The sequence below is a fragment of the Geotrypetes seraphini genome, chromosome 11 (assembly GCF_902459505.1).
Source record: "Geotrypetes seraphini chromosome 11, aGeoSer1.1, whole genome shotgun sequence".
Taxonomy (NCBI): Eukaryota; Metazoa; Chordata; class Amphibia; order Gymnophiona; family Dermophiidae; genus Geotrypetes; species Geotrypetes seraphini.
The window spans coordinates 93,122,925-93,411,282 of NC_047094.1; the positions used below are offsets into that span (position 1 = coordinate 93,122,925).

At 44.3% G+C, this 288,358-nt stretch overlaps 2 protein-coding genes across 8 annotated transcripts in view; both read right to left on the reverse strand.

The window, feature by feature from the left end:
• Window positions 1–12,914, reverse strand: part of ADRM1 (adhesion regulating molecule 1) — an 89,913-nt gene extending 76,999 nt beyond the window's left edge. Inside the window, exons 1-2 of one of the 2 annotated variants that reach the window (XM_033914229.1) lie at window positions 12,563–12,713; window positions 6,712–6,922 (exon numbers count right to left, since the gene is read on the reverse strand). In XM_033914229.1, the coding sequence (XP_033770120.1) occupies window positions 6,712–6,921 (210 nt within the window). In that variant the 5' untranslated portion in view covers window position 6,922; window positions 12,563–12,713. Of the gene's footprint in view, window positions 1–6,711; window positions 6,923–12,562; window positions 12,714–12,758 lie in introns of those variants that run through there. The other variant, XM_033914228.1, reaches the window with a different exon arrangement.
• A 29,325-nt stretch (window positions 12,915–42,239) lies between these two features.
• On the reverse strand, window positions 42,240–241,171 carry OSBPL2 (oxysterol binding protein like 2). 6 transcript variants are annotated; one of them, XM_033914055.1, is made up of 18 exons: window positions 240,771–240,911; window positions 238,774–238,821; window positions 238,244–238,285; window positions 238,016–238,077; window positions 171,645–171,731; window positions 147,016–147,172; window positions 114,168–114,315; window positions 113,870–113,945; window positions 111,493–111,627; window positions 110,836–110,933; window positions 106,909–107,091; window positions 79,449–79,556; window positions 77,014–77,103; window positions 74,323–74,446; window positions 71,763–71,891; window positions 66,726–66,849; window positions 58,027–58,117; window positions 42,240–48,021 (listed from the first exon to the last, which is right to left on the reverse strand). In XM_033914055.1, the coding sequence occupies exons 6-18, from the start codon at window positions 147,050–147,052 to the stop codon at window positions 47,919–47,921; spliced, it is 1,446 nt and encodes a 481-aa protein (XP_033769946.1). In that variant the 5' UTR covers window positions 147,053–147,172; window positions 171,645–171,731; window positions 238,016–238,077; window positions 238,244–238,285; window positions 238,774–238,821; window positions 240,771–240,911; the 3' UTR covers window positions 42,240–47,918. The 6 variants fall into 6 exon arrangements, with proteins under 6 accessions (XP_033769946.1, XP_033769948.1, XP_033769951.1 ...); XM_033914057.1 differs by lacking the exon at window positions 238,016–238,077; XM_033914060.1 differs by lacking the exons at window positions 238,016–238,077; window positions 238,244–238,285; window positions 238,774–238,821; window positions 240,771–240,911 and adding exons at window positions 142,230–142,327; window positions 241,064–241,171.
• Between the last annotated feature and the right edge of the window lie 47,187 nt (window positions 241,172–288,358).

Consider the following 288,358-nt stretch of genomic DNA (forward strand, 5'->3'; position numbering starts at 1 on the left):
TTCGCAGTACTGAGGCTTATATGGATGCTGCGGGGACGGTGACGAGGCGATGAATGGGATGGCAGTGGCGGTGAAAGGGATGGCGGTGGCGGTGATGGGAACGGCGGTGACGGGGCAGTGCAGAGGATGGTGGGCCGGGTACGGTGCAGTGACAGGGACAGATTTTTTCCCCGTGTCATTCTCTAGTCTCAAACTCAAACCCTTTCCAGTGCCACATTTTGGATTTGTCTTATTAAAGAAATGAGAATTTTGCATGAGGTAAAACTCTTTATAGTTTATATATATATATATATATATATACACACACACACACATCTTTCCTTTTGGCTAAATCTTAATAATAATATTGTAATTTATAGCTAAAGAGACATATGATCAAGAAACTGTTTTATTTTGCTTTTGTGATTATGATAAACATACTGAGAGCCTCAAAATAGTACCTGGCAGGCCGCATGTGGCCCCTGAGCCGCGAGTTTGAGACCACTGTAAACCGTGCCGAGCTCTATCTTTATGGAGATGATGTGGAATACAAACTTAAGGTTTAGTTTAAACCAAGATTTTTGGGCCTAAAATGTGGAGGGGGGGGTCTCGGTTTATATTTGAGCCTTGATATTTCTTGCTTCCTCCCGCCCCCACTAACCAGCACTTCTGTTCCTGACCCTGCCCGCCCAACACTTCAGGCCTCCACCTCCTTACCCACTAACCTGCACTTGTTTTCACCCTGCCCGATGGCCACTTCAGTGCTACCACCGACCGGTACATCTGTCCCTCCCCCCGACCGACCGGCACTGTTCTTTTCCGGTCTGAAGCTGAGGCCAATCCTTTGTGTTGAGAAGGAGCAGGGACTTGCGCATGATCAAGGACTGTCAGTTCCCATCCTCTCCGAAAATCTCAGAAAGAAATGCACATGCTGGTAAGAACAGTGCCAGTCATCTGATGGGGAGGGGGTAGCACTGAAGTGGCCATCAGGCAGGGATGAAAACAAGCCTATTGCTACAAATTTTCTTTAGAAAGTTAAAGGATTAATTTAAAGAAGGAAGAATTTGCATAATCTGAACTGTTTTTCTCAACACATACCATTCAAACATGTATACAGTACTCCCCCAAAATTCGTGGGGGTTCCGTTCCAGGAACACCCGTGAATTTTGAAAAACTGCGAATACAGTTTTTCAGCTGATCAAAGGCAAGAGAGGGCAGCTGGGGTGCTGGCGGGTGCTTAAATTGTACTTACGAAGCCGGGAATATTTTCCGACTGCCTTTTCCTGGTACTAAAGTCATAGTTATACCAATCAGGAGCTGTTTTGATACGCCAGATAGCATGTCAAAGCAGCTCCTGATTGGTGTAACCATGATTTAGTACCAGGGAGAGGCGGTCGGAAAATACCGTAAGTTATGAGTCCATGATTTGCGAACCACGAATTTGCGGAGGTTTACTGTATGCTCAAATTAAGCCTCAGCACAGCTTGTAAACACTTTTGTAAATAAGACAGCTATTGGAGTTAACCAGCAACACAAATCATAACTTTCACAGCAGATTTGATACGTTTTTCCTTTTTAGAGTATAACCCATGCTCCACTACAATATTGTTTGATATGCTTCAAAAGATGAACCCAATGGCTATTCAAAAGTTTAGGATATGATCTTCAGCAGTTAAACTTTTAGTTAACACAAAATATTCTTCAGCAGAAAGAAAGGATATTGATAGTCTAGGAAAATACTTTTGTGCATGTGCCCACGTTATCTCTGCTGTCTACATAGTAATGGCATTGCTGAATTTTATGTTATGTTCTATTGCTCCAGCTTCATGTCTGATTTGTGTTTTCTCTTAAATGCTGTGTTTTACCTCGATGGTGTAACATAGTACACACGCATAATGCATGACATTTTAGTAGTTATCTGCTAGTATTGTGCTTATTCTTATATTTATTGTATTATATTCTGTAATATTATTTTAAATTTATGTTTCAGCAATGCTATACATTAAGTGCCATATTGCTTGATTTTATATTTATGATTTGTGACTTTTATCCATTTTTATGTCTCAGGCTTTTGTGTGGTGTTACATAAAAAAACTTTTTTCTATTTTTAAGGTTTATGTCAGAGAAGCAAAGAGGTTAAAAGGAGCCATTGTAAAGTTAAATAATTACATTACTTTACATTAGCGATTTCTATTCCGCCATTACCTTACGGTTCAAAGCGGATTACAAGAGTTATAAATGGTGGGTTACAATGGAAGATCATTGGTCATTTCTAGAGAAGGTAAAGAGTACATCAGGTAGTATCTGTGAGGCAGGAAGAAAATGGGAGGAAGGAGGGTATTTAGCATTAAAACTTATGGCAAAAATGTCTAGTCTTTGTAGAATGGCTTACAGTGATAACCCAAGTTTCTAACCTCGGTTTATATTTGAGTCAACCTCCCCCCCCCCCCCCCCCCTCCTTTTTATGGGGGGATTAGGTTACCTCGGTTTATATTCGCATATATACAATATATGTCCTGCTTGTCCTCAGAAAATACAGTCCATTCAATTACAGGCTAGCTCTGAGTAAAAAAATTAATTGAGTAAAAGGTCACAGAAAGGAAGGTAAAAGCAGACCATCAATTTTGGAGTGATCATCCCTCACCAATTGACAGAGAAACAGACATGTCTTAACTCCTTTTCTGAAATATGGATAGGAGCACCGAGTTCCATACTAAAAACTGTTTTATTCAAAAAGACACATAAAACCGAACTAACTCAATCAGAAATGTCCCAAGCATCACCTGCAACTACTCCATATGTACTTCTAATACCATGACAATTCAAATGTAATCCTTAGCAACTCAAAGAAATGTACAAACCTACTCTCTAAATACTTCTAATGTCCCGACAAACTACTTGTAATCCGCCTTGAACCGCAAGGTAATGGCAGAATAGAAATCCCTAATGTAATGTAATGTAATACTAAAAATAACTAAAAATCTGCAATCCAGAATTTGTTTTCCAACTTCGATTTCTTTTATAAGCAGAGACAAATTTGTTTAACTGTACTGTCTTTTATACCATAAAGACAGCTTTGTATCCTCAACCTTATATACAGTAAGTAAATAGAACAATAGTTAGAAAATTGAGATTAACAAATTAATTTTACTTGTAACCTTCTTACAATCCTCATCTAGAATGCAGTACACATACAAGATGCAGTGTTCTCCCCAGAAATTTTTTCCAGCCGGGTGGCATGAAAAAATAGCCGGGTGGGGCGGGATGAGGAAATTTGGTGGTGAGGAAAATTAACCCCCTCTTTTACTAAGGTGTGCTAGCATTTTTAGCGCGTGCAAACCCCTGCGCTACGTGGGAAAACTAACGCCAGCTCAATGCTGGCATTAGCATCTAGCGCGCGTGGCAATTCCTCCGCGCGCTAAGCACATGCTAAAACCACTATCGTAACTTAGTAAAAGGAGCCCTAAATGTGTACTATTTTTATTAGTTCATTATTATTATTTTCCAATGCTCAATATGACTTCCTTTTTTAAGGTTTGACACTTGTGCCAGAATATTTTTACTAAATTTAAGAAGTATTTGCCCTCTTTCAAATGGTATAGAGGTTAAAAAAGGGAAAGGCGTTAATAAAGTCATTAGGTTCAATCTAGCCATTTATTTCTGCATGAATTTAAACAACTAAAAGAAAAGATAAATATAGCTCATCCAGTTATACAAGAAGTGGCTCTACAGCAGGGGTGCCCACACTTTTTGGGCTTGCGAGCTACTTTTAAAATGACCAAGTCAAAATGATCTACCAACAATAAATTTTTTTAAAAAACACAAAGCACATTTTACGCAGAGAAAATGTTAATTATCATTTATATTCCGCAGGTTTTCAAAGAGGTCAAGGCAGATGATTCTATACAATGTCACCTCAGGAACAACTATACAAAAATAGACAAATATACCCCCTCCCTTTTTACTAAATCTCAATAGCGGTTTTTAGAGCAGGGAGATGCACTGAATGCCCTGCACTGCTCTCGATGCTCATAGGCTCCCTGCGCTAAAAACCGCTATTGCGGTTTAGTATAAGGAGGCCATAGTGCAAAATATAGACAGCAGATATAAATTCTCAAAACAGACACATTTTGATCACTAAACTAAAAATAAAATCATTTTTCCTACCTTTTTGTCTGGTGATTTCATGAGTCTCTGTTTGCACTTCCTTCTTCTGACTATAAATCCAATATTTTTTTCTTTCTGCCCCTCCCCTTTTCTTTCAGTCTCTCTCCCCCTGCCCCCCCAAGCCATCACGCCAATTTCTCCACTTCCCCCATTCTTTCCCTACCCCCTAAGTCACCATGCTGATTTCTCCCTGCTTCCACGAGCCAGGCCAGGAATGTACAAGCGCCGGACTCACAAGACTTCACCTCTGATGTCAATTCTAACGTCAGAGAAGAAGTTCCAGGCCAGCCAGGCAGCGATTGGCTGGCCCAGAACTTCCTCTCTGATGTCAGAATTGACGTCTGAGGTGAAGTCTTGTGAGTCCGGCGCTTGTACACGCCTGGCCTGGCTCAGGGAGGCAGGAAGAAAAAGATTGCCAAGGCAATGTGATCGACTCACATTGCCTTTGCGATCTACTGGTCGATCGCGCTCGACCATTTGGGCACCCCTGCTGTTATAGTATCCTGTTCTGACCTGAGGAAAGGGGTTTAGTCCCCAAAAAACTGCCTTATTTCCATTTCCTATTTATAAACTTTAATCAATAGATACAATACTACTTGATTCTACGTAAAGCAACAAAAAAATTTTTTTCTACCTTTTGTCGTTTCTGCTTTAATCATCTTGTCTTCACTCTTCTTTCTAGCCAGCATTTGTCTGCTCTGTCTTCCATGCAGCATCAGCCCCTTCCATCCACTGTCTGCCCTCTCCCTGTTCCATATGGAATCTTCCCTCTTTTTATGCTCCTTCAATAAACTGTCTATCCTGTGCCCCTTCTCTTCTCCTTTGTACATGATTGATTTCTGTTCTGCCACCTCTCCATTTTTCTCTCTCTGTCACCACCCCGTCCCCTATGCTCTGGCATCTCTCTCTTCTCCTTTCTTTCCTTCACACCCCACAGTCTGGTATCTTCCCTTCCCTGATTCTCTGGCATCTCATTCCTTTCCTTTTCTTCCATCTCTCCCTCCCCCTCCATGCTCTGACATCTCCACCTTCCTTTCCCCCTTCCTTTTCCCTTGGTCTGGCATACTTTCCTTCTTCCCTCCATGCCCTGGCATCTCTTCCTCCCTCCCTTCCCTCCAATCCCTGGCATTTCGTTTCATTCCCTCCCTCATCTTCTTTCTCCCTCCAGTTGGGTGCAGCAAGTCTCTCCCCCTCTGCTCCCTTTCCTCCTTCCATCACCCAAGGCCTGGCGTCATGAACTTCTTCAGGCAGCAGCATTCACAATTCACTTCTGTTGCCAGCTTCGGGCCTTCTTCTCTGTCAGGTTCTGCCTTCATGGAAACAGAAGTAGGCAGGACCCGGCAGAGAGGAAGGCCTGAAGCTGGCAACAGCAGTGAATTGTAAATGCTGTTGCTAGCCAAAGAAGTTCATGACACCAGGCCGAGCACCCGGGGCAGACTGCTACTCTCCCCCTGCCCCCCCACGACCCTCCTATCTCTCCCTCCCTCCCATCACGAGACTCTAAACAGCACTGCTCTACTCTAAGCAGGCTGCTTCAGGGCTTTCTCCTGCCATGATTCCCTCTGGCACGTCACTGATGAGGGAAGGAGGTAAAGGAGGGTCGGATCAGGTTGGGGGGGCGCCCGGGATGATGATGAGGCTGCTGCTTCCAGCGAATCCAGCAAGGGCAGAACTGGCGAGCCCCCCCTGACCATTTTGGGCCCTAGGCCTGTGCCTACTGGGCCTATCCTTTAATCCGGCCCTGCTTCCCCCCCCATATGCCCTGACATCTCTTCCACTCCATGGTATGGTATCTTCTTTCCCTCCCTCCCATGGTCTTTGCATCTCTTTCCTCCTTTTCCTGATCTTCTTTCTCCCTCCTTCCTTCTCTCTCCCCAATTGGGTGCAGCAGCATTTCTCTTCCCCCTCCCCCTATTGGGTACAGCAGAAGCACCAGCATTTCTCTTCCCCCTCCCCCTCTAATTGGGTACAGCAGCTTTTCTCCTCCCATTCCACCCCCCCCCCCCCCCGTCTCACACACCCGGCAGATTCGCTACAGACAAAGGCAAGTTGCAAGTTTCCCTTCGTCGCTGACCTATCTCCCAAAGGTCAGTGACAGAGGGAAGCTTACAACTTGCTGCTCTTGCTTACTTCGGACCTTTCTCGTTGCCGGGTCCTGCCTTCGCGGAAACAGACAGTAGGCAGGACCCGGCAGCGAGAAATGCCTGAAGTAAGCAAGAGCAAGTAAGCTTCCCTCTGTGGCTGGCCTATCTCACGCATGCTCCGGTGCTCTAATGGTCCGTGCCGGCTTCTCTTCCCTACCCCCCCCCCCCCCGACGTAACTTCCGGTTTCGGAGGGAAGCCGGGTTCGAGTTGCTTGCTGGGTTTTGTTTTAAGTCTGGCGGGAGTCTTTCGGCGGCTCTTCACGCTGCGCGTTAAGCGGTGGTGGCAACAGGATTCGGCAGATGACAGCTGGGCGGGCATCTAAATTTGCTGGGCGGAGCGCCCAGCTGAAAAGCGCTGGGGAGAACACTGAGATGTAAAGCTGCAAAAAAGTCTGGATTCAAAAAATGAATATCTACTCACATCCTCCAAGTTGCCAGAAGTCCTATCCTTCCAACAGAAGTGAATGAGAGAATCGTCAGTTTGCTGGATGTAGACCAGTCCCTTACGTTTATCCGGAGTGACAGTAGTACCCTTCAATGACATCTTACCAGCTCGGAATTCCACCAAGTATTTGCTGGAAGAGCCCCGTGAGCCTGATACCAGGCTTGGAAATAAAGCACCTGACGACATTCTGAAGAAAAGGAAAGGTTAAGTCTTCAGGATTTCTCCAATATTGCCAAGACAAAAAGAAGCACACAAAGTTGTACTCATGCACTCTGGAAAAGCCCCCATGTCACTTAATATGTACCTTGTGTGGCACAGTGGTTAGAGCTACAGCCTAAGCACCCTAAGGTTGTGGGTTCAAATCCCATGCTGATTCTTGTGACCCTGGGCAAGTCACTTAATCCAAAAAACATATACCAACTCTATTCTTAAACTTTCTTGCTAGAAACATTTAATATAGTACTTAAGCTGCGTGTACTTAATACAAGGAGGAAAAAGCCTCAGATCCCCGTCTTCAGGCAGAAGAAATCTTGCTGAGAGACTAGATAGGGTAAACAGTTCACTGGCTTGAAAAAACCTCCTTGGGCAGCGTTAAGTGCTCCTTAAATCTTAATATTGACATGGCTGACACAGGCTTTAACAACTTTAGAATTAGAATTTTGCACAGCTCAGCGTTAGAAAATTCAGTCTATTAAAACGATTTGAGAATACAGCTACTTATCTTTTGAAGGCTGAACTCAGACGTGAATCCAACTGCTGTAGCAGAGCTGTGTGAGATGTACCGATTGCCTTCCTCCTCTGACGAGTCATTCTTATTTATTCATTGTTTACATTTTTAATGAATGACTTTGTAAGACTTCCAACACAGGTTGTTTACAAGAATAGTAGTGATTTTTTTTCTACTTTTCACATTTCCATGCAACCACAGGTTAGTCTTTCCCTGTAGACCAGATGAACAGCTAAGACTGACACCACAGTTTCCGACGTCACAGAATATTTAAACTGAGGCTTAGCTGCCTGTGTGGGCATCTTTGCCACCGATTGAGCATTAAGTTTGATGCTGATTCACAGTAAGTCACATTTGTATTATGTCTGCTTTGAAACAGTGAGTCACAATGCTTATTATGATTTTGTAATGTATTTCAAAAGATAACGTCCTACTCTCCTACCCTCCCCCCACCCCCCACCGACGCAGCCAAGAGTGAAACGCTGGTTACCATCGTCGGAGGAGGAAGGCAATCGGGACGTCTCACGTAGCTCTGCTCACGTCTGACCTAAACCTTCAAAAGATAAGTAGCTTTAGTCTCAAGTCATTTTAACAGACTGAATTTTTTAACGTTCAGCTGTGCAAAATTCTAAATTCTAAGGTTATTAAAGCCTGTGTCAACAACATCAATATTAAGATTTAAAGAGCACTTAACGCTGCCCAAGGAGGTTTTTACAATCCAGTGACGTGTTTACCCTATCTAGTCTCTCAGCAAGAATTCATCTGCCTGACGGGGATCTGAGACTTGTTCCTTTATTAATTTTGTTATTTATTTAGCCCGTCCTACCAAAGGAGCCCAGAATGGGTTACAAGAGTACATTCATAGTATGGGTAGGACATGCTTTAGTGAGAAATAGAGTTTACAGCACTTACAGTATAGACAAAGGGGATAAGATTTTAGCATTTACAGTGTGGACATAACATACAGACTTAAAATACAGAGTTTACAGTATTTACAGTATAGACAAAGGGGTTTAGATTTCAGCATTTACAGTGTGGATATAATATACAGACTTAAAATACAGACTTAGTGGACATGGAGATAAAGGAGCTTTTCTTAGCAGGTGGGTGCATCTTTGATTGTTTAAGAATGTGGTACTAATTATGGTTATATTTGCGGTGGCAAGCGAGTTTAGTGAGATTCCGATTGGTGTATTTGGTGGTGTCTGTGGTCCATCCATCAGGGATGTGGACGCGGGTCGTTAAGAAGCTGGGTTTGTAAAGAGGAAGTTTTCGCGGCTTTCCTGAAGTTCCAAAGACTGTCTAGAGATCTAATGGATGAGGGGATGGTGTGCCATAATTTAGGTAAGTAATGAGAATAAGAGCGTCTTCTGGCTGTTTCAGACTTGAGTGAACGGCCAGGTGGCAGGATCAGACGTTTTTCTATTTGGGATCTCAGTGATCGGTTGGGGACATAAATTTGTAGTTTTGATGATATGTAGTTTGGTGTCATCTTGTGGAAAGTCTTGAAGGCTAACACCGAGGCTTTAAAAGCGCATCATTTTTGGATAGGCAGCCAGTGCATGGAAATTAGTGCAGGGGTGACATGGTTGTGGAAGCCCAGGTTTTTTAGGAGTTGGATTGCAGCGTTTTGCACCCCTTGAAAACGGGAGAGTGTTTTCTCTGGTAGGCCCACTAGTAGAGCGTTGCAGTAATCTAGGCGGGATAATCTATAACGCATACAGTAACTGGGCAAAATCACTTTCTGAAAAATAGGTTGGCAGAGGCAAGGATGAAGACACTAATTTTGATACATGGTCTGAGAGCGACAGGTTTGAGTTGAGAATCACTCCTAGGCTGCGGACGTTCTTTGGCTGTGAAGATGTCATTTCCCCAAGAAAAAGATGGGTGGGGGTATGTGCAGGTGTCCTTGTGTATCCAGAGCAGCTCTGTTTTTGACCCTTTGAGCTGTAGTTTATTAGCAGTCATCCAATTTTTTATTTCTATTAGGCAGCAATGAAGTTTTTTTATTTGTGCATCTCGGTGTTGACCTAGGGGAAGGTAAAGCTGTGTGTCGTCTGCATACGAGTGGATTTTGATTTGGTATTTTTCTGCGATGTCGAGTACTGGTTTTTTTTGTTTTTTTTAAAATTTATATAATTTTATAATATTACCAAGCATAAACATCTTGTACAGAAAAGTGCGATCAAAAACCAAATTAACTTAGTTTTCTAAAATTAGAAAACACAGCTAGACTTAAAAATAAAAATACATAAAATAAACTCATTTGATCACACACTAGTCCTCAATAATTGGATCCAAGATTTAAAGAGTAGAGCAAAATTAATCAGAAAATTTATCAAGGAAAGCCATGTGTCTACTGCAGTACAAAGAGTTAAACTTCCTTAGGTGCAGCTATTCCTTTCTCAAGACATTTCATTGAGAGGAAACTTATCAAATGAGATGGCTCTGTAAAGATATACTTCAAAGAACAGTATTAACTACACATTTACATGTCGAGTACTGGTTTGACATATAAGTTGAAGAGGAGTGGGGATAGTAATTCACCCTAGGGGCTCTCCATAGCAGAGAGGTTTTGGTTCTGACAAGGAGAATTCCAGTAGTACTTTCTGAGACCTTTCATAAGAACATAAGAATTGCCATCTCCGGATCAGACCCTGGGTCCATCAAGTCTGGTGATCTGCACATGCGGAGGCCCCGCCAGGTGTATCCTGGCATAGTTTTAGTCCCCATATCACTGTATGCTTCTCAAGGGAGATGTGCATCTAATTTACCCTTTTCCATATCACTCTATGCCACTCTTAAGGAGATGTGCATCTAGTTTACCCTTAAATCCTAGTACGGTGAATTCTGCAATTACTTCCTCTGGGAGAGCATTCCAGGTGTCCACCACTCGCTGCGTGAAACAGAACTTCCTGATATTCGTCCTGGACCTGTCCCCCCTCAGCTTCAGTCTATGTCCTCTTGTCCATGTCACATTGGACATTGTAAATAACTGCTTTCCCTGCTCTATTTTGTCGAATCCTTTCAGCATTTTGAAAATCTTGATCAGATCCCCTCGTAATCTCCTCTTCTCAAGGGAGAACAACACCAGTCTACTAAGTCATTCCTCGTAGACCAGGTTCTCCATACCTTTCACTAGCTTCGTTGCTCGTCTCTGCACCCTCTCTAGCAGTTTTATATCCTTCTTTAGGTATGGAGACCAATGCTGGACGCAGTATTCCAGGTGCGGTCTGACCATGGCTCTGTAAAGCGGTATTATAACTTTCTCTGATCTACTCATAATTCCCTTCTTTATCATGCCTAGCATTCTATTTGCTTTCTTCACCGCCGCCACCACATGTTGCGCCGACGGTTTCAGGGTCCTATCTATCAGTACACCCAGGTCCTTTTCCTGTTCGGTCTTTCCCAGAGTTACACCTGACATACTATACTTGTGATCTTTATTTTTTCTGCCTAAATGCATCACTTTGCATTTTTCCACATTAAAATTCATCTGCCCACTTCTCCAATTGATCAAGTCACTCTGGAGTTCCTCGCTGTCCTGCAATCTGATTGCCCAGCATAGCTTTGTGTCGTCTGCAAGCTTGATGATTTCACTAGATGTTCCTTCTTCCAGGTCATTTATGAAAATATTAAATAAGCTGGGTCCAAGTACCGAGTCCTGGGGTACACCGCTAGTCACTTTTTCCCATTCTGAGAACTTCCCATTTATGCCCACTCTCTGTTTTCTGTTCTCTAGCCATTTGCCTATCCATCTTAGTATATCTCCCTCTATTCCATGGCCTTGTAATTTCCTGAGAATTCTTACATGTGGAACCTTGTCAAATGCTTTCTGAAAGTCCAAGTATACAATATCCACCGGTTCTCCACTATCAATTTGTCTGTTCACTGTCTCAAAAAATTGAAGTAGGTTCGTCAAACATGATTTCCCTTTCCTGAATCCATGTTGACTGGCTCTCATCAGGTTGTGTGTTTAGGTGCCGGACTATGCTTTGATCAGCGCCTCAAGAATGAGGAGAACCATGCCAGTGCGACATCATGGATTCTGATCGAGTGTAGTCTGGATAGGAATAGTGAGTGATCGATAGTATCAAAGGCTGCACTTAGGTCTAGTAGGACCATCAATACGTCTTTCCCCTCATCACGGATTTTCCAGCAGTCATCTACGATGTCTAGAAGCACCGTTTCTGTGCTGTGATGCTTCCTGAATCCTGATTGGAAGTTGGAGAGAGTGGTGTTTGTTTCTATGAAGTCTCGTAGTTGGGCGAGTACTATCTTTTCTAGTATTATTGAGACAAGTGGAAGATTTGAGACTTGTCTATAGCTGCTTGGATTGTCTGGGTCTCACTACAGCAGATTTCCAGCTCTGTGGTGTTTTGCCTGATTATAGGGACTCATTAATTAGAGGTAGGATGGAGTTTAGGAAGGATTCGTTGGTAGCTAGAAGTGTGGTGGATGGGCATGGGTCCAGGATTGAGGTTGTGGGGTGTAAGGAGACTATGGTATTAAGTACATGCAGCTTAAGTACTATATTAGATGTTTCTAACAAGAAAGTTTAAGAATAAAGTTGGTATATGTTTTTTGTATCAAATAGAACACACTCTCCTGCATTTTTTTGATAGAATAAGTCACTTAATCCCCCAGGTACATTAGATAGAGTGTGAGGCCACCATGACAGCTAGGGAAAAATGCTCGAGTTCCTTTAGACTATAAATGTTATATAAATACTAAAATAAATAAATAAAACCAGATGCGACAGAGAATTCTAAAATTAGCCACCCATGTACTATTACTTCAGTCTTTAGACAGATCAAATTCCTTGGCTTTAGCATTTCAGACTTCTTTTCAATCTCACTGCCCACAAAACTTGGGTGACACGGTAATTATCCCCCAGATCTGAAAACTGCCTGCATATACATATTGCATGCAAGGAAGGCATATGGGTCATAATGCAAGAATTAATATGAGCTAGCAAGAGCTGTAAGGCTCAGATTCAACACCGCTTCTCTTAGAAGCGAGGTTCCTCCTCCTCTAGAGACTTATGCTAAGGCCTCAGTCAGGCAGGGCCCGATGGGACCGGTCAGCTGAAGAAGAGACCTGCCATGGAACTGCGCGAGACAGTCCCTGTTGCACACAGCTGAGCAATGACGCAGAGACACCGGGTCATGCGCATACGAGGGCCCGCCTAGGGAATCAGGGAGCTGGGCCAGGGCTTCCTCTTCACAAGAGTCTGACACCTCTCTTTCCAAGTCCCGGTCTGGAACCTGTCCCTCATTCTCACCAACCTTCCTACCTTCAAGTTTGTTGTTTTATTTTAAAGTCGACCACAGCAGTGATTTAGAGGAGCCGCTCGCGACGAGTCCCAGAGCTCCCTTTTGCTGTGTCTTGCCCCGCCGGAAATAGGAAGTTGTGTCAAAGGGGAGGGGGGGGGCGGGACTTGGAGCACGAAGGGGCGGGGCCGTAAGTAATCAGCGCCGCGTCCGCCCGTAATTTCTGCAGCTCCACCATTGAAAGAATTTGCGGGCCCGATGTTGAGGAAGGCTCCGCCTTTTCGCGTCACAAAGGCCTGCTTCTCCCATTCTGCTGTGGTTTAAAGGTGTAAGCTACTCCAGCACCAGAGCGGTAGCCCCTCTGCATAGCTCATCAATTGCCAAACGGAGCAGAGCCAGAGTCATGCATAAAGTGGTGAACAAGCAGACTCTATCTAAATATCAAGAGTAGGGCAGATCAAAAGCTAGGGTTCTGCCCCTCTCTCAGCGCTCAGTCCATATAGCATTTTGCACAACTAGTTTCACAAAACCTCAAGTTAGTTCGCTATGCTAAAGGTGAGTTACATTCTGCTTTATTCCTTGTTGATTCATCTACCAAGGGTCTCAAAGTCCCTCCTTGAGGGTCGCAATCCAGTCGGGTTTTCAAGATTTCCCCAATGAATATGCATGAGATCTATGTGCATGCACTGCTTTCAATGCATATTCATTGGGGAAATCCTGAAAACACGACTGGATTGCGGCCCTCAAGGAGGGACTTTGAGATCCCTTCTAATCTCATCTAATCCTTAGGTTTGTATACCGCATCATCTCCACGTTCGTAGAGCTCGGCTGCGGTTTACAGTAGATGAAATAGGAAGGAACTACACAGTGGCGTACCTAGGGTATGTGGCACCCGGGGCCCATCATTTTTTGACACCCCCCCCCCCCCTCATGGAAAATTTTTTTTTTTTTTTTTTTTTTTTTGCAATAACCATGAAATGGAATAAATGGTCAGAATGGAAACAGGCAGTGAAAATTTTCTTTTATTGAACCTCATTTATGTAACCATTATTCCAAACATAACATAACATAAATTATGTCGGAATTGTCATGACATCAGAAGTACCGTATTTTCACGCATATAACGCACGCGTTTTTACCTACCGCGCATACCCCTCGCGCGTTATATGCGTGAGAGCGGTATACAAAAGTTTTAAAACATAGTTCCCACCCCGCCCGACGCCCGATTCACCCCCCCAGCAGGACCGCTCGCACCCCCACCCCGAACGACCGCTCGCACGCGCTCCCACCCGCATCCACGATCGGAGCAAGAGGGAGCCCAAGCCCTCTTGCCCGGCCGACTCCCCGACGTCCGATACAGCCCCCCCCCCCGCCAGGACCACTCGCACCCCCACCCCGAAGGACCGCCGACTTCCCGACAATATCGGGCCAGAAGGGAGCCCAAACTCTCCTGGCCAGACCGCTCGCACCCCCACCCCGAACGACCGCTCGCACGCGCTCCCACCCGCACCCGCATCCACGATCGGAGCAAGAGGGAGCCCAAGCCCTCTTGCCCGGCCAACTCCCCGACGTCCGATACATCCCCCCCCCCCCCGGCAGGACCACTCGCACCCCCACCCCGAAGAACCGCCGACTTCCCGACAATATCGGGCCAGAAGGGAGCCCAAACCCTCCTGGCCACGGCGACCCCCTAACCCCACCCCGCACTACATTACGGGCAGGAGGGATCCCAGGCCCTCCTGCCCTCGACGCAAACCCCCCCCCCCCCAACGACCGCCCCCCCCCCAAGAACCTCCGACCGCCCCCCAGCCGACCCGCGATCCCCCTGGCGACCCCCACGACCCCCCCACCCCCCTTCCCCGTACCTTTGGTAGTTGGCCGGACAGACGAGAGCCAAACCCGCCTGTCCGGCAGGCAGCCAACGAAGGAATGAGGCCGGATTGGCCCATCCATCCTAAAGCTCCGCCTACTGGTGGGGCCTAAGGCGCGTGGGCCAATCAGAATAGGCCCTGGAGCCTTAGGTCCCACCTGGGGGCGCGGCCTGAGGCACATGGGCCCAACCCGACCATGTGCCTCAGGCCGCGCCCCTAGGTGGGACCTAAGGCTCCAGGGCCTATTCTGATTGGCCCATGCGCCTTAGGCCCCACCAGTAGGCGGAGCTTTAGGATGGATGGGCCAATCCGGCCTCATTCCTTAGTTGGCTGCCTGCCGGACAGGCGGGTTTGGCTCCCGTCTGTCCGGCCAACTACCAAAGGTACGGGGAAGGGGGGCGGGGGGGTCGTGGGGGTCGCCAGGGGGGTCGCGGGTCGGCTGGGGGGGCGGTCGGAGGTTCTTGGGGGGGGCGGTCGTTGGGGGGGGGGGGGGTTTGCGTCGAGGGCAGGGGGGCCTGGGATCCCTCCTGCCCGTAATGTAGTGCGGGGTGGGGTTAGGGGGTCGCCGTGGCCAGGAGGGTTTGGGCTCCCTTCTGGCCCAACTAACAAAGGTACGGGGAAGGGGGGGGGGGGGGTCGCCAGGGGGGGTCGCGGGTCGGCTGGGGGGGCGGTCGGAGGTTCTTGGGGGGGGGGGCGGGCGTTGGGGGGGGGGGGGTTTGCGTCGAGGGCAGGAGGGCCTGGGATCCCTCCTGCCCGTAATGTAGTGCGGGGTGGGGTTAGGGGGTCGCCGTGGCCAGGAGGATTTGGGCTCCCTCCTGGCCCGATATTGTTGGGGAGTCGGCGGTCCTTCGGGGGGGAGGGATGTATCGGACGTCGGGGGGGGCATCAGGCTTTCAGGATGGGGACAGACCTTCAAGGGGGGACAGTGCACGGAAGTCAGGGGGGGTGAACGGAGAGTCGGGACAGCGCACGGAAAGTCAGGGCGGGCGAAAGGAGCGTCGGGCAGCATGCGCGGTATACCCGTGAGCGCGGTATACCAAAGTTTTTGTACATATCATAGTGATTTCTGCGCGCTATACCCGTGTGCGCGTTTTATACGGGTGCGCGTTATTTGCGTGAAAATACGGTACATATGGAGTAGTTGCAGGTGATGCTTGGGACAGTTCTGATTATGTTAGTTTGGTTTTATGTGTTTTTTGAATAGAAGGGTTTTTATTTCTTTTTTTAAGGTTTTGTAGTTTGTGGTCGAGGTCAATAGGTTGTAGAGTTGGGGGTCAAGTGTTGCAGCTCGAATGGCTAGGAGGTTGTCGAACAGTTTTTTTCTTTTGACGTTTTTGGTTGGAGGGTGTGTGAATGGTGCGTGAGTTCTCCTATGTCTGTTTGAAGTGGATTGAATTATTTAGCTGAAGAAATTAGTTACCCCCCCATTCCACACACATTAATTCTCTTCCATTTTTGATCCCATTATAAAAAAACACTGATAAGTTCCCAGGAAAAAAATACATTAAAATAAGAAGTGAAAACAAAGGCCCCTACAGATGAGAACATAACATAAGAATAGCCTAACTGGGTCACACCAATGGTCCATCATGCCCAGTAGCCCATTCTCATGGTAGCCAATAGTGCTGCCCGATTCAGAGAAAAATATTTCATTCGATTCGATTCACCCTGTTGAATCGATTTTTCGATTAGATTCACTGTTAATGACACCGCTTTTTAAGTTTAAACAAAGTATAACAATAAATTTCACAACAACAATAAATTTCACAAAGTACTTAAAAAAAAAAAAATCACATTTTTCCATTAAAGCAGTTCTGGAGACATTTGCTTGAACAGTCTTTTTTCCCAGTCCATAAGCAAGCAATATGAAAAAGATTTCCTTAATTATCTACTCAAACATTTTTGCTATTTACTTTCATTGTACCTAGACTATTATTCAGTAGAAAAAATTTAGTTTGTTCAATCAAGCAGAACATTCACTCATAGAAGTCCAATGTCCACACAGGATTTGATTGAACAAACCATATTTTTTCTACTGAATAAAAGTTTAAGTATACTGAATAGCAAAAATGTTAAAGCCACACAGAAAAGCAGTAAAAGTCAATAGGTTCTCCAAGTGGGAACAACCTGATGTCTCAGCACTTGAGGAAAAGACCACGTAATAATGTTTATAAGATAAATCATATAAATGATTATACTGAAGCAGGGTGTCCTCAGCGTGAGAGGTAAGCGAGAGGAGAGAATTCTCCAGTGCTTTACACAATAAGGCTCCTCTGCCTGCAGTGCACACCATCATAGGACACCTCAGGTGTGCTCAAATTAATCAATGTGATAAATTAAACAGTGATAAACAATTGGTCAATCACAAGAGTGCAAGATCAAACAGGTTGTTCCCACTCAGAGAACCTATTGACTTTACTGCTTTTCTGTGTGAGTAGATAATTAAGCAAATTTCTGATAGCCTACAGAACTGATTCTCACCTTCCATCCCCAGCCCCCAAGACTTACCAGACCCCCCCTGCCGATGCATTTACTTACTGCCTGAACTGGATATTAAATCGTGGGGAAGAGAGGAGAAATGCGGGGAAAGAGCCAGCCAAAACTAGTATTTGTTGCTGCTGAGTGCACCAATCCAGGGCAAGCAGACGCTTCCCCCATGTCTTAATAACAGACAATGGACTTTTCCTCCAGGAATTTGTCCAAACCTTTCTTAAAACCAGCTACGCTATCTACTTTTAACATAACTTCTGGCCACTTCATTTTTAAGCTTAGATCTTTGGGACATTGCTGAAACAAGGCTGCCCTGTGAACTTCTAAAAGCTAAGTTACTCAGATTTTCATATTTCAGCATTTCATATTTCAGCTTTTCACTGGTTTTCAGCATTATATCTGCTTAATTTCTCTTCTCCTCCCTGTTTCTTACTAAAAAAAAATATAAAAAAAAGCACAAAAAAATCCTTCTCTTTCCTCTGTTAAATCTTATTTCCTCTTCCTGCAGTTTTGTTTAAAATACTGTGTTTTAGGTGGTATAGAGCCTATATTTCTGGTGCCTGTGGCTCAGGGTGACTAAAGTAGGGAAAATCCTGTTATAAATCCTGTGTTTTAGGGTAGCACTGATAGAACCTGCAGTTTTGTTTAAAATACTGTGTTTTAGGTGGTATAGAGCCTATATTTCTGGTGCCTGTGGCTCAGGGTGACTAAAGTAGGGAAAATCCTGTTATAAATCCTGTGTTTTAGGGTAGCACTGATAGAACCTGCAGTTTTGTTTAAAATACTGTGTTTTAGGTGGTATAGAGCCTATATTTCTGACTCACTAGTTTTTAGCCATTGTGTCTGATTAGGTGGAGAAGGGAGGGGCTCTGTTTTACTTCTAAGGTTAATTGCATTATCTTTGGGACATTGCTGAAACAAGGCTGCCCTGTGAACTTCTAAAAGCTAAGTTACTCAGATTTTCATATTTCAGCATTTCATATTTCAGCTTTTCACTGGTTTTCAGCATTATATCTGCTTAATTTCTCTTCTCCTCCCTGTTTCTTACTAAAAAAATATTAAAAAAAGCACAAAAAAAATCCTTCTCTTTCCTCTGTTAAATCTTATTTCCTCTTCCTGCAGTTTTGTTTAAAATACTGTGTTTTAGGTGGTATAGAGCCTATATTTCTGGTGCCTGTGGCTCAGGGTGACTAAAGTAGGGAAAATCCTGTTATAAATCCTGTGTTTTAGGGTAGCACTGATAGAACCTGCAGTTTTGTTTAAAATACTGTGTTTTAGGTGGTATAGAGCCTATATTTCTGCCTTACTAGTAGTCTTACTTATAGTCCCACCAACCCCAGGGACCACTATTCATATATAGAGACCCATATAATCAGGACTTCACAACCAATCAAGATGACCTTTATTCTATACAATCACTGTGGTGCTTTAATTCCAAGACATACTATTTGGAGGCTTAAGGCTTGCCCCATCTGTCTTCAACTTGCCAGTATTAAGGAGGAGCTCTGTAAACTTAAACAGGAATTGAATACAATTAAAGCAGCTTCCATCACTCCACAAAATCATACCAACTTACCACCTCTACCTCAAAGAATAAAACAACCCAGGAACAAATGGGTCACAGTAGGCTCAGGAAGACTGCGACATGTAACACAGAAACATCCACCTTCACTAATATTACCTCTACAGAATTCCTTCGCTCCACTAGTGCACTGCGATACTCAGGAAAACAGAAGGGAGGTGGGACTGGAACCAATGAAAGAAACTCAAGAGAACAAGAGCACCCTAAGTACAAATAAAAAAGCCAAAAACAGAAAACTATTACTGTTGGGAGATTCCATCATCAGAGGCATTAACCTTGGAACACAGGGCGAGGAGTCCAAAATAGTGAAATGTCTTCCAGGATCCTCAGCTACCAGGAGTTCCAGGCAAATACTGACTATAATTAAGGAAGAAACTAAGGATTTTAACACTGATGTTGTTATCCATCTGGGAACAAATGACCTGGCCAACAACTCCACACTTGCAGCACAGAAAGCTTTTCGGGAGCTTGGTGAGGGCGTGAAACCTTTTGTAAAGACTTTAGCTTTTTCTGAAATACTGCCTGCATATGGAAAAGGAGAGCAAAGAATGAAAAACACAGAGGACTTTAATAGATGGCTCAGAGCCTGGTGTCATCAAGAAGGCTTCAGGTACATAGGAGGATGGGGAAATACATGGAAGGACAAGAAGCTATATTGCACTGATGGGCTACATATTACTACAGCAGGAAAAAGAAACCTTGCAGAGAAATTTAGACAATATTTTTCTAGGCATTTAAACTAGAAGGTGGGGGTGGTGTATGTAGAGACCACCCCCAGCAAAAGAAAAGATGTGATAGTAGTAAAGGCTGCAACAAAAGCAATATCAGCAACTCATTTCTTAGTATTGCAGCGGAAAGTGAAACGACACAAAAATCCATACGAAAAAGGAGATTATCGCTGAAAAATAGCTGGAAAGCGATGACCACAAATGCTCGCAGTCTAAGCAACAAAGTTCATGATCTGCAAGCCCTGATATTAGAGGCAGATCTAGATATTGTTGCTATCACAGAGACATGGTTCAGTGAATCACATGGATGGGATGCAAACATACCGGGATATAATCTTTTTAGGAAGGACAGAGATGGTCATAAAGGTGGAGGAGTAGCTCTCTATGTAAAGATCAATATCCAAGCGACCGAAATGCAAGGGACCTGGGGAGAGGAAGAAGCGATATGGATTGCTCTGAAAAGAGAAGATGGAACTTCTATCTACGTGGGTGTAGTCTACAGACCTCCGACTCAATCGCAGCAAATTGATAAGGATCTGATTGTGGATATCCAAAAGTTTGGAAGGAAAGAGGAGGTTCTGCTGTTGGGAGATTTCAACCTGCCGGATGCGGACTGGAATGTTCCGACTGCGGAATCGGAAAGAAGTAGGGAGATTGTGGATGCCTTTCAAGAGGCTCTGCTCAGACAAATGGTGACGGAACCCACAAGGGAAAAAGCGATATTGGATCTGGTCCTCACAAATGGAGAGAGTATATCTAATGTTCGAGTGGGTGCTCACCTGGGTAGTAGCGATCATCAAACGGTTTGGTTTGATATAACGGCTAAAGTGGAGAGCGGCCGCACGATACTTAAAGTCCTAGATTTCAAACGTACGGACTTTAATGCAATGGGAAAGTACCTGAAGAAAGAGCTGTTAGGATGGGAGGACATAAGAGAAGTGGAAAGACAGTGGTCTAAGCTGAAAGGAGCGATAAAAATGGCTACGGACCTTTATGTGAAGAAAATCAATAAAAACAAGAGAAAAAGGAAGCCGATATGGTTCTCCAACCTAGTGGCTGAGAAAATAAAGGCGAAAGAGTTGGCGTTCATGAAATATAAAAAAACCCAAGAAGAGGAGAGCAGAAAGGACTACAGGGTGAAACTGAAAGAAGCCAAGAGAGAGATACGTTTAGCGAAGGCACAGGCGGAAGAACAAATGGCTAAAAATGTAAAAAAGGGAGATAAAATTTTTTTCAGATATATGAGTGAAAGGAGGAAGATAAAAAATGGAATTGCTAGGCTAAAAGATGCTGGGAACAAATATGTGGAGAGTGATGAGGAGAAAGCAAATGTGCTAAACAAATACTTCTGTTCTGTGTTCACAGAAGAAAATCCTGGAGAAGGACCGAGATTGTCCGGCAAAGTTACACGAGAAAATGGAGTAGATTCTGCGCCGTTCACGGAGGAGGGTGTTTATGAGCAACTTGAAAAACTGAAGGTGGACAAAGCGATGGGACCAGACGGGATCCATCCCAGGATACTAAGGGAACTCAGAGAGGTTCTGGCGAGTCCTATTAAAGACTTGTTCAACAAATCTCTGGAGACGGGAGTAATTCCTGGGGATTGGAGGAGAGCGGATGTGGTCCCTATTCATAAAAGTGGTCACAGGGATGAAGCAGGAAACTACAGGCCGGTGAGCCTCACTTCAGTTGTTGGAAAAATAATGGAAGTGTTGCTGAAAGAAAGGATAGTGTATTTCCTTGAATCTAATGGGTTACAGGATCCGAGGCAACATGGCTTTACAAAAGGTAAATCATGCCAAACGAACCTGATTGAATTTTTTGATTGGGTGACCAGAGAGCTGGATCAAGGACATATGCTAGATGTAATTTACTTGGATTTCAGCAAAGCCTTTGATACAGTTCCTCATAGGAGGCTGTTGAACAAACTTGAAGGGCTGAAGTTAGGACCCAAAGTGGTGAACTGGGTCAGAAACTGGCTATCGGACAGACGCCAGAGGGTGGTGGTTAATGGAAGTCGCTCGAAGGAAGGAAAGGTGACTAGTGGAGTCCCTCAGGGTTCGGTGCTGGGGCCAATCCTGTTCAATATGTTTGTGAGTGACATTGCTGAAGGGCTAGAAGGAAAAGTGTGCCTTTTTGCAGATGATACCAAGATTTGTAACAGAGTAGACACCGAAGAGGGAGTGGAAAATATGAAAAAGGATCTGCAAAAGTTAGAGGAATGGTCTAATGCCTGGCAACTAAAATTCAATGCAAAGAAATGCAGAGTAATGCATTTGGGGATTAATAATAGGAAGGAACCGTATATGCTGGGAGGAGAGAAGCTGATATGCACGGACGGAGAGAGGGACCTTGGGGTGATAGTGTCCGAAGATCTAAAGGCGAAAAAACAGTGTGATAAGGCAGTGGCTGCTGCCAGAAGGATTCTGGGCTGTATAAAGAGAGGCGTAGTCAGTAGAAGGAAGAAGGTGTTGATGCCCCTGTACAGGTCATTGGTGAGGCCCCACTTGGAGTATTGTGTTCAGTTTTGGAGACCGTATCTGGCGAAAGACATAAGAAGACTTAAGAACATAAGAACATAAGAACATAAGAACATAAGCAGTGCCTCCGCCGGGTCAGACCATAGGTCCATCCTGCCCAGCAGTCCGCTCCCGCGGCAGCCCAAACAGGTCACGACCTGTCTAAATCACCAGAAGGGGCCCCCATGCCACCTCGGTTTCCTAATTGAGTCCTATCTTCCCATCAAAGTCCTAGCCCTCCGGTCTTGCACCTGCACGACCTGGTTGGGTTTCTACATTTATTTTCTGGTTAGCTTTCTCAGTATCCCATGATCCCTTTATCCCTCAGGAATCCATCCAGTCTCTGTTTGAATCCCTGTACCGTACTCTGCCTGATCACTTCCTCCGGTAGCGCATTCCAAGTGTCCACGACCCTCTGGGTGAAAAAAAACTTCCTTGCATTCGTTCTGAACCTATCTCCCTTCAGTTTCTCTGAGTGCCCCCTCGTACCTGTTGTCCCCTTCAGCCTGAAGAATCTGTCCCTATCCACCCTCTCTATGCCCCTCATGATCTTGAAGGTCTCTATCATATCACCCCTGAGCCTCCTTTTTTCCAGAGAGAAGAGCCCCAGCCTATCTAACCTCTCAGCATATGAGTAGTGTTCCAGCCCTCTTACCAGTTTCGTTGCTCTCCTTTGGACTCTCTCAAGTACCTCCATGTCTTTCTTGAGGTACGGCGACCAATATTGAACGCAGTATTCCAGATGCGGACGCACCATCGCTCGATACAGTGGCATGATGACTTCCCGCGTCCTGGTAGTTATGCCCCTCTTTATGATGCCCAGCATCCTGTTGGCTTTTTTTGAGGCCGCTGCGCACTGTGCAGATGGCTTCAGTGATGCATCCACCAGCACACCCAAGTCTCTCTCAAGATTGCTTTCTCCCAACAATGCCCCCCCCAATTTGTAGTTGAACAACGGGTTCTTTTTCCCTATATGCATGACTTTGCATTTTTCCACGTTAAAGCGCATTTGCCATTTGTTTGCCCAGTCTTCCAGCTTGTCTAGGTCCCTTTGCAGGTCCTCACACTCCTCCCTGGAGTTAACTCTGCCGCACAGTTTCGTATCGTCTGCAAATTTTATAACCTCGCACTTTGCCTCTTTTTCCAGGTCATTGATAAATATGTTGAAGAGTAACGGCCCCAGCACCGATCCTTGTGGCACACCGCTCGTGACTCCCCGCCAGTCAGAATATTGGCCCTTTACTCCGACCCTCTGCAATCTACCCGACAGCCAGTGCTCGATCCATCTGTGCACATCCCCTCCCACCCCGTGATTCCACAGTTTCCTAAGCAGCCTTTCATGTGGTACCTTGTCGAAAGCCTTTTGAAAATCGAGGTAAATGATGTCGATGGGTTCCCCATTGTCCACCCGACTGCTTATTCCCTCAAAGAAGTACAGAAGGTTCGTTAGGCACGACCTTCCCTTACAGAATCCGTGCTGGCTTGTTCTCAGTAGGCCATTTCTCTCAATGTGCTCACAAATGCCATCTTTTATCATAGCTTCCACCATCTTCCCTATAATTGAAGTCAGGCTCACCGGCCTGTAGTTCCCGGGGTCACCCCTCGATCCCTTCTTGAATATAGGTGTGACATTCGCCAATTTCCAGTCCTCTGGCGGTCCAGAGGAGGGCGACGAAAATGATAGGAGGCTTGCGCCAGAAGACGTATGAGGAGAGACTGGAAGACCTGAATATGTATACCCTAGAGGAAAGGAGAGACAGGGGAGATATGATTCAGACGTTCAAATACTTAAAGGGTATTAACGTAGAACAAAATCTTTTCCAGAGAAAGGAAAATGGTAAAACCAGAGGACATAATTTGAGGTTGAGGGGTGGTAGATTCAGGGGCAATGTTAGGAAATTCTACTTTACGGAGAGGGTGGTGGATGCCTGGAATGCGCTCCCGAGAGAGGTGGTGAAGAGTAAAACTGTGACTGAGTTCAAAGAAGCGTGGGATGAACACAGAAGATTTAGAATCAGAAAATAATATTAAATATTGAACTAGGCCAGTTACTGGGCAGACTTGCACGGTCTGTGTCTGTATATGGCCGTTTGGTGGAGGATGGGCTGGGGAGGGCTTCAATGGCTGGGAGGGTGTAGATGGGCTGGAGTAAGTCTTAACAGAGATTTTGGCAGTTGGAACTCAAGCACAGTACCGGGTAAAGCTTTGGATTCTCGCCCAGAAATAGCTAAGAAGAAAAAAAAAAAAAAAAAAATTTAAATTGAATCAGGTTGGGCAGACTGGATGGACCATTCGGGTCTTTATCTGCCGTCATCTACTATGTTACTATGTTACTATCTTTCCTTCCAAACAGAGACCTTGCTAGATGTCAAATACAGCACAAGGTAACTTCACATGGACTTAACTGTGCAGGAAATGAATCTCCTCATACACCCACCATATAGTGCAAAAATGTGCAAAGGTCTGTTTTTTTCTTTCGATCACTACATAGCCTAATGCCACACAAGCAGCGCTGTTACAAACATATTCTGAAGGTCAATGCTAAGGTTGACAAAGTTTCCTTCCTTGGACCAGAAGGAGATACTGACAAACCACTGGAAGAGATTCTAAAACAACTACCCAGAAATAACACCCAAAGACCCACTCAGTGTGTGAACCAGTTGAGTGGAGTGGACTAACTGGGGGTGGAAATGGGCCCAGAGTTTGCTCAGCAGAATTTCCCAGACTACCTCTTCCTCTCAACACACTGACATGCTACCACCACCACCAACACTAGGAACACCTCACCGAGTATGCCAGCAATGCTTATAAACTTTATAAAACACATTATTATATTTTCTTATAAAGCATATATTTTAACTGAACTCAGCCTTGCCATTCACAAAAATAGAAAAGTTCCCATTTCAAGCTGTCTCATGTACACTTTTCAAATCTAACATATTGTAATCACAAAACAGAAAATAAAATTATTTTTTCTACCTTTTGTTCTCTGATCAATATTCAAATCTTGTTGGTCCCAGGCTCTTGTTGTCTTGCTTGCCAGGGTCTCCTTTCTCCGTGCTAACCATCCGTCTGCCATCTCTGTTCTCCCCTTCCGTTTCCCTTCCCTCTCCCGGAGATCTGGCATCTTTCCTTTTTTTTGTCTCCATCCACAGATTCACCTTTTCTCAACTCCCCACCACCCCAGGATCCACCATCTCTCCCTTTCTGTTCCCAACTATCCTCCTATCCAGTATCTCTATCCCCCCTCCACACCATCCCCTGTTTCCAAGTTCTCTCCCTTTCTGTTCCTTCCCTCCCTAAATCCCATTATGCACCATCTCTCTCCCACTCCTCTGTTTTTAGACCCATTATTTCTAACCCCCAAAGTCTGGCATATGCACGTATCTTTGAACCCCCCCTTCCCTCTCTCCCTCTGTGTACTTTTACACCAGGACCCCCCTCCCCCGAAGGTCTGTCCCCCCTCAGAAGGGCTACACCCCACCCCTGAAGACCTGCACCCCCCGAAGGACTTTACCTCCCACCCGAAGGTCTGTCCCCCTCTGAACGCCTAAACCCCCCCCCTGAAGGCCTGCACCCTCCCCGAAGGATTGTACCCCCCACCCGAAGGTCTGTCCCCCCCTGAAGGCATGCACCCCCCCTGAAGGCCTGTCCCCCCTTGAAGGCCTGTCCCCCCCCCTTGTAGGCCTGCACCCCCTTGTAGGCCTGTCCCCCCCCCCCCTGGTCGGCCTGTCCCCCCCTTGAAGGCCTGCCTGCCTGTCCCCCCCTTGAAGGCCTGCCCCCCCTTGAAGGTCTGCACCCCCCCCCGAAGACCTGCACCCCCCCCTTGAAGGCCTGCCTGCCTGTCACCCCCCTCCCCCTTGAAAGTCTGCCTGCCCGCCCGCCCGCCCGCCCCACCCTGAAGGCCTGATGCCCCGACCCACCCCGAAGGACCATTCACCCCCCTGGCCTCCCCGCACTACCTATGAAGCAGCCGCAGCAGGATCGCGACGTCAGCTATCTTTGCGCTGCTTAGGAGCTGCTTCCTGCGCCGGGCTACCTTAAGCTACTGCCCCCCCCACGCCCGAAGGACCGCTCGCCCCACTGACCTTCCAGCACACCTATGAAGCAGCCCGCAGCAGGATCGCGACGTCAGCAATCCCTCAGCTGCTTGGGCGCTGCTTCCTGCGCCGCGGTCCCGCCCCCTCCTCTGACGTCAGAGGAGGGACGGGACCGCGGCGCAGGAAGCAGCGCCCAAGCAGCTGAGGGATTGCTGACGTCGCGATCCTGCTGCGGGCTGCTTCATAGGTGTGCTGGAAGGTCAGTGGGGCGAGCGGTCCTTCGGGCGTGGGGGGGGGGACTGAGCGGCAAGGCCGGGAACACCCCCTCAGGGCTGGTACCCGGGGCGGCCCGCCCCCCCGCCCCCCCTAGGTACGCCACTGGAACTACAGCAGAGGGTTAGAGGTAGAAGTGAGAAGATTATAAGAGGACTTGGGATGCCAGATATAAGAGTTTTCTTGATTCTTATGTTGGAGACACGCTTACATTTTTTTGAGAAAAGCCAGGTTTTCAGGTGTTTGCGGAAAACTTGGAGAGAGCTCAAGTTCCAAAGAGGGGAGGTAAGGTTGTTCCAGAGCTCAGTGATTTTGAAGTGGAGGGAGGTCCCTAGCATTCCTGTGTGGGAAATGCCTTTTAGCAAAGGGAAGGATAGTTTTAATTTGTGAGAGGATCTGGTAGTATTAGGGCAGGGGTGTCCAATGTCGGTCCTCGAGGGCCGCAATCCAGTCGGGTTTTCAGGATTTCCCCAATGAATATGCATGAGATCTATTTGCATGCACTGCTTTCAATGCATATTCATTGGGGAAATCCTGAAAACCCGACTGGATTGCAGCCCTCGAGGACCGACATTGGACACCCCTGTATTAGGGTATGAGGAATTCCAAGAAAGAGGGATAAAGGGAGGGAGGATACATGAAAAGTAAGCATAGTTATTAGCTTAAGAATTGATCCAATAAAGAGGAAACAGACGTCTGAGTCCCGTTTGGGCAGTTCCTGAAAAACGTCCAAAGTCAGAAGCATAAAACTGTCCATTTTTGAAAGCCAAACCCAATGGCAGAGCAAGGATAGGAGGTGCACCCCATACCTCTTTAAATCTTCACCAGCCAGAGCAGCTTCTCCAGCCTGCTGCTCGCTCAAGTGCTGGCTTTTTCTCTGATGTCACTTCCTGGCCCCATGACCCAGAAGTGATTTCAGAGGGAGCCAGGCCAGTGTGAGCAGTAGGCCAGAATAGTTGCTTGCATTGGCAAAGATTTAAAGAGGTATAGGGAGGCAGAGAGGTGCCAATGTCCCCCAACAAAACAATGCCAGGGGCAGTCCACCCCTCCCCCTTACTACACCACTGGCCAAACAGCTAGATATCCCAAAATATATATATATATATTTTTTTTTAACTTTATTTAATTTTTAATGCCTCAAAAAGTGCAATACAATTTACATACAAATAATAATAATCAAATAAGCACTTATAAATCATCAGAATCTATACAAAAAATAAAATTCCCTCCCCCATCCTACATTACCATCAGGAATAATACCAAAACAGAAGATATAACCCCCCCTCCCCCTGATGTATGGGTGCAAAACAACATCATCTACTTGGACATCTAAGTAGCCAGGAAACCCCATTTTCAACCAAGAAACATCCAAATGGCCATCACTTAGAGGTGGGAGGGGCCACACAGACATCTCAACAGCACAGTGGGCACCGCTGTGAACTTCACAAAAAGGGTGTCATAAGTACATTTCATCATAGACCCCCCCTTATAATTTAGGGTAAGCTTCCCCCCCCCAAAAAAAAAAAATACAAACCCTTGCCCCTAATACCTACAATAACCACCTATCACCCCAATAGCCCTTATGGCTGCAGGTGGTTCCTTTGACAATAGAGTAGGGTTTTAGTGCCCTCACACATTCTTTCATAAATGTAGCAGTTAGAGGGGCTTATGGGTCTGGGTTTTCCTCTCTTTGGTTCACTAGCCCACTCACTAAACTAATTAAGACACTTGTGTGCTACTCTAATAGGCTTTTCGGGTCCGTACATACAAAGTCTATGTGGAGTTTTGAGACTGTATATGCACTTACATCAAAGTATTAACATAATAAATATTGACATTACGAACATCAGCTCTGCAGCTCTTTCTTCTTTTGCTTTTACTCTACTAGAAGATGCTGCTGTTCTAGAGATAGTTATGTACAGGGGGTGGAGTCCAGAAATTTGGGGGCTAAGATAAGGTTCATGAGTACTGGGGGGAGTGTTGGGGGAGGTCATACTTACTTACCTCCAGTGGTCATCTGGTCAGTTTTGGGAACTTTGTGGTACTTAAACGCTTCTAAAACAGGTCTAGGTGAAAACATCTAAGTTCCATCTAGGACGTTCTGCAAATATAAACATAGAAACTTGATGGCAGATAAAGGGCAAATGGCTCCTCTAGTCTGTCAATCAGCAGTAACCATTATCTCTTCCTCTCTCTAAGAGATCCCACGTACCTAACCCATGCTTTCTTGAATTCAGACAGAGTCTCTTTCTCCACTACCTCTTCCGGGAGACTGTTCTACGCATCTACCTCCCTTTCTGTAAAAAAAAGTATTTCCTTAGATTACTCTTGAGCCTATCACCTCTTAACTGCATCCTATGCCCTCTCATTCCGGAGCTTCCTTTCAAATGAAAGAGACTCGACTCATGCACATTTACGCCATGTAGGTATTTTATCTCCCTTCTGCTTTCTCACCATCTCCCTTGGAATGGACTCTGATTAGCCAATTGTCCAAGTATGGATGCACCTGGATCCATGTCTTGCACAGGAGAGCTGTTTCAATGACCATCACACCTTGGTAAAGGTGCAAGGTGCCGCTGCCAGACAGAATGGGAGCATCAAGAGTTGGAAATGTCTCTCCAGCACATGGAAACTCAGGAACTTCCTGCGAGACGGTAATATGGAAATATGCAATTAAGCCTCTTTCAAATCCAGTGAAGCTAGAAATCTCCCTGGTGCCACCAAGGCTATGACTGAATGAACTGTCTTCATCCAGAATCAGGGCACTTTCTATCAGGGCCGCATTGACCGACTTCAGTTCCAGGATTAGTATCTAGTCATCTGAGGCTTTCTTGGGAAAGCCAAAGGCTATAGCATAATAAATATGAAATAATGATCTCAGTACTTCAAAACTTAATTTAGATAGCTATTTAAATGACTATTTAAGTTTTAAAATGTGCTCGGAGATGTGTAGCCCTGCCAAAAACACAAGGTCCATATTGCAAAACCCACCACCCAATCATTGCATATTGAAATAATGGTTTAAAAAAAAAAACAAGATAGCATATAGCTGCCCAAGCCTGACTCCTCAGTTGGTACGGGCTCTACAGCTTGAGTATTTATGAACCTTTTCACCATTGCTCAACTATGATCGCTTTCTCTGTCTATCCAGCCGAAGAGTCCATAAATAAATCCAACAGAGAAAGCACAGTTACTTACCGTAACAGGTGTTATCCAGGGACAGCAGGCAGATATTCTTGACTGATGGGTGACGGCACCGACGGAGCCCCGGTATGATTGCACTCTAAGAACTTAGAAAGTTCTAGTTAGGCCGCACCGCGCGTGCGCGAGTGCCTTCCCGCCCGACGAAGGCGCGCAGTCCCCAGTTAAGATAAGCCAGCTAAGAAGCCAACCCGGGGAGGTGGGAGGGACGCAAGAATATCTGCCTGCTGTCCCTGGATAACACCTGTTACGGTAAGTAACTGTGCTTTATCCCAGGACAAGCAGGCAGCATATTCTTGACTGATGGGTGACCTCCAAGCTAACAAAAAGAGGGATGGAGGGAAGGTTGGCCATTAGGAAAATAAATTTTGTAAAACAGATTGGCCGAAGTGTCCATCCCGTCTGGAGAATGCATCCAGACAATAGTGAGATGTGAAAGTATGAACTGAGGACCAAGTAGCAGCCTTGCAGATTTCTTCAATGGAAGTGGAACGGAGGAAAGCTACAGACGCCGCCATAGCTCTAACCTTGTGGCCCGTGACAGAACCTTCCAGTGTCAGGCCCGACTGAGCATAACAGAATGAAACGCAAGCAGCAAGCCAATTGGATAGGGTGCGTTTAGATACAGGATGACCCAACTTGTTAGGATCAAAGGACAAAAACAGTTGAGGAGATGATCTGTGAGGTTTGGTGCATTCAAGATAGTAAGCCAAAGCACGTTTACAGTCCAAGGTATGCAAAGCCTGTTCACCTGGATGAGAATGAGGCTTTGGAAAAAATACAGGTAGGACAATGGACTGATTAAGATGAAAGTCAGACACAACCTTAGGGAGAAACTTTGGATGTGTACGGAGGACCACCTTATCATGGTGAAAAACAGTGAAAGGTGGATCGGCCATTAGTGTATGTAGCTCACTGACCCTCCTGGCAGAAGTGAGAGCTATAAGGAAGACCACTTTCCAAGTAAGAAATTTGAAATGCGCTGTGGCCAAAGGTTCAAAAGGAGGCTTCATTAAAGCAGAAAGAACCACATTGAGATCCCAAACCACAGGAGGGGGCTTGAGAGGTGGTTTCACATTGAAAAGGCCCCTCATGAATCTAGAAACCAGAGGATGAGCCGAGAGGGGTTTTCCATGAACTGGCTCATGAAAGGCAGCAATGGCACTAAGATGGACTCTGATAGAAGTAGATTTAAGGCCAGAGTCAGACAAGGAAAGAAGATAGTCCAACACCAGTTCCACTGCCAGAGACATGGGATCATGGTGATGTAAGAGGCACCAGGAAGAAAACCGAGACCACTTCTGTTGATAACACTGAAGCGTGGCCGGTTTCCTGGAAGCATCAATGATAGAACGGACAGGCTGAGAAAGGAGTGAGTGAGCCGAAGTCAGCCCGAGAGATACCAAGCTGTCAGGTGCAGAGACTAAGTTGGGATGCAGTAGAGTCTGCTGATGCTGAGTTAGCAGAGAAGGAAACAGTGGAAGAAGTATGGGTTCCCTAGAACTGAGTTGAAGTAGAAGGGAGAACCAATGTTGCCTGGGCCACCGTGGAGCGATGAGAATCATGGTGGCTTGTTCCCTCTTGAGCTTGAACAATGTCCGCAGCATGAGCGGTAGAGGAGGAAATGCATAGAGGAAGAGATTGGTCCAATCTAGGAGAAATGCATCAGGTGCCAGACGGTGAGGAGAATAGAGTCTGGAGCAAAACAGGGGCAGCTGATAATTGTGAGGAGCTGCAAAAAGGTCCACTGGAGGAGTGCCCCATTGAGGGAAAATGGACTGGAGAGTCAAAGGGTCGAGAGTCCATTCGTGAGGTTGGAGAATTCTGCTGAGATTGTCTGCCAAGGAATTCTGTTCCCCTTGAATGTAGACAGCCTTCAGGAATAAATGACGAGCTGTTGCCCAAGACCAAATCCTGACACAACAGGCGAGAGCCCGTCCCTCCCTGTTTGTTGATGTAGTACATTGCAACTTGATTGTCTGTGCAAATGAGAAGTACTTGAGGAGAGAGAAGGTGTTGAAAGGCCTTGAGGGCATAAAACATCGCTGGGAGTTCCAGGAAATTGATGTGGTGTTTCTTTTCCTGGGTAGACCAAAACCCCTGAATTTGGAATTCGTTCAGGTGAGCTCCCCAGGCATAAGGGGATGCGTCTGTGGTGATCACAAAATGATGAGGAGGTAGATGGAACAGTAGGCCTCTGGATAGATTTGAAGATGTCAACCACCAAAGAAGCGACTGTTGAAGAGACGAGGTCACAGATATGTGTTGTGAACAAGGATCTGTCACTTGTGACCACTGAGTCGCTAGGGTCCATTGAGGAGTACGCAGGTGGAGACGTGCGAAGGGTGTGACATGTACTGTGGAGGCCATGTGCCCCAAGAGCACCATCATGTGATTTGCAGAAATGGTAGTCTGTTGAAACACCTGCTGACAGAGATGAAGGATGGTGTGAAGGCGGTTTGATGGAAGAAACGCCCTCATCAGAACAGTGTCCAGAATGGCTCCAATGAATTGAAGTCGCTGAGATTGATTTCGAACCCCAACAGTCGAAGGAAGTGAATGGTCTGATTGGTGGCAAGCAGAACTGCCTGAGGTGTATAATAATAACAGTTTATATACCGCAATACCGTTAACTTCTATGCGGTTTACAAAAGATTAGTGGAGTACAAGTTGAGTTGACGTACAAGTTGAATTAACTTAAGGGATGTGGGGAACAATGGGGAGAAAGGGCAAGGGAGGGGAAGGAGGGGAAAGAGGGAAGTGGGTCAACTGTCTAGGTATTTCAGGAATAGGTGGGTTTTGAGGCGTTTCCTGACTACCTCATAAGTGGTGGGCAATAGGAGTTGTTCTAGGTCTTTACCCCATAGAGCAGCCTGATGTGAGAGAAGATGCTCATGGTGTTTTTTTAGTTTGCATCCTCTAACCGGGGGAGAAACGAAGTGCGAGTGGGAACTTCTCTTGTGTTTGTTGGCTGAGAAGGAGAATAGGTCAGTGATGTATTTAGGGGTTAGACCGTAGAAAACTTTAACCCTTTCAGGACCATAAGGATCGTAGGCCAATTTTTGTGGTTTTGACGACATTTTTATGGTAAAAAGGGCTTGCAGATGCCAAAAAATTGATTTTTTTTGTGAAATATCATTATTTTTTTTAAAAAAAATCAAACTTCTGGCTTATGGACAGTGTGGCAAGTGAATCTTCTCGTCAATCTGGCAACGACGCTAATGAATGAATGTCGGAACCAGTTTGTTTACATAAAGGCAGTATCATATGGAATCCGTACATATCAAATTTAGAACTGTAGACTATCCCAATCAAAATTTATAGGATTTTAAAGTTATGGGACAAATATGTCCCTTGGTCCTGAAAGGGTTAAAACAGAGGCAGGCGAATTTAAACTTTACACGAGCTTCCATCGGCAACCAGTGTAGCTGTTTGAAATATGGCGTCACTTGATTGAACTTCTTTAGACCGAAGATTAATCTGACCGCAGTGTTTTGCATTAGTTGTAATCGTCGCATATTATTTTGGGGGATTGCTAAGTAGACGATGTTACAGTAGTCGAGTTGACTTAATACGAGGGATTGTACCAAGATTCTGAAGGTAGAGTTATCAAAGTATGCTTTAATGGATTTAAGTTTCCAGAGGGTGAAAAAACTCTTTTTGATTAGGGAGTCCACCTGATCTTTCATGGTGAGGCATGAGTTACACCCAGTATTTTAATGGTGGGCTGTATGGGGTAGTTATGTTTGTTGATGTCTAGTGGGGTTTTGGTGTCAAGAGGGCGCGGTGAAGCAATAAAGAATTTTGTCTTCTCAGTATTGAGCTTGAGTTTGAAGTCTGTCATCCAATGTTCCATCAAGTTTATGGCTTCTGATGCTTTTGGAATTGTTTCCGAGATGAAGTTGGCAAATGGGATAATAATTGTGAAGTCATCAGCGTAACTGAATAATTTTATCCCCAGCTGGGTTAATTGAACGCTCAGTGAGGTCATGTAGATATTGAAAAGCAGAGGGGATAGTGGGGACCCTTGCGGAACGCCGGATGGGTTGCTCCAGGTGTTGGAGAGATCATTGTTGAAGCGAACCTGATAGGTTCGGGACGAAAGGAAACCATGAAATCAGTTTAGCACTTCGCCTCTAATGTCAATAGCGTCTAGACACTGTAGCAAATTCGCATGGTCTACAAGGTCAAAGGCAGAGCTCATGTCGAATTGCATGATCAGGGCACTGAGGCCTTTGCTTAAAAGTAGGTGCAAATAATCTAAGATGGCCGCAATTACCGTTTCTGTGCTGAAAAGCGGTCTAAAGCCGGATTGAGTCTCATGAAGGAGTGAGAACTGGTCTAGATATTCCATTAATTGGGAGTGTACTAGCCCCTCCATGATCTTTACAAAGAGTGGTATGGAAGCAATTGGTCTGTAGTTGGAAACTAGGGCTGATGATTCTTTGCTATTTTTTAGGATAGGGGTTATTATTATGTGGCCTTTGTTGGTGAGGAATTTTCCGTTTTTCAGGTTATGGGCTAAGTAGTGCAGTAGAGATAGTTTAAATTCAAGTGGTGCCGCTTTCATGATTTCCGGGGGACATGAATCCAGGAAGCAGTATGATTTGGAGTATTTGTTGTATAATTTGGTATAGTTATTCCAATCTATGTCTTGAAATGAATCCCAGAACATGTCTGCAGGGGTTTCATTTCCTTGTGTGTTAGCTATATGGTGTTCATTAGGTTCTTCTGTTGGGCAACTGTTTCTTAGTTTTTTAATTTTTGAGTCAAAGTGCAGGGCTAGGTCGTTCGCCGAGGGTAATTTAAAGTTGTGTGGGTAGAGTGTAGCGGGTGGTGTCAAATAGGTTAGTAACCAGATTGAACAGCTCTTTTGTATTAACTCCTTGTGAGTTGTTGCAGGATGAATTGATTTTGTTTGAGTAAAATGCTTTGCGTTTATCTTTTATTAGTTGTTTGTAGGTTTTTATATTGGCTCTCCAATTATTACGGTCTGATAATTCTCCTGTTTTTTTCCATTTTTTTTCTAGACGTCTGGCTAACTGTTTCATTTTTAGGAGATTGATGTCGAACCATTTGTTATATTTATTTGCATTACTTTTACTGGTATGTTTAGGTGCAATGTTGTCTAAAATGCAGGTGCTGGTAGTGGTCCAGTGATCCCAAAAATCAGCTACTTCCTTTACCTCTGCTTGTAGTTTATATTGCGCCCAGTAGTTATCTGGGTTGATGTGGCCTCTCGTGAATGTTCTTTTTTTATTTTTGGTTGGGTAATTTGTTTTCGTTGGAACCAGATTAGCTTGAAGTAGAAAGTGAAGTGATCGGACCAGATGTTGTGGCACCAGGTGCCTCCTGGTAATGAGATGGTGGGGGTATGATGGTGTATGAGCCTTGATCAGCCAGTTGTCCAGATAAGGGAAGACTTGAAAGTTGTGAGAGCGGAGATAGGCCGCTACCACAATCAGACATTTGGTGAACACCCTGGGAGAGGAGGCCAGACCGAAGGGTAGCACCTTGTACTGATAATGCTGTTGGTTGATGAGAAAGCGTAGATATTGCCTGGACGTCAGATGGATAGGAATGTGTGTGTAAGCCTCTTTGAGATCAAGGGAGCATAGCCAGTCGCCCTGAGAGAGAAGAGGGTAGAGGGTGGCAAGAGAGAGCATTTTGAACTTCTCCTTGACCAAACATTTGTTGAGATCTCTGAGATCTAAGATAGGTCTGAGGTCTCCGGTCTTTTTGGGAACTAGAAAGTACCGGGAGTAAAATCCCTGGCCTCGCTGATCTTGAGGAACTTCCTCGATGGCATTGAGAAGAAGGAGGGATTGAACCTCTTGAGCGAGAAGGAGGGACTGACTCTTTTGGCAGGCCTAAAGGCGGAGGAGTCTGGAAATTGAGGGAGTAGCCGTGGGCTATGATCGAGAGCACCCACTGGTTGGTGGTGATAACTTCCCATCGAGAGTGAAAAATGCGTAGTCGACCTCCTATGGGCTGTGGAAGAGGACAGGAGGGAGGAAGACTGGCAATGCCCTGGAGAAGGGAGTCAAAAGGGCTGCGTCGGCTTAGTTTGAGGGACAGGCTTTATGGTAGGTGGCTGTTGCTGACGAGCCTGTTGGTGCTGTTGGCATTGCCTCCGAGGTTGAGGAGGATGAGGCTGAACCGGCCGAGCAGAAAACCGCCTCTGATACGATGGCTGTTGTCTAAATGGACGAGGAGGAGGAGGCTTCTTCTTATTTTTCAATAAGGTATCCCACCTCGTCTCATGGGCAGAAAGCTTTTGAGTGGTGGTATCCATGGATTCTCCAAACAGCTCATCCCCCAGACAGGGAGCATTGGCAAGACGGTCCTGGTGGTTCACATCCAGGTCTGAGACTCGAAGCCATGCCAATCGTCTCATTGCTACAGACATAGCAGTGGCTCGGGATGTCAGTTCAAAAGTATCATAGATGGAACAGACCATAAACTTCCTGAGTTGCAAGAGACTGGAAGTGCATTGTTGAAATGCAGGAAGTTTGCGGTCCGGAATATACTTTTGAAAAGTGGCTACCTGTTGGATCAGATGTTTCAGGTAAAAAGAGAAGTGAAACGCGTAATTACCTGAACGGTTGGCCAACATCGCATTTTGGTAAAGTCGTTTACCAAATTTATCCATGGCTTTGCCCTCTCTGCCAGGAGGGACAGAGGCATACACACTAGAGCCTGTAGATTTTTTGAGGGTTGACTCCACCAGCAGAGATTCATGGGGAAGCTGATGTTTGTCAAACCCTGGAATAGGAATCACTTTATAAAGCGATTCCAGTTTCCTAGGGGCTCCTGGAATGGTTAGAGGAGTTTCTAAATTCTTGTAAAAAGTTTCCCTCAAGATGTCATGGAGGGGTAGCTTCAAAAATTCTTTAGGAGGCTGGTCAAAATCCAAAGCATCGAGAAATGCCTTGGATTTTTTAGAGTCAGACTCTAGGGGGATTGAAAGGGTGTCTGACATCTCCTTAAGAAACTTGGTGAAGGACGAGTGCTCTGGCTTACTAGCAGGATCCTGCACCAATGGATCATCCTCCTCCGATGAATAAGCGTCCTCGGTACCGAGGGGATCGTCAGAATCATCCCACAAATCAGGGTCCCGTACCGATGGAAGACGGCCCTGAGAAAGGGGAGTAGAGGATTCGGTATGCTTGGTTTTGCGTACCGATTTCCCTGAATGCATCGATACCGTGCCTGGTGACTGAACAGCGGTACGGGTGTCAGAGAACGGTACCGGATCAGAAGCCGAGTAAGCAGTACGCCGAAGGCAATACCTGCCGACAGCACAGGCATAGATACGGAAGATGCAGATTTTTGCGGTGCCAATAACGTCGATGCCGATAAAATAGGCTGGTCGACAATCGGCACTGAAGGCTCAGTAGGTACCGACACTGGAAGGTTTGGAGTCAGCAGAGCCGGGAGCAATTGTTGCAATTGCTCCTTAAGCTGGACCTGTAGGATGGATGCAATACGCTCATCCAGAGTCGGTCCCGATGGCACTGGTACCGCTTTTTTCTTGCTCGGTACCTGCGGTGCAGCTCGACGCTCAGGCGAAGTCGATGCCGATGAAGAGGCAGTAACTTCAATGGGAGCGGAGCGCTTGCGGGGCCGGCGCGCAGTCTGCAGGACTTGGCTCACTGCATGTTCGACTGGCGGGCCGAGAACAGTAGGGGATGGCTTCTTAGCCGGCTTACCTACCGGGTGAGACACCGGCGATGGATCTTGCGGTGTCGACACCACCGGTGTCGACTTGGAGGAAGTTGCAGGAGTCGATGCCGGTGGAACTTCCATAGCGGTACCGAAGAGAATCCGCTGCTGTATTTGGCGATTTTTCAGAGTTCTCTTTTGAAGAGAACTACAGCGGGTGCACGTTTCTGCCCTATGGTCCGGACCCAGACACTGAAGGCACCACTTGTGCGGGTCGGATAAAGATATAGGGTGCGCACACCTCTCACACTTTTTAAAACCCGGTGAAGGGGGCATGAAGGGAAAAACGGCCGTAGCAAAATCGAAGCCCGAGGCTTCGATGGTGCCAATAGGCCCCGCCGGGGCCGACCGAAAAAATGAAGGTTTTTTTTTTTTTTTTTTTTCCAAACGAAAGAAAACAAGAAAGAGAGAAAATCTCGAAGAAAAAAATAACGCGCGAGCGGGAAGGCGAGTATCAAGGAAAAAAATTTCCAACAGCCGGAAACTAAGAAACTGGGGACCGCGCGCCTTCGTCAGGCAGGAAGGCACTCGCGCACGCGCGGTGCGGCCTAACTAGAACTTTCTAAGTTCTTAGAGTGCAATCACTCTAAAATTGTCCGTACCGGGGTTCCGTCCGTGCCGTCACCCATCAGTCAAGAATATCTGCCTGCTTGTCCTGGGATAATGAAAGCATTCCTGCTAGTAAACCTCTTAAATGTTATCCAGTACCCAATGGTTTGATCAAATCCTCGCCCATGCCTCCCAGCAAGCTGACAACTGGCCTGGTGACATTGTGACTTCTTGGAGGCACGAACCTGGAGGGTTGAGCTCTGTCATAAGCATTGAAACAATCTCTGAGCAGAGCACCCTACTAATCTAATCTAATCTAAACCTTAAGTTTATATACCGCATCATCTCCATGAGAATGGAGCTCGACACGGTTTACAAGAACTTAAAATAGTGGGTAGAGAAGAAGAAAAAGGATTACATGAACTTATGTGTAGAAGGGGGGAGAGAAAGGGGGGAAGGATAGAGCTACAATTTGCTGAAAAGCCAGGTTTTCAGTTGTTTGCGGAATAACTGAAGGGAGTTCAGGTTCCGCAGCGGGGTGGTGAGGTCATTCCAAAGACCTGTGATTTTGAAGAGAAGAGATTTTCCCAGTTTGCCTGAATAGTGGATGCCGCATGGAGAGGGGAAGGCTAGTTTAAGCCTTTGGGCAGTTCTGGAGGAGTCGGGACTGGAGGAGTTGAAAGACAGTGGGATAAGAGGAGGCAGGATTCCGTGAATGATCTTGAAAGCCAGGCAGGAACATTTGAAATGGATTCTGGAGATTATTGGGAGCCAATGAAGTTTGGAAAGGAGTGGGGAGGCATGGTCAGACTTGCGTTTTGAGAAGATCAGTTTGGCTGCAGTATTCTGGATTAGCTGGAGTCTTAGAATTTTCTACTTTTTTTTGATAGATTTAAGTAGATGGCGTTGCAGTAATCTAGTTTGGAGAGGATGATGGATTGGACAAGGATGGCAAAGTGTTGTTGGCTGAAGTAGGATCTAGCTTTCCTCAGCATGTGAAGGCTGAAAAAGCATGATTTTGCCAAGGAGTTGAGGTGGTCATTGAGGGAGAGAGAGGAATCGATAGTGATACCAAGGACCTTGCATGAGAACTCGAGCTGTAGTGTATCGCCTGTGGGTAGTGTGAAAAGTGTGGGCAGGTGTTCGAATTTTGGGCCGAGCCAGAGTAGTTTTGTTTTAGATTTGTTTAGTTTCATCTGTACCGAGAGGGACCAGGCACGGAGTCTCATTATGCAAGCTGTAATGTTTTCGTGGAGGTTGGTGAGGTTCTGGTCAGTCTCAAGGAGGACAAGGATGTCATCTGCATAAGTGTAGATTGTTTCCAGGGGGGATAGTTGAAAGAGTTTCAGGGAGGACATGTAGAGATGTTAAAGAGAATAGTGGAAAGGGGTGATCCTTGAGGGACACCGCAAGATGGAGTCCAAGGAGTGGACATGGTGCCATTTGTGTTGACGGTGTAGGAACGGGAGCGTAAGAAGTTTGAGAACCACATTAGGACGGTGGAGTCGATTCCAATCTCGGAAAGTTGGTAAAGTAGTATGTCGTGATGACAAAACTGTTGAGAACCCCAAAAAGCACTATGATCTGTCTGTGAAAGGGTTGCCCTCCCTGCTACAGACCTCTGACCATGAGAGTCAGTGTTTTCTCCCAGGCAGAGCTGCCCCAGGAAAACTGAGGACTTCTGAAGCACCGAGAAGCCTCAAAATCAGGGTAAAGGGAAAATAACCAATCTAAAATCAGATCAAAAGACACTTTCAACTCACGAGTAGAAAGAGATACTGAGGAGCTACAGCACAGCCCAGTAATAGAGGAGGCGGAGTCAAAAAATATAGATGATGCCTTCTACACAACTCATGATAAAAAAGCAAATAACCCATGGGTTCAAGACTCATATGCCTTTGCACTAGAAACAACATTACTTGGACCCCTAACAGCCCTGGGAAAGATGACATGTCTGGGGAAACATGTCTAGAGATCTTGTAAAGCTTTCAGAAATTCTGTTCAGCCAGCCATGGATTCATTGAAAAAATTAACACACAAAAAAGGCCTGCTCTTTATTCCAATTTACTTTAGTACATTTATATTCACAAACATGTACAGACTTTAAAAGCGAAATAGGGTCAATTTCATGATGGTAATAAGGAGGAATAGTAACAATTATTAAATATTATAAAAATAAATCCATTTCACAAAAACATTTTTATCATGCAACATCAATAAGGCAAAAAAGCTTTCATAAAGAATCAACTGTAATGTAGCAGATGAAAAAGGCAAAGAAAGCAGCATAAAATTATAGATCAGTGTACTTAGAGTTCAGTAAAATAAGCATATTTAAACTGTTTTTATTCATGCTATAAAAACAGAGTTCATATTTAGTATTAGATCCATTGGCTTTACATAATTTAAATATTGCTTTCTTACACAACCGACCTCCACCATACATGAGTGGTTTTCACATACACATCAAGACAGACATTAACAAAAAAAAACTAGGTAAAGATGTAGTGATCAACTTGAACCAAAGAATATGTTTTTTGTATGTTTGTAGGATATTCGGGAAGAGTACCATTAGCACAGTAAAGATGACAGAAGACATACTGAAGTCTGGGATCAAATGCACAGGAAGGTGCTTTATAATTAATGCTTAAAAGTTATATGGACTGTGTAGATAAGGTACAAACAGGACTTGTTTATTTTGACACACCCTTGCCCCCTTAAGAAAAACGGTTTGTATGTAGACTATATCATTTGCAAATCATCACAGACTAGCAGGATCATCTCCATTTATAGTACAAACTGCTTCTCTAACCCCCATGAATTATAAACAAGAAGTGGTTCTGGAAAATATCCATGCAACAAAAACAAATAAAAATCAGAAGTTCTAGAAGCGTTTTTCCCAATTTTTTGTGAAATTTTTTCTAGAAATTTCCTGCTGGAGTTAGAGGTTTTTCTGCAAAATTTAAGCAGGAAAAGGCCACCTGAGAGCAGTGGAATAATATTTTGACATGTAGGCTGTCAGTAACTTTGAAAGAGGCAAAAAAAACCTACCAAAGTGACTTCAGCACATTTTTTTCTTTGTTTCATTTTGAAAGCAAAACAAGTTTCCATTGCATTTACACTTCTCCCTCCGGATTCGTGGGGGATAGGGGCAGAGCCGGACCGCGAATGGTGAAATACCGTGAATATCTTCTGGTCCGGCTCTGACCCACCCCCGCCTCCCCTCCTGCCTTCCCCTTGGCATCCCGGCCTTACCTGGTGGTCTAGCGGGTTTTCGGGGCAGGAGCGATCTTCCTATGCTCCTGCCTCGTGCAGATCGCCAATAGGAAATAGCTGCCGTGAGTTCCCATAGTCTCTAGAGACTACGACAGGAACTCCCCACAGCCATTTCCTATTGGCGATCTACATGGGGCAGGAGTGTAGGAAGATCACTCCTGCTCCGAAAGCCCGCTAGATCACCAGGTAAGGCCGGGACGCCGGGGGGAAGGCTAAACTGTGTGTGTGTGTGTGGGGGGGGGGGAGTTCTTTTTTCCCCTCCCCAAAAAATCACGAATATGTGAAATCGTGATTGTTGAAACCGCGAATGGGGAGGGGATAGTGTACCCTCGGGCATGTGCCGTTTGTGCTAACATTAAGGGCTCCTTTTACAAAGGTCCATTAGGGCCTTAATGCATGGAATAGCGTGCGCTAGCCGCTACCGCCTCCTCTTGAGCAGGCGGTAGTTTTTCGGGTAGTGCGCACTATAGCGCGTGCTAATCCAGTGCGTGCGCTAAAAACGCTAGTGCACCTTTGTTAAAGGAGCCCTAAGTTTGATGACAATTTCAATTTAAACATGATGGGGCTGATTCTGCAAATGGTGTACTGACTGTAGGCAGCGGTACGTGTCCTGCCCGCCATCTCACCAGTCAATAAGGACATGTTAAAAAAAATGGATGCAGCAAACACATCTGTAAGCATCTGTCTCACACCTATGGAAACGCATAGGGATGCTTATGGATGGCCAAGGCCAATGTGGGTAGGTTTCCATCCGTAAGTGTCCCTATGCATCTCCGTAGGCGCAAGACAGACACCTTAAATGTAGGCCTGTAAAACGCTGGCCTACATTTAAGGTGTCTGTTAGAAAAAGGTGATGCAATTCTCTAAAGGACGCTGATTCAGGCCCTATATGCACGGGAAAAAAAGAGGCAAACCTCTTTCTATGCTGCACCAGGAATAATCAAACACTCTAATCTAAAATGCTGTTTTGTGGAATCATAGAAGACTCAAGATTCCAGATGCTATTCTAGGGATATGTGTATCCTCCACAGATATCAGCTGGCTAGACTTTTCACATTTCTAAGAATTCTCCTTATTCTCACCCATTTTCTCCTGTGGCAACTCAAATTTCAAAAAGCACGCACACGCCTCTAGCTAGTTTTCAAAACACAATTAAGTCATATTACCCGTATCCTACAATCCACCAAAACTGCTTCATTTGTTTCAGTGGTGTATTGCACAAGTCCTTGAATTAAAAGCTACAGTCTTGAATCTTATCTGTCATAAAAACCATAAGCAAAATCATTTTTTATTTTTTTTTTACCTTTTCTGCATGTTCTCATTGGATTAAACAAACTATTGCATCTTTTGCTCTACATCCAGCTAGATAACTTCCTCTTAAAGCACACTTGAGGGTTTAATTCTCATTTTAGCAAAGGGGAAAAGTGACACTACCAATGCCATGATGCACAGATCTACGTGTTTCCTGGAAAAGAGTACCAAGTAGCCAGCCAGCTGGGTTTATGCATCACTTTCTTTCTACTGCCCAGTAAATACCAGTCCTCAAAGAAATGCTAGAGAGGCAAAACTGGTCACTTTGCTCCAAAGGAGCAACACTAGCTGAACCCATCAATACATTAACCTTAGCTATATGGCTTTTTCTTTGGTTTAATTATTACATCTCATTTCCTAATATATTTTTTTGCATTTATTTTACAATAAAAGGAGCATGTTTCTATGGTAGCTATGCCTCTGGTTTTTAAAAGTCATCACCATACCTCCTCAGCCATTGATGTGGTCAGCGCAATAACTATGCAGGAGTCTGATCCAGTTTGTTTACATTCATAATGGTGAAGGCAGGCTAGCAGGAAAGATTTCACAAGCTTTAAATATTATTAACGCCTCTCAATTAGAGAAATCTTACCCGTTTGTGCTGCCGTGTGATTTTATCTAAACACTGGTTTCTGTTATTGCTGTTTTAAAGATGATCAGCTGGTAAGAATTTTCTACAGAGCCAAACGACTGCAAACATTTTTACCCTAAGTAAATGAAATGAACGTTCACATTTTACATTAAAAAAAAAAAAATATATGCCTGCAGTAACCGTTCCCATAGCTAGTGCTATACAACATATTCCTAGACTTTTTTTTAAAAGGTTCCTCAAATTGTCCAACAGTTCACATTGGACAGGCTTCCAGGCCCTATGCACATGATTATTATTTTCAAAGGCCAGGCTGGTATTCCTTTCCCCTAAATTTTCTTTGGGCATGCCCTGCTAAATCAAGGATAAAGCTTTATTATATTTGTGCTGAAACAGTCACTAAGGTACCCTTTTACTAAAGCTTAGTACAGTTAAATGCTAAGAATCTCATAGGTATAAAATGGGTTTCTTAACAATTAGGGCCGGATTCTTTAATATTGCTGGTAAAATCTAATGGGCCACTATCACAGCCATACATGTAACAATTTCAAAAAGATGAGTCATTTTCAAAGAACCGCACATGCAAATGAGGTTCACGGAGGGTCACCAAATTTACATGAGATGAGTTGCTGGTGATAGTGATTTGCACATGTACAGAATAGTCCATGGAAAGAGGTGTAAATGTGTGTATGTGCGGGGAACAAGCTACGTTGTAGGCATGCATATCATGGATGTGCCTTATTGGAGTGCAATATATGCACACATCATAGGTATGCATCACATGCGGCTGTTGTGTCGTTCATAGGCGTGTCAGTGCTATTGGATGGCGAGGAAGGGAGGGGAGGTACAAATGTCATAAGAACATAAGCAATGCTTCTGCTGGGTCAGACCTGGGGTCCATCGTGCCCAGCAGCCCGCTCATGCGGCGGCCCAACAGATCCTCTATTTATACCCTTCTATCCCCCTTTCCAGCAGGAAATTGTCCAATCCTTTCTTAAACCCCAATACCGTACTCTGCCCTATTACGTCCTCTGGAAGCGCATTCCAGGTGTCCACCACACGCTGGGTAAACTTTCAACAAGCACACATAAGACACGCCTTTAATATACGCGCCTAAGACGCGTGCTTTTGAGATTTTTTTCCCTCAAAATTATTATACTACAATTATACAAGTATACTATAATTTATGCAAATGGTATATTTAAAAAAAAATTTTATCATGAGCCACAGCCAAAAACATGTCTGAGCTGCGCTTTTCACAGTACCAGCATCTCTGGACCAGCCGGTAATTTTTGGTCATCAAAAAAGTCAGTGTCGCACTTGGCAAATCACCTAGTGACGGAGAGTCACCCAGAGTGCTTGTTTAAATATTCATGAGACCATTTTTTTCCACCATTTTAATATTTATGAGCTCGTTGTAATACATTTGCATGGCAGAGTCAGAGGCTGCTAGGAAGCTCAGAAAAGACCACGGTGAGTCGCTTTGCACGGTAAAATACTGCCACCCTAAACCAGCTGGAGGCAGTTTAGCGATCATTGTTAAAGACACATTTTGAGAATCCGGCCCTTAGGGTGTCCATACTCCCACCTTTAGTAAAAGGACCCCTAAATGTATAAATCTTAACTGAAGGATGCCTCAAAGGGCAACCCTGAAAGAATTAAGCATCACCAGTTTATAAAGACTACTGGTAGTTCCCTGCAGCAAGAACCACAGGGTTTATTTTTCCATTGTTTGGAACAGCACAAATCTGTGAGGGTCTTATCAAACCTTCACACTGTAGAACTGAACTGATATCTGTTCTTAGCACAGACTTCCCAAGCAGGAAAGTAACTATGCACAGAAGAGACAGCCAGGCCCTAGTTTGTTCTCAACACACCACCTTCCTGTGCAGAGTTACAGTCTTTTCTCTACTTACAAGTGGAGGACCTGCAACAATAATGCGGCTGAAGTCTGAACTGTTAAAACACGTTACATGTAATTCAACTCTGGCCTTCCAGAGGAGGGGAAAAAAAAGTGAAATGTGCCTGAAGGGAAAGGGAAAGTCATGTTGATTGTTAAAGCAGAAGCCCCCCCCCCCCCATGTGTCTTTATTTTGTTACTACTTCTTATCCCATAGAAATTGCCCCCTATAAGCAAATCATTTATTTTCTGGACACAAGGAGCTGTAAATAATTATTAGACAAGACAGACTAATACATATAATTATATATATTCCTCTCTAGCTTTGTGCAGCTTCCTTATCGGTACAACAGAAATAAAACTTTTACCAAATGATTTTCACATCAAAGTAAATAACCATAATCTTATCATTAAAATAGAACTTTCTTGGATATATTTAATTTTTTCATTACATTTGAAAATGAAAATTCCTCTGTTTTAAAATAATGAAAACTAAACACAACACATCAGGAATCACACCAGGATACTACTGCATGAGATCTATTAAAAAAAAAAAAAAAAAAGTGAGAGGTTTTCACTAGGAATTGCACATAAATCTTACTCCTCTCCAAACAAATCTACAGTTTTCAGCATAAAAGGAGGATGTGTTAAACTAACAGTTTATTTGTGCCTCAGAAAGTCAGATGCAGCCTGCTTTCTGGAAGACTTTCCTCATTATTAGGGATCCATGATAGGATTTTTATGTAGGATGCAAGGACCACTCAATCTGCTGGTGTAGGGAGGAGCCAACAGCTATGAACATGCCACAGTTATGTCTCCCAAAGAGTAAGGGGGAAAATTGCCATCTCTGCCAGTACAAAGCTATCAACTTATTTCATACTTGGAAGCATCTTTGAAGAATACAGAGTTCTAAAGAAATCCCAACATGCAACCTGTACACTGTGCTTCAGAGTTTTATTACCTTTAGTAACAGAGTTCCAAAAATAACTCCTTCCTGGAAAATAAATATTTTCTGTAACCTAAGTGTGGCTGTAGTTATACTAGGAAGGTCCGCTCTTTCACAAAACCACTAAGAGTTTTTAGTCATTGTATTAGATAAAATATACATTATAGCTATTCTATATTAAAAAAAATATGTTCTTCCTAATAGATACAACCACCAAAGTACCCCCTTTTTCTGGGAATTAATACAATGTGGGATTTTCAGATTGGATACATTTACACAAATAAGCAACATTTTCACACATTTCTGTAACAAGCTCTGGGTGTCTTGGCTACAAGCTCTACTGTGCATGCAATGCTTGGTGACAGCAACACTGAACAAGTACTTCAAACAGGGAATGGGATGGTAGAGGCCAGGTAATTGTATCTAGTTGGGTGCTGCATACTGGTAATGGAGTACCAGTAATTACTTGGAGCAACAACAATAACAAAAAAGGTATCAACCAACTCTGCAAAACTCAACAATACAAATCTCTAAACCACCATCTAAACATTTGAACATGATGGCTAGAAGGTGAACTGGGTTGTAAATAGGGAAAGGCATTTGCAAAAAGAAAAAAAAAAAAGCATTTTACAAAACCACACAAGAGGTTTTTAGCGCCGTCCGGCACACTGAATGCTCTGCGCTGCTCCGACACTCATAGGAAATCTATGACTGTCAGAGCAGCACGCCGGCCAGCGCTAAAAATCTCTTGCGTGGTTTTGTAAAAGGGAGGGGAAATGAATAATGAAGGTACCTCTTCTATGAAGAACCAACTACATTAATGTTGAAAATCGCTGAAGTCATAAAGATCGCTTTTAATACAAGAGTAGCCACTTTCTGTTTCTATGGGTGACATCAGAAGCTTATCTTTTGCAAAAATTTATTCTGGACTTTAAACCTCAGTTTCAAGCCAAGACACATAGTGCCCAGCCTCTTCCTTCCCTTAATCCCAACACAAAAAGGGCCTTAGCTCAAAACCCCAATTTTTATAAAATTATCGCATCTATCTATATGTATATATATGTACAATAAATTGATACATAGTTCAAAAGGTCTAACATTATATGGCTTTGAAATTTCTATGTAACTGAGAATCCATCTGATGGCTGACCGCACATGCTTAACAAAGGTTGCAGATAGGACTACTTTTCATAAAACACTTGCTAATAGCATTGCAATTAGTTTTATAAGCAGATTTCTGCTTTTCCTTGCAATTGTTTCTGTGTTCACAAATCACAACCCACTGCGACACCCCAGCAAAAGTGCCCAAGGAAAGATGTTGCTAGAGAAAGGACAGGCACAAGCTAGAGGATGGTTCATTTGGTAATATACACACCACTATGCTGGAAGAATGAAGCCTAAGCACACAAGTTTAGCTGAGAGGGCAGCTTAGAAAAATGCAGTGTGGAGGAAACACCTCTCTTCCCAACAATGTACACAAGTAGCAATTTGGGACGTGTCTCATACTAGCTGGGGCCACCACTTATCTACTTCTAGAACACTCTCCATATTAAAAAAAATAAAATAAAAAGTAGGTTTGATTGCAGACATCAGATGTGTAGTTGTGGAACCCATCTCCCCCATTTCTTAAGTTGTACATCACAGTGCCTAAGTCCAATACACAAGTTTAAAGTCTGAACAGTTTTTGCAGCTGCTGTGGCAGCACCCCTAGTTTACAGGAAAATCTTGCGTTTCGGTGAACCCATCAGAAGTCCCTGAACTCCACTTGTTTGAAGCTTCCCCCAATTTCACCTGAAGCGTGTTTTGGCTTTTACATCTTTTCTGGGGGAAAGGAGGAAATTGCTTTCCAGGCCAGTTTGTACAGATCCATCGTGACATGTGCCCCTTCATTTCATGTCAAACCGATAAGGGGCTACAGCACTTTGGCTGGCAAAAAAAAAAAAAAAAAGATATGGAAGGAAAGAAATTAGAAGTCCTTTTGTCTTAAGTTTTGGGAAAACCTGATGGTTTTAAGCGTTGCTTTTGGAAACCTATGTAACAGCTTCTTTTGGCAATCAAAACATTTATGGACAATCAAATTCCCTGACTGGGAAACAAATGCCACTTTCATTACACCCAACTTCACAAAAGCAGAGGATGGAATCTCTTGTCCAGATGGAGATGAAGTGATAAGTCCATGGAGTTTTTCAATATATGTCAGGACAATCGGAGAAATTTCTATCAAAGTAGCCCCCTGAATAGAGCCAGTCAGCAGTCCCAGTGTAGGGGTTATTACCTTGACAAAACCACCTGAAAAGAAAAGAAAATTATAAATTGGCATGTCTGATAAAATCCCAGCTCTGCATTTATACTGAATGAAAACTAAAGGTTCAGTTTGCTCTCCAGAATTAAATAAATTGTCTTTTTTGCTTCCTTATAGTGTCCAAGGGCTGAAAAGGGAAGACTCCGTTTCTCCTGAACTGTAAAGGGCATGACCCACCATTCACATCCCCAGGGGCATCAATGCGCTTGGCACGTCCAGTTTCTCTGGCCAAAAGATCGGCATTTGCGTGTCCTGTGCTACAGCACAACCATTTATAGAACACACCTTTAATTATAGTACAAACTCTGAATGTACTTGCAAATTTAGCCATGGTCTAACAAGACAAAACGAACACAGGTAAAATAAACAGAACCTAGCTCCAAAGGAATGTTATCTTTGAACCAAAGCACAGCATGCAGCTATTAATAGTTAGCTAAGTGTTAATTCCAGAAATGAAGAAAAACACCCTTCTTCCTATTTCATCACCTGCATCTCATTTGCTGAGTAGAGGCTGGCCAATTTTCAGTTTCAGCACTGAAACCGGCCTGAAATCTGGTTCAGCCAAAAATGCTAGTGCATTTTCAGCTAAAACAAACTCTCTACTCCCCATGAGCCACTCAACCACCTGTAGGCCCTCCCCCAGGCCTATCTTATGAAAAACCTTGATGGCAGTAATGAACCCACTCATTCCTGCCTGGTGTTCATGCTCCTTCAAAATGGCTTCCAGGACTTCCAGCAGCAGACTCTGTAGGAGGTCCTAGCAGCCACATTAATATTTGAACCAGAAAGCACAGTTACTTACCGTAACAGTTGTTATCCAGGGACAGCAGGCAGCTATTCTCACAAGTGGGTGATGTGATCCAACGGAGCCCCGATGCAAACGCCTCACAAGCAGCCTTGCTTGAAGAAACTCGAAGTTTCGAGTCGCCCGCACCGCGCATGATGCGCGAGTGCCTTCCCGCCCAGCGTAGGGCACGTTTCCTCAGTTTAGATAGCTAGCAAAGAAGACAACCCAGGGGAGATGGGAGGGATGTGAGAATAGCTGCCTGCTGTCCATGGATAACAACTGTTACGGTAAGTAACTGTGCTTTATCCCAGGACAAGCAGGCAGGTATTCTCACAAGTGGGTGACCTCCAAGCTAATCAAAGTGGAATGGTGGAAGAGTTGGCAACTTAGGAGAATAAATTTTGCAATACTGTTCGGCCAAACTGACCATCCCGTCTGGAGAAAATATCCAGACAATAATGAGAAGTGAAGGTATGAACCGAGGACCAAGTGGCAGCTTTACAAATCTCCCCAATCGGTGTCGATCTGAGGAAAGCTACAGAGGCTGCCATTGCTCTGACCTTATGGGCTGTGACTTTACTGTGAAGGGGCAATCCAGCCTGGGCATAGCAGAAAGAGATGCAAGCCGTCATCCAGTTGGATATGGTACGCTTAGAGATAGGATGTCCCAACCTGTTCGGATCAAAGGAGACAAAAAGTTGAGGAGCAGTTCTGTGCGGTTTGGTGCGTTCCAAATAGAAAGCCAAAGCACGTTTACAGTCCAGAGTATGAAGAGCTGATTCTCCAGGATGAGAATGAGGCTTTGGAAAGAACAATGGAAGAACAAAGGATTGGTTGAGATGAAATTCCGAGACAACTTTAGGAAGGAACTTTGGATGAGTGCGAAGAACCACCTTATCATGATGGAACAATGTAAAAGGTGGATCCGCAACCAATGCCTGGAGCTCACTGACTTGACAAGCAGAAGTGAGGCCAATGAGAAACACCACTTTCCAAGTGAGATACTTCAGATGAGCCTTGTCAATTGGTTCAAATGGAGATTTCATAAGCTGAGAAAGAACAATACTGAGGTCCCAAACCACTGGAGGCGGTTTGAGAGGAGGATTGACGTAGAAAAGTCCTTTCATGAATCTGGAAACCACCGGATGAGCAGAGAGAGGTTTCCCTTGAAGAGGCTGATGGAAAGCAGCAATTGCACTAAGGTGGACTCGTATTGAAGTAGACTTGAGGCCAGAATGAGAAAGGTGCAAATGATAGTCCAAAACTGAGGATAAGGAGAAGTGTTGAGGCTCCTGATGATGAGAAAAACACCAAGTAGAAAATCTAGTCCATTTGTGGTGATAGCATTGTCTAGTAGCAGGCTTCCGGGAAGCTTCCAAAACATCCCTCACAGCTTGAGAAAACTGGAGAGGAGCTATGTTGAGAGGAACCAAGCTGTCAGGTGGAGACTGCAGGTTGGGATGAAGCAGAGATCCCCGATGCTGCGTAAGCAGCGAGGGAAAAACTGGCAGAAGGTAAGGCTCCCTGCTGCTGAGTTGAAGTAGAAGGAAGTACCAAGGTTGTCTGGGCCACCGAGGAGCAATCAGAATCATGGTGGCATGGTCGGACTTCAGCTTGACTAGAGTCTTTTGAATGAGAGGAAATGGAGGAAACGCATATAGAAAGAGATTCGTCCAGTCCAGAAGGCGATGAGGAGTGTAGATCCTGGAGCAGAACTGAGGCAGTTTGAAGTTGTGGGGGGCTGCAAAGAGGTCTATCTGAGGCGTTCCCCACAGAGAGAAAATGTGATGAAGGGGCGTGGAATGGAGAGTCCATTCATGAGGCTGCAGAAGACGACTCAAGTTGTCCGCTAAGGCATTGTCCGCCCCCTTAATGTAGACAGCTTTAAGGAAGGTGTTGTGGCGAATTGCCCAATCCCAAACTTTCAGAGCTTCCTGGCAGAGGGAGGCCGATCCCGTGCCTCCCTGTTTGTTGACATAATACATGGCGACTTGGTTGTCCGTGCGGATGAGGACTACACAGTCGTGGAGCAAATGTTGAAAAGCATTGAGAGCATTGAAAATCGCCCCGAGTTCCAGGAGATTGATGTGGCACTGGCGATCTGTACTGGTCCAATAACCTTGAGTGCGGAGACCATCCAGATGAGCCCCCCAAGCATAAGTCGAAGAGTCAGTCGTGAGAATCTTCTGATGGGGGGGCGTGTAAAACAGTAAGCCTCTGGATAGATTGGAAGAGAGCATCCACCAGCGAAGAGACTGTGTCAGAGCAAAAGTGACCTGGATGTGTTGAGACAGAGGGTCGGAAACCTGCATCCACTGAGATACCACGGTCCACTGAGGAATTCTGAGGTGAAGTCTGGCAAAAGGAGTCACGAGTACTGTAGAAGCCATGTGGCCCAGAAGAACCATCATGTGTCTCGCCGAGATGGACGGACAAGAGGACACCGAATGACAAAGGTGGAGAAGAGCTTCCAGACGCTGCTGAGGGAGGAATGCTCTGAGTTGGACGGTATCCAGAACAGCTCCGATGAATGGAAGAGTCTGAGAAGGGTGAAGATGGGATTTTGGAAAGTTGATCTCAAATCCCAGATTCTGCAGGAACCAGATAGTCCGCTGGGTCACCAGGACAACTCCCTGAGACGTGGAATCCTTGATGAGCCAGTCGTCTAGGTAGGGAAACACCTGAAGACCATGGTTCCTGAGCGCTGCGGCCACCACTACCAGGCACTTGGTGAAGACTCTGGGTGACGAGGCCAGGCCGAAAGTGCAGATTCCCCACCCGAAATCTGAGGAACTGATGGGAGCCCGGATGGATGGGAATGTGAGTGTAGACCTCCTTGAGATCCAGAGAGCATAACCAGTCATCCTGCTCGAAGAGGGGATACAGAGATGCCAGGGTCAGCATGCAAAACTTTTCTTTGATCAGAAACTTGTTGAGCACCCTGAGATCCAAAATAGGACGCAGATCGCCCGTCTTCTTCGGAACAAGGAAGTACCGGGAATAAAACCCCTTGTGCTGAGCCAAAGGAACCGGCTCAATAGCTTGGAGCTGCAACAGAGCCTGAGTTTCCTGAAGAAGAAGGGCGGTCTGGGCAGAGGTGGAAGGATACTCTCTTGGAGGATGTTCTGGGGGAACTTGATGGAATTGAAGAGAGTATCCCTCCCTTACGATGGAAAGGACCCAGAGGTCGGTGGTAATAGTCATCCATCGATGGTAAAAATGATGGAGACGACCTCCAATAGGGAGAAAAACAGGGAAGGGCAGAATGACTGACGTTATGCTCTCCAGAAGACAGTCAAAAAGGCTGAGGAGCCTTGGGCACAGCAGGTGGTTGAGGCTTCTGCTGCTTCTGGGGATGCTGCCTCTTGACAGGCTGACGAGTGGCAGGAGCCTGTTTAGGTGGAAAACGCTGTTGGTAAATCAGAGGTGGGCGTGAAGGATGAGGAGGAGCAGGCTTAGACTTAGGACGGAAAATAGACTGGAAAGACTTCTCGTGGTCCGAAAGCTTCTTGGTTGCTGCCTCTATGGACTCATCAAAGAGGTCAGTGCCAGCACAAGGGACATTAGCCAGTCGGTCCTGTAGATTGGGGTCCATGTCGATGGTCCTGAGCCATGCCAGGCGTCGCATGGCCACCGAGCAAGCAGTAGCCTGAGCAGACAGCTCAAAGGCATCATATGAGGACTGAAGCAATTGTAGCCGAAGTTGGGACAATGAGGCCAGAACTTCCTGGAATTCAAAATGAGCCCGAGAATCCAAGTAGGTCATGAACTTGGGGAGGGTGGGCAGAAAAAACTCAAAATATGTAATGAAATGAAAATTATAGTTGAGGACTCTGGAGGTCATAAGAACATAAGAACATAAGCAGTGCCTCCGCCGGGTCAGACCATAGGTCCATCACGCCCAGCAGTCCGCTCCCGCGGCGGCCCAAACAGGTCCTGACCTGTCTAAATCACCAGAAGGGGCCCCCATGCCATCCTGGTTTCCTGATGAGTCCTATCTTCCCATCGAAGTCCTAGCCCTCCGGTCTTGCACATGCTCGACCTGGTTGGGTTTCTATACTTTCTCAGTATCCCAGTATCCCACTTTACTTTCTCAGTATCCCACGATCCCTTTATCCCCCAGGAATCTGTCCAGTCTCTGTTTGAATCCCTGTACCGTACTCTGCCCGATCACTTCCTCCGGTAGCGCATTCCAAGTGTCCACGACCCTTTGGGTGAAGAAAGACTTCTGGTAAATTCAACGACCAAATCTGTCCATCATCTTGCCCTCCCTGCCCGGTGGAACAGTGGCATATACTTGAGAAGGGTGAGACCGCTTCAACGAAGATTCCACTAGAAGGGACTGATGGGATAGATGAGCACCATCAAACCCCTTATGATGAACCGTCCGGTATCTGGAGTCCAGACAGCGGACAAAGGTCTGATCCAGTAGCTTATGAAGAAGAAGCTTAAGGGATTCAGCAGGAGGTTAAGGGAGATGCATGGTCTCGAGGTACTCCTTGGAAAATTTGGACCCAGTGTCCAGTTGAATGTCCAAATCAGCTGCCATCTGACGCAAAAAGGAAGAAAAAGACAGCTGGTCAGCCAAAGCCGGGCCTCGAGAGGGACTTGAGGATGTCGAGGCTTCTGGATCCAATGAGGATGGGGATCTGGATGGGGAAAAAGACCCCACCGTGTCCTCGAGATCCGGTAATGGAGGAGGCGAAGTAGGCGGTGGGGAATACTGAAGAAAAGGCTGCTTCCGATGAGGCGAGGCATGCCTGGATGAGTGCTTCAAAGAATGTCTCGATCGATGATGCGAGCTGTGTCTCGAAGCAGGCCTCGACAAACGAGGTGAATATGTCTTCGCTGAGGCCCCAAGAGAGTGTATGGGGCTGGAAGCGGTGAATCGAAGCAGAGGTGGTTGGCTGGAAGAACCACGAGGCATTCGCAAAGACTCTACTCCTTGCATCGAGTGAATCGGTTCCAATGGAGGCATGGACAAAGACTCTGCTCCTTGCGATGCATGCATTGATGCCAGACTAGACACTCGCAGAGACTCTGCTCCCTGTAGAGAGTGTGCGTACGGCTGAGGCACAGGAGGCGGCTCGACCTCGCGGGAGACCTCTGCATGCCCAGGCTGGAGTTGAGAGAGAAGCTTCGGCCCCATTGTTGTAAAGAGCTGAATGAACTGCTTCTCTAGTAAGGTCTGGTGCGAAGCCGGCAAGGATGGATCCGCGTCAGCAACAGGACCACCTGCACGGGCTTCGTGCTCCCTTGAAGCAGTGTGAGAGTGCTTGGACTTAGAAGCCTTGGGCACTTTGAGCACTACCGGGGGAATGGGCTGCTGTGCTATCTGACCTGAAGAGACAGAGGAAGGCACCGCAGCCAGCGTCGAAGGCTGAGCCGGTACAAACGAAGCAGGTTTGATGAGGCTCGGAGCAGTAGACGTGGAAGTCTGGAGAGCTTCGGATGAGGTCGAAGGTAAAGCACCCTTCAATGACGAAAGCTCCATCGAAGACTCCATGCTGTAAAGCTGCTCCCACAAGATGCAACGACGCTTGAAAGCATGGGCTGTAAGTGTTAAGCAAGGCCAGCACGATTTCAGGAGGTGTTGAGGCCCAAGACACCGAAGACAGCGTCGATGAGAGTCCTTCAGTGAAATCGCACGCTGGCACTTGGAACACTTTTTAAAACTGGTCGCAGGCCGGGACATAGGCCGAAAAAGCTCCGTCGCAAGATCGAAGCCGCGGGCTGCGGCCACGTAGCCTGCCCTGTCAAACGGATGGAAGAAATTTTTTTTTTTTTTTTAGAAAACAAGAAAGTACGACGAAAATCAGCGATTCTGAGAAAAAATCACCCAAAACCGCGGACTTAAGAGGCACAAGTGAAAATACTTCACGCAGAGAGTCGAAGATGGACTTCTCGGCTCCGCGGAAAAGTAAGAACTGAGGAGACACACCCTACGCTGGGAGGGAAGGCACCGCGCATGCGCGGTGCGGATGACTCGAAACTTCGAGTTTCTTCAAGCAAGACTGCTTGTGAGGCGTCCGCATCGGGGCTCCGTTGGATCACGTCACCCACTTGTGAGAATACCTGCCTGCTTGTCCTGGGATAAAAAGCAGGAACAACCAGAGATGAAACTGGTAGAAGCAAGGACAAATCTCAATATGGCCGTTGAAACTTCCAGCAGCAGTCTCATGAGATTGCCGCTGGAAGTCCCAGAAGCCATTTTGAAGGAGGAACTGAGTGAAGATCATTTTTGTGTCCACTACCCACATGGTAGGCCCAGGAAGGAGCTGCTGTGAGGTGTGTTGGGGGGGGGGGGGGGACTGGGAGAGCGGGACAAGTTTAGTTTTCATTTTTGGTTTCAGTCCAAACCAAGCAGCCAATTTTGGTTGCAGATTCATTTTCAGCAGAAACCAAAGATCTTGGTTTCGGTTGGGCTCTGCTACTGAGATATGAATCCTGCCCTGAAAGCCCACTTTTCTCAGTTCTACATTCATCTTATTCTTTTTGCTCTTAGCCTGGCCATCATAATGTTTCCCTTTCTACCTATTTGGTTTTCAGGGTCCAGCATTTGTTGAAGCCACTTATCACAATAATTCTGACCCTCAGATGTCAAATTGGTAGAGTTCACACCATAAGTCCTAGGAGGTGAAACTAAGGCCTTTGCCCACACATATTTTTTTTTGAGATAACACCAACAAGGCAAGTATTTTTCAGTAGATAGGAAATGCTAGGCAAGAGGCTGATAACTGGTGGAATGAGGGGTAGCACAAAGAAAATATTTTTGTCATGGAAAAGGTGGTGGGTGTGCGGAACAGTCTCACAACAGATGTGGAGGTCATTAAAAGAAAACCGAGGACAAGCACAGTAGGATATCTAATGCTCAGGAAATGCTGGAGATAAAGTAGTGTGCGCTATTTTCATAGAAGTGAGACTCTGAAATAGGTTCAGCAAGGAATTTATTGTAAACTTCCCAGAAATTTCAATGTTGCTGGATGTGGAAATAAGAGGAGAGATACATTTGTTCAACGAAGTCTTCTTTTTCAATAGCTGGTCCAGTTTTGTGGAATGGTATTCCTGGAAATTTTTTTTTTTGTAAGAGTGTGTGCTGGGGTTTAGGAAGTTGCTGAAAACATATATTTTGTCCAGGCATTTCAATGAAATGAGGACTTCCTGTATTTAGACAGATTTATATACAGAGGTACCTCGGTTTACGAGTGCACCGGTTTGTGAGTGTTTTGCAAGATGAGCAAAACATTTGCAAAATTGGCGCCTCGATTTACGAGCGCCACGCAAGCGTGGGGGGGTGCCAGATCGCGGGGGGGTGCACCACGAGCAGGGGGATGGTGGATTACACGGGGGGGGGCCTTCACGAGCGGGGGGAGCAATGCCGGTTCTTGGGGGATAGAGCAGCGCCGCTGGCCTCGGGGGATGGGGGTGGGTGGGAATGAATCAAGCAAGTTTCCCTTAGTTCCTATGGGGAAACTTGCTTTGATATACGAGTATTTTGGTTTACGAGCATGCTTCTGGAATGAATTATGCTCGTAAACCAAGGTTCCACTGCATTATGTTGATCTCAAAGATGCTTTTGCGAACTTGCCTCCATGCACTTACGTTGGCAGCACTGTACAAACAGCTTGGTAAGGTTTCATAACCTTGGTATATTCTTTCTCACAGCTGTGTTCGTGTCAACGTGTGTTGGTGTCTTGCTGAGTGGGTTCATTATTGTTGTTGTGTGTTTTTGTGTGCTGTCGCGAGAATGACAGAGCTTGAATTAGAGCAACAAACATTAACACCCAGATTATGTATAGGACGCCCGGTCTCAGAAGCCGACAGACCTAAGGCCACCTAAAATAAACCCAATTCTATAACTGACATCCATGTTACAGACGCCGGATACAGAACCGGGTTATTTCAGATGCGGCCACTACGCTTATCGTGGCAAGGGATCTCCCTGCTGCGATAAGTATAGTGGCCGCGGCTCCAGCGGCCACCAGTCTCCCACCCCCACCCCTGAATAAATGAGACTGATGGGCATTCCAGAAAAAGAGTTCCAAAATTGCTTTGAAGGGTGGACTAAGCGCTGGCATCGGTGCTTAGCTTCCCAAGGGGAGTACTTCGAAAGTGACCCTAGTGATATTCAGCAATGAGGTATGCAGCACTTTTTCTAGGATGAGTTTGTAAACTTAATTGTCAGACCTCGTAAATGATGATTTTTTTAAAATTCTGTAAATGCATGTTGGATGTTTTATTGTAAGCTGCCGAGGTTATAGGCATTTAATAAATATTTTAAATAAGGTGGATAAGATGGGACTGGAGGGCTTGATCATCCATCATGTTTCTCAGCATTTACTTGTATAGCTATACCAACCTGCTAAACCACTAGGGTTTTCACTGAAAACAGATATCTCTGGGGTACAGCAGAATAAAGAATCAGATCTCTTGCCAGATTTAGACCAGGAGTATCAAAATACACTTGCAAATCAGTAAGCTGATATTACTCAAAAGCAATTCAAGTATTTCAATAGAATTTGACCATACTTGTCTCCTAGTATCTTCAAGGTCATTTTGCAGTCTATGGGTCCTGTCATGTTTGGACTATTGTAATCTTGTGCTCTTGGGTTTACCAGGAACCTTGCTGAGTGCATTACAGGTCGCTCAGAGTTCAGTGGTTAGAACCCTCTCATCTGGAAAGGACGGAGCACGTCAATGAATACTATGTGAAGCTATAGTAGCTGAAATTAGAAGATCATATACATTTCATGTTGCTTGTGATGGTATATTTGTGTTTGAATGGTTTGGCTCCTACAGGTTTGGTGGGTACTATTCATGCTTATGTCCCTCTGTCAAAATTGTGCTCTGTCCATCATGGCGATTTGTCTGTGCCATCTGTAAGGGACCTGAGATTCAATTCCTTACGTGTGACTATGTTCTCCTGTAGGGGACCCCAGGATTGGAACCTCCTACCTTTGTATATCAGAAAGCAATGTAATCTTGCTGGGTTTAAGAAGTTATTGAAGAGACACTTATTCTGCAATATGAAATATGGGTATTAAGACAGCGGTTTAGGTGTAAGCGCTGGTCGCTTATTTGTGTGACTGTTTTTATGTGTATTTTATGTACATTTTATTATATATGTTTATACTTGTAAGCCGCTTTGGGAAAAGCGGGTTATAAATAAAATAAATAAAACAAAAGCCAAGTATGAAACATATACCTCGTCCTCCACTCTTCTTCAGTTCTAGCCCGTTCCCTTCGAGCAGCTCTTTGCTTTTCCTCCAACCTCTCTTTCTGTTTACTTGCTAGATCTGCAGAAATCAATTCAATTGGTCAGCAGTGTACAAATCAGCCCAAATTTAATCTCAAAATGAAGAGAGTACCATTAGCACGTACAGCACTAACCCCCCACCTTTTTTTTTTTTCTTTCCTAAACCATGATAGCAGTTATTAGCGCAGGGAGCCACGTTGCTCCCGACACTCATAGGAACCCTAAGAGCGTCGGGAGCAGCATGGAGCGTGGCTCTCTGTGCTAATAACCGCTATTGCGGTTTAGTAAAAAAAAAAAAAAAAAGGGGGGAGTGGTAAATTCTAATGAAACCTTGGTTTACGAGCATAATCCATTCCAGAAGCATGCTCGTAAACCAAAATACTTGTATATCAAAGCGAGTTTCCCCATAGGAAATAATGGAAACTCGCTTTGATACGTTCCCCCCCCACGAGGCCAGCGGTGCTGCTTCCCCCCCTCGCTCACAAAGCCCCCTCCCCGTGCGAACCAGCACCCCCCGCCCGAACAACTTGAACTTACTCCCCCCCCACCTTCTGGCACCGGCACGCAGCCCACAGGACGTGCTGGTGCCGCTTGAAGAAATTCCTGTCTCTGCTGGGCCTTGAGCATGCCTCTGCGCATGCTCAAGGACTTCTAATTCTCCCTCTCACCGAGATTCTCAAAGATCTCCGAGAATCTCGGCGAGAGGGAGAATTAGAAGTCCTTGAGCATGCGCAGATGCATGCTCAAGGCCAGCAGAAGCAGGAAGATCTTCTAGCGGCACCGGCACGTCCTGTGGGCTGCGTGCTGGTGCCAGACCGGGGGGGGGGGGGGTAAGTTTAAGTTGTTCGAGTGGGGGGGCCTTTGCTCGAGACACGTTTTGCGAGAATGTTTTGCTCGTCTTGCAAAACACTCGCAAACCGGGTTACTCGCAAACCGAGGTTTGACTGTATATAATAATCTGTACTGAACATCATCATTCCCTTTGGCATCTCTAGTCTTTTTTTTATTTTTTTAATAATCTATTAATGTCTTTTATGTCTAGAAATGTTAAAAATTACAATATAAAACACCTATTAGAACAAAAATCTAAAGTTTATGAATACCAAACCTTTACCTTCCTGTATTTAAAGAAACAGTTCTAATGTGAAACCTGACCTATTCAATTACTGGAGCCATAAAAATAAATTTCTCCTCCTGAAGATAAATAGAGCAGCTAAAATTTCAAAAATCTCCACTAAGCTCTCATATTCTCAGTACCACAGAAATAAAGGGCTCCTTTTACAAAGATGCATTAGGGCCTTAACGTGCGGAATAGCGCGCGCTAGCCGCTGGAGCACCTAGGGTTAAAAGTTACACTCCAATCTAGCCACCAAGAAAAAGTACACCCTACGGTCCTGAAGTGCCTGGCTGTGTGCAACAAACATGCTGCCCTTATGCAGAATGGAACACACCTGCTCTTCTGAGTGGCAGACTTCAGAGGGTGGTGGTTAATGGTACCCTCTCTAAAACAGTGGAGTGCCGCAGGGCTCGGTCCAGGGTCCACTCCTTTTCAACATATTCATAGGGGATCTGACTCAAGGGTTTCAAGGTAAACTAACACTATTCGCCGATGACACCAAACTATGTAATATAGTAAGTGAATGCAGTTTACAGAATTATATGGCGCAGGACCTGCTTACATTAGAAAGTTGGTCCTCAACCTGGCAGCTAGGCTTCAATGCTAAGAAATGTAAGGTCATGCATCTCGGAAGCAGAAATCCATGCAGGACGTACTTCTTGAACGGAGAAACTTTAACTAGGACTTCAGCAGAACGAGATTTAGGAGTAATCATCAGTGCAGACATAAAAACTGCCAATCAAGTGGAGAAGGCTTCATCTAAGGCAAGGCAGATATTGGGTTGTATCAATAGAAGTTTCGTCAGCCGAAAGCCTGAAGTTATAATGCCATTGTACAGGGCCATGGTGAGACCTCATCTGGAGTACTGTGTGCAATTCTGGAGGCCACATTACAGTAAAGATGTGCGCAGAATTGAATCGGTTCAGCGGACGGCCACCAGGATGATCTCGGGGCTCAAGGGTCTCTCGTACAAAGAGAGACTGAACAAATTGCAGCTCTACACTCTCGAGGAACGTAGGGAGAGGGGAGACATGATCGAAACATTTAAGTACCTCACGGGACGTGTCGAAGTGGAAGATGATATTTTCTCTCTCAAGGGACCCTCGGCCACAAGAGGGCACCCGCTGAAACTCAGGGGCGGAAAATTTCATGGCGACACCAGAAAGTATTTCTTCACAGAGAGAGTGGTTGATCATTGGAACAAGCTTCCAGTGCAGGTGATCGAGGCAGACAGCGTGCCAGACTTTAAGAATAAATGGGATACCCATGTGGGATCCCTACGAGGGTCAAGATAAGGAAATTGGGTCATTAGGGCATAGACAGGGGGTGGGTAAGCAGAGTGGGCAGATTTGATGGGCTGTAGCCCTTTTCTGCCGTCATCTTCTATGTTTCTATGTTTCTCATTAGAAAATGGGTCATGAATTGGGCCTTTTCAGAGGCCTCTCCCTAGGCATCCAAGGCCTTGTCTTTGGCCTCACATCTGTTTTCTTATCCAACATGTCCATGTTTGTACTGCTTTGTCTTTGAAACCCCCCCTCCCCCCGCCACATTCTGAGACCTTCACCACCCATTTTTATAATAATAATAATAAACTTTATTCTTGTATACCGCCATACCATTTAGTTCTAGGCAGTTCACATCCAAGAGAGACTGAACAATTCAGTGATAATACATTTTTAGGGAATACAAAATATAATTGAAGCTTAGTTTACAAATTTTTCAAAAAGATACATTTTTATAGATTTTCAAAAGGTATAATAAGACTGAGTCTGAGAAACTAAACTAAAACTTAGTTTTACAGACCGAGTCATCAACCAAGAGGAGCTCGACTCGGTTTACAATAATATAAAACATAACGCATAAATTTGACAAGAAATAGTAGACTGAAATAGTTAATTTCCAAAATGTTTAGCAAACAAAAAAGTTTTCAGAACTTTCCGGAATAAAGCAAAAGAACATAAAGTGGTAAAGCATTCCAGAATTCGGATAATTTAAAAGCAAAAGAATAACTAAATCTCTTAAAGGTTCTGTTTTTACCACTGAGAGAGGGAAATGTAAGTTTTAATTTTTGAGAACTTCTGGCAAGATGAGATCTATGAACATTCCAGTCTAAAGGAATCAAAGTGGCAAAAATGCCAAATAGGATCTTAAATGCAATACAAATGCACTTAAATTGAATTCTGAGATACACTGGAAGCCAATGTAATTCCATGAGCAGAGGGGTTACATGATCAAATTTACTCTTACCAAAGATAAGTTCTGTATTAATTGAAGTCTCTGCAGACTGACCTTTGAAAGACCCAAATGCACTGAATTGCAGTAATCCAGCCTTGATAAAATGATTGAACCAATACAGAGAAGTGTTGTTGGTGAAACAGTGCTCTCACTCTTCTCAGAGCACGGAGGCTGAAAAAACACTTTTTAATAAGTGAGTTTAGTTGGTCCTTAAATGTAAGTAAAGAATCGATAACAATACCTAGTATTAACGAGGAAAACTCAAAGATTCTCCCGAGTCTAAGATCACAGCAGAAGGGAGAGAATCTAACTTTGGACCAAGCCATAAAAGCTTTGTCTTTGCAGCATTTAAATTCATCTGGATCATTGTTGCCCAGGACTGAAGTTTAGTAATACAATGGTTAATATTGGGTATCAAATTATTGAGATGTGGATCAACCTCAAGTAATATGAAGATATCATCAGCATGTGTTAGTAAAGTTTATCGGGTATTCAAATTGGAATGTTTCAATGAACTCATGTAGATGTTAAATAAGATTGGAGACAATGGAGAGCCCTGAGGGACACCACAGAGGGCTCTCCACGATTTTGAATTGGAGCCTTTCATATTGACTGAATAAGAGCGAGAAGATAGAAATTTGTCAAACCAGTCTAGAACAATTTGATCAAGGTCGATTTCTGAAAGCAGGTAATGCAGAATATTGTGATTAACTACATCAAAAACTGCAGAGAGATCAAACTGAAGTAAGATAGCGTGCTTATTAGACAGTAGCTGTTGAATCTTAGAAAGAAGTGAAACCAAAAGAGTTTCTGTACTGAAATTCAGGCGGAACCCATGCTGAAAAGGCAAAAGAATAGAAAATTTATCCAGATAACTTGAGAGTTGGGTGGCAACAACTGATTCCATAAGTTTCGTTAAAAGAGGTATATTAGTAATCAGTCTATAGTGGGAGGTGGATCGAGATCTGATTTTTTCAGAAGGGGAGTAAGACTTATACCCATATCATGCGAAAAAAAATCCTGTTTCCAAAGCTTAATTTAATAATATAGTCAGCCAATTGATTGCCTGAGTTGGAATATTGGCAAAAAGATAAGAGGTAAAAGGATCAAGAATACATTTACATCTCATCAATTTTGCACAAAGTTTTGAGACTTGAGACTCAGAATACCAGAAGCGATCAGCTGGCGTCAACATAGAATTATCCTTAGAATCCCTTAAAAAGAGGCCAAGGTTCCCTGCAGAAAAAGAATTCCTAAGAGTAACAATTTTATCTTTGAAAAAAGAAGCAAGAGAGTCTGCTGTGAGTAGTAAAGCCTAAGAAGATGTATGATCATAATTGGTCAGTTTGCGCCAGAATCTAAATAAGGTACTACTTTGATGATTAGAATTAGCAATTTTACCTCCACAATAGTTTTTTTCTTGCTTACCTCAGCACAGAGTTATATTTTCTTACAGTAAGCCTCCAATTAAGTTTATCTAAATCTGAAGTACGTTAGATAGATTGTAAGCCCGCCGGGACAGATAGGGAAAAATGCTTGAGTACCTGATTGTAAAAACCGCTTAGATAACCTTGATAGGCGGTATATAAAATCCTAATAAACTTGAAACTTGAACTTGATTTCTTCCATTTTTGTTCAAGTTTCCTACATGTTTGCTTAAGTTCTCTATGATATGGTGTGAACCAAGGAGAATTCCTGGAATGAGAGATGGATTTAGTAACAAGTGGAGCAAGAGTTAAATATGTACCATATTTTTCGCTCCATAAGACGCCTCCCCCCCAAAAAAAAGTGGGTGGAAATAAGGGTGCATCTTATGGAGCGAATACCCCCCCGGTACCTTTTAAAAAGTCCTGCCGTCCAGCGCTGTATGTCAGGAGCTTTCAGTGCTCTTGCCCTTCCCTCTGTGGGAACTGAACTACCTGAGCGAGCATGGAGAGCAAACCGAGCATGCAGGGTGCCCCCCCTTGTTTAGAGAGAGCGGTTCCGACCCCCTTGGCAAGGCTGGGAGGTGAGACATGAATGGATTCAGCACAGGACAGCCGGGACGGACCACCCTCTGTCACCGCCACCACCACCATAGCCCCGCCGGCCCCCTCCACGTCTTCTTCGGCCAGAGCTGCTGCCTGATCAATGACAAAGAGCGCTGCGTGAGGCCGGCCGGCAACGCATCCTTCAGCAAGTGCATCCAGAAGAGCATCTCGCAGAAGAAGCTAAAGCTCGACATTGACAAGAGTGTGAGTGGGGTGGAAGGAGGGGGGCCTGGCCCTCCTTGCAATTCAGTTGTGAACTCAAACCGACCTGCTCTGATCGTCCCCAGGGGAGGGGGGTGGCTGTGTCAAATTGAGATCCAGTGTGGCCAGCGCTAACAACTTTCAGTTTCAAATGTTTATTAAATTCTAAGTACGGGTAGTTGCCTTAAAAAAAAAAAAGACTCCTAAACAGAGAGAGGACAATGAACCTAGAACAATTATCCTTTATTACCTGGAAGCATGTATAAAAGACTTCTATTTTCTAATTCTTAGTAATTTGAAAAGTTGAAAGAAAGATTATCATCGTCATACTTTTGTTATGTATCTATATATAACAGAACCCAATTCCAGCACCTTTCAGTGGCAATCTGCTTGCTGGGCCCGCAAGAGTTTGGGAGTCAGCTGAGGGAAAGGCAGGAGCACTGAAAGCTCCTGCCATACAGTGCTGGACGGCAGGATTTTTTAAAAGATACAGGTGGCCTGCCTGCTTGCTTGCTTCGGGGTGAGGGGCCCTGCCAGTGGTTGGGGGGCCCTGTCTGCCTGCCACTAGGCCTTCCTGCCCTGTGCCTTGTCCCAGCCTGCCACTAGACCTGCTCTGTGTCCTGTCCCTGCCTACCACTAGACCACCAGAGGGCAGGACGGTGGGACATGGTACACAATTTAGTTCAAAATGTTATTTTCTTGGATTTTCCTCCTCTAAAATGTAGGTGCATCTTATGGTCAGGTGCGTCTAATAGAGCGAAAAATACAGTACTCTTCTCCAGTTAGCCCAAATGCCATCTACAGAGTCTCTAGGAGAACAAGGTAACAACTTTAAAGTTCAAGTCCAGAATAAATCTGGACTAATTTTCTTTCTAAGAGTTACAGTTCTTTTGTGCTGAACCCTTTCTGGTATATGAGACATAAAAATAGGCAATGTAAATTCACCAAGATAATGGTCAGACCAAGGGACCCTCTGCCAGCGTGCATTAACAATAACAGATCTCTGAGGGGTAAGATCCATAAAGGAGATAATATCAAGAGAATGACCTTTCTCATGAGTAGGTGTTATTTGGAGCAAGGATAGCTCCAGAGAGTAAAGCATGGAAATGAAATCAAGAGTATCCTTGTCATTGCTATCCTTAAGATGTAAAGTGATGTCACCTATTATAAGTAATCTCTGAAATTTTACTGAAGAATTTGCAATAATTCCAGTACCAAGAGAGCTAGATTTAATCCATGGAATTGGAGGACGATATAAAAGGAGGATGCCCAAAGGATAACGAGCCAATTCATCCTTGACAGATACCAAAAGATATTCCAGTTCTGGGAGGCTGGCCTTGTCCACTAATTGCACATTGAAAAAAGATTTATGAATCAATGCTAGTCCACCTCCTCTTTTATAGCTTTTAAAGGACATGTGGCTACTAAAGCCATAAGAACAAAGTTCACTCTGAGAAAATATGTCTTCCTGAGAAATCCAGGTCTCAGTGATACACATTAAACTGGGGCCTAAATCATCTAGTAGGTCTCTAATAATCTGTTGTTTATTGCAAATAGACCTTGCATTGCAATACAGAACCGGAACAGGAGTGAAAGATTCAGTAAGTACATCCAGGGCTGTATTAGCAGGAGGGATTTGTTTCAAGGCATTAAAGTTCCTCAGAGGAATTATTTTTTTTGCGGAAAGGCTTTCTATTACCAAAAACTACAGGAATTTGTTGGCCTAAGCAAGGAATATTATTTCACTTAACCAATTGCTCAATTTGCCAGCCCAAAATGCAAATGTTTTATCTAGAAATCTTTTATAACGACAATGTTTTAATGTAGGATAGGCAAAGAAATGAATTCTTTGAATAGGCTTTTTTTGTGTACATGCATGTTACCCTGGCCATGATCTGTACATGGGTACATATTTGATTAGTTGTTCTTAGCAAGCTCTGCTCTGTTTTGGGCTGGGCAAAGCAAGAGTATAACTGCATTAGAGCTTTTATTTCTTGTCCTTTTTCTTTGGCTTTTTGCTCTGCTATTCCATCTTTGTACACTGTGGAAATATAGACACAAGTACTCTCCACAGTTCAGACTTTTATGTCCTTTTCCCTGTGCACAGGAGGCTAGACCGCCATTAATACCATTTGCCTATAACCAGAAGCTGTGGAACTGTTCACTTTGACATCATATTAAAAAAGTATCTATCATATCTACTTCCTGAGTGAGAGCATGCGAGTATGTAGTCTATACACATTTGTCATCTGAAAATACAAAAACTCACATACCAGCAGGAGTCATTGCTGTTCTAGATCAAGCCCTGTTCAGGTGATGCAAGATCTCACTTATCCTCTATAATAAAACCCTAAGCACGCATGCACACTTATGATACCATGATCCCTGCCACTGTGATGTGTGCTTTCGTGCCGCATATGCGCACTGCCTGCCTTCTGCCCTGATCTATGATGCAAGCTGAGTTCCTGTGCTGCCGGGATGCCTCTTCTCTTCCCCCTCCCCCCTCGGACCAACAAACGCAGCAGCTGTGGTTTCATCTTGCAGACGCGGGGCATTTGCTAGGCCGGCCCACTTCAATAATGCGAGGTGGGCCAGCCTAGCAAAAGCCACGAGGATGCCCAGGCTAGCGGATGCTGGACAGGGGGAGCAGGGAAAGAAGAAGGTGTACTACTAGACAGGGGGAGCAGGGAAGGGGTGCTGCTGGAAAGGGGGGGGAGGTAGAAGGAAGGGAGAAGGGCTGCTGCTGGACAGGGGGAGCAGGGAAGGGGTGCTGCTGGACACTGGAGAGGTAAAAGGAAGGGAGAAGGGCTACTGCTGGACAGGGGGAGCAGGCAAGGGGTAGTGGTGGACAGCCGAGGAAAGAGAGAGACAGAAAGAAAGACAGACAGACAGCGGCCAAGGAGAGAGAAAGAAAGAAAGACAGACACACATCTATTCTAGCACCCGTTAATGTAACGGGCTTATAGACTAGTACTATAATAATATGATGTCTGACCTAGTGGTCCAATAGACTGTCTATTGGACCACTAGGTCAGACATCATATTGTCTTACTACTCATACCTACCCATATTGCCATTCTCCATGCTTCTGATATCTGGACGCAGACGGCAATCAGTAGGAGCTAAAATCTTCTCCAGGTCTTTATCCAGTTCATTCAGCGAAACGGCAAAGCTGGTGAAATTATACATCTAAAAAAATTTTAAAACAATAAGTGCAATTTTAGAATTTGCTTTTCAGGAAGAGTATGAGGCTATGAATGTGGGAACACAGTAGCTGCCTTGTCTACGTTACTATTTTAATTCATTCATTGATCATTTCAAAACTGGATTATTGTAATTCACTGTATAAAGGAATCACACAAAAAGACTACAACAGATACAAAATACTGCAATAAAAATTATTACAGGTAAAAGAAAATTTGACCATGTAACACCATTATTAAAGAACGCACATTAGCTTTCTATCAACCACCAAATAACCTATAGGTGCTCATTACATTTAAAGTTCTACAAGTAAACACACCATTATTCCTAGATCGAGTTATCATTCTATATTCTCCTTTCCGCTCTTTACAATCTGAGGATAAAAACCTACTTACTGTTCCATCCCTATGAACCATAAATACCAGACGAACCACACTTTGCTCTGTTACCGTCCCCCAAACGTGGAACTTATTACCCGCTCAGATAAGAGAAGAAATAAAACTTGAGAAATTTAAATCAAAACTAAAAGGTTTCCTATATAGAGACTCTTTTAACTGATTAGCGAGTCCCTTAAACTGAGTTAACATTCTTAATTGAAGTAGGCAAGCACTGATCTAATATAATATAACCCCTATTACTCTATCCTTATTTGTTCTTTTTCCTGTATTAAATTGTAGTTCTTCCCCAATTTCCCCTTGAAGTGCACGTCTGTTTATCCCTATATTGTATGTCCCCCTTTTTTGAAAATTATTTATTGTACATCGCTTTGTAATCTTTGAAAAAAAGCGATTTTATCAAATATGAAATAAATTTGAAACTTGGATCACCAAAACCTTTTCATATAAGATACCTTGGTTTACGAGCATAATTCGTTCCAGAAGCATGCACGTAAACCAAAATACTCGTATATCAAAGTGAGTTTCCCCATAGGAAATAATGGAAACTCGCTTTGATACGTTCCCATCCCTCGAGGCCAGCGGCGCTGCTCTATCCCCCCCCCACGAGAACCGACATTGCTCCCCCCAAAGGCCCTCCCTGTGATCTGGCACACACACCCCCGCCCCCCCCCCACGATCTGAAGTCCCCCAGACCCACCCGAACCCGCTTCTTACTGTCATCTGGGCCTCGGCACCGGCACGTCCTGTGCGTTAGTGCCGGTGCCTGAAGATCGGCCTCCTCTTCTTGCTGGGCTTTCAGCATCTGCGCATGCTCAAGGCCTGCGAGTTCACGTTGTCTCCGAGACCTCCAAGAATCTCGGAGAGAGCGTGAACTCACAGACCTTGAGCATGCACAGATGCTCAAGGCCCAGCAAGAAGAGGAGGCCGATCTTCGGGCACTGGCACCAACACACAGGACATGCCGGTGCCGAGGCCCAGATGACAGTAAGAAGCGGGTTCGGGTGGGTCTGGGGGACTTCTGATTGCGGCGGGGGGTGCCGAATCGCGGCGGGGGGGCGCCACTCGCAAATCGAGGCACGCTTGGTTTCCGAGGCGCCGATTTTTGGAATGTTTTGCTCGTCTTGCAAAACACTCGCAAACCGGTGCACACTTAAACCGAGGTACCACTGTATTTCAAATCCCTGAAAAGAGCAGTGGAGGAGGACACTCATTGAAATTTGATGCCATGCTGCGCTACCTTTTTTCTTCTTCAGCAGTTGGAGCTTCCAAACCCCGTCAGCCTTGATGTTACCCGTTACAATGCTTGGACAAAAGGTTAAAACTTCCTCAGCAAGCTGGATTCAGCCATGGGGCTCTCTACCCCGCCCCACCCCACCCCTGCTGAAGATCCTTACTCAATTTCCAATCATCTGCCTCTGCCCTGTCCTCTCTGGCCCAAGCACATCCGAATGCCACCACTGTCCTGCTTGGACTATCTCTGCGGCTAGGTTATTTCAGATGCCCAATACCCTCTCAAACAAGTCATAGTTTCTTATACAGTGGAACCTTGGTTTACGAGCATAATTCGTTCCAGAAGCATGCTCGTAAATCAAGTTACTCGTATATCAAAGCAAGTTTCCCCATAGGAATGAATGGAAATTCGCTTTGATTCGTTCCAAACCCCCCACCCCCACCCGAGGCTACCGGCGCTGCTCCATCACCCACTCCCCCCCCCGCTCTAACCGGCATCGCACCCCCCCCTCGAACCAGCATCGCAATCCCCTGCGTGAACGCCCCCCCCCCCCCCGAGAACTGCATCGCAGCCCCTTGCTGAAAGCGGCATCCGCCCGTCCTTCCTCTCAAACACGCTCCTTACCCCTTTCTGCTGGTTGTGAGAGTGAAAGCAAGCTCCCACCTCTTGCCTGGGCTGGGCCTTGAGCATCTGCGCATGCTCAAGGCCTTCTGGCTCTTGAGAGAACGAGAGCCAGAAGGCCTTGAGCCTCTTGCCTGGGCCGGGCCTTGAGCATCTGCGTATGCTCAAGGCCTTCTGGCTCTTGAGAGAACGAGAGCCAGAAGGCCTTGAGCCCCTTGCCTGGGCCAGGCCTTGAGCATCTGCGCATGCTCAAGGCCTTCTGGCTCTCGAGAGAACGAGAGCCAGAAGGCCTTGAGCATGCGCAGATGCTTAAGTCCCAGCCCAGGCAAGAGGCGGGAGCTTGTTTTCACTCTCACAACCAGCAGAAGGGGTAAGGAGCGTGTTTGAGAGGAAGGGCGGGCGGATGCCGCTTTCAGCACGGGGGTGCGATGCGGTTCTCGCTGGGGAGGGGAGGGTTTGCGGTGCCGGTTTGGGGGGTGCGATGCTGGTTAGAGCGGGAGGGAGGTAAAAGGAAAATGCTATGTAAAAGGAAAGTGCTATGTAAAAGGAAAATGATACCCTAATCTCAGTTAATTAGCCATGTATTCATTGAATTTAGTTCCTTAAATCTCACTATACAGTGGTACCTTGGATTACAAGCATAATCCGTTCCAGGAGCATGCTTGTAATCCAAAATGCTTGTTTATCAAAGTGAGTTTCCCCATAGGAAATAATGGAAACTCGCTTTGATACGTTCCCCCCCCCCCCCCCGAGGCCAGGGCGCTACTCCCCCCACCCACCCCCGCTCGCAAAGTCCCCCCCCCTGGCATGATCCGGCACCCCCCGTGAGAACAGGCACCCCCGCCCGACCAACTTTAATTCACCCCCCCCCCCATCTGGCACCGGCAAGAGAACCGCTCCCCCCCGCTCGCAAAGGCCCCCCTCCGCTCGAATCGGCACCTCCCCCACGAGAACAGTAACCCCCCGCCCGGCCAACTTTAATTCCCCCCCCCCCCCCCGTCTGGCACCGGCACAAGAACCGCTCCCACCCGCTCGAATCGGCACCCCCCCCGTGAGAACAGGAACCCCCCCGCCCGACCAACTTTAATTCACCCCCCCGTCTGGCACCAGCACGAGAACCGCTCCCCCCCGCTCGCAAAGGCCCCCCCCCGCTCGAATCGGCACCCCCCTGCGAGAACAGGAACCCCCCGCCCGACCAACTTTATCTCACCCCCCCTTTGGTGCCGGCACGCAGCCCACAAGTGCCGGTGCCGCTTGAAGATCTTCTTCCTTGTCTCTGCCGGCTTTGAGCATGCATCTGCACATGCTCAAGCCCTTCTAATTCTCCCTCTCGCCGAGATTCTCATCTTGCAAAACACTCGCAAACCGGGTTACTTGCAAACCGAGGTTTGACTGTAGTAGCATTTTGGATCTCAATTGAGGACTTGAGCTGAATGTTAAGCTTATTTGTTTGCATGTTGTATGAATATTTTTTTCATTTCCTAGATAATCTTTTAATGTCTTAATTTGCTTTCTGTACAAGTTTATGCTAGATATATAATTTGAAAACTTATAAATAAATGGATAGGGAGCCAGTGAAGCAACTTGAGGAGAGAGGTAACATTAGCATTAATGACACTGGCAGAATATGAAGCAAACAGCAGAATTCTGAACAGATTGAAGGGGAGAGATGGCTTAGAGAAGCAAGTTGCAGTAATCCCGGCGAGAGGTGATGAGCGTATGGATGAGGGTCTTAGTAACACGCACAGAAAAGAAAGGTCAGGTTAGCAACGCTGTAATAAAAGAAATGACAAGTTTTGGCAGTCTGTTGGATATGCAAAGAGAAGGTAAGAGATGAGTCAAAGATGAACCCAATCTGTGAGCCAACAAGACAGGGAGGATGAGAGCCTTATCCACTGAAATAGAAAAGGCAGGTTTAGGAAGAAAGGTAAGGAGTTCAGTCTTGGCCATGTTTACTTTTAGATGGTGGTGAGACATCCAGGTAGCAATGTCAGACAAGCAGGCTGAGACACGAGCCTGGATTCCCATAGAAATTGCACATGTAGAGAGGTAGATTCGTGAGTCGTCGGCATAGAAGTGGTACTGGAAGTCATGGGAGATTTGAGGACCAAGGAGAAAAGTGTAGATGGAGAAAAGAAGAGGTCCCAGGACAGAGCCCCAAGATACGCTGACCAATAGTGGAGTGGTACTCCAATGTTGGAGAGGAGGGAAGGTATAATCAATATGCCATCATTGCACGCATTAAATAATCTGAAATTACAGATTTCACATTCCTACCAAATATTAAAAATCTATGCTCCACTTCAACAACCCTCACTCCGAATCCTTCTATCAACTTCAGAGCCACCAGTAAATTTCTATTAGGTATGTCTCTGGATACTTAGAGCTAAGGAGCTTCCTAGCTCTATTTTCACAAGACAAGAACACTTCTTTACAGGAATAAGTTTAGTATTATACATTACTTCAACATATGCTAAAAGAAAAGCTCCCAGCACTGTTGCACATACCCTTTTGAATCATCTTTTCTCCTTCAGTTTCCTCTACTAGGGACTTCTGCTTTTATTTCTTACATCAATTTTCTCTTCTTGGAATTTTCCTAAGTCTTGGAGAGAGGAAGAGGAAGCACCCATAGCACTGTACTCAATTACCTGGGAGGAGTTTGGTGGCCGGGATGTGATTCTCCAGAGCAGCTTACTCCCTGGAATGACCTGTACTGTCTCCTGCACCTCTGGCATGTCATCAGCTTCATCATTCTCCAACTTCACAGCGTCATCATTCTGAAAATAAGCATAGCCCAGAAAGCCACAGACCAATGCAATGTCAAATGCTGAAAGATGTGTATTACCATTTTTTTGCAATAATGCAACTCAAACAATAAGGTACAATCAAATAATGCTAAATATAAAACAGAGAAGGAAAAAGGAAATGCAGAATGTAGGCTTGATGTAATATGCTCAACAGAAGCCAAGGTGGAGCCCAATCCTAACCAAAAATTAGCTCAAACAAGTAGGCCTCAAGGGTAACCTTAAACCTAGGAATGTCATCTCCATACAGAAGTGGTGGTAAAGAGCATTCCACAGAAGTGGCATTAGAAAGCAGAAGGCAGAATCTTGGATTAAAGCAAGTTGAGCTCAAGGGGGAAGGAATGGCAAATAATTTGTCGTGACAGATTTGTAAGAGAAGCAAAGGAGATGAGCACATTGAATAGAGGAGAAAGCAGGCAGATAGCAGAGATGACAAGTTATCCAGTTCCAGACTGGAGAATGACCAATCCTGGATTTGACCTTACATCCCAAAGCTGTGCTGGGATTTGTAGTGTCTGATCCTGCCCACTGAACATAGTGTTGAAACACTATGCACTGGGATGGGGGTGGTCAGAAATCCAGAACTGTCACCCAGTTCCAAGCTGGATATTTGGGAACTTGGCATCTCTGACTGGTAGGCAGTCCCCCCCCTCCTCCATGGTCTTAAAAGTAGTTAACAAGTATCTTAAAACTTGGGTCTGTAATCTATCAGCAACTAATTATTCAAGAAATAAAGGGGTAATATGATCCTTAAAATGCACAGAATTAAGTTGAATAGTAGTCTCTTGCATTAGCTGTACTTAATCTCTTCACAGGGTGACCTGCCCTACATCATTTAAGAGTGAGTTGCAGTACAATTTAAAATATGATATACTGCCTATTTGTACTTACTGTCACAGCGGTTTGCAATACAATCTTAAAACAAAAAGAAAAACCTATAATTTCATCAAGTATAGCAAGATGAAGAAAGAGATAACTATTGAGTGCTTCATGCCCACCAGATATTGACCATCCCTCAACACTAACCTCAGATATACTTTAAGGACTACTGCAACTAGATGGTCTAATAGAAGACTCCATATCATAGCAGTGGCCCAAGGTTTCAAGAATGCAGCTGATGGGCTGGAAATGATCTGGTTCGGTTATGCTCAATGGGGAGCGTGTTCACCAGGTACCAGCTAATCTCAGAACATTCTTCAGCTATATTCTGTTCTGGGTAGGTAGACTAGGCGCCCATCTATGATTGCAGAATTTAGAGAAAGGGGGTGGGAACTGTGACAGTAGCAGTGAACCACTTGTGCAGAAGGAGAACCAACAAATTGCTCTCAGCATGGCAAGGGAATGGGCCTACCACATTTCACTTTCTCTGACAGAAGCTTGTATTGGAAGGGGCAGGATGCAGCACAGCTTGAGTATGGGCCTGCGCTCAAGGCCTTGCATTACGCTTACTTTAATGTTACAGCAGCAGCAGGGGACAAGAGGTAGGGTGGCTGCAGGAGGAAGGGAAGGGGAGATGCTGGACTGTGTGTGGGAGGGTTAGAAGGCCCACAGTTGAAATTCTCCTTGGCCAGACCTGACCCCATCTCTGCTGTAGAATAATTGGATAGTGAAGAAAAAGTAACCATCACTGATCAATAGAGCAGATAGGTTCTGAAAGCTATGCAAAAGAGGCAGACAGAAATCATAGCACATTGGCCCAGGCCCGTTTTACAAATGAATATGGATAAGGCTTCACAGCAGATATAATTTGGTTACTACATGTTGACCCACAGGTTTTTTTTTAGGTTTCTCCTAGGCTACTAGAATCCTGCTTCACAAAATGGAAAATATACTAATTTATCACTCAACTTGGCATCCCAACATGTGGCAAAAAGCGCCTGAGTCAAGCTGTGGCATCTATTTCTCAAAAGACACCAATTTATCTTCCTTGAGATTACCACATTGGAAGACAAAGCCTATGTATTTTCAAAAACGGACCATTCACAATAAAAGGTAATCAGTATAGAGCAGTGGTCTCAAACTCGCGGCCCACCAGGTCCTATTTTGAGGCCCTCGGTATGTTTATCATTATTAGAAAAGTCAAATAAAAGAGTTTCTTGATCATCATATGTCTCTTTAGCTATAAATTGCAATATTATTTTTAAAGACTTAGCCAAAAGGAAAGATTTATAAACTATAAAGAGTTTTACCTCATGCAAAATTATCACTTTTTTAATAAGACATGAACTATTTTTTTCTGAGGCCCTCCAAGTACCGACAAATCCAAAATGTGGCCCTGCAAAGGGTTTGAGTTTGAGACCACTGGTATAGAGCTATCTGTTTGGAGGTTGGCAGAAAGTAACAAATCCTCTGGTACAGGTGGATATCCTAATTCTTATCCCTAGACCTGGGTTAATGTCTTTACCTGCTTCACTTTCTTCTGGTCTCCACCACGCTTTTCACTTTTTTTATACGTTTCATATGTCAGAGGATCCACACACCATAAACATTCTGTCCACTTTCCATAAATCACACAAAGCTTCTTTTTGCTATTCAGAAAGTGAAAGGGGGGGGGAAGACAAGCACAATATTTACATTCTTGTTTATACATCTCCTCTATGCAAGTCACTGAGAACACACTGAATAAAAATAAATGCAAATTGTACAGCTCTCTGAATGTAAATAAGGAAGCAGAGAGGGCTGGATCCTACATTATTTTGGGAAGTAGAGAAAATAGTCTTAGAGTGACAGGGATGCTGTTATTAAAACAAAGCATGCAATTTTCAAGTCTGTGGATAAGTGAAAGCTTCAAGAGGCCGGCACGTCAACATCACCTTAGAATATGTCAACCAGTTACCAATATCAGATATCCAACACCACGAGTGGGCTCTTAGTTCATTACTAATGTAGCAGTTTGCCCTGCCATATTGTAGGTGGCTGACTGGTTGATGTGTGCTGAGGAATGGGTTGAGAAGCTCAACTCTGGAGGCAGAGCTTGAAAAAGACATTCTCAAAGATGCAGATTAGAGAATGACACGGTGACAAAATTCATCATCGTTCCCGTCCCCGTGGATAACCGCGGGAAACCACCTTCATGTCATTCTTTAAGGAGAGAGGGAAGAATCGGAGTATGAATGGCCACAACCACTGATCCTCAAGCTTTGCTTTGAAGAATGCTGGTGTAGAAAGACTGAGGTTGAAACAGACACTACAGAATGACAGTCTCTGGTATCCAGAGCAGATATTGTGATGTCATAATGCCTCATTCCACCAGTGCCTAAGAGCCAATCACATCAGTGATGTCACAATGGCTTCATTATCCTTGGCTCACATAAGAATCAGAGTACGAATGGCCACAACCACTGACCCGCAAGCTTTGCTTTGAAGAATACTGGTGTAGAACGACTGAGGTTGAAATAGACACTAGAAAATGACATGGGATCATTTCCCACGGTTATCCGCGGGGACGGTAACGGTTATGAATTTTGTCACCATGTCATTCTCTAATGCAGATGTAAATTTAGCAGTTCAAGCAGAACTCACTGCAGCCACTAGAGGATGCTCCAAGACCATAATCTTTCTGCTCCCTCAACCCCTCCCCCCCCACCCAGGGCTAGGCATGCAATGTTTTGGGAGCTAACATTAGAATCTGAATTAATTTAAAATGCATAACATTTTTCCTATTAATCAATCTATATCTACTGCCAGCTCAACCTTCAATAAAGTAGGAAATAACATTTATATACCAGGGAAAACAAACTAATTGTCTGTCTTCGTAAACCTACACACCAGGGTTTATAACCAGACAAGAAAAGATGTATTACACTAGTTAAGAGTATACGAACATACTAAAATCCATAATAAAAAACAACTGCTCATCACAATAACCTCGCTGTGGTAATTTAATTTATTTTAAAAAGCCACACAAACACATCACTGTCCATTTTCTAAATCACTGCTTTCCATGTTGACAGATTCCAGCAGCTCTCCATCAAGGTGCAGCTCTAGCTTGACAGAATCACACAAGAAAAGCCCTAAGCAATGCAATCAGGATTTTGTCAACGATCAGTATGCTAAAAGCCAGCTGTGGGGGGGGGGGGGGGGGGGGGGGGTTTGTCAGAGAGGGGGTTGAATTTCTTGAATTAAATGCTATTCATATATTGAAGCAGCCTACTAAATACATTCATGTAGAAAGAAGGGATGTTCTACATATAGGGCTCCTTTCACGAAGGCGCGATAGGGCCCTAACGCGTGGAATAGCGCGCGCTAAAATGCCACGCACGCTAGCTACTACCGCCTCCTCTTGAGCGGGCGGTAGTTTTTCAGCTAACGTGCGCTAATCCGGTGCGTGCGCCAAAAACGCTAGCGCACTTTCGTAAAAGGAGCCCATAGTCTTGTGAGTAGCCAGAATAAAAAAGTGTTGCACATTATTTGTTTGATTGGGAGTGGTAATTTCATACAGGGCACTCATTAAATACACACACACACATACACACCCCTATTTTACACAAGTGATATAGGTATTTATCTGTCATAGCTTCCCCAAAACGCTTTTGCAATTCCTCTCTTTTACATTCTTCCAATCCCCATCCCTACTGTGCCTTCCATATATGTTATCTTTCTCTTTTCTATAACAAATTGTAGTTCTACCCGCCCCCTCCTTACGTACCAGTTAGTATATGTACCCATTTTGTTTGAATGTTTTTATTGAGATCAGTTTTTTTAACCTGTATGATACTTTATGTTCTTATATTTTTATTGGTGTATTTCGCATAGAAATACTTGTTAAGCAATTTGATCAAATACTAATAAACCTTGAAACCTTTATAGGATCCTACAATAATCCCCACTAGCACACAAATGCCCTTCCGCCAACTTCCACCTATTCTGAGGCAAAGACAACTGTGTGTGGACACACCTCAGCTCCACCCCAGTTCTCCCTAAATCATTATTCCTAAGGTGTCCACAAAGCAAGCCATGTAAAAATATGCAAGCATTATCAGCACATGTATCTGTGCATGTGTATACATCTTTGCAATATCATCATAGCCATTCTCTGCATGTAAAAAAAAACGCTTCATGAAATTACTCCTTATATTTAATAGCATAAACTTACTTTTTGTCTTGAATGTATCCTTCTACTCTGTGAAGCTCTTTCCCAAACAGTCCACATGGCTTAAAATTGAGTACACACTTATCTCCAGTGCTATGGAAACAAAAAGGCAACTTAATACAAAAAAGCACAAAAGGTCAGATTCTATAAATGGTGCCAAAAATTCAGCACTCAATGCTAGTTTATAAAGGACACTTTGGGATGAGCACTCTTTATAGAATAGCGTTGAAAGCTGAATTCAGTACTCAACTTTGGGTGCTTATATTCTCTCGAAGAGTGCAGAGAAAGGGGGGACATGATAGAAACATTCAAATACATCACGGGCTGCATTGAGGTGGAGGAAGAAATCTTTTTTCTTACGGGTCCCACGGCGACAAGAGGGCATCCGCTAAAACTCAGGGGGGGAAGATTTCATGGGGACACCAGGAAATACTTCTTCACTGAAAGGGTAATTGATCGATGGAATGGTCTTCCACATCAGGTAGTCGAGGCCAATAACATGCTTGACTTCAAGGGATGATGGGGTTGCTCCAGAGGAATGCTTAAAAGATGGATTCTCGAGGGAGGGAGAGTTCTTGAGTGGGCAGACTTGTTGGGCCGTTGGCCCTTTACTGCCGTCATACTCTATGTTTCTATGACTTATGCCAGATGAAACATGGTGTAAATGTTGCTGCACAAATTCTGTAACACTGCGCATCTCTTTTGTGAATGCCCCTGACCCACCCATGCCCACATCCCCTTTTGAGTTGAATGTGATCCAATTCAGGCACCCACTGTTACAGGGAAAGGAAAGTCGGTGTGATTTGATATACAGTAGAATCTCAGTTAACTGGTATTCAAATAACCGGCACTCTCACCAACAAGCAAAAAAATTGAATAGTCTCCTGTGCTCCTAAGACAACGTCCAAAGTGGTGCTCCTGACCCAATAACACCCCCCCCCACCTTCCCTCCATTCCCAAAGCAGTAGAGCCGGTCCAAACAACCCCCTTCCCTCACTCAATCACTCACCTGACATTGTAGTGACAGCTGACGAGCAGAGAAAGCGCCAGTAAACAAGTGGCTTATGGTCAGCCCTGAAAGGGCTTTTCCTCTGCCCTTACAAGTGGGGATGGGAGGATGATAGTGGGAAGGGAGACACAACTATTTTTACATCAACTCTCAAATAACCAGAAAGTACAGTTATTCAGCATTCACCAATCCCAATGGGTGCCGGATAACTGAGATTCTACTGCAATAAGTTTCTGTGCTTTCAATCAAAGCTGTTTATATATTCTATGCAGGTACTCATTTTGTACCTGGGGCAATGGAATGTTAAGTGACTTGCCCAGAGTCACAAGAAGCTCGTATAGTCCAATTGGTGCCCAAATCATAATTAATGTCAATTATGTGCTTGTTAACTCCAAATTAAATCACTGGAGCCCCTTAACTAATTATTTTGGGTGCCAATTTGGGATCTGTGCCCAATTTTGGGCAACTTTTATAGAATCTAGGGGAAAACTGTACAAAACTCTCCGTGCTAGGAATCTGTTATAGACTATACTGTGGATGTATTTGTAGCAGAGGTAGGTAACCCATACAATGTCACACATTTTGTCTCAACAAAACAAGTAGGGTCATTAATTCTCAGAGGAGACTGAGAAGGGACATGATCGAAACATTCAAGATATTGAAGGGAATTGATTTAGGAGAGATTGTTCACCCTCTCCAAGGTGAAGAGAACGAGAGGACACTCGCTGAAGTTAGAATGGAAAAGATTCCGTACAAACGTAAGGAAGTTCTTCTTTGACCTAAGGTTCCACCATGTGAGCGGACTGCTGGGCACGATGGACCACTGGTCTGACCCAGTAGCGGCAAATCTTATGTTCTTAAAGGAGTCGCATATGAATCTTGCCAACTTTGCAGGTGAAGGGAAGGCCATAAAGTGATGTGGCTGAAAAGGGGCTTTTCTGAGTATCAACATCAGTTTTTATTTTGGGGTGAGGGAAGGAGAGAAGACAGGGGCTCCAATAGTGCAATAGACTGGAGAGCTAGGTGCTCTTTCTACTCTAATTTATATTATGTATGTAAACTTGTAATCCGTTCTGGGCTCTTCTGGGAGGACGGGCTATAAAATTGATTGACATTGAATGAATGAATAAATAACATTAAGACAACACAGCATTATATGACTGTTCAAAAGATAGATTTTAACATGTGCATCAACTGTATACTGCAAAGGGTTTTGCAAAACTATAGATTTCTTTATCCCTTATTACAGTATTTCCAGTTCTGCTATATGTAAGCAATAGGTGCCAATCATACCACAGAACAGATGCACATTCTTAAAATTCAGATTTACTTCATCAAATTTAAGCACAGATCAGCTTCACAAGATTGAGAAGTGAATTAGTTTACATAAAAAGAAGCAATACACAGGCTTGTTAGCAGTAATTATTACCTATGATTTACAATCTCTACTGTTCCATATTGCTCTATCCACAGCTTGCCAATAATTACGTTATGTACACAGCAGGTGGGGTTTGTCCATGTGTATGCTTCATTATGTCTATTCAGGAGAAAAGAGGTGATTATTACCTGTACATCTAAGCAATTAAATAAATGGGCAGCAGAATAAGAAAAAGAAAAAGAAAGTGTTCAAGTAACCAAGTTTATGAGACAAAATGAGAAGTAATATCAACAAGTATTTTAAGAAATTCTGCTCAAAATAGACTAAATCAAGCTAGTTCACAAAGCAAACAGGCTTAGTAGTGCTCCAAATCTTCTTCCTAACCCAGGGATAGGGAACTCCGGTCCTTGAGAGCCGTATTCCAGTCGGGTTTTCAGGATTTCCCCAATGAATATGCATGAGATCTATGTGCATGCACTGCTTTCAATGCATATTCATTGGGGAAATCCTGAAAACCCGACTGGAGTACGGCTCTCGAGGACCGGAGTTCCCTACCCCTGTCCTACCCCAATGACCATTTAACTCTGCTTCTAAACACTGTGTGGGAGCATCCATTCCAAAGTGCAGGGCCTGGGCAAGAATCCAAAGTCCTATACGTTACTAGGTTAAACATTGGCAGGTCTTTCCTTAACAATGTTCCCTAATCAATATCAGTAAGACTATATCTTTTTACTAATTTTTTTACTAGTACTAGCCCACATAGGGCAAGAATACAAAAGGCAGCCAAGGACACTTTTAAATATCCCTTAACATTCCCTGATGAAATGCTGCCTATGATGTCGAGAGCTCTTAATTGTAGGGCAACAGTATTGCATCCATCAGCTGATGACCGACTATAGCCTCAAAGGCTAATTTTAAAAAAAACCTGAAGAATGCACACTTACGGTCTCTTCTATCAAACTGCGCTAGCAGTTTTTAGAGCAGAGCGCCGCACTGAATGGCCCGCGCTGCTCCTGACGCTCATAGAGTTCCTAAGAGCGTCGGGAGCAGTGAAGACCATTCAACGCGGCTCATTACGCTACAAACTGCTAGCGCAGTTTGATAGAAGAGGTCCTGAGTGTTAACACACTGGCACATTTCTATCTTTTCTTTTTTTTTGTCCTCCACACCATGTTCCCCTAATGGTTAGTGCAAAGGGCTGTGGAGGACTTCAGTGGTTGGGAGGGTGTAGATCAAGGGTGTCCAACCTTTTGGCTTCCCTGGGCTGCACTGGCCGAAAAAAATGTTTCTGGGGCCACACAAATGCGTAAATGCTGAAGCAAGACAGAGGAGGGAGCCGGCAAGACGGTAAACACCCGGTGGCAGCAGAGGAAAACATTCCATCGCCCTCGACCGGGGCCACACAAAATACTTCACGGGGCTGCAGGTTGGCCACCCCTGATGTAGATGGACTGGAGTGAGTTTTGATGGAGACTTCAGTAGTTGGAACCTAAGAATAGTACCAGGCAGAGCTTTAGATCCTTGCCCAGAAATAGCTGAGAAGAAAAAAAAAAAAAAAAAACCCAACAAATTTTTAGATTGAATCAGGTTGGGCAAACTAGATGGACCATTTGGGTCTTTATCTGCTGTCATCTACTCTGTTACTAAGAACCAAGAGAACTGGGTTCAATCCCACTGCAGCTCCTTGTAATCTTGGGCATGTTATTTAATCCTTCATTGCCCCAGGTACAAACAGATTGCGAGCCCACTAGGGATAGTGAAATTACCTCTAAAAAGCAGTATATCAAATCCATGATCCTTTAACCTTACCATGCTTGTCCATCCCTCCCCGTTGTTCTTTTCTAACTCAGCAATTTCAATTACGCTTTGACTCTCATCGATCCTCTTGCTTTTACTATAGGAGAATACAGGGACTCCTGCCAACTCTTCACAGCTGACGCTTCACTCTGCCCTTTGCCAGTGGGACCCAACAACATTCATCAGTCTTTCACTGTTGGCCACTACCACACCCACCTCTTCAGTGTTAGAATGAAGCCCTACACATCTGCTTGCACATGAACAGATGCACTTGGACAAGTGGATGGACACAGAATGATGGACCTCCTAAATGGTGCGACTGCTTAAGCAGCACACTTAAAGACAAAATCCTAATTCTGATGAACTTACAAAAATCCACTGCTTATTTATCATTTTAATACATCCTATATACAAAGATGTTTAAAGAAAATACAGAAATATAATACTCTCTTAGTCATAATACAAACTAAGAATTGAAATTTAAACATCCATAATAAATCATCTAATACAGTCCACAACCTAGAGAGAAGAGACAAGATGAAAATAAACCCCTCGGGAAAGGGGAAATATACAAAAGAATAAAAATATTAAGAAATAGAGCAGCTAGATCTTATCCTATCCAAAATAAAATTACCGCATTGTTAACCTGTATCATTCGGACTGTGTGGAGATACCTTTACCTTCAAGGAAAAAACCTAATTGGGCAGGTTCAAAGAAAATATATTTACTTCCCTGATAGGAAATAAAACATTTACAAGGAAATCGCAACTGAAAACTTGCCCCCAAAGCAATCACCTTTGATCTATATGACAGAAATTCTTTCCTCCTGGATTGCGTCCACCTCGAAACATCAGGAAATATATATACCCTCTCCCCCAAATAGGTTCCTCTCTCTACGCTCCATATGTTTGCTCACTTCTCCATGTTTTCTGTGTCTACCTCTGCTGAAAAACTGTTTTTGAGTAAATGTTGTATCTTGGGGAAAAAATGTATATTGAACTATTGGTTGGCAGATGTCCCTCCCTCCTTCTGGTATTGGCAAAATAAACTGCATGAACTGATGGGCTGGAAGGCCCGCGTGGCTTCCTCCTCTCGTCGCACAAGTAGAGACTTTGTCAACACTTGGTCTCCTTATTTGGATGCTTTATCTCCAAGGAACCTTAGTCGTATTTTAAACGGTCTTCAGCTGTATCCTCAGCCACCTGTCTGATACTAAGTGCCCTCTGTACTGTTGCCTTTTGGGACTGGGAGGGTGGGACTTCTCATGTGGCCATTGAGGACATTAAAGGCCTGATTCTCCAAAGTGCGTCCCGATTTTAGGCAGCTTTAGGCGTCCTACAGCTGTCTAATCAGCCAATCGGGATGCACGTTTTTTTAAAAAAATGCTCCCCAGGCAGGCCGCCTATATTGAAGGCGAGGCCCGCAATACACCTAGGCCCTGATTCTGTATAGGACGCCCGGGAGAGGCGTCCTATTCAGAATCGGCCTACACTAAACCCCGATTCTGTAACCGGCGTCCATGTTACAGACGCTGGTTAGAGAATCGGGTTAGATTAGACACAGCCCACTACACTTATCGCGGCAAGGGATCTCTCTGCCGCTATAAGTATAGCGGGCCGCGGCCTGTCCAATCGCTGGCAGGAAAGGTGCCAAATCCCTCCTGCCCAAAGACGCACCCTCCCCCCCCCCGACAATATCGATCGCTGGCAGGAGGGTGCCCAATCCCTCCTGCCCGAAGACACACCCCCCCTTGCGCTAACAACCCCCAAACCTCCACCCCACCAAACTAACCTGTTCTTACGGCCAGATGGGTCTTGCCTGTCCAGCCGGCAGGCACGCCTGGTCGAAATGAGGTGGGCCCGCCCCTTCCCGGCCCATCCCGCCAAAGTCTAAGGCCTGATTGGCCCAGGCTCTAGAAGCCTGGACCAATCAGGCCTTAGGCATAGCGGGTCCGCCCATCCCCACTAAGTCTAAGGTCTGAGGGTTCGTCTTCGGGCAGAGAGATCCCTTGCCACGATAAGTATAGCGGCCGCGTCTACTTACAATGTAGACCAGCATTTTGCTGGCCTACATTTTAAGCTTCTCCTCTACTAGGGAGATGCGTAGGGCCGCCTAGGTTCACCTAAGGCCCGCCTAAGGCCCTTAGGCGAGCTTAGGCATCTTGCGGGTCTCCCTAGGCTCCCGGAGGCGCCTTCAGGCCTGCCTGGGGAGCATTTTTTTTTTTTTAAACGTGCATCCCAATTGGCTGATTAGACAGCTGTAGGACGCCTACAGCTGCCTAAAATCGGGACGTACTTTGGAGAATCAGGGCCTAAGAGTCCAGTCCTCGATGGTGAGTAACCATTCTTATACCACAATGTCTTGCTTGTCCTTCTGTCATTGTTTGCTGGTGTTGTTTTTTCCTTGTTAATAAAAAAGATTTAAAGTAAAATCTAATTGTAATTGTACAAGTAAACCCAATTAAATATTCTTGCCTACTGTTAAGCTAAATTGTGTACAGACAAAGATAAAAAAATTAAAAAAATCTGTCATAAGTGTCACATCTGGGCAGGCTTTTCAAATGCAGCCATTCAGCATGATTCAGCAGGTTAAATAACTACAGACCACAAAAATTCACGTGACTGCTGTGTTATGGAATCTGCAGTAGTCCCTTCCTTTCAGTTTACTTAATGGATGGTTAAAGTTTATGGTGCTTATTTTTAAAGATCAAAATGGGTTTAAGGTCAGTAGATTCCTAGTTTGTTTGGAAAGGGGTCGGTATGGGTCTGATTGTAGAATATTTGATAATCAGGTTTCACAGAACAGGAAGCCGTTAATGGAACTGATATGTGAAGATGATATAAAAGGGTGCTCCTTTGAACAACAGCACTGTGGAACTTTTAAACGTTAGACCACTGAGGAGAAAAAAAAATCTTAATTTGACTAGAGATTTTATTTTTAAATATGCTTTACATTCTTTTAGGGTTGTTTTGTTTTTTTTGTATAACTGACATCTGGTTGGAGGAAGGTGATTCTATAGCCTTTATTCTGGCTTTTCCTTCAGATTTTAAGTATCAGCAGGTTGTCTGATTTAGAAAGAGATGATGCTACAGCACATTTGTTTTGCATTTCAAGTTTTAATGTGGGCTGGAGGTGCAGAAAATTTTCCATCTCCGATTGTGATGGAATACTTCTTTCTACAGGAAGAAGAAAGTCACGAGGGTTTGCTGCTTATTTATAGAGTGCCAAATTGCCCTGCAGACCCATTACAAGTCTGGAGGCTTGCTCCCAGTTTGAACACTTGCTTTTTAATTTTATTTATGAACCTTCAATGATGAATGGAGAGGCTGTTTATGACAATGGAAAATTTGGAATATGTACAAATTGTTAATACAACTGTTCACGGGAATGATCATATTTTGGATTAGGTCTTTGCTAAGGGACATTACGATCCTATCATAGACCAACTAGTTTTTGATCATGTTTCAAATGTGGATGTTAGACAGATAAGACATAACTGGAGCAGTTAAAGAGTTGGAGACTAGGATGTCATCTCCTGGTTCTGTCACTCTGAATAAAAGTGTCCAACATTGAAATCTGGTATTCTCAGATCACATAACACCAAATTGTGTGTGTGTGGGGGGGGGGGGGGGGGAAAGGAGTGAGCTCTTCTGAGCAGAGACCGTCTATTAAATGTTAAAATGTACAGTGCTGTTTAAGTCTTCAGCGCTATATAAGTGATAAATAGTAATACGGTAGTAGTAGAAATGAGGAAAAAGAGAATTTTAGCCCCTAAACTAAAGCTTAAGTTTGTATACCGCATCATCTCCATAAAGATAGAGCTCGACATGGTTTACAGGTAATTCAATAAATGAGGGAAGGACATAATAAGAAATTAGAGGATATGAAGAGGATAGCTAGCTTTACATTTTAAATAGATAGCTTTACATTTTGGAGAAAAGCCAGGTTTTCAGATGCTTTCGGAATAATTGGAATGAGCCTAGATTCCGCAGCGGGGCAGGGAGGTTATTCCAAAGCTCAGTGAATTTGAAGAAAAGGGATTTTCCTAATTTACCTGCATACATGACACCTTTTAACGAGGGGAAAGATAGTTTGAGTATGTGGGCAGATCTGGTAGTGTCAGGTCTCAAAGAATTCCAGGATAGTGGGATTAGGGGAGGAAGAATGCCATGTAGGATCTTGAATATTAGACAGGTACATTTAAAGTGAATCCTAGAAATCACCGGAAGCTAGTGAAGTTTTGACAGAAGCGGGGAAACATGATCGAATTTGCTTTTTGCGAAGATCAACCTAGCCACAGTGTTCTGGATCTGCTGAAGTCTTTTAAGATTTTTCTTGGTTAGACATAGATAGATGGAATTACAATAGTCCAGTCTGGAAAGAATGATTGATTGTACAAGGACAGCAAAATGTTGTTTCACTCAGGTTTCACTCAGGCCTATGGCTGCTTAAACAGAAGAAGCATTGGCTTGAAAAGAGAGTGATAAAGCAAAGAAGTTGTACCTTGTGTTCCAAACTTCAAATTACTTTTGATTAAAGTCATGTTTCAGCATTTGTAGAGTTTGGTGAGGGTGAAGCCATTGGCTATGTCTGCAAGTGAATTATCTTCCTAGAATTGTCATTTCCAACCATCCTATTCAATTTTTAGCTGTGAATTTTTGAAAACTGTATTTTGTATGGTAAGTTGGTTGGGTTTTTTTTTTTCTTTCTTTTTTAACATTTAGATTCTGTATATTTTTAGGACTGAAAAATTTGTAATTCCTGGTATATTATATAGGCTATATTATTGTAACCCACTTTGGGCCTCTATGGGAATTTGGCAGAATATAAATGAGAGGATTAGATACTTATAGGCCAGGAGATACTCAAAATTCCAGGAAATACCACCAGAACAGCACAGCAAAATAATTTCCCAATGCTTAATACTAATGGAATGCAAATGATATGCACACTGCTAGTGTTGAGCATTGGGGAAGTTAAGGGGGAGGAATGTGCCTGGCACAAGGGCACAAAAAGTTGTGCAGTATTCTCAGCTCTTCTGCACCAGGTAAACCTGAAGGTGAAGCATACATAGGCACCTGTATTTTTGTGCCTTATATAAGCTTTCCAATTTTTTTTTTACCTGGAGGGCTTATATTTAAGCTGGAAACAGGTGCCAATGTGTGCTTTCATTTCAGGTTTGCTCCAAATTCATCTCACTGCCGCTGCTAGCCTTTAGGGGATTGCAAGGGCTTCCTTCTATTTTTTATTTTTTTAAGCCAGCAGATTTTACAGGCAGAATCACGGAAAACCCTCTCTTCAAATACCCTAATGCCTGCTCTAAACTGGCATTAGGTTTCAGTGGTAAGGGTGGCTTTGGTTTTTGTGCTGTTCAGAGCATTGGGAGGGAATAGGAAATGGTCTTATCAATATTGGTTTGACTCCATTTGCATGCTATCTGCATAATTTTTGGCGCACACATTATCTCTCAAGTCACAGCCTTCTGAGCATTTGGCACTAACATCAGCACTAGCCCAGTACTAGCTGGTGTTAGGTTTTAAGCATTGGCCCTTGAGTGATTAACTTTAGCAGTTAGTCATGAATATACACCAGTCTTAAGAGAGAGAGAGTACTTGGAGAAAGGGAAGTACGAATCCCATGAGACATCATATGATTGAGGTTGAATGTGAAGCCAAGGAGGATCTGTCTGTGGCTGTATTGGGTAAGAGGGTAGAAGGTTTGCCTATTGAGGATGTACACAGTAGAAGACATGAGTCAGAAAGTTCAATGACGGGAGATGCTAGCACAATAGTCCAGTTATTCTAAACTCACCCTTATTTCCAAGATGGATACAAAGACGCTACTCACTGTACCCTGGTTGCAAGAGACTGTGAATCTGTTGCTACAACAAGATTAGATTCCTTTTGGTCTTAATAGTTAAATCTGATTTGAAAAAGACTTCTGGGGTGAATCTATATTTTCCTCAGTCATATAGGCCAGTTACAAATCTATCTTTTCTTGGGAAGTTTATAGAAGTTGATTTTTGACAAGCTATTGACTTGTGATAAGGGAATTATTCTTCCACTACAATCTGGTTTAGTGAGGGATGCGAGTGTGTGATAACTTTAATGTCTGTTATGAGTGATTTACATACAGCAGCTCAAAGTAAGAGATCAATAACATTGATTCTTATCAATCTTTCTGCTGCCATCAACACAACTGACCATGCATAGTCTTGTAGAGGCTTCAAAATGCAGCATTTTTAGGCATGGTTGTTTCATCCCTTTTTGTCCAATTGTATTTAGAATGTTTTTGTTTTTGGGAAAGGTAACTATTCAATACAGTTTTAAATTCAATACAGCTCATAAAGTTTGGATCCTTTCACCTCTTTTGTTCAATATATTGCTGGGACCAGTTATTCTACGTGCGGAGAAGTTTGGTTTTAAATGTCACCTATCTGCAACTTGTGGTACCAATTAATAATACCCTTGACATAGTGACGGGTAAATCCTGGTAAGCTGGAACATATCAGGTTTAGTAGAAAGGGAAGCACCTTGAAAATGCAGCCTTTGATGAATAGTAACCCAATGAAGGTGACTCGGGAGATAGTAGCTGGGGCTTTGTTTAGTTGCAGAGTTGACCTTTGATGGCTATGTCTCACATATGGCTCAGTCTTGCTTTGTTAGTTTGCATCTTTTAAAGTGCACAAGGCTGTTCTTTCAAAAAGCTGACCTTGTTCAGGTAGTGCACACACTAATCACTAACTGGCTAGATTATGGTTTGTTGAAAAAACAGTTAGAATTGCAGTAGCTACAGTGGCTAGATTACTGATTTAATCAAGTGTGATCATATTGCTCCAATCCTGTGTTCTCTACACTGGTTAGCAGTGGAGATGTGGATTACATTTAAGGGAATATATAGGGTCTTTAGGGGGTTCCGATGCTATACTATTAGAAAGTCAATCTAATCCTCATCTTCGGATTCATAAAATGCTGAAAGATTAGGGTCTTACCTTGCTAATCTTTTTTCTAATAGAAGGCATAGGATTCTGCACAGTAGCTGTTGCTTCCCATTAGTCGTGAATCTGCAGAAGGCTGTCACTCAAACTCTGAACTTCTCCCCTTCTGCAGTGGAGAACAGCTCCCTCTTCAGTTAGTACCAAAGCAATCAAACTCCACTGAAACACAAGAAAAGAGGAGGGGCACGGGGAACTTCCCCGGCAACCTTTAACCTGTTCTGAGCTTTTGGGGGAAAACCAACTAACCATATTCTGTTCTATATCTTATGATAAAAGTAAACTAAATGCTAAATGTAACTAGTAGGAGCCATCCCCCCCTCCCCCCAAAGGAAAAAGGAAATAGGAGTTCTTATGTTCCTGTGGGTAAACAAATCTCTTGATTGATATGGAAGGCAGAAACCACCTTCAGTAGAAAGGAAGGTACCATTCGCAGAGAAACACCAGACTCCGTAAGCCGGGAGGAAGGGTTCTCTACAGGATAGGGCCTATAACTCTGAATCCACCCTGCCAAGACAATGGCAACTAAAACATGGTCTTAACCATAAGATCCAAGAAGTATGCGTCCGGCAGGGACTCATACAGAGCCCAAGATAGGTCCTTCAGAATGACATTGAGATCTCAAGACAGGAATGGCCTGTGCAGCGGTGGTCGCAATATGAATGCCCCCCTCAGAAACAGAGTAACAACTGGATGAGATGCCAAGAACAGCATTTCTCTCCAGGCTCTAAAACACAAGACTGGCTACCTGCATCTTGAGAGATGAAACCGCCAGGCCCTTCTCAAGGCTAGCCTGTAGTAATGCTAGAATCACCAGGATAGGAGCCTTCTCAAGCTCTAGCTGCTCCTTGGTGCACTATAACTGGAAAGACTTCCAGGTCTTTGCATAAGCAGCAAACATCACAGGCTTCTTTGCTCTAAAGAGAATGGCAACGACAACCTCCAAGTAATCCTTATGAATTAGGGCCATACGCTCAAGGGTCATGCCATAAGAACAAAGTGCCCTGGATTCTTCATTGGAACTGGGCCTTGACTGAGAAGCCCTGGAAGAACCAGTAGCCTGAACCACCTGCCTCTTTGCAGATGCACCAGATCTACATACCAAGGCCCATGGGGCCAGTCAGGAGCTACCAGAATCACCAGCCCCTGATGGTTCGCTATTCTGCATTGAGCAGAAGTTCAGAGTGCCAGAGTTGAACAAACTGTATCCAGCCCTGTGCTTCCCAGTTCAGTCCTTCAACTGTAGAAGCGATCTGTCTTTGCATTCTTGGTTGTGGTCATGAGATCTATGTAGGGTCTTCCCCAGCACTGCACAATGAGGGTGAACACTCCCTGGGAGAGAGACCACTCTCCTGGATATTCTCTACTTCTGCCATGTGGATAGCCTAGAGGGCTTGCAAATGAGTTTCCACCCACTGGAACAACATCTGTGCCTCTAGGCAAAGGGGAACGCTTCTCATAACTCCCTGTGTTTACAAAAGTTACTGCAGTGGCATTGCTAGAAAACACCTGGACTGCCTTCTCTGCGAGGAAAGCACAGTTACTTACCGTAACAGGTGTTATCCAGGGACAGCAGGCAGATATTCTTGACTGATGGGTGACGGCACCGATGGATCCCCGGTACGGACAATTTTAGAGTAATTGCACTCTAAGAACTTGGAAAGTTCTAGTAGGCCGCACCGCGCAAGCGCAAGTGCCTTCCCGCCCGACAGAGGCGCGCGGTCCCCAGTTAAGATAAGCCAGCTAAGAAGCCAACCCGGGGAGGTGGGTGGGACGCAAGAATATCTGCCTGCTGTCCCTGGATAACACCTGTTACGGTAAGTAACTGTGCTTTATCCCAGGACAAGCAGGCAGCATATTCTTGACTGATGGGTGACCTCTAAGCTAACAAAAAGAGAGGGATGGAGGGAAGGTTGGCCATTAGGAAAACAAATTTTGCAAAACAGATTGGCCGAAGTGTCCATCCCGTCTGGAGAATGCATCCAGACAATAGTGAGATGTAAAAGTATGAACTGAGGACCAAGTAGCAGCCTTGCAGATTTCCTCAATAGGAGTGGAACGGAGGAAAGCTACAGATGCTGCCATAGCTCGAACTCTATGGGCCGTGACAGAACCTTCCAGTGTCAGTCCAGTCTGAGCATAACAGAATGAAATGCACGCTGCAAGCCAATTAGACAACGTACGTTTAGAAACAGAACGTCCCAATTTATTCGGATCAAAGGACAGAAAGAGTTGAGGAGTTGATCTGTGGGGCTTAGTACACTCTAAATAGTAAGCTAAAGCCCGCTTACAGTCCAAAGTATGCAGAGCCTGTTCTCCAGAATGAGAGTGAGGTTTCGGGAAGAAGACAGGCAGAACAATGGATTTGTTGAGATGGAATTCAGAGACAACCTTAGAGAGAAACTTTGGATGTGTACGCAGAACCACCTTGTCATGATGAAAGACTGTAAAAGGTGGATCTGCAACTAGTGCATGTAGCTCACTGACCCTCCTGGCAGAGGTTAGAGCAATGAGGAAGACCACTTTCCAAGTGAGAAACTTGAAAGGAGTTGTAGCCAAAGGTTCAAACGGAGACTTCATTAAAGCGGAGAGAACCACATTGAGATCCCAGACTACAGGGGGTGATTTAATAGGTGGTTTCACATTGAAAAGACCCCGCATGAATCTGGAAACTAAGGAATGAGCTGAAAGGAGTTTCCCATGAACTGGCTCATGAAAAGCAGCAATAGCACTGAGGTGGACTCTGATGGAAGTAGACTTGAGGCCAGAGTCAGACAAAAAAAGAAGATAATCCAACAATGTCTCCACTGCAAGGGAAGTGGGATCAAGATGATGAAGACACCAGGAAGAAAATCTTGTCCACTTCTGATGGTAACATTGCAGAGTGGCCGGTTTCCTGGATGCGTCCAGAATGGAACGAACGGGCTGAGATAAAAGAGTATCATGAGAAGTCAGCCCGAGAGATACCAAGCTGTCAGGTGCAGAGACTGGAGGTTGGGATGTAGAAGGGTCTCCTGATGCTGTGTAAGCAGAGAAGGAAACAGTGGAAGAAAAAAGGGTTCCCTGGAACTGAGTTGAAGTAGAAGGGAGAACCAATGTTGCCTGGGCCACCGTGGAGCAATTAGAATCATGGTGGCTCGTTCCCTCTTGAGCTTGAACAAAGTCCTTAACATGAGAGGCAGAGGAGGGAAAGCGTACAGGAACAGATTGGACCAGTCAAGGAGAAATGCATCCGCTGCCAGACGGTGAGGAGAGTAGAGTCTGGAGCAGAATAGGGGCAGCTGGTGATTGTGAGGAGCTGCAAAGAGGTCTATCTGAGGAGTGCCCCACTGAGCGAAGATGGCTTGTAGAGCGAAATGGTCGAGTGTCCACTCGTGAGGCTGGAGAATTCTGCTGAGCTTGTCCGCCAAGGAATTCTGTTCTCCCTGAATGTAGATAGCTTTCAGGAATAGATGGTGATCTATGGCCCAAGCCCAAATCTTCTGAGCTTCCTGACACAAGAGGCGAGAGCCTGTCCCACCCTGCTTGTTGATGTAGTACATCGCAACTTGATTGTCTGTGCACAGCAAGAGGACTTGAGGAAAGAGAAGATGTTGGAAGGCCTTGAGGGCATAAAACATCGCTCTGAGTTCCAGGAAATTGATGTGATGCTTCATTTCCTGGGCTGTCCAAAGTCCTTGAGTTTGGAATTCGTTCAAATGAGCTCCCCAGGCGTAAGGGGAGGCGTCGGTGGTGATGATAAGGTGATGAGGAGGTAGATGGAACAGAAGACCTCTGGAGAGATTTGAGGATATCAACCATCATTGTAGAGACTGACGAAGAGACGATGTCACAGATATGTGTCGTGAGCAGGGATCCGTCGCTTGGGACCACTGGGTAGCTAGGGTCCATTGAGGAGTGCGCAGGTGAAGACGTGCGAAGGGTGTGACATGAACTGTGGAGGCCATGTAACCCAAGAGTATCATCATTTGCTTGGCAGAGATGGAACGTTGTGGAAGCACCTGCTGACATAGAGACTGAAGAGTTTGAAGACGGCAGGAACGCTCTCATGAGAACTGTGTCCAGCACCGCTCCAATGAATTGAAGTCTCTGAGTGGGGATGAGATGAGACTTGGGTAGATTGATCTCGAACCCCAAAAGTTGTAGAAACAGGATGGTTTGGTTGGTGGCCAGGAGTACTGTCTGAGATGAATTGGTCTTTATCAACCAATCGTCCAGGTAAGGAAACACCTGAAGGTGGTGGGAACGTAGAAAGGCAGCCACCACAATCAGACATTTGGTAAACACTCTTGGAGAGGAGGCAAGACCGAAGGGTAGCACCTTGTACTGGTAATGACAACGATTGATCATGAAGCGTAGGTACTGTCTGGAGGCCAGATTGACCGGTATATGAGTGTATGCTTCTTTGAGATCGAGGGAACATAGCCAGTCACCTTGATTGAGAAGAGGGTAAAGAGTGGCCAGAGAAAGCATTCTGAATTTTTCTTTGACCAAGCATTTGTTGAGATCGCGAAGATCTAAAATGGGTCTGAGATCTCCTGTTTTTTTGGGAACTAGAAAATAACAGGAGTAGAATCCCTGCCCCTTTTGATCTAGAGGAACTTCCTCTATGGCGTTCAGAAGGAGGAGGGATTGAACCTCTTGAAGAAGGAGGGAAGACTGAGGAGTGTTCAAAGCAGACTCTTTTGGTAGACTTTGGGCAGGAAGAGTCTGAAAGTTGAGAGAGTAGCTGTGGCGGATGATGTTGAGGACCCACTGATCCGAGGTGATGGTTTCCCAACGGCTTATAAAATGAGTAAGGCGTCCTCCTATAGGCAGCGGAAGATGGGCAGATGGAGGGATACTGGCTATGTCCTGGAGAACCAAGTCAAAAGGGTTGTGAGGATTTTTGTGGAGGAGGAGGCTTCACCTGTTGCTGCTGCTGTGTCGGTCTATTGTTTTGCCTCTGCTGTTGCCTCTGACGCCTGGGTTGTTGAGGTGCCGGTGGCAAAGGACGAGCCACAAATCGACGTTGGTATGCCGATTGCTGACGAAAGAGCCTGGTAGGTGGGGTCTTCTTTTTTGTTTTGAGGAGAGTATCCCACCTAGTCTCATGAGCTGAAAGCTTTTGGGTAGTGGAGTCCATGGATTCTCCAAACAGCTCATCCCCCAGGCAAGGTGCATTAGCCAGTCGATCCTGATGATTGACATCAAGTTCTGAAACTCTGAGCCAGGCCAGTCGACGCATGGCCACCGACATAGCCGTGGCCCGAGAGGTCAGCTCAAAGGTGTCATAGATCGATCTGACTATGAACTTACGAAGTTGTAAGAGCGATGAAGAAGTTTGGCGAAAGGCAGATCTTTTACGGTCAGGGAGGTATTTTTCAAAAGATGACAAATTTTGAATGAGATGCTTAAGGTAGAAAGAAAAATGGAAAGCATAGTTCCCTGATCTATTAGCAAGCATCGCATTCTGATATAACCTCTTGCCAAACTTATCCATGGCTTTACCTTCTCTGCCAGGAGGGACAGAGGCGTACACACTAGCCCCCGTAGATTTCTTTAAAGTGGATTCCACCAATAAAGATTCATGAGGGAGTTGCGGTTTGTCAAAACCTGGAATAGGTATGACCTTACATAAGGAGTCCAGTTTTCGAGGAGCTCCTGGAATAGTCAAGGGCGTCTCTAGATTTTTGTAGAAAGTTTCTCGCAAAATATCATGGAGAGGTAATTTTAGGAATTCCCTTGGAGGCTGGTCAAAGTCCAGTGCATCGAGAAATGCCTTGGATTTTTTAGATTCAGCCTCCAAGGGAATAGAGAGAGAGTCACACATCTCTTTGAGAAAAGAGGTGAAAGAAGTTGCATCAGGTTTGGAGGAGGATCTAAACCAGAAGGATCCTCGTCCCCTGACGAACACTCTCCCTCAGAGAGGAAAGGCTCCTCTGAATCACCCCACAGATCAGGGTCCCTCACTTGAAAGCTGCGGTCCCGTGACTCCAGTGTGGAGGGTTCCAGGTGTCGAGTTTTGTGAGTCGACTTACCAGATCTCTGTGAAACGGTACCGGGAGATGTTATAGGGTGTGCCGGTGCCGAAGTTTGTACGGCCTGGTGTAAGGACCTCGGTTCCAGCGCTAAGATCGGCATGGATGCTGATGAAGCCGTATGTACCGGTACCGACAAAGTGGATACCAATAAAAGAGGTTGCTCCACTGCCGGTACCGGTGGCTCAGACCGGACCGGGACTGGAAGGCTCGGAGTCAAAAGAGCAGGAAGGAGCTGTTGTAATTGCTCCTTGAGCTGCACTTGCAGGACGGCGGCAATTCGCTCGTCCAGCGAAGGCACCGGTACCGCTTTTTTCTTCTGCAGTACCTTTGGTGCCGCTCTACACTCCGAAGAGGAACCCGAGGTCAAGGGGCTCACCTCAATCGGAGCGGAGCGCTTCCGTGGGCGCCTTGAGGTCGGCAGGATTGGGCTCGCTGCCACTGAGACCGGAGGGCGCTCCAGCAGGGAAGGCTTCTTAGCTGGCTTACCTGAGGGATGCGGCGCGGTGCCGACTGCGTCGGGGCCGGTGCCACCGAATCCAACATCTCGGTACCAAATAAAAGCCGCTGTTGGATCTGGCGGTTTTTTAAAGTTCTCTTTTTTAGAGTGGCACAGCGGGTGCAGGTGGACGCCCGATGGTCAGGACCCAGGCACTGTAAGCACCAGTTGTGCGGGTCGGTGAGGGAAATGGGCCTTGCGCACCGCTGGCACTTCTTAAAACCGGGTTGGGGAGGCATGAACGTGAAAACTGCTTCTGCCAAATCGAAGGCCGAGGCCTCGATGGTGGCAGCAGGCCCCGCCGGGGCGAACCCGAAAAAAGAAGAAAAAAAGAAAAGAAAATTCTTTTTTTTTTTTTTTTTTAAAAATAAGAAAAAGAAGGGAAATAATTCCGAAAAGGTTTACGCGAGCGGGAAGGCATTTGAGAAAAAATTTTCAACAGCCGTTGAAAGTGCGTCTTCTTAGCTCCGCGGAAACTAAGAAACTGGGGACCATGCGCCTCTGTCGAGCGGGAAGGCACTCGCGCATGCGCGGTGCGGCCTACTAGAACTTTCCAAGTTCTTAGAGTGCAATCACTCTAAAATTGTCCGTACCGGGGCTCCATCGGTGCCGTCACCCATCAGTCAAGAATATGCTGCCTGCTTGTCCTGGGATAAAGATTGCAACTCCTTCAGCACCAAATGAATAGCTCACAGTTAGATGATTTATGGACCACTTGCTTTCTGATGGGGTCCATTTTCCCTGGAGTGGGTTACCACAGCAGTGGGCCCCCTAGCTGCTCAGGGTCACCCATGAGTTGATTCTGAGGAATGCCCCTCAATAAGGCATCGCCCTGAAAACATCAATGTAAGCTGTGCTTTGCCCCTGAAGTCCAGGGGAGCTGCATATGCAGGGAATGGTGTTGCAGTGACCACCTGGAAAGAAGAGAGTACTGGAGATGTCACATATGAGCTTTCGCCTAGGGAACAACTTCCAGGGAGGCTGACATCAAGCCCAGCACCTGAATGTAATGCCAGGCCATGGGGCTTGGTAAAGCCAGGATCTCTAAGATCTATTTCCTGAGCTTCTGTTTGCATGGCTCGGGAAGAAAAACACAGCCCTGTGCCATGTCGAAGCGGACTTCCAGATATTCAAAGCACTGAGTCGGCTGAAGGTGACTTCTTCAGAAGTTGACTATCCAACCAAGGCTTTGGAGATTCACCACTTGCTGCACCGCATATTCACCTTCCTTTTGTGAAGCAGCAGCTCTGATCAGCCAATCATCTATTTAAGGATGCACCTGGACACCCATCCTGCATTTGGGCTGCTACAACCACCATCACTTTGGTAGAAGGTGCGTGGAGCCTCCTGAATCTGAAAAGTATCCCAAATCATTCACAGATGCAGAGGAGCCATGCGACATTAAGGGTATGAAAAGTGACTTCTAATTATCCTAGTTCTGCTCCAACTTGGTATGAGGCAGGAGATGCTTGCTAGAGACATGGATCCCCTGAGGTGGAGTTGGAATGCTCATAGGCAGCACAGCACTTCCCAGGCCCATTAAGTAGGTTTTCCATATAAGGTTGACAAAAATCAGAAAAGCCTTGCATCAGAGGCCTCGAGGACCCCTGATAGACCTCAGATTGGGGAATTAGGGCCTCCTCTTCCACCACATGCTTGCATTTCACCCCCTCGTTGCTTGTAGTCTCTGAGCGGGATCTGTTCCCCGCAGACCAGGCTTTCTGGACCTTTTGGGGTTCCAAGGCCCTGGAGGACTGATTAAAGACTGAGCCCGAAGCTCCCTTCCCTTTTCCCGTGCCCCGCAGCACATGAACACTGTTATTCCTCAGCCGGTAAATCAGCACATTAAATGCAAGCTTAACTGAAAAACAAAAAATAGCAAAAAAGTAGTTCTTGAGGTCAGGGAACTAATCCTTAAAACAGGGGCTTTCAGACCCTCCCCCCTTCATTTTCCACATTGGGAATAATGGGAGAACTCGCTGTGATTTCTGGTGTCTGTCAGCTTGCATCACCCTGCCTGCAGGGAAAGAATTTCTGCATCAGAGATAGCCAGCACATGTCTGCCGATGGAGATCTTTTGGCTGCCGGTCGGGTGGACCCAAATCATGGACTCCCACCCTGACGGAGTAAGCCCAAGAAGGGGACCTCCGGCAACAGAAGCCATGCAGAAAATTTGAAGAAAGACAGCAAAAATACCCCAAAATAATAAAAAGAGCCAGAGCAGATAAGAATACACCTTTTGGCTGTTCTCCACTGCAGAAGGGGAGGAATTCAGAGTTTTGGAATGACACACTGATGCAGATTTGTAACTAATGGGAATCAACAGTTATTGTACAGAATCCTGTCTTCGTTACAGAAATCTTATTTAGTTAGGAAATATCTTTTAGTATGATTTTTTTTTTTTTTATTTGCTTGTGTTTACTTTTGTTACATGGTAATCCCAACTTTGTTATCGATCAGCTTCTCAGGTATCCCCAAAATAGAGTTCAGAGTGGGAGACTAGTAAGTTATAAAAGCATAACATAACAAATAACATAAGAACATAAGAAGCGCCATCTCCAGATCAGACCTTCGGTCTATCAAGTCCGGCAATCCGTACACGCGGAGGCCCAGCCAGGTGTACACCTGGCGTAATTTTTAGTCACACATATCACTCTATGCCTCTCGTAAGGAGATGTGCATCTAGTTTGCTTTTAAATCCTAGGACGGTCCGCTATAACACAGCATTCCAGGTGTCAACCACTCCCCTCTAAGTTTTCAATCCCATATCCAGATACAATCTACTAGGCAACAAATGTTTGCCTTCTTAGGTCTTCAACTGTGGAATGCATTACCATTGGAAATTCAAAAGCAACTTGAGACTGGGTAAACTAACTAAAGCTTGGCTGTTTAACCTACACCCAGATGCTGGTGGTAAGGGAGATTCAGGCAATTAAGGGGGTGATAGTTTTTTGTTTGTTTTTTTTAAGTATTTTCTGGTTTATTTGGGGTGTGGATTAGATTTTAAGGGCCTCAAAATACACCCAACATGATTTGGTGCCTGCACCAGGGACAACATTAATCAATTGTGGAACCTTTGTTTATGACAAAAATCACTGATTTCTAGTATTTAAGAAAGGCTCCATTTTCTATATGAAAAGTGGTGCAGTTTATATATAGACAAGACCAAATTGATTAATATTGTCCCTGATGCAGGAGCCACAGTGCCAAAACATATTAGGCGTATTTTGAGTTCCTTTGGATGTCTGAACATATGCACTTGGGACTAATATTTGATTTGATAATAATAAAGACCCTCTCTCTCCTGCTTTTTTCATTTTACTGCGGTATGCTTGCAGTTGTCTTTTTGCCTCTCCATCTTTATACCATTTAGATTTTAAGGGGACATAGGTACTCTTTGCCTTGTGTAAACATATCATGCGTTAAGTATTTAATAAAGCGTGTAATAAAATTTAACATACCAAAATTAATAAAATGACTCCTAAACAGTAAACAAGAAGCAGACCTATGAAGAAAAGGTGTTTTAATCAATTTCTCAGGAAATAGTGCCTGACATGGTCACATTTTGCCAACTAGGTTTTATCAAGGGCATACAACCAGCTGGTGACACACAACAACTTCCACCAGTACTGAAAGAAATTATCCTGAGTCTATTACATAGAAACATGATGGAAGATAAAAGGTCAAATGGCCCAGCCAGTCTGCCCATCCACTATCTCCTATTCTACCTAAGAGATCACATATGTCCCACACTTTCTTGAATTCAGACACAGTTTTTTGTCTCTACCACCTCTACCGGGTGACTATTCCATCCATTTAATAATAATAACTTTATTTTTGTATACCGCAGTACCACAAGCAGTTCAGAGCGGTTTACAGAGGAAGAGACTGTACATATACAGCGATGTTACAGAAAATTTTGTCAAGTACATTGGTAACAAATTTCAATTACATTAGTGAGCCGAGAGAGGTTGAATATAACCGGAAATATGTCAGAGATACAGCAGGTATTTCAGTGATATAACAAGGTAGGAAGGAGTCAGAGAAATTTATCAAAGAGGTAGGTTTTAATTGATTTCCTGAAGGATTGGTAGGAGGGTGCACTTGAAATGAGGGTGGTTAGATATTTATTCCATTTGCCAGCTTGGAATGACAGTGTTCTATCAAGGAATCTCTTGTAGACACAGCCCTTCAGGGAGGGGAAGGCAAACAGATAGGCACTACATATGCAAGTGGTGCCTGGAAACACGAAATGGCGCGACAGGTAAATCGGGGATGAACCCGTTAAGGTTTTGAAGCAAAGGCAGGCGAACTTGAAGATGACCCTTACCTCCATTGGCAACCAGTGAAGTTTTCTGTAGAACAGGCTTACATGATCCGACTTTTTGAGACCATTTACCACCCTTTCTGTAAAAATAGTATTTCCTTAGATTACTCCTGAGCATATCACCTCTAAACTTCATCCTATGCCCTCTCATTCCAGAGCTTCCTTTCAAATGAGACTCACCTCATTCGCATTTATGCCACATATATGTACTTAAACATCTCTATTATATATCCCCTCTCCCACCTTTCCTCCAAAGCAGTGGTCTCAAACTCAAACCCTTTGCAGGGCCACATTTTGGATTTGTAGGTACCTGGAGGGCCTCAGAAAAAAATAGCTAATGTCTTCTTAAAGAAATAACAATTTTGCATGAGGTAAAACTCTTTATAGTTTATAAATCTTTCCTTTTGGCTAAGTCTTAATAATAATATTGTCATTTATAGCTAAAGAGACATATGATCAAGAAACTGTTTTATTTTACTTTTGTGATTATGATAAACATACTGAGGGCCTCAAAATAGTACCTGGCGGGCTGCATGTGGCCCCCGGGCCACGAGTTTGAGACCGCTGCTCCAAAGTATACATATTGAGATCTTTATGTCTGTCCCCATATGCATTAAGATGAAGACCACCGACCATTTTAGTAACCTTCCTCTGAACTGACTCCATCCTGTTTATATCTTTTTGAAGGTGCGGTCCCCAGAATTGTACACAATATACTAAATGAGGTCTTACCAGTCTTATACAGGGGTATTAATACCTTCTTTCTCCTACTGGCCATACCTTTCTCTATGCGCCCTAGCATCCTTCTAGCTTTTGTCATTGCCTTTTCAACATGTTTGGCCACGTTAAGATCACCACATACAACCACATCCAAGTCCCACTCCTCTTTTGTGCACAAAAGTTCTTCACCCCTAAACTGTACCATTCCCTCAGGGTTTTGCAGCCCAAATGCATGACCTTGCATTTCTTAGCATTAAATCTTAGCTGCCATTCTTCAAGTTTTGCTAGGTCCTTCCTTAGGGTAGTCACATCATCATGGGTATCTACTCTATTGCAGATTTTGGTATCATCAGCAAAAATCTTACCCAACAACCCTTCAGCAATATCGCTTACAAAAATGTAAAAAAGAGCAGGTCCAAGAACCAAACCTTGAGGTAACATCCCTTTCCTCAGAGTGATCTCCACTACCTCTGTTGCCTTTCACTTAACCAGTTTCTGATCCAGGCCATCACTTTGGGGTCTATACTTCGCTTATTTTTTAGATGCCTATGTGGAACACTGTTAAAGGAAGGCTTTACTAACTTCTAAATACACCACATCTAGTGCACTCCCTCTATCCAATTCTCTGGTCATCAGTTAAAGATATTGTTCAGATTTGGTCTGGCAAGACCTGCCTCCGGAGAATCTATGTTGCCTCAGGTCCAGCTGAATCTAGCAGTACAAATTTTCATGCAGTCACATTTAACCAATCAGCCAAGCATGTGACTGGTTAAATGTGGAAGAGTAGGACTTGGGTGTGATTGTATGTGATGATCTTAAGGTGGCCAAACAGGTTGAAAAGGTGACAGCACAAGCTAGAAGGATGCTAGGTTGCATAGGAAGAGGTGTGGCCAGGAGGAAAAAGGAGGTATTGATGCCTCAGTAAAAGACTCTGGTGAGACCTCATTTAGAATACTGTGTTTAATTCTGGAGGCCGCACCTTCAAAAAAATATAAAAAGGATGGAGTCGGTCCAGAGGAAGGCTACTAAAATGGTTTGTGGTCTTCGTGATAAGGCATATGGAGACAGACTTAAAGATCTCAATCTGTAACTTTGGAGGAAAGGCAGGAGAGGGGGAGATATGATAGAGACATTTAAATACCTTTGTAATGTAAATGTGCATGGGTCGAGTCTCTTTCATTTGAAAGGAAACTGCATTGAGAGGGCATAGGATGAAGTTAAGAGGTGATAGGCTCTGGAGTAATTTGAGGAAATACTTTTTTATGGAAAGGATGGTAGATGCTTAGAACAGTCTCCCAGAAGATGTGGTGGAAACAGAGACTGTGTCTGAATTCAAGAGAGCCTGAGATAGGAACATGAAGGCTGCCAATCAAGTGGAGCAAGCTTCATCCAAGGCAAGACAAATCATAGGTTGCATACGCAGGGGTTTCGTCAGCCATAAGCTTGAGGTCATTATGCCATTGTATATATCCATGGTGAGGCCCCACCTGGAATACTGTGTGCAATTCTGGAGGCCGCATTATCGCCAGGATGTGCTGAGACTGGAATCGGTCCCGAGAATTGCCACCCGAATGGTCTCGGGACTCAAGGATCTCCCATACGAAGAATGGTTAGATAAATTACAGCTATACTCGCTCGAGGAGCGCAGAGAGAGGGGAGACATGATCGAGACGTTTAAGTATCTCACGGGCCGCATCGAGGCGGAGGAAGATATCTTCTTTTTCAAGGGTCCCAAGGCAACAAGAGGGCATCCGTGGAAAATCAGAGGCGGGAAACTGCGCGGTGACACCAGGAAATTCTTTTTCACTGAAAGGGTGGTTGATCGCTGGAATAATCTTCCACTTCAGGTGATTGAGGCCAGCAGCGTGCCTGATTTTAAGGCCAAATGGGATCGACATGTGGGATCTACCGTATTTTCACGCAGATAACGCGCACCCGTGTAAAACGCGCACACGGGTATAGCGCGCAGAAACCACGATTTTATGTACAAAAACTTTTGTATACCGCGCTCACGGGTATACCGCGCATGCTGCCCGACTGTCCTTTCGCCCGCCCCGACTCTCCTCTGGCCACCCCGACTCTCCTTTCGCCCTCCCCGACTCTCCGTGCGCTGTCCCGACTATCCGTTCACCCTCCCTGACTTTCCGTGCACTGCCCCGCCTCTCCGTGCGCTGTCCCGACTCTCCGTTCACCCTCCCTGACTTTCCGTTCACTGCCCCGACTCTCCGTGCGCTGTCCCGACTCTCCGTTCACCCTCCCTGACTTTCCGTGCACTGCCCCGCCTCTCCGTGCGCTGTCCCGACTCTCCGTTCACCCGCCCTGACTTTCCGTGCACTGCCCCGACTCTCCGTGCGCTGTCCCGACTCTCCGTTCACCCGCCCTGACTTTCCGTGCACTGCCCCGCCTCTCTGTGCGCTGTCCCGACTCTCCTTTCGCCCGCCCTGCCCTGCTCCCAGCTCTGTAAGCATGCGCAATGGTCTGAGCATGCTTGCCGCTTAGTTTTCACCAAGGCTGTTTTTCTGGTGGTGTGCTTTTCACCACGTGGCTGTGGCCCCCCTCTATCTGGCCTTGTAATTTGCCCAGTGAATACTATTTTGACTATACAACAGCATCTCAGCCTTTGGGTAAGCCTATAAAAGATTAATGCTGCATGTAGAGCCCACATTTTAATTTGATCTCTTCAGATTGGTATTCTGCATTTATCTACCCGGTAGTAGAGTTTATCAATTAAATTTAAATGTACCGCCATAATGGCAGGAATAAGACGAAAGTCATATACAGTGGACTTTAAGCTTCAAGTCGTTGCGAAAGCTGAGGAAATAGGCAACTGGGCCGCAGCTGGGGGGGCGGTCGGAGGTTCTTGGGGGGGGCGGTCGTTGGAGGGAGGGGGGTTTGCGTCGAGGGCAGGAGGGATCTCGAGGGCAGGAGGGCCTGGGATCCCTCCTGCCCGTAATGTAGTGCGGGGTGGGGGTAGGGGGTCGCCGTGGCCAGGAGGGTTTGGGCTCCCTCCTGGCCCGATATTGTCGGGGAGTCGGCCGGGCAAGAGGGCTTGGGCTCCCTCTTGCTCCGATCGTGGATGCGGGTGCGGGTGGGAGCGCGTGCGAGCGGTCGTTCGGGGTGGGGGTGCGAGCGGTCCTGCTGGGGGGGTGAATCGGGCGTCGGGCGGGGTGGGAACTATGTAAAAAAAATTTTGTATAACGCGCGAGGGGTATGCGCGGTAGGTAAAAACGCGTATAACACGTGCGTTATATGCGTGAAAATACGGTATTCACTGGGTAAAGGTAGGGGAGGGTCATTAGGGTGGGCAGACTGGATGGGCCTTGGCCTTTATCTGCCGTCTATTTCTATGTTTCTATGTACATGGGATCTCTCAGAGAGATAAAGAGATAATGGTTACTGCGGATGGGCAAACTAGATGGGCCATTTGGCCTTTATCTGCTGTCATGTTTCTATGGTTCTAGGTTTGCTGTACCACCAAATTTCAATTTCTAAATTTCTTACTGTTCAATATTATCTTTTTCTTGTTTACATTTTCCCACACCGCCTGCCATATTGATTTCCACACCAAGTAGTGAAATTTGTCTTGCCTAGAGTTTGTGTAGTTTGAACTTCAGATCTCCTAGCATCTTGTTCCGAAAAAGAAATTTTCAAAGTTCTATGTAAAGCTCCATGTTCTTTTGGAAAGATTGAGTCAGTTCTGGTTTTATTGCACACTGCAGTCTGTCACACAGGAAAAAGAACTATTTTGTGAACCACATGCCCCGCTTTATTCCAAAAGTTTAATTTTTGGATTGCTCAGAGTCTGATATAATCATAGTGCTAGGCACTGCTGCTTAAATAAGAATGCATAGTGGCATAAATACGAATGCAGGCATTGTCTGGAAACAGCTTGCCAGTGGATGTTTTGGAGCTGTGCTTGCATCAGCTCTCATAGAAACAAGGCCCAGCTCCTTGAAAAAGTCTTTGTCTGGACTTCAGCCAGAAAAGTTACAACACATGGCAAGAATCATGACAAGACAAATTAAAGTTGAAAATTACCTTGAAAGCTGGAAGCAGGATTAACAGGCTAATGGAAGCACTTTGTTCAAAGACTTTTTTTTAAACTCAATTTGAGAATTGATTTACTGGTATTTCTACCGTACATTCCAGCTATGTGAAAATAACCCCACCAGGACCTATTTAGCATTTTATTCAAGCCTATAATGACTTGAAACTAAATGTTGAAATGTCTGCATCTGTTTGCCATTGATTTTCCATGTTTGAGAGTTGTATGTTTCTCTGGGTGAGTGGGGGAGGGTGGGGTGGAGGGGTGGGGGTTTCTCTCTGTGGGGTGGGGGTGTTGCTTTGATCGTGGAGGACATCAGAGTCCAGTCCGCCGCGGTTGTTGGGTGAAATTGTATACCATGTTTTCTACTACTGTTGTACTTGCTGTTGTACTTGCTTAATAAAATAGATTTGAACATAAATGTTGAAATGTCAAAACAAAACTGAAGCTTAGAAATAAAAAAAGCAATGGAAGCGGGTAATTTTTTGTACTCCCTGCAGGTAAATGATGAACACTAAGATTCTGAGAACCCCTTTCCCTTAGAAAACAGAAGTTAACAGAAACCAGGGTTTAGAAAGCAGCAAAAACGCCGCAGGAGTTAGCTGAAACAGCATATGCCTCAAAACGCCCCTCGGTCGTGCCCTAACTGCAAACTGCTAAACGATATTCCTACTCACACTGGAATCGATTGCCCCTGCGGGACAGATCCCTCGAGGGACTCCTCAACTTTAGAAAATCAAGAAAAACATACCTCTTCACCTAACTCCCCTGCTCATGACCGATTGATTACAAAGAAATAAATATATTGGTACTAGATTCCGGTTTGTGTCACATTAGGATAAAAACTTGTGTTGAAAAACCTTCCGTTAACTATAACCTGCAAACTGTACATTATGGATATTGGTATTAGATATTTCTTGCAAGACCAGGGCTCCTCCACTAAAGGCACACTGTAAATCCCCCCCACACACACATCCAGAGCATTTACAGCTAATTTACCCCCCCCCCCCCACATTCCCAAATTACAAAACCGTAGCGCAGTTTTTAGCACTGGCCGCAGTAGTAACAGCTCCAATGCTCATAGAGTTCCTGCCATGGTAGCCAGCAGTTACAACACAATAAACGGTTCAATGTCCCATTCCTTGCTGATTTTTATTTCAATCCCAAGAATTACTTGAAAGACTCGAGTTATTTATAATCTCCCCCCTCCAGGTTGGCTACTGTAACCAACACAGATTTCCTGAAGTGGAGCACTGCTGTAAATTACTAGTAACCTCCTCCGATTCCAGATACACATACAAAGAGTATGATGAAGCGATACAAATTTTAAGTAGGTTCTATCACAAAAAGAAAGGCGAGATAGCAAAATGACGGAGGAGAAACAGTAGTGTGACTTTACATTGACATTTCATGTTAAAAAAAAAATTAGGGCTCCTTTTACTAAGGTGCGCCAGCAGTTTTAGCGCATGCTAGCTGAAAAATTACTGCCTGCTTAAAAGGAGGTGGTAGCGGCTAGCACACAAGGCAATTTAGCGTGCGATATTACCGCGCATTAAGGCCCTAACACACCTTTGTAAAAGGAGCCCTTAGTCCAGCACCCAGAGGTAGCACTCAATTTTCTGGGCTCTTGATATATAAAGGGTTTCGTTCAGAAGCAAAACCTTGTGTTAAGACACCTGCAAACATCGTTCAAGTGGAGGCTATTAGCTATTCTGCCCCTACAAGCTAATCTTTCTAACAGCTATCATCCCTACCCACCCCCCCAAAAAAAAAGGGACCCCCAATCCCCCCTATCTGAGAAGGCCCACCCCAAAAGGTGTCCCTGCCCTCCTGACATTACCCTAAAATCCCCATTAGTCTAGTGGACCTTGACTCCCCTCCTCCCCAACGCTCTTGTTTCTTGTTCAAGGTATGGAGAGATGGAATGCCCACTTGCTCCTGCCTTCGTACCACCATATTCCAAAATAGCAACGCCAACCCCATCTGGGGATGCACTTTGCAAGAGAGTGTGGCGTAGTGGTTAGAGCTACAGCCTTAGCACCTTGAGGCTGTGGGTTCAAACTGTGCTGCTCCTTGCGACCCTAGGCAAGTCACTCCACTGCCCCAGGTACATTAGATAGATTGTTAGCCCATAGGCACAAATAGGGAAGATGCTTGAAGTACCTGTATGTAAACTGCTTTGAGTGTGGTTGTAAAACTACAAAAAGGCAATATACAAGTCCCAATCCCTTCCCCCTTTTCTCCTTATTTGACAGACGACTCCTACACAAAACATCTAGGATGCACTGCATAGGGTTAAACGGTAGTAGAGAGGCAGAAGCAAGTGGGCATTCTTCCTGTCTCTTGTTCAAGGTATGTAAGGAAGGGGGTTGTCAGGGTCCACAACACCAACAGGGATTTTTGGTGGTGGGGGGGGGGGGGAGGGAGAGAGAGAAGAAATGAACATAAGGGAAGCTGAAGACTTAAAAAAAAAAAAGTCTCCTTTCCTGTCAATGTATGAGTCAATAATCCTATCAGTGCGTGAGTGGAGATATTTTTGCCCTTCAGCAGTAAACGGTCGCATACAGTCTGTTCTCATTATTTGAACTCGTACAGTTCCTGAAAATGTTTGTAAACTGCAAAATCGCAAATAACGAAACACTGAGTCTATGGGAAAATAGAGGAGTATTAGTAGCTGTACCACTTATGGATGAGTCAGCCCTCTATCGATTCTGAATAATTGTTTTATCAGCTTTGGACACAGTCTCTTCACTGCTGAGCCCATTTTTTTTATATCACAATTGTTTGAAACATTTTTCCTTAAGCAGCTCTCTGCAACGTATTTATGTATGTGTATGTATTTTACACTCAAATGTTTTATTCACAATTTCAGGTAAGGGCTTTTAATTCATATCAAAATAGTTCACAAAGCTACATTTTCAAAAGGAAGGCCAAAGAGATGTGATATAATTCATAGGGTTACCATATGGCTCCAGAAAAAGGAGGATGGATTGAGACAACCAGGTTTTACTTCCATTGCTTTCAATGGAAGCAAAAACCAAATGTCTCTATCCATCTTCCTTTTTCTGGAGTCATTTGGTACCCTAATAATTCAACCTGTCCCACCTACTTCAGAAGCTCTAACGTGATTGTCCCTCGAGGTTCTGCTTCGACACTCTTCCCCCAAAACTTTAGCTTGGGATAGATAGAGCCATGAAATACAAAATCCTTATTGAGGCCTTCTGAGTAAAAAGCACTGATTGGGGGGTGGTGACTGACCTGTTCGGAAACAAACCTAAACCCCAGCTCTTCCCTACAAAGAAAACAAAAGCAAACAGAGTGAATATATAGCACTAAACATCCAGAACCTCCTGCTTCTGTCTTTCCAAAATAAACCACACTTACTAGGCATAAATGTTCTATGTCAGAGATCTGTAAACTAAATACATTATTTAAAGATCACATTTTATCAGTAACACAAATGTAGCAAAAGTAGAGCTATAACAACTTTTGGGGTCTTCAGACTGCCAATCATGTAGCCTAACATGGTTGGACTGCAATCCTCATTGGATCCGTTATTTTGATGTATATTTCTTCATGCAAAATCTTATTCTGATTATTGCTTAATGTTTCTCTTATTCATCTCAAATAATGGATGAGAAAGACTTATCTTAAATAACCGCCACCTCTTCCAACGAGCCCCGTTTCGTTACTTCTTCAGGGAAATGAGGTGTTATTCATAACATACTGCGCTGAAATAAATAAATACTTTTGTTAGTTAACCATTCTAAATAACTAAGCTCCTTGCTCTCTACAACGATCTATAAGTTACATTTTTAAACTTACCCGACTGAATTGTTTAAGCTCAGCTCTAGGCTGTAATCACGTTGAAATTCGGAAAGCAACATGGTTGCGGCATCTCCGACGCATACAATTTGAGACAAGAGGAACGCCCCTGAAACATCATAGGGGAATCCCTGCGAGGATTGGGTATGGACAAAACCTTTATTTTTCTTTGAAAACTCGCTTAAAAGCTTAGCGATTTCCGGAGTGTTTGCAGAAATAAGCTTGCAAAATGCTAAGAACCCATTAGGACAATGGCTGGACTGGAAAATGAAAAAAACGAAGGCTTAGGACGTGTGTTAAGGGCTTCATTTTTTCATTTTCCAGTCCTGCTGTTGTCCTAATAGGTTCTTAGCATTTTGCAAGCTTATTTTCTGCAAACACTCTGGAAATCACTAAGCTTTTAAGCGAGTTTTCAAAGAAAAGTAAAGGTTTTTTGTCCATACTCAATCCCAGCAGGGATTCCCCGATGACGTTTCAGGGGCGTTCCTCTTGTTTCTGATTTAAATTGTATGCAGCAGAGACGCTGCGGCCATGTTGCTTTCTGTATTTCAGCGTGATTACAGCCTAGAGCTGAGCTTAAACAATTCAGTCGGGTAAGTTTAAAAATGTAACTTATAGATCGTTGTAGAGAGCAAGGAGCTTAGTTATTTAGAACGGTTAACTAACAAAAGTATTTATTTATTTCAGCGCAGTATGTTATGAATAACACCTCATTTCCCTGAAGAAGTAACAAAACGGGGCTCGTTGGAAGAGGTGGCGGTTATTTAAGATAAGTCTTTCTCATCCATTATTTGAGATGAATAAGAGAAACATTAAGCAATAATCAGAATAAGATTTTGCATGAAGAAATATACATCAAAATAACGGATCCAATGAGGATTGCAGTCCAACCATGCTAGGCTACATGATTGGCAGTTTGAAGACCCCAAAAGTTGTTATAGCTCTACTTTTGCTACATAGTAACATAGTAGATGACGGCAGATAAAGCCCCGAATGGTCCATCCAGTCTGCCCAACCTGATTCAATTTAAATTTTTAAATTTTGTGCTACATTTGTGTTACATTATTTAAAGATCACATTTATCAGTATTTAGTTTCCAAAATAAAAACAGATTCTGTCAAAGTGGTTCTCATGGCCCTGAGAAAAAAGCAAAACCCAAAGTCTTACTGAGTCCTGCTTTGTCACGCCTCTTCTGCCTTCAAGGTAACTAACGGCTCCAATATTCAGTGGGTGGAAAACAGCATTTTGCTGGTCACTGCTGGTATTAAACCTGTAAATTCAATACCAGGCCATGTCTGTACACCGGAACTGAATTTTTGGGTTGTCAGAGCTGGCTTATGCATAGCCAATTAAGTGCAATATTCAGCTATCAGTTACCACATAAAGTCCTATTTATGCAGTTAACCAAGCTGTTAAGTGCTGAATATTGGCACTTAACTGCCAAGTGCCAACTGCGCCCTGGAATGTCCCCAAAATAACTAGTTTTCAGTTCAGCACTGACTGATTAAGTACTGCTGAAAGTTAGTGGTTGGCCTAAACAGGAGATTTAACCAGCCAAGAGCAGTTTCTGGCTAGTTAAATCACTTTGAATACTGACCCCTAAATTTCCTGGCTATTTAATAGAAAACTTAAAAAGTAAGACAGAGAGGCAAAAGGCCAAGAAAGTGCAGGACTAAAGTTTCAGTAAATGAGAAAAAAGAAGTAAGGAAGAAAAATCACATGGAGAACAGACAACCGGCATGAACTAATATCAGTGCTGCAAGCCAACATGGATTATTTTGGCTATAATTCTTTTTAAAAAACAAAAGGGGCCCCTTTTACTAAGATGTACTAATAACTGGTCTTAGTGGGCTCTAATGCAGGTGTCTTTCCCATGTGCTGAACCCATTTCTAACATGGTCATAAAATACACATTTTTGTGTTTATTGAATTTCTGGCTATGTGCTTATGTTAGCATTAGGGTGCCGCCATAAAAAAAAAGAAAAGAAATTAATGTGGGAGCACTTTCTGCCTTGTACAGTAGAATCTCAGTTATCTGGCACCCATAGAGATTGGTGGATGTCAGATAACTTTTTCTGGTTGTCTGAGAATTACTGTACAAGGAGCCAGATCTGAATTCTCTCCCTCCCGCCCCATAGAAGCGGCAGCGGTCCTGAGCTGCAAACCCCCTTCCTACCTTCAGCCCGAAGGAGCAGAAGTAGATGGCGGTCCTGAGCCATAAATCTCCACCTCCCTTCCTTCCTTATCCAAAGCAACAGCCAGTCAGCAGGAGGCAGTGCTCAAAACAGGATGCTCATTTCCTCTGCCATGCCAAAAGTGACGCTTCAGAGAAAAGGCCCTACCGGGGCTGACCGCAAGCAGCCTATTTTGAGTGCTGCCACCTGCTGACCAGCTGTCGCTTTGGGTAAGGAGGGCGGAAGGGGTTCGCGGCTCAGGACCGCTGCCCGATTCTGCTGCTTCGGCACTGGAGGGGGGGGGGGTTGCAGCTCATGACCACTGCCACTTCTGTTGCTTCAAGGCAGAGGGTGGGGGAGGGGGAGTTTGCGGCTCAGGATCACCGCCTTTTGATATTTCAGGGCTTGAAGGAGGGAGAGGGGTTTGCAGCTCTGGATCACTGCTTCACTGCTACTTTGGGGCAGGATGGAAGGGGGCTAGCGGCTCACGACTGCAGCTGCTTCTACTGTTTCAGGGCTTGAGGGGGGGGAGGGGTTTGCTGCTTCAGGGGACTCCCCCCAGCAATTTATTTTGCCAGTTGGGTGAGCGTGCCGGTTAACTGAGATTCTAATGCATGTAAGTGGCATTAAGCGCTCCTGGGTTATGGAGGCATTAAGCAGTTAGTGTGATAGTGATGTCAGTGTTTAGCTGAATAGTGCTTCTATGCCCCAACAAACTCCCTCCCCTCAATTTTTTTTTTTTTTAAACCACACTTAAATGACAAAACTCAATACTTTAGCAGGTCCTGCGTTAGGCCATTTTTCCTTTTTTAAAGTATATTTTTGCGCAGCTTGGTAAAAGGGCCCCTAAATATTGTTTCAGAAACGCAGATGTATCAGAATACTGGATTACATTTAATTCTTTTAGACAACACATTTACTATAACCAGATAATTTCCTGTTAGGGTCTCAGAACTCTATGTATATAATTAGGAAGGTCAAGAATTTTCCTCGTCTACACACCAGAGCATGCATTAGATGGTGGAACATGGTCTCACCTTGTCAGTTCATATGTTTCTCCCAGCAAAGGGTTGAAAGGTTTGCCTGTTCTCTCCCACTGTGAAGCTACAGCAGAAACCGCAAATGCAGCTACAGTCTGCAATACACACACATCACAAGAGTACTAGTTACACACGTCAAAAATTTAAGTCATTTTACTAATAAATAGAAGGATGATAGAATAGGACAGTGTTGTGCATTGAAAGCTGGTCTATCAAGAAAAAATCCCAGCTACTTAAAGTGCATCTCTCCTCCATTACGCATCCTGGAGAAACAGTATAGGCAAAAAACCATCTCCACTCCAGAAAAGTACCAAGATGTTTGCCTCCAAAATATACCTAGCATTATATAACATTTTATCTTAATTATTTGACTCGTACACCATGTGGTTGCCTATATTTGAATGTATTTTATGTTAGGTGGATTTTCAATGGCCGCTAGAGGGGTTAATGAATGCTCATTTCTGCACAATAACATTTTATAGTAGGTGGCCTTGTGATTGGCTGGGGTGAAATTCTACTTTATAGCTTTGGAAGCAGCTTACAGACACACTTCAGTGCGTTTCACGCTGAGACGAGGTAAGAAGTGCTGGAAGGAGAATCTGCCCAAGCCACAGCGGAATTCTCATGTATATCTGGCAAAGGACTACCACATACCTGCATTCTTGCCATAGAGTCTGTAAGAGCGCAGGCTTTATTAATGAGGTATATGTGCTCCATGTATTCAGTTATTCTTTGAAGGAAACTCAAGGGTTCATTGAAAACAATAGGCATTGTAATTTTAGACAGTTCCTGAAGAATAGAACAAGTGAAAAGTTACTACTTTTAAGGCTTCAGAAGAACAGTAAAACAAATGGCTCAACTTGTCACTGATGGGATTCTCTATTCAGTATTATGCAGTTATTTCAGAAACACAGAAATGCAAGTTCTATATACTGTTTACAGGCCTTATTAGGAAGGCTTTCCATTTGAGATTTCTTAAGCCCTGAGGGCCACAATCCAGTCAGGTTTTCAAGATTTCCCCAATGAATATGCATGAAGTTGATTTCATGTACTGCTTCCATTGTATGGAAATATATCTCATGAACATTCAGTGTGGAAATCTTTAAAACCCAACTGGATTGTGGTCCTCAAAGACCATGGCTGCCCACCCCTGCCTTAAGTAATAACTCAATATAACCGGCATGAGAAGACCATCACCACAATGCAAATGGCCTAATAGGGATGTCAGATATGATACAGAACAGGCATCGTTACAGTCTGAGGGGGATCAGAGGGCCTGTCTCAGCCAAGGGGACTCTTCACTTAGTGGGGATGGCTTTGAGCTCACTACCATAATTTCAAGATAGGAATGAAAAGCAGGTGAACAATTCTTATAAGCTAGAAAAATAAAAACTCAAAAATCCTCTTTCATGGTTTGTGTCTCCTTGGGTTTTGGTTTCTTCTCTCCCTGTTCATATTACTGGGATGTTCTGCACACAATCAATTGCACAGCACCAGTGTTGCTGAGATTCCTTTAATCATTTGCATTTTATAGTTCCTTGGTATTCACTCCCAGTCCTCCCAAACCCTAATGGTCATTCGGTTGAACATCCCTTATGAATATGCATAATAGAAATTTGCATATCTACTATCTTCTTGTATGCAAATCTCTCTCATACATAAGGATATCCTGAAACCTAACCTGTTGGCAGCCATCAAAGGTAAAGAGTGAATACCACTACTCTAGAGAAAAAAATAATCCCAGCAGCAGCATTTAAGAGTGCCTGATCTTACACACAAGTAATGTAAAGAGCAATGGCCAGTGTAAAAGTTTTGAAATAGACTGCATAAAAACACCATTTGTAATCTAAATTTTACAAAGTGAGGCAATCCCAGAGGATGCACCAGACCTGTGCTGCTCTTTGTGACTCTGGACAAGTCGCTTAATCCTCCACTGCCGCAGGTACATTAGACAGATTGTGGCGCCAACTGGGACAGATAGGGAAAATGCCAAGTATCTGTATGTAAACCGCTTTGAGTGTGGTTGTATAACTACAAAAAAGTGGTATGTAAGACCCAATCCCTTCCCTTCATTATTACAGAAGGCTGAAGCAAACAGGATCATGAAAATGAAAGTTCTTTAAAGTAGAGTTTGATTCTGAACATAAAGACCAATTTTTAGAATTGCACTTAAAGAGTTTGCTCCCTGATAATGGAACTGCAAAGCTTTTCCAATGAAGCACAAGTACAGGAGCACAAAAAAGAAAGGGCAGCATTTTATAGCAAAGGAGTTTCACCAAGAATTTCACATGTCCAGAAAGCAGCTGGGCCAGCAGAAGAAAGCTGGGCCAGCAGGAGAAAGCAAACAGGAAACATGCTAACCACTCCCAATGTCAGCAGAGGACATGCTACCTAAAATGCTCAAAGCAAATGAGGCTAGCATTATTGCCACAAGCAGCCTGGGTAGGACACTGCCCTTCTCTAACCTTATGTACATATGTTATATGTAATGTTATTGCACCTGGTGTTCAACCATTAATTGTAAGGTAAAATGGTAGGTCCCAATGCAGAATAAATCATCATCTGAACCTTGACTGACTTGGTTCAAGATAAGGTTTGGCTATCTATTACAAGGGCTGGGTTTGTTTTAATAAGCATATTTTACGAGCCCAGTTATGGGGAAAAAACGTTCACTTGATCACCAAGCCTTTTTCTCTCTCCCTTCAAAATATGATCCAGCCTATTAAACTGGAAAATAAACATGACCTCTGAAAAAGAATGCACTGAGAAGGAAAACCAAGTGGTCCAAATTAGGAAGAAACTAAGGAAAAAAACAAAGTATGAAGATAAGGGATCCAACTGCAGAAATTCAAGTTAAAGCAAATTCCAGCAGGCAGAGGCTCCCAAACTGCTAATTTTTAATCTATGGCTTCCAGCTTCCTTGTTCTATATTTGCCACTATAGGACTTTTTGTTTCCCTACTTAAAAAGTAACTTAAATAAGTGTGTCATTGTAAATGTAATCAATAAAAAAAAAGTCCATGCCCACTTACTAGACCGATGCATTTCTTTAATATACTCCATACACTGAAATCACTTCTAGAAAACATAGGTGCTGGTAAGGATGTTCTGTAGAGAGAAAAAAAGACAATTAAATTGGCACAGACTATCTATAGCACGACTGCTAGATTACATCCCCTCTAGACAGATTTACCACACGCTCTCTTAAATCACTGCCTTTCATCACTTTAAACTTTTAACATACAAAACATACTAAACCTTGAATAGCAGCTAATGCATAAAACCTGCCACACGGTCAGATCCTCCAGCACTGAACAAAAAAACCCTCACCTGTGTTTCCCAATTCCATTCTCTTCAGGCCACATCTTGTCTCTCTGCTCTTCAGCTCTGCTGCTCTTATTGTTTTCTGGAAGAGTCATATCAGCTGACTGGTGAATTAATTCTGAAAATTCCCCTGAAGAAGCATCAGAATCAAAGCCTGTAGGATTGAAAAATGACCATCTCAGCAGAGTTCCTGGAAATTGGAGGCAGCTTACCGACTCCTGTACTGTGAATTTAAGAGGAATATAACTATACTGCCAGGTGCCATCCTAGTATCCACATGCTCTGCTGTAGAACATTCCTTTTGTGCTTACACTTTACAAATGACCCAGCTCTTAACAATTCTGTCCATTTCCTGGGAGAGCGCACACACCAAAAAAGTCTTTCACACTAAGCTTTATTGCTTACTCACTATGATAGTTGGTTATTAACTGCTTCATATGGTTCCAAGAAACTGACAATTACAGTTAGTCCAGCTGAACGGTCTAATTCCTTCTAACCAACAATATACTTTTGTTTCCTTCAGCTGATGAAGCACAAATATTACAGGCCAATTCAGTAACATGGCTGTAGCAGGAATCCTCCAAAGAAAAAGCCACCCTACTTTGAAACTAAAAATCAACCTGACAGGAATGGAATGTAGGCCAACATGTTATGTCAGAGCTGGCCTTGTGCACAAGGAAAAATTATGTTCTTACCTATAGTCACAGCAGATGCATCCAGAGACGAGTGGGTTGTGTCCATCCACCAGCAAGCGGAGATAGAGAGCACCAAGTTGAGCTCAGTCATATACAGGATGGTATACTCACTAATCAGTCAGTATTCCTTGTAACAAAGCAGCAGGATGAACCTGAAAAGCCATTTGGCAAATAACTCCCTCCTCACCATTGTAAAATTGATATCCAGGCCACCCACATTCCAATCCCTAAGGAGCAAAGAAAACCAGAAACTAAACAGTTTGATCCTGAAAGAAAAAGGGCAGGACCCAGGATTTATCTGCTGTGACTAAAGGAAAGAAAATTATCAATTAAGAACATAATTTTCCTTCCTTGTCATCAACAGCAGATGAATCCAGAGACAAGTAGGATAAAGAAGTTCTCAGTAGGATGAGATAATAACAAGAACATAGAAAGAAGCTTATCCCAAACCACGCAGTCTGCTATCCCTCAAGGAATTGAAGGAAGGTCCAAAGAACTGCCATCTACAAGAACAATATAAGAGCCGCACAATTGAAGGAGTTCCACCCCAAAGGAACAACCAGAAACCATGCACTTGTCCAAAGAATGAAAGCTGCCCCACTCAAAACCAGGAACTAAACTACAAGGATCAGTCTGACAAAGTCTGGTGTGATCAAACTGACTCCAAGCTGCCCAAGATTCCAGAGGAGATGAGGGAGAACACCCCCCCCCCTCCTTGGTGGAGAGGCTGAATCATAGCCAAAGGCTAGGCGGACCATAGCAAAGACAACATGCCAACTTTCCCACAGGAAGGAGCTGCGCCAAGGATACACTTTCGAGACAAGGAAAGTACCTCGCTGACCACTGGCAAAGAATGTGCATCTGAAAGATGGTCCAAACCAGACCAGTTAATGCACTGAATTCTGGGCATAGAACTGTGCACTGTAGCCCTACACGGAGTAGTATTCAACCACCAGTGAGCGAGCAGTGCTCTACAATGGAGTCACCTAAGGTCTCAAACGATGGCACCAATCACGACCCATAGTGATGGGGTAGCACAATGTTTTTCAACCTTTTTATACCTGTGGACCGGCAGAAATAAAATAATTATTTTGTGGACTGGCAAACTACTAAGACTGAAATTTAAAAAACACATTTCCGCCCCGTCTCTGCAAGCTCGGTCCCCGCAAACCATCTGATCCCATCCCAACAAGCCTCAGTTATGATTTTATATTGAACGTATTCCAGTACCTCCCCTCTTTTCCTCATCTTAATCCAGCAGATACCTTCCATCACCTACTCCCTCTATGCCTTATTCAGCATCTTCTCCTTGTCTCCCTATTCCCCCTTCACCATGTCCAGCATATCCCCTCTGTCTCCCTACTCCCTCTACCCATGTCCAACATATTACTTCTGTCTTCATACTCCACCCTCCTGTTCAGCATTTTCCATGTCTCTCTGCCCCCTGCAAGGTCCAGCATCTGTCTTTGTGTCCCTATTCTTCCAACTCCCACCTAGTTCCAATAACTATCCTCTCCTAAGGGGATCCACCATCTCCCTTCTGTCACACCAATTCTTCCCCCCCCCCCCGGGTCTACCATCCCCTTCCCACAACACGTGGGAATCCAGCATCTCTTAATCTCTCCCTTGGCTGCTGGCCCCAGAGTGACTCCAGTGTCACAATGGCTGGTCTCACCATAACTGACACTAAATTGGAAGCAGCCTAGTTCTTAACAGTTTACTTACAGTTCCCTTGCCCAGAACTCTGAACGAAAACAGAAGCTGCGGGACCTTTCCTCTTGCCTGCATTGCTATTTGCTATAAGCTCTGCCGGTCTCAATCCTGCCCCTCAAACACAGGAAGTCACTTCAGAGGGGGGAGGGATCAGGATCGGCAAAGCCTATAGCATGCAGGCAAGAGGAAAAGTCCCGCGGCTTCTGTGTTTCTTTTTGCTGTCTGCAGCAATCCTAAGCCCTGGAAGGGAAAGGAGAAGAGATGCCGACAGGAAATTTAACCGCGTCGATCTCGCCGGCCCTCCGCAGACCGGCAGGAATTTTCTGCGGAACGGCACCGGTCCGCGGAACGGTGGTTGAAGAACAGTGGGGTAGCACACATCAAGCAGAGGCAACACAGACAAATGTGCTCTAGATCCAGAGATGGAACAGTGCCAACCAACAGCTTGAGCCATGCTCAGCATCCTACAATGGAGCTGTGCCAGACAACTGTAGCCACATTCTACAACTAGATATGGAGCTCACAGAATCAGGAAACACCCCACCCTACTTTTAGACATGGAACTGCAATTGCAGGCAATAATCGCCACACTCTACATTCAGAGATGGAGCCAAGCCTAGCTGGAGCCATGCCAAAAAGGAAACAGGCACCCTGCTCTACCACCCAAGTTGGAGTTGATTCATAGCTGGACCCAAATTGACCAGGCAGGAGGCACCATCCTCTACACCACAAGAGGGAATCAATGCCTAGATAGATTTGTACCAGACAGGAGAAATCTCGCTTCATGTTCCTACATGGAGCTGATCCACCTAAGGTGTTAAACAGGCAGGAGGCGTTAACTCTCAACATGCAGAAGGAATGGAACTCAGAGAAAGAGCTGAGCTAAATGGGCCACAGCCAGAGATGGGGCTTCTGTAGAGATGAAACTGAGCCAAATATGCAAAAGGTGCTACACACTACCATCAACCCCATGCCAACAGGGCCAGAGGCATTACATGTCTGCGCCAGAGATGGACCACATGCTGGAACAGGGCTGCGACAAGGCAAGAACTACCTAGCAGCCTATCTAACTTGCAGCTAAGCCATATGAAAGAGCCAGGAGCACTCCAACTCCCAAGAAGAAGTGGGAATAACCGGGGAAGCAGAGTTCCACGTTCCAAGAGAAGTACATGCAGTAGCGCTAGGTAGAGAATGCTCCCAGCCTGAGCTATAGCCCTAGGATATGAGAACTACAGCCTATCCACAACTGTGAAAAAACCCCCAAATGAACCATACAGAGACCCAGCGAGTCACCCTCCAGGCTTGTCGGAAGACCAAGATATGCTGTGGTCGCTCTCTGTAAAAAAAAATTTCTGCATCACAATTGATGAGGTGAAAAACATGGTCACATACTACCAAACCAGTGGCCAGAACAGGGAATCTTGACAGGGGCCAACAGGCCACCCCAAAAGAGGGAGTAAAGGTCTCACATGGAGCCATGCGCAAACCAAGCTTGCGATCAATGTGTCCAGACCTGTCCAGGGCAGATCCCTGGGAACATGGATCCAAATCATAGGAACAGGCAGGGATCTTCCGCAGCCATGTCACCAGTCTCTCACCAGCCAAAATTCATAGAATAGAATCCATCCTTGCTACAATAGAAAATTGGATGTCTTGTTACAAATTAAAGCTAAACGCTGAAAAAACAAAATTCTTTCTAGCGACTTCTAACTCTATGTTACATTCCATAACCTTGAGGGGAACCATATATCCTTTATCACCAACAATCAGAATCTTAGGCGTGCACTTGGACAGACAGCTATCGTTGACTGCTCAAATCAATCATGTTACCTGCAAAGGATTTTCCACTCTTTGGAGACTTAGATCCATCAGGAAATTCTTCGACCAAGCGCCTTTTACTCTCCTGGTCCAATCGCTAGTTCTCAGTATCTTGGACTACAGCAACATCATCTACCTATCTGGACTTCGCAAACATTTCCAGAAATTAAGCATAATTCAAAACACTGCAGTAAGGCTGATATTTAACTTGAAAAAATTTGATCACTTAACCCTTTTCTACAATAAACTCCACTGGTTAAAAATTGAGAATCAGTTATTTTTTTTTAATTCGGCTGTCTCTTCTATAAGGCCCTATATGGTTTATTGCCTGATTACCTCACCAATCATTTCTTATTTTCCAGTCCTGAGCAGACCTCTCGACACCAATCATCTCTTTTACCTTCCCTCTCAACCCCAGTCATTCTTTTCCTTCTCATCCTTTCTCGCATAGGAGATTCATCAATAAATTCTTATCCTACCAAGCAACTTCTAAAGATCCAAAATGGAGTCATCTGGTCCATTCTACATTATACATGCATTTTAGAAACCTCCTGAAAATACATCTCTTCCCCAAACCTGATGACCCAGTTTTAAATTAACCCTTTGTTGACCCAAGACTAGACAACCTTCATTCATCATCTTACCCCATCACAAACCTCAATTTTTTGTTTATTGTTTTTTTATGCATTTGTAAAACTGTATTATTCTAATTTGTTAAAAATTATTGTTCCTGATGGTTTTTACCACCCTGCAAAGCAAAACAAAGAAAAATTCAACGAGTCTGCAGTAAAAGGCGAACATCAAAACAAGAAAGAAACTGCAGATGGGAATGTACAAAGACATGAATCTTTATTTAAAAACCATATAAATTTGTAATCCTTTAAAAATGGCTCTCATATACATGGAATACGGACCCTACACGGTCCGTGTTTCGGAGAAACATGTATGTAGAGAGTGATACGGAAAACAACAGTGATATGGTCATCAAAATTTTCAAATCCGATGCAGAAAATTCTCCTTCTGAGCTGAAGCACAGGATGAGTCCGGCTGTACACCACCTTGAACCGAAAGGCTAATGTGGTATATAAATAAACATTTATGTTATGTTATAAGACCCAGTGCCCCTGGGAGAGCTTAACCTTTGGGTATGCACACCAGACTACTCCAAGCTCCTGAGCTTTAACTCGGGTCACAACTGGACCAGAAGACCTTGTCTCTGACACCTGTCCATAAAGTGCCCGAACAATTTACAGACAAAAAGCAGCAAAAGATGAAGACAGATAGACCTCTTTTTTGTGTTTTGTTTAGTTTTTTAACAAAAGGATACCTGCTCAGTTACTAGGACAACCTGCTGGCTGTCTCCCTGTTGGCAAACAGAAACATTTATAGAACTTAAATAATACCCCAATGTGCTATAGCAATAAAAGATTCTTCATACCCTTAAGGTCTAAATGACATTCAAATTTCAGTTTGGACTTCAACTTTCTGATTGAAACAGTAGGCAGCTACAGGAGAAAAGATATTATCAAGGTAAGAACCTAATCTCTTTTTCTAGTGCAATAGGTGTGTCATTCTGGACATACAGCACATACAAAAGCAGTCCCAGAAATCTAGGGCGGCATCAATGCGCTGGCGCGTAACACTGAGGTTCCAAAGGCAGAGTCCTCCCTTTCTGCTACATCCACTCTGTAAAACTTAGAAAATGTATGTAGAGTGGACCAAGTTGCTGACCTACAAATCTCCTAGGGTAAAGACAGCCTGAGCTTCCACCCACGAAGAAGCCACACTTCTACTTGAATGTGCCTTTATGGAGACTGAAGACTGTTTTCCATAGGCAATATATGTTGCAAAATGGCCCCATGGATCCATCTGGAGATTGTGGCTGTGGAGGCCAGTGTGCCACATCTAGCTTGACTAGCTGCTAAGACCTATCGCTTCTATCTCTTCAATATCACCAAAATTTGCCTCTTCCTCTCTGAGCACACTACCCAGATCCTTGTCCAAACTCTCGTAACCTCACACTTAGATTACTGCAATCTACTCCTAACTGGTATCCCTCAGTGTCGCCTCTCCTCCTTGCAATCTGTGAAAAACTCTGCTGCGCGACTCATCTTCTACCAACCTCACTACGTTCATGTCACTTCACTGGCTCCCTATCTGTCATCGCATACAGTTCAAGATCTTATTGCTGACCTACAAGTGAGTTCATTCTGCTGTCCCTCAATACCTCTCCTTGCTTCTCTCTCCTTATACACCTTCCAGAGAACTCCGTTCCTCAGATAAGTCACTCTTAACGTTACCCTTCTCCTCCACTGCCAATTCCAGACTTTGTTCCTTTCATCTAGCTGCCCCTTATGCCTGGAATAAATTACCCGAGTTTGTCCATCAAGCCCCTTCCCTTGTTTAAAAGCAGATTGAAAACCCACCTTTTTTATATGGCTTTCAATCCTTAACCCTACTCCTCTGCTCTCCAACCCAGCCAGCTGATTAATCGTTCCCCTTAACTGTATCCATGACATCCTGTTTGACTGTCTTACCTGTTTAGATTGTAAGCTCTTTCGAGCAGGGACTGTTTTCTTACTCTTTGTGACTCTGTACTTTATACTGACTATTCTTGAGAAACATGTTGTACTTTTACTATTTGTATTCTGTAATTCGCTGATTGTCCAGTTCTCTTCAGTGTAAACCGCCTAGAAGTCATAAGATCGTGGCGGTATAGATGAATAAAGTTATGTTATGGTATATAGAAATAATAGTAGTAGTAGTAGTAGCAGCAGCAGTAGCAACAATGAGCACAAAAAGATGGTCAGATAACCTAAAATCATTGGTGACCTCAAGATATCAGAGAAGTACTCTTCTCACATCCAACTTTAGAATCCAGTCCTTCTTAGAATCCACGGACTGGAAAACTAGCAATCTGACTTCTTGATTGACATGGAAAGCCGAAACAACCTTCGGAAGAAAGGATTGAATGGTGTATAAAGGAACTCCAGCCTCTGTGAATTTGAGGAAAGGCTCTCTGAAAGAAGCCTGTAGCTGAGACTTGTCTCACTGAAGTAATGTCACAACGTATAAAGGTAGTAGGGGGATTGAATTGTTAAATCTTGTGAGGAGTAGGAGGTCAAAAATAAAGTAAGATATTAATGCTATAAAGAACTCCTAAAGGAAAAAAAAGAGAATTTAAATAAATTGTGTAAGAAAATTCTATACTTTTTGTCACATACACTCAGAAATGTGTGATTCAGCCAGAAGCCAAAGCTCCTATAGCCAAACCCACTGCCCCATCACTGTATATGGAAGTATTAAATAAAGTTAGTTTTTGCCATCGCAAGACTATTTTTATTATTGAATTAGCACACATTAGCACTTTATTTAATACTTCCATACACAGTGATGGGGCAGTGAGGCAAAATGAGGTGATTTGAAGATTCTGGGGAACTTAAAAAATTGGGAAATCTAAAATGGTCACTGCGCCAGCATTTTGGTGCCAAGAAACAGCTCCAAAACTAACTTTAAAAAACACACGAGTCACATCCAGATACATGTACCCGAGACGTGCTTTTCACAGTACTGGGGTTGTTAAAACCCAGCGCTTCGTTTGGAGAATCACCCAGCGATGATAGAGAATCGCCCAGAGTGCTCATTTTAATATTAATCACTGTACTACATCTGCATGGCAAAGTCAGAGGTTGCTAAGAAGCTTGGAAAAGACCACGGTGAGCTGTTCTGAGAATCCGGGAGTAAAATACTGGCAGCTAAGCCGGCAGGAACCAGTTTAGCGACCATCATTAAAGGCATAGTAAGTTTTGAGAATCCAGCCCTGAGTTAGCAAAGCCAAAACAAGAGTTTAGCTGTGCTTGGAGCTGGACCTAGCCATACTTGTAGGTCACACTGAGCGACAAATTAAACCAGCAGCAGGAGAGAAATCATTTATCTGCCTGCAAAGATAGAGAATACTGGCTGACTAGTGAGCATACCATCCTATATATGACAGAGCTCAGATGGCGCTCTCTCTCTCTGCCTGCTGTTGAATGGACACAACCCATCTCTGGATTCATCTGCTGCTGACAAGAAGGAAAGAGACATTTCAAAGCAAGAAGGCTTAAAAAAAAAAAAATCAAATAAAAATTAGATTGCTTGAACTATGGGGAAAGTACTTCAGCCTCTGTGAGGAGAAACAAAGTAATGCTGAATACCCTTACTGGTACACGTCATCTTAAATTTTATACTACAATGAGTAAACTTCCTAAATACTTACAGTGATGAAGATTAACCCCCAGTATAGCTCAAAAAGATATAGAACAAATCAGAAAAGGTAGAGAGAAGGGCAACCAAAACGATAAAGGGGACCTAATGACTCCCTAGTGAGGAAAGGCTAAAGAGGTTATGACTCTTCAGCTTGGAGAAGAAAATGGCTAAGGGAAGATATGGCAGGTACATAAATCTAGAGTTGAATTGAACAGCTTAGCACAACTCAATAGCTCAGTTTTGGAATTCATTGCCAAAGGATATGGTAAAAGTAGTTAAGGATATGGTAAAAGTAGTTGCCATAGCAGAGTTTAAAAAACCCCCACAAAAAACACAAGTTTGAACAAGTACCTGAAGAAAGTCAACAGACCTGAGGAAAAGCACTGCTTGTCTTGGGAGGGGGTGGGGGTGGTGGAGGGAATTTGTCTTAAGGGGTGGAAGGACTAGCATGGAATCTAACTACATTTTGGACTCCTGCCTAGAGTTTGTGATCTGAACTGGTCACTTAGAAACAAGATACTGGGCTAGATGGACCCTTGGTCTGATCCAGTATAGCAATTCTTATGTTATGATTTGTCTTTTCTAATGCTATCACATTTTTTCCAGTTCTAAAACTCTGGAAATTTTAAAGGGTTAAATTAATTATATTCATTGTTTCTTATCCTCAACCCCCCCCCCCCCACCAGTTTACTGTGTCTTCTACAATTAGTATATTGGCATTTGTCAGTGAAGGGAATAAAATGATAAAAAATGAGTCATAGAATAGCCACAAGAAATGTAGGACCTGTTTGTACAATAATGCTTCAAATGCAAACGATATTTACATATATAGAACTTCGAGGCCTGGTGTTTCTGGCAGTCTCATATATAAGGTAACCTTCTAATAGTCTTCAGGAAAATCATGTGGTAATTTTAAGAAGCACGTTTTACATGTAAAATATGGTTGGATATGCATGTGAAAGACTGTGCAACCTTATGCACACACCATGCATAGGTATTCCCATGGAGCTGAGATGAAGGTACAATGTACCCAAGGCTCCTTTTACAAAGGTGCACTAGCGATTTTAGCGTACGCACAGGATTAGTGCGCGCTAGCCAAAAAATTACCGCCTGCTTAAAAGGAGGCGATAGTGACTAGCGCGCTAAAATCACTAGCGCGCCTTTGTAAAGGGAGCCCTTAGTGTTTTACGAAGTACATATGTACACGCAATGCAGGGGCAGCCCAAGGCAGTCTGCCCCAACTCCCTCCTCAGAGCTACAATCAGGGAGTAACGTGATTGGAAGCGATAGAAAACTACAAACTGACAGAAGCCATGCAATTAAGTATATTATTATAATATCATGAAAATACATAAACCATATATACACATAACACCAAAGTGTTACAGCCTAACAGAGTCAAACCACACACACAAGAAAAATGTTTCATTCATTCCACCAGGGCGAGCCCTCTGGTACTAGTGGCTGCCTGGACCTAGCTGCACAGTAGAGAATGATACGGGGACGGGGACGGGTTCCTGAAGGAAATCTGCAGGAACAGGAAAATGAGAATGGAAGCAAGGCCCGTTACCACCCTGCGGGAACAGTAAAAAGTCATGTTCCCGTGGTAGAACAAAAATTTGCACCCGGGTCAGCATCTCTGTGCCTTCCCTCCCAATCTCCCTCTCACCCTGTGTCCATTTTACCTCAAGAAGCATCAGCCACCACAGAGAAGAAGAATCAGAGGCCTGCTCTGGGACCTTCCTTCTGCCGAGTCCCTCCTTGATGTAACTTCCCCCTGATGGCTGAAGTTTCTTGAGGTAAAATAGACACAGGGTGAGAGGCGAGTTGTGGGAGAAAGGCACAGAGATGCCAATCTGCATTGGGGGGTGCCTCATCTGCATGGGGGGGGACTGCTGGACTCTGGTGTATGCCCCATATGTATGCCTCTTCAGAGGGCTCTGAATATGTAGCAGTAGCTCTTAGGTGCTGTCAGAATCTTAATTATGATCATTTGTAAACATTGCTCCTCCTTCCTTTTCCCATTTAGGGGCTGCTCTACTGATAGGCATCTCAGACTTAAATTTACAGTATTTTATATTCTTCAGTTTCTCATGTTTTTAAGTATGAGCTGAATAGCTCATGATCAGTAAAACATAAACAAGCCCTACTAGGACATGATAAAACTGATAGCCAGGCTTTAGACATCTTAAGGTGGTTCTTTGTAGGTTTCAGAAATTCTAGCATCCAAAAAGCATGATTAATTCAGCACTTTTCTTCTCTCATTGGTTGCCTACAGCTTTGTCTTGTTTTGCAAGGTGCCGCTGGATGGGTGCTGTGGGCTCTGTCCTGTTTGGAAAGGGGGAGGGGTGAAAGGACAGGTCCAGCCAGTGCTAGTAACATGCAGAAAGGCAGTGCCCATGTGTGCCAGACGGGAGCAGGAAATCAGGGGAACTTGAGTAGCTCAGTCTGGAGTAGCTTGTCTTCTGTGCTTCTGTGCAATTTGCAGTCAGGGGCGTTGGGTTTATTGCTGCTCCTGCTGATTCATTCATGATAACTCTAGATGGACTTGTTTTTTTAATCACCTATGAGTTAGCAGCCTTATTTTAAAATCAAGAATGCTAAATACCTTTTTATAAGAGAACAGAAACCTACCTCCAGGAAGGGAGGGGGTAGGGGAGAAAATGTTTTTGGTTTTTGAGGATGTCCTGTGCTAAGACCTATGTTCCCTCTAAGCACAGCATGTGAGCAAGTGCTCATACATTCTAGGAGCATCACTCAAAGATTTTACGTGGTCACTCACAAAAATACTTGCAAATCTGGAAAATTATTGGTTTCCAGAACTTCATACAAACATTTTTTTTTTTTTTTTTTTAGAACTTGTCGTTCACATGAAAAAATACTTGTACACACTTACCAGTATTTTATTAGATTGGGTTTATTATATTTATGAATGAAACATGTATTTTGTAGTAATTTGACTTGTTCAGTTATCTTGATAGTGGAGGGGATATTTGTGAGGGGGGAGGAGGGGTTTTATCGAACCTTGTTCTGTATTTGTGATATATAAAATGACAGTTGTACAGAGAATATTGTTTACTTTGATGAAATAATTTCAATATAAAATCATAACTATTCGAGGCTTCTGCGGATGGGATCAGAGTTCACTGGGACAGGGTGGGACCAGAGCTCACAGGGATAGGGCAGGGACAAACTTTGTCCCCATGCCATTCTCTACTGCACACCTCTGAGGCCTGGGGTAAGAAGCACAAGTACTCTCAGAGAATATAGACTACAATTATTCATTCATGGAGCATTCCCAGATCAACCAATAAAACCCTCCCAACAAGAGATACAGAGCAGAGATGTAAAATGAAACATTCTAACATACAAACTAGTGTCAAATCAAGGATAGCAAAACAAACTCCCTCCACTAACAAACACTGATGTAAGACAAAAGCTTGCAAATAGACATTCAGCACAGTTACTTACCGTAACAGGTGTTATCCAGGGACAGCAGGCAGATATTCTTAACACATGGGTGACGTCACCGACGGAGCCCTCGGTACGGACCTTTTTAACTAGAAGTTTCTAGTTGGCCGCACCGCGCGTGCGCGAGTGCCTTCCCGCCCGACGGAGGAGTGCGTGGTCCCCAGTTAGGATAAGCCAGCTAAGAAGCCAACCCGGGGAGGTGGGTGGGACGTAAGAATATCTGCCTGCTGTCCCTGGATAACACCTGTTACGGTAAGTAACTGTGCTTTATCCCAGGACAAGCAGGCAGCATATTCTTAACACATGGGTGACCTCCAAGCTAACAAAGAGGGAGGTGGGATGGTTGGCCATTAGGAAAATAAATTTTGTAACACAGATTGGCCGAAGTGTCCATCCCGTCTGGAGAACGCATCCAGACAGTAGTGAGTAGTGAACGTGTGAACTGAGGACCAAGTGGCCGCCTTGCAGATTTCCTCGATGGGCGTGGAACGGAGGAAAGCTACAGAAGCAGCCATAGCTCGGACTCTGTGGGCCGTGACAGTTCCTTCCAGTGAGAGACCGGCCCGAGCATAACAGAAGGCAATACAGGCAGCAAGCCAATTTGAAAGTGTCCGTTTGGAGACAGGACGACCCAAACGGTTGGGATCGAAAGATACAAATAGCTGAGGGGATGTTCGGTGAGCTCTGGTACGATCAAGATAGTAAGCAAGGGCACGCTTACAATCCAGTGTGTGCAACGCCTGTTCCCCAGGATGCGAGTGAGGCTTAGGGAAGAAGACGGGTAGCACAATGGACTGGTTAAGGTGAAAAGCTGAGACCACCTTGGGAAGGAATTTAGGGTGGGTACGCAGAACAACCTTGTCATGGTGAAAAATAGTGAAAGGTGGGTCGGCAACCAGTGCATGCAGTTCGCTAACCCTCCTGGCAGAGGTGATGGCAATTAGGAAAAGCACCTTCCAGGTAAGAAGCCTGAGCGAAGTTGTGGCAAGAGGCTCAAACGGAGGTTTCATGAGTGCTGAGAGAACCACATTCAGGTCCCAGACGACAGGAGGAGGCTTGAGAGGCGGCTTGATATTGAAGAGCCCTCTCATAAATCTGGAAACCAGAGGATGAGCCGTGAGGGGTTTTCCGAGAATAGGCTCATGAAACGCAGTGATGGCACTGAGGTGGACTCTGATTGAGGTGGTTTTGAGGCCAGCATTGGACAGTGAGAGCAAATATTCCAAGACAGTTTCCACCGCTAAGGAGGTGGGTTCCTGATGATGCCGGAGACACCACGAGGAGAATCTGGTCCACTTCTGATGGTAACATTGGAGAGTGGCCGGTTTCCTGGAGGCGTCCAAAATAAGGCGGACCGGTTGAGATAGATTCTCCGGAGAGGTCAGCCCGAGAGAAACCAAGCTGTCAGGTGGAGGGAAGACAGATTGGGATGCAGTAGAGACTGATGCTGCTGTGTAAGCAGAGTAGGAAACACAGGAAGAGGAATGGGCTCCCTGGAGCTGAGTTGAAGCAGGAGGGAGAACCAGTGTTGACGAGGCCACCGAGGGGCGATGAGAATCATGGTGGCGTTGTCCTTGCGGAGTTTGGACAAGGTCCGCAACATCAGAGGAAGTGGAGGGAAGGCATAGAGGAACCGATCCCTCCAGTCGAGCAGGAATGCATCCGGAGCCAGACGGTGAGGAGAGAAGAGTCTGGAACAGAATTGGGGCAGCTGATGGTTGTGAGGTGCTGCAAAGAGGTCCACCTGCGGAGTGCCCCATCGAGCAAAGATGGAGAGCAGAGTCGGAGGGTCCAACGTCCACTCGTGAGGTTGAAGGATGCGGCTGAGATTGTCGGCCAGAGAGTTCTGTTCGCCCTGGATATAGACCGCCCTGAGAAAGAGATTGCGGTCCGTGGCCCAGGTCCAGATGCGCAGAGCCTCCAAACAAAGGGGGCGAGATCCGGTGCCGCCTTGCTTGTTTATGTAGTACATGGCGACTTGATTGTCTGTGCACAGGAGGAGGACTTGAGGGCAGAGAAGATGTTGGAAAGCCTTGAGGGCGTAGAACATGGCTCTGAGTTCCAGGAAATTTATGTGATGACGACGCTCCTGTGGGGTCCAAAGTCCCTGGGTGCGTAGATCTCCTAGGTGAGCTCCCCATGCGTAGGGGGACGCATCGGTGGTGATGATCATAGAGTGGGGGGGCAGATGAAAAAGAAGACCCCTGGAAAGATTTGAGGAGTTCAACCACCATTGGAGAGATTGCTGAAGAGATGATGTCACAGAGATGGGATGAGAAAGAAGATCTGTAGTCTGTGACCATTGGTTGGCGAGAGTCCACTGAGGTGTACGAAGGTGGAGACGTGCCAGAGGAAGGACATGCACCGTCGAGGCCATGTGACCCAGGAGGACCATCATCTGTCGGGCAGGAATGGAGGGATGCCTGAGTACCTGACGGCAGAGGTGGAGCAGGGTCTGCTGGCGATCGGAGGGGAGAAAGGCCCTCATCAGCGTGGTGTCCAGAACTGCTCCAATGAATTGAAGTCGCTGGGTGGGAAGCAGATGCGACTTGGGGTAGTTGATCTCGAACCCCAGGAGGTGGAGGAGAGAGATGGTGTGATGAGTAGCTTGTAGCACGAGTTGAGATGAGGGTGCTTTCACCAACCAATCGTCCAAGTAGGGGAACACCTGGAGGTTGTGAGACCTGAGGAAGGCCGCCACCACTATCAGGCATTTGGTGAAAACTCTGGGGGAGGAAGCGAGGCCAAACGGTAGCACTTTGTACTGATAGTGGTGGTGTAGCACCTGGAACCGCAGGTAGCGGCGAGAGTTCTGATGGATGGAGATGTGAGTGTAGGCCTCTTTGAGGTCCAGGGAACATAGCCAGTCGTGTTGAGAAAGTAGAGGGTAAAGTGTGGCAAGGGAGAGCATTCTGAACTTTTCCTTGACCAGACACTTGTTGAGGTCCCTGAGATCGAGAATGGGACGGAGGTCTCCCGTCTTTTTGGGTACTAGGAAGTAGCGGGAGTAGAATCCCTGACCCCTTTGATCTGGAGGTACTTCTTCGATGGCATTGAGAAGGAGGAGGGATTGAACCTCCCTCAGAAGGAGGGGGGTTTGAGAGGAGTGTGAAGCAGACTCTACGGGAAGGTTGTCCGGTGGAAGAGTCTGGAAGTTGAGAGAGTAGCCGTGGCGAATGATGTTGAGGACCCACTGGTCTGACGTGATGACTTCCCAACGGCTTGAGAAAATGGTGAGACGACCCCCGATAGGCTGTGGAAGAGGCAGCGAGGGTGGATGACTGGCTATGCCCTGGAGAGAAGAGTCAAAAGGGCTGAGATTGTTTAGCAGGCTGAGGAGGCTTGGAGGGTTGAGTGGCCTGAGATCGAGCCTGGGCATGGTGCTGCTGTTGACGGGGTCGCCGAGATTGTTGGGGAGGCGGATTGAGTGGCCTGGCTGAGAACCTCCGCTGGTAAGATGATTGAGGCCGATAGGGTCGAGCAGGCGGAGCCTTCTTTTTCGGCTTGATCAGGGTGTCCCACCTGGTCTCATGGGCCGAGAGTTTCTGGGTGGTGGAATCCAGGGACTCTCCAAAGAGTTCATCCCCGAGACAGGGGGCGTTGGCCAAACGATCCTGGTGGTTGATGTCCAGGTCGGAGACTCTGAGCCAGGCTAAGCGACGCATGGCTACGGCCATGGCAGAGGCCCGAGAGGTGAGCTCGAAGGAGTCGTATATTGAGCGGACCATATATTTTCGCATCTGGAGAAGACCAGAGATGTGTTGTTGGAATAGCGGGACCTTGCGCTCAGGAAGATACTTCTGGAGGGCAGACAGTTGTTGGACCAAATGTTTCAGATAGAAAGAAAAATGGAAGGAATAGTTGTTTGCCCTGTTGGCAAGCATGGCATTCTGGTAAAGCCTCTTGCCAAACTTGTCCATAGTCTTACCTTCTCTGCCAGGAGGGGTAGAGGCATAGACACTGGAGCCCTGAGTCTTTTTTAAGGTGGATTCCACCAGAAGGGACTCATGGGGCAATTGAGATTTGTCGAATCCAGGAATGGGAATGACACGGTAAAGGTTGTCCAGTTTACGGGGGGCTCCCGGTACCGTGAGGGGATTTTCCAAGTTTTTGTAGAACGTTTCCCGTAGGATGTCATGCACGGGAAGCTTGAGGAACTCCTTAGGAGGTTGCTCAAAGTCTAAAGCCTCTAGAAAGGCTTGAGACTTTTTTGAGTCAGATTCCAGAGGAAGGGACAGGGCAGCAGACATTTCTCTCAGAAATTTAGAAAATGAGGACTGCTCTGGTTTAGAGGTGGCATCGGGTGCCGATGGTTCCTCATCAGATGAGGAGGGATCCTCCTCGGTACCGAGAGGAGTTTCCTCCCATAAGTCAGGGTCCCTGACTTCTGGCGCATGTCGAGACACCGGGGTGGAGGGCGCGGTATGGCGGGTTTTGGACAAAGACTTTCCAGAGCGCACCGAAACGGTACCAGGGGAGGACGACCGGCGTCTATCTCGGTCCCGAGAAGAATGCCGTACCGCCTGGTGCCGAGGAGGATCCAATGTGGCCTGAGAATGAACCACCGGATCGCCATGAAGTTGTTGGGCCGAAAGGATCGGCATGGATGTGTTCACCGGTACCGAAGGGGTGGACACCGGGGGCTCGGTACGGGGCTCGGGCCGGTCTGGTACCGGAAGGAGCGGTGCCAGGATAGTGGGCAACAGTTGTTCAAGTTGTTTCTTCAACTGCTCTTGGAGTTGAGCCTTTAAAATGGCCGAGATACGGTCATCTAGGGGTGGCATCGGAACCGCTTTCTTTTTCTTCGGTTCCTTAGATGCCGCTCCACGCCCCGGCGATGAGGAGGCCGATGACGAGGCACTCACCGAGATCGGGGCGGAGCGTTTGCGGGACCGGTGCGATGCCGGTAGGGACGGTGTCGCCACCGTAGCTGGAGGGCGCTCGAGGGAAGAGGAAGGCTTCTTAGCCGGCTTACCTGGCGCCAGCGACGCCGATGTGGGGTCGGTCGGTGTCGAGGTCGACGGTGCCGATTTTTGAGGTACCGCCGTTGAAGGTGAGGAGTCCATCGCCGACTCGGTGCCGAAGAGAAGAGTTTGTTGAATTCTTCGGTTTTTAAGAGTTCTCTTTTGAAGAGTGGCACAGCGGGTGCAGGAGTCCGCCCGATGCTCCGGACCCAGACACTGCAAACACCAATTGTGTGGGTCAGTTATGGAGATCGGGCGTGCACACCGCTGGCACTTCTTAAAACCGACCTGCGGGGGCATGAAGGGGAAGATAGCCTCCGCAAAATCGAAGCCCGAGGCCTGTATACTGGCAACAGGCCCCGCCGGGGCAAAAACGAAAGAAAAAAAGGGAAAAAGCAAAGTTTTTTTTTTTTTTTTTTTTGCAAATCAAAGAAAAATAAACCCGAAGGTAAAGAGAGAAAAAATAAGGAAAAAAGCGCGAGCGGGAAGGCAAAAAAGTGGTTTCAACGGCCGTTGAAAAAACACACGCGTCTTCTTCGCTCCGCGGAAACGAAGAAACTGGGGACCACGCACTCCTCCGTCGGGCGGGAAGGCACTCGCGCACGCGCGGTGCGGCCAACTAGAAACTTCTAGTTAAAAAGGTCCGTACCGAGGGCTCCGTCGGTGACGTCACCCATGTGTTAAGAATATGCTGCCTGCTTGTCCTGGGATAAAGAAGCTTACCATACAGGCATCAAATAAAGGACTCAAACTGCACTAACCCTACCAATGAAAAGTTAGCACTTTAAATGTTCTAGAACAGTGTTCTTCAACCACTGGTCCATGGACCAGTGCCGGTCCACAGAAATTTCCTGCCGATCCACAGGGCCAGCACGTTCATCAGGCCCAAAACAGTGTTCTTCAACCGCCTGTCCACGGTGCGATCGATGCGGCATTATCTTCGAGCCAGCTCCCTCTTCCTAACTGATTCAGTGCACAAAGCCACGAGCAGCAGCTCCTACGGGCATCCTGCGCCTGAACCGGAAGCCTTCTCTCTGACATTGCAACGTCAGAGGGAAGGCTTCAAGATGAGGCACGGGACGTGCAAGGTGCAATTAGTACTATTATGGGGGCGGGGTCTGGGGTGGAGATTGGGTAGAGATGAGTGGGGTCTGGCCCATGACTTAGCCGCGGGTTCTTCAACCGCCGATCCACAGACCGATGCCGATCCACAGAATAATTCTTTTATTTCTGCCGGTCCATAGGTGTAAAAAGGTTGAGAAACACTGTTCTAGAACACTAACACACCTCTAGGGATCAAGGAGGGGGGGGTGTTCAAGATGTGGGTTCCCGAGACAGGAACACTGCTTAACCAAAGTTTCCTGTAAAGTGGGGGAAGGTGGGGGACGGGGTGCATTGCTGTTGAATAGTTTCACAGATATCATCTAATGCCTGAGAGATAGTGGCCCACGTTACAGGAGAGTAACGACCAGTATGTGTTGTAGGAGTGCGATCTGCCTGCCATTGCACCTGGTGTGCAACGGGAGGTAGAGAGATAGGGTTAGGGTTAGGGTCACCAAATGAGGTATTTTATTTTTTATTTTTAATGAAGTTTTTAATAGGTATAGGGGCTCTTTTCCAGCTGGAAAAAGCTGGACCACTACCGATTCCCATACAGAACCTATACATCGACTGAATTCCTCATCCATGTTACACAAGGAAAGCAAAAGACATCATTTAACAAAAAAATATGAGCTTATAAACTAGAAACATGGGGCTCCTTTTATGAAGCCGCGCTAGCGGTTTTAATGCACACTAGCAGAAAATCTACCGCCTGCTCAAAAGGAGGCAGTAGCGGCTAGCGCACGCGTGCTATTCTGCACGTTAAGGCCCCAGCATGGCTTTGTAAAAGGAGCCCATAATGTAAACAAAAAGCACAGTTACTTACCGTAACAGGTGTTATCCAGGGACAGCAGGCAGCTTTTCTCACATATGGGTGACGTCATCGATGGAGCCCGGATGCGGACGCCTCGCAAGCAGACTTACTTGAAGAAACTCGAAGTTTCGAGTCGCCCGCACCGCGCTTGCGCGAGTGCCTTCCTGCCCAGTGCAGGGCACGCCTCCTCAGTTCAGATAGCTAGCAGAGAAGCCAACCCAGGGGAGGTGGGTGGGACGTGAGAATAGCTGCTTGCTGTCCCTGGATAACACCTGTTACGGTAAGTAACTGTGTTTTATCCCAGGACAAGCAGGCAGGTATTCTCACATATGGGTGACCTCCAAGCTAACCAGAATGGGATGGTGGGAGCATTGGCAATTTAGGAGAATAAATTTTGTAATACTGTTTGGCCAAACTGTCCATCCCGTCTGGAGAAAGTATCCAGACAACAGTGAGAAGTGAAGGTATGAACCGAGGACCAAGTAGCAGCTCTACAAATTTCCTCAATAGGTGTAGATCTGAGGAAAGCTACTGAAGCTGCCATTGCTCTGACTTTATGAGCTGTGACTTTACTGTGAAGGGGTAATCCAGCCTGGGCATAGCAGAAAGAGATACAAGCCGCCATCCAGTTGGAGATGGTACGCTTAGAAATAGGATGGCCCAACTTATTTGGATAGAAGGAAACAAAAAGTTGAGGAGCAGTTCTATGTGGTTTGGTGCATTCCAAGTAGAAGGCCAAAGCACGTTTACAGTCCAGAGTATGAAGAGCTGATTCTCCAGGATGAGAATGAGGCTTTGGAAAAAAAACACTGGAAGTACGATGGATTGGTTGAGATGAAATTCCAAGATCACTTTAGGTAGGAATTTAGGATGAGTACAAAGAACCACCTTGTCATGATGGAACACAGTGAATGGTGGATCAGTAACTAAAGCTTGCAGTTCACTGACTCTTCGAGCAGAAGTGAGGGCTATGAGAAACACCACTTTCCAAGTGAGATACTTCAGATGAGCCTTATCAATTGGTTCAAATGGAGGCTTCATGAGTTGAGTAAGGACAACATTGAGGTCCCAAACCACAGGAGGTTTGAGAGGAGGTTTAACACTGAAGAGTCCTTTCGTGAATTTGGAAATCACTGGATGAGCAGAGAGGGGTTTCCCTTCAATAGGCTGATGGAAAGCCACAATTGCACTGAGATGGACTCGGATAGATGTAGACTTGAGGCCAGAATTGGATAAGTGCTACAAGTAGTCCAAAACAGAAGATAAGGAGGAATGCTGAGGCTCCGTATGATGAGAAAAACACCACGTAGAAAATCTAGTCCACTTTTGGTGATAGCATTGTCTAGTGGTAGGCTTCCTAGAAGCTTCTAAGACATCTCTTACAGATTGAGAAAACTGAAGAGGAGTTATGTTGTAAAGTACTAAGCTGTCAGGTGTAGAGACTGCAGGTTGGGATGAAGCAGAGATCCTTGACTCTGTGTAAGCAGAGAAGGAAAAACTGGTAGAAGGTATGGCTCCCTGGTGCTGAGTTGAAGTAAAAGGGAGTACCAAGATTGTCGTGGCCACTGAGGAGCGATTAGAATCATGGTGGCATGATCGTTCTTCAACTTGACTAGAGTCTTGAGAATGAGAGGGAATGGAGGGAATGCGTAGAGGAAGAGATTCGTCCATTCCAGAAGAAAAGCATCTGCCTCGAGGGGGTGAGGAGAGTATATCCTGGAGCAGAACTGAGGCAGTTTGAAGTTATAGGGAGCCGCAAAGAAGTCTATCTGAGGGGTTCACCATTGTGAAAAAATTTGATGAAGAGGTGAGGAATGGAGAGTCCATTCATGAGGTTGCAGAAAACGACTCAAGTTGTCCGCCAAGCAATTCTTCGCCCCTTGAATGTAGACAGCTTTGAGGAAGGTGTTGTGGTGGATTGCCCAGTCCCAAACCTTCAGCGCTTCTTGACAAAGGGAGGCAGAGCCGGTCCCTCCTTGTTTGTTGACATAATACATGGCTACTTGGTTGTCTGTCTGGATGAGGACCACTTGGTCATGAAGAAGATGTTGAAAAGCGTTGAGAGCCTTGAAAATAGCTCTGAGTTCCAACAGATTTATGTGACATTGATGATCCATACTGGTCCAGTGGCCTTGAGTACGGAGACCATCTAGATGAGCACCTCAAGCGTAGGTCGAAGAGTCTGTCGTGAGGACCTTCTGATGAGGGGGAGTTTGAAAAAGCAAGCCTCTGGAAAGATTAGAAGAGAGCATCCACCAATGGAGAGACTTCTTGAAGGAAGGAGTGACTGAAATGTGTCGAGAAGGAGGGTTGCAAACTTGCGCCATTGAGATGCCAGGGTCCACTGAAGAATTCTGAGGTGAAGTCTGACAAAAGGAGTCACGTGTACTGTGGAGGCCATATGACCCAGAAATACCATCATGTGTCTCGCTGAGATGGAAGAGCGGGAAGACACTGTATGACAGAGTTGAAGAAGAACTTCCAGACGTTGTTGTGGAAGGAATGCTCTGAGTTGGACAGTGTCCAGAACAGCTCCAATGAATTGTAGAGTCTGTGAGGGCTGAAGTTGAGATTTGGGAAAGTTGATCTCGAATCCCAAACTTTGTAGGAACCAGGTAGTCCGTTGGGTCGCTACAATAACCCCTTGAGATGTGGAATCTTTGATAAGCCAGTCATCGAGGTAGGGAAATACCTGAAGACCATGATTCCGGAGAGCTGCCGCTACCACTTGGTGAACACTCTGGGAGACGAGGCCAGGCTGAAGGGTAGTACTCTGTATTGATAATGCAGATTCCCCACCCAAAATCTGAGGTATTGACGGGAGGCCGGATGAATGGGGATATGAGTGTAGGCCTCCTTGAGATCCAGAGAGCATAACCAGTCGTTCTGCTCGAGAAGGGGATAAAGAGATGCCAGGGACAACATTTAAAACTTTTCTTTGACTAAAAATTTGTTGAGAGCCCTGAGATCCAGAATGGGTCGCAGATCGCCCATCTTCTTCGGAACAAGGAAATAATGGGAGTAAAAACCCCTGTTCTGCTGTTCCAAGGGAACTGGTTCGATGGCATGGAGAGAAAGCAGAGCTTGAGCTTCCTGAAGAAGGGCGGTCTGGGATGGATTGGAAGGATACTCTCTTGAAGGAAGCTCTGGTGGAACTTGAGTGAAATGAAGAGAGTATCCTTCTCTGATGATGGTAAGTACCCAGAGGTCAGATATAATTATTGTCCATCGGTTGTAAAAATGATGGAGACGACTTCCTATAGGGGGAAAAGGAGACAGAGACAGAACGTGGAGGTTATGCTCTGCTGTAAACAGTCAAAAAGGCTGAGAAGCCTTAGATGCTGCAGAAGGTTGGGGTTTCTGTTGCTTCTGAGGTTGCTGTTTTTTCATAGGCGGGCGAGTATAAGGAGCCAGTTTTGGAGCAAAACGCCTTTGATAGATAAGAGCAGGGCGTGCAGGCTTGGCAGGAGCTGGCTTTGGCTTGGGTCTGACTATAGAAGCAAAAGATTTTTCATGGTCAGATAATTTCTTGGTGGCTGCCTCAATGGATTCATCAAAGAGGTCGTTGACCTCACAAGGTCTTGAAGATTAGAGTCCATGTCAATGGTACGAAGCCAGGCAAGACGACGCATAGCTACAGAGCAAGCAGCCGCTTGGGCAGATAACTCGAAGGCATCATAAGATGATTGGAGGAGATGCAGATGTAATTGAGAGAAAGAAGCAATGACTTCCTGAAACTCAGAATGCATTTGGGAATCCAAATAATTCAAAAACTTTGGTAGAAGAGAAAGAAGAAATTCAAAGTAAGTGATGAAATAAAAGTTATAATTGAGGGCTTTAGAGGACATCATAGCATTCTGGTAGATGCAACGTCTGAATTTGTCCATAGTTTTCCCTTCCCTTCCAGGAGGGATGGTGGCGTAAATCTTGGAAGGATGGGACCTTTTCAAGGAGGACTCGACCAGCAGGGATTGATGAGATAACTAAGAATTGTCAAACCCTTTGCGATGCACAGTCTTATATCTAGAGTCCAATTTCCCTGGAACAGCCGGTATGGAAAAGGGTCTGATTCAAAAGAGACTCTGCCGGACGTTGAGGAAGATGCATGACTTCGAGACACTCCTTAGTATACTGGAGCCAGTATCTAATTGAATATCCAAGTCCACAGCCATCTGTCGCAGGAAAGACAAAAAAGATAGCTGATCTGCCAATGCTTTGCCTCGAGAAGGACTCGAGGACGTCGAGGCAGCCTGTGTCGAAGAAGAAGCTTCGGCAGGGAAAAAGGCATCAAAGGAACTTGGTGACTTGGACGAGGCAATCGAGACCGGAACATCCTCGAGGTCCAGCATCGGAGACCTCGAACGAGGAGTCGGTGGTCTGGTCGAGGTTGGAGTAGATCGAGGCTTCGAGAAAGATGGTCTGTCATGAGAAGAAGAACTATGCCTTGAAGGATGCCTCGATGAAGGCCTCGAATGTCGGTGAGAACTGTGTCTGGAACCAGATCGAGGAGATTTCGCTTCGGAGACGTGGGCAGCCGATGCTGATGTATGAATAGGACTAGAGGCTGTAGTTTGAAGCTCCAGAGGCTTGGTGGAGGAACCTCAATGCACTCTCAAAGACTCTGCTCCTTGTATAGAGTGTGAGGATTCTCGTCGAGGCACTCGCAAAGAATCTGCTCCTTGCTTTACGTGCTTGGATGCCAGACCAGACACTCGCACAGACTCTGCTCCCTGCAAAGAGTGTGTAAGTTCAGACTGGGGCAAAGGAAGTGGCTCGACCTCGCAGGAGTCTGCTGAATGCCCAGGCTGGATAAGAGGAAGCAGTTTGGGTCCCATGTTAGTAAGGAACTGAATAAACTGCTTCTCTAACATGGTCTGGAAAGAAGCCGGCAAGGATGGATCTGCGTCTGAAACCGGACCACCTGCTTTGGCTGGAGGATCCTTCGAGGTAGTGTGAGTGCGCTTCGACTTGGGAGTCTTAGACACTTTAATCACCGGCGGAACCGACTGCTGTTATCTGACCTGAGGAAACAGGGGAAGATACAGCAGATGACGTTGAAGCAAGAGCCACTGCAAACGACGAAGGTCTGATAAGGCTCTAGGTGGAAGCAGTAGGCGCAGAAGGAGCCTCGATGGAAGTCGAGGCCAAAGACGCCTTCGAAGTCGAGGGATCAGTAGGAGACTCCATCTCGAAGAGCTTGTCCACCAAAATGCAATGATGCTTGAAAGCACTAGGCTGAAGTGTTTTTGCAAGGGGCAGGCACAACCTAGGATGATGTTTTGGCCCAAGGCACTTGAGGCAGCGTCCGTGAGAGTCCGTAAGAGAGATCATGCGCTGACACTTGCTACACCTCTTGAAGCCCATAGCAGGCCGGGACATAGACGGAAAAATAGCCGCCGCAAAGTCGCGGCTTGTCCCAGAAAACGAATGGAAGAATAAAATTTTTTTTTTTTAACTAAAATAAAAGAAATAAAATAAAACAGCGATTCGTGAGGAAAAAAACACAAACCGCGGTTGAGAGAAGCACAAAGTGAACAAAGTTAAACACAAGAGAGTCAAAGACGGACTTCTCGGCTCTTCAGAAAACTGAGAACTGAGGAGACGCGCCCTGCGCTGGGCGGGAAGGCACTCGCGCCTGCGCAGTGCGGGCGACTCGAAACTTCGAGTTTCTTCAAGCAAGTCTGCTTGCGAGGCGTCCGCATCCAGGCTCCGTCGATGACATCACCCATATGTGAGAATATCTGCCTGCTTGTCCTGGGATAAAAAGTAAAATGGAAAACAAAATAAAACCAGAATCTGAGCATTGAAATCCCAGAGAAACAGAGATGCATTTCTTTAAGAACAGAACAAAATACAAGACGTGCACATTTTTAAAGCTGATGTTATACTTCCTTAAATATCAAAAACAAATTTGTATGCTTGGTTTTGACCATTTTATTTTTCAAACTGCGTTGGTTCTAGTCTCTTTACTACTTCCTTTAGTTGCTTTTCTTCAAGTCCCTTTTCAAGATTTTATTTCTCTTCCTTCACTGTCCCTTCTTCCTTATGCCTAGCACTGACACTGATCCTTCCATTTCATTTTGGTCGCCATATCTCCTCCACTCTACAAGCCTTCATCTTCCTTTTACCTACTTCTGCGCTTTCCATTTCCTAAACTTTCTTCCCTTCTCCTCTCCTCTCATTTTTTCTCCAATCTCCTATTCCATGAATTTCATTCACTTTTTTTTGTTTGTTTTCTATCCTGTTCTCCCCTTTCCAGCACCCTCATTTCCAGCTCCTGTATTATTCATCTCCCAGGCCTTATCAAGCTCCATCTCTCATCTCCTCCCTGTTATTCATTCCCCCACCACCCCATCTTCAGTTCCTTTCTTATGTCTTACTATCTTATTCAGGTTAAATGTCACCTTTTACCTCACCTATTTCTACCTTCTTTCACCTATGTCAGGGATAGCCAATTCCAGTCCTCGAGAGCCGAAGCCAGATCAGGTTTTCAGGATATCCACAATAAATATGCACGAGATAGATTTGCATCTCAAGGAGGCAGTGCATGCAAATCCATCTCATACATATTCATGGTGGAGATCCTGAAAACCTGACCTGGCTTCAGCTCTCGAGGACCGTAATTGCCTACCCCTGCACTAGACTGACATTTAACACTAGCAGAACACAAGAACTTAATGGTACAAAAATGCTTTTTTACATTGTGCAAATTAAGAACCATTAAAAAATATTTTGATCCTTTATCGTTCAGACTATTGGTGCAGGCATTAGTTTTATCTATTTTAGACTATTATAACATCATCTATTTAGGAGCACCCAAAAAAATTATAAGGAAATTAAGGATAATTCAGAATACAGCTGTTCGATTGATTTTTGGTTTAAAAAAGAATGACCATATTAGTCCATATTATCGTTTACTTCATTGGCTGCTTTTGGAGGCAAGAGTATTATTCAAATTTTCCTATATCTGCTTTAAGCTGATATCGGGATTGTCTCCAGCTTACCTTTTTCCTCATTTTGTGTTGCATAGACCAGGGGTAGGCAATTCTGGTCCTCGAGAGCCGCAGCCAGGTCAGGTTTTCAGGATATCCACAATGAATATGTACGAGATGGATTTGCATGCACTGCCTCCTTGAGATGCAAATCTATCTCATGCATATTTATTGTGGATATCCTGGAAACCTAACCTGGCTCCGGCTTTCGAGGACCAGAATTGCCTACCCCTGACCTAGGTCATCGTTTATCCCTCAAACACTCTGTAGCCCTCTTTTCCCCTTTCAACAGCAGCCACTGTACCTACCTCTTCTCCCATATTTCCTTTTCCACTTCCCCAACATTCACTCATTTCTAATATTTTTCAACCCTATCTTCCCTAATACCTTTACCCCAACATCCATCTGTACCTCTCCATCTTCATCTCCTCCTGCATATGTCCAAGTTTCTTTCCCCTAACAATCTATGTCTTTCTCCTCATCCTCTTTCCACCAATGCCCATCCCCTATATAAAGCCTATGTCCAAACCGCTCCTTCATTAGCTCCCAGTCCCAGCATTAGACTGGCTTCTTCAGCCTCTTCTCCTATCTGTCTAGCACCACTTAAATCTACTGCAGAGAAGAGAGCTCCTTTCTTAGCTCAAGCCAATCTAGCCACCAGGCAGAATTGAAAGTACAGGACAAATACTTCCAGTTCCAGACTGTACAAGAAACAGAAATTAGACTCTCTCCAATTTTAGTGAGAAGCCAGTAGCTAGAGAGAATAAAGGAGCAACCTCCCCACTCTATAGCTGATTTAGTGGTACCAGACCAAGCAGGAGTAGAACGGAACAGCTGGCACAAGTATGATGGAACCGATGGACTGGTGCACAACAACAATAAGAAAAGGGTGGCCCATCACAAACAATGATATTCACCACCACAATGACTACTAAAGACAACGTGTGAGATTTTCTACTGGTGCATCCAGGGTACAAAATTTGGAAAGATCTGCATGTTTTGCTTTCTAAATGCTGCAGAAATTCTGTGGCAATGGCTCTCAACCTTTTTCCATTTAAGACACACCAGATATGACATGTCACATATATGAGTATCGTCTATGACCCTCAGGGACTTTTGGTTCAACACAATGTAGCAGTTCTTATGAGTTAAATGTAACCATGCTCTGCATTCACAAAAAAAGTCCAACCTCTCCCCAGATGCAGACCATAACTAGGACATTTCTCTATAGAGGTCACAATCTATTCTGATTCTCTCGTCATCGGACTAATAGCAACAAAAATCTCTCAACCAGGCACAATGAAATGCAAAACCTGAAGAAAATCCAAACTAAATACATTTAGCAAATATAATCATACAGCAGTAGCACTAATGTTATGGTTCCAACAGCAACAACCCTGCCTATTACTCCTGGGGGAATTTGATGCAAAATGAAAAATTCTGCACAAAAATTTTGGAAATTCTGAGCACAGTATTTTAAAATTCAACATCTTTATTTGTAACTTTTTGTGCAGAATTTCTCCAATCATAAGGCCTAACTACTCCTACAGCTTCTTCCTTAACCAGTAATATTGCTCTCCAGATTCCTATTTGCCCTGTTCTCTCTCACTCCAAATTAACTTCAGGTTCCACCCTCCCCACTCTGATTTAACTTGAACCCTTTCCTTTCCGCGGCTTTCTCTGCCCCCTAGTTCTTTCTCTCCTCTTAGCCCCCATCCCCTGTTTCTCTGTATTTTTTCTCTCCTTGCCTCCACATTACCGTGTTTTCCTCCTGGAAAATGTAGCATAAGAAAGAAACAAGCAGCTGCATATCAGACCACTTCATCCTCCTCTGCTGGCCTGGGCCTACTGCTTATTTGAACCATGCGGGACTCTGTACAGTAATTGGGCCCCACACCAGCACAGTATGAGGAAGAGGAAGTAGTCTGTTGCAGTCATTTGTTTCTTCTTTATGCCACATGATCCGGATGACAGGGTATGCCTGGTGCTGGAGGGGGAGATTTGTAAATTATGAGCAGTCTGTGGATATGTGCCACAAGGGAAGGGTGATCAGAAATGTGGTGCAGAATTTCTCCAGCTGTAACCTATGAATAGACAGCACTACAAATATTACACTAGGCCCCAAAATACCAAAAAAACACCTACTACATGTAAAATAGAACAAGTGGGACTGCTACAGATCTCAAACAGAGAAACTTTATGCAAATAAATATCACACCTCAGTTACAAGCAAAATACAGACAGACTCTCACCAAATACAGAACAAGGGATCCAAAATTAGAGATGGAAATATGATGACAAAACTTCTTGGGGTTCCCAATTCAGTTTAAGTTCAACTTATACTGCAACACTGGAGAAACAAAAACAAATGTACTGTATTTCTATTTGTACTAAGAGAAAAGAAAGACATCTGCAACGCAAACGAGTATTTCCTAAAGCGAACATATTCTAGTTAATAAATTAAAAATAAAACACTTTCATATCTTTATGTGTCTGGGCATTTTATTTTTCCATCCAGTTTCTCTTTTCTGCTTTCCTGTCTTCTGCTAATTCTGTCTCCAGCAGCCACTGCCCATTTGTTATTCATCTTCTTTCCTCCTGTCTTGTTCAATATGTCAGCCACAGGTGTAGTAAGAAAATGGATCTGTCTGAATGCACTTGCCTCAGTTTTATTTTTCTGCCTCTTACATTCCCTCCCCCCCTTTTCTTCTGTAACATTCCCCTCACGCATTTGTAATTTGCTGAATGTCCAGCCTTCTTTCGATGTGAACCGCCTAGAAGTCGTCTGACGATGGCGGTATAGAAAAAAATTAAGTTATTATTATTATTATATCCACTCAAATATCACACTCTTACTCTACTCCTTTTCATTTTTCATCTACCTATCAACTTTCTATCACCATCTCTCATTTCCTAACTTTTATTTGCTACTTATTACCACATGTCTACCCTCTGCACTCACTATCCTACTGTTACTCATCTCCTCTACAACTCTCCTATGGTCTCTCCCACACAGATCCATCATTTCTAGTATCTCCCCTATATATCCCTTGCTCCACCTTTGTAGCTCAATATCTCCTCTCTCTCTTTCTCTCCCCCCCAAACATATTTGAAGCCTGATCCTCCCCCCACATCCAACATCTCTCCTTCCTGCCTTTCTGCTCCCCCCTCTCCCGAGTACGACATCTCTCCTTACCTCTCTTTGCTGTTGTATGAGCATTTAACACTAGCGCTGAGTGAGTCTGTTGCCCTGACATAGCTATACAGCGAAACACCAGCTAGCTATCGTCAGCAAGAGTAGACCAAGGCAGAGACAGCACAAACAACATTGACAATATCAGCGTCCAGAGCAAGATAAGTCTTGTAATTTAGTTGCTATTTTAAGTATGCACAGCAAGTATAATAAGTAAATGACTTTAGGTGGTAATTTTGTTAATGTGCATGATTGCTGAAATATATGCAAACTTGCTTGGACTGGAGGTTTTTTGAGCCAATGAGGTTGTTTCCCTTTCCAGTATGTCTGCTTACTTTGTACTTGTGGCATACGGGGATCTGAGGCTCTTTTCCTCCTTTAATTGAAATAGAATTTTTTTTTTTTTTAAGCAATCAATAGTGAAACGAAGATTCTTCACATTTTGAAGTTGTTTTATACAAGAGAGGTATTAGTGGTAAATAGTGGGGTTCCCCGGGGTCTGTGCTGGGACCACTGTTTTTTAACATTTATCAGTGATCTAGAGATGGGAATAGCTAGCAAGATAATTAAATTTGCTGATGACACAAAGTTGTTAAATCACAAGAAGATTGTGAAAAATTGCAAGAGGACCTTGCGAGACTGGAAGACTGGGCATCAAAATGGCAGATGACGTTTAATGTGAGCAAGTGCAAAGTGATGCATTTGGGAAAGAGGAACCTGAACTATAGCTATGTTAGTGTTAGGAGTCACTGTCCAGGAAAAGAATCTAGGTGTCATTGTTGAGGATATGTTAATACCCTTAGCTCAATGTGCTGCTAAGAAAGCAAATAGAATGTTAGGTATTATCAGGAAAGGCATAGAAAACAAAGATAAAAATGTTAAAATGCCCTTGAATTGCTCTATGGTACGGTTGCACCTTGAATATTGTGTGCAGTTCTGGTTACCATATCTCAAAAAAGATGTAGCAGAATTAGAAAAGGTACAGAGAAAGGTGACAAAAATGATAAAAGGGATGGGATGACTTTCTTATGAGGAAAGGCTAAGTGGCTAGAGTTCATCAGCTTGGAGAAGAGACGGCTCAGGGGTGATATGATAAGAGGTCTATAAAATAATGAGTGGAGTGAAAAGGGTAGATGTGAATCACTTGTTCACTCTTTCCAAAAATACTAGGACTAGGGGACATGCGATGAAGCTACTAAGTAGTAAATTTAAAATTCATTGCCGGATAATGTGGTGAAATCAGTTAGCTTAGCGGGGTTTAAAAAAGGTTTGGATAATTTCCTAAAAGAGAAGTCCTTGGGCCATTATTGAGATGGCTTGGGGAAATCCACTGCTTATTCCTAGAATAAGCAGCATAGAATCTGTTTTTATTAAGTTTTACTATTTGGGATCTAGCTAGGTACTTCGGACCAGGATTAACTACTGTTGGAAACAGGATACTGGGCTCGATGGACCTTCAGTCAGTCCCAGTATGGCAATTCTTATATTCTTATGTTATGAAATGACTCCTATATGTCAATGTCTCAGAGTTAAATCTCTGCCAGGGGCAGTGGAAAAGATAAAGTTAACACCACCACAAAGTCACACTGTGTGAGGGATAAGACGTGTTAGTTGTTTTGTAGTGGCAGAGCTAAGATATGGTACGGAGGTACAGAGCATGCAAGAGCTAGTCTGTATAGTAATCAGGCCCTCAATTTATCAACTTTCTATAACTGCCTGAAGAGATGTATATTGTGAATAGTCTGTTCTCAGTTTACAACAGCATGCATTTAAATGTCATTTTCATTTCTTCAAATTAGATGTCATAATTCAGTGATAGCAGGATTTTAACCGTGAAGGTTTAAAGGTTCGCCATCCTCTCTCTGCTTTAGGCTATCTTCCTGAACCTACTGTAGGCTTTCTGGGTTTTATCAATTTGTATTATTGTTGATGGACTGTTAGCCACTCTTACATTCTTTGAAAGGCAGCATTTTATATTGTTAAATAAATTCTAGTAGTGGTGTACAGAAAATTACAAGAAAATGTATCATCTGGGCCACCCCAAAGAGCAGAAACACAAACTTATAGGTCATTACTCACAAACCAAAGTTCCAGCATAAGCTGTTACCATAAAGAGAAGGTAGCCAGATCATATTCCCACATATTTTATCCACTTAAAATAACATTCCAACTGGTATCATAGTATTGTCAGCATAGCTATTGCTAGCAATCAACATTTTTGGTTGCCCTAACCAATGTCAGCAAAGGCCTATGGGAAATTATATCAATCTGACTCTGGAATGTGGATGCAGATAGATCCTAAAGGCTCATGCACAGAATTCACATACAGAAAGCATCCAGGCAGACTGTTACAAACTATGGAGTTCAGTAAAGTTCAGCAGCTTGTGAAATGTCTCGTTCCCCATACCAAGAGGTTGTGGACGCACAGCATATGAAATAAAGTCTGGAATGTCCATAGGATCATTAGTTATCAGAGGTGTGGAGAAGGTTGTCCCATTAATGCTGATGGAGGACAGAGGTGAATGACTCCAGTAAATAGGTTGAACTGTACAGCAAAGCGTTCTTAGGAAGATGGCTGTCATGAATCCGGGGATCCAACCAACAGGAAACATTTTGTGGAAAGAATAGGTGAAAACAAAAATATGGAGTTCAGTAAAGTTCAGCAGCTTGTGAAATGTCTCGATTCTCCTCCCCCCCACCCCCCCATTCTTGGTATGGGGAACGAGACATTTCACCAACTGCTGAACTTTACTGAACTCCATATGCTGTATCTTTCCAGATTTCTTACATTATAACACATTTGTGAAAAAGTTTATTTAAACCTATGAATTGATTGCATGCAGAATGCTCCAAACAAGCAACAGTAGTTAAAACTTGTTAACTAAGGAGTGGCCACATTCCATGGTAGGAGATTGATGCACTTTCCTCCTAGCTTTTCAGGAGCTTCCAAGAAATAGGGTGGGAACCGTTGCTTAAGGGACAATTTTTACCATAAAGCACACATCTTAGGAGCACCATTTGTAACATAAGGTTGTGGATGCTAAAAGGATCCTGCTATGCTGTAGTTGAAATATAAGATATTAGTTTTGCCTTTTATATCAGACACAGAGAACACAACGGAAGTTACCATGTGACTTACCAAGTTCATCTACACCAGTGGTCTCAAACTCGCGGCCCAGGGGCCACATGTGGCCCATCAGGTACTATTTTGAGGCCCTCGGTATGTTTATTATAATCACAAAAGTAAAATAAAACAGTTTCTTGATCATATGTCTCTTTAGCTATAACTTACAATATTATTATTAAGACTTAGCCCAAAGGAAAAATTTATAAACTATAAAGAGTTTTACCTCATGCAAAATTGTCATTTCTTTAATAAGACATTAACTATTTTTTTCTGAGGCCCTCCTAGTACCTACAAAGCCAAAATGTGGCCCTGCAAAGAGTTTTGAGTTTGAGACCACTGATCTACACCAACTGTTCATTTCTAAAAATCTTTCCTCATTTCTATCTAGAACATTGGCATTAGCATACACCCAGTTTTATTTTACAATTACAGCAATTATACCATTTTCACCTTAAGAAATAAAGCTGGTGTTACAGATGTTGGTGTGAACACATCCAGTAATTTCTGAATGTCAAATGCAAAAAAAAAAAATGGCAGTCCATGTGAGCTGAATCAGTTAACGACTGAACTGGTACCAGTGGAGCCTGTCAAATCAAGAATTCTACCTGAAGAATATATGGTGCAAAGGGTGTTAACCTTATAGAGAAAAGGAAGGATGTTACAGGAGCTAAGCCGGCTCCATGCTATAAATACAATTCAGTCATTATGCATCTCTTACCTGTGACGGCATCATAAAACTCTTCTTCACTGTTCATTCTTCAGTAGAAACTTTTTCACTCCCAATCTGGTTCTTCTAGATCATTGTTCTTAAATATTTTGTTATTGGAGCACTTTAATTTGCTGCGTAAAATAATTGGTAAATAAATGCCTAGGACCTGAAAAGGAAAAAATGGAACCAAATGTATTTGCTAGCAATACAAGCAATGAATAGTAATTCAGTATAGTATAGAATAGTGTTTCTCAAATCAAAAAGCTTTAGAACAGTGTTCTTCAACCTTTTTACACCTATGGACCGGCGGAAATAAAATAATTATTTTGTGGACTGGCAAACTACTAGGACTGAAATTTTAAAACCCCGTTTCCGCAAGCTCGGTCCCCGCAAACCATCTGATCCCATCTGCACAAGCCTCAGTTATAATTTTATATTTATTGTATTTTATTAAAGTATAAAAAGAAACAATATTCTGTACAATTGTCATTTTATAAATACAAACAATACAAAGAGCATTGATCAACAAAACCCCTGTCTCTCCTCCCCTTCACATATATCCCCTCTACTATCAAGAAAACTGAATAAGCCAAATTATTACAGAATGCTACACAGAAATATCATGCTAACAGAATACCGCAGTCACACATGACAGGAATAGTGTTAGAGGAGTGCAACTAGGACAACTGCCCCCTGGTCAGAGAGAACCCTAAGCCAGCTGGAAGCTAAAGAAGCACTGCCTGGTAGTGCTGCCCGATTCCCAGCTGGAAGCTAAAGAAGCACTGCCTGGTAGTGCTGCCCGGTTCAGGAAAAAATATTTCAATTCGATTCAGCCTATTGAATCGATTTTTCGATTTGATTTTCCTGCACAATTGGGTGTTTTTTTCCAAACATCCTGTTGAGTTTATTTTATAGCCTCTTCACCCTCTTTGCCCTCTCCTACCCACACTGGTGCTGTGGTAAAAACAAACAAAAAAGACTTTTCCTCTCTCTGTTAAATCCTAGCTCAGCTCTGGCAGGATACAAATTTCAAATCTGACACATTATAATCACAAAACAGAAAATAAAATTATTTTTTTTTACCTTTTGTTGTCTGGTCATTTTTCAAATCATGTTGGTCCCAGGCTCTGCAACAATCTTCTTCTCATAACTTGCTTGCCAGGGTCTCTTGCCCAGATCCACCATCTCATCTTTTCTCAACTACCCTGTCATCCAGCATCTCTCCCTCCTTCCCCACCAGCTCTCCCTTTCTCTTTCTAACTACCCTCCTATCCAGTATCTCTATCCCCCCACCATCTCTTGTGTCTAACTTCTCTTCCTTTCTGTTCCTTCCCTCCCCAAATCCAATTGTCCACCATCTCTCTCCCTCTCCTGTTTTTAGATCCTTATTTTTTCTATCCTTCCCCCCATCTCCCCTCTCCATGATCTCCCACAAGTCCATCTTCCCTCCTCCACCAAGTTCAATTCTCCCATCTATCTTCTCCCCATCTCTCCCTTCAGTCCACCAACTCCCCCGTCTCCCCTCTCCCTCCATCTTCCTTTTTTATGGTGAGAATTCCCTCTTCAGCATGACTTAACCTCCAAGGATTATCTTCCAAAGCAAAGCAACTATTCACAAATGTTGGAAGGAGTGACGTCTGCATCGAGTTAGCTATTGATGTCAGAAAAATGGTCATCTTAATCAGAGAGCTCCAAGAAATGAGCAACCAACTGAGATATCCTCAATGAACAATTGAGCTTCCATGAATAGGGGAATATACATTCATTATCATCTTCATTATCACTCTTTCCACTGCCATATAGTTTAGCATATAGTTTCCAGATTTCTCCATCATTTGTCTCTCTAGCAGTCAATCTTTCAAACAACTCCTGCAGTTTCCCCTTCAAACTTGTTGCCAATTCTCCCTTTCAATCAACTATTCCATCCACCACTGCCTTCATCAGAATATCTTTCTATTTGTCTTGTAAATCCATAAGTCGGTGATAAGCTTTAATAGCTTCTGAAAACTCTTCTATATCAGTACTTGTAAGAATGTAGTTTCTCCAAATCTGCCAGTGCTCATAGTTGCATTTGATGGCTTCTTGCAAAGTTTGGAAAGCTTAAACTACCTTTATTTTGACGTCATTGTACAACGCGCTGCCGGTGGCGGTAGCGATCCACTCCTGCCTCTACTCTTTGTGTCTTCTTTCCACTGCAGCCCACCCTCAGTGAAAACTTCCCGTTTCCGCTTGGGCGGCCAAATGGAGAAGAGGGCCAGAGTAACAGCAGGGTAATGAATTGCATTCACTACCGCAGCTTTTGCCTGGCCAGGGTGGAGAAGAGAAATACTTGCCGGGAGGGAGAGAGTCTTGCTGCCGCCAATCTGCACCAGAGACCCGTTCGGGCTTTCCCTCTGCCACCGGAGTCCTTGCTTCGATGTAACTTCCAGTTTTGCAAAACTGGAAGTTACACCAGAAGCAAGGATTCCGGTGGCAGATGGAAAGCCTGAACGGGTCTCTAACAAGGGGGCTGACGAATTGGTAAGTACGATTTTCTAAAAAAACAAATCAATTCGAATTGATTCACCCAAAGTGAATCGGAGAATCGAATTGCGAATCAGGCAGCACTACTGCCTGGGCTTTGCAGTCCCCAGTTATGTCTAACACCAGCTCTAGCAGGATATATATTTCAAATCTGATATATTCTAATCACATAATAGAAATAAAATTATTTTTTCTACCTTTTGTTGTCTCTGGTTTCTGTTTTCACCTTCTTTTCACTCCCTTCCAGCGTCTGTCCCTTCCATCCACTGTCTGCCCTCTCCCCCTTCCATCCACTGTCTTCTTTCTATGCCCCTCTCTCCTTTCCATCCAGCCTGTGCCCCCTCTCTCCTTTTTACATGATTCATTCCAGCTTCACTGCTCTCTTCATTTCTATCTCTCCTACACTAGATCTAGCATCTCTGTCCCTCTCTGCTTATTTCTCTGCTGACCCCCTTCCCATCATCAATCTCTCTACTTTCGCATTCCTATCTCTCCCCTTCTCCTCCTCTAATCTCCCTGCCAGCTGTTTCCTTCCTTTTTTCCTTCTCCCTTCCCTCCTCCTTCTGTCCAGCAGTAACTCTCTTTCCTTCCCTTTCCCTCCTCCCCTCCCAGTAGCATCTCTCCTTCTCCCTTCCTCCAGGTCCAGTAGCAGCTGTCCCTTTATTTTCCCTTGTCCAGCAGCTTCCCAGACTCCTTGCCTTCCTCCCCTCCCAGCAGCATCTCTCCTCCTCCTTCCCTCCAGGTCCAGTAGCAGCTGTCCCTTTTTTTTTCCCTTGTCCAGCAGTGGCTTTCTCCCATCCCAGCAGCTCTCCGTGCTTGCCAGTGCAGCAATTCACTAAGGCAGCCTTGGGTCCTTTGATGAGTCGCGCCGCCTCTGAGAAAAGAGGAAGTTGCATCATCAGAGGCGGCCATGACTCAGCAAAAGCCCCAAGGCTGCCTTAGTGAATTGCTGCGCTGGCAAGTACCGAGAGCTGCTGGAAGGGGAGAAAGCCACTGTTGGAGGCTCCCCATGATCTCGCTGGCCCTGTGCGAACCGGCAGGAAATTGCAGCTTAATCTCGCCAGCCCTGTGCGGACCGGCAGGAATTTTCTACGGACCAGTGGTTGAAGAACACTGCTTTAGAATATAACAATAGCATACTATGAGGCCTGATGCCCCCTCCCCCTACAAAAAAAAAATCATAAAAATGGATGTGTTGAGCTGCATTCAAAGCCTACTTTTAGCAACTAGAGTGTCAGATCCTAAGCAAATCCCACTAGCACAGCCCTAGAAGTAAGACTATAAGAACATAAGAATAGCTTTACTAGGTCAGACCAAAGGTCCAACAAGTCCAGTAGCTCATTCTCACAGTGGTCAATCCAGGTCACTAGTACCTGGCCAAAACCCAAAGAGGAAATAGGCAAACCTGCTTTAATAGGAAAGAAGTGGTGAAATCTTTAACCTACTACTGTTTATCAATTCTAAAGCACTGAAAAGCCTACGCAGCACTGTACATTTGCATTTAACAAGTAATAGACGGCTCCTGCTCAGAAGAGCTTCCAAATCTAATTTAGACAGACAAACAGGATATGTAGGGGTTGGGGAGTTTCTCTCAGAGAAAACTAAAATTGCTGGCCAACCAGAGTTTATTAACAGGTTTTTGATCCCACACACTACTCAACGTTCCCTACGTTCTTTGAATCAAAATCTGTTGACTATCCCTTCACTAAGATACATTAACACTATGAGAACCAGTATTTTTTTTTCAGTTACGGATCCCACACTCTGGAATGCGGCCCCTAGCTATATAAGAGAGCTTGCGTCCCTTGATAAATTCAAAGCTAGCTTAAAAGCATTTCTTTCTAAAGACGTGTGTGATCTATGATCATCCTTTTAAGGACGTATCGAAGTAGATTTTATGCTTTCTTAAGCCAAGCCCTTCTGGCTAATGCGCCTGCTTCCCCCCACCCCCTTTTGGGTTTTTTACTTCCGCTCTTTGCTATCTAAATATTGTAGTTCTTCCCAGCTTCCTTTTGTACCAGTAAGTCATTGTTTATCAGTTGGTATTTTTGTTGCTGTATTAATAATTGTTTTTAATGTATTTTTTTAAAACTCTGTAAAACCGCTTTGATATTTGATAAGGCAGTATATCAAATTTTTAATAAACCTGAACCTGAAATATAGGTATCTTATGGTGAGTGGAAGTTAGGAATTAAAAGCAGCTTTGAAAAAGTGAGCTTTTAGCTTAGATTTGAGATGGAACGACGTAATGACTCAGGCAATCTGTTTTAGGTATACAGAGCAGCATGATAGAAGGGACGGAGTCTGGAATTGGCAGTGGTTACAGATAGGATGAAGGTTACAGATAGGATAAACAGAGTTCACGGGAGGGAATATGGGGGTAGGGCGAATAAACGAGGAGAGATATTGAGGAGCTGCGAATGAATGCACTTGTAGGTCAGTCAAAAGGAGTTTGAACTCTATTCATAAATGGATGGGGAACCAATGAAGTGACTTGAAGAGAGGGATAATGTGAGTATGGTGGCCCTTGAAGAATACAAATCGTGCAGCAGAATTTTGGACAGATTGAAGAGGAAAGAGATGGTTGAGCGGAAGACCTGAGAAAAGCAAGTTGCAGTGATAAGGGTGGATAAGGGTTTTGGTATGTTCGGAGAGGCAATATTATAGAGGAAGAAGTGACAGGATTTAGTGGTTTGTTGGATCTGAGTGGAGAAGGAGAGAGAGGAGTCAAAGATGACCCCAAGGTTGTGAGCAGAAAAGACAGGGAGGATGAGAGCATTGTCCACAGAAATAGAGATCAGAGGGTGGGGATAAGTGGGTTTAGGGGGAAAGATAAGAAACTTGGTCTTAACCATATTCAGTTTTAGGTGGCAGTGAAATATCCAGGCAGGCTGAGACACAGGCCTAGATTCCTGTAGAACAGGGCTGCCCAAGTCCAGTCCTCAAGATCTACTGGCAGGCCAGGTTTTCTGGATATCCGCAATGAATACCCTCCAGGTACTTTAGTTAGATTGTGAGCCTTCGGGACAGTAAGGGAATTTTTCAAGTACCTTTCTTATTTCTAATCTTAATGTATATTTTCTGTAAACCGCTTAGAACCTAACGGATGTAGCGGTATATAAGAAATAAATTACATTACATTACATGAGAGATATTTGCCTGCACTGCCTTCTTGATATGCAAATCTCTCTCATGCATGTTCATTGTGGATATCCAGAAAACCTGGCCTGCCAGTAGATCTCAAGGACTGGACTTGGGCAGCCCTGCTGTAGAGATATCTGGTGTGGAGAGGTAGATCTGGGAGTCATCAGCATAGAGGTGATACTGAAAAGCACGGGAGGATATCAGTGCACTAAGGGAGCATGTATAGAGGGAGAAAAGGAGAGGTCCCAGGACAGAGCTTTGGGGTATACCGATTGATAGTGAAGGAGGATTCACCATAGCATACACGGAAAGTGCAGTGGGAGAGATAGAAAGAAAAGCAGGCAAGAACAGAACCCTGAAATCCCAATGAGGACAGCGCATATCATAAGAACTAGCCTTACTGGGTCCATCAAACCCAGTAGTCCGTTCTCACCGTGGCCAATCCAGGTCACTAGTATCTGGTCAAAACCCAAGGTGTAGCAATATTCCATGCTACTGATACAGGGCAAGCAGTGGCTTCCCCCGTGTCTTTCTCAATAACAGACTATGGACATTTCCTCCAGGAACTCGTCCAAACCTTTCTTAAGTGGTGATCAACAGTGTCAAAAGCAGTAAATAGATTGAGAAGGATGAGGATAGAGTAGAGGCCTTTGGATCTGGCCAGAAACAGGTTGGAGACTTTAGCAAGGGCAGTTTCTGTGGAATGAAGTGGGCAAAAGCCTGATTGAAGTGGATCAAAAATAGTTTGAGATAAAAGGAAGTCCAGGCAGCAGGTGGATAAGAAGGGGAGGAGGGTTATGGGGTAATAGTTGGAGGGGTACATGGGGGTCTAGTGAGGGTTTTTTGAAGAGAGGTGTAACTACAGCATGTTTGAAGACAACAGGAACAGTTGCAATGGAGAACGATAGGTTGAGGAAGTGATGGATAGGAGGAATAACAGTGGGAGAGATAGCACTGAGTGGGTTGGTAGAAATCAGATCAAAGGAGCAGGTAGTTGGTTTGGAGGAGGAGGAGAGAAGTGCAGTTTCCTCTTCAGTGATTTAGTAACCTTCCACTCTAACACCGCCAAAATCACAGTAAGCCATTGGCAGGTGGACTATCCAATTTGGAAGTCAGAAAACTTTACTTCAAAAAGGCATATCTGATCGGTGTCTTACACAGGCTGTTGTGGCAAGCAGCAGATCCAGTGCAACGGTCTTTGTGGACAACTGCCGCAACTGCAGCTCTTTTTTCTGACCTACAGTAACCCCTGTTACTCTAAGCTGTTCCTCCTGCACAAATCATCAGTGCCAAGTTATTCTGTAGTTCTGTAATATGGCAAAATGCCCAATAGGGATAAGGTTAAGACCAAATTAAATTTACTAAAAATTGCTCGTGTTGTATACAAAGGAGGTCATAATACAGTCAGAGAGGGAAAAAAGAAAAAAGAAAAAAAAAGCAGAACTTCATAAAGAAAAAAAAAAGTGCTTTTTAAACATCATTAGTGGTTGAGTGCACCTCCTCAGCAATAAGGAATAGGGGCATGCACAGTGATATATAGATTGCTGCCAATAGTTTAAAAAATGAAAGTAATATACATCAAATGCCTTTGAATTCTCAGAAACATTACCCTATGCCTCAGCTGCGTCGGCAAGAATCGATTACAAATTCACCGAGAGAGCTCTTGGCTACTAACCTCACACATTTAGGAAGCAAAGACCATGACATACAATTGAGCTGGGCCGGCCCCAGGAGTGCCTGGGGGTGACACACATGATTAACCATGAAGCTCTTTGGTAGCATGTTTATTTGTAAACAGATCTTGTTTTTCACCTTCTGATATATTTCACAAGTTAACCACCTCCAAACCAGCTGTCCTAAGCCTACTCACTATTGCTTACAGTAGAAAGGCACAAGAAGAAAGAAAGAGCTACCTGAACATACAAATTGCTTAAGCAGATTGCACTGTTTTCATAAGCGGAATCTTTCAAATAATACCAACAAATCCCTTTAGTGTCATGCACTATGGACAGAATTCATTAAACGGCGCCCAAAGTTAGGCACAGCACAAAGGTGGAATTGTCCCAATCAGAATGGTGCACACAAAAGTGTCTTTAAACTCATCTGATGAATCCAAATGCCTTTATTCTTCCAAAATTCATAAAATGACTCTATGACTCGACATGTGCATGCTTCGGCCCAACCGGCCTGCCTCAGGAGTCTTATGAGCCTTCAACTGTATAAAAAGTGCACAATCCCACTAAATGCTGCTTTGGAAAAATGTATTGCGTACCCGAACGCTGCGACGTAGCACCTTCTTTTGCAGCAACGTCTGCAGCTACGTCACAGCATTCGGGTATGCGATACATTTTTCCAAAGCACTTTATGCTTTAATCTCTGTGATAGACCCAAGTCTCATCTCGTCACTAAACGATGAAAAAAATTCCTTCATCTTCACAGAGCATCTCCAAGTTCTCCTGACAGTTATTAAAATAGTGTTCCTCCCTAAACTCTTATACTTATTTATGGCACTTCCTATAGATATTCCAAAGCAGGTTTTTTTTCTTTCTAAATAGAAAAAACCTCCACGGGTGAGAAGAGCGATATTATATCAACCAAAATCCAAAGGAGGAATGGGTCTCCCTCATTTTGCACTATATCATCAGGCTGCTCAGCTGCAAATTGTAGCAGAATGGAGACATGGCCCTTTTAACCTTGGCTTCGTTTGGAGCAGCAATTGCTTGAGACCATTTCCCTTTGGCTTCCCCTTGGATAGGTTGCATCAGCTTCTTCCAGAAGTTAATTGCTTTATGCGGATACCACTGGCTACATGGATCCGTCATGGATTGTTATTTGTAAATCACATTGAATTATGATTTTGCAATCAAATCAAATTTTTAAATAAACTTGAAACTTGAATGCACCAAGTTATTTCCTGATAGGAGATATTTTCTCCTCTCTGCTATTTCTTACTTATCAGATTTCTCCCCAAACCAACAGGATAGGACATTTCTTAATTGGGTTCAGAATTCTCTAAAAACTTTGGATCAAATATGGGTGTATAGGAAAATTTTCCCTTTTGAAGAGCTTACGTCTGAATATAGTATTCCTGATAGAGACCTTTTTCGCTACCACTAGTTGTGTGCTTCTAGAAAGCGAAGGGGGAAAGAAGAAATAGAATTTACAGAGACCTTGATGGAAAAAGCTTTGTGAACGGGCACTGGGAGAGGGGCCTAAGTAAATTATATCAAGCTTGGTTAGTTCAGCAGAACCCCATGCTCGATGGGAGAGATATTTGGGCCACCAATATACTGCACATTGTTGGACTTCAAATTTTTCTATCACTGGTATCTTACTTCAGCTCATTTGCATAACATGTTCCCCCAAAGTTCTGAACTTTGTTGGAGGTCTTGTGCTGTCAAAGGGACTTTTTTTCATATTTGGTGGAAGTGTCCAAAGGTGCACTCTTTTTGGACTGAAATTTTGCGACATTTGAACTCTGTTTTGGATTCATCGTACCCCATGACTGTAGATGTTTGTCTTCTTCATCAACAGCCTCCTGGGATGCCATTACCTGCACATAGGTTTACTGCTTACATTTTTATGGCAGCCAAGTTGACTCTAGCATGTTGGTCGAAGCAATCTGCAACTCTAAACTCGGTGTTGGTTAAATTGGACTATGTTTAATGTCCAAATTGATGCCTTTTCAACATGGGCATTTTGTCAGCTTTCATAAGTGTTGGGATACATATTTGTTGTGACGGAACGTATTATAATTTTTCTGTATTGCCTTTTCTTTCTTTTTGTCTCTCTCCCAGAACCGAGAGGGGCGGGGGTGGGATGGTAAGGGGTTTCTTTTCTTGCATATAGCTTCCCGATTTGGCACATTGTTCACTGGTGGTTTGTGGAGGGGGGGTTATTGCTCTGTATTGTTTTATACTTTTTTATATAATGTTCTTTATTACTTTTTCTAAATAAAAAATAAAAAAAACCAAACACAGGAGTATCCCCTATACTAGTCTGTGTAAATGAACTGAACACTTAGCAGAATTTTAATCTGTTAGGAAAAGCACCAGACAAGGAAATAGTCATCAACAGTTTATGCTGGGATCATAATAGCGTTATTACTGTTTTACACCATATTTTTCTACAATTTTGACAAGTTATACCAAATGCTAAAATACAAAATGCACACTTGTCTCTATGGTAATAGATCACATTATAAAACTGGCAGAACATATTACACATGTTCTATAAAATAAAATTCAAGACTTGTTTAAAATGAGTGTGAACACCAAAAGCTGTAAGTCGTATAGCTTAAATCCTGTAACGACTGTGAAAAGACACAGATGCTATACATACTGCATATGAAATATTTAAATACAGAATTGTATGCATTCAAATATTTTAGCAGCCAAAATGTTATCCCTCTTCTGATTGTAGTAATTCTACCTCCCCCTTTCTCACTCTGCATGCTCTAATTAGTATTTATAGCAACAAAACACCTCATGGAATAACAATGACTGTATCTTTACTAATGAGTAAGTAGTTACATGGCTCATTCTGGCATCACACAGTATGAGTACTGGGAGTCTTCTTAGAAGTGAAAACAAAAGCTTTCACCACTCATTTTGCCTTCCCTTCTATGTAACTTTTTTTTTTTTTTGCTCCTGGGTAATAAGTGTTCTTTCTTAATTGCCTAAGCCACAAAAATAAAGAAAATGACTATCATTCCTCTCTAACTTTGCTTTTGTGACCAGGACATTGATATTTTGAAATTTACATATTGCAGAACATTCCAGATTGAGTCCAAGCTGACTAAACTTAGGGGCCCTTTTACTAAGGCATGGCAGATGCATTTTGCTATGTATGCAGCTAAAAGTATGAAGCATCTACTAAGATGTGCAATGCCTACAAGGCATATTTTGGCATGTCTGTTAGGGATCAACACAAACTTTGGGCACATTACTCCACATGCAAGCACTGCCCAAAAAAATCTGGGATAGTGGAATTTTCTGCTATAAAATTTCTTAGAATGTTCACTTGGGGGGGGTCTTTGTGAGTGGGGCGGGGAACAGCGCCGCTGGCCTCAGGGGGTGGAGGAACGTATCAAAGCGAGTTTCCATTATTTCCTATGGGGAAACTCGCTTTGATATACGAGTATTTTGGTTTTGCTCGTAAACCAAGGTTCCACTGTATATTATATATGAAATATGTTGCAAGAATCTCATACACATTAGTCATAAGTGAAATAAATTTATTGTTTTCATTACCACAATTTCATTTTGTTCTTCTAGGATGGTACAGAGGTGAAAAGAGAGCCATGAAGTTTTCTATTCAAAGAATTTGGTGGGAACCCACTGACCATTCAAGCAACTGCTACTTCTGCATGGTGGACCTTTCCAAACGACATACTGGCATACATACATCTGCAAATCACATATCCAGACATTCCTTTATCCATCACCCCAGTGCCACATTGTCCTAAGCTACCCAGACCCCCCCCCCAAAGAACAGCTGTCTTCAGAAGAGAGCAGTAAGTCAGAGAAGAGGGAGACGTAGATCCAGTTTACAAGATCAGTGGTGCAGCTAATAAGAGAAACCCATACTATCCAAACCAAAAGACTTCAATTACCAAGTCCAATGCTGAGCTTTTGACATCTAGGTTCAAGCAGTGGAACTTGTTGTATGAAAAGCGTGCAAGTCACAGATCAGAAGAAGTGTCACCAAGCTTTTTCCACCTTTTTCACCTATCAAGATGGATTCTGCTTCTGCTACAATGTGACCAGTCTGTCTGAGGCAACTGCAATCACCGGTAACCGCAAAGAGTGACATCACTTCATTGACGACTCATCCAGGAGCATCACAGTTATGCTGCTCTATAACAGGAACAAGTACCTATCTCTTTTGCTGGATCACTCAGTGCACCTCAAAGAGGATTAACAACAGCATACCTTACTAGGTACCTTGAAGTATGATGAGCATAGCTGGAAGATCATCAGACTTTTCAAAATAGTAGCATTCCTAATGGGTCTCTCCAAGGCAGTTTTACCAAGTTTCCCTACTATCTCTGCCTTTGGGACAACAGGGACACAAAGGTGCACTACCAAAGGCCACAACGGACCGAGTTCTCTGTGGGGGAAAACAATGTCAAATGGGAACCACTGGTGGACCCCCCAGAGGTGCTGATGCTACCACTGTCATCACATCAGACCTAATAAGTACATAAGAATAGCCTTACTGGGTCAGATCAATGGTCCATCTAGTCCAGTATTCCGACTTCACGGAGGCCAATCCGAGCCACAAGTACCTTACTACGCCACAGATTGTAGTTGATCTCTGGTGTTCCTTCCCTTCTTTCTAGGTGGTGACCTTTGCAGGTTGCTGAGCCGATATCTTTTTGAACACCTTTCCTATGTCCCCAGTTTACTGGCTGCTGCTAGTCTAGACCCAGTACCTCTGTTTTTAGATACCAATAAATGGGAAGGAGTAAAACGCGGACAGCCTTTAAGTACCTTCAAGGCATCTTCCCAAATCTGAAGTAAAGAAGATCCTGGAGTGCAAGGAATTTCCCAAGAAGCTAACTAGGAAGGAGAAAGTGGCTTGGAACAGCTTTGTCGTAGTGATTTGGGGCTTCCTGGGCAATCGCAAGGCCAAAAGTTACATGAGTTGGTTGAGAATCTAGTGAAGAATTACACTAAAATGGGCCATAGGATGTCTCGCAAAGTCCATGTCCTTGATGGTCCTCTTGAGACTTTCAAGGAGAACATGGAAGCATACTCAGAGGAGCAAAGTGGACACTTCCACCAGGATATACTGGACTTCAAATGCTGCTACCAAGGACAATAGTGAGAACGTGATGGGAAACTACATCTGGGGGCTGATTCATGAAAGTGACTTACAATATAATTACAAATCTCTATAAACTACTCATTTCTAAATCTTCCGTGGTCATCTATGTATAACTTTAAAACACATGTTAATTGTGATTCCTATGTTGCTTTTTATGACTTTATAAGAATGAAAAGATAAAAATTTGGCATTTTCACGTTTTAAATAGATAAATTGCAAAATTTGACTATTCTGGTCCAAAAGCAAAGTTTTATGGAAAAAACAGACATTTTCCATACTTTTTAGGCATGAGCAATTAGGAAATTATACTTACTGCCCAGGAACAAAAATCTTGTTACATAGTGGCAAGCTCTTTGATGCAGAGACTTACATATCACCATTTCACTCATTGTGACCAGGTTCTCAGACACCACCACACTTTCAGAAGCGTTCCAGAAGGCTCCTCAGTCTACTCTAACACGTATTATAGTGCTCATTCCAAACAGTGAGAGATTTCTCAGACACTAAGGGTGTGTATATGTTTCATGTGAAATATAAAATTGATGAAGATTTTTTGTTTGTTTGTTTGTTTGGGGGGGTACACAAAATAGTGAAACAAAAGACAAAAACAAATTCAACTAGATCAGTAGCCATGTAGCCCTGATACACCTGCACTCTCCATAAACCTGCAACTGTACCAGTACTATGTAATTACTCTGTTCGCTTCAATAATGTATACCCATCTTGAACTGAAAAGGTATGACAGGATATAAATAAAGCTATTATTATTATTATTATGTAACTTTCAAAAAGCTCCAGCTGGTTCTTCCTTGCATTTATGTGATGATTTTGTCAGCTTAGAGGTAACATTTTGACAGGTATTTGAAAATGTCTTCTCAGATCAGTCAGGTGGTAAGATCTTGAATCATGCAGAGATGTAGAAAACAACTGAAACCTTTTTTTTTTTCTTTTTTACAGTAGAGCATCTTAAAAAGATCGTCCATATTAATTAGCAGCCAGGTGGACTTATTCTTTAGACCAAGATGTTTCAAAGAATAGTATCGAAAGACTGCAGTTGGTACATAATACTGCAAGAAAATTAACAGATTCTGGGAATCATGATCATATTACTCTGATTTTGAGGAATCTACATTGAAGGAAATTCTACCTGAAGCTGGTAACCAAACTGTTGTATTTAATATACAAAATTGTAAACGTGAGCCTACCTTGTTATCTGGTAATCAGAATGACTGAGTATGTTCCAAATAGGTTGTTGCTGTCTTCTGATCAGTCCTTATTTCAATTGCCTGATTTAACTAAGGGGATGGGAAAATGAGTTCCTACAGGAACAGGGAAAAATTTGTCCCCCATGTCATTCTCTAATCTGGATTTCCCTCAGACAGACATCACACAGAATCAAGACCACAACTAACTAACTTTAACTCAAACTCACTTCAGACTTTCTGTTTACAACATGGTTTGATGAGCAAGAATGAACTGTGCTTATCTGGAATCTGGCCAAATTAGCTTGCCAATATTCAACCAAACTTCCATGTAACATGTTTATTAAAAACTTAATATACCACTATAACTTACAACAGATCAAAGCAGTTTACAAAAACAAAAAGTATAAAAAGCTCACCAAAAAACATAGGATAGAACAGCAATCACATAGCTACAAATAAACTGGTTTTGTTGTGTCTGACAGGAGAAACCTTGATAGATTAATTATATATATGAGCATTTAAATTATTTTCTTTTTCAAAAGCTAATTTTAAAAAATAAGTTTTTTTAAAAGCTTTAAAATTAGCTTCCAATCATATATACACATTTTAACCCAACTGGTATAACCAGATCATCTCCTGAAATCCTTTAATGTATATTTAATAGCTAACCAATGAGATGTAAAAAAAAAGTAGTCTGATATTAACTGAGTCAAACAGTCAAAGGAAAACAAAACAAAAAAGCTACATGTACCATTATTTTAGGAACCAACACACCTGGGGCCCATAACATTTACAAATGCAATGACAATTTTAGTTTACCTCCCAGGCAATGGAGGCATAAAGCCAAACACTCCAAACCCATGGCAGGTACTGAAATCCTTCATACACGTCCTGTCATGTGCTACTCTTTACCTGGTCTTTGTTTTTAATGTTTCATGCCACATTGCTCAAATACTGCAATACATACAGAAATCAAACCCTGTGCTTAAGAAAACCTTGCTGCCCTAAAGCAGACACTTAACCTGTAGTAGGTGTTCTCCAAGGATAGCAGGCATATATTCTCACATGTAGGTGATGTCAGGTATGGACATTACCAAATGCACTGTCCCTTTAAATCCTTAGGCAGTAACGTCCCACCTGACGTCCGCTCACAGGACCATCAGTTCAGTAACAAAGCTAAGAAGCAAACTAGGGGAGGTGGGCAGGTTGTGAGAATGTATGCCTGCTACCCTTGGAGAACACCTGCTACAGGTCTTTGCTTCTCCGAGGACAAGCAGGCATAATATTCTCACATGTGGGATGCCCAAGCTGCCAGGACCATGAATCTGGAGAAATATATGGATATTTAAACATGATCCAGGCAAAAGTAGAAGTAAGGAAGAAGTAAGAACAGGCTGGTAAGTCTGACTTCTGTGGTAAGCAAATTAATGGAAACACTTTTAAAACAGAGAATGGTCAAGTTTATGGAATCCTGTGGATTACAGGACTGTAGGCAACATGGATTCACTAGAGGTAGGTCTTGTCAGACAAATCTGATCAATTTCTTTGACTGGGTGACCAGAGAATTGGCTAGAGGATGTGTGCTAGATGTGGTGTATTTAGATTTTAGCAAAGCCTTTGACAGTGTTCCACACAGACTTCTAATAAATAAACTGAGTGCCCTCAGGATGGGTCCCAAAGTGACGGGCTGGGTCAAGAACTGACTGAGTGGAAGGCGACAGAGGGTAGTGATCAATGTAGATCACCTGAGCAAAGGGACGTTACCAGTGATGCGCCTCAAGGTTCTGCTCTTGGGCCTGTTCTTTTAAAACATTTTTATAAATAATACTGCTGAAGGGTTGTCAGGTAAGATTTGCCTCTTTGCGGATGACACCAAAATCTGCAATAGTGTAGACACGCCGGATGGTGTGAACAACATGAAGAAAGACCAGGTGAAGCTTGAAGAATGGTCTGAAATTTGGCAGCTAAAATTTAATGCTAAGAAACGCAAGGTCATGCAATTGGGATGCAAAAACTCGAGGGAACGGTACAGTTAGAGGGTAAAGAACTTATGTGCACCACAGAAGTGCGGGACTTGGGTGTGATTGTATGTGATGATCTTAAGGTTGAAAAAGTGGTGGTGAAAGCTAGAAGAATGCTAGGTTGCATAGCGAGAGGTATGGCTAGTAGGAAAAAGGAGGTATTGATGCTTGTGTATAAGACTTTGGAGAGACCTCATTTAGAAAATTGCATACAATTCTGGAGACCGCACCTTCAAAAAGATATAAAAAGGATGGAGTCGGTCCAGAGGAAGGCTACTAAAATGGTATGTGGTCTTTATCATAAGGCGTATGGGGACAGACTTAAAGATCTCAATCTGTATACTTTGGAGGAAAGGTGGGAGAGGGGAGATATGATAGAGGCGTTTAAATACCTATGTAATGTAAATGCGCATGAGTCTAGCCTCTTTCATTTGAAAGGAAGCTCTGGAAAGAGAGAGCCATAGGATGAAGTTAAGAGGTGATAGGCTCCCGCGTAATCTAAGGAAATACTTTTTTTTACAGAAAAGGTGGTAGATGCATAGGACCGTCTCCCAGAAGAGGTGGTGGAGACAGAGACTGTGTCTGAATTCAAAAGGGCCTGGGATAGGCACATGGGAACTCTCGTAGAGAGAAAGAGATAATGGTTACTGTGGATGGGCAGACCAGATGGGCCATTTGGCCTTTATCTGCAGTCATGTTTCTATTTAAAAAAAAACAAAAAAAACCCAGCAAAACACACACACACACACAAGAGGATTGGAGGGAAAATTGGTGCTCTGAAAAGAAACAGATTTTGCAGAACTGTTTGTCCAAACTGACTCCCTTCTGGTGTTATGTTCCAAACAGTGGTGAGAAGTAAAAGGTATAAGAACTGAAGGTCAAGTAGCCGCTTTGCAGATGTCCTCAATTGATGCAAAATGGAAATGAACCACTAAAGTAGCCTTAGCTCAAACACTGCAGGCTGTTACATGGCCCTGAAGCGTCAGCCCAGTCTGAGTATACATGGAGATGGTTCTCTTGATAACAGGATCTCTGAGTCTGTTAAAGAGTCAAAAGCCACAAAAAAATGGGAGGATTCTCTATGAGGTTTAGTCCAGTCCAAGTAGTATGCCAGAGCATATTTGCAGTCCAAAATGTGAAGAGCTGCCTCTCCAAGATGCATATGTGGTTTTGGAAAGAAAACGGGCAGAACTATGGATTGGTTGAGGTGGACTTCTGAGATGACTTTAGGTAAGAATTTTGGATAAGTTTGAATCTTGTGTAGGGAGGATCTGATACAAGAGCTTAAAGTTCACTCACATAGCATGCAGAGAGGAGGGCCATGAGGAAAACAATTTTCCAAGTGTGAAGTTTGAGAGAGCAAGATATAAGCAGCTCAAAAGGGAGACTTCATGAGAACAAATAGTACAACGTTAAGATAATATACTTTTTGTATTTTTGTATTACTGTTCTAAACATAAAACTAATAAAATTATTTTGAACTTAAAAAAAAAAAAAAAAAAAAAAAAAAAAAAGATCCCAAGCAACACATGTAGGCCTGATAGTTGGTTTCATGTGGAATAGTCCTTTCATGAAACGGGCTACCAAGGGGTGAACAGAGAAAGGTTTTTTGTTCAAGGAAGAATGAAACACACTGATGGCACCAAGATGTACACAAACTGATTTGGTTTTTAGACCAGAGTTAGAGAGGTGGAGAAGGTAGCACAGTATGAATGGCAGTGGACAGGTGAGGCATTCCAGAGAATGAAAAATACATCAGGAAGAAAATCTTGTCCAGTTGAAGTGGCAATAGCACTGAATGGAAGGTTTTCTAACAGTTTCAGTGACCGCAGATACTGAAGTTGAGAGGGAGGAAGTATTTACTTGCTCTGTAATAGAAACTATACTGTTAGTGATAAGGAGCAGGGGTTGGGATGAAGGAAGGATCCCTCATTCTGCTTCAGTAGTGTTGGGAATGGCTACAACATGCACGGTTATCTTGGTCGAGTGCTCTAGAAGGAGCGAAAACCAAACTTTGCATGGTCAAAGATGTGCTATGAGTATCACAGTGTCTCAATCTTGGTGAAGTTTGAGCAGAGTTTTTCCTGATTAGAGGTATCAGAGAAAATGCGTAGAGGCATCTGCTCCCCCCAATGAATGAGGAAGGCATCTAATGTCATGCAATTGGGATCATATGGAGTCTGGAGCAGAATCTTGGAAGTTTGTTGTTGTGGGGGGTGGGGGAAGTGAAGAGATCTAGGTCTGGTGCTCCCCATCTGGAGAAATCTGGCATAAGACAGATGTGCTAAGAGACCATTGAGATGTTAAAGGGGTCTGCTCAATTTGTCTGCCAAGACAGTCTGCTTCCCTGTTAAATAAACTGCTCTGAGAAGTATGCTGCAAGCAGTTGCACAATTCCAAATCTCTATTGCTTCCATGTAAAGGAGGTGGGATCTTGTATAGAAAATGACACAGGGAAAAGATTTGTCCTTGTCCCCACGAACTCTGTCCCCATCCATATAAGCCTCAAACAGGTATAATTTTATATTTATATTTTTATTATCTTTACTCAATCAACATCCTCTTCCAATGGAATGCACATATGACTGTTTTATGATGGACTATTAGCCACTAAACAGCTAAAAGTCCATCTCAAAAAATCAGTCACTTACAGCAGATCAGTAAAAAAAGGAGTACAGGATCTTAGATTTTGATAAGCCATCCTGAAATAAGACAGTGGAATGTTATTGAGAATAACATGTTCTTTGTGTTATTTCTCAAACACAGAAGGACACTTTATTCTCAATGGCATTCCACTGAGAGCACTCCATTCTAACATAGTAACATAGTAGATGACGGCAGATAAAGACCCGAATGGTCCATCCAGTCTGCCCAACCTTATTCAATTAAAATTTTTTTTTTATTTCTTTTTATTTTTTTTTCTTCTTAGCTATTTCTGGGCAAGAATCCAAAGCTTTACCCGGTACTATGCTTGGGTTCCAACTGCCGAAATCTCTGTTAAGACTTACTCCAGCCCATCTACACCCTCCCAGCCATTGAAGCCCTCCCCTGCCCATCCTCCACCAAACGGCCATACACAGACACAGACCGTACAAGTCTGCCCAGTAACTGGCCTAGTTCAATATTTAATATTATTTTCTGATTCTAAATCTTCTGTGTTCATCCCATGCTTCTTTGAACTCAGTCACAGTTTTACTCTCCACCACCTCTCTCGGGAGCGCATTCCAGGCATCCACCACCCTCTCCGTAAAGTAGAACTTCCTAACATTGCCCCTGAATCTACCACCCCTCAACCTCAAATTATGTCCTCTGGTTTTACCATTTTCCTTTCTCTGGAAAAGATTTTGTTCTACGTTAATACCCTTTAAGTATTTGAACGTCTGAATCATATCTCCCCTGTCTCTCCTTTCCTCTAGGGTATACATATTGAGGGCTTCCAGTCTCTCCTCATACGTCTTCTGGCGCAAGCCTCCTATCATTTTCGTCGCCCTCCTCTGGACCGCCTCAAGTCTTCTTACGTCTTTCGCCAGATACGGTCTCCAAAACTGAACACAATACTCCAAGTGGGGCCTCACCAATGACCTGTACAGGGGCATCAACACCTTCTTCCTTCTACTGACTACGCCTCTCTTTATACAGCCCAGAATCCTTCTGGCAGCAGCCACTGCCTTGTCACACTGTTTTTTCGCCTTTAGATCTTCGGACACTATCACCCCAAGGTCCCTCTCCCCGTCCGTGCATATCAGCTTCTCTCCTCCCAGCATATACGGTTCCTTCCTATTATTAATCCCCAAATGCATTACTCTGCATTTCTTTGCATTGAATTTTAGTTGCCAGGCATTAGACCATTCCTCTAACTTTTGCAGATCCTTTTTCATATTTTCCACTCCCTCTTCAGTGTCTACTCTGTTACAAATCTTGGTATCTGCAAAAAGGCACACTTTTCCTTCTAACCCTTCAGCAATGTCACTTACATACATATTGAACAGGATTGGCCCCAGCACCGAACCCTGAGGGACTCCACTAGTTACCTTTCCTTCCTTCGGGCGATTTCCATTAACCACCACCCTGTGGCGTCTGTCCGACAGCCAATTTCTGACCCAGTTCACCACTTTGGGTCCTAACTTCAGCCCTTCAAGTTTGTTCAACAGCCTCCTATGAGGAACTGTATCAAAGGCTTTGCTGAAATCCAAGTAAATTACATCTAGCATATATCCTCGATCCAGCTCTCTGGTCACCCAATCAAAAAATTCAATCAGGTTCGTTTGGCACGATTTACCTTTTGTAAAGCCATGTTGCCTCGGATCCTGTAACCCATTAGATTCAAGGAAATACACTATCCTTTCTTTCAGCAACACTTCCATTATTTTTCCAAGCATCTGTGGTTAAAGTCTGTGATGGTGGTGAGGGGCTGGAAAGGAAATCTTCAAGTTAGATTATAAGGAATCATCCCACCATTGGAGAGCGTGACAGAGGTCTGAAGTGACTTGCATTGAAGCAGACAGATGTCTCATGATTTGAGACCATTGGGTTGACAGGCTCCCTTGTGGAACTCTGCGGTGAAGATGCGCCAATGGAGTCATGTGTACCGTTGATGCCATGTGACTAAGAAGGATTAACATCTGACATGTGGAAGTGCATTGAAGGGAAGAGACTGTTTGACAGAGATGAATAAGATTGTCCACTCTATCCTTGAAAACAGGGGAGATCCCGGAGGACTGGAGAGTAGCAAATGTTACACCTATCTTCAAAAAGGGATCGAGAGGGGACCCGGGAAACTACAGACCGGTAAGTCTGACTTTGGTCCCGGGCAAGATGGTGGAAGCACTGATAAAAAACAGCATCAGTAAGCACATAGACAGAAATAGGCAACTGAAAACGACCCAACACGGCTTCTGCAAAGGAAGATCGTATCAAATGAACTTACTACATTTCTCTGAAGAGATAAACAGACAGATGAACAGAGGAGATTCCATAGACATCATTTATCTTGACTTCCAAAAAGCCTTTGACAAGGTAGCCCACGAGTGGCTGCTTAGGAAGCTGTGGAACCACGGGGTGGAAGGCGACGTACACAGATGGGTTAAGCACTGATTGGCAGGCAGGAAGCAGAGGGTGGGAGTGAAGGGCCACTACTCAGACTGGAGAGAGGTTACAAGCAGTGTTCCGCAGGGGTCAGTACTCGGACCGCTGCTATTCAATGTATTTATTAATGACCTAGAAGCAGGGACGAAGTGTGAAGTTATAAAATTTGCGGATGACGCCAAACTCTGTAGCAGGGTAAAAACAGTAGAGGAATGCGAAGAATTACAAAGGGATCTGAACTAGCTGGAGGAGTGGGCAAATAAATGGCAGATGAGCTTCAATGTGGAGAAATGCAAGGTCATGCATGTAGGGAAAAAGGACCCGAGGTTCTGCTACAAAATGGGGGGGTTGTTACTGGGGGAAAGTAACCTTGAAAAGGACTTGGGAGTGCTGGTGGACATCACAATGAAGCCATCGGCACAATGCGCAGCGGCCTCAAGGAAAGCAAAAAGAATGTTGGGTATCATCAAGAAGGGTATTACAACCAGAACGAAGGAAGTTATCCTGCTGCTGTATCGAGCAATGGTGCGACCGCATCTGGAGTACTGTGTTCAGTACTGGTCGCCGTACCTGAAGAAGGATATGGCGATACTTGAGAGGGTCCAGAGAAGAGCTACACATATGATTAAAGGTATGGAAAATCTTTCATACGCAGACAGGCTAGAGAAACTGGGGCTCTTCTCTCTGGAAAAGCGGAGACTCAGAGGAAACATAATAGAGACATATAAGTTCATGAAGGGCATTGAGAATGTGGAGAGGGACAGATTCTTCAGCCTATGGGGAACTACAAGAACAAGGGGGCACCCGGAGAAACTGAAAGGGGACAGGTTTAGAACCAATGCCAGGAAGTACTTCTTCACTCAGAGGGTGGTGGATACCTGGAATGTGCTTCCGGAGGGTGTGATAGGACAGAGTACTTTACAGGGTTTCAAAGAGAAATTGGATAAATTCTTGAAAGAAGAAGTTATTGAAGGATATAGATAGGGAAGATATAGGATGAAGAAGGGTACAGTTAGAAGGATATAGATAAGGAAGGATAAAAAAGGATTGAAAGCTATAAGGGATCACATACAGGTCATGGACCTGATGGGCCGCCGCGGGAGCGGACTGCCGGGTGAGATGGACCTCTGGTCTGACCCGGCGGAGGCAAATTCTTATGTTCAGTAGAAAAGCTTGTTCCTGAGTAGTAGCCAGAAGAGCCCCTGTGAAATCCAGCATCTGAGAAGGATGCAGATGTGACTTTTGATAGTTGACTGTAATCTCAAGCAGCTCCAGGAGATGAATTGTCGAATTGATGGTTTGCAGAGCTGTTTGCTACGATGAAGCCTTCTGATCAACCAGTCGTCCAAGAAGGGAAAAACATGAAACTCCCTTGTGCAAATGGCTTCCGCAACTACCACTAAGCTTTTCATGAAGACATGAGAGGCCAAGGCCAGTCCAAAGGGCAAGACTTTGTATTGGAAATGGCAAGATCCAATGTGAAAGCAAAAGATAAATATCCATCCTACCTGCTCACAGAAAGTGAGTGTAGCCAGGCTAAACAGTGCAATGCAATTGTCACTGCAGATATTTAGGAAGAAAAATCAAATGCATCGAAGGAGGGGAAAAGGAGATGTGATAGAGATGTTAAAATACTTACATAGCATAACGCACATGAGGCATGTCTCTCTCAATTGAAAGGAAACTCAAATATGGAGGCATAGAATGAAGGGGAAAGAGGAAATATTTAGAAGTAACCTCAGAAAATATTTTTTCATGGAAAGGGTGCTGAATTCTTGGAACAGCCTCCCCACAGACTTGGTGGAGACTAAAAAAAGTGTATCTAAATTTGTTTGAGTCAAGTGCGTTGGATCTTTAAGGGAGAGGAGAGGAAAGGAGACGACATGGACAGACAGACAAGATAGGCCATATGGTCTTTATCTTCATTCATTTTAATATGTTTGGAAAATGCATTTACCAAAGGACTCCAATGTCCTGGCTTCTCTGCCTGGAGGAGCAGAAGTGTAACATTGTGAGCTGTGTGATCATTTAAGAGCAGATTCTGCAACTAATGAAGGAAGTTGAGTTCTTTCAAAGCCTGGACACTTTTGAATTCTGTACCTGTGTATCTATCTTTTTATGAGCTACCTGGACTGATGGGGGATTCTCTCAGTTCTTAAAGCTTTTCATGACCCTATCCAAAGGTGACTTAATGCATTCATTTGGTGGTGCCTCAAAGTCAAGAAGTTCAAATATTCAGAGTAAAGTTCCTCCTCTGTCTCCATTTTGATCGGTAAAGCCTGACCCATCTGTCTCATGAAACAAGTAAAACATATACTCTTTGGCGGAGACTTGTGATGTTGAGGAGAAGGGGGTGGATCAGAAGTTATACCTGAGGATTCTTCTGTTGAATATTCTGGCAAAACCTTGTCTGAATGGTTGGAGATATCTGAGTCAGACTCCTCTAAGTAGTCATACTATGGGAATCAGGGAGCGTGCGTTAAGAAAAGCATTGACTGTGTATTGAGGTGTAGGCCAACAGTCTGATCCAGGAGACAATGCCTCTATCGATGACAATGCATGCATCAAGTGGGTCCATGCCCAACCCCGATCTCAAACTGATAGGAGGGACTTACTTTACCCAATAAAAGGAGTTCACGGGGGAGAATAGGAAGAGAGAATAAGTGAGGAGAGATATTGGGGGCTGCAGAGTGAATGCACTTGTAAGTCAGTAAGAGGAGTCTGAAATGTATTCTAGACCTGAAGTTTCCCTGCTTTATCATTAAATTTCCCATTAATCATAGTAACATCAGATTCCAATTTGGTAATTCTAGAAGCAGCTTCCCCTGTAAAGGAACAGAATTCTGACAGACAATTGGATAATGTTCCTTCTGTGATATTACTTTCCATAACTCCATATTAGAAACCTTTTTAGGGGGACAGGAGAACTAAAGTTCATGTCCAACTCAACCAACAAATGAAACTAGTTTTAAGAATAATTTAGTAGGTGAAATTATAGCAGGACAATTCTTATCCATACGATCCAGAGGAACAATCAGAATCAAATCTTTTGGTGGGGTCATTCTAGACTTCCCAGATTGTAATATTTCTCCATTAGGTACTACCATACCCAATTAGGCACTGCATACCCATGGAGGAGAGTCTGAATATAAGTTGGATAAATTAGGCAGCAAGCAGTCATCAGGACTCAGAGAAGGAGCTTCAGGACTTGTTGCATTGTTTGGTCACCTTGAGATCCTAAGACACAATTACCCCAAGGTCCCACTCCTGATATGTGCACATCAGTCTTTTCTTCCCTCTCTCATACATCTCCTTTGTATTTTTGCACCCCAAATGTATCACTCTGCACTTCTTTGTGTTAAATTTTAATTGCCAAACCTTTGATAATTCTTCTAATTTTTGGAGTAGGGAGTGTGTGACACGTGGGGAGTGTGTGGCGCAGTGGTTAAAGCTACAGCCTCAGCACCCTGTGGTTGTGGGTTCAAACCTACGCTGTACCTTGTGACCCTGATCAAGTAACTTAATCCCCCCATTGCCCCAGGTACATTAGGTAAATTGTGAGCCTGCCGGGACAGACAGGTAAAAATGCTTGAGTAACTGAATAAATTCATGTAAACCGTTCTGAGCTCCCCTGGGAGAACGATATAGAAAAGTGAATAAATAAAATAAATAAATAAAATAAATTCTCATGGTTTCCACTCTATTGGCTATCTTCGTGTCATCTTCAAAAAGGCAAAACTTTTTTTTCTAACCCTTCAGCAATATCCAAAAGAAATATATTAAATGGAATCAGCTCCAGTACCAACCACTGAGGAACTCCACTACTCACCTTCCTTTTCTTCGAGCGAATTCCATTTACCACCACCCTCTGTCGCCTGTCGGTCAACCAGTTTCCAATCCAGTTCACCAGTAGAAACTATTATAAAGAACAAAAATACCAAACAGACAAAGTGAGCCCAAAAAAATGGATGCGCTACAAAATGTCAAAGTTTAGTCTTTTGTGGCTCTAGTAATAATAAAGTTATCCCCATAAAATGTTGTCTGTTATTTTGTATAAACCAATCAGAAGAGGGACGCAAAGTACACACCAAATCAGTGAGAGGAAAAAACAGTACCAAGGGCCTCAGAGATTGGGATAGTGAAGTTCAATTTATTGAAAGATCCAACATGGGCCGTATTTTGGCACAAACTGCCTGCATCAGAGGTCCAAACTGGGAAAAAACACATAAAATCATATAAAATAAATGACATAGAAATATAATATAGATGGCTAAAAATCATCATAATAAAATGTGAAAGGCTGTGCTATAAAGCCAATTTATTTATTTTTAAAATTTCTATACCGTTTTATTCCAAAACGGTTTACAGTAAAGTTACATACATAAAATACTGAAACAGGTCAGAACAAATAAAAGCAGAAAGATTTAATCCTTACAATAGGTCAAATGCGCATCAACAAATAATTGCGTTTTCAGCAGTTTCCCGAATGAACTCCTATCACCACATTTCCGAATTTGGACAAGGCAATTCCACAGTTTTACTCCTGCACATGAAAAGGTCATAGCATTCATTTCCACATACTTGGGATTGGCTTTTGTTTTCAACAGTGCTGAATTTTCAGAGTGCAATGATCTTGATAGTTGGTAATCAGACGAGCTGACGTCAAGATATTTAAACAAAGTAGTGAGACGCCGCCGCCATTTTATTTGAGAAAAAAGTGGTCTCTATAGCTGGCAGGTTAAGTTAAACTGATATGTATCTATCCCAAAATTTTTAAAGAATGGTTGTAGTAGGTATTAACTGTTTTTTTTTTCCAATACAATATAGGATAATCATATAATCTTCTTTTCAGGGATAACGCCTTGAAAAGGCTCCAGCAAAACATGTCGGCGGCCTAATTATCCCGATGGTTAAGCCCACATGAATAAGCCAAGTTCTTGTAAATAAAAGTTTTAAGTACTAACAGCCTTTAAGATATAATGAAGATATTTAAATTTACACTTTACACTTTAAATTAAGACTAAATTAATTTACAATGGATAGTTATTAACACAGAATCTGACCTGCATGTCAAGCTTAAGACAATGACTTCAAGGAGCCTGGAGTGGTGTTCCAAGGTTCTTTAAATCAAATATAATAGCTTGATGTACGAGTATCACTAACGGTGTGGTATTCGAGATATATATTGAAGATTGGTTCAAGCTAAAGGATAAATTGAGCTATATTGAACATTATATATAGAGATTGATGACATAGCATAATTGCTTTATATTGGATTCTAAATACAACTAGTAGCCAATGCAATCGTTGGAGATATGAGGTTATGCTCATATCTTGGTGTTCCGGTTATCAATCTGGCCATGGTGTTCTGGATCACCTGCAATGTCCTGCACCTGGTTTTAATTACTCCCAGGTACAGGACATTGCAGTAGTCCAGCTGAGACAAAATCATTGCTTGTACAACTAAAGGAGGAGATAGCAGAACTACTGCAGCAAATATGCAACCTATCCCTGAAAACAGGCGTGATCCTGGAGGATTGTTAGACGGCCAACATCACGCCCATCTTTAAAAAGGGATCAAGAGGTGACCCGGGAAACTACAGACCGGTGAGTCTGACCTCGGTTCCGGGAAAAATGGCGGAAACACTGATAAAAGAAACATCGATGATCACTTGGAAAGAAACAAACTTCTGATAACCAGCCAACATGGTTTCTGCAGAGGGAGATCGTGCCTAACCAACTTACTACACTTCTTCGAAGGAATTAACAAACAGATGGACAGAGGTGACTCCATAGACATCATATACCTTGATTTCCAAAAAGCCTTTGACAAGATGCCTCATGAACGATTACTCCGGAAACTGAAGAACCATGGGGTGGACGGAGACGTACATAGATGGATCAGAAACTGGTTGGCAGGTAGGAAACAAAGGGTAGGGGTGAAGGGCCACTACTCTGACTGGAGGAGGGTCACGAGTGGTGTTCCGCAGGGCTCGGTGCTCGGGCCGCTGTTATTTAATATATACATAAATGATCTAGAAACAGGGACGAAGTGTGAGATAATAAAATTTGCAGATGACACCAAACTATTTAGGGGAGCTCGGACTAAAGAGGACTGTGAGGAATTGCAAAGAGACTTGAACAAACTAGGGGAATGGGCGACAAAATGGCAAATGAAGTTCAACGTTGAGAAATGTAAAGTATTGCATGTGTGAAGCAGAAACCCGAGGTACAACTATACGATGGGAGGGATGTTATTGAATGAGAGTACCCAAGAGAGGGACTTGGGGGTAATGGTGGACAGGTCAATGAAGCCGACGGCACAGTGCGCAGCGGCTGCTAAGAGAGCGAATAGAATGCTAGGTATAATCAAGAAGGGTATTACAACCAGGACGAAAGAAGTTATCCTGCCGCTGTATCGGGCAATGGTGCGCCCACACCTGGAATACTGCGTCCAGTTTTGGTCGCCATACCTTGTACCTAAGGGGAACCACAGGTACAAGGGGGCACTCGGAGAAATTGAAAGGGGAAAGGTTTAGAACAAACGCCAGGAAGTTCTTTTTCACCCAGAGGGTGGTGGATACATGGAATGTGCTGCCGGAGGATGTGATAGGCAGACGTACGCTACAGGGCTTCAAAGAAGGTCTGGACAGGTACCTGGAGGACAAAGGGATTGAGGAGTACAGATAGGAGTAGAGGTAAGGTTATAGGGACAGGATTAGAGGTAAATTACAAATTAGTCTGAGACCACTGTTCAGGCAGTGGGCCTAATGGGCCGCCGCGGGAGCGGACCGCTGGGCAGGATGGACCTCTGGTCTGCCCCAGCGGAGGCAACTTCTTATGTTCTTATGTTTTTACCTTAAGAAGGATATGGCGTTACTCGAGAGAGTTCAGAGAAGAGCGACACGTCTGATAAAAGGGATGGAAAACCTTTCATACGCTGAGAGATTGGAGAAACTGGGTCTCTTTTCCCTGGAGAAGAGGAGACTTAGAGGAGATATGATAGAGACTTATAAGATCATGAGGGGCATAGAGAGAGTAGAGAGGGACAGATTCTTCAAACTTTCAAAAAATAAAAGAACAAGAGGGCATTCGGAAAAGTTGAAAGGGAACAGATTCAATACAAATGCCAGGAAGTTCTTTACCCAATGTGTGGTGGACACTTGGAATGCGCTTCCAGAGGACGTTATAGGGCAGAATACAGTACTGGGATTTAAGAGAGGATTGGACATTTTCCTGCTGGAAAAGGGAATAGAAGGGTATAAATAGAGGATTACTGCTCAGGTCCTGGACCTGTTGGGCCGCCACGTGAGCGGACTGCTGGGCAAGATGGACATAGCACGAAAGTCAACTGGTGACAACATTGGTTTTAAATGATACACTAAATATATCTGTGGCAAACCATATATAATCAAAATAACTAACTAAACAAATATACTCAGGTAACCAACTAAAATAACTAAGACAGAAATAAAAAAAGGTTTTATGAGATGGTCTGTCATCATTGCATTAGAAAGCTGAGATTGATAACTCACCCACTTCACTTCGTCAATTGATTGATAGTTTCTTTCTTTTTTTTAATATTCTTTATTCGTTTTCAAAATTACATTAAGTGTTAAATATATTCATTCAGATTAACATTAACCACATCACTTACAAACAATCACTGATATATTACATAAAAACATATCCCTTCCCTTTTCCCACCCCACCCACCCTTATATTCCATTATCATATAAAACATGTAATAATAAAATTCCCTCCTCCCTACCCCTTAAATCGATAAGTTTCTGTCAGTTATTTTAGTTGGTTACCTGAGTATATTTGTTTAGTTAGTTATTTTGAATTTCACTATCCCAATCTCTGGTGCTATTATTTTGTGACATAACTTTGTTCTCAAATATATGATTTCAATTTATAAGATAATCTCATTACTTTACTATTTGACTTTAAGGGCTCCTTTTACTAAGGTGCGCTAGCGTTTTTAGCGCACGCAGGATTTTAGCGCACGCTAAACCCATGCTACACTTCTAGAACTAACGCCAGCTTGATGCTGGCATTAAGGTCTAGCACACGCAGCAATTTGGCGAGCGCTATTCCGCACGTTAAGGCCCTAGTGCACCTTTGTAAAAGGAGCCCTAAATTTTGTGAGTTTTCAAAGAATGTCAAAAATTGGATATTTTTAACCAGCTTTTAAAAAAAAGTCTTATCTAGAAAAACTTTTGAACCAACTCTATAAAGAGCATGTTTCAAACCCCATGAAAAAGATGGTTTTGTTTTTCAATACCAGCACATGCGAAAAAATAAGGGTCAAAGTTTACTAAGCCACTGTAGACTTTCAACATTTATGAAACCTATATGAGTGTATGATGCTATATAGATTTGCTCTATATGTCTGACACGACAGCTGACATCAATTCTATAAATTTAACAAGCAGTGCACAGGCTTAACATATTGCTGTTTTTTATTTAATAAGCAGATACAGGTAATTACAGACCAGTAAACCTGACTTCAGTGTCGGGCAAAAGAGTGGAAACAATTATAAAAAAAATATAAAAATCTGGAAAATGTAAACAAATATGATTAAATGGGACAAAGTCAGCATGGGTTCAGAAAGGGAGACGTGCCTCACAAATTTGCTTGACTACTTTGAAGATATGAAAAAACATGTGGATAAAGGTGAGCCGGTTGATGTAGTGCAGTGGTCTCAAACTTGCGGCCCGGGGGCCACATGTGGCCCGCCAGGTACTATTTTGAGGCCCTCAGTATGTTTACCATAATCACAAAGGTAAAATAAAATCGTTTCTTGATCAAATGTCTCTTTAGCTATAAATGACAATATTATTAAGATTTAGCCAAAAGGAAATATTTATAAACTATAAAGAGTTTTACCTCATGCAAAATTGTCATTTCTTTAATTAGACATTAACTATTTTTTTCCGAGGCCCTCCAAGTACCTACAAATCCCAAATGTGGCCCTGTAAAGGGTTTGAGTTTGAGACCACTGATGCAGTGTATGTATCTAGATTTTCTGAAAGCTTTTGACAAAGTTCATCACGAGAGGCTCCTGAGAAAATTAGAGATTCATGGGATAGGTGGCAAAGTTCAGTTGTGGATAAGGAATTGGTTATCGCACAGAAAACAGAGGGTAGGATTAAGAGGTCATTTTTCTTGATGGAGGAGAGTAAATAGTGGAGTGCCACAGGGATCTGTACTGGGACCGGTGCTATTTAACTTATTTATAAATGATCTTAAAATTGGAAAAACAAGCGAGGTGATTAAATTTGCAAATGTCACTAAACTGTTCAGAGTTGTTAAAACGCATGCAGATTGTGAAAAATTGCAAGCACACCTTAAGAAATTGGAAGACTGGGCATCCAAGTGGCAGATAAAATTTAATGTGAATAAATGCAAAGTGAAGCACATTGGGAAGAATAATCCAAATCATAGTTACCAGATGCTCAGGTCCAACTTGGGGATTAGCGCCCAAGAAAAAATTCAAGGTGTCATTGTAGACCATACAATGAAACCTTCCACTCAATGTGTGGCGGCAGCTGAAAATGCAAACAAGATGCTAGGATTTTAAAAAGGAATAGTTAACAAGACTAAGAATGTTATAATGCCTCTGTATTGCTCCATGGTGCAACCACCTGGAGTACTGCGTTCAATACTGGTTGCCTTATCTCAAGATATAGTGGAACTAGAAAAGGTTCAAAGAGCGACCAAAATGATAAAGAGGATGAAACTCCTCTCGTATAAGGGAAAACTAAAAAGGTTAGGGCTCTTCAGCTTGGAAAAGAGATGGCTGAGGGGAGGTATAATTAAAGTTTACAAAATCCCGAGTGGTGTAGAATGGGTACAAGTGGATCAAATTTTTACTCCGTCATAAATTACAAAGACTAGGGGACACTCGAAGTTACAGGGAAATACTTTTAAAACAAATAGGAGGAAATATTATTTCACCTCAGGAAAAAAGTTTAGCTCTAGAATGCATTGCTAAAGGTTGTGGTAAGAGTGGATAACGTAGCTAGTTTTAAGAGAGGTTTGGCAATTTCCTGGAGGAAAAGTCTATAATCTATTAGTGAGACAGACATAGGGGAAGCAACTGGTTGCCCTGGATCGGTAGCATGGAAATGTTGCTACTCTTTTGGGTTTTGTCAGGTATTAGTGACCTGGATTGGCCACCACAAGGACAGGCTACTAGGCTAGATGGACCATTGATCTGACCCAGTCAGGATATTTTTATGATCTTATAATTCATAATGGAAACAAAAGAATTGGGTGGTGACGATGGTTCTTCACTAGCAACATGCATCACTGGAAGAAAACACAGCCATCATCAAAGTGTCATGGATTTTTTTTTATTGCAAAAAGGTTGAGCTCCAGTCGGTACACCTCAGCAGACAAGTCAGTACTTATTCAGCAGTCGGAAATTAATCTCTCGGAAGATGATCAATCTGCTTGCATAACGAAACAATGTACCTCAAAAAATAGAAGACGAAGCAAAAAGAAATGCTGTAAAGCAAAATCATCTTGCCAAAATTGGACTTTTAAAGTTGATCTCAAAAAGCACAGTTACTTACCGTAACAGGTGTTATCCAGGGACAGCAGGCATATATTCTCACATGTGGGTGACGTCATCTACGGAGCCCCGATGCGGAAGCATTTTCAAGCAAACTTGATTGAAGATTTAAGTTTGCTCTGCTGCGCCACGCATGCGTGCCTTCCTGCTCCACCTGGGGGTGCATCCCCTCGTGGTCTCCAGTTCACTTAACTAGCCAAGAAGCCAACCTCGGGGAGGTGGGTGGGTTGTGAGAATATATGCCTGCTGTCCCTGGATAACACCTGTTATGGTAAGTAACTGTGCTTTATCCCAGGACAAGCAGGCATGATATTCTCACATGTGGGTGACCTCCAAGCTTACTGAAGAGGGATGGAGGGAAGTTGGCAATTTAAGCAAATAGATTTCGCAATACCGATTGGCCGAACCGGCCATCGCTTCTGGACAGGGAGTCCAGACAGTAGTGGGAGGTGAAGGTATGAACCGAAGACCACGTGGCAGCCTTGCAGATTTCCTCAATAGGTGTGGACCTGAGGAAGGCTACGGAGGCTGCCATCGCTCGGACTTTGTGTCCCGTTACTCGACCATGCAGCGCGAGACCAGTCTGAGCGTAGCAAAAGGAGATGCAATCGGCCAACCAGTTGGACAAGGTGCGTTTGGAAACTGGGTGGCCTAACCGGTTTGGGTCGAAGGACAGAAACAGTTGTGGGACTTTCCGGTGTGGCTGAGTACGTTGGAGGTAAAAGGCCAACGCTCTTTTGCAGTCAAGAGTGTGGAGCGCCACTTCTCCGGGGTGAGAGTGGGGCTTGGGGAAAAACACGGGTAAGATGATGGACTGATTTAGATGGAAATCAGACACTACTTTAGGTAGAAACTTTGGATGGGTGCGGAGTACCACCTTGTCGTGATGGAATACCGTGAAGGGTGGGTCCGCTACCAGTGCTTGCAGCTTACTAACCCGCCGTGCGGACGTGAGCGCAAGTAAGAAAATTACCTTCCAAGTGAGGAATTTTGGATGGCATTTGTCTAGTGGCTCAAATGGAGGTTTCATTAATTGAGCCAGAACCACGTTAAGGTCCCAAACCACCGGGGGAGGTTTGAGAGGGGGGTGGACGTTTAGCAGACCCTTCATGAAGCGAGTGACTAAGGGATGGAGCGAGAGGGCTTTCCCTTCCAGGGGCTGATGAAAGGCCGCAATAGCACTGAGGTGTACTCGAATGGAGTTGGTCTTTAGGCCGGAATGAGATAGTTGAAGTAGATAGTCAAGGACCAGGGGGACGGGGACCGACACCGGGTCCTGGCTGTGGGAGGAGCACCAGGTTGAGAATCTGGTCCACTTTTGGGAGTAGCAGGTTCTCGTCGAGGTTTTTCTAGAGGCCTCCAATATCTCCTTAACTGATTGAGACACGGGGAGAGCAGTCAGGGGGAGAGAAACCAAGCATTCAGATGAAGAGACTGAAGATTGGGATGTAACAGTGAACCCTGACCCTGTGACAGTAGAGAGGGAAATAGAGGCAGAGGCAGTGGATCTCTGACACTGAGTTGAAGTAGCAGGGAAAACCACGGCTGGCGTGGCCAGCGAGGGGCAATCAGGATCAGGGTGGCTTGTACTGTTTTCAGGTGGACAAGCGTCCGCAGTATCAGAGGAAACGGCGGGAACACATACAAGAACCTTCCCTCCCAGTTGAGGAGGAAGGCGTCGGCCTCGAGCCGGTCCGGGGAGTATATCCGGGAGCAGAAGAGAGGCAGCTTGTGATTGTGAGGGGACGCGAACAGGTCTATTTGAGGCGTCCCCCACCGTTCGAACACTCCTCGTAGGGTCTGAGAGTGTAGTGACCACTCGTGTGGCTGGAGGAGACGGCTGAGTCTGTCCGCCAGGCAGTTTTGTTCTCCTTGTATGTACACCGCCCGAAGGAAGGTGTTGTTGGAGATTGCCCTTTTTTCAGAGACGCAGGGCTTCCCGACAAAGGGGCCAAGACCCTGTGCCCCCTTGTTTGTTTACGTAGTACATCGCTACCTGGTTGTCGGTTCGGATGAGAACCACTCGGTCGCGGAGCAGATGTTGGAAGGCTACAGCTGCGAGGTAGATGGCCCGAAGTTCTAGCACGTTGATGTGGCAGCGACTGTCTTGTGCTGACCACATTCCTTGGGTGCATAGGCCGTCCAGATGGGCTCCCCAAGCATACTCCGACGAGTCCGTGGTGAGTACCTTGCTGTGGGGTGGGGTGAGGAAGAGCAAACCTTTGGAAAGATTTGAAGAGTCGGCCCACCAGCGGAGCGATCGTTGCAATGAAGGAGTCACTGTCACGGGGTGGTCGATCGGGTCCCGGTCTTGACGCCATTGAGACGCCAGGGTCCATTGAGGGATTCTCAGATGGAGGCGGGCGAAGGGTGTGACATGGACGGTGGAGGCCATATGGCCCAGGAGGGTCATCATCTGTCGAGCTGATACTGAGGTCAGCCGAGAGATCCTTCGGCTCAGACTTACTAACGCCTCCAGGCGCGGAGGGGGGAGGAAGGAACGGAGACGAACCATGTCCAGCGTGGCCCCGATGAACTGTAGGGACTGCGAGGGGCGTAGTTGAGATTTTGGGAAGTTTATTTCGAACCCCAGACTTTGTAGGTAGGTAATAGTCTGTTGGGTCGCTGAGATAACCCCTTCCTTGGACGGGGCTTTGATTAGCCAGTCGTCCAGGTAGGGGAATACCTGGAGGCCCTGGGAACGTAAGGTTGCTGCTACCACCACGAGGCACTTGGTGAAGACCCGAGGTGATGATGCTAGTCCGAAGGGGAGGACTCGGTATTGTAGGTGCCAGTCCCCTACTTGGAAACGCAAAAACTTGCGGTGAGTGGGGTGCACTGGGACATGTGTATATGCCTCCTTGAGATCGAGGGAGCAGAGCCAGTCGCCCTCGTCGATCAGGGGGTAGAGTGTTGGTAGTGAGAGCATCCGAAACTTTTCCCGTACCAGGAATTTGTTGAGGCGTCTCAAGTCTAGTATTGGGCGTAGGTCTCCCGTTTTTTTCGGTACCAGGAAGTAACAGGAGTAGAAGCCCTTCCCCCGTTGGTCGGGGGGGACCTTCTCCACTGCTCTCAGGCGAAGCAGGTCTCGAGCTTCGGAGAGGAGTAGAGGTAGCTGAGTCCGGTTGGGAGGGCAATTCCTTGGGGGATTGTCCGGGGGAATGGCCCGAAAGTTGAGAGAGTACCCTGATGAGATCACGCCAAGGACCCATGCGTCCGACGTGAGTTGTTCCCAGCGAGGGTAAAAGGCTTTGAGTCGACCTCCGATAGGAAGGCGGCCTGGGACTATGGCGGAGGGGGCCCGCCCCCTTCCGCATGTCCCGTCAAAAGGACGGGGATGGTTTGGTGGTCGCGGGCGGTTGAGACTTGGGCATGGCCCTGTGGTGGGCTTGCGGACGTCTGGGTGGGGGCCGTGAGAAGGCAGGGGTGGACTTTTGTGGGTAGCGGCGCGGAGGGGCCCTGTATGGCCTGGACGCTGGCGGTTTGGGCTTTTGCCGGACAAGGGAGGCAAACAACCGTTCATGTTCGGAGAGGCATTTTGTCGCCGCCTCGATAGTGTCATCGAACAATTCAATCCCCACGCAGGGGAGGTTAGCCAACCGGTCCTGTAAGTTGGGGTCCATGTCGACCAGGCGCAGCCAAGCTAGTCGGCGCATGGCGATAGCGAAGGCTGCTTCTCTGGAGGAGAGTTCGAAGCCATCGTAGGCCGCGTGGAATAGATGAAGGCGCAGGTTGGAGAGGGACTCTAAGAGCAGGCCGAACGTTCCCTGCCGGGAGGCCGGTAGGTCAGTCTCAAAGGCTCTCAATAGTCCAATGAGGTGTTTGAGGTATGATGTGAAGGTGAAAGTGTAGCTTTGCACCCTAGAGGCCATCATTGCGTTTTGGTATAGTCTCCTGCCGAACTTGTCCAGGGTTCGGCCTTCTCGGCCTGGGGGGACCGCTGCTGAGACCCGGGACGGGTGAGCCTTTTTCAAGGAGGATTCCACTAGCAGCGATTGGTGGGAGAGCTGTGGTTGCTCGAATCCCGGGTAAGGTACTGTGCGGTACTTGGCCTCCATTTTGGAGGGTACGGCCGTGACCATGTAGGGGGTCTCCAGGTTCCTGAAGAAGGCCTGTTGGAGTACCGGGTTAGGTGGTAAGCGAAGGGACTCTCTGGGCAGTGATGGCATATCCAGCTCCGCCAGGTACTCCTTCGAGTATCTGGAGTCGGACTGGAGGTCTAAGTCCAATGCGTGGCCCATGTCTTGGACAAAGCGAGTGAAGGATGGGCGAGATGTCCCCGGGGCCCCGTGCGGGGTCGGGGAACGAGACCTTCGTCGGGTGGAGAAGGATAAGGAGGCTTCCCTCGAGTATCGAGGTTCATGTTCTGATCCATGCTCCGAGGTTGGGGAAGCACTGTGAGAGTGTTCCGGGGTTGTCGATCTTTGGCGTCTCGAGGAGCCCCTCGGAGACGATGCCGGGGTTAGGGGTACCGATCGATGTCGGATCGGTGACCTCGATCCGGACTCCCTCGGAGAATACGTCCGAGGGGGAGTTCGGAGGATGCGCGGGTTGGAGAGTGATAACTCAGCCACCCTTAGTGGTCCTGTACGAGGTGTGGGAGAACGGCCTCGTAGAGTTGGTGAACCTCGGGCCTTCTTGGAGGTACGGCAGTTCGAGGTTTCTGTCGTTCTAGCCCGACGTTTTGCCCCTCGGCGGTCCGCGGAGGGGGAACGTCTCGGGCGTCTCGGCGAGGAGTCCGAGGAGGATGGGATGCGGCGAGGATTGCGCACCTTTCCTCGAGGTTGTTCGGTGTGAGGCTCAGGCTGGTCTGGCACATTCGAGGTCAAGGCCGATTGAAACTGGGCCATTGCAGTGGACAGCTCCGACGTGATCATCGCTCGGAGTAGGTCCTGGAAGACGGGAACGGACAGCATCGAAGGCATGTCCACTGCCTCGGTGCCCTCCACCTGGGGCGACCTCGTATCAGAGTATTCCCGTGTGGTGGAGGCACGGCCCGAAGGCTTGGAGGGCTTAGACGGGGCTGTAAGCATGGGGCTTCCGCCATGCGTCGCCGTTGTCCCCGAGGCTGGCTTCTTCGCTGTTACAGAACCTGAAGGGGGAAGAGGGGACTTACCCGGAGCCGAGGCTTTCTGTTGTCCCGAGGACTTCGGGGTCGAGTCTCGAGGTGATGCCGAGGTATCCGGGGCCGAGGTCAAGGCCGGGGCCGAGGCCGGGGCCGATCTCGAGGCCGAGGTGGAGGGTTGGTCCGGGGTGAAGAGATCCGCCATGCGGGCTTTTCTTCGGCGGAGGGCCCGGTTTTGGAAAATAGCGCACTGGGGGCAGGAGTCGGTTGGATGAGCCGCCCCCAGACAGAGGATGCACCGGCGATGCGGATCTGTGAGAGAAAGCCGCTCGCACCGGGTGCACTTTTTAAAGCCGGTCAAAGGCCGGGACATTAAATCGAAAGTAGCCGCGGTTCGACTAGCCACGCGGCCACGGGGACCCGGAAGCCTCCGGGTCGTTGAAAACGAAGCAGGAATCAAGTAAAAAGGTAAGGAATTCGCGCACAGCGACTTAATCGTGAAAAAACAAGAAAAAATCGCGGTGCTAGAAGGCAGTTGGGGCAGAGCCTGAAAAACACGGCTTCTAGGCTCGCGGAAAATTTTGAACTGGAGACCACGAGGGGATGCACCCCCTAGTGGAGCAGGAAGGCACGCATGCGTGGAGCAGCAGAGCAAACTTAAATCTTCAATCAAGTTTGCTTGAAAATGCTTCCGCATCGGGGCTCCGTAGATGACGTCACCCACATGTGAGAATATCATGCCTGCTTGTCCTGGGATAATGACCAATAAATTGAATCAACTGACAAAAAGAAACACTAAACTGGGTCAGAAAATTTGTCCTAAAATGTAAAGCTGAATTTGCTTTCATGATAGAAAGATAAATTAGGCCTTATCTGATAATTTTCTATTAGTCCTTCACACTATTTCAGACCAGTAGGATAGTTATGTCCATCAACCAGCAGGTGAACCATCAATTGAAGAGCTGTGAGATATAATAATAATAATAATAACAACAGCTTATATACCGCAATACCGTGAAGTTCTATGCGGTTTACAAAGATTAAGCAAAGGTACAAATTGATTGACTTTAAGAGGGGAGGAAGAAAGAGGGTTAATAGGACAGGAAATCCATTTTTGAGGAGAGAGTGATCAATAGAACAAGTTAATCGCTATAGAGGGGAGAGAGAAGAGAAGATCAGTTGTCTAGATACTTTAGGAACAGGTGTGTTTTCAGACGTTTCCTAAATTCCTCATAAGTAGTGGGCGAAAGCAATTGTTCTAGGTCTTTACCCCATGATGCTGCTTGGTGTTTTTTCAGTTTACAACCTCTCACTGGGGGGGAAACGAAGTTGGAATGTGAGCTTCTCTTGTGTCTGTTGGCTGAGAAGACGAAAAGGTCAGTTATATATTTAGGGGCAAGTCCGTGTAGTGCTTTGAAGCAGAAGCAGGCAAATTTAAACTTTACGCGTGCCTCCATTGGTAGCAATGCAACTGCCGGTAGTAGGGTGTCACGTGGTCAAACTTCCTCAGCCCAAAGATCAGTTTGACCACTGAATTTTGCATCAATTGTAAACGCTGCATGTTCTTTTGGGAAATTGCTAAAATAGGCGATGTTACAGTAGTCAAGTAGATTCAGTACGAGGGATTGGACTAGGGTTCTGAATGCCGCTGTATCGAAATAAGCTTTAATGGATCTGAGTTTCCAGAGAGTGAAAAATCCCTTTCTGATCAAGAGTCCACCTGGTCTCTCATGGTTAGGCACTGATCCAAAGTTACACCTAGTATCTTTATGGTAGGTTGGATAGGGTAATTAAGATTATTGATACATAGTGGTGATTTGGTGTCAAGCGGATGTGGCAAAGCAACGAAGAAAGTTGTCTTTTCTGAATTAAGTTTACGCCTAAAGATTGTCATCCAGTGCTCCATCACGTTTATGGCTTCTGAAGCTTTAGGAATAGTTTCAGAGATAGAATTAACGAATGGGATGATGATCGTAAAATCATCTGCATAACTAAATAGTTTTATCCCTAACTGGGTTAGCTGCGTGCCTAGTGAGGACATGTAGATGTTGAAGAGCAATGGAGAGAGCGGAGACCCTTGTGGCACACCAGATGGATTGCTCCAGGTATCTGAAAGTTCATAATTAAAACGTACTTGATAAGTGCGGGACATAAGGAAGCCACGGAACCAATTCAGCACCTCGTCCCTGATACCAATGGCGTCTAGGCATTGCAGCAGTTTCCCATGGTCTACTAGATCAAAGGCAGAACTCATATCGAATTGCATAACCAGGGCATTAAGGCCCTTACTAAACAGTAGGTGCAGATTGTCCAAAATAGCCGCAATTACTGTCTCAGTACTGAATAACGGTCTAAAACCGGATTGAGTTTCATGTAGGAGAGAGAACTGATCCAGATAATCCATCAGTTGGGTGTGTACCAATCCCGCCATAATTTTTACAATAAACGGAATGAGATATAGGACCAATCTCCTCCCAGCTCCTCAGTATTAGCATAGACAAGCAGAGAGAAGACAGAAACCAAGAGTCTAGCAATCCCTTCAACCATTTTCCACCCTGCTCACCCCCAATCACCTAGCCTGGCCACAAAGTCTGACAGCCACATACAACAGAGAAAGGAAGCCACAGTGTGGCAGTCCACACAGCTTAGAAACATAGAAAAATGACGGCAGAAAAGGGCCATGGCCCATCCAGTCTGCCAACACCAAAGACCTACCCCCTATCTACCTCCATGAAGAGATCGACATGCCAATCCCAATTTTTCTTAAAATCTGGCACGCTGCTGGCCTCACTTACCTGCTGTGGAAGATTATTCCAACGGTCAACCACACTTTCAGTGAAGAAATATTTTCTGGTATCGCCATGAAATTTCCCACCCTTGATTTTCCACGGATCCTTGAGTCCTGAAACCATTCTGGTGGCCATTCGCTGAACCGACTCAACTCTCCGCACATCCTTTTGATAATGCAGCCTCCAGAACTGCACACAGTATTCCAGATGGGGTCTCACCATGGATCTGTACAATGGCATAATAACCTGGGGCTTACGGCTGACGAAACTTCTGCGGATACAACCCATGATTTGCCTAGCCCTGGAGGAAGCTTTCTCCACCTGATTGACAGTCTTCATGTCTTCGTTAATGATCACGCCCATGTTGCGTTCTGCTACAGTCTTTGCTAGGATCTCGCCATTTAGGATGTAAGTCCTGCATGGATTTTTGCCACTAAGGTGCATGACCTTGCATTTTTTGGCATTGAAACTTAGTTGCCAAGTCTTTGACCAATGCTCCAGCAGGAGTAGGTTCTGCGCCATACTGTCAGGCATTAAGCTTTTGTCGGGCACTGTGCCTTCGTCCGATAAGCTTGTGCCTACTATGTTGCATAGTTTGGCGTCATCGGCGAATAATGTAATTTTACCTTAAGCCAGAGGTAACCCAGGGCATGCCTCTAGAATAGTGTGCAGGACTAATGGAGAGAAAATTATCAGGTAAGACCTAATTTATCCTTCCATAGCATAATTCCCACTATTCCAGAACAGTGGGCTGTTCAAAAGCAGACCTCATTAAGGGAGGGAAAGAGGAGCTGCTGCCTGCAATACTGATGCTCCAAACCTGGTATACATACGCACAGCTACATCCACTCGGTAATGCTTGACAAAGGAGTGAAGGGGCGATCAGGTAGCCGCCCAGCAAATTTCCACTTGCACCAAAAGGGCAGATTCTGCCCAAGATGCCGTCAGATGTCTAGTCGAATTTGACTACAGGAGTACTGAAGGCTGCTTCCCCAATAGCAAATAAGCCAAGGCCACCACTTCCATTAACCACCTCATTATCGAAGGCTTCAATTCCACCAGCTCCTAGCGATGACCACTAGAGAATGGCACTGACAACTTTTCCCTCTCCCCGTGGGGATCTCTCTATCCCCATCCCCAAAAACTCTATCCTTGTCCCTGCCCCATTCCCGCAAGCTCTGTCCTCATCTGCACAAGCCTTGAACACTTTAAAACCACAAGTGTTCAAGGCTTGTGCAGTTAAGGCAGGGTTTGCAGGAATAGGTGGGGCAACCATTGCAGGGACGGGACATGAGATCCCATGGAGACGGGGACCAATTTGTCCCCATGTCATTCTCTAGCGACTGCCCCATAAGACAACCAATGCAGCCACTGCAACTTACTGGACATTCACAAATATCTGAGCAGTAATCGATGCATGTCCAAGAGCCGCAGGCTCTCAAATTGCTCCCGTGACTTGGCCTGCCACTAACTAAGGTGGAATGCAGACACCAGCGTGAGATGGAAGGGGACCACTCTCAGTGATACGCCTACCTCTGTAAAACACAGAAACGGGTCTCTACAAGATAATGCTTGAAGTTCAGAAATCCAATGAGCTGACAAAATTGCCACCAGGAAGAACTGCCTTAAGCATTAGGTCCTTGAGTGCTGCTCTCCTCAAAGGCTCAAAAGGAGCCTTCTGCAAGTCATGCAGAATCAAGTTGAGAGTCCACTCTGGGAAATTTACCCCCTCCCTTTCAAAAATTGCTTGATGTCTAGATGAGCCACCAAGGTGGTTCGTTGCTCTCGACTTCTGAAGCAAGCCAAGGCCACCACCTGAACCTTTAACGAGCCCAGCACCAAACCAAACTGGAGAAAGGTTAGGATCTGAGCAACTGAGGTCGAAAGGGGAGACAGAGTTCCTTCCGCACACCAAGCCTCAAAGGTCCTCCACACTCTCGCATAAGCAGTGGACGTGGAGAGTTTCCTGATGTGCAGCAACATGACTAACTGAGTAACCCTCGTGTCTCAACCTTGACCTGGTCATAAAACCAAAGTAGGAGAGATCCTCCATTAGCACCAGTCTTTGACAATGCAACCACCACATGTGTGGTAGAGGGCGGTTAACTATCCAGGAGCTGAATCATGTCTGCATACCAGAGACTTGAGGCCAATCTGGAGCCACTAAAATAACCAGACCTGAATGAGACTTAATCCTCCTGAGAACCCAACCCACTCTCCCAGCAGGGCCAAGGAATCGCATCCAAGCCCAGACTGTCTGGCTCTCTCCAGTGATTGAAGAAGGTGGAGACCTTGGTGTTGAATCCAACTCTGGGTGACCCCAGCAAAGATCAGCTGGAATGCATCCTCCAATAGTTCCCACTCTCCTGTGTTCAGAGTGTTGCGGCTGAGGAAATCCACCTGCACATTCAAGGACCCCAAAATGTGGGCCGCCAACAAGCGCAGGAGATGCTTCTCCATCCAGTCCATTAGAAGGGCTGCTTCAGCCACCAACTGCAAAACCACCTTGCTTGTTGACATAAACCACCGTCATGGCACTATCCAAAAATACCCCGATTGGAGCCCTTCTTGAGTAATGTAGTGAACTCCTGCAGAGCCAACTGGATCACCCTGAGCTCTAAGAGCTTGATGGACCAAGACGGCCCATGGTGACCATGCCCCTTGTACAAAATAGGAGAGATAATTTCCCCCCCTCCCCCCCGACCAAAAGGCTGGCATCTGTAGTCACCATGTCCCAGTACTGAACTGGAAATGGCATACCTTTTGACAGGCTGGACTCCAACAACCACCATCCCAAGTTCCTGCAGACCTTGGTCAACCACAGAAGTCCTGGGATACTGGGGACCAACAGCTGGAGGAGAGAATGCTGAAGTGGATGCATAAGAACATGTCCCTATGGCACTGCCTCCATCACTGCTGTCATGGATCCCCAACAGCTGCACATGGTCACATACTCTTAGAAACCATAGCCAAAGGAGAACCCATGTTTGAAGAATCAGCTTCTCCCGCCTGTGATATGAAAGAAAAATCTTCTAGAGGGTGTCGAATTGAACTCCCAAGTACTCCAACCATTGAGAAGGGACCAGACTGCTCTTGTTGAAATTGACTACCCAGCCCAAAGACTGTAGCTGACGAATCACTTCCGCCATCAAGGCTTGCCCCTCCTGAAACGATGAGACCACTCATCTAAGTAAGGATGTATTTTGATCCCCCTGCAACTCAAGATGGCCACCACCACCACCACTTTGGAGAAGGTCCTTGGCACCCTGGCCAGCCCAGAGGGCATGGCCTTGAATTGGAAATGCCTGCCCAGCACTGCAAACCTCAGGAATTGCTGATGAGGCCAGATCGGGATGTGAAATATGCCTCCTTGAGGTCCAGGGCCTTAAGATGTTCCTCTTTCTGGCTGCACTGATGCAATCATGGAATGCAGGGTCTCCATGCAAAACTTTAGAGATTTGCATGCATCGGTTTAGACCCTTGAGGTCCAAAACCAGGTGAAATGTGGCTTCCTATTTTAGGACCACAAAGTAAATAGAGTAGAGCCCCAGCCCCCTCTCTTCTGAAGGAAAAGGACTGAAAGCCTGCAACACTAGTAGGGACATCACAATCTTTTGAATGGTGACCTCCTTGATGCTTCTCTGCACTGGAGACTCCAAGAAGCGAGGGGCAAGCAAGGCAGAGAACTCAAGCCAGTAGCCATACCTGACAATGTCCAAGACTCACCGGTCTGACATTCTGGCAGTCCACTCCTCCACAAACATTGTAGCCGGCCACCATTCATGTGAGCAAAGTGTCAACATGTTATAAGAGAAAGAGGGGGAAAATTATTATTTCTTTTTTAATTGTATGTTAATGTGCATTTTATTCAAAACTTTTAATGTTATATTATCTGTAATGCACTGTCAATGTTTGGAAATTCAATAAAGATCTATAAAAAAAACCCAAATGATACTACCTACTTCGTGGCCAGAATTTCCAATAAGTACACTACAATGCCAGATTTGAGAATATCACAACTGCTCCCTGGTTATTATATTGCTTGTATTAACAATAACAAATGGTGAATTGCCAACATTGAAGTATCGATGGAAAATAATGGTGCTTTGATTAAGTTTATGCATCCACATGACCTTGCTAATTCATTTTACTGGCCTGAATATCAAGACATTTGTTGGGTACCAGAACATCTCATTTCTATGCTCTGGGTGACAATATCAGTTTTCAGAAACTATTTTGGCAAATGTGGCTTATAAATTCAATAAAATGCAATGAAGGAATAAAGACACAGTCAGAACTTTAGCTTAGGAACCAACAGAAGATACCCACTTTAGGCTTGGGAACCTAGGTAATAATAATAATAACGGCTTATATACCGCAATACCGTGAAGTTCTATGCGGTTTACAAAGATTAAGCAAAGGTACAAATTGATTGACTTTAAGAGGGGAGGAAGAAAGAGGGTTAATAGGACAGGAAATCCATTTTTGAGGAGAGAGTGATCAATAGAACAAGTTAATCGCTATAGAGGGGAGAGAGAAGAGAGGATCAGTTGTCTAGATACTTTAGGAACAGGTGTATTTTCAGACGTTTCCTAAATTCCTCATAAGTAGTAGGTGAAAGCAATTGTTCTAGGTCTTTACCCCATGATGCTGCTTGGTGCGACAGAAGGTAAAGCTGGCAAATCACTTGTTGGGGACCCAGATACCCGTTCAAGGCTTTGGAACCTTGCCAAAGAAACCAAGATTGCAGGCTTGGGGACCTGAACCAGGAGATCCACCCATGGCTGGTATTACATGGCTATCGGGCATGACCTCTACTACAATGAGGTTGCTGGTTCAAATTTCTTGAACTGGTAGTGGCAATGCCATCATGGACCAACGCGATGAAATATTTTCCTTATAAAAATGCAAAATAACAGTCATATAACAAGTACAACTTGAAGAGCTACCATATTTGATGTTAATGTATGCCATTACCACAGAAACTTCTATGACCATAGACCCTTATTTTCAGGCACTGTTTGCTTGCATTGAAAAACAAAGCCAACTTTTTCAAGGGGTTTGAAACATGCCATTTCTAATAGAGCTGGTTCAAAAATGTTTCTAGAAGACCATTTTTGATGTTTTTCACAAAATTTAAGTCCAATTGTAAAATATCGAGATTAGCTTATAAAATTGAAATCGTATATATTTGAGAACCAAGTCATGTTACATAATAATAAGATAATTTTACACGGACAGCTTCATTATTACAGGAACCCGCAACAATGATAAAACAACTACAAACAGTACAAAGCACAGCCCTGAGACTAATCTATTCACTAAAAAAACACGACCACATCACCGAGGCATACCTCAACTCACACTGGCTCCCAGTTCAAGCAAGAATACTATTTAAATTCTACTGTCTATTATTTAAATCCATAAATGGTGACAGCCCAGCCTACTTGAACAACCGCCTAATCCAAACTACCACAACCAGACACAGGAGAACCCAGATATCATTCACATACCCTCCAATCAGAGACATCAAATGGAAAAAACTGTATGATGGTCTTCTAGCCACACAGGCAGCAAAACTAGACCATTAACTCTCCAATCTACTAATCGCAACCCCAGACTACAAAACTTTCAGAAAAGAAATACCCTGCTATTCAAGAAATCCATGAAGACTAACTAACATCATATGAAACATTTCAATCCTTGAAAGCAACCCGCTCTACTCTAACACCTCTGGACATGTCCAGAAATCCTCTTCTGCAATCCACCTTGAACCGCAAGGTAATGGCGCAATAAAAATCACTAATGTAATATAACCACAGAAAACTAAACATTGAAATATTTTAGCGCATTCATATTTTTTGGCCCACTTTGAGGCTTTTTACATATACCAGTTTCAAAAAATAAAATTCACATTAGTTTCATTGAATAGATCTTAAAAACTTGTATAAGATTGCCAAGTTTAATTTGTTTTACTTATATAACCAAGGAAATATTTTGACTCAAAGCTGTGGAAAATTTGCAGTGATACTGTACATGGTTGTCGTATGATATCAAAAAGCTATATCTCCACAAGTACTCCACTGGTGGTTCTTAAACTTTACCCGAGTTCATTTGGGTCATGTAAGATTCAGCACTCAACATTTCATCAAAATCTGTGATGGTGAGGTGGGGAGCCCTAGATCATTTTACATGGAATGACCCTTGGACTGAAAAATTAAAAACAAAGAAAACATGAGATAGAAGGCAACTTTCTATTGTGGATTTGAAACTGGTTAAAAGACAAAAAAAGAGAATAGGGTTAAATAGTCAATTCACTCAGAGGTCATCTGAATTTTGGTTTCAAATATATATTCAGTTCTCATTTGGTTTTGGTTGACAATGCCAGTGTTTTCAGCTAAAACCAAAACAGTACAGTGTCCCTCAAACAGGAACAGCCCCTACTCCCTCCCAGACCCTCCCCCACCTGTTAGCCCTCAGCCCAGCCCCCATTATTATTATTATTATTTGTAGTCCAATGATACAGTTGAGGCAGGAGCTACCACCAGCTGCTCCTGTCCATACCAACTCCAACTTCAAAATGGCTGTCAAAGGGTAATGAGTAAAGGGTAAAGCGGATAAAGCAGTTTACACATTTTTTTTAGACAAAGATACTTATTTTTTTTGTACCTGGAGCAATGAAGTGTTAAGTGATTTGCCCAGAGTCACAAGGAGCTGCAATAGGAAACAAACTCACAACCTCTAACCACTAGGCTACTCCATGGCAGCCATTTTGAAATTGGATCTGGTGAAAGTAAATGCTTATGCCCGAGGTTAAGTAACACGGAATCTTGCTACTTTTGGGGACTTTACCAAGTTGTGACCTGCAGCTGTTCAAAACAGGAACCTTGGCCTGATCCAATATGGCAATCCTTATATTCTTAGATTTAAAAAAAAATTATAAGTCAGAGACCCCTCAATTACATTGTGGAGAAATGAGATCACCAAAAAATGGAGACTATATCAAGACACATGGTCATCTTTGTGGGATACTGTGTCGCCTCAAGCTCATAGTCCTATACTGAATTCTTGATAATGGAGCTTCCTTTAAGTGGGGTGGGGGAAGTGGGTTGTGTTTTTTCTGTTTGTCATTTGAACTACCATGAAGCAACAACACGGGTGGTCTCTTGATAGTCATGTTGATTGAATTGGATTGTGTATTGGTATATTGGTTGTTATTGAAATGAAAAACTATCAAAAATCATATAAACAAAAATTTACTAAGTTTTTTTTTTTAATGAGGCTATATGTGGCTTTGTTAGACTAATGATGTACCAACCATCTGGGCAGCAGCAGATGGGCAGTGTTGGGAGACAGAGGATCATGTTTGATGCAATAACAGTGACAACATTGAATTTATATTGCGCAGAAGAAAGCCCCGGCAATCTACTTCTGTATTCTGCCAAGAAAACTTGATGATGTTCATTACGTCACTAGGACTTGAACACAAGTCAACAGCACCTAAATCAAGGGCTTTGTAAAGCTCCATTGTTAATTCTTTTCCTACTCATAACAAAGCTTGATTGAATACTTAAGGCTTGGAGATTTTTTTAAACCACAAACTTGGTATGGTTTAAAAAAAAAAAAAAAAAAAAATTTAAAAAATTCTAAGCATTTTGAATTATTGAAAGAATTTTATATATTTAGGTGCACGTTTTATTCCAAAAAACTCAGGGAATGGTCTTTATAGTTTTGAAGAAATCTGCTGAATTTTCCCTTTAAGGAGAGGCAGGCAATCTTATCTGGTTAGTTTATAAGATAGCTCTATCAGGGTGGTGGTGAACGGTACTCTCTCCGAAACGTCGGAAGTGATCAGTGGAGTACCGCAGGGCTCGGTACTGGATCCGATCTTATTTAATATCTTCGTAAGGGGCATCACTCAGGGGCTTCAAGGGAAAATTACATTATTTGCCGATGACACCAAACTATGCAACATAGTAAGCGATAGCACAGTGTCCGACTGTATGACGCATGACCTACTCTTACTGGAGCAGTGGTCCTCAACTTGGCAACTAAGTTTTAATGCCAAAAAGTGTAAGGTCATGCACCTTGGCAGCAGAAATCCATGCAGAATTAAACCCTAAATGGTGAGACCTTAGCAAGAACTGCAGCAGAACGGAACTTGGGAGTGATCATTAGTGAAGACATGAAGACTGCCAATCAAGTGGAGAAGGCTTCATCCAAGGCTAGACAAATGATGGGTTGTATCCGAAGAAGTTTCGTCAGCCAGAAGCCCGAAGTTATAATGCCGTTGTACAGATCCATGGTGAGACCTCATCTAGAATATTGTGTACAATTCTGGAGACCACATTATCAAAAAGATGTGCGGAGAATTGAATCAGTTCAGCGAATGGCCACCAGGATGGTCTCAGGACTCAAGGACCTCCCGTATGAGGAACGGCTGGGCAAATTGCAGCTGTACTCACTCGATGAACGTAGAGGGAGAGGTGACATGATTGAGACGTTCAAATATGTCACGGGCCATATTGAGGTAGAAGAGGATATCTTCTTTCTTAAAGGACCTTCGGCGACAAGAGGACATCCGTTGAAATTCAGGGGTGGGAGATTTCATAGTGACACCAGGAAGTATTTCTTCACCGAAAGGGTGGTCGACAATTGGAATAGTCTTCCAATTCAGGTAATTGAGGCCAGCAGCATGCTGGATTTTAAGAGAAAATGGGATAGGCATGTGGGATCGCTTCAAGGAAAAAATTAGGGGGTGGGTTAGTAGAGTGGGCAGACTTGTTGGGCCGTGGCCCATTTCTGCCGTCATCTTCTATGTTTCTATGTTAATCTAGGGAAGTAGGATTCTTGGTTGGCACTAAATTGAATGTATGGCTTGGAAAAATTATGTTAGTGGTCCCTTCCTATCTTGATTTTAGAAAATTGTTAAAGACTCAACTCTTTGATAGGTTGGTATCTTAATGCATTCTGCTTCATTTTTTCCAATCAAGTTTCTTATATTCAACTTGATGCATTTTATCTGTTCTATGTATTACTTCTTTCCCTGCCATGCCGGTATTTTCTGCATTATATTGTAAATGCTTTCTGTCTTTATCTGTTTTTAAGTCCATTATTCTAATTTGTATTTTATCTGTATCACATGTATTAGCTCACCTTGTTGTGAACCGCCTAGAACTTTTTCGGTATGGCAGTATATAAGAATAAAATTATTATTACTATTACTCTGATCTAGACAGTTAATGGAACAGCAGCAACAGCGGAAGGTAGTCAAAGGAGTAAGGAACTACTAGAAGAACCATGCATCCAGTCTCATTTAAAAAATTTTTTTTAAAAATTTAGAGGTTCTTTTATTAAGGTGTGCTAAATGCTAAAGGCATCCATTATATTCCTATGGGCATCTTAGCATTTAGCATGCACGCTAAATCAGTTAGCGCACCTTATTGAAGAACCCAACTGAGCTAAGTTGCAGCTACAGATTACAACAGAGGTCTAAAAACATATAATACAACCAAGAAAGTTACATACAAAAATTTTGCATAGATTAAAAAAAAATTTAAACATAGAACATACATGACATGAATTTGCCATTAAAAACTCAGGAATTCAGAAGGACACAATAATATTCGCAAGGGTAATAAGGGAATCCTAGGAACAGAACAAAAATTTTATCAAAGCTTTTTCAAAGTTGAAGCAAGTTTTTATTTTTCAGCTCATTAGGTTGTTTTAAAGTGATTGACAACCCACATGCTCTTAATTAAATAAGTTCATTTACACCAGTGGTTCCCAAACCTGTCCTGGGGGACCCCCAGCCAGTCAGGTTTTCAAGATATCCCTAATGAATATGCATGAGAGAGATTTGCATATAATGGAAGTGACATGTATGCAAATCTCTCTCATGCATATTCATTAGGGATATCCTGAAAACCTGACTGGCTGGGGGTCCCCCAGGACAGGTTTGGGAACCACTGATTTACACCATGGATTTAAAAATAATAAACTTAAAGGCTTGGATTTTGTATAGAACACCCGGTCTCAAAAGCCGACAGAATCGCACCTAAGCCCGCCTAAATGTTACAGACGCCGGTTAGAAAATCGGGTTGCCGCTGAGCTTATCGCAGCAAGGGATCTCCCTGCTGTGATACGTTTAGCGGCAACCCGTCCCCACCTACCACGAAGACTACTGGCAGGAGGAATACCCAATCTCTCCTGCTGGAACCCCCCACATAGATCGCTGGCAGGAAGGATGCCCATTCCCTTCTGCTACAACTCCCCCCCCCCAATAGATCGCCAGTAGGAGGGATGCCCAATCCCTCCTGCCAGAACCTCCCCTGCCCTGGTAGATCGCCCAGCCCGGACCTCCCTCCACCCCTATCTGGACCTCCCACCCCCACTAGAACCCCTAACCCCACCCGAACCCCCCCCCAGAACCCCCTCTAACCTTTTTCGATGGCTGGCTGGACGGGTTCTCCCTCTGTCCAGCAGGCCTGACCCTTCTCGGTACATTGTGGGATGCACCGGGGAGGGGCCTAAGGCCTGATTGGCCCAAGTGCCTAAAGCCCTGCCCATACGAGGGGCATTAAGCACTTGGGCCTACCGGAATCTTAGGTATATCAATCGCTCGGGTTGTTTGGTTTTAATATTAAATAGCTAATTTGCATGGCCAGATCAGAAAACGGGCAATCGAGAGGAAAAACATGCGGTGAGCCGTTTTGTACATTGGGTCAGCAAATGCTTTCGTAGCTAGATCAGTCAAAACTGGTTTAGCGATTATTGCTGACTTTAGTGCATCTAGCACCTTTCCCCTCACCTTGTTTCAGTTGCAGAACAAACAATGGCCTTCCTGCTTCCCCACCATGACTCAGCTCTCTGCAAGATTGAGCTGCATGGTGCCAGAAGTTCAGGTTGGTCTCATAGGTTCAATTCTCATGAGACTCTGAATATTTGTAAGGTGAGATGATAAGAAACTTGTTTGATGATCCCTATACTTAAAACAGTCCATGAACAGAATTATTACATTAGTGATTTCTATTCCGCCATTACCTTGTAGTTTAAGGCGGATTACATAAGGAGTTATTTGGACATTTAGGAATTATCCATGAAAAAGAATAAATCTTTCCTGAGATTTACTATACTACAGCCCTGCTTTCTTGAACCATCATATAGTAATGCAGCTGTATTAAAATACTGGTAAGGATGTAAAAACAAGCAACTAGCTCAGACATAGATATAAAAGTTTGGAAATGCAGTGTTTAAAAAGCCATGCCATCACATAAAACCCTGCATCTTCTACCAGAAGCAGTACAGAAAATTGGGGAAAGAGCACAAAGTGTTTTACTAACTAGAAAACACTGTGCCCATTGTACTTCCTTCCCACAGTTCCATTCCAGTTTCAAGTGAAAAGCCCTGCCTATATGAAATCAACTTGCATCATATTAACACTGAAGATACTAGGAGACAAGAATACCAGGATTGGATACAATAGATGGTTTTCCCATATTCTGTCTGTTGGGAAAAATGTTGAATCTCTGTAGTAGAAGTCACATTTGCTAGTAAAGAATGCATTTTATTATTTTTGCACAAAGATCAGCATTATCACCCTTACAAGGAGGGAAGTTTCTGGAGTGCTCAATTCTATATTAGGGTGGGGAAGGGTCACAATTTTGAACACTAGCTAGAGACTCCCAAGGTTAGCGAAATATTCTTGTAACCGGTTATTCCCAAATTGAAAGCTTAGTGCACTGGAAAATCTTTTTACATCATTTAAAAGCTCTTAAAAATTCACCTGGCAAGCAAGTGCACCAATTACAACTGGGATCATCAATTCCTGACTCTTTCTTGGCCCCCCTGTGAGGCTCTCTCAGATCTCAGAATATTAAATGCAGTACAGAATCAATGTAGCCAATACTTAAATTCGAAGATCAAAATAAAGAAGGCCATTGAAGGTTTGTTTCAGCGTGTCTGCTGCTGAACTAGCTCACGACTGACAAAGGCCGAGTATCACTTAACCAGAACCTCCAAAGAGCAAGACTGTCATACATTATGTTGAAAATTCCTTGTGTAATATTGAAATCACACTTTGATCAGTTCTTTACACCATATGGAGTTTCTGGATACAGCTTACAGATAATAAATGCTCTGCGCCATTTTCTGATTATTCTGTAGTACAGAAATCTGTTTTAAAAAACTGCTCTGTAGTTTTAGAAATTTGTATTTTAAAGATTTTACATTAAGACGACGACAAATTTGTTGTATATTTGTAATGAACTGATGAATATTAGAGCAACATGTTAATCGTGATTAATCATTAAATCAAAAGGAGTCCACTTTCTGCCTCCCACGCACCCCCGCCGACCTGACCACAGTTTGCTCTCCCCCTCGCACCCAGTGTACCTCTGAAGCCAGTCTTTGGCCCTGCAGCACCAGTCATACAGAAAGGTTGCCTGTGGCCTTCACCGGGTCTTTCCAGCTAACCTGGCATGCCCCATCTGAGAGAACTTCCTGGTTTCAGAAGGGCAGGATGGATTAGAGAGAGAGGCCCAGTGCAGGCCACAGGCAGCCTTTCAATGCAGCCGACACTGGTGCTGCAGGGTCGAAGACTGGCTTCAAAGATTCTCCAGGTAGCTGGTGTGAGGAAGAGAGTAAGACGTATCTGGGTCCAGAATGGGAAGGGAGAGAAGGAGAGAGAGATGGGCTCAGAGGAGGAAAGAGAGAGAGAGAGAGGGAGAGAAGGGGAGGTCCTTGGAGACCTCAGCCTCCTAAAAAACTGCAGCACTTGTTCAATGGCTAATAGGGTAGCTAAAGTACCATCAGCTGAAGAAATCTGCTGCTTGAGTCGCCCCCCCCTTCCTCCTCATAGTGGAGTGAAGGAATAGTCTTATGGTTAGTGCAGCGGACTGTGATCCTGGGAAACAGAGTTCAATTCCCACTGTAGCTCCATGTTTGAGAGTGACATGGTAATGGTAACTGTGGTAATTACCTTAGTAACGGGGAGAGCTGGGTTGACTTGCCCGATATTACTGCAGTAGTGTCTCGAGAACAGAAACCACTGCAGCAGAAATGCTGCAGAAATTGGAAGATATGGTAGCCCACCCCAAACCTGCCTTACCCCAGGTAGTCTAGTAGCTTTCTTCGGGGACAGGAAAGTGAAATTTCATGAGGCTGCCACACAAAGCCTTAGCAGCCATCTTGAAAATCTTCGGAGTGGCAGTGTCAGCTATAGCAGCATCAGGGCAGGAAACAGTTAGGAGTTTTACCTGTGCCCAAAGAGGCCACTAGACCACTAGGGATGTCAGGGTAGGGCATTGGGGGGGTGTCAAGTCAGGTTGGGATCAGGGTCGTACCATGGAGGGGGGAGGGATGGAGGAAGAGAAGCAATGCATGTATGCATACATGCCAGCCAGTTTACAAGCTAGTCAGCCTTCCAGAGAATAGAGGATGAGAGGACAGAGATGCCAGGAGAGAGGAAAGGGAAGGAGACCGAGATGCTGTGGGGAAGGGAAGGAAAGAAAATAAAAAAAGAGATGCCAGAGCTTGGGGAAGGGGTTGAAGCGGAAATGAATTTTGTGTAAAGGAGAGATTGGGCACAGGCTGGATGCAAGGGGGTAAACAGTTGGAAGGAAGGGGCAAAGAAAAAGGAAGATGCCATATGGAAGGAAGAGATATTGCAGATACTGAATGGAAAAAAAGAGTGAAGAGGAGGAAAGCAGAAACCAGAGATGACAAAAGGTAGAAAAATGATTTTTTGTTGTTGTTTTGGAATAAAGTAGTAATGTAACTGTACTGATAAACATTTATAGGTAAATAGAAAATGAAAATAAAATTAGTCCAATAAAAAGATTACCTTAGTACATTTTTTATTAATTTTCAGATACCAAAGCCCCTTCCTCAGGTCAGGACAAGATATTGTAACAACAGTATCTATGTTAATTTGTAATATTGTATCCCTGCTTTTAAAATGTACATCGCTTAGAAGTATTATAAGCGATATTATCAAATTTTAAATAAACATGAAACCTGTTTTGGCCTCAATGCTTATTTAAAAATGCATTAGTACGATAAAATTACATTATCTTATTTCCCACTTTGTTTTATTTCTATTTGTTAATTTGTAAAATGGTGATTGTTGACTGTTTGTCATTTTTTTCTTAATTTGCATCTGCTATCTTTATATTTTGCACAGTATTAGGGAACATGTGTCATCATTTCTGTGGTGTTGCATTGTATGCAGAGTTTGCCTTCTTGGCAGTTCAGTTTAACTTTTGTCTACATATTTCTATTTTTAGTTTGTAGTACTTATCCCGTGCTTAGTAAGGGTCTGTTTGTGTGAAAGAGGCCAATTTTTCTGATAGCACTGAATGTCTATGTAGAATAGCAATGTTACTTACCGTAACAGTTGTTATCCAGGGACAGCAGGCAGCTATTCTCACTAGTGGGTGATGTCATCAGACAGAGCCCCGGTACGGACGTCTCACAAGCACGTGTTGCTTGTAGAAACTTAAAAGTTTCCAGATGCCCACACCGCGCATGCGCCGGTGCCCTCCCGCCCGGAGATCCGGACGTGTCTCCTCAGTTCAGGTAGCTAGCCTGAGAAGCCAACCCAGGGGAGGTGGGTGGGACGTGAGAATAGCTGCCTGCTGTCCCTGGATAACAACTGTTACGGTAAGTAACATTGCTTTATCCCAGGACAAGCAGGCAGGTATTCTCACTAGTGGGTGACCTCCAAGCTAACCTCAGTGGGATGGAGGGGGAGTTGGCGACTTAAGAGAATAAATTTTTCAATACTGTTTGGCCAAACTGTCCATCCCGTCTGGAGAGAGTATCCAGACAATAATGTGAGGTGAATGTGTGAACCGAGGACCAGGTGGCAGCCTTACAAATTTCCTCGATTGGTGTTGATCTGAGGAATGCTACTGAGGCTGCCATTGCTCTGACCTTATGGGCTGTGACCTTACAAGGAAGTGATAATCCAGCCTGGGCATAGCAGAAAGAGATACAAGCCGCCATCCAATTAGAGATGGTGCGCTTTGATACGGGTCTTCCCAACTTATTAGGATCAAAGGAGACAAAAAGTTGAGGAGTGGTTCTGTGTGGCTTGGTGCGATCCAGGTAGAAAGCCAAAGCACGTTTACAGACTAGAGTGTGAAGGGCCGATTCTCCGTGGTGAGAATGGGGCTTAGGGAAGAATACTGGAAGTACAATGGATTGGTTGAGATGAAATTCGGAGACCACCTTAGGCAGGAATTTCGGGTGAGTGCGGAGGACCACCTTGTCATGATGGAATACTGTGAATGGTGGATCCGCCATCAATGCCTGGAGTTCGCTGACTCTGCGAGCGGACGTAAGGGCTACAAGAAAAAGCACTTTCCAGGTGAGATACTTAAGAGGGGCCCTGTTGAGTGGTTCAAACGGGGGCTTCATGAGACGGGAAAGGACTACATTGAGGTCCCAAACTACTGGGGGTGGTTTGAGAGGAGGGTTAACATGGAAGAGTCCTTTCATAAATCTGGCGACCACCGGATGGGCCGAGAGGGGTTTCCCTTGTAGGGGCTGGTGGAACGCCGCAATAGCGCTCAGGTGGACTCGTATGGATGTAGACTTGAGCCCAGATTGAGATAGGTGTAGGAGATAGTCCAGCACGGAGGATAAGGAAGCTCGCTGAGGTTCCTTTGATTTAGAAACACACCATGAGGAGAATCTAGTCCATTTCTGGGAGTAGCATTGTCGAGTGGCGGGCTTCTTGGAAGCTTCCAAGACCTCCCTCACTTCTTGTGAGAATTGGTGAGGGGTTACGTTGAGAGGAACCAAGCTGTCAGGTGGAGAGACTGCAGGTTGGGATGAAGCAGTGATCCTTGATGTTGAGTAAGTAGTGAAGGAAACACTGGAAGTGGTACTGGTTCCCTGCTGCTGAGTTGAAGTAGGAGGGAGAACCAAGGTTGTCTGGGCCACCGAGGAGTTATTAGAATCATGGTAGCCCGTTCGAGTTTCAGCTTGACCAGAGTCTTCTGGATCAGCGGGAATGGTGGGAACGCATTAGAAATCGTTTCCCCCCAGTTCAGTAGAAAAGCATCTACCTCGAGGCGATGAGGAGTGTAGATCCTGGAGCAAAACTGAGGCAGTTTGGAGTTGTGGGGAGCCGCAAAGAGGTCTATCTGAGGCGTCCCCCACTGCGTGAAGATTTGGTGAAGGGGGCTGGAATGGAGAGTCCATTCGTGCGGTTGTAGCAGACGACTTAGTTTGTCTGCTAAGACGTTGTTCTCCCCCTGAATGTAGACAGCTCTGAGGAAGGCGTTGTGGCGCACCGCCCAGTCCCAGACTCGTAGAGCTTCCTGGCAAAGGAGGACCGAGCCCGTGCCTCCTTGCTTGTTGATATAATACATGGCGGCCTGATTGTCTGTGCGAATGAGGATCACCATGTTGTGAAGTAGGTGTTGGAAAGCTTGGAGCGCATTGAAGATGGCTCTGAGCTCCAGTAGATTGATTTGATGTAGTCTTTCCGCACTGGTCCAGAATCCTTGGGTGCGGAGACCATCCAGGTGGGCCCCCCATGCATAGTTCGACGAATCGGTTGTGAGAACTTTCTGATGGGGGGGAGAGTGCAACAGCAAACCTCTGGATAGATTCGAAGAGGTCATCCACCAAAGTAGAGACTGCCGAAGAGCAGGTGTGACTAAGATGTGTTTGGTTAGTGGATCGGACGTCTGATTCCACTGTGATGCCAGGGTCCACTGGGGGATCCTGAGATGGAGTCTGGCAAAGGGTGTCACATGTACTGTGGAGGCCATATGGCCCAGGAGCACCATCAGTTGTCTCGCCGGTAGGGTTTGGCGAGTAGACACCGACTGGCAGAGATGGAGAAGGGACTCCATGCGTTGCAGAGGCAGGAATGCTCGGAGTCGAGTGGTGTCCAGGACCGCTCCGATGAAGGGGAGGGACTGGGTGGGTTGTAGATGAGACTTGGAAAAGTTGATCTCGAAGCCCAAATTCTGGAGGAAGTAGGTTGTAGCCAAGACCGCCGAAGTGACCTCTGGGGCTGACAGGGCCTTGATGAGCCAGTCGTCTAGGTATGGGAACACCTGTAGACCCCTGTCTCGGAGTGCCGCGGCCACTACCACCAGGCACTTTGTGAAGACTCTGGGGGACGAAGAGAGGCCGAATGGTAGCACTCGATACTGTAGGTGCAGATTTCCCACCCGAAATCTGAGGAACTTTCGGGAGGCCGGGTGAATGGGGATGTGAGTGTAGGCCTCCTTGAGATCCAGGGAGCATAACCAGTCGTTCTGCTCGAGGAGGGGGTATAGAGAAGCCAAAGTCAACATGCGAAACTTCTATTTGACCAGAAACTTGTTGAGGGCCCGAAGGTCTAAAATGGGTCGCAGGTCGCCCGTTTTCTTCGGGACGAGGAAGTACCGGGAGTAAAACCCTCGGTTCAACTGGTCTGACGGGACCGGCTCGACGGCCCGAAGCTGAAGTAAGGTTTGGACTTCCTGAAGAAGAAGGGCGGTCTGTGTCGAGCTTGAAGGATACTCTCTTGGAGGATGGTCCGGGGGGACCCGATGGAAGTGAAGAGAGTATCCTTCTCTTATGATGGTAAGGACCCATAGGTCCGTGGTTATGGCCTCCCATCGATGGTAAAAAAGATGGAGGCGGCCCCCTATGGGAGAGGCTGAGGGGTGCAGAACGGTGTCGGTTATGCTCCCAGGAGGGGAGTCAAAAGGGCTGGGGAGCCTTAGGTGCAGCCGGTGGCTGAGGTTTTTGCTGAGACTTCTGGGGAGGTTGTCTCTTCGCAGGTTGTCTCGCAGCAGGCGTTTGTCTGGGCATGTAACGCCGCTGGTAAATCAGGGGTGGCCTGGAAGGTCGGGACTGTTGAGGTTTGGGTTTGGGCCGCAGGATGGATTGAAAAGATTTTTCGTGATCCGACAGCTTCTTGGTAACAGTTTCGATAGACTCATCGAACAGGTCAGCTCCCGCACATGGTACGTTGGCGAGTCTGTCCTGGAGGTTGGGATCCATATCGATTGTACGGAGCCATGCCAGGCGACGCATGGCTACCGCGCTTGCGGCAGCACGTGCCGAGAGTTCGAATGCATCGAAGGAGGATTGCATCAGCTGGAGGCGTAATTGGGAGAGGGAGGCTACCACTTCCTCGAACTCGAATCGAGCTTGGGTGTCTATGAACGGAGTGAACTTGCGGAGCACCGGCAAGAAGAACTCCAGATAGGAAGAGAAAAAGAAATTGTAGTTCAGCACCCGTGACGCCATCATGGAGTTTTGATAGAATTTTCTACCAAATTTGTCCATCGTTCTCCCCTCTCGGCCCGGCGGTACAGAGGCGTAGACCTGAGAGGGATGAGAGCGTTTAAGAGAGGACTCAACCAGTAGGGATTGGTGGGAGAGTTGAGGGCCCTCAAACCCTTTATGGTGCACGATGCGGTATCGAGCATCGAGTTTGCTGGGAATCGCCGGTATGGAGTACGGTGTTTCGAAACACTGCATGAAGGTCTAATCCAGCAATTTATGCAGGGGGAGCCGAAGCGACTCCGTTGGAGGGTTAGGTAAATGCATGGTGTCCAGATACTCTTTGGAGTATCGGGAGCCCGTGTCAAGGGTCACATCCAGATCATCCGCCATTTGTCGGAGGAATGATGAGAAAGACAATTGATCCGCCAGCGTCGGTCTGTGGGACGGGCTGGAGGAGGAAGAGGCCTCCGGATCCGTGGACATCGGGGAGTGGCAAGGAGAATCGGGTACGGGTGTCTCCTCGTACTCCGGTCCCTCCGGAGGGGACACCTCTGATGAGGAGTATCCCATACGTTGCAGTTTTTTCTGCGGTGACACCTCCGAGTGGCGTGGAGAGTGCCAGGATGAGTGTCTTGATCGGTGCCCGTCTCGGTGGCGGGACGGGGATCGGGATCGTCTGTGCATCGCATGGTCTCCCGAGGCCCCCAAGTGGTGGATAGGGCTGGAAGCGGTGGATCGCAACTGGGGTTGCGATGCGGATTCTTGCGATGCTACCCAAGTCTGGTAAGGAGTACGGAAGAACTCTTCCTGACTATGCCCAGGGCTTTGAGTATCGATCGGAGGTCTGGTCCCATGTTGGCGCGGAGGCGTAATGGGCTCTAATGGCGGCATATCGGTAAGCGAGGCTTGCCGCATGGGCATCGCCGCCCTCCCCCGTTCGTCCTCGTCGGTTTTCGAGGTCGAACGGCGTGGAGGAGGGGGAGGGGGCGGACCGCCCCTTTGGACCGGTACCGGGAGGTCACCCTGTATGGCAGCGATGAGCCCGGGTCCGATGGTCTGCATGAGCTCAACGAATTGAGCTTCCAGCACGGACCGTAGCGAAGCCGATAAGGAGGGATCCGCACCGAAAGGGGGTCCTCCTGCACGGTCATCGCGCTCCTTCGAGGTCGAGTGCTTCTGCTTAGTAGCTTTCGACACTTTGATGACCACTGGTGGTACTGTGGAAGGAAGAGGTACCTGAACCGAGGAGACCGGGGCAGGCACCGACGTCGAGCTCGTGGATGTTGTCGGGATGAACGATGCCGGTTTCACCACACTCGATGCAGGAGGGGTCGATACCGGTTTTGCCCGAACCGGGGAGGTATCAGATGAAGTGGAGGCTGAAGGATCCTTAGCTGCGTCCATCTTGAACATCGATTTCCACAATAGGCAACGCCGTTTGAATGAGCGTGCCGTAAGGGTAGAGCAAGGCCTGCACGATTTCGGAATGTGGTCAGGACCCAAACACTGCAAACAGCGCCGGTGAGGGTCCGTGAGTGAAATCGCGCGTTGGCACTTGCTGCACTTTTTAAACCCGGTGATTGGCCGGGACATAGGCCGGAAAATCTCCGCCGCGAGGTCGAAGCCCGTGGGCCTGAGCCATGTGGCCGGCCCGTTCGACCCGCCGGAGGAAATAATCTTTTTTTTTTTTTTTTTTTTTTAACTGAAAAAGAAATGTACTGTTAACTGTAAATAAAAGAAAGCGAAAACGCGGACAAGGAAGGCAAATTTAACTGAATTCAGCTAGCGCATGATGAAGTTGAACTTCTCAGCTCTGCGGAAAGAAAAGAACTGAGGAGACACGCCCGGATCTCCGGGCGGGAGGGCACCGGCGCATGCGCGGTGCGGGCATCTGAAAACTTTTAAGTTTCTACAAGCAACACGTGCTTGTGAGACGTCCGTACCGGGGCTCTGTCTGATGACATCACCCACAAGTGAGAATACCTGCCTGCTTGTCCTGGGATAACAATCTGTACTAATCCAGTTTGTCTAGTAGCTTGGAAACAAAGGTATTTCGAAAACTTAATGCTAAACTTGAACAGTTATAGTGGACATTGATATTCTTTTATCTGTTTGGTTAAAGACTGCCTATATAGGTTTCAAGGTTCCTGGAAATGACAGAGAAATGTAGCAGTAAATGCACCAAAGCCCATCACTACCACAGCTTTGAAAAAGAAGTCCCAAGTTATTTGCATGTGGTATTCTGAGGGTTGTACTTATTTAATTTTTTTCTTTTCTTTATTTGCTGGCTTTGTTTTGTTGCTTAGAAATGGACATTGTTTATGCTGTTTAGTTTTGGTTCACGCTGCGAAAAGCACTAAGCTATGCATTATTGGTTTGCTTTTATACTGGGGGGAAAAAAAGCACTTACCCCCTACCCCTTTTATCAAGCCATGCTCCCAAGCAGCACAAGCTAAATGCCATAGGACTGAATGGGTGGCTCAGCATCTAGCACAGCTTGTTAAAGGGGGGGGGGGCAGTTATTTGTGTGCAATATTCTGAGGGCTGTTCTCGATGTGTTTGCAATTGTGTCTGTTTTGCTCACAATTTTTTTTTTTTTTAAATCACTTTCTGCTTTATTTGTTGCGATTTTGCGAACTGAATAAGAATTAACATTTTTGGAGCAGCTGGACTAAAATATCACTAGCACCGATGTTTGATGTTTGGTTCTTTGTGTGCAATGCAGAACCCAGCATGCCTCTCAAGTTGTACTTTTACTGATGTTCTTTCAATCAAAATAAAAGTTAAAACTCCCACCACACGTACACTATAAGCTTATGTTTATTTGCAAATGCCTTAGGCTAGAGGTAGGCAATTCCGATCCTCGAGAGCCGGAGACAGGTCAGGTTTTCACGATATCTACAATAAATATGCATGAGATAGATTTGCATCTCAAGGAGGCAGTGCATGCAAATCCATCTCATACATATTCATTGTGGATATCCTGAAAACTTGACCTGGCTCCGGCTCTCGAGGACCAGAATTGCCTATCCCTGCCTTAGGCCCATAACCTTGCATAAAAATCATCTTTCTGCTTTGAGCAGAGATATGCAGGGGGAAAAATGCGGGGATGGCGAGTAGATGGGGATGAAAATTTGTCCCCGCGCCACTTTCTACTCCTTGTGTCCCAGGTCAAGTCGCACAGTCCTTCATTGCCCCTGGTATGAAAAAAACAGATTTTGAGCCCACCAGGGACAGAGAAAGTAACTGCTTATAATGTATACAGTTGTACAGCGCTGTGTACATCTAGTAGCGCTATAAAAATGATTAGTAATAGTAATATATTGCCTCAAAAGCATGAGCTGAGCATGCTTGGAGAGTGCCGGCACCCTGCCGACTTCCTCGCTACTGAGGCAGCACTGTTTTCTTCGACTGGCCCAGCTTCGGCATTCCCACTAGCAAAAGGTACATGTGGGGAAGAAAGAGAGGAAATGCATGGTCCCGTGTCCCCCTCCATGGACCACAGGCTAAGCGCCACCTTTAGTGACACAATTAATTGCAATTAAAAATTTTAAGCGAAAAGCAGCCTTAATGATTATATCTCATGGTGAAGATACACTGCTCTACATGATCTCCCATAGAAGATGATCCTACTGTTAAATTCTTTATAATAAATGTTTTATGTTATAGTTTGGCTATAATTTTGGATAATCAGTGAAGCATGTGCTTATATTTGCTAGTTCTCCTCACTAAGGGCTCCTTTAACCAAGGTGCGCTAGCGGTTTTAGTGCGCGCTACACGCTAATGCCTCCATAGAGCTTGCATTAGTATTCTCCGTGTAGCGCGGGGCTAGCACACCTTAGTAAAAGGAGCCCTAAGAGGCCCTTTTACTATTGGCAAAAGTGTCCTTATTGCAGTCTTTGTGCAGGTCTTTCCCGTGGTCTAAGGCCACTTTTAGCCATTAGCACATGGCTATTCAAAAATAAAAATCCTCACTATGTGAGCCCTTACCATCACCTATTTTGTAGGCAGTAAGGACCTCATGCGAATCAATGCCTCACATGCTAATTGATTAGCACTGTCACCCCCCACTCTCCATCCCCTAACATGTCCCCTTCCAAGAAAATAAAAAATATTTTTTAGTGCATTGTACGCAGGCACAAATTGCCCATTTTATCATGGGACACCAGGACACAAACCACTATAAGACTTTTGGAAGTGCATTATGACACTTACCGCAATCTGATAAAAGGACCCTTAATCATTTATTTAATTCAATAGCTACTGGTAGAAAATTCCTTTCCGACCATACATATAAAAAGGAGTGTTGTTCTCTTTATGATACAGTGATATGTATTTTTTATTTTTCTACAAAACTTACTGTAACAGCATTTACACACAAATTACATAGTATTAATGAATAAATTTCCTTGTTTGTTCACATAACTATAGTATATGAAAGACTTAGAAGCCTAAACTAAAGGTTATAATACAAAGCAAATCCTATACCACCCACAAGGATAGTCAAGCTTCATTCCAAAACATTTTTTTTTTAAATTAATCTCTTTTTAATATGGAAACCTCAAGCTGCCTCTGCAGTCAAACCCCAAGTGGGCAAATCTACCAATCTTATTTAACCATTCTAAACCAAACTAAAATTATCCTTCCCCTCACTAAAAGACATTTCCCACCCAGGAAAACTGGGGACCTCCCTTCTCTTCAGATTCATCGAGCTCTGGAATAGCCTTGCCTCCCCTCTTTGGAACCTGAGTGCCCTCGAACCCTTCCGTAAACATCTGAAAACCTGGCTTTTCTCAAAAACCTAACACTCCCTCCTCTTCTGACATTCCAGCCTGCTAACATTCTCCCCTCTCCGATCTTCACCCATCCCTCCCTTGGAGTTCCTTTCTCACTACAATTCTTGTAAACTGTGCCGAGCTCCACAAATGTGGAGATGGTGCGGTATATAAACACAAGATTTAGTTTAGTTTAATATATTTACACCTAGAACAGGTGGTTTACCAGTAGGCCTAGAACTTTTGACTTTAGGTTTTTAATCTTTTTCAAACATTAGAAAAAATTTATTTCCCATACCCATATTACTTTTCTCGCTCATCTCATCTGTGTTGCATCCTCCACTCGGTTTTTGTGTCTTTTCTATGCTGAAAACTCTTCAACTACACAAATGTATGTATTTGATTCAACCAGAAAAGGTGCTAGTACTATTACTATTATTTCTATAGTGCTACCAGATGCATGCAGTGCTGTGGCACGCACGAGGCAGTCCCTGCTCAAAAGAGCTTACAATCTAATTATGACAGATACACTGGATCAATATATACTGTTCATGAAGGGGGAAACAAAAGGATGAAGAGGTAGAGAGGGTAGGGGTTACAGAGGGAATGAGAAACAAATATAATGTATTAGATTAGAAGTTGGAAGTGTTAGGACATACACAAAGCTTTGAAAAAGTGGGCTTTGAGCTTGGATTTGAATACTGCCAGATGTGGGGCCTGTGAAATATGTATTTTAACTATACATTTACATGTAAGTTTTAACCAAAAGTACAACATCCAGCTATAGCACATTTGGTTTTTAAATAAAAGTTTCTCTTTCTAGGCATAGATTTTTATTTCAAATTCCATTTGAACTTTCAAAACATTTGGTCCCACTTCTCATTTAGGCTTTAGAGCAGTGGTTCCCAACCCTGTCCTGGAGGACCACCAGCCAGTCGGGTTTTTGGGATAATCCTAATGAGTATGCATGGAGCAGATTTGCATGCCTGTCACCTCCATTAGATGCAAATCTCTCTCATGCATATTCATTAGGGTTATCCCAAAAACCTGACTGGCAGGTGGTCCTCCAGGACAGGGTTGGGAACCACTGCTTTAGAGAGTCCACATCTTACCAGTAAGCAGATGAAGCATGTCACTAAAACAATGGCAAAATAAAGAAAGGCATGAAACGGAAGGAAAACAAAAAAGTAGATCATGTGTGAAGCCGACCTCATGATGACAACAGAACCTGCACCACAGGTAATGCCAATAAGCGCCGATATCTTGTGCCCTCAAAAAGGCTTAACCAACCAGTAAACAAACACCTAAATTTATAAGAACAGCTCAGAAGTACCTACCTTTGGAAGGCTTTTATTGTGACTGAAGGGGTATGTGAGACCAAGAGCATCAATGTTCTTTTGTTTGTTTTTTAATTCTTTATTGGTTTTTAATCAAACACAGTGTCATACAAATGAAAGAAGAAAAGATATTGCACATATTACACTATTATCTATACAGGTAACATAAATATCATTAAATAATTTCATTTTCCTGCATATAATAATATCATAACTAGTCTTTAAGCCCGTTACATTAACGGGTGCTAGAATATATGTCTGTCTTTTTTTTTTTTTTTCTGTCTCTCTCCCCCTCCATTTCCATGTGTAGCGCTGTCTCTGCTTTCTTCCTCACTTTGCACTCTCCAGCTGTAACATTACTGCCTTGCTTTTTCTCCTGCAAGCATGTCTGCTCTTTCTCATCCCCAGTCTCTTTGCTCTTTTTCTCTTCTTGCAGGTGTCTCTGCTCTACTTTCTCTATGTGTTCCTTATTCCTGCAAACCTCTATGCTGTATTTTTTTTTTCTGTATGCTCCTGATCTTATGTTTCCCTGTAGGTATTTATTCCTATTTTTTTTTTCCTTCTTCAGTCTCAGCTTTTCTTTCTCTGAACATTTCCTACCTCAGTCTCTTCAATTTTCTTTCCTTCTTCAGTCTCAGCTCTTCTTTATCTGAATATTTCCTTCCTCAGTCTGTCCAATTGCAGTTCTCTTGCCCTTTGGGAGGGGGGGGGGTTAAAGAGTGATCCATAGTTGTTCCTACTTCATTGACTGCCACCTTCAAAGTAGCATTTCTTGACCCCTAGCAGTAGCCTTTTGGTACTGCTACTTGGGATCAAGCTGAGCTGGTGGGAAATGGGGCAAAGGGAAATCTGATTTAGGGTATGGGGTCTCCTGCTCCCCTTTCCTGACAAACCTGTGACTACAGCAGCGTGTGCAGCACTCTACACACGCTGCTTCGGGGCCTTCTACTGCCCTGATTTACTATGGCACGTCCCTAATGACATCATCAGAGATGCGGCAGAGCAAATTCGGCGTTTAGAGTCGGGACCGCGAAGAAAGTAGGGGCAGGAGTCTTTTTTCGGTGCTTCTCTTCCCACCCCTTGAGGTGTCACCGCGGCTCCTCTCGATCCCCGCCAGCGTCGGAAGCCTTCTCCAACGCTGGTGCGGCTCGTGAGAGGAGCCGACAGGAGAGCAGGATGTCCAGTGCTGGGGTCCAGTCCTTCCGGAGAGTGTAGGTAGGTGCTGGGGATTCTGTTTGTAAAGAGGAACTGGACTGCAGCCTAAAAGAGCTGTTTGAAAGGCTATGCTGATCTTATTAGATCTTCCTGCTGCTATTTGTATTTACCCAGTTTGGAGGAAGACGTGCTTGTGTGGCGGCAGCGGCAACAACGACTCCTTCTTCAGCACCATGTCGGGAAGGTGGAGAGCGGCCTGCAAGGTTCGCTACAGCGGCTGGCAAACCTCAGCAGCCCGCTTTGAAGAGGAGCGGCAGCGGGAGGGAGGAGTCGCTGGCATCTTCTGCACAGTCACGCGCCTCCAGCTAGCGCAGGCGCCGTGAGGCTGACACAGAAGCACACCTCATGCTACCAGAAATCACGATCTTTGAAAAGCGCATGCGCACTTAGCTTTTTATTATTATTGATATGTCCTAATATACAATACAAATAAAGAATAAAGTTACCCAAATATCACTATCAATATTTATTCCCCTCCCTCCAACCCCACACCCCCCTGGATGTGTAAATATAAATAAACCAAAGAAAAGAAGAGATATGATGAAAATACATTATTATGTTTTTACAAATTTAGTCAATGGTCTCCAAATTTTATTAAATACCTCACTAAATACCTACATTCTGTGTTAATTCGTTCGTATCTGTATGTAGCACACACATTCACCCACCAAAATGTATAATTAATTCTATCATGGTTTTTCCAATTACTTGTAATCAATTGAATGGCTAAACCTGTTAGGATCATAAATAGACAACTCTTATATTTATCTAGAGTGGGTTTCACATGTAAAATTGTTCCACAAATTATAGCCTCATATGATATTGGAACATTTGAATCTAGTACTAAATTTATTTGTCCCCAAATTGACTTCCAATATATTAATATAAACGGACAAAAATACAACAGATGATCCAAAGTCCCTATACCAGTATGACAATGCCAGCATCTATTAAACTTAGAACTATCTATTTTATTTAATCGAACTGAGGTCCAGAAAATCCTATGTAACAAAAATAACCACGTTTGTCTCATAGATGCCGACGCTGTACATTTCAATCTCCAAGTCCAAATTCGTGGCTAACGAGACACAGAAATATACTGTTTTATCTCGATGCTCCAGATGTCTCTAAGACTATTTTCTGGCTTCTTTATTCAAAAATCCAGAAATCAATTTGTACCGCTGATGACCTACTAAATCAGTTTGGTAGCAAAGGATTTGCAGGCTAAAATATGTTTTAAAAATTTTCCATTCAGGGAACCCACTCTGAATAGCCTGCTTCAACTGCAACCACCTATATTGTTGAGATTTTAAAATTCCAAATGATTGTTGCAATTGTGAAAAATCAAGCAGATTTCCATTAGACATAACGTCATCTAATGTCCGAATACCTGCCTGCAACCAATTCTTCCAAGCGTCAATGTTCTTAACTTGAATGGAATGCAGCAGAGCAAGATAAGTCACAGTTTTGAAACAAGTAATGCTGCACCACCTGAAGGGCAGAAGGTAGAAGGTTATCTGCTTAGCAACTTGGGATCCCGATATCCTAGTAACCAAGGGATCGTGCCAAACAGCTTTCTAAGATGCCCATTCTTCAAGGTTATCACTCGTAGCACTGCGACAAGGGTCGGGATACCTCCACTAAGTTCCTATTTAAACATTGAGGGGCCCCTTTCCCCAAACTATGGTAAAAAAGTGGCTTTGAGTGTCCTTACAAGGGTCATTCCTGCACACCAAGGTCATTTTTACCCCTGGGGTAAAGTGGCCAATTTTTTCACATTTTCCCTGTTAGCACATGAGCCCCTACTGCCACCCATTATGTAGCTGCCAAGGGCTCATGCACATCAATGCAGCTGCACTAAATGATTAGCACAGAGCACACCTACTTTCTGATCTCAGATCCACCTCCCCCCCACACTAAAAAAACAAACATGGTTGTTTTTATTACATAGGATTTTTTGGACCCCAGTTCGATTGAACAAAGTAGATAGTTCTAAATCTAATAGATGTTGGCATTGTCATATTGATATAGGGACTTTGGATCATCATTTGTTTTTTTGTCCATTGATACTTGGCTTTTGGAAGTCGATTTGGGGGCAAATTAACAATATTCTTCAATCCTCTATTCCTTTGACATATGAAGCAATAATTTCTGGAACGATTCTTCATGTTAAACCCACTTTGGATAAAAATAATAGTCGCCTTTTCATGATTTTATCAGGAATAGGGGTTCAAATGATCACATCTAATTGGAAACATCATGATAGGATTAATTTTAGTTTTTGGTGGGCAACTGTATGTGCAACATATAAATATGAAAAGATTATGGCAGAACGTTTAGGGTTTATTAAATCCTTTAAGGGGATTTGGGGTCCATTAACTAATTTTGTCACATTATAATTAAAGTGATTCTTTTTTCTTTATGTTAGATTCCTTTGCACGTCCAGGGTGGGGTGGGGGGTGCAATATTTATTTGGAGGAATAAATTTTATAATATTGATAGTATAATATACATCATTACTGTTTATAGGTTAAGAAGGGATTAAAAATTCTTTAATGTAATAATTCTGATGTTAATAATGTATTTTCATATAGTTTTTCTGATTTTTCAATTGTATACATTATAAAGTTCAAAATATCAATAAAGAAAGTTAAAAAAAAAAAAAAGTTAGCACATAGGATAGTGCATGCACATGCAAAAATTACTGCAGGACACCTGTGCTCTCCCCACTTAGCCCCTTTTTTTTACTGTGGTATACACATTAGTGCTTACCACAGGTTAGTATTTATTTATTCATTCAATGCTTTTAGCACATCCTCCCAAAGGAGCTTAGAACATAAGAACATAAGAAGTTGCCTCCGCTGAGGCAGACCAGAGGTCCATCTTGCCCAGCGGTCCGCTCTCGCGGCGGCCCATCAGGCCCACTGCCTGAACAGTGGTCTCTGACTAATTTTACAAATTACCTCTAATCCTATCCCTCTAACCTTACCTCTACTCCTATCTGTACCCCTCAATCCCTTTGTCCTCCAGGTACCTGTCCAGACCCTCTTTGAAGCCCTGTAGCGTGCTTCTGCTTATCACATCCTCCGGTAGCGCGTTCCATGTATCCACCACCCTCTGGGTGAAAAAGAACTTCCTGGCATTTGTTCTAAACCTTTCCCCTCTCAATTTCTCCGAGTGCCCCCTTGTACTTGTGGTTCCCCATAGTTTGAAAAATCTGTCCCTGTCCACTTTTTCTATGCCCTTCATGATATTGAAGGTTTCTATCATGTCTCCTCTGAGTCGTCGCTTTTCCAGCGAGAAAAGCCCCAGCTTTTTCAGTCTGTCAGTATATGAGAGGTTCCCCATACCCTTTATCAGCTTAGTTGCTCTTCTCTGGACTCTCTCAACTACCGCCATGTCCTTCTTGAGGTACGGCGACCAGTACTGGACACAGTACTCCAGGTGTGGGCGAACCAATGCACGATACAGTGGCAGGATGACTTCCTTCGTCCTGGTCGCGATACCTTTCTTAATGATACCCAACATTCTGTTCGCTTTCCTTGAGGCTGTGGCGCACTGCGCCGACACCTTCAATGTTGTGTCTACCATCACTCCCAGGTCTCTTTCAAGGTTTCTCACCCCTAGCGGTGATCCCCCCATCTTGTAAGTGAACATCAGGTTCTTTTTCCCAACATGCATGACCTTGCATTTCCCTATGTTGAAGCTCATCTGCCACTTTTTGGCCCACTCTTCCAGCACTGTCAGATCTTTTTGGAGGTCTTCGCAGTCCTCCATGGTTTCGACCCTGCTGTATAGTTTAGTGTCATCCGCAAATTTAATTACCTCACATTTTGTTCCCGCCTCCAGGTCGTTAATAAATATGTTGAACAGAAGCGGTCCCAGCACCGACCCCTGTGGAACTCCGCTCGTGACCCATTTCCAATCTGAGTAATGGCCCTTTACTCCAACCCTCTGTTTCCTGTCCGCCAGCCAGTTTTTGATCCATCGGTGGACCACCCCTTGCACCCCGTGGTTCCATAGCTTCCTTAGCAGTCTCTCGTGTGGTACCTTGTCAAAGGCTTTTTGGAAGTCAAGGTAAATGATGTCTATGGATTCCCCTTTATCCACCTGGCTGTTTACCCCTCTCAAAGAAGTATAATAAGTTCGTGAGGCATGACCTGCCCTTGCAGAAGCCATGCTGGCTCGACTTTAGCTGCCCATTGTTTTCGATGTGTTCCCAGATGCTGTCTTTAATCAGCGCTTCCATCATCTTTCCCGGGACCGAGGTCAAGCTCACCGGCCTGTAGTTTCCCGGGTCTCCCCTTGAGCCTTTCTTGAAGATGGGCGTGACAGGAAAGAGTAAATCATATTAAAACAATCACAAGTAATAACAGACCTCACCGTACCCTCAAAAAAAAGACCAAGGGAGATAAAACTCATCAAAATCAATACACCCACCACACTCAACACAACTACCTCTATTCCCTGCGCCTACCTTAACACTAGATCAGTAAGGAACAAAGCTTTCTTAATCAAAGACTGGATCGTCTACAAAAAGATAGCCTGCCTCTTTCTAACGGAAACATGGTTACTATCAGGAGAGATCCAATACTAAATGACCTAATACCAGATAACTACAAAATTCACATGTTAAACCGTGAAGACCGCAGAGGGGGAGGACTAGCAGTCATCCTCAAGGAAGAACTCGAACTAGAATTAGTTGACTCCAAAATAACCAACCAACTAGAAACACTAGCATGCAAGATTAGCAATAAGGACCTAGAAGAATACCTCTCCTGCATTCTATTTTATATACCGCCAAAATGCTGGTCAAAGGCCAGAGAAGATTTCTATGAATTCATCCTACACAACTCAATTACTCCGTCTTACAATATTATAGCAGGAGACGCAAACCTACATTTAGAAAACGAGAAAAATCCAGACACAAAAGATTTTAAAAACTTCCTATCCTCACTCAACTTCAATCTCCCTTCATCTACACAAACCCATGAAAAAGGCCACCAGCTAGATCTGGTAGCTATGTCCACAAAAGAAATCCTAAATCCCACTATTTCCATATCAAACGGCATTTGGAACCACGACATCTGGTCCGACCACTACACCTATTACTTTAATTTAAACTGGAACCAAACTAAAGTAAAAACTCACCCAAGGATAAAAAAAGAACATCTCACAAGGGGCCACATTAACCCAGAGGAATACTGGGCCCACTACGAAGCGCGCGAGGAGATGAATGAAGAAGGTGAATTCTGGGAACAATGGTTAAAAACAAGCACAACTATCTTAGACAAAATAGCTCCCAAACAAAACAGAACAAACCGCTCAAATAAATATAACAACTGGTTCGACTCCGAACTACAAAAAATGAAACAATCAACACGACGACTAGAAAGGATCTGGAACAAATCAGGTGAAATATCAGACAGGAATAATTGGAGATCAAACATAAAGGAATATAAACAACTGATAAAAGAAAAAAGGAAAAAATTCTACTCATCCAAAATATATACATCCAACACAAGTGCAAAAGGAATCAACACTCATGAATTGTTCAATCTAGTAAAAAATCTATTTGACACCACACGCCACAGTCAATCAACGCACGACATAAAACTTCCATCAGCAGACGATCTAGCACAACACTTTAACTCAAAAATTGTGAACCTAAGGAACAACTGCCCAACAAACAACACAGATGAACAGCAAATAGCCAACACACACGAAAACGAAACACCAGTGGACATGTATTGGAACTCCTTTCAGGACCTAGAATGGCATAACTTCATAAAACTCTACAACAAATATACCACATCAAACTGCATCCTAGATCCCTGTCCACCCAACATAATGAAAGCAGCCCCTTTAGACTTTAAGATAACACTATGGACTCATATGTCCAACAATTTCAAAAACGGAAAATTCCTATCAAAAAACGGTCACATTATAATCACCCCATCCCCCAAAAATCATAAACTACCCCTAACTTCAGCAACCAACTATAGACCAGTAGCATCTATCCCATTTTTCGTAAAAATAATGGAAGGCTTGGTACAAACCCAACTGATGGACTACCTAGATCGGTTCTCACTGCTACATGAAACCCAGTCAGGCTTCAGACCTCTGTTCAGTACTGAGACGGTGATAGCAGCAATCTTAGAATACCTACGTAACTTATTTAGTAAGGGCCACAAAGCCTTAGTGATGCAATTCGACATGAGCTCAGCCTTCGACTTGGTAGATCACAAAAAAACTACTACAATGTTTAGATTCAATCGGCATCGGAGGCGAAGTGCTGGACTGGTTCCGAGGTTTCCTTACGACCCGCACCTATCAAGTTCGCTTCAATCACAATCTCTCTAAAACATGGAGAAACCCATCAGGCGTTCCACAGGGGTCCCCACTATCCCCACTACTCTTCAACGTCTACATAGCTTCACTAGGAACGAAGCTAACCCAGCGAGGCATAAAAGTATTCAGTTACGCAGACGACTTCACAATCATAATCCCGTTTACAGCATCCCCATCCGAAATCACCCCCACAGCAACTGAAGCGCTAAACACAATGGATCAATGGACCACAGACTTCAAACTGAAGCTCAATTCAGAAAAAACTAAATTCTTCATAGCCTCGCCACACGCACAGAATACGACAATATCATTACAAATTAACAATCTAAACTACCCCATTCAACCAACGATGAAGATTCTAGGAGTAATACTAGACCAAGGACTAACCATGAAAGACCACATAGACTCCTTAATCAAAAGAGGGTTTTTCACTCTCTGGAAACTTAAATCCATTAAGGCGTACTTCCACACTTCAGCTTTCAGAATTCTAGTACAATCCCTAATACTAAACCACCTGGACTATTGCAACATCACCCATCTGACAATCCCCCAGAAGCAAATTCAAAGACTACAACAGATACAAAATGCAGCAGTCAGGATGATTTTTGGGCTGAAGAAGTCCGATCACATAACCCCTTCCTACCGACTCCTACACTGGCTACCGATGGAGGCGCGCACGAAGTTCAAACTAGGATGTCTCTGCTTCAAAGTATTAAATGGTCTAGCCCCAAAATACATTACAGACCTCTTCTCATTCCCAACCAACAGACATGAAAGAAAAACACACATGAAATTTGTCTCCCCACCGGCTAGAGGGTGCAAATATAAGAGACACCATCAACAACTGCTATCATATCAAGCAGCCATATGGGGTAAAGACCTAGAAAAACTAATTGCGCACACAAACAACTATGAAGAATTCAGGAAACACCTAAAAACTTACCTATTCTTGAAATACCTAAGTAACGAACCGGAACAGCAATCCCCCTCGTAACACCACCACATACCTAAACGTGCAAACTGTTAACCCCAACCCCTATTCACTAAATATGAACACTCTACGAACTTACGGAATATATCTACTTCTATGTAAACAACTTGGCACTTCCTGGCCTTGCAACACACAAACTGACATTAATATTATTAATGTTATCAGATGTACACTGCTATACTCTCTAATTCTTTGTACGAGATATACACTGCTATACTCTTTAATTCGCTGTACGTAAAGTTTCTCTTGATTGTATCTACAATTTCTTTGATTGTATTTAAAGTTTTCTCTTGATTGTATTTACAGTTTCTTTTATTGTAAACCGCCTAGAAGTCGCAAGATTGTTGGCGGTATATAAGAATAAAGTTATTATTATTATTATTATTTGCTATTTTCCAGTCCTCCGGAATCTCTCCAGTTTTTAAGGATAGGTTGCATATCTGTCGAAGTGGCTCAGCTATTTCGTTCCTTAGTTCCTTGAGTACCCTTGGGTGAATGCCGTCCGGACCTGGCGATTTGTCGCTCTTTAGCCTGTCTATCTGCCTGAGGACATCCACCTTGCTCACCTCTAGTTGGACCAGATTTTCATCCTGATCTCCTTTTACGATCTCCTCGGGTTCCGGAATGTTGGTTGTGTCCTCCCTTGTGAAAACTGACGTGAAGAACTCATTTAACCTGTCTGCTATCTCCTTTTCCTCTTTTACCACTCCCTTTCTGTCTCCATCATCCAAGGGTCCCACTTCCTCCCTAGCTGGTTGCTTCCCCTTGACGTACCTGAAGAATGATTTGAAGTTTGTTGCTTCCCCTGCCAGTCTCTCTATCATATTCTCTTTTTGCTTTCCTAACCACTCGGTGACACTCCTTTTGGTGTTTTTTATGCTCCTTTTGGTTGTCCTCTGTCTGGTCTTTTTTCCATTTTTTGAATGATGCCTTCTTATCACTTATCGCCTTTTTCACTGCATTTGTTATCCACACTGGGTTTTTTGTTCTATTTTTTTTTTTTGCACCCCTTCCTGAACTTGGGGACGTACAGGTTCTGTGCTTCATGCACCGTGCCCTTGAGTAGGGTCCAGGCTTTTTCTACGGACTCCAACTTCCTTGCGGTATCGTTGAGTTTCTTTCCCACCATTTTCCTCATGGCATCATAATTCCCTTTTTTGAAGTTGAGTGCTGTCGTTGTGGTTCTTTTCACCTTTGAAGATCCAATCTCTAGCCTGTACTGGATCGTGTTGTGATCGCTGTTTCCTAGTGGGGCTAGTACTGCCACCTCCTTAGCGGGTCCCCCTAGTCCTTTGAAGATTAGGTCAAGAGTGGCATCTCCCCGTGTAGGTTCCGTGACCAGCTGTTTCATGAAACAGTCCCTCGTGACCTCCATAAATTTGGTCTCCCTCATACAGTTCGAGTGCCCGATGCTCCAGTCTATTCCCGGGTGGTTGAAGTCCCCCATCACCACCACACTTCCGCTTTTGCATAACTGCCTCAGTTCGGCCTCCAGGTCCTGGTCGATTTCTTCCGATTGGCCAGGTGGGCGATAGTACAGACCCAATTTTATGTCTGCTCCTGTTCCTCCTGTTAGCTTAACCCATAGTGATTCCAAGTCATCCGCCCTTATTGTTGTTTCCATCCTAGTTGAAGGTATGGAATCTTTTATATATAGCGCTATTCCTCCACCCTTTTTGTGTGACCTATCTCTCCTGTAGAGTTTGAACCCTGGTAAAGCCACATCCCATTCATTGTCATCAGTCCACCACGTTTCTGTGACTCCAATTATGTCTAGGCCCTTTGTGCTGGCTAATACTTCCAGCTCTCCCATTTTAGCCCTTAGGCTAAAAATCAGGTACTCAAGCATGTTCCCTATCTGTCCCAATAGGCTTAGTCTATCTAATGTACCTGGGGTAGTGGAGGATTAAGTGATTTGCCCAGGATCACAAAGAGTAGCACAGGGTGCTGAGGCTCAGGGCCAGTGTTAGGGGAAGGCAAACAGGGCAGCTGCCCTGGGCCCCACAGCTCAAGGGGGCCCCGCGGTCCGGGCAGCTCTTCCTCTTGTCAGGCCTTCTCCCCTCATTTTCGTAGACACTTTTCCAAACCAAAGTTTTCTCTCTCAGAGGGGCCCCGATGCAGCAGTTGTTCTCACTAGTTGCACACAGCTGACCCGAAGTTTCTCCTCCAACATGATCCGGTGGAAAAAGGAAGTTGCATCAGAGGAGAAGCTTCGGGACAGCTGCATGCAACTTGTGAGAAAGGGAGACAAAAATTTTTTTTCAGATTTATTACTGAAAGGAAGATGATGACAAATGGAAATGCAAGACTAAAGATATGCATCGATATGTGGAGAATGATGAGGAAAAAGCAAACATATTAAACAAATACTTTTGTTCTGCGTTCACAGAAGAAGATCCTGGAGAAGGTCCGAGATTGTCTGGCAAAGTTACACATTAGAATGGAGTAGATAATATGCCATTCACGAAAGAAAATGTTTATGAACAACTTGAAAAATTGATGGTGGACAAAGCGATGGGACCGGACAGGATCCATTCCCAGGATATTGAGGGAGCTCAGAGAGGTTCTGGCAGGTCCTATTAAAGATTTGTTCCAACAAATCTTTGAGACAGGATTGGTTCCTGGGGATTGGAGAAGAGCGGATGTGGTCCCTATTCACAAAAGTGGTCACAGAGATGAAGCGGGAAACTACAGGCTGGTAAGCCTCACTTCGGTTATGGGAAAAATAATGGAAGTGTTACTGAAAGAAATAATGGTGAACTTCCAAGAATAAAATGGGTTGCAGGATCCGAGGCAACTTGGTTTTACTAAAGGTAAATTGTGCCAAACAAATCTGATTGAATTTTTTGATTGGGTGACCAGAGAATTGGATAAAGGCCATATGCTAGATGTAATTTCAGCAAAACCTTTGACACGGTTCCTCATAGAAGACTCTTGAACAAACTTGACGGGCTGAAATTTGGACCCAAAGTGGTGAACTGGATTAGAAACTGGTTGATGGACAGATGCCAGAGGGTGGTGGTTAATGGAATTCGCTCAGAGGAGGGAAAGGTGAGTAGTGGAGTCCCTCGGGGATCGGTGTTGTGGCTGATCTTGTTCAATATGTTTGTGAAAGACATTGCCAAAGGATTAGAAGGAAAAGTTTGCCTTTTTGCAGATGATATCAAGATTTATAACAGAGTAGACACCAAGGAGGCAGTGGAAAACATGAAAAAGGATCTCCAAAAGTAAGAGGAATGTGGTCTAATATCTGGCAACTAAAATTCATTGCAAAGAAGTGTGGAGTAATGCATTTGGGGATTAGAAATTGGAAGGAGCCGTATGTGCTGGGAGGTGATAGGTTGATATGCAAGGATGGGGAGAGGGACCTTGGAGTGATAGTGTCTGAAGATCTAAAGGCAAAGAAACAGTATGAGAAGGCGGTGGCTGTTGCTCGAAAGATGCTAGGCTGTACAGAGAGAGGCGTGACCAGTAGACGAAAGATGGTGTTGATGCCCCTATACAGGTCGATGGTGAGGCCCCACTTGGAGTATTGTGTTCAATTTTGGAGATTGTATCTGACAAAGAGCATAAGATGATTTGAAGCGGTCCAAAGAAAGGCAACAAAAATGGTAGGAGGTTTGCGCCAGAAGACGTACGAGGAGAGACTGGAAGCCCTGAATATGTATACCCTAGAGCAGTGATTCCCACCCTGTCCTGGAGGAACACCAGGCCAATCGGGTTTTCAGGCTAGCCCTAATGAATATGCATGAGAGAGATTTGCATATGATGGAAGTGATAGGCATGCAAATTTGCTTCATGCATATTCATTAGGGCTAGCCTGAAAACCCAATTGGCCTGGTGTTCCTCCAGGACAGGGTTGGGAACCACTGCCCTAGAGCAGAATCTCTCAAACTTTCTCGAGCCGGGGCACACAAAAGGCTCGAGCACCCAGAAGTGCATGGATGTTGCCATGATGACATCACGCACATGTGTGATATCATCACGTTGACATCTACACATGCGCAAAAGCCCTCCAGATAGGCCCTGAAATGCCAGTAGGGCGTGCCAGCAGGGAAGTCTAACAAATATCAACTGAGTACCTCCCACAGACCTCCCAAGCTCCACCCTAGACCCACCTAAGATCTTCCCCAGATCCCACACCCTTATTAATTGTAATGGAATTTTTTCCACTCATTTTTCATATACACACAATATACACAGCAGATATAAAGTCTCAAAACTGACACATTTGAATCACTAAGAGCATAAGAATAGCCTCACTGGGTCAGACCAATGATCCATCAAGCCCAGTAGCCCGTTCCCACGGTGGCCAATCCAAGTCACCAGTACTTGGTCAAAACCCAAGGTGTAGCAATATTCCATGCTACCGATACAGGGCAAGCAGTGGCTTCTCCCGTGTCTTTCTCAATAATAGACTATGGACTCTTCCTCCAGGAACTTGTCCAAACCTTTCTTAAAACCAACTATGCTATCTGCTCTTACCACATCCCTACCTTTGTTGTCTAGTGACTTTATTTTTCTGTGCTTTTAACTATGTTTCCAGGGCCTTATCATCTATTGACTGTTTTTCTCTCCATCTTCACTTTCTGCCTTACCTTGTTTAGTATGATATAAAGCATTGAAAACTCTTTTTAATATTTTACAGGGGGATCCTTGATAAAGCAAATTGTTGCAAAACATGTCGGATCATGTAACCCAGTAGCATGATACGCTAAGTATATAACTTATTTGAACACTTTTAAATAGAATAATCTCAATGAAACTTCTAAAAAGAGCACGGTGGATAAAAAAAAGTTTTAAAAAAGGTTAATTAAATAAATGCAAAAAAAGAATGTGAGCCAATGAGGAATGAAAACACCTGTATTCCCACCGATATTGAACACTACTAAGGGTGGAGGAGGTATACCTGAGGCCACATTTTGTTACATTTGAAATATATGAGAGTATGTTTAACAATTTGTAATTCTACAGAGGGGAATGCTGGATATTTTGGAGGTTCGGTAAAACATTGGAGAGTTGCATCCATCTTTGGCATTAACTTAACAGAATGTTTTCTTCTCAAAATCTACTTTTGCATTTCTGACCTTCCCTTCCTATCTCTCTCTCCTTCCCTCCCTATTTCCATGGTCTGACATCTCTCTCCTTCTCTCCCAGTGGTCCAACATGTCTCTCCTTCCTTTCTCCCCTTCCAGTCTGGCATCTCTCTCCTCTACTTCCCATAATCTGGCATCTTTCTCTACTACTACTATTATTATTATTTCTCCCCTCCTTCCCTGGTCTGATATCTTTCCCTTCCTTTAGTCATCTCTCCTTCCCCCCTTCCCCCCCCCAGTGTAACATTTCTAAACTCGGGGAAAACAAAATTTTTCATAGCATCGCCACACTCACTTGACACTAAAGCACCAATGTGCATCAATAACCTTAGTTATCCCATTCAACCCACTATGAAGATATTGAGAGTAACACTGGACCAGAGCCTGACCATGAAAGACCAAGTAGACTCCTTGATTAGAAAAGTCTTTCTCACCCTCTGGAAGCTTCGGTCCATCAGAGCTTACTTCGATGTCTCATCATTTCGAATTCTGGTACAATCCCTTATACTAAGTCAACTTGATTATTGTAACATCACCTACTTGGCACTCCCACAGGAGAATATGCGGCGATTGCAACTAGTACAAAATGCAGCAGTTAGACTTCTTTGTGGACTGAAGAAGTTTGATCACGTAACACCTTCCTACCGACTTCTACATTGGCTGCCGATGGAGGCACGTGTGAAATTCAAGTTTGGTTGTTTTTGCTTCAAGGTACTTTATGGCTTAGCTCCTAAATATATAAGAGACCTTTTCTCTTTCACAGCCAACAGACACAAGTGAAGCTCTCACCCGAACTTTGTTCCCCATCGGTTAGAGGTTGGGGTTTTTTTTCCTTTATTTATCATTTTAATACATCCCATTTACAAAGATGTTAGAGGAAATACAAAAATATAAACTCACTTAGTTAAGAAACTAAGGAACAAAAATTAACAATGAAAACAATCATCTAATACAGTCCACAATCTGAGAAGAGACAAAATAAATAAAGCCCCTCGGGAAAGGGGACATATACCAAAGAAAATCAACAGTTAGAGGTTGTAAATTTAAAAGTCATCACCAATATCTTTTCTCACATCAAGCAGCACTATAGGGTAAAGACCTAGAACAATTACTCGTGCCTACTACCTATAGGGAATTCAGGAAACGCCTAAAAAGAACATCTGTTCCTGAAATACTTAGGAAACCAACCTATACAATATAGTCCTCAACAAACGATCTCTTGAACTATCAATCACTAAGTCTGTACTTTGTTTATTCCATTCAAACTGTAACATTTCTAATCATTGTAAACTGCATAGAACTTCACGGTATATAAATTGTTATTATTATTATTTCTCTTTACCTTCCTCCTTTCTGCTCACTGCAGTCTATCTCCCTTCCCCTCCTCCTATCTGGCCCTCCTCCTAGTCCAATATTTCTCCCTCCTTTCCACCAGTCTAACATTTTTTTATCTTCTTCCTGCATGCTTCTCCTCTGGTCCTCCTTCCCTCACCCAACCAACATCTCTCTCTCTCCATGAGCCCAACTTTTCACTCTCTGCCCTCTCCCCCTTCCCCAGTGTACCAAAGTTGTATCTCGCTTAGTAAATTTAAATAAACAATTTATCAAATCAAAAATAAACTTGAAACTTGTAACATTTCTCCTCTCCTTTCTATTCTCCCCATGCATCTCACCCTCTCCATGAGTCCAATGCTTTCTGCCTCCTGCACGCTTTCACTCTCTTCGTCCTTGCCTCTTCCCTCATGTGGCATCCCTCCTTGCCACCCCCAACCCAACATGCTCTCTCCCCATGCACCATCTCACTCTCCCCTCCAGTGTGTAGCACCTTTCCTTTCCCTTCCTTTCTGCCAGGTGCAGCAGTACCCCTTCTCCCTTCCCTCCTCCCCCTGTCCAGCAGTCACTCTACTGCCTTTCCTTTCCCTCCTTTCCAGCAATATCCCTTCTCCCTTCCCTCCTCCCCCTGTCCAGCAGTAACTCCTCCCTTCCCTTTCCCTCCTGTCCAGCAATACCCTTCCCTTTCCCTCCTGTCCAGCAATATCTCTCCTTTCTCTAGACTAGCGGCAGCTCACTATAATTTTAACTTAGCGACACAGCTGCCACTAGCATTAGTTTAGCCGCAGTTTCATCAGGCAGCCTCGGGGCTTTTGCTAGGCCAGCCCGCCTTGCATCATCAAAGTGGGCTAGCCTAGCAAAAGCCCCAAGGCTGCCTGATGAAACCAAGGCTAAACTATTGCTAGTGTCAGCTGTGTGGCTAAGATAAAATCACACTGAGCTGCTGCTGCTGGTCCGGGGGTGGGGAGAGAAGAAGCAGCAAAGAGGAGTCCCGGCAGCGTATCGGCAGCAGAAGGCAGAAAGTTGCAAGTCAGCTGATGCTGGCGCCGCAGCTTCTCTTCCTGAGCAGTGTGCCATGACAAATCTGAGTTTTCACCTTAGTCTGAATCCAATGAAGATATGCTCTTGATACAGAACAACAATAAATAGGAAATTGAAGCCCTAAGACAGTATATCGCAAACTGTGTGCCATGGCACACTTGAAATCTCAGGAGGCACATTAGTGTGCCGCGGCACACAGTTTGTGATACACTGCCCTAGAGGAAAGGAGGGACAGGGGAGATATGATTCAGACACTCAAATACTTGAAAGGCATTAACGTAGAACAAAATCTTTTCCAGAGAAAGGAAAATGGTAAAACCAGAGGGCATAATTTGAGGTTGAGAAGTGGTAGACAAGAGTAATGTCAGGAAATTCTTTATGGAGAGGGTGGTTGATGCATGGAATGCGCTTCTGAGAGAGGTGGTGGACAGGAAAACGGTGACAGAGTTCAAATAAGCGTGGGATGAACACAGAGGATCTAGAATCAGAAAATAATGGGTATATATTGAAGAAAGTAAGGCCAGTACTGGGCAGACTTGCATGGACTGTGTCCCATATATGAACATTAAGTTGAGGATGGGCTGGGGAGGGCTTTGATGACTGGGATGGAGTGAGCTTTGACAGAGACTCCACTAGATAGAACCTAAGCACACTACCGGGAAGGGCTCTGGGTTTCTGGACCAGAAATATCTAAGAAAAGGACCATTTAAATTAAAATGATTAATTTATGGAGCATGTATGGTTGGGCAGACTGGATGGACCATTCGGGTCTTTATCTGCCATCATTTACTTTGTTACTAATGCTCATGTAGGGAATTAGAGGGGGCTGAAGAGGTGATAGGAGACTATAGAGGTGATGACAGACAGATATGTTGGTAGGATTAGGATTTAAACACAGCTTCAAATAAGTGGGCTTTCAGCCTGCATTTCAATAACGCCAGAGACAGAGCCTGATATAACAAGCCAAGCAGGTTGTTCCAGGCACACTAAAACCACACACCATAAAATAATTACTTCTTTTTTGAAGGGGCAGAGTGGGTGTTCTTGTGTTGGATGTCTCTTCCTGCCAATTCTGGGGCAGATATTAAGTATACTAGTTCTTAATCAGGATGATGAACTTGTGCCGAGTGCCAGGTTCAAATCTGGCCACCTTTTGGGGCAGATTGAATGGACTGGGCATATCTGCCAACATATACTATGTTACTATGTAATCAGTTAGTGCAGCTATATTAGCAGGCACCACACAGGATATGCGCTTAAGCCCTTACCACTTACAAAATGGATGGCAGTTTAAAAAAAAAAAAAGTTAGCATGTAAAACACTTTCTCCACTGCTATTTAATATTTTTCTTGCCCCATTGATGACTTTGTGTCACGTATTTGCCTATGCTGATGATATTCAGCTTTTACATCCATTAGATGCTAATAACTCTTCTGGCATCATTGCTATTAATAAGAAGCTTGATCAAGTTTACCATTGGCTAGATACTAATAGATTGGCACTTAACATTAATAAAACTAATGTGATGCTTTTTCCATGGAAAGATAGTTCTAAACTTGTCTCTCCTATTTCCATAAAAAATGTTCCCCTACAATCAGTTAACAATATTAAAATTTTAGGGGCGATTTTTGATCATAAACTAACTTTCCATGATCACATTAGTAATATTATTAAAGCAACCTTGTATAGGCTGCGTCAAATCCGTTCACTTTCAAAATTTCTTAATATCCTCATTCACTCTTTGGTGGTTTCTAAAATTGATTATTGCAATGCCCTTTTTAAGGGAATTTCTCTGAACGAAATAAAACGTTTACAAATTATTCAAAATGCTTCCATTAAACTTATAACAAATCTAGGAAATTTGACCATGTAACTCCCCTTCTTAGGAAAGCGCATTAGCTTCCTGTATCTCAACGGATAACATATAAATTATGTCTGCTTACTTTTAAATCCCTCCTTTATAAAACCCCAGCATTTATTTATAAACTATTAATCCCCTATATTTCAAGTAGAACATTGAGATCCAATGAACAGAATTTATTGACGATCCCTTCTCTTAAGGTTATTAATACTAGACGGCAATTTATTTTTTCTGTTACAGCACCTCAAATTTGGAATTCTCTTCCTATTTATTTAAGGGAAGAGCGCAATCTGGAGAAATTTAAGAGTAATTTAAAAACTTTTCTTTTTAAAGATGCCTTTGATAATTAATTAACCAGTTCTCTGGTTAATTTTACTTCTACTGTACAATATTATGGCAACTTTCTGTTTTCCCTGCCTTATGTTTTTTTCCCTGATTGTTTTGCTTTCTTTTAATAATTTTGTATTTCACTTTCCTTTTTTTTCCTTGTGTTTATGGGTTTGTTAAGTTTGTTAAAAGTCCTCATGGACTTAATTTATTAAGTACTGTATTGTTCCCTAAATATTGTAATTTTATTATGTTCCTCGCTTAGAAATACGATTAAGCGATCAATCAAAAACCTTATTAAACTTGAAACTTAACAGCCATGCGCCAATGACAACATTAGCCCGTGGCAATTAATGTTAAAGTAAGCATGGCCTTAGTGCTACTACTTATCTCTATAGCTCTGCTAGACATACACAGCGCTACACATTAAAACATTCCAGAGAGTCCCTGTTCAGTAGAGCTTACAATCTAATCCACAGACAAACAAAACAAGTAGGGGGTTAGGGAGTTGGATGGTATGTGTGCTTTATCATTGAGTCGGGTCAGGAATTAAAAGAAACGGTGCACGGGAAAAGCCCACGCAAGAGTGCACAAAGGCCATTTAGTAGCATAGCTTAGTAAAAGGGCTCATTAAGTCATTTACCTCAGAAGTTGACGGGGGAGGGAGGGAAAAAAAACACCCAAAAACTACTCTAACTTTCCTTCACAGTTTTACCAAATTTGATTGTCTAGAGTTGTGTAAATGAGAATTTTTAGCAGGAATTTGATTAGAATTGGCTCATACCACTAGATCAGGGATCTCAAAGTCCCTCTCCTTGAGGGCCGCAATCCAGTCGGGTTTTCAGGATTTCCCCAATGAATATGCATGAGATCTACATGCATGCACTGCTTTCAATGCATATTCATTGGGGAAATCCTGAAAACCCGACTGGATTGCGGCCCTCAAGGAGGGACTTTGAGATCCCTGCACTAGATGTACCCATAGATCTCATTTGTTCTCCTTTCCTTCTTTACAAGGGGAGTGTGGGGATGGGTGTGGGGGAACCCCCCACTTTACTTAATACTGTTCGCACTGCCGTTGGCTGCTGTTGGGGGGGTGGGGGGTGCATCCCCCACATTATACAGAAAATGTAACTTTTTCCTAAAAAAAAATCTGGAAAAAGTTACGTTTCCTCTATAATGGGGAGTTCCAACCCCCCAAAGACAGCGCAAACACTATTACGTAAACTGGGGAGGTTCCCCCTCACACACCCCGTCGAAGCTCTTTAAAATTAACTTTTCCAGCGGCACGCTGGAGTCTTGCGCACAACTGTCTGGGCTCAAATGTCGGCGCAGCTTTATCCCACACGCGAATGACTGTGAACCTTTTGGATAGGACTCTTTCTTTTCAAGCTGGTAAAATGAACAATTGGTTAAGTGAAACCATTTTGAAAGCTTCTTCTTACCAATCTTTCAGAAAATCAATAAAGACCTATCATTTTGATAAATTTGTATCTTCAAAATCACGCCGCTGTATTTTTTTTTTTTTTACACTGCTTGTAACTTCATTGTTAGTCAGTTGTCTTTATTGTAAATAGAGAATGATACGGTGAAAAAATTTATCACCATTCCCGTCCCCACGGATAACCACGGGAAACCATCTTCATGTCATTCTTTAAGGAGAGAGGGAAGAATCAGAGTATGAATGGCCACAACCACTGACCCGCAAGCTTTGCTTTGAAGAATGCCGGTGTAGAAGGATTGAAGTTGAGATAGACACTATAGAATGACAGTCTCTGGTATCCAGAGCAGATATTGTGATGTCATAATGCCTCATTCCACCAGTGCCTAAGAGCCAATCACATCAGTGATGTCACAATGGCTTCATTATCCTTGGCTCACATAAGAATCAGAGTATGAATGGCCACAACCACTGACCCGCAAGCTTTGCTTTGAAGAATGCTGGTGTAGAAGGACTGAGGCTGAAATAGACACTAAAAGTGACATGGGATTATTTCCCGTGGTTATCTGCGGGGACGGGAACGGTGATGAATTTTGTCACTGTGTCATTCTCTAATTGTAAACCTCTTAGAACTGTTCTGGTATTGTGATATACAAAAATAAAGTTATTATTAGAGGGTCTCTGAAATAGGCCTTGATACACATGTGCAATTCCAAGGTAAAAAGACTCTTCAAGTCAGTCTTCTGAGATTCAGCTATACAGTACTTTGGCCCATGTGCTGCTTCAAAACAAAAAAAAGTTTCCTTATAAACCTATGGGAACCAGGTTTTTGAGCCCAGCATTAGTACAATATCTTTTTCTAACTCCTCTTCCCCCTCTCAAAATTAAGTTTTGTAAAATTAGTTGTTAATTTAAGAAAAGAATAGCAGGTTGACACCTACCTAGCATATTTCCCAATCTAGTTATTTATTTACTTTTATTTTATTTAGCCAATACATTACCAGCATTAAAGCGACTTCCACTTCTTCCAGAGCATCCCTCTAAGCCAGTGTTTCTCAACACATGGTACGCGTACCCTTAGGGGTATGCAAGCCACTTAGTGGGGGTAAGTGGCACAGGCCGCCGCTGAGGATATTGCCTGCCCACCAAAGCCCACCCTCCTTCCTGCCCACCCCCCTCCACCAAAGCCAACCCAGAGAGCTTCCCTCTGATGTCAGAGCTTACATCAGAGGAAAGCCTTCCCGGTCAGCAGGGGGTGGGGGGATCCCAGTTACCTCCTTCTGCCTTCAGCAACTCTAGTTGCAAGGAAGCGCAAGCAGCTGTACATAACTGATCCAGAAACCTCTCCGACATCAGAGCTGACATCAGAGGGAAGGCTTATGGGTCAGCCATGTGCAGTGTGTGAATCACTGCCTGCGCATCCCTGTAATGAGTGCCACTGAAGGCAGAAGGAGCGAGTATGGCTAAAGCAAGGGATAGAGGGGACATGATCTGGGACAAAGAGAGAAAGGAGGGGGGGCTAGGAGTGCTCAAAATTAGACAAAGAGGTCGGCAACAGATGGTGCCATAGCAGCTCCCATCGCTACTCCCATTTTTTGTTCATAATATTTTTTAATCGAACATAAAAAATTTTATTCATTGCTATCCTAGCCAATTCTATTAAAAAATGTGTGGGAATCCTGGGAGTGCCCTCCCTCTGGTCTAATTGCTCTTTCAATGATGTGGGCGAAGGTGGTTTGAGCTTATAGCTTTACCAAAAGATCTGAGGCTTTTTCTTCCGTTAGAAGTGACTTTTTCGATGGAAATAGAGTGGTGCACTTGTTATTTATCCACCTGGAATTCCGCCACTCTGACACTCATCGATAAACAACAGGTCATTGCTAGATCAGGAACTAGCACTTCTACGCAAACAACTTCGCACCCTCAAACGTCGTTGGAGATGTCACTAACTTCTTTCTGATTACATTGTCTACTGTATAAAAGCCACGGAATATAAACTCACTCTACAAAAGGCTAAAAAAAGCTATTATTCTAATCAAATCTCAACAGCCTGCAATTCATCAAAACTCTACTCTATCGTTTGCACCCTAACTACCTAACCCACTTCTGACTCCTCTAACCTGATCAAATCCTATTCGTAAGCTCTCACACTTTTTTTTTACCTCAAAGTCTCCCAGGTCCGCCAAACTCTTGCCCAATCTCGTAGTCCATGCCCACCCTCCCCCTCTAAAGAACGTACCTCCCTATCAGCTTTTACAATCCCCACTACAGAAGACATTTTCTGGACTATCCAATCTATGAACACCTCAGCCAACCCATCTGACTATCACCCCCCTCACTCTTAAAAAAATTTTCAAATCTTTGGACCATTTATCCACACAGTCTCATTACTGGCTCTATCCCAAAATCTTGGAAACTTGTCAGATTTCCTAAACTCAGATCAATGCTTCAATTATCAACCAATAGCCAACCTCCCATTTATATCCAAAATTACAGAAAAAATTATCTTCAATCAGACTTCCACATTCCTTGAAAAAACAAATGCCTTCCACCCTGAATCAAATGGGATTCCACCAACACTATTCCACTGAACTTTCTTTAATCTGACTTACCATTTCTATCCACTATTACATTGACCATAGGAAATCAGTCTTACTAATCTGCTTAGATCTTATAGCTGCATTTGACACAATTGACCATAATTTTCTCTTAAACTGACTTCAATCGATAGTTATCACAGGCTCAGCTCTAAATTGGTTTTCTTTCTTCTTCCATGACCGCGAATTAAAAGTCTGTTTCAATAACTCCACTTCCTCTGATATCTCTCAGCAACATGGTGTCCCCTATTATCTCCACTTTTATTCAATGTTTTCCTATCTCCCCTTCTAACACTAGCCCAATCCATCAGATTCACCTGTTTTGCCTATGCTGATGAAATTCAATTACTTCATCCCCTAAACCCAAAAATAATTCAGACATCTCAGAAATCAATCCCAAACTGACCAAAATTAATTCATGGCTTCAGCAAAATATACTATCATTAAATGTCAATAAATCAAAGTATGTATTGTTTCCTACCACCGATACTGATCGACTAGCTCAGTGGTCGGCAAACTGCAGCTCTTTAGCCACTTGAGTGCGGCTCGCGGCTCGTCTAGAGCAGGGGTGCCCAACCTGATTCCCTCCCCCCAAGCCAACGCCATTGGGAAACAGGCCGCCACCGCCACTGGGGAATAGGCTGCCACCGCCGCCATCGGAGAACAGGCCGGCGCCGAGTTCTGAGCTCTCCCTGCTTCCCTTCCCCGTAAAGAGGATGCTGAAGCGCGGGGCCGACCAACTCTTGCCACCCGACATCAATTCTGATGTCGGAGTGGAAGTTCTGGGCCAGCCAATCGCTGCCTGGCTGGCCCGGAACTTCCTATATGAGCTGAAGTACTAATAGCACATGAGCACTTTCAACAACTGAGCACTTTAAGCACTCTAAAGCACTTTAAACAGATGAAGCCGAATGAACTTAATAGAAATGAATTGAAATGAAAGGGAATTGAAATACTTGTGATACTAAAGCACATATATAGCACTTTAAATCAAATGATTAGTGTATTCTATCTCTACATTTCAGTTTCACTGTTGGTTTCAAGTATCAAAAATAGCATGTTGACCTTTCCAGAGAATATGTTTCCCATACCATAAAATTTAGAGTTTTATATATTTATATTATTAAAAATAGTGAATGAGATTTTAGATTATTTAAATAGTGAAATAAAATTTTAAAGTATCTAAATAGTAAGATTTATGCAGTTTAGAAAGTGTTAGACTTATAAGAAGCAATTAATTAATTTGGTAGGGAGGTGTGGCTCAAGCCGGTGATGTTATAAGGAGGCAAGAGAAAAGACGGTTTCTTTCTCTTGAAGAAATCCCAGTATGGAAAGATGTACTCCAGAGTCTGAGGCTTGTCCCCACAAAATTTAAATCTAAATATTAATTAATGATTTAATGAGCATACTTTAGAATCTACATTCCTTTTTGATCTTTTAATGGTTTCTAATATATGTTAAACTCATCTACCATGCAAAGAAATTTGATCACGTCACCCCACTTCTACGTGATGCCCACTGGCTCCCAATCCTCCATCGCATTACATTCAAAACGCTGTTACTCACCTACAAAATCAAACACCACCATTCCTGCTTTTATAGACAAATATCTAATCCCTTACGCCTCCTCTCATATACTCTGTTCAAATTGTCAAGAACTTCTCGTTGTCTCCTCCATCTGAGAAATTTTCTATGACACCACTAAAATTCCATCTTTTCAATCATGGCGCCTTCACTTTGGAACACTCTTCCCCTACATACAAAGCAAGAGTCCTCTCTCCTGCAATATCTAACCCATGATTCCATCTGCTTTCCCTGAAATAATTTTCACTTTAGGTTCTCAACTCCAAATGCCTTGCTAGAGGCGAACTAGCCCTAATGTTCTACCCTCCTTTTTCCTTCTTTTTTTTAGGGTTTTTTTTTATTTCAATGTATTTTTGCCACCTTTTGTACCTTCCGTCCCTATGTTGTCAGTGTTATGTCATGTTACTTCCCCCCTTCACTGAATTATGTGAAGGTTTGGTTTTTTTAATTCCCTTTTAAATATCTGTTTTTAAATGTATTTTATTGGCTATAAATTGTCTAGATATGTTTTGATGGAGGGTATATCAAGAAAATAATAAACTTGGAAACTATTCTTATGCTCTCATGCCAAGTGGTCTAATGGTCCCCACCACTATGTTTCAGATTTTGTTCATAATTTGCACATAGAATAGGGTCATAAGAGAATTTTTCTAAGGTTTTAGACTCTTAACTGCAATAGTCGCTGAGCTAGAACCACTTATCTGGCTCGATGCTGGCAGGATTGTGCACAGTGATGAATAAAGTGTCATCTTTTGCTACTTGTAAAATGAGAATTGGTCAAGAGTGCTAATTTTTGGTAGGCCAGCATAACTTTTTGTGCTAGTCACAATGATGCTAGTATGAGCATCATGGATACAAAAGCCCACCTGAAAATTTTGTTCAAAGTGTACCCAAAAATTTGTCAGTTTGTTGCAACAGATTTTGACTAGTTTATCAGCTACTATGAGGGGCATTTTCAATAAGTTTGGATGTTTTGAGCAAGACGTCCAGAAAGCCAGTAGAGAAACAGTAGAGAAAATGTCCATTCTCAAAACAGCAAGACGTCTATCTTTTTTGACCATTCTCAAGTATGAAGACATCCACATGAAAACCACACAAAAGCAAGTTTTTCAGATGTACCCAACTACCTTGTCTGAAAGGTTTGCCATCAGCTGATCGCAGCAGGGGAATCTATCAGCTGAGCTAGTTTCCTGGAGCCCTGCCAGCTGAGTTAAGTGATTCCCCTGCCAGTATCAGCTGAACTGGCAAGGAGAATGCGATTCCTCTCTCCCTCACTCCCACTGATTCCCCTCAGCCCCACTTCACAGAGAGCCCTCTACTTCTCCCCCCCCCAACATCCCCTACAATCCCCCCCCCCACAACAGCACTGGACATCACCGTTCCATTTTGAGCCTTAGGCCCCTCCAACAGCATCTCAAGATGCATTGGGAAGGGGAAGGGCCATCATTATGAAGAGGTGGCCCTAGCGGAGGAAGGGAGTGAGCTTCCCTCCTGCTGATTTTGCATCGGAAGGTACAGGGGTGTTGGCTAATGTATGGTGATGTCAAGGTACAGTTGGGGGGATGCCAGATGCTGTTAGGGGGTGTCGGGAATGTTGGGGGAGGGGTAAAGGGCTTTGAGAACAGCAGCTCTGTGAGGATGGGGTGAATCAGTGGGTACTAGGGAGGGAGAGAGGACTCACATTCTCCATGCTGGTTCAGCTGATCCTGGCAGGTGAATCCATGATTAGCTGAGCCGGCAGGACTCCAGGAAACCAGCTCAGTTTATCAGGATTACCCTGCCATGATCAGCTTGGGAGAATCTCGGAGAGAGCGTGAACTCGAAGGCCTTGAGCATGCGCAGATGCTCAAGGCCCAGCAAACAAGAAGATGCAGATCTTTGGGCACCAGCATGTCCTGTGCGTTGGTGCCGGTGCCAGTGCCAGATGGAGTTAAGCAGTATGTTCGGGTGGGTGCTGGGGGTTGCCAGATCGCGGCGTGGGGGTGGGAGATGCTGGATCGTGGGGGGAGGGTGCCGTATCATGGGGGGTATCGCTCACAAGTCGAGGCAAGCTCGGTTTCCGAGGCGCCGATTTTGCAAATGTTTTGCTCATCTTGCAAAACACTCGCAAACCGGTGCACTCGTAAACCAAGGTACCACTGTATATATATTTATATTTATAGTGACAGCTTGTGCTACAGATTCTCAATTGGATTGAGATCTGGTAACTGAGTAGGCCAATCAATTATCTTCACTCCCTTCTTTCTCATCCATTCAAGTACAATTTTTGCTCGACAACAACATCTTGAAAGTCATAATCACCAGGAAACAAGTTCTCTGCTGAAAGCAACATGTGATTCTGTGGGCGGGGTTAAAATATGCGGTGGCGGCGGCTTAAATTTGTATCTTTGCTTCATAAGTCGCACTTACATTTCCACACCCTTTTTGGGGGTGGAAAAAGTACGTCTTATGGAGCAAAAAATAAGGTACATTCTGCACTGATCACCCAAGATGCAGAAAGTGCTCTCATCACTAAATAACACCTTCTCTGACATTTCCTTTGTCCACTTGCCAAATTGTACAGCCTATGCCATTCTTCACTTTCTTTGCTGCACAGTCAGTAGTGGTTTTTTCCTAGCTTTACACCCTGTCAAATCAAATTCCAGGCACCTACGCCTCACTCTGCTTGTACTAATAATGGCCGAGAACTTGTCCTGCCACTCTCTCATCAACAGAGGTGACCTCCAATTCCTATTGCCAAGAAATATGTCTCAACACTCAATCTTGTCTAACTTGTCTTTCTTGGTCAACCTGAACACTGTCTACCCTCTGTTCCTCCTATCTCCTTCTTCTGAAGCACTCTGATCATTGTACTTTGCATCCCACCCTCTGTGCAATCTGCCTGCTGGAATACCCCCTTCACCAAGAACCACTATTCGAACCTGGTTTTCCTCCAACAAGAACTGAAATTTGAACTTCATTGCTATTGATGTTGCCGGTCAATCAATTTGAATGATACCAGTTGCAGGAATCCCAGAAATTTATACTTCCCACCATGCTTAATGTTGATTGCCTACAAAGATATCATTTCGGATTTGCTGCAGATGTTACACCCGATTGGTGAATTTCGATTCAATTTTCACACAAACTCTCATTCTGATCAATCTGATGTAACTGAATAGTCACAGTTATCAAGGAAATACCAGAAATTGCATGGAATTATACTTTTCAGACAAAATTATGTTCAGTTAGTAGCTTAAATTGTGTTAACTAAGTCTCAAATGACTAAATATTCGAATTTCACCATGTGATGCAGGACTTTTGAACACCATACACACACACACATATATATGAAGTTATTAGCTGCTATGCCATCAGCAATTCTTTTGTTAAGCTACATTTTGTATTTCTAAGCAATACCCTACAGAATTAACCTTAGTTGTGGTCCAAATAAGATGCTTAAATGGTCCTTTATACATATCAAGAACACGTGCAAGAATCTTCTGTCTTATTGACTAGACAAAGAACAGACTACAATCTCTTATGATTTAATATGAAAGATATAGTTTTTAGTTTATTGGAGATACACAACATACTTAGAAGTAGGCTGGATCACTTCCTGAATTCTAGTTATGTTTCACCAGCTTTCTGAAACTTACTAGAGGGGAAAAAAAAAAAAAGATACGAGAGAATCACAGAGCCTCAAAACATTAAACTATGAAATATTTCCTTCTCAATTATGTGAGCTACTCAATCCTGTCAAAGGATACATACTCATAAATGCTACTAACTGGTGCATTAAAAAAAATACAAAATGCAATCACCTTAGGAAAAAGACAGCCTTAAGCAGCACTTCCAAACAATAACTACAGGGAGAGAAAAAAGCAAAAGTTGTGAAAATTATGTATTTTGAATGAAATAACTAAAACAAAGCATGTAAGAGATATGTAGCAGTCCTCTTATACAGATAAGAAAATAGAGTAACTTCCTTTGTTCCAGTTGACATATTAGGTGATAAATAGAATCAATATTGATTGAGGTGAAAAGCAAAACTGCTGACGTGTAAAAGGAAGTTCCAGTTATCAAGCAGTTCAAGGCTTTTTTTTTTTTTTTTTTTTTAAAGATTTCAAGGACAAAGTGCTTTGCTGCATGGTACAAATTATTTACTTAAACTTGAAAATGCAGCAAGCAAACAATACACAAGGGTTAACCATATTACATTGTATCTTCAGTGGGCAGATTATCACTTGATGTGTTCATAGCAGCAAACAGATTACATTTCTACTAACACTAAAAAAAATATTGAAAAAGCATAAAATTAAACATCTGTCAGGAAGCCAAGTATCACATTTACCTGACAGATGCAAAAATGTAACATCAATTTCATGACATCTTACCTAAACTGGAATAATAACACAAAAGCACAACTCAACAAGCAGAAGTCAAACTTATCTCACACATAGTTAATGACCCAAACACATATTCACTTAATATTTACACAAGTGTCCACCTCTAAAGAATTTTATCTGCAATAATGGAAATAACTAGGTGTGTTAGCTGCTTGTACACATGCAATCTGGGGGTCAACCTTAAAAGCCCTTTTATAAAAGTGCACTACATTTTTAATAGGAAATTAATATGTGCCAAGTGGAAAATTAATACAGTATCTAGTGGGGAGTATACCAACATGTAACCTACAGTTACTACTAGAGGTCAACCAAATTTCAATTTTGGCACTGAAATTGACTTGAAATCCAGGTTTCAGTAGAAAATACCTAAGCATTTTTTTGCAGAAACCCGAAACTGTAACCCCATTCCCCCATCCTGCCAACAGAAAATTCACCCCCTGGGCCTCTGTTGTAAAGGCCCTTGTAGTCTAGTAGGCAGCCAACAGGGGCAGGAGCAACTCAAGATACTCTGTCCTCAAGATATCTCTAGACCAGGGCCTTTACAAGATAGGCCCGGGTAGAAGGAGAAAAGTGTTTCAGTCCAGGGATGGGGAGAGGCTGGCTTGTAGCAGTGGTGGTGGGGGATGGGGCTAGTTTTGGCTACAGTCAAAACCGAACCACAGATTCTGTTTTAGTCAGCCTCTAGTTACTACATTAAAATGCTCATTAGCTTGCAGTACTCAGCTTGCAGTTAACACATAAGCACCTGGCACCTCCTATTTAGGAGGCAGTAAGTGGTCCTGCATTATCTGCATGTTAGTCAGTTAGCATGTAATAAGCGCAGTGTGTCAAGTGCCAACCCTCTATGCGCATTTATCATCCATACCCTGCCAAATTCCACCCCTTCCAGAAAATGGACTTAACATACAACTTTCCATGTGCTAACTCTAAATATACCTTGCAATATCACCAAAGATGGCACAAATTTTTGTGATGGATATGCAGTGAGGGTTCCAACGCAACACATTGCTTTTTCAAGGATCTCCCCCAAAGCCGCTATGTCGTCCACCTTACTCAAACTTCATGGTAAGATCCTTGAAAAAGCAATGTGTTGCGAAACATGTCGGATCGACTAATCCCATGAGCATGAGAGAATGATGAATTTAAGTTAAGTATTATATTCATCATAAGGATTAAATAATACTCGTATAAAACTTCTAAAGTAATACATTAATGCAAAACAAAACAAATAAGAGTGATGTGAGGAGAATGTAGGCCAATGAGGATACTGACACACCGGAATTCCCACCAGACTCAAATTTTGTCAAGGGTGGAGGAGGTGTATCTGAGGCCATATTCGTATATAAAATTTATGCATGACATTGAAGTATGAAATTTAAGCACGAGGCACACAGCTATAGTACATGGATCTTGTTGTTTTACAAACTTAGCATTGGGGGATATTGTTAAGATTAACTCTAAATATACTGCATAAGCTACTACTGTATTCGTGCATTAGCTGTTAACACATGCCAAACCGCAAAGTACCAGCCTAACACACTACTAAAAAAACATTTTTATCAATAAAACCTTGGCAAACTGTACAAATACTTGTTCAGTTTAAAGAACTGGGAAAGCAGTGTATTTAAAAGAAAGTTTTATATATCACTTCAAAGTACATGAACCATTAGATAATTTAATACTATTATAAATAATCATGCAATAAAGCTCACAAGGACACCGCGTTCTAAAAGGTTTATCTGAAATCGCATATACTCTTGAATAAACATAACCAAAGAAAAAAAGGGAAAGGAATCACTACCACATTTTGTATCTCTTGTTCAAGACCTCGGATGAGCTACTATAGAGAGACAATATCAATAAACGAATTCATTCCACCAGCCTTTCTACCTATAAATTGGCAACTTAATTACAAAAGGCATTAAACAAGAAACAAAGCAACCTCTGTCCAATGCAACGTAAAGAGCTGCAAATAGAAGTAATGGAATTGGCAGAGCAATCACTGTAGAGAATTAAAAGAGCAAAGGGGAAGCAGAAGATAAAGAAGCCGGACTGCATGGAAAACGTCCTAGACCAGCACTGCACCGGGAGCCATTAACCCTGTCCACACTCCCAGCCCTGAGCACGCTCGGGCCTCGCCCAGCAAACTAACAAATCCAAATCCAATTGGACCAATACAGGGGCATCCCCTCCCCAACCCGAGAAGAGGCAGCAGGTGGCCTCGGCACACATTACCTGGACGCCCGTGGCCCGAAAGACCCAACGCTCACAGCCCAAGCAGGGCGCACAACGCTCCTGACACAGAGGCGGAAGTGCGGCCCACGACTGACAGCTGCACCACCCAATCGCGGGGCGGGCCTAGCGGCGCGTGCACCCGAACATCCAATCGGAGCGCGACCTGCCCGCATTCTCTGTCTTTTTTTTTTTTTAGTAGTCTAACGAAGCGCCCGTCCCGGGGTCGAATGTCAAGAGGCTCAGCCTCCGCCTATACGCGAGGAGAAGGAACTGGCGAAGACGACAGCCAATAGTTGGTCACGACGGGCGGGACCCAGTGCTGCATAGTGCCAGGCTCATGCTCCCCGACAGATGGGGATTGTTTGCGTTCCCTGCCCTGGCGGGGAAGTGCTTGATGCTGATCCGTGAAAGTCAGGAGTGTAGCAAGACTAGAGATTAAAGAACAGCATCCTAGAAATATTCACAAAAATAAAACAAAACAACTAGTCATTGAAATCTTAGAGGAGGTGGGTGTATATATAGAATCTGGGAGTGTCAGTGCAAGCTTACTGCATCAAACCCTCTGTCCTTAAGATTGCCATATTCCCCCCCACCAAAGGAATTTCAAAGGGACACTCCAGAGTCCAGCATGAAACTGCTGAACTGGAACTCATCAAAAAGCTTGACACCATCCCCCTGGGCATGAATAGGAATAACAGACTTATGGCTCACTACAGGTGTGAATGGACCTGTTCTGAAATCATCCTGTCTTGGGTAGGGTTACCATATTTGTAAACTAAAAAAAAAAAGAGGACACGTGACCCTGCCCTGGGCCCCACCCATGACTCCACCCCTGCTCCACCCAAAGTACTATGACTACTTATCATTTCTACAGCACTACCAGGCATACAGCAGCAGTGCTGTACGCCAAACATGGAAGAGACAGCACATGCTTGAAAGAGCTTACAATCTAGTTATGAAATGCAAACTGGTGCTCAGGTGGGGAGTGACAAGACAGATATGATTGCTTAGCAGGTAGGTTGGAGTTAGGAATTGAAAGCAGCATCAAAGTGAGCTTTGAGCATGGATTTGAATACTGCCAGAGGAGAGACAAAGCTTGATGTACCGAGTCAGACAGTTTGTTGCAGGCATAAAGTGTAGCAAGATAGAAGGGACAGAATCTGGAGTTGGCCAAAGAGGAGAATGATAAGAGGAACTTACCAGATGAGTGGAGTTCCTAGAGAGGAGAGATACTAATGAGTTGCTGAGTGAATACACTTGTAGGTCAGTAAGAGGAATTTGAATTGTATGTGGAAATGGACAGGGAGCCTATGAAGTGACTTGAGGAGAGGAGATGTGTGGGCATAGCGGCATTGGTGGAATATGAGATGTGCAGCAGAGATGTGTACAGATTTAAGGGGAGAAAGATTATTTAGCAGGAGGACAGTGAGAAGTAAGTTGTAGTAGTCTAGGCAAGAGGTGATGAGGGTATGGATGAGGGTCTTAGCAGTGTGCTCAGAAAGGAAGGGTCGAATTATGGCATTGTTTAGAGAAAGAAATGACAGGATTTGATGGTCTCTTGGATTTGTGAAGAGGAGAGAGATGAGTCAAAGATAATCCCGAGGTTGCAAGCCGATGGTACAGGGAGGATGAGGGTGTTGGCTACAGAAATAGAAAATGGGGAGAGAGGAGAGGTGAGGAGGAAAGATAAGGAGCTCAGTCTTGGCCATGTTTAATTTTAGATGGTGGTGCCCTTCCCTGTTCCTGACTCCCCCTGCCTCGCCTCCCCCCCTCCCACGCAGCCTCTATCTCTCTCCAGCTCCCACCTGAGTCTCCCCTGTGTCCCCACGTACCTCCTCAGCACTGCAAGTTCAAACTTTGGGCAGCTGACAAATGGCAGCATTAGCAACATGATCCTGCTGCCATCAAGCAAAAGCTTCTGGGGCAGACTGATGGCATCAGGAGCATGATGCTAACACTGCCGGCTGCTGTCGTCTGCATGAGGTTTGTAAATTTCATCACCAGAAGAGGTGGGGTGGGGGGGGTTTCAATGCCAATTATTTGGGCTCCACATGTAGAATTTAGCCCTTAACATGTACCTGTGAGGGGCTGTACAACTGGACAGAGCATAGGAAGACCATGGGCATGTCACCAAGTGCACTTCTTGTAGAATACTATTAGCTGTACACCAACTTACATACCAACATGGCTTTGCACTAGTATTCTCTAATAGCCCTGAAACCATTATAGAATTATCCTGTAAATGTGCAGTATCACCTTTCTGGCCTGAAACTTCAATAGTCACTCATTTGTATAGTGTGATTATTGTATGCCACACCTTCAATTATGCATAGTTTTATGTTATTAAAGCAGTGTGATGACATTCTATAGTTTAAAAATAGATTTTCACAAAGGTGTGGCACTTAAAGTCTTTAAAAGTAATGTGTTGAAAGAAATGACTTGGCTTACTCACCACAGTCTAACCATAGCTGTCCACTATGAGCTTGAGAGGATTAGTAATCATTTCTCATGGGGAAAAACTTTAGTTAATCGGACCCTGCATCCAATAAGGGCTTTTTGGGACCCATAGGAAAGTACCTACTGTTCCTGAAAGTGACTCCTACCACTTAAAAAAGACATGTGCTAAATCCAAAATTCCTTTCCATCCCCTCCCCCTGCTCAAAGATTCCTTTTCCTTATTTCAGGTATTTTTTCAGAAAATCAAGAAGTTAGCTGAACAAACTCTTGAGATGCCACTGGGAAGTATATATGAGCTGACTGTTCTGGGTGACCCATATTCTGCCATATACCTTCTTATTTATTTAAAAAATTTCTATACCGTTTAAAACTAAACGGTTTACATAATTTACATACATAATTTTAAAACAAGAACATGATAAAATAAACATACAAACAATCCTCAGAAATCATGTCTACAAAATAATACCATAGCTTTGCATAATACAGATCATGAATAATTCATCAACTCTGCCAGAGAGGAAAATTATTGGCTAGAGAAAGGCATCTACAAATAACTGTAGTTTTCTAAACATGGCCTTTTCACGGCAGTTTCGTATCTGACCCACCAAGGAGTTCCATATCTTAACTTCTGCACAACAAAAAGTCATTTTACCAGTCTCAACAAGCCTTGGATTCACAGTCATCTTTCTGCCTCCCGTTCTCTTCTCCAGCTCCCTGCCACTATACCTAAATAAAAATGTCTAAAATGCAGTACAATTGACTGTTTGCCCACATCCTACCTACCCTATATATGAGGCACTTCTTTAAAAGGGCTCTTGTATGTTCCAGTTTTCACTTTTTCAGAAAGCTATAGGTCCTGATCTCTACTATGCGCATGTTTGCAGGCACTGAAAGCAACCACTGGGCTCATATTAGTATTGTTATTGAACTGCTGATTGGAAGTGCCCTAGAACTTTGCCCATTATTGGGAAGACAGCAATAAATAGAGACTTTAGTTTCTTTTCCCATCCTTGAACTTGATAATGGGAGTAGAGAAGAGCAGTCTGTAATGATTAGCTTTCTGACCCAGATGTCATTAATGCCAGATGTTTGTCCTGGTCCTGCTTGTGCTGGGTGTTTCAGGGGAGACCATGCTCAGAAACCAGCACAAAATTACCCTGGGCAGTTTCTCATAGAATAATCACTAAACCTACCTCACAGGAGAGACTGGGAGGGTAGACGGTGAGCCTATATATATATCTTTGGATTATTTCATATATTTGTCCTCTCATCTAGGTATGTCATATTTTTGGCTCCACTTTTTTTAAGCTCCTTGTGTTGTGGACCTTTTGTTTTCAGGGTTCATTTATATATATAAGGGGGGGAGGTAGGGCAGGGGGAGTCAGGAACAGGGAAGGGCACCACCATCTAAAATTAAACATGGCCAAGACTGAGCTCCTTAACTTTCCTCCTCACCTCTCCTCTCTCCCCATTCTCTATTTCTGTACTCAACACCCTCATCCTCCCTGTTCCATCAGTTTGCAACCTCAGGATTATCTTTGACTCATCTCTCTCCTCTTCACAAATCCAAGAGATCATCAAATCCTGTCATCTAATATAATAAACGCTAGGCCGCGCTTGCGCACTCCCATCGTGTGCGTTTGTTTTCCATGAGCTGTAGCGACCCACAGATAGAAGTGTGCATGCGCTGCTTAGGGTTCCGTTTTTCCATCTGGCCTGCTCCCTGCCAGTTGGTCGCCTCCCTTGCCAGAGTTATTTTTTCTGTTTAAAGGTACCACCGCGGCTCCTGTCACCAGCCACACCTGGCTAAACACTAACACGCCGCGACTCACACACACCCCCCCCCCCCCCCCCGACGACCCTACCCGGCACAACTGAAACCACCGTTGACCCTCCCACCGCTACAAGGCTGACAAACCTGGCAGGAGACGCGGCAGAGGAAATTAGGCCAGTAGAAGATCCGAAGCAGCGTTTAGTGTGCCTGGGACGCTGCTGCTCCTGCCGGGTTTGTCAGCCCTGTAGCGGTGGGAGGGTCAATGGGGGTTTCAGTTGTGCCGGGTAGGGTCGGCGGGGGAGGGGATGGGGGGAATCAGGCAGGCATCGGGGTGGGGTGGAATTTCAGTGGAAGGGGAATGGGAGGCAGGCAGGCTGGCATCGGAGGAGGGGTGGGGGGGTTCAATGGAAGGCAGACAGGTAGGATGGCATGGGGGGTTCAATGGAAACATGCTGCTCAGGGGGATGGGAGGCAAGCAAGCAGGCAGGCAAAGGGGTGGGGGGGTTTCAGTGGAATGGGAATGGGAATGGGAGGCAGGCAGGCTGGCATTGGAAGGGGGGTGGGGGGTTCAATGGAATGCAGGCACGCAGGATGGCATCGGGGGGTTTTCCATGGAAATATGCTGCTCAGGGGATGGGAGGCAGGCAGGCTGGCATGGGGGGTTTCAATGGAAGGGGGATGGGAGGCAACGGAGGGGGTGGGGGGTTTTCAATGGAAGGCAGGCTGGCATCGGAGGGGGGGAGGAAGGAGGCACTGGGGGCACTAAGGACATAGAAAGGGGCACTATGGACATAGGAAGGGGCACTAAGGACATAGGAAGGAGGCACAGGGAGATTCACAGACAGAAAAAATGACAGACAGGCAGCATGCAAGGAGAGAGAGACAAAGAAAAAAAATACCCAGACAGACAGACATGAAAGGAAGGGGAGGCCGACAAAGAAGAGGACTCAAGCCGCAAGGAAGAAGCTGGGCCTGCCTGCCTGTGGGGAACGCTATAAGGGAAGGGGGGGGGCCATGGAGCAGGCTAGACCATGGGAAGGGAAGGGAAGAGAGAGGAGCCGAACGGAGCAGCCAGATCGCAGCAGGACACAACGCGGAGGAGGGGCCAAATGGAGCAGGCCAGATCGCGGTAAGAGAAGAGAAGGGGTGGGGGAAATGCTGCAACTGCTGCACAGGGACCTGGAGGGGAAGGCAAATACCGCTGCTGCTGCACAGGGAAGTCGGGGAGGGGGAGGGAAATGCTGTTGCTGCTGCACAGGGAAGTGGGGTGGAAATGCTGCTGCACAGGGAAATAGAGGCAAAGAATGACAGACAGACAGCAGGAGGGAGGGAGGAAGACAGAAAAAGGGAGTCAAGGAGAGAGAGAGAGAGAGAGACAGCGGGAGAGAGAGAGAGAGAGACAGAAAGAAAGAAAGACAGACAGACATATATTCTAGCACCCGTTAATGTAATGGGCTTAAAGACTAGTTTATATATATATATATATATATATATAAAAGGGGGAAAACAAAAGGTCCACAACACAAGGAGCTTAAAAAAAGTGGAGCCAAAAATATGACATACCTAGATGAGAGGACAAATATATGAAATAATCCAAAGAAATAAAGCAATATATTCCTGATTTTGGAGGGAAAACATTTTGCCCTTGAAACTTAAGCCAGCTGCCTTGTCCACTTCACTCAGCTAGCAGAAACAAGAATAGGGAGACCTTTCCATTGAAATTATGAGGGAGGGAGGCAGTGTGATTTTTTTTTTTTTTTTCAATGTCTCTCTGTCAGTATGTGAGCCAATCACTATTCATGCACTGTTAGGAAGGAAGACATTTTATTCTTCAATACAGCGAATAGCTGCATATTACTGCAACAATGTGCACTGCAGGGGGGGGTTCTGACAGTATCTGATTTATTGGGGCATGAAAGAGAGGTTGGAATACAAAAACTATAGAAAAATTGAGAGAAAGGTGTGGGAAGGGTATAATAATAACAGCATTGCACAATTACAGACACCTGAGGTGAGTTAGAGACCCAAGACTAACCCCCTGTTTTACAAAGGTGCGTTAACCGTTTTAGCACGCGCTAAGTATAAGCACGCACTAGCCGTTAACACATCCATAGACTTATAATGGGCGCATTAGCATTTAGCGCGCGCGTATATTTAGCACGTGCTAAAACGCATAGCGCACCTTAGTAAAAGGAGTCCTAAGGTTTCAGATGTTCGTATTTACCTGGACTCGTCCTCTTTTTAGAGGAGTGTCTGGACTGGAGTTTCCTGGACTGGAGGAAATTTGTCCAGGTTTTGGACTCACTTTCTCCAGTCCAGCCCCTACCCCAGAAATAAATATGGCTCTCCTGTCGGCATGTTGGACTCGCATATAATGGAATTTTGCATATAACGGACAATTTGGTCCCCAGAGCCGCTCTTTACTTTTGTTCGGCTATAACAGACATGTAGGCTCCGCCTACAAGGCACGTGGCGTGCCAGTGTTACAGGATCAAAATGCAGCCCAGAAGAAAATGACAGATTATTTTTATTTCCGGTACAGTACGACATAACGCTTTAGAACATCTTTTAGTGTTCTGGTTTTGCAATCATTTTGTGCCATACCAATGTGTTGCTGAGTTTTGTTATTGATGTTGCTGATATGCTTGTGCAGTGACTGTTGTTCATTGATTGTACGATGTTTCAAGTTGACCTAAATAAAGTTTTTAAAAAATGCAACTCTGGATATAACAGACTCTGGATATAACGGACTATTTTGCCATGTTCCTTGAAGTCCGTTATAACGAAATTATACTGTAACACTTTCACCCAGGAACCGTGACTAAATTTCAGTGTGGTAATTTGCACCATGGAAAACACAGATGCCCTTATTCTATAATTACGCATGTAACTGAAAGTAAACGTCCCTGATCTGCCCATGGCCTGCCCATCCATATCCACTTTTTAAATTCATGTGTAAATTTACTCTAGTAACTTTTAATTGATTTTAATGAGTACCAATAATTGCTTGTTAAGAAGTCAAGTATCGGTGCTAATTAGCTTGATATACAATTAAATTGCAAGAACAATTTGAGTTGTTGTTAGGTGCCATCAACTTGTGCTCAAGTCCTAGCGACTTGATGAACTGCGGAGTGCTAGTCTAGAAAGGTCCTCCAGTGTCAACCCCATGGTCCCTTGACGTGACATCAGAAGGGTGCTAGGCCAACGTGAGTAGCAGGTGGAAGATGCTGCTTAGGCCGGCAGACATTTCAAGAGGTATGCAGGGAGTGCTCAAACGGCAGGGAAGAGTAGGGAGGGGGTGCCGGAGGCTACTGCCCCAGGCACCCATCGCCATTGCTATGCCACTGATAGCATGCATATGATTTGCTGAGCATCACCCACGAAAGAAAAATCACTCCGAATATTTTTTACCAGGTTGCCAGAGCTTTGAGCATCAAGGCCTCAGTTATGGAACTGATCATTTAGAGAGGCATAATCGAAAGGGACGTCTAAGTCCGTTTACGTCCATCTCGCAAGTCGTCCAAAGTAAAAAAAACAGCTTAAGATACATCCAACATTTTTTTCGGTTCGAAAATCGTCTAATTATACGTCCTGCTGATCTGATCATCCAAGCCACTAAATCGTCTATCTTTATACCACATTTTCGTCCAACTTTCCATCCAAGTCCAAAATGCCTAGAACAAGCCCTGTTGGACGTGGGAGGGGTCTGCAAAGTGATGGACTGCACACCCAGACATGGCACCAAAGTAGTGGGGTACCTTACAGGGCACTGATGTGAACTTCACAAAAAGGGTGCCATGTCTTCTCCTCCCTACAGCTCCATTATAGGTTATGGTGAGCCCCCCAAACCACCGCCAGAATCTCCTAGACCCACTTATCTACCACCCCAATAGCCCTTATGGCTGCAGGAGCCACTTATATGCCAGTACAAAAGGGTTTTGGGGGTGTATAGGGGAGTGCACATGTTTAAGTATCAATGCAGTGATTACAAGGGCTTATGGGCATGGGTCCTCCTCTCCATGAGTCCCTAACCCACCCCCAAGACGACTTAAGCTGCCTCTGTGCTGGATGACCAGGCGGCCGGGTGATGATGGTCTGGAGGCTGAATTTTAAAATTATGATTAAAATTTTTATGGGGGTGGGGGGGGGTGATCACTGGGATAGTGTGGGGGGGTCTGTTTTATGTGTTTGCAGTGCTTATCTGGTGACTTTAGGTGGGTTTTTACATGGTGTAAGTCACAACGTCCAAGTTCCGTCTAGGCTCTGTTGTAAAACTTTCGGTTATACATGCTGTACGACTAAGTCTAAGCCGGCCCATGTCCTGCCCAACTCCCGCCCTCGACATGCCTCCCGAAATGCCCCGTTTAGCTTTGGTCATTCAGTGGCACTATGAAGGCCTAGATCGTTTAGAAATACGTCCAAAACCCGTTTTTATTATCGGCACTTGGACGTTTTTGAAAAATGTTCGTCCAAGTGCTGACTTAGGCCGGTTTTTGGACGTTTTTCTCTGGTTTTCTAGTTGGCATACAATGTAGCATTTGTCAAGCTAGAGAACCAGTGGGCTACAAGAGGATCAAGCTGCAGAAGGTGTACTCTGATACAATAAAGTCAAACAGTATAATCTTGTTATAACAGACTTCAAGGGAGCTAGCAAAACAGTCCGTTATATCCAGAGTTGCATTTTTTAAAAACTTTATTTAGGTCAACTTGAAAAAACGTACAATCAATGAACAGTTACTACACAAGCATATTAGCAACATCAATAACAAAACTCAGCAAAACATTGGTATGGCACGAAATGATTGCAAAACCAGAACACTAAAAGATGTTCTAAAGCATTATGTCGTACTGTACTGGAAAGAAAAATAATCTGCATGTCCGTTATAGCTGAACAAAACTACAGCTAAAAGCGGCTCTGGGGACCAAATTGTTTGTCCGTTATATACGAAAGTCCGTTATATGCGAGTCCGCTCTATGTGGTGCTTTTCTGCATGTTCATAAAGGCGCATGGCCGGGACCAGCGGACCTTGTCCGCTATAGATGGTATTCCTTTATAAACGAGTCTGTTATAACGAGATTATAATGTATCTGAAAAGCTGAATGCATGTGTTGCATTAGAACCTAAAAACATAAGAATAGCCTTACTGGGTCAGACCAATGGTCCATCAGGCCCAGTAACCTATTCTCACAGTTGCCAATCCAGGTCACTAGTACCTGGCCAAACCCCAAGGAATAGAAACATTCCATGCTACCAATCCAGGGCAAGCAGTAGCTTCCCACATGCCCCCAGACTATGGACTTTTCCTCTAGGAAATTGTCCAAACCTTTCTTAAAACCAGCTATGCTATCTGCTCTTACCATAACCTCTTTTTTTTTTTTTTTTTTTTTAACAGAGGATGTGAAAAGCACAAAGGATCCCTAATTATAAAGATATGATGTGTATTGTATCAATAGCCATGGGTGGGCAGAGGCCTGCCCACCCACCCACTTTGAGTTCAGGCCTACTGGGCAGCAGCACAGCTGATATGTGGTTGGCAAAGATCTCCAAGCTCCACCAGTTGAAGATTCTCAGTGATCTGGCGTCTCTTAACTTCCTCCCCCCAACCCCTCAGTACCTTTTCTATCCTTCAGTGCTGGGCCAGTAGCAATCAGCGATTCATACCAGTTGCTCATGCTGGCCCTGAACGTTCCCTTTAATGCAACTTCCTGTTCATGGCGAAGGCTCAAGGACCAGCACAAGCTTCTATAAGAGTCACTTTTTGCTGCCAGCCCAGCATTGTAGGATTTAAAAGGTACTGGGGGAGGGAGGAAGAGGTTAGGGGAGTAAAGTTAAGAAATGCCAAATTTCCTGGGTGTGGAGATGTCTAGGGGGTAAGGTTCCCATGCCCACCATCTTGGGTGTCAAGTTCACCTAAAATTAGGTGTCTGTCTATGCCCCTGCTTTGTATACCACCTTTAATGTTGACATCCCCAGACTTTCCCTGACAGACTCCTAACATTCCCCACATCACCCTCACATCCCCAACAACCCCCTGATATCCCAGACCTCCCCAACATTCTCTGACATCTCCGCCCCCCATCCCCCCAACATTCCTGGACCCCCCCCCCCCACCCTATACCTTCAGATGAGAAAACAGCAGAAGGGAAGCTCACTCCCTCCTGCCTAAAGGGTCACATGCTGAAAATGTTGGGGCTTCCCCCTCCCAATGCATCTTGGGATGCAGTGGAAAGGGCCAAAGGTCCTGACTGGTTCAAAATGACCTGGGGCCCTGGGATGTGGGAGGGAAGCTCAGGAATGTTAGGGGGATGTGGGGAGGGGTGGAGATGTCAGGGATGTGGATGGAGGTCCGGAATATCAGTGAGATGTCAGGGATGTTGGGGGAGGTCCGGGATGTCAGGAGGATGTGGGGGATGTCAGGGGATGTTGGGGAAGGTCCGGAGATGTCAGGGGGAGGGGTGTAGGGCTCCACAGCTCAGCAGATCCTGGTAGGGAGAATCCCCATCAGCTGAGCCTCCAGGAATCCCCGAATCTGATGGGGATTCCTTCTGCTGCAGTCAGCTGATGGGAAGCATATGGGGGGGGTTCACTCTTTTGGTGGTGGAAAGGTGTTGTGACCACTGGGGGAGTCATGCCTTAAATCCTCCAGTGATCTTCTTGTCAGTTTGGGCACCTATGTGGAACTTAGACACAATATTCAAATTATGCAAAAAGAATTATACAATATACAAAAGTAAAGAGTTTTATGGTCCACTCATCCAACATTCTCCTTCCACCCTCTCTCATTGTGACTCATCGATTTAACGCACATACAAGATTAGGGAGTACAGTTGCCTGCTGTCCTCAGATAACACCTACTACAGGTAAGGAGCTATTCTTTATTCTCTTCAGTTTATCTTATCCAAACCCTATCCCTTGAACCTCATGTCAATGCTTTGAAAAAAAGTTATTTTTTCTTAATGAGAAAACTGAGGTGTATCCGAATATATTTTGAAACTGAAAATTTAAATTATTGATACAATAAGGCTCATAATAAAAAATCATAGATGTCTAAAAAGCATCCTAAATCAGCACTTGGACGTCCTAATCACCAAGACGTCCAAGTGCCGATAAGCAAAATCGCCTTTCTGGACATCTAACGAGGTGGCCCAGCCTCTGTGCATCCAGAGCATGAAATGGACATGGAGGCATGCTATGGGCATGCTTTGAGCATGCCTAAGGGTGGGTTAGACATGGACGTCTTGCAGTGATAATCAAAAGTTTTGCAAGACATCCTGGACAGAGCTTAGACGTTTGGAACTAGACCCGTTTTAAAAGTATCCAGTTCAAACTCCTCTTATTGACCTACTCATATATTCACTCTTTCGCTCCTCAATATCTCTCCTCTCTTGTCACTCCCTACACTCCTACTCAGGAGCTTTGTTCATTAGGCAAATCTCTCTTATCTGTACCCTTCTACTGCCAATTCCAGACTGCACCCTTTCTCTCTTGCTGCACCTTACGCCTTAAACAAACTGCCAGAGTCAGTACATCAAGCTCCGTCCCTAGAACTATTCAAATCCAGAGTAAAAGTCCACCTGTTCGAGAATGCATTTAACTTATAACCCCTCATCCTAAGCACCCTGAGAAACTCTCTAAGCTCCTACTTGTCCTGTTGTCTGTTAATTTAGACTGTAAGCTCTACTAAGCAGGGGCTGTCTCTTAAATATCTTGTTGTACAGCACTGCATATGCCTATCAGTGCTATAGAAATGTTAAATAGTTGTAGTAGATTTTATAAACCTTTCAGTCATCTCTTCTCTAAGATGAAGTGTCCTAACTTGGTAAGACTTTGCTCAGAAACAAGTTATTCCCAGTTTTTCTTTTAGGCAAATTGGTATAATCTATAGTAAAGAAAATACAATTTGTAGATTACTATTTAGAGCCATTGTGGAGAGTTCTCTGAAAACATTGCTAGAATGAACAATGGTTGTCAAAATAACAGAGTTCATTAGACTGCATGATTCACAATCTGGCTTTAGACCTTTATATAGTACGGAAACAGTTCTGGCTTCTATTTTGGACTCTGCATAATCTATTTAGTAAAGGTACTAGTCTTCTGATAATGCAGTTTGATCTGAGTTGCACATTCTACCTCGTGGATCATACATAATTGTTAGAATGTCTAGACGCCATTGGCATTCATGATAAAGTGTCTAATTGGTTCTGAGGATTTCCAACATTACATACTTACCAAGTACAGTATATCATCAATACATATTCCAGCACTTGGAGTAATCCTTGCGGTGTCCCTCAGGTCCCCTCACTCTCTCCTTTGCTTTGTAATCTATATTTGTCCTCTCTCATTCTAGATTATCCCATTTAGCGATTAAGCTGTTCAGCTATGTTGACAACATAACCATTTTGATCCCCACTTTAATTTCAATTTTATATATCATTCATATTATAGATGATGATTTTTAGATAATTGAAATATGAATGCTTGAATTCAAACTAAAATTAAACCTAGAGAAGTCAATTTTTTTATGTATCGCCATGTCAGAATTGTACTGAGACATTATCCCAGGACAAGCAGGCAGCATATTCTTGACTGATGGGTGACGGCACCGACGGAGCCCCGGTACGGACAATTTTAGAGTGATTGCACTCTAAGAACTTAGAAAGTTCTAGCTAGGCCGCACCGCGCGTGCGCGAGTGCCTTCCCGCTCGACGAAGGCGCGCGGTCCCCAGTTTCTTAGTTTCCGCGGAGCTAAGAAGACGCGTGTTTTCCAACGGCTGTTGGTTAATCTCTTTTTCGCCTTCCCGCTCGCGTTTTTTCTTCGTGTAACTCTTCACGTTTTCTTATTTCCTTCTTTTCTTAATAAAAATAAAAATTTTTTTTTAAAAAGTCTACTTTTTTTTTACTTTTTTCGATCAGCACCGGCGGGGCCTGTTGGCACCATCGAAGCCTCGGGCTTCGATTTTGCTACTGCCGTTTTTCCCTTCATGCCCCCTTCACCGGGTTTTAAAAAGTGTCAGTGGTGTGCATGCCCTATTTCGTTATCCGACCCGCACAAGTGGTGCCTTCAGTGTTTGGGCCCGGACCATAGGGCTGAGACGTGCACCCGCTGTAGTTCTCTTCAAAAGAGAACTTTGAAGAATCGCCAAATTCAACAGCAGATTCTTTTCGGTGCCGCTATGGAAGTTCCACCGGCATCGACCCCGGCATCGGCAACTTCCTCCAAGTCGGCACTAGTCGTTTCGACACCGCAAGATGTATCTTCGGTGTCGCACCCCACAGGTAAGCCGGCTAAGAAGCCATCCCCTACAGTTCTTGGCCCGCCAGTCGAACATGCAGTGAGCCAAGTCCTGCAGACTGTGCGCCGGCCCCGCAAACGCTCCGCTCCCATAGAAGTGATTGCCTCTTCATCGGCATCAACTTCGCCTGAGCGTCGAGCTGCACCGCAGGTACCGAGCAAGAAAAAGCGGATGCCGGTGAGTCCCTTGACGTGATATATTTGGACTTCAGCAAAGCTTTTGATAGCGTCCCACACCGCAGGCTGTTGAACAAACTAAAATCAATGGGATTAGGGGATACATTCACTACATGGGTAAAGGATTGGCTAGATGGTAGGATTCAAAGGGTGATGGTAAACGGTACCCCCTCCAAAATGTCAGCAGTGATGAGTGGAGTACCTCAGGGCTCCGTCTTAGGGCCGATTCTATTCAATTTATTCATAGGAGATTTGACCCAAGGACTTAGAGGAAAAGTATCACTGTTTGCCGACGATGCCAAACTATGCAACATAGTTGGCAAAAGCAGTGTGCCTGACTTTATGACGCAGGACCTAAAACAGCTCGAGCAGTGGTCATCAACTTGGCAGCTAGGCTTCAATGCTAAAAAATGTAAAATAATGCATCTAGGCAAAAAAAATCCACACAGAACTTACACACTAAATGGTGAAACCTTGTCCAGGACCACGATGGAACGTGATTTAGGAGTGATCATTAGCGACGATATGAAGGCTGCCAATCAGGTAGAGAAGGCTTCATCCAAGGCAAGACAAATGATGGGATGTATCCGTAGGGGTTTTGTCAGCAGAAAACCTGAAGTAATAATGCCACTGTACAGATCCATGGTGAGACCTCATCTCGAGTATTGTGTTCAATTCTGGAGACCACACTACCGAAAAGATGTGTTGAGAATTGAGTCGGTTCAGCGAATGGCTACCAGGATGGTCTTGGGGCTCAGGGATCTCACGTATGAAGAAAGGTTAAAGGAACTGCGGATGTACTCATTGGAGGAGCGAAGACAGAGAGGAGACATGATTGAAACCTTTAAGTATATTACTGGGCGTATAGTGGTGAAAGATGATATCTTCAGTCTTACGGGGCCCTCGGTAACCAGAGGACACTCGCTGAAAATCAGGGGAGGGAAATTTCAGGGTGATGCTAGGAAGTACTTCTTCACCGAAAGGGTGGTCGATCATTGGAACGAGCTGCCTAAGCGGGTGATTGAGGCCAGCAGCGTGTTAGATTTCAAGAGGAAATGGGATATTCATGTGGGATCTCTAGGAGAGTAAGAATCAGGGAGTGGGTCATTGGTATGGGCAGACTCGATGGGCTATAGCCCTTTTCTGCCGTCAATTTCTATGTTTCTATGTTTCTATGTTTCTACTGGTGCCATCGGGACCATCTCTGGATGAGCGCATAGCATCCATCCTCCAGGTCCAGCTTAAGGAGCAATTACAACACCTGCTCCCGGCTCTGCTGACTCCGAACCTTCCGGTGTCGGTACCTACTGAGCCTACGGTACCGATCGTCGACCAGCCTATTTTGTCGGCATCGACGTTATCAGCACCGCTTAAATCTGCCTCTTCTATATCTATGCCTATTTTATCGGCAGAGCCAATAAATTAGTTGAGCTGCTCATGCTGTCTCTGATCCGGTACCGCTTTCCGACACCCGTACCGCTTTACAGTCGCCAGGTACGGTGTCGATGCGTTCCGGCAAATCGGTACGCAAGACCAGGCATACCGAATCCTCTACTCCTCTGTCTCAGGGCTGTCTTCCATCGGTATGTGACCCTGATTTATGGGATGACTCCGAGGATCCCCTCAGTACCGAGGAGGATTTTTCATCGGATGAGGCTGACCCATCAGTGCAGGATCCTGCTAGTAAGCCAGAGCACTCTTCCTTCACTAAATTTCTTAGGGAAATGTCAGACACCCTTTCTCTCCCCTTGGAGTCTGATTCTAAGAAGTCCAAAGCATTCCTGGATGCTTTGAACTTTGACCAACCTCCAAAAGAATTTTTAAAATTGCCCCTTCACAATATCCTAAGGGAAACTTTTTACAAAAATCTGGAGACTCCTCTCACCATCCCAGGAGCTCCAAGGAAATTGGAATCACTTTATAAAGTGATCCCTATTCCAGGGTTTGACAAACCTCAGCTTCCACACGAATCTTTGCTCGTGGAATCAACCCTGAAAAAATCTGCAGGCTCAAGTATGTATGCTTCTGTCCCTCCTGGCAGAGAGGGCAAGGCTATGGACAAATTTGGTAAACGACTTTACCAGAATGCTATGTTGGCCAACCGTTCAGGTAACTATGCATTCCACTTCTCCTTTAACCTGAAACACCTTATCCAGCAGATGGCCACTTTTCAAAAATATATTCCTGACCACAAGCTTTCTGCTTTTCAGCAATGCACTGCCAGTCTCTTGCAGCTCAGGAAGTTTATGGTCCATTCCATCTATGACACTTTTGAACTGACATCCCGAGCTACTGCTATGTCTGTAGCGATGAGACGATTGGCATGGCTTCGCGTCTCTGAACTTGATGTGAACCACCAGGACCGCCTTGCCAATGCTCCTTGCCTGGGTGATGAGCTGTTTGGAGAATCTCTGGATACCACCACCCAGAAACTTTCGGCTCATGAGACGAGGTGGGATACCTTATTGAAAAACAAAAAGAAACCCCCCTCCTTCTCGTCCTTTTAGGCAGCAGACATCCTACCAGCGCCGTTTCTCTGCTCAGCCAATCCAGCCTCATCCTTCTCAACCTCGGAGGCAGCGGCAGCAACAACACCAACAGGCTCGCCAACAACAGCCGCCTGCAATTAAACCTGTTGCTCAGCCTAAACCAACTCAGCCCTTTTGACACTCTCCTCCAGGGCATTGCCAGTCTTCCTCCCTCCTGTCCCCTTCCACAGCACATCGAAGGTCGCCTCCAAATTTTTCTGGCTCGATGGGAACTAATCACCACCGATCAGTGGGTGCTTTCTATCATCGCCCACGGCTAGTCACTGAATTTTCAGACTCCTCCGCCGTTAGGCCTGCCAAAAGAGTCTGCTTCCAACAGGTCTCAATCCCTCCTTCTCTCTCAAGAGGTTCAATCCCTCCTTCTTCTCAATGCCATCGAAGAAGTTCCTCCAGATCAGCGAGGTCAGGGATTTTACTCCAGGTACTTTCTAGTTCCCAAAAAGACCGGAGACCTCAGACCTATATTAGATCTCAGAGATCTCAACAAATGTTTGGTCAAGGAGAAGTTCAAAATGCTCTCTCTTGCCACCCTCTACCCTCTTCTCACTCAGGGCGACTGGCTATGCTCCCTCGATCTCAAAGAGGCCTACACACATGTTCCTATCCATCTGACGTCCAGGCAATATCTGCGCTTTCTCATCAATCAAAATCATTATCAGTACAAGATGCTACCCTTCGGTCTGGCCTCCTCTCCCAGGGTATTCACCAAGTGTCTGATTGTGGTAGCAGCTTATCTCCGCTCTCACAATTTTCAAGTCTTCCCTTATCTGGACGACTGGCTGATCAAGGCTCATTCTCCTCAGGCGGTTCTGCTTGCCACCAACCAGACCATTCACTTCCTGCAACTGTTGGGTTTCGAGATCAATCTCCCCAAGTCGCATCTCATTCCAGCTCAGCGACTTCAATTCATTGGCGCCATTCTGGACACTGTTCTCATGAGGGCGTTTCTTCCATCCAACCGCCTTCAGACCATTCTTCATCTCTGCCGGCAGGTGTTTCAGCAGATTACCATCTCTGCAAATCACATGATGATGCTCTTGGGGCACATGGCTTCGACAGTGCATGTCACCCCTTTCGCACGTTTCCACCTCCGCACTCCTCAATGGACCCTAGCAACTCAGTGGTCCCAAGCGACGGATCCTTGCTCACAACACATATCTGTGACATCGTCTCTTCGGCAGTCGCTTCTTTGGTGGTTGACATCTTCAAATCTATCCAGAGGTCTACTGTTCCATCTACCTCCTCATCATCTTGTGATCACCACAGATGCATCCCCCTATGCCTGGGGAGCTCACTTGAACGAATTCCAAACTCAGGGTTTTTGGACTGCCCAGGAAAAGAAGCATCACATCAATTTCCTGGAACTCCGAGCAATGTTTTATGCCCTCAAGGCATTTCAACATCTTCTCTTTCCTCAAGTACTACTCCTTTGCACAGACAATCAAGTTGAAATGTACTACATCAACAAACAGGGAGGGACGGGCTCTCGCCTGTTGTGTCAGGAAGCCCAACGGATTTGGTCTTGGGCGACAGCTCGTCATTTATTCCTGAAAGCTGTCTACATTCAAGGGGAGCGGAATTCCTTAGCAGACAATATCAGCAGAATTCTCCAACCTCACGAATGGACTCTCAACCCCTTGACTCTCCAGTCCATTTTTGCTCAATGGGGCACTCCTCAAGTGGACCTTTTTGCAGCTCCTCACAATCATCAGCTGCCCCTGTTTTGCTCCAGACTCTACTCTCCTCACCGTCTGGCACCAGATGCATTTCTCCTGGATTGGACCAATCTCTTCCTATATGCATTTCCTCCTCTACCACTCATGCTGCGGACATTGTTCAAGCTCAAGAGGGACCAAGCCACCATGATTCTCATCGCTCCACGGTGGTCCAGGCAACACTGGTTCTCCCTTCTGCTTCAACTCAGTTCCAGGGAACCCATACTTCTTCCACTGTTTCCTTCTCTGCTTACTCAGCATCAACAGTCCCTACTGCATCCCAAATTACAGTCTCTGCACCTGACAGCTTGGTATTTCTTGGGCTAACTTCGGCTCATTCACTTCTGTCTCAGTCTGTCCATTCTATCATTGATGCTTCCAGGAAACCGTCCACCCTTCATTGTTACCAACAGAAGTGGTCTCGGTTTTCTTCCTGGTGCCTCTTACATCGCCATAATCCCACGTCTCTAGCAGTGGGACTAGTGTTGGACTATCTTCTTTCCCTGTCTGACTCTGGTCTCAAATCTACTTCTATCAGAGTTCATCTCAGTGCCATTGCTGCTTTTCATGAGCCAATTCATGGAAAACCCCTCTCTGCTCATCCTTTGGTTTCCAGGTTCATGAGGGGCCTTTTCAATGTGAAACCACCTCTTAAAGCCCCTCCTGTTATCTGGGATCTCAATGTAGTTCTTTCTGCTTTAATGAAGCCACCTTTTGAACCTTTGGCCACAGCACATTTCAAATTTCTCACTTGGAAAGTGGTCTTCCTCATAGCTCTCACCTCTGCCAGGAGGGTCAGTGAATTACATGCACTCTTAGCCGATCCACCTTTCACTGTTTTTCACCACAATAAGGTGGTTCTACGTACACACCCAAAGTTTCTACCTAAGGTTGTGTCTGACTTTCATCTTAATCAGTCCATTGTTCTACCTGTTTTTTTCCCGAAACCTCATTCTCATCCAGTTGAACAGGCTTTACATACCTTGGACTGTAAACGTGCTTTGGCTTACTATCTCGAACGCACTAAACCTCATAGATCATCTCCTCAGCTTTTTTTGTCATTTGAGCCTAACAAGCTGGGTCATCCTGTATCTAAACGCACTTTATTCAATTGGCTTGCTGCTTGCGTTTCATTCTGTTATGCTCAGTTGGGCCTGACACTGGAAGGTTCTGTCACGGGCCACAAAGTTAGAGCTATGGCAGCGTCTGTAGCTTTCCTCCGCTCCACTTCCATTGAGGAAATCTGCAAGGCTGCTACTTGGTCCTCAGTTCATACTTTTACATCTCACTATTGTCTGGATGCATTCTCCAGACGGGATGGACACTTCGGCCAATCTATTTTACAAAATTTGTTTTCCTAATGGCCAACCTTCCCTCCATCCCTCTTTTTGTTAGCTTGGAGGTCACTCATCAGTCAAGAATATGCTGCCTGCTTGTCCTGGGATAAAGCACAGTTACTTACCGTAACAGGTGTTATCCAGGGACAGCAGGCAGATATTCTTGCATCCCTCCCACCTCCCCGGGTTGGCTTCTTAGCTGGCTTATCTTAACTGGGGACCGCGCACCTTCGTCGGGCGGGAAGGCACTCGCGCACACGCGGTGCGGCCTAGCTAGAACTTTCTAAGTTCTTAGAGTGCAATCACTCTAAAATTGTCCATACCGGGGCTCCGTCGTTGCCGTCACCCATCAGTCAAGAATATCTGCCTGCTGTCCCTGGATAACACCTGTTACGGTAAGTAACTGTGCTTCATTGATATTGAAAACTATAACTTATCCTGTTCAATCTACAATTAAAATTTTAGGAGTAATTCTAGACCAGTACTTGACCATGAAGAACCAGGTAGATGCCGTGGTAGGGAAGGGCTTCTATACTTTATGGAAACTGCACACAATTAGAGTGTATTTTGATGTATCATCATTTAGAATGTTGGTACAATCTCTGGTATTGAGTCAATTGGGCTACTGCAATATTGTTTATTTGGCTGCCACCCAAAAAATTCTATACTGACCGCGTATTATCCAGAATGTGGCAGTCCAACTGATTTTTAACTTGAGTAGGTTCAATCATGTTACCCCCTTCTTTCCAAGAGCTTCATTGGTTGCCAGTGGAGGCCTGTGTGTTTAAATTTGGTTGCCTATGTTTTAAGGTGTTGCATGGCCTTGCACCTAATTATTTAATGGATTTGTTTGCATTTGTTGAAACCTCTTTCTTTGCCGTTCCATCTTTCAAAGGATGCAAATTTAAAAAGTATCACCAACGTCTCTTGTTCTATCAGGCAGCATCTTGGGACAGAGACTTGAATCTCTAATTTGACTTCTAGCACCTACCAACATTTTAGGAGAAACCTAAAAACATATTTGTTCACCAGATTCCTGGGTAACAGTAACTGAAACTCCCATTAAACTGTAATCCAAATGTCTTGTGTAAACTACATAGAACTTAATGGTATTGCGGTATAGAAATCTAATATAATAAAATGGTAGGCCGCGCATGCGCACTAAAAAAAACGTGTTCCCTGATCCGTCGCGAAAACACGATTGCGCATGCGCGGGTTTTACGTCACCACTTGCTCGCGGCGGCTTTCAAATAAAAATAAAAAATTACACAGCTGCAGCAGCCTTCCTCACCCCCGCCTCTCACTGTCAATGGTACCGGCTCCTCTCTCGAACTGCACCAGGATCGAGAGAGGAGCTGCAGCGCCGGCTTTCAACTTAAAACAAAAAAAATAAAAAAACCCCAACTGGAGATCGCCGCTCTCACCCGGCTCCCACTGTGCAAACCCCCCCCCCCCAACTGGAGATCACCACTCTCACCCGCTCCCACTGTGCAAACCCCCCCCAACTGGAGATCGCCGCTCTCAACCCCCTCCCCCCCAACTGGAGATCGCCGCTCTCCCCCCCTTCCCCCCAACTGGAGATCGCCGCTCACACCCGCTCACACTATGCAACCCCCCCCAACTGGAGATCGCCGCTCTCCCCCCCTCCCCCCCCCCAACTGGAGATCACCGCTCTCACCCGCTCACACTGTGCAACCTCCCCCCATGGGAGGATGCGCCGCAGCAAAATGCTGCACAGGTACTGGAGGGGGAGAGACATATCGCTTCTGCACCGGTACAAACATCCCTCCAGCGTTGGCACTCGCTGCACGTTAAATAGGCTGCTTCGGCCTTTCTCCTGCAGTTGAGTCCCTTTGCTGCTTCACTGATTACGTCATCAATGACGCAACAGAGAGCCTCAACGGCAGAAGAAAGCAGAAGCAGCCTGTTTAACGTGCAGCGACTGCCAATGCTGGAGGGAGGTTTGATATTAAAGCCATCTTGCTGGGAGGGTCGCAGAGTCAGCGGGGGTTGGACTGGGAGGGGAGAGAAGCGTCTGCCTCGGGTGCTTAAGGCAGCAGCAGCGTTTACAATTCGCTGCTGTTGCTGGCTTCAGGCCTTCCTCTCTGGCCGGTCCTGCCTACTTCCTGTTTTCATGAAGACAGGACCGGCCAGAGAGAAAGACCTGAAGCCAGCAACAGCAATGAATTGTGAATGCTGCTGCTGACCAATGAAGTAGTTAAATGAGGAAAGGGAGCAGAGGGGGAGAGAATGCCTTGGAGGGAAGGAGGAAGGTATGCCAGACCAAGGCAAAAGGAAGGAGGAGATGGAGAGAGGCCATATGGGAGAGAAAGAGAGAGATAGAAAGAGAAGAGAGGGCAGTGAATGGAAGGGGCAACATAGAGGGTGAACAGTATTCTAGCACCCGTTAATGTAACGGGCTTAAAGAGTAGTGTTTTAATGTTATGTTATTAGGGAACAGGGCAGGATAAAGTCAAAGGCAAACTAGGCATGTGTCTAGGGACCATACATTTTGAAGGGGACCTCTCAGATGTGTAGTACAATCAGTAGCGTACCAAGGGGGGGGGGGCGGTCCGTCCCAGGTGCAGCCTTAGGGGGGTGCACAGCCAGCCAGGTCCGGATCTGGCTGGCTGTGCACTCCCCTTAAGGCTGCCGTCGGAGAAGAAGTTCGGGCCAACCAATCGCTGCCTGGCTGGGTGGAACTTCCTCTCCGACGGCAGAATTGGCGTCGGGGGAATGCTGGTCGGCCCGACGGTGGGAAGCAGAGAGAGCTTGGGGCAGTTGCGGTGGTGGCTTTGTGGCCTGTTTCCCCTGATGGTAGCAGCAGTGGATTTGTGGAGGGTAGGGAGAAAGAAAGGGGGCAGGCAGGGAGACAGAAGGGAAACAGAAAAAAAGAAAGGGGGAATCAAGAGAGAAAAAAATAAAGAAAGGGCAGGGAGAGAGGAAGAAAAAGTTAGGGGAGGGAATGAAGTCTGGAAGAGAGGAAGCATACAGGCTGAAAGAAAGGAAGAAAGATTGGATGCACAGTCAGAAGATGAAAGTGCAACCAGAGACTCATGAAATCACCAGACAAGATAGGAAAAATGATTTTATTTTAAATTTAGTGATCAAAATGTGTCTGAATTTATATATGCTGTCTATATTTTGCACTATGGCCTCCTTTTACTAAACCGCAATAGTGTTTTTTAGCGCAGGGAGCCTATGAGCGTCGAGAGCAGCGCTGAGCATTTAGCGCATTTCCCTGCGCTAAAAACTGCTATTGTGGTTTAATAAAAAGGAAGGGGGATATATTTGTCTATTTTTGTACGGTTGTTACTGAGGTGACAATGCATAGAGTCATCTGCCTTGACCTCTTTGAAAAAAACCCAGAATAGGAATGATAATTAACATTTTCTCAGCGTATAGTGTGCTTTGTGTTTTTTAATTTTATTGTTGGTAGATCATTTTGACTTGGTCATTTTAAAGTAGCTCGCAAGCCCAAAAAGTTTGGGCACCCCTGAGCTAGAGCATTGAAGCTGTGTATTTCTATTTTATCCCCCCTTTTACAAAACTGTGGAGCGTTTTTTAGCGCCAGCCATGGTGGTAGCAACTCTGATGCTCAGAATTCTATGAGCATCAGAGCTGTTACCACCGCTAAAATCACACTACAGTTTTGTAAAAGGGGGAGGGGTTAGTTTGTGATGACATATTCCATACTAGGCGAAGGTATTTTCTGTGTTCTGTGTGTTCGAAAGACATGGTTTTCTGTTAGGATTGACGGTGTAGGATTGATCTGTGCTGGTCTGGCTTGTTTAGTTTTACAATGGGTGTATTGCACTGCAATATGTAAGATGCTGCCTTTTCCTAGGTACTCATGTGTGACGTGTGGCTTTTTACTAAAAATCATGTTTTTCATACAGATGGGGGGGGGGGCAAAAAATGATGGCCCCCGGGTGTTACATATGCTAGGTACGCCACTGAGTACAATAGCATCTAAAGCAGACATTTGCCCTGCTAAGCCAGTTGCTGACTGAAAGATAAGTTGGGGTACCAGAATCATTCCTGCCCAGAAGATCTGGCTTTTCTCCTCACTCCCTATGCACTGTCCTCCAACCATCAGGACAGATCAGTGAGCATGGTTTCTTAGCTGCTGCTTCCTCCTCTACCAGCTTTCCTGTGCTGTCAGAACTATGAAGAGCCTCATTTGGGTTTTAAAAAATGTATTTATATTATGATGACTACAAACCCAAAATGATTGTTTGCCTAGGGCTCATCAAAGAGTTAATTCCACCCTGTAAGAAAAGGCCCCGATCTATAAATGATGCCTACGACATAGGCCACTGAGGCACATGGACATAGCGCCTTTCATCTTCAGTTAGGCACCGTTTATAAAATCATACTTAGCGGCACCTAAAGTGCATGTAGACATCCCTATTTTTGCCAGGGTTTTCTTGGCCTAAATATTGGCGCCTAAGTCCACTTTAGGCCCAAGATCCACCTATGATCCATCCCTAACCATTCACAAAGCAAACCGATCGTGTACCAATCGGTTTGCGACCCCTTAGCGACCAAATTCCCCTCCAGCCCGATTCACTTACCTCTCTGCCGACCATCCTCTGATCCGCGCATGCAAATGAGGGGAGAGACATTCAAAAGTAGGGAAGGCAGCGATTCACAAGCCAAAATTCTCGATCCGACTGGGCTGGCCGATCAACTCCTAAAGCGACTGCTGGGGACCAGTCGAACACCTCTCTACCGACTCTCCTGCTCCATTGCCACCCTGTACTCTGCTGCCCCAATCTCGCTGCCTGTTCCAGGGGCTGCAGAAGCCCTGGGCCCTGGGCAGGGGGGGAAGCAGTGCCTGTTGGCCCCCTGACTTCCAATTATGCTGCATCTAGCAGAAATCAGTATTAGCAGCGGTCCCTGCAGTGCGAGCCTGCGGGTTTAAAGTGTTAATGGCCTAACTTTAGGTACCTACCACCCAATTAATTTTAATTTAAGCTAATTATGAAGTGCTAATTGCTTTTTATTGGTGTCAATTAAGCTTTTTAAATGTTAGGCATGCCAATCTAGGTGCTTAATTTTAAGCGTCTTTTATAGAATCAGGGCCAAAGTATTTATAAACTACACAGACCTGTGTCTTTATGCCATCATATAAATTCACGGTACTGCTAAATCTTGGTTATTGTATGCAGTTTCATCATCTCTTCTCAAAGGGCATTGTCCACTAGAAAAATACAGAAAAGAGTAACAAAGATAAGACTCTGAAATTACATCTGTATGAGAAGAAACCACAAAATGCTAGGATTGTTTAGCTAGGGTGAGAAATGATTGAGGGGGAAATGAGTGTGATAAGAGTATGTATCAAATTGGAGAGGTGGTGAGAAAGTATAGGGAGCAAGAATAAGGATAAGCAGTATGAAAGTTTTGAGAGTCAGGTTTAAAATATAAGGACGTTTCTCATTTACACAATTAATAGTTAATCTACAGAAGCAAAACATATTCAGTCCCATGAGTGTTGGAACTTAGAATAGTCTGACAGCACCAGTGCAAACAATTTGAATCTTGCTTTATACGAGGAGGTGCTGAAAAGCTCTTAGCCCAACCAACCAACTTCCTAAATTCTGAGCGTCGTTTTGCCACTGTAGCTGAAAAGAGTACTATCTTATTTCATTAAGTGGCAATTTGCTGAAACAAAATTCTATGTTTTGACATTGTTTAAGGCCATTGACTGAATCTTATTCATGTCATTCTCATCTTGGTTAAGCTGAGAACGTTTCAGCACCCCTTGTAATAAAAAGGCACATATCTTTTATTCTAAAGAAAGTGGTGAAGCAAAGTGAAAAATTAAAACATAATAAAACAAAAAAGAAGTAAGACCTGCGATTAATACCTGAAAAGAAAGTAAAACAGCCAAGGAACACGCAAGCTGTTCTTTTGAAGACTCTAGTTCATACCACTGAGTTAATCAGGTCCTGAGAAAATTAAAACCAGAATTATACATGCCTCAACCTTTTAGACAGCAGGTGTAAAACTCTGTGCCTTAGGACAATGAACACCAAGCCCATTCAAATTAGTCACATAAGAATAGCCATACTTGGTCAGACCAATGGTAAATCTAGCCCAGTATCCTGTTTCCACAGAGGACAAACCAGGTCACAGACACCTGGCAGGAACCCAAATAGTAGCAACATTCCATGCTACCAATCCCAGGGCAAGCAGTGGCTTCCTCATGTCTGTCTCAACAGCAAACTGTGGACTTTTCTTCCAGGAACTTTTCCAAACCTTTTTTTAAACCCAGCTACCCTAACTGCTGTTACCACATCTTCTCAAAAAAAAAAGAAATCCTAAGGACCAAAAAGTTAATTTCACAGGGAAAACACCTGAATGGGTAAATAACAAAACCACAATAATATTTTTGTAATGTGTATCCTCAGTGTGTAGTCGTAAGCTATGACAGCGCCACACCCTGTAAAGTGTCTTGGGCTAGGCGCCTTTTAGGTACCTACCACTCAATTCATTTTAATTTAAGCTAATTATGAAGTGCTAATTGTTTTTTATTGGTGCCAATTAAGCTTTTTAAATATTAGGCATGCCATTCTAGGTGCTTAATTTTAAGCGGCTTTTATAGAATCAAGTTCAAAACTACACAGACATGTGTCTTTATGCCATCATATAAATTCATGGTACTGCTAAATCTTGCAACACTCAATTGCTTTCCATGCTTAGACTTTCCAAAGGCTCAATAAAGTCCATGACACATACCATCATAGGCATACATACTGTATATGATAATGTAAATTTCAGTCAAGAGTGAGAAAATGAAATTAATTCAACATGCTAACAAACACATGTAGTCCCTGTGAAATACCTTAGAATATTGAGTGAAACACAATTGCATGCAATACTTATCTTGAAGATGATCTTTCTTGGGTGGCTATGACGCTTGTATAAGCGGCATCCAAATTAGAAATGGAATTTTGCGCCGCTGAAACCTGTAATCAATAGTAGGGTTCTATGGAACTCTGTTTCAAGGTTTTTCATCCCCTTTCTCAGGAACCCGAATATACTGTATATTTCTTTTGCAACCAGTTGGTAGTGCGTGCCACTGAAGTACTGTGAATCAATGTGCTCACCGAGGGTTTCCCAAGTGGAAGGAATGCAAGGCCTCCACCTAACTTGACGTCCCATACAGAACTGGTTGCAAAAGAAATATATATTTGAGTTCCTGAGGAAGGGGATGAAAAACTATTGATTGCAGGTTTCAGTGGCACAAAGTTCTGTTTCTAATTTGGACGTTACAAACTAGCCTTCCCCCACCCCTTCCTTAGGACCCCCCTTCATTCATACTTAGGAAGAAGCTGCATGAATCAACACTCACATACCAGGGACCCAAGATATGGAATGGTCTCCCTCTCCACCTATGACAACCATGCCAGTATTACATCTTCAGGAAGAAACTTAAGATCCACCATTTCTCTTTGGACCTATAACGAAATCTCAGGAGCCTACCTCCTATCCTTCATTCAATGATCATGTCCTCAGTTCTTAATCTTGTTATAAACCGCATTGAAACCTAGCTGAAATTTGCAGTATAGAAAAATATGTATGGTATGGACACCATTTATAAAAACACCAAGCTGCCCAAGAAAGATCATCTTCAAGATGTGTTGCTTGCGATTCTGTTTCACTCAATATTCTAAGGTAGGGATGTCAAAGTCCCTCCTCAAGGGCGGCAACCCAGTCGGGTTTTCAGGATTTACCCAATGAATATGCATGAGATCTATTAGCATATAAAGAAAGTAGTGCATGCAAAGAGATCTCTTGCATATTCACTGGGGAAATCCTGAAAACCCGATTGGATTGCGGCCCTCGAGGAGGGACTTTGACACCCCTGTTCTAAGGAATTTCACAGGGACTTCATTTGTTTGTTAGCATGTTGATTTTATTTCATTTTATCACTCTTGTTTGAAATTCACATTATCACACCCAGTGTGTTTGACTACCATGGGGTGTGTCATGTGCCTTTATTGAGCCCTTGGAAAGTCTAAGCATGGAAAGCAATTGAGTGTTGCCCTTACAGGGCTTCCAAGATGGTATTTGATATGGAGAGATAGAAGGGAGAGAGACTAATAGGGTTTTCTCAGGATATACAGTGATGACACTTCATTCTTTTTTTCCCCATAATAATCTGTGTTCAAATATCTGTGAAACTTAGAGCATTTACAAATACTAAAAAGGAGTCGTGAAAAACTGGAAAAGTTGGGATCGTTTAAATTATACTTTCTGGTGGGAATCTCTATGCCACACGTTTAAAATGGAACGTATGATTGCTGTACAACAGGGACATTAAAGAAAGTTTATGGATATTTGGGGAGCCATTGACAAAATTCTATAAGGAGTGACTGTTGATTTTGCCCTCTGATCATACATGTCCAGGGGGGGGGAAGATACTTTTAATTTGAGTGCAATTTTTGGATATGTAGAAAGGGGGGATGATATATATTTGTCATAGAATATACTGGTAATTTTGATTTAATTTAAGTGCTGTTAAAATGTAAAATTTCTGTATAATATGTTGCACTTATTTTTGACTTTAAAATGAATAAAGATTTTTTTTAAAAAAAAGGAGTCATGATTCTGGGTAAGGAATGCCTTGAAACTGGATCATTTGGCTCTAATTTTAGATGGGAGAAATAGCTTTAATTGGTAATTAAGCGATTCCTTTTACTGTAACTTGTGTTATAGCATCTGATGTGAAAAGCCTCTCCCTAGGCTAAGAGGAATCCTGTGCATTGAATTCTGAGACTCGGATTCTATTATACAAACAAGAGGCCCAGGAGGGAGAGAAGAACATTTTTTTTGCTGCCACAAATTAATCCAGAGCCATGCACATTTCAACCACTAGCCAACAAAGAAATGGGAAACTTGATAAACTGGCATAAAGCAACTTCTCTTGCAGAGATCAGAGCTCATCTCCTGAAATAAAATGGAAATAAACTGCAAGACAAAGTTATTAATAGAGATAATTTATTATGCACTCTGCTGATATAGACTGTACAGGAAAACCAAGAGCATTTTGGTTTTATGCAAACATTCAATTGCATAAAACCGGGAGTGACATTGGTTTGTTGTGCTTTGCTGTGAAGATGCTAAGCTGACTAAACATCCTTAGTTTCGTGACTTTTCTAATGGAGTGGGAGCAATGCCCACTCATTTCTACCTTGTGGCCACTGGAGTCCAATATTGAAGCCTGATCTCTAGTGATGGCAATATTACCACCGGAGGCCATTTTGGACTCTGGCAGCCATGAGGTGGAAGTGAATGGGCATTGCTCCCACCCCGCTAGATACTTGGGACCTCTGGTAAACCTAGGGACTGGTCTGGGGAGAGGAGACATTGTGGTCCATTATCTATTTTTATGGCCTTAGACCCTGGAGGGAGGTCTCTGGGGGAGATTGTCAAATATTGAGCTCATGCCCACACATGGGGACCTCTTGAAGTGTGTGTGTGTGTGTGGGGGTGAACTTTATTGAAGGTTGTTGGCGGTCAGGTAATGGCGGAGGAGAGTTTTTAATGCTATGAAGGGACAGGTGATGGGGATTGTTGAACAGTGTCAGGGAGGGTTTGGGAGGCTGGTATTGAAGTGGGGCTGTGACAGAGGAGAGGATGGCCTGTTTTTGTGGGACCAATGATGTCTGGATTTAGCACTGCCTTTAGAGAAGGCACTTAGTTGTGCTTTGGAGAAGGCCTAAATCCCAACATCCAGGTTTCCAACTGCAGAATGCATGTCTATATTGTCATTCTACCCAGACCACGTCCTCATCCACCCTTACCATTTGGATGTAGTGAGCAAACTATAGAAATACAACTAGTAAATTTACAGTACATTGAGGAAATTAGATAGAGATCACGAACAGATTGGAGAAGGTTATCATGTCATTGTACCGAGAGCGCTTTCACCTGGAGTACTGCGTCCAGCATTGGTTGCCATACATGAAGAAGGTACTACTCGAAAGGGTCCGGAGAAGAGTGACTAAGATGGTTAACGGGCTGGAGGAGTTGCTGTACAGCGAAAGATTAGAGAAACTGGGCCTCTTCTCCCTCGAACAGAGGAGATTGAGAGGGGACATGATCAAAACATTCAAGGTAGTGAAGCGAATAGATTTAGTAGATAAGGACAGATTGTTCACTCTCTCCAAGGTAGGGAGAACGAAAGGGCACTCTCTAAATTTGAAAGGGGATAGATTCCGTACGAACATAAGGAAGTTCTTCTTCACCCAGCGAGTGGTAGAAAACTGGAACGCTCTTCCAGAGTCTGTCATAGGGGAAAACACCCTCCAGGGATTCAAGACAAAGTTAGACAAGTTCCTGCTGAATCAGAATGTACGTAGGTAGGGCTAGTCTCAGGGCGCTGGTCTTTGACCAGAGGGCTGCCGCGTGAGCGGACTACTGGGCACGATGGACCACTGGTCTGACCCAGCAGCAGCAATTCTTATGTTCTTAGCACACACTCATGTGACACTGTTAAGTAATTTTGTTTCATTTACATGAGATATTGTTGATCTTGCATGCCAGCTGTAGGGCAATTCAGAGAGGAGGAGTAAGAGATCAACTATACACATGAACTTACAGAACACTTTGAGTTTTATGGCTAAAGTGTGGCATTTAGGTGCACACATTTACACTTGCTATTGATAAGGAGAACGCAAAGGCATCGTAAGGGGGATGGATGGCAGACTCTCCCGGGCGCTGTCTTGGTGAGGGCGCTAGAACATCTCTGCTCTCTTCCCCATCCCCTGCACCTCTTTAAATCTTCGCCAGCATGAGCAATTTCTCTGGCCTGTTGCTCGTGCCAGCCTGACTCCCCTCTGAAATCACTTCTGGGTTGAGAGGTCAGGAAGTGATATCAGAGGGAAAGCCAATGCCGGCACGAGCAGCATGCCAGAGAAACTGTTCATGCTGGCAAAGATTTAAAGAGGTACAGGGGAAAGGAGGGCACGAATGAGGTGTGGGGGGTGCAGAAGGAGCAGTGGATGAGGAAAGAACAAAGCGGTAGAGAAGAGAGCGCTGGGGACCCCACCACCCAGTGGCGTACCTAGTGGGGTGGCGGGGGTACGGGCCACTCCAGGTGCATGCCCTAGGGGGGTGCATAGCGGTCTAGGTCCGGAACATCCTGCCCTACTGTTGAGAAAGACCTGCACCTCAGTGCGGCTGCCGGTGCACCTCCTCTGATATACTTGCTTTGGAGAAGAGTTGGCAGCCGCGCTGAGATGCAGGAAGGTTCCGCGATGAGTACGTCTGCCGGCTCTGCTTTGGAAGAAGTACATTATGTTGGAGGGGGTGGACCCAGAAGATGCAGGGAGTTGCGATGACTGCGTCTGCCGGGTACTCCCCCCCCCCCCCGACGTAACTTACTTTTTCCGGAGCAGAGCCAGCAGACGTACTCATCACGGGACCTTGCTGCATGAAGGGAGCAGGACTTCAAGAGTGGTGGAGGGAGAGAAAGGGGTTAGGATGGTACTGATAGAATTGGTGTGCAGGAAAAGGGAAGAGAGGTATAAGGGGAAAGGATACTGGATGGAATTGGATTGGAGGGAAAGAAAAGGGGTAGATGCTAATTGAAGAGGGGTGGATGGAGAGAGAAAGGGCAGGCATTGGATGGTAGTGGGGAGGGTAAAGGGGGAGCCTATGCTAGATGGACGTGCAGATGGGAGAGATAAGGGAGCAAATGCAGTTAGGAAATGGGAGGAGAGAAAGAGGGGAGCAGATGCTGGATGGAAGTGGACAGAGAGAGGAGAAGGTACTAGATGGAAGGAGAGGATAAATAAAAGGAGGGCTCATGATGGTGGGAAAAGGATTGAATTAGTGAAATACTGGAGGGAAAGAGGTGACGAGCTGTAGGTAGACAGTAAAAAAGGAAATTGATGAGAAGGTAGTAAGAATGTAATCTAGACAGATGCAGAAAATAAATTGAAAAGGAAAATGGGGGAAAAAGGGAAAGGGATTGCAGAGGAGAGGTGTGGGAGAGGGAAGGAGAGGAGAGAGATACCAGACCAATGGGGGTGAAAGGAGAGATGGAAGGGGGAGGCATACAGTTTCTGGAAGAGGCATAGAAGGAGAGAAGATGTCATATAGGGGCAGAGAGACGGCAGACAGTGGATAGAAGGAAGATAGTAACAAGAAGATGAGGAAAGCAGAAACCAGAGAAGACAAAGGTAGAACAAAAATTTTCTATTTATTTATTGCTTTAGGAGACATGTGTCACTGTTTCTGTGGTGTTGCATTGTATGCAGAATCCAGCTTCTTGCTGGCTCAATTTAACCTTTGTCTATGTATTTCTATCTTATCCCCCCTTTTACATAACTGTGGAGCGTTTTTTAACGCGAGCCGTGATGGTAGCTGCTCTGATGCTCAGAATTCTACCACCATGGCTAAAAACCACACTACAGTTTTGTAAAAGGGGGAGGGGTTAGTTTGCGATTACATATTCTATACTAGGTGAAGGTGTCTTCTGTGTTCTGTGTGTTCTAAAGACATGGTTTTCTGTTAGGATTGACTGCAGGACTGATCTGAACTAATCCAGAAGAGGGAAGAATGTCCTTGGACACCGCCTAGCCCGCCTACTCCACAGGGCTTTAAACTAGGTAAGTCGGGGGAGGGTACAGGCACAAACAACATACCAGGCAAATTAAAATGCCAATACATTTATGAGGCTGAGGAAAGTAGACACCGAAATTCTGGGTCAGGGGTGAGTGCACACACTTTTGAGTCGGGAGTAGGGTCACATCATATTTATGGGTCACATTGTAATTCTGGGTCTAGGGGGAGTACACACTGTAGTTCTGGGTATATGGGGAGTACACATTGTGGTTCTGAGCCTCAGGAAAACACAAATAACACAAACAATGCTAAAGGTGTTCAAATAGCTCAAACAGGAATATCCCCACTGAGACATAACAAAAATATAACATGGAGGGCTATGTACGTCAACGCACACAGTTTAGGAAACAAGATCCTGGAATTGGAAACAGAAATAAGGAATGCCGACCTGGATGTGGTGGCGATATCCGAAACCTGGCTCACAGACTCCCATGGGTGGGACATGGTCATACCGGGTTACAACTTGCTTCGCCGGGACAGAGAGGGTAGGAAGGGAGGGGGTGTAGCATTATATACTAAAGATGACATTAAGGTCACGAGAATCTCAGATGTCCAGTATACTGGGGAATCCCTTTGGGTTAATTTGGCCAGAGGGAAGGACAAATGCTTGTATCTTGGCGTAATTTACAGACCCCCAAGACAACAGGATGACCTGGATATGGAAATAATCGAAGATATAGAAAATATCACCTTGCGTGGGGACACAGTATTGCTAGGTGACTTCAACATGCCTGATGTGGATTGGGTTACACTTACCTCTGCTTCCGGCAGCAGCAGGAGGCTATTAAACTCTATGAAAGGAGCAAGCCTCAGGCAACTGGTGTTGGAACCGACAAGGGATCAGGCAATACTGGACCTGATACTTACCAATGGAGAAAGTGTCACAGAGGTCTCGGTGGGCGACACATTGGCCTCCAGTGACCACAACATGGTATGGTTCAATATCAGGAAAGGTTTCACTAAATCTACTACACTAACCAAAGTCCTCAAATTCAAGGACACAAATTTCAAAGAAATGGGAGACTTCGTTCACCAGGCGCTACAAAGCCAAGAAGAAACCGATAACGTGGAAGACATGTGGTCGACTTTGAAAGCAACCATACAAGAAGCAACAAACCGCTATGTAAAATCAGTAAGTAAACGGTGAAGGAACAATAAGCCACAGTGGTTTACTGCGGAGATCTCAGACCTGATCAAGGAGAAGAAAAAAGCATTCATCTCTTACAAACAATCAGGGAAGCAGGACTCTAGAGCAGACTACCTGGCCAAATCAAAAGCCGTCAAAACAGCAGTCAGGGAGGCTAAATTCCTCATGGAGGAGTCTCTAGCAAAGAACATCCAGAAGGGAGATAAATCCTTCTTCAGGTATATCAGTGATAGAAGAAAAAACTCAGGCGGGATTGTACGTCTTAGGAAACAAGACGGAGACTATGTGGAAAAGGATTCGGAAAAAGCCCAACTATTAAATGAATACTTCTGCTCAGTCTTCACCCGAGAAGCGCCAGGGCTCGGCCCTCAGCTACAGACAAGGGTTGGCTCAGTTGACCCGTTTAGTAACTTTGAGTTTACGCCCAGCAGTGTCTACAGTGAGCTGTCAAAGCTCAAGGTTAACAAAGCAATGGGGCCGGACAACCTGCACCCCAGGGTGCTTAGGGAGCTGAGTGATGTCTTGGCGGAGCCACTGTCCGCGCTCTTCAACCTCTCCCTTAGTACAGGCAGCGTCCCGTTGGACTGGAGGACGGCTAACATCATTCCACTCCACAAGAAAGGCTCAAAGATGGAGACAGCAAACTACAGACCAGTGAGTCTAACATCGATAGTGAGCAAACTAATGGAAACTCTAATCAAACACCAATTAGATAAGATCCTGGATGAGGAGAATCTACGGGATCCCCGACAACATGGATTTACTAACGGGAGATCCTGCCAATCCAACCTGATCAGCTTCTTTGACTGGGTAACGGGGAAGCTGGATATTGGGGAGTCCCTGGACATCGTGTACCTGGACTTTAGCAAAGCATTCGATAGCGTACCACACCGCAGGTTACTGAGCAAGATGAGTTCTATAGGATTAGGTAACACATTGACGAAATGGGTTGGGAGCTGGCTTGGAGGTAGGCTCCAAAGGGTGGTGGTGAACGGCACCCCCTCCGAAATGACGGAGGTGATTAGTGGAGTACCACAGGGCTCAGTCTTGGGCCCAATCCTATTCAACGTCTTTATAAGAAACTTGGCAGAAGGGCTACGAGGTAAAATAACATTATTTGCCGATGACGCCAAACTGAGTAATGTAGTGGGCAAATGCACAACAGACGAAGATTCAGTGCCCGACAACATGATGCACGACCTACTCCTACTGGAGCGATGGTCTAGGACATGGCAACTCAACTTCAATGCCAAAAAATGCAAAGTTATGCACCTGGGCAGCCAGAATCCATGCAAGTCTTATACCCTTAATGGCGAGATCCTAGCAAAAACGGTAGCAGAACGAGACTTGGGGGTAATCGTCAGTGAGGACATGAAGTCTGCCAATCAAGTGGAGCAGGCTTCGTCCAAGGCAAGACAAATCATGGGCTGCATACGAAGGGGTTTCGTCAGTCGTAAGGCAGAAGTCATTATGCCATTGTATAGATCCATTGTGAGGCCCCACCTGGAATACTGTGTGCAATTCTGGAGGCCGCATTATCGCAAGGATGTGCTGAGACTGGAGTCGGTGCAAAGAATGGCCACCCGGATGGTCTCGGGACTCAAGGATCTATCATACGAAAAACGGCTTGACAAATTACAGCTATACTCGCTCGAGGAGCGCAGAGAGAGGGAGGACATGATCGAGACATTCAAGTATCTTACGGGCCGCATCGAGGCGGAGGAAGATATCTTCTTTTTCAAGGGTCCCACGACAACAAGAGGGCATCCGTTGAAAATCAGGGGCGGGAAACTACGAGGTGACACCAGGAAATTCTTTTTCACTGAAAGAGTGGTTGATCGCTGGAATAGTCTTCCACTACAGGTGATTGAGGCCAGCAGCGTGCCTGATTTTAAGGCCAAATGGGATCGGCACATGGGATCTATTCACAGGGCAAAGGTAGGGGAGGGAAATTAAGGTGGGCAGACTAGATGGGCCGTGGGCCCTTATCTGCCGTCTATTTCTATGTTTCTATGTTTCTAATCTGGCTTGTTTAGTTTTACAGTGGGTGTATTGATGTACTGCTAACTGCAGTATGTAAGATGCTGCCTTTTCCTAGGTATATTCTTGTGTGACGTTTGGAGTGTTACTAAAAATCATGTTTTTCCATACAAATGGGAGGGGGGGGGTCAAAAAACGATGGGCCCCGGGTGCCACATATGCTAGGTATGCCACTGCCACAACCCCAGGCTTCTTCTACCCTCACTACACCACTGGGTGTAAGTGGGTTTGCCTAAATGTAGGTACATTGATGCCAACTTACATTAGTATTCTATAACAGAATCCTGAGGCCCAGATGTCATAATACACGGTGTCAGGAAAAAACAAGACCCTTACATGGTTTCAAAATACTGTGCAATTTTTTAAACATTTAGGGCTCCTTTTACTAAGGTGTGCTAGCGTTTTTAGCCTGCGCTGAAGATTAGCATGCGCTAACCCCGTGCTACATGAAAAATACTAGCGCAAGCTCTATGGAGGCGTTAGCGTGTAGCGTGCACGGCAATGTAGCGGGCGCTAAAACTGCTAGCACACCTTCGTAAAAGGAGCCCTTAGTAGGACCTTTGAAAATACATTGGTATGATGGGATTTTTCTTGACTTGCTTCAGCCTTGACACATTCACAGCATCTTCAACGCCACTGAACTGTTGACAATTAATTTTTTTTGGGGGGGGAGGTTATTAATTAAGTGCTCAACTGTTTTGCAAGCTCGAAACACCAGAGCTCCGTCAAGAATGAAGTTTCTGCTGCAGTAGGACCTTTTGGGATTATTTGGAAAAATGTTGAGGACACTGTGTAAAAATTACCGCCTCCTTTTACAAAACCGCAAAAGTGTTGTTGTTTTTTTAGCGCCGGCCGGTGTGCTGAATGCTGTGTATGGCTCTGATGCTCATAGAGTTCCTAAGAGCATCGACGCAGCACACAGCATTCGGAGTGCCAGCTGGCATTAAAAACCACTTTTGTGGTTTTGCAAAAGGGGGTGGGTGGGTTAGTACTTAGCATGCACATTCCTCAATTGTGGTGCTCAGTTATAGAAATGCCCCATTTTCTGTTTCTATATAATGTTTAAAATTTATGTGCTTTTGATTAATTATGGGGTTCTTTTATTAAGGTGCACTAAATGCTAAGATATCCATAGGAATATAATGGATGTCTTAGCATTTATCACGCACTAATCTTTACCATGCGCTAAATCAGTTAGTGCACCTCGATAAAAGGACCCCCTATGTTTTATGCTTTATTTATTCTTTAGTTTTTATTTATTGTTTTATAATTTAGTGTTGTTTTTTTTTACTGTAATGCACAGCAATTGATGCTTAAAAATTCATTAGAATGAAATGAAAATAGCTATATGCATTCAGCAGCTCAGTCACTTTTTTACAGTTTCATTTTGATATTCCGTGGTATGATTTATCATATTTTCATTTTTTGTATATTTTTATCTTATGTGTTATTCTGGACGTTTTATTGCATGCTGCGCTGAATTGTCTCCAATTAAATTCTCAAGTTATACACATTTTCAATAAACAGTGGTTGCCATTCTAGCAGCTTCTCAGTTAACTATAAGGCAGCACATGGTTTTCTTGTTTTGTTTTGGGGTTTGTTTGTTTTTTAATTGGTAAAGGGAAATAGAGATGAAATAGAGGAAAAAAGAAATGCATTTAGCCTCCCAGTGATATCTAATCAATTCCATTATTTGTATTGGGTAAATAAATCCCTCCCTTCCTTTCGATAAAAGATGCAATTAAACTGAAAAATATATGCCAGCCAGAAAGGAAAAGAGTTCCATGAAGGGGGTATGTTAGCACACTAATTAAAGCATCAGGCACTGGATAGATTATCAAGTGAGACAAAGGTATGAGGGAGATTAAACCAGGTCGCTATGGAAAAATTTCAATTATGCACCATATGCTTTGAATTAAAAGCACATAATCATACAAAATTGCTTCCAGTTTATAAATGGCACCTGCTTAACTGTCGTCACCAGAAGAACAATGTACCTTTGCATTTTCTGCAATATAATTAGAAAATAAACTCTGGGCTACTGAAAAATTTGATTCTTCATATCCTGAGTCTTCCTATTCAGGGATCAGAAGGAAGCACAGAAAAGAGGTGAGAGTTTCTGTCTTTTCCCATTATTGTTTTTAACCAGATATACTTTTCTTTATTTAGAGACATCAAGGCCCCCTTTTATCCAACCACAGTACAGTTTTTTACTGTGGGCTGGCAAGGTACATGCTCTGATGCTCATTCATTTCCTATGAGCATCTGAGCATTTAACTCACCAGCCCATGGTAAAAAGTTCTACTGCGGTTTGATAAAAGGGGGGCCTAAGTTAGACTCCAGAGATGACTGATGAAAGAAGAAACAAAGGCTTGATTCAGATAGGAAGGTGTGAGCTTTTTCAAATTTAGCAGCAGAAGCTATGTGAGCTTTTCTGAAGGATATTCTTAGTTATAAAATAGAAATTTCCCCTTATAAATGTCAAATTTGGAGAAACAAACTGACCTTGCTGCATAGGGAAATCAGAAACACAAATGGGCAGTGGTGTGGTACTTAGCTAGGAAAAGGGTTTCAGAGCAGTAGTGAAGGGGAAAGGAGGCAAGTAGGAAAGAAGGGACTGGGTCATAGATAGGTCTAAGTAGGTTAAAACAAGGATAAGAAAATGGAAGGTAGCTGAGAAAGAGATATAGTTGGTCATCTCTAAGCTCCTAGTTTGGTTTAACTTGATAGTCACCCATCTCAGTTTGCACAAATCTCAGGGAGTCATCTCCCAATACCATGTCCATTAGGGTAAGAAAAAAAACAAACAAATTGAAATCAGTCAGTTCATCATCTTCACTTTTAATAATTCCCAGGAAAAATGAGAATGTTTCCCCAGGTTCTAAATTCTCCATCACAGTATAGAGGTCAGAATTAGCTCATCATTATGCAAATCAGCCTTTATGCAAATTTAGTCCATAACTCACACTGAATCAGACAGGGCTTTGCCAGAACATAGAATTGCCACATGCACAACGATCTCTAGGGAATGTTCAGGTTTGTCAGAATTAATGTAGCATATGGGCATAGAGTACAAAAGAGAAAGTTACCACCCATATAGAACACTTGTAGGATCCTCCTCACAACTTTCTCCTACTCTTTGTTCTGTGATCTTTGAATTACTGGCTTATCTCCATATTCTCATCTTGATTCCTCTCTGCTTTTATCTCAAACTCTTCATTCTGTGTCTCCCATATCATTTCATCTTCATTCTCAAGTACATTCTTCTCAATTACTGCTCCTTTTCATAGGGACTTATCTCTCATGGGTTTTTCATTAAATATAACCCCCCTCAGAGAAATAAAGGGTATATCTGAGACAGGTAGGGTTTGCTCTGAATAAGGTAACTTCTTGGAGTATTTCTGACTTATGGGAGATGTCTGGGATGGGGGATGGAGGATGGAGAATGGAGGATGGGGGGTCAGGGAATTGTGACATCTTCGGGAAGTCTTTAACTAGGAGATGAGACTTGATTCTCTTCATTTCCGCCGATCCTCCCCTCCCCTCATCACAAGCTGTAGTTAGGAATGAGGGGAAAGCTAAGAGATCCCCGCTCACATCCCTGCTCAGAATTTCAAGCTCCCTCCATTCCTTCCGCAAACACCTGAAAACTTGGCTCTTTTCAAAAATCTAACACCTCCCGCTCTTTGGTACCCTGTCCCTCTTTATCTTCCTAGCTTCTTTCCTATAACCCTTCATTGTAGCTCCTTTTCAACCTAATCTTGTAAACCATGCCGAGCTCTACACTTGTGGAGATGGTGCGGTATACAAACCTAAGGTTTAGTTTAGTTTAGTTCAGTTTAGATGGTGTCAAGGTGGGTGGAGACTCGGAGCAAGAAGAGGGGAGTTTTTAAGTGCATAATCACCATTTTGCCTGCAGCTCCTAGCTGCATGACTCAAAAGATTAGGCATCGTGCCCTAAAACGATCTAAATAGAATATTGACAAGAACTCATGTATGAAATTTAATTATATTGTAAGTTGCACTCATATATGTACTGCAAGATACTGTTGTGTTTAACATACATAAGTAGTACAATGTTATGGCCATAGACAATTTCTTGTGTGTTGATATTGTGGTGTATGGGATGAAAGAAGAGTGCCAAGATGCCACCTATCTAGTTTGTGAGTGAATTCAATTTTATGTGTTTCATCCATGGAAATTGCATCCCTTTGCATAGAATATTACCCCCATATTAACAAAAATAGATCAGGGAAGATACAGTGCACATAGTTTTAGATTTTCAAAAGTAAAAATAAGTTAATGTTTATTTTTTATTTGATACGCCACAGCGTGAACATAATTGAATCAAAATAATTAGCAAATTTCAGAAAGGAATACCATTATAAAAATAACAAGTATCATTCACACTAAGGGGGTCTTTTACTAAGGCGCATATTCTATAGACACATTAGCATTTAGCGTGTGCTAAATCGGCTAGCTTGCCTTAGTAAAAGACCCCCTAATAGAGGGAGACTGAATTAGAGACAGAGAAGACAAATTTTAGATTCAAACAGTTTTTATTGATGCAAATACCATCAAATACAATAAATACAGCATTAAAAGACATAAATATGCATCAATTATTAACATAATAAAAGACAAATTCCAATATCAATAAACCCCCACTTATCTATATTAGTTTGAACCTTTACCATCCCTCTCCATATCCACCCCTACCCACTCAATAGTACTCTCTACCCAATGATATTCTCATAAATAAAGAAATCTAACTTAAAATCTCATTACAGCCCTTAAGGTACAAAACTTGCAAATTAATACAGCATCAAAAGACATCAATAATGCATCAATTATTATTATACATTAAAAAAAACACAACAACCCACTTATCTATATGAATTTGAATCTTAACCATCCCTCTCCACACCCACCCCTTCTCATCCAATAGTACTCTCTACCCAATGTTACTCTCTTCATTTAACTTAATAAAAGCCCAATTAAGAAATCCAACTTAAAATCGCATTACGACCCTTAGGATGCAAATTTTGCAAATATGAGTCCCAAATTTGTATAAATAACATCTTTTGTTTTCTTACCATTCCTGCATCTCTAGCTTCCCAAATGGCTAACTGATGTAATTGGTTCCGCCAATGCCAAAACCTCCGAGGATCAGGGATCATCCAATATTGTAATATACATTTTCTAGCCAAGAGACTCATTTTTCTACACAACACCCTATTTCCTTTTGGTAAATATGCAAGAGCTTCTGGCAAATCCAAAATAAAAAAAGGAGAACAGCGCAATGATCTTCCAATTATTTTTCACATATAATTTATTATTCGCTTCCAGAAGTGCTGAATTATGGGACAAAACCAAAATGCATGACCTAATGTATGACTTTCCTTGCCACATTTATGACACAAAGGAGTAGGAAGACCTCCACTATAAAACAATTGCGTTCGTGTGTAATAGGCAAGAGAAGACAAATTTAAGCAATCAGTATAAATTCTGTAATGATAACACAGGTATCCATATTGGTCATAGTGGAATTCTGTAGGCCATTTTAAAAAATAGGTCCTTATTTTAGAAGGCCTTAAACCTGGGAAATTAATGTTCTGATCTTAGGTCAGTCCATAAAAAATAATGCTGAGTTCCTTGTGGATTCATATGTTGTATTAGCAAGAAAAAGCACCTTCAGAAAAAACAGAGCTCACTTACCTTGGGCAATTTCAAAGAGAAATTTTGCACATACAGTCTGTTCTTGTTATTCATTGTATGGTTTGTGAAAATGTTTGCAAACCAAGAAATCTCAAATAAAACATGGAGTCTATGGGAAAATAGAGGTTAGACTCCAGCAGTTCATGTTGTGCCTCAAAACCGCGGAAAGTGAACAGTGGATCCTAAGGGAAAAAAGGGTTAATAAGATCAGACCTTCGATCCATCAAGTCCAGCGATCCGCATATGCAGAGGCTCAGCCAGGTGTATACCTGGCGTAATTTTAGTCACCCATATTCCTCTATGCCCCTCGTAAGGAGATGTGCATCTAGTTTGCTTTTAAATCCTAGAATGGTGGATTCCGCAATAACCTCCTCTGGGAGAGCATTCCAGGTGTCCACCACTCGTTGCTTGAAGCAGAACTTCCTGATATTTGTCCTGGACATTGTGACAGGGATCCGGCTAAGCCTAATAAAGCCAAGGGAAAAGCTCCTGTAAGTATCACTAAAGTTCCAGTGACTAAGTGGAAGAAACATCCTGGGTATAGTGGAAATCCTGTGCACAATGTCAAGAGTGAGCCTGCCCCTTTAAAAGTTCACAGAGCTCAGGCAGGAACTAGAAGGACAGGGCTCTTTAAGAATTTAACTGACTCTGCTGTTAGGGGGCGTGGTTGCTGGCCCAGTCTCCCTTTTTCTGAGCTTCCCTTGTCAGAAGGAGAAGAGAGGCAGCTGGGACTGGAAGCTGAGGAAAAGCTGAGAAGGAAGTCAGCTAGAGCAGCTAACTTATGGCCAGCACAGGAAGGTTCTCACAAGGATTGGGAAATGGAAAATCCTGAAGTACAGTCTGAGGTTTGTGATATGGACTGGCTGGAGAACAATGTTATGCCTCAGGGGGAAGAGCACCCATGGAATGGGAGTAGGTTTGGGAAGCCTGAAATTTCTTTACCTTTGTGAGGGTTTTTTTCTTTTTGGAGTTTTGTGTTGTGAAAGTATTTTTATACACTGTTTTGAACCTGTGCTAGAAGCTGCAGAATTTTCTTTGAGCTTAGATGATTGGAAAGAGTGGCAACACCTGTAGGAGAACCGGCCTCTCTGCTCCTGCTATTAGGGGGAGCTGCTGTTCAAGGTTACTCCAAACCAGCTTTAGAGCTAGTACTGGTAAAAGCCTTATATCCTAAACCATTACCAGAGGCATGAACTGTTCTGTCTTACCTTGAAGGTGGCATATAGGATGAATTGGGTTTTGTGTTATTATTGTTTTGAACTTATTTCTGAAAGCACAGCCGGTGCTGGGATTAGAACTGGCGTGTATGAGAAAAGAAGCAGCAGAGAAAACTGGAATGTTTGGTTTTTTATTGATACCAAATTTTGACCTTTTTGTTTGGAACTTTCATTGATGTTCAATAAAAGTGTGATATTTAGACAAACTAGGCCATTTTGGTGTGCAATTTATGGGAGACACCAGGCAAGCTGTGTTCCACCACCTTTATGCTCGCGCCAAGACTAGGATTCTGCGGAGCTACTAGGCCTCACCAGGATCCCGGTCCCACAACATGTCCCCCCTTAGCTTCAGTCCATGTCCTCTTGTCCGTGTCACATTGGACATTGTAAATATTTATTTTTCCTGCTCTATTTTGTCGATTCCTTTCAGTATTTTGAAAGTCTCGATCATATCCCCTCGCAGTCTCCTTTTCTCAAGGGAGAACAATCCCAGTCTCTTAAGTCGTTCCTCGTATTCCAAGTTCTCCATACCTTTTGTTAGCTTAGTTGCTTGTCTCTGCACCCTCTCCAGCAGTTTTATATCCTTCTTTAGGTTGGGAGACCAATGTTGGACACAGTATTCCAAGTGTGGTCTGACCATTGCTCTATAAAGCGGCATTATAACTTTCTCCGATCTACTCGTGATTCCTTTCTTTATCATGCCTAACATTCTATTTGCTTTCTTTGCTGCTGCCGCACATTGTGCCGACGGTTTCAGGGTCCTATCTATCAGTACACCCAGGTCCTTTTCTTGTTCGCTCTTACCCAGAATTGCACCTGACATTCTATACTTGTGTTCCTTGTTCTTTCTGCCCAAATGCATTACTTTGCACTTTTCCACATTAAACTTCATCTGCCATTTCTCCGCCCATTTCTCTAACTGACACAAGTCACTCTGGAGTTCCTAGCTAGGTTAATCCTGCATGAAGTACCTGTAATTCGCTCTCCTGATGCTTGGGGGCCATATTTGGATGCAAAGCATGACTGTGAAGTGAAAGCAAACAAGCTTTTTTTTTAAAAAAAAAAGCTGAAACTGGCTATTGTGTGAGCATTTGGGGACAGAATCAGGGTAGAGTCAGCACTTAACTGGATATTATTACTGTGTTCCCTTTTATTGTACATTGCTTAGAAATTTTGATAAGCGTTCAATCAAATTTTAATAAAACTTGAAACTTGGTAAGTGTGATATTCAGCCTTTAACCAGATAAGTTAATCAGGCAAATGAAACCATATAAATAGCAGTCCTAGCTGTGCCCAGTTTAATATATCTAGTTTAGGGCTGAATATTAGCACCTATCGACAGTGGTGTACCTAGCATATGTGACACCCAAGGCCCATCATTTTTTGCCACCCCCACCCCCATCTGTACGAAAAACATGATTTTTAGTAACAAGCCACACATCACACATGAGTACCTAGGAAAAGGCAGCATCTTACATATGCAGCGAGCAGTACAACATCTTGGGTCCATTTTGTTCAATATCTTCATAAATGACCTGGAAGAGAAAACAACAAGTAATATAATCAAGTTTGCAGATGACACGAAACTATGCCGGACAGTTGGGTCACTAATGGACATTGAAGAACTCCAAAGAGATTTGAACCAGCTAGAGAAATGGGCGGAAAAGTGGCAGATGAAATTTAATATAGAGAAATGCAAAGTGATGCACCTGGGAAGGAAACACAAGGAACATAAATATAAAATGTTAGGTGTGACATTGGGCAAGAGCGAACAAGAAAGGGATCTGGGGATACTGATTGACAGGACCCTGAAGCCGTCGGCGCAGTGCGCATCAGCGGCAAAGAAGGCAAACAGGATGTTGGGCATGATAAAGAAGGGAATCACAAGTAGATCGGCGGATGTCATAATGCCGCTTTACAGAGCAATGGTCAGACCACACCTGGAATACTGTGTCCAGCACTGGTCTCCCTACCTAAAGAAGGATGTGACCCTGCTGGAGAGGGTGCAGAGGCGAGCTACGAAGCTAGTAGAAGGTATGGAAAATTTGAGCTACAAAGAACGCCTCAGAAAACTGGGCTTATTCACCCTTGAGAAGAGAAGACTGCGAGGGGATATGATAGAGACTTATAAAATAATAAAAGGATTCGACAAAATAGAGCAAGAAGCATCATTATTCACGTTGTTAAATGTGAATCAGACAAGAGGTCATGGACTGAAGTTGAGAGGCGACAGGCTCAGGACAAATACCAGGAAGTTCTGTTTCACGCAGCGTGTGGTTGGACACTTGGAATGCTCTCCCGGAGGAGGTTGTGACAGAAACTACCATTCTGGGTTTCAAGGGCAAGTTGGATGCACACCTTCTTGTAAATCACATTGATGGATACGGATAAACAGGTCTTCATCGGGGAACACCTGGCTTGGCCTCTGCGTGTGCGGGTCACCGGACTGGATGGACCAAAGGTCTGATTCGGTGAAGGCGTTTCTTATGTTCTTATGTAATACACCCATTGTAAAACTAAACAAGCCAGACTAGTACAGATCAATCCTACACTGTCAATCCTAACAGAAAACCATGTCTTTCGAACACACAGAACACAGAAAACACCTTTGCCTAGTATGAAATGTCATCACAAACTAACCCCTCCCCCTTTTATAAAACTTAAGTGTGGATTTTAGCCACGGTGGTAACAGTTCTGACGCTCATGGAATTCTGAGCATCAGAGCTGCTACCACCACGGCTGGCACTAAAAAACGCTCCACAGTTTTGTAAAAGGGGGGATAAAATAGAAATACATAGACAAAGGTTAAATTGAACCAGCAAGAAGCTGGACTTTGCATACAATGCAACACCACAGAAACAGTGACACATGTCTTCTAAAGCAATAAATAAATAGAAAATTTTTGTTCTACCTTTGTCTTCTCTGGTTTCTGCTTTCCTTGTCTTCTTGTTACTCTCTTCCTTCCATCCACTGTCTGCCATCTCTCTGCCCCTATATGGCATCTTCTTTCCTTCTATGCCCCTTCCAGAAACTGTATGCCTCCCCCTTCCATCTCTCCTTTCACCCCCATTGGTCTGGCATCTTTCTCCTCTCATTCCCTCTCCCACACTTCTCTTCTGCAATCCCTTACCTCATTTTCCTTTTCAATTTATTTTCTGAATCCATCTAGATTACGTTCTTACTACCCTCTCATAAATTTCCTTTTTTACTGTCTACCTACAGCTCGCCACCTCTTTCCCTCAACCCTTCCAGTATCTAACTCTATCCTCTTCCCTCAATCCAGCATGTGCCCTTTTTTCTTTCTCCTCCCCACTTCTTTGCAGCGTCTGCTCCCCCTCTCCCTCCACTTCCATTCAGTCTGCCCCCTCCCCCCACACTTTCATTCAGTGTCTGTCCCTCCTCTCCCCCACTTCCATTCAGTGTTTGTCCCTCCTCTCCTCCACATTTCCATTCAGCGTCTGTCCCTCCTATCCCCTACACTTCCATTCAGCATCTGTCCCTCCTCTCCCCAACACTTCCATTCAGTGTCTGTCCCCCTCTCTCTACCCCTTCCATCTACTGTTCACCCTCTGTCTCGCCCCTTCCATTCTCTGCCCTTTCTGCCCTTTCCATCCAGTGTCCCTGCCCACTCTCTCTTCCATATGGTATCTTCCCTCTTTCTATGCTCCTTCCATAAACTGTCTCCTGTGTACATGATTCATTTCAGCTTCACCCCCTCTCCATTTTTCTGTCTCCCTATGCTCTGGAATCTCTCTCTCTTCTCCTTTCCTTCCTTCCCACTCCACCCCATGGTCTGGCATCTCTTTCTCCTTCCCTCCCCATGCCCTGGCATCTCTTTCTCTCCATGCTCTGGCACCTCTTCTCCCTCTGGTCTGGCATTTATATCTTGTCTCTCCCTCATGCCCTGGCATATTTCTCCTCTCCTTCCAACTCCCCCTCCCCCTCCATTATCTGGCATCTCCTCTCTTTCCTTTCTCTCCCTCCCTCCTTCCTTCCTTTCCCATGGTCTGGCATCTGTCTCCTTCCACACACCCCCATGCCCTGGCATCTCCCCCTCCCCTTCCATGGTCTGGTATCTCCTTTCCTTTCCTCCCATGGACTTGGCATCTCTTGTTCCTCTCCCTTTTCCTTCTCCCTCCTTCTGTGTCAGCATTCCCCCTATCTACCTACTACTCCAATATTCAGAACCTCCTTTTTCTTCTTATTGCATCCACCCCGTGTCCAGCATCTCCCATCTGTCTTTCTACTCACATCATGTCTGTTTTTTTCCCCTTCACCCTACAACCTCCATGTCCAGCATCTTCCTGTGTTCCTTTTTTCCTTCCTTATCTGATTTAGCAGCTTTCTTCCCTTTCCTGAGCCAGGCAACCCATCATCTTCCCACATCCCCATTTCAGTACCTCCCCTCTTTTCCCCAACTTAATAGGCCTGAATGGTATAGAAGTCCCTCAGAGTGTCCCAGTGCTGCTGCAAGACTGGAAGCGATTCTTAGCTGCCATCAGCTCTGCCTTCTGCTGCACCGGTAAAGCTAAACTGGACAGTAAAAGCAAAGAGAGATGCCATGGGACTTTTCCACTTGCCTGCATCGCTCGAAGTTCTGCCGCTCTCGATCCCGCCCCTCAAAAACAGGAAGTCACTTCAGAGGGGGTGGGATCGAGAGCGGCAGAGTGGAAAAGTCCCGCGGTGTCTCTCTTTGCTTTTACCGTCCAGTTTAGCTTTACCGACGCAGCCGAAGGCAGGGCTGATGGCAGCTAAGAGAGCTGCCGGGTTCGCGGGGCCCCCTTGCCATCCCCTAATGCCGGCCCTGAGAATAGGGAGGGTGATTCCAGACCTGACGGCCCCCCCTGACCATTTCGGCACTGTAGGGAGGGAAGGAGGGAGGCAGGCTTTAGCGCGGGAGGGGAAGCGATCGCTGATCCCTTGTCCCCTTGCACAGCTTCGGGATGCTGTCCCTGAAAACGGGACATTTCAGCATCCCGAAGCGGTGGGTCGGGACAACGGGATGGTCAGTCACCTTAAGTAAGAAGGGCGGCAATAAGGAGGGAGGGAGCGCGATAGGAACCGGGCCGGCTGTGCACCCCCCCTAAGGCTGCAGCCGGGGTGGACCGTCCCCTCCGCCCCCCCCCCCCCCTTGGTGCGCCACTGCCTATCGAATTATCGGTAACTGCTGGCCATCCACACATACCTGGATAAATGACACAAAGTTAGGTGCCTAGATTGGCATGC

Bases quoted from the DNA above. Each gene is read 5' to 3' on its own strand.
- OSBPL2 (XM_033914054.1), bottom strand. From the start codon at position 147,052: ATGAACAGTGAAGAAGAGTTTTATGATGCCGTCACAG. The intron at 113,946-114,167 runs GTGAGGGTTTTT...TTCTCTCTACAG, and splicing joins AATGGAATTGGGAAACACAG to AACATCCTTACCAGCACCTA. The intron at 107,092-110,835 runs GTGAGACCATGT...TTTTCTTTGTAG, and splicing joins GAAACATATGAACTGACAAG to GGAAGAGCTGGGGTTTAGGT.